Raw genomic sequence first — 284,198 nt, forward strand, 5'->3', positions numbered from 1 at the left:
CAGCACGACCTTCACATCCGCGGATGGTGTTAGGAGTGGACTGGCTGCAGAACGGTCGTTCAAAGCTACAACGGCTAAGTGGGACGCTAGTGTGGATTTCACTGGGAATGCTCAAGCACTGCCATTTTCTGCACAGATTAGGCGTCTCAGGACTCAGATAATGGGCTGGATCTTCACCTGGTGTAGCTCGGCGAGGCTAACGTCCTGGAGCTGCACCAAATTACCCAGCTGGCAATGTGTCCCAGAATGTTTTCAGGCAGGTTTCCTCCAGGGCCTTCGCCCCTGCAGCAATGTCCCTGCGCGCTCATTCCTGCAGCGTGTTTGTTTGTACCAGCCCCCAAACACCGGGCAGCATGTGAGAGCCTATTTTTAAACCTCGAAAATAATCTTCTGGTGCTGATAAGGAACAAGGACTTCCCTCCTGACAAGGCCCCGAGCTGTGCTGGAACAAGCCTGGCACTAGGTTCAAATCCCTCATTCAATGGTGGGTATTTATTAGGCAAATCATGGACACAGCTCCCTCTGAAAGCAAAGCGCTGGAGTGGCTCAGACCTTTCGAAAGTAGCATTGAAATACAAAGGCCTTGTCTCCTGTAGTACTTGGCCCTGGCTGCTGGAGGATTCCCTCCAGGTTTCGGTCATGGGCCCCAAAGACCTGTCAATCTGCATAAACCCAAGAGTCCCCAGCCTATTTAAATAAAGTGAGTCAGCTTGTTAGGTTCTCTCCAGGCTGGACAGTCAGCAAGTTTCGTATTATTATTAGGACACAATTTCTGCAAGGACTTCAGCTTCCTCTTTGGCAGCAGCCTCTACTCTCCTGGCTCTGTGCAGTGGTACAACCCCCAGCACTGCAAGCACCTCTCAAGCAAAACTGCCATGGACTCCTTAATTCCTGCTGACTGGATCTGTCGCTATCACCTGGGCCCATCCCCTCCCAAGGGATAACGCAGCAATGCATCCCGGCTTCCTCCCTACAAACCCGCAGGCCAGCTGGGGCTGTGGGAAACCAAGTTCTCCCAGCTGCTGCCTGCGGACTGGAGAGGGGAGGGAGGAGAGCTTCCCTGCATTTCCAGTGGTCAGGGCTAGGGGAGGAGGTGCTGTCTTAACAGCAGGCCCGTGGCTTACAATCTCATACTAGGGAGAGGAGAGAAAGGAAAACTCTGGGGCTAGTCCTGCTCCCATTGGGCACAATGGCAAAACAGTCCATCTCATGCAGCTTTTCCTACAGGTCCATACATTGTAAACTCATTTCTATACTAACTGGGTCAGACCCTGGCTCCAACCCTGAACACCCTCCTCAGGTCAGTTCCCACTGACTCCCAGGGATGATCGGCCTGGGACGGGAGTGCAGCCCTGGGTCCCTGCACTCAGAAATCTGACTGACATCATCCCTACTGCTGGGGAAAGAGACAAGCTTTCTATTTTGCTCTGTGGAGCTCGCAAGCTTGTCTCTCTCACCATCAGACACTGGTCCAGTGAAAGATATGACTTCATCCAGCTTGTCTCGCTAATATGCTGGGACCAACACAACCACAACACTGCAAACATTATCCCTACTATATATGTCTATATTCCCTGGTGCTTTGTCTGATCTGGCATTAAAGGTTCCACCAATTTCCCCAGTTGACTCTTCTGCCGTCACTGTAGAGAAGAGGAAAGAGCTAGGTACTTAGTTTTGGCAGCAGTGGATTACAAATTGGCAACCAACTAAAGAGAGATTTTCCAAAGTATTTCCATCATGCCCAGTTTCAGACCAAAGCAAATAAACACAACTGAGTTACTTCCAAGCACGGAGTTTGGAATGGACGTTCTGGAAGACCTGGAGGCTGTAGAGTCTAAACATATCATTTCTGTCTGCTGCATTCTGCTTGCCATGTAAGTCCACTGATTCTGTTGTCTCTCTCATCTTGGGCCCCTCAGTCTCTACATTCCTCTCCCAGAAAATTCTCCAGTAGGGCACAGAAGAGGAACGTTAGGGGTGGGAACTGTCTTTGGTTCTAATCGGTAGGTAACTGACTTATGGGCTTTGTTGGGAGCACGTGTGCCTGGTGTTTGTCTGTTGGGGTGTGGGTGGGGCTTTACCCCACTCTGGCTGATTCTCTTTTGTTTGGATTTGTTTTATCCTGTGGTTCTGGCTCCTTTACCGTTTCAATCAAAGCCCCCATCACCTAAAATGAAACGAGGCCACCAGCTGAGTTTGAGAGAATGTGCTCTTCTGTTGTGTCCTCTGCATCACGACTGCTCATCACAGGGTTCTTTAAGCCCAGGTATATGGCGGCAGATTAAACTCAGCACTCCTGCTGTGAATCCTTGCTCCCTTCCCAGCGCCCCAGCAGACAGAGCTCTTTCCACCTGCAAGCTCCTGTACATAGGAAGTCAAGCTGTAGCCGCCTCTTAGTTACCCAAAGGCCCTTGCTCCCCCCAGAGGATCAGTTAAATGCATATAACAGGGTAATAATCCCATACCAGCTTTACCTGTGTAATAGTAAAAGACAGCATGTTTAAAAGCATGATGCTCTGCAGCATGTTAAAGATCATGACGGTACCTGCAGAGCAGGGACTGTAACTATCCACATAGGAGAGCAGTGGTTAGGTATTCTTTGCTATACCATTATTGTCCAGGCGCCGCGAACGTATAGATTAGCAGCAGGAAACCTGCTGGTGAAGCTGAAAGGGAGAAGGGCCAATTGTCTGGACACATTGTTCATCTTTTGCTCCTTGCTGAAAGCTGTGTATGTAAATCTCCAAGTGTGTTTCCTACACCCCACAGCCTCCTCCTGTGTCGTCTGAAGGCCAGCTGCTAACCCCACTGATGGGCACTAAGAAGGAGCCCATGAAAGGACTGGGCTCCAGGGAGCTCCAGTCATTCAGTCACGGCTGAGGGAATCACTCACAATACTTGCCTGTGGGGATGCTACAGCCCAGCTCAGCCTGGTGGAGCAGGTGTCCTGCGACCTCCCTGTGGGCTTTCAGCATCTAGCAAGCTGAAGGAAGGTTAAGAATGCAACTGCTAAGACCTAGGGGTGATGTGTGCACTGGTTCAAATGAAATAAGTGTTGACCAAAAACTTTAACCAGCGCGCAGGCCAAATTGGAACCTTTGAGGAGGTTGGGGAAAGTTTGTTTGACCTTCCCTCCTCCCTGTCATTTCTCATTTTCGCACTTCTCTGCACTTCGTTCTGCTCAGGAGAAGAGCTGAACTCACAGGAGAAAGGCTGTTCTTGACGGAGTCCCAGCCTGACTTTGTAAATCAAAAGGGCTTGGATAGTTAGATGCAGAATGCAAAAATTCCTCAGTGGGGCCCAAGTCTCCAGGTACTATCACTATACAAACACAAACCCTCCAGCCCTCCTCAGGACCAAACTCCCCGCCCTTTGAGGGGGAGCTACTCATCACTCTCAGAAATGTACCATCTTGTTACAATGCCCTTCTCTACAAGCTACTCTGAGGCAGTCACATCTGATTTAATTATGGTAATTAATTGTAATTTTACATTATAATCTTTTATTAATGTCAATCTTAACTGTGAAACATCTGCATTTTTCAGTGCACGTATTGATTTTTCCCCGTAGAATCTTGCTGTTTTCTGACCATTAAAATGTGCCTGAACCCAAAGCTCAATGTAGAAGGCCTAAGGGTGACAACACTTTTAATTCTGTTTTCCCTCCCAAATTAAAAATCGGAGAGTCCTGTGCTTCCCCTGTGCATCTCTGTACCTGCAGGTAACAGAGCAAGGGTCCGGCCTAGCATGCAGGCAATCACAACAAGCTCCGGTGCTACAAAACCTTATCCATGTGCTTCCTATTCCTCCATTGGCCTACGCTGGACTGCCCAGGTGAACCAGACTGAGCTGGTCTGTAAGTGTGGGCATGATCAGTGCCTACAAGAGTGCCATGGCAGTCAGGACCCCTGCTACCATGCAGGCTGAGATGAGAGGCACTGCTCCATCTGAGAGCTGCAGGCAGGTGCCCCAGCAGCACATCACTTTTGCTGCCGGTGTGGGCAGAATGGCTCTAGTGTCGTTCGTGCTTGGCACCACTCCACTCCCCCTCACCGGTGTGGGCAGAATGGCTCTAGTGTCGTTCGTGCCTGGCACCACTCCACTCCCCTTCACCGGTGTGGGCAGAATGGCTCTAGTGTCGTTCGTGCCTGGCACCACTCCACTCCCCCTCACCGGTGTGGGCAGAATGGCTCTAGTGTCATTCGTGCCTGGCACCACTCCACTCCCCCTCACCGGTGTGGGCAGAATGGTTCTAGTGTCATTCGTGCTTGGCACCACTCCACTCCCCCTCACCGGTGTGGCCTCAGTTCTGAAGAGCAGGGTTGTGTAAACGGCAGTGAATGTGGTTTCCAGTGGCCTTTGGCTTCCCTGCCAATCAACTCACAAATGGTCTTAGTCTTTCAGACTGAAATTTCACAGGCCATTAGGCCATGGTGTTGGCTGGCTGTTGCACAGGGAGACTTAGGGAGGAAAATAATTAAAATAATCCTGTCAGATAATGTTTAGGGGAAATGGCTACTCTCCGTGTGAAGGGACTTTCTCAGTATAATGTCATTCCATAGTCTCATCCTATAGGCTCATTCCTGCCTCTAAGTTTACATACAGATCCTATGGATTCCCGGGCCAGACGGGACCATTGAGTTCATCTAGTCTGACCTCCAGGATAGAACGGGCCAGAGACCATCCCCCAAATAATGCCTAGAGCAGAGCTTTTAGGAAAAATACATCCAATCTTAATTTTAAAATTGCCAATGATGGAGAATCCACCACAACCAGTGGCCAATTGTTCCAGTGGTTAATTACCCTCACTGTTAAAAGGGTACACCTTATATTCAACATGAATTTGTCTAACTTCAACTGCCATTAGATCATGTTGTACCTTTCTCTGCTAGATTGAAGAGCTCATTATCAAATTTCAGTTCCCTGAAGTACTTAGGGACTGTAATCAAGTTGTACCTTAACCCTCTCTTTGTTAAGCTAAATAGATTGAGCTATCACTAAAAAGCATGTTTAATCAGTCTTGTGGCTCTTCTTTGAACCCTCTCCAGTTCATCAACATCCTTTTTGACTTGTAGGCACCAGAACTGGACACAGGATTCCAGCATCAGTCGCACCACTGCCAGATACAGAGGTAAAATAACCTGATCCTAATAATTAGCAAAGGGATAAGGGTAGGGGGGCACACTAAGTCCGTCGCATGAAGTGTGCAGTGGTTAGGTGAACCAGATGCCCCAAGCAGCACCAGCCATACCAGATGCACATATGCTCGTCCCATGGGAACAGACACCATCAATATATCAAAAAATAAATTCAAAACAGGCCATCAGCCTGATCCTCTCGAAGCCAATGGCAAAACACCTATTGATATCAAAGGTGAAAGACAGGGCGGATGCACAGCTGAGACCGTTTCTAACCCCTCAGAGAGCAGGGGGCTGTTTGTTATGATCACTAATCCAGGTCGACTTGCTGAGGTTTTAACCTAATGCTGCTTTTCTCCATAGCCAACAGATTGCGCAGTTTTGTGGACATTTTTACATAACAAATAAACGAGTTGTTCCCCCTGTTACCATGGCAGTGATGTTATTATCTCCATATCTTAGGAGTGTCTACAATGCAAATGAATACAATAAAAATCACTCAAGGAAAACTGCTAAATGAAAGACAACTTTGATCTTTAACAACTGCAGTTTGGGAGCCAAAGTGGGAGACAGGAGAGAGTCCTAAATGAGGCAGCTAGTACAAACTTTGCCTTGAATGTATTTGTCAGGCCAAAACCAATCTCTGAGCAAGTGAATCCTGCCTTTTGTGCCAAACTGAGGATGTTATAATACATTTTGTGCCTCTCATTGGTTTATTTTCCTTTCTTAATTCCTCCTTCCCTCTCCTGCTGTCCAACCACTCCTGGCTGCATCAGCACAGAGGGCTGCAAAGAAAGCAAATAACCCTGCTATGCACATGGGGCTGCTTCAGACTCCTAAAAAATTGGGCCTGTTTCTCCTTTCACTTAGGCCAGTGTCAACCAGAAGTAACTCCATGAAAGTCAACAGTGCAAGTGAGAACAGAATCGGACCGTGCAGTTGGAAACTAGCTACATTGTTTCTTAACTTGATGCGCTCTTTGTATTGATGTTTTTCATGAAGCTGATTTGTGATTACTGTTGCTGAGGTAACCAAATCATACTTCCTTTCTTAAAGGTAATACAGACATATTAGAGGGTAGCACCAGCACAGCTGATATGATGATGAGGAAATTCTGGTCCTGATGCTGTGATATTCAGCACAGTAACATGTTTAACTGCATGGCTCATGCGGTTGGGTTTCACAGCCAGAAAGGACGGGGTGGATCGGCACGCTTATCGAAAGATGACTTACAGGAAAATCTCAGGCTCTGAATTTGGTCATTTCAAAAGAACGAAGGCCTCCTGCCTGTTCTTACTGAAGCCAATGAGAATTTCTCCACTGACTTCAATGGGATCGAGATTGGCCTCCACAAGCTCTCTTGCTGATTTCACCTACCAGCTAATTTGGGGAAAGCAGATTGTGGGACCTGACCCTGTGTAGTCTGGAATTCCCTCTTCTCAGGGACCTGCATTGCATATGGTATTTTCAGTTTTAACATGCGCGACTGTACAGAAGTTATTGGGAGATTGCTCCTCACCGAAAGCAACTAAGTCTGGCCCTGTGGCATGCTTTACCTTTATAACCATTATGAGTTACACATGTACCCACCAGCTTCCACACCCCAGCCACAGCATCATGCCCAGACACCACTGTGATGGGCGGGAACAAGGGATATGGATAGGAGAGGCTGGGGATAGGATGGGGGGGGGTTGGGGGAGGTGATTATTTGGGGGTCTGGGTGGGGGCTGTGAGAGAGGATGGGGGCTGGAGGAGGGATTATTTGGGGGTCTATGGCAAGAGTTGGGTGGGAGATAGGATGGGAGATGGGGATGCAGGGAGCTGTGGGGGGCAGGGAGCTGTGGGAGGGGGCTGGGAGGGCAGGGTGTGGGGGGGGCTGGGAGCAGTGGGGGGCTGAGATCTGTGGAGGGAGGATTCTGGGGGAGCTGGGAGCGCAGGGCTGGAGGGGAGACTGGAGGCTGGGAGGGCAGGGCTCTGTAGGAGGGGGGTTGGGAGGGCAGGCCTGTGGGGGTGGGCTGGGAGCACAGGGCTTTGAGGGGAATTGTGGGGGCGCTGGGAGCACAGGGCTGTGGGGAGGCTGGGAGTGCAGGGCTCTGGGGGGGCAGGGAGCTGGAGGGGCAGAGCTCTGAAGGAGAGCTGGGGGCTGGGAGCGCAGGGCTATGGGGGGCAGGGAGTGGGGGCAGATCTCTGTGGGGGGAGCTGGGAGAGCAGGGATGTGGAGGGATGGGGGGGCAGAGCTCTGTGGAGGGAGCTGGGAGTGCAGGGCTGTGTGGGGCAGGGCTCTGTGTGGGTGGAGCTGTGGGGGAACAGGAGTCTGTGTGAGGGGGGCTGGGAGCGCAGGGCTCCATGTGTGGGGGAAGTTGGGGGGCACGGCTCTGTGGAGGAGAGCAGGGGTGGGGCTGGTAGCACTGGACTGGGGGCAGGCTCTGTGGAGGGGGCTGGAGGAAGATGGGGGGCATAGCTCAGTAGAGGGGAGCTGGGGAGCTGGGAGCACAGGGAGCTGGGGGGCAGAGCTCTGTGGGGGGAGCTGTGGGGAGGCAGGAGTCTGTGTGAGAGGGACTGGGAGTGCCGGGCTTGGGGGGGGCAGGGGGCTGGGGGGCAGAGCTCTGTGGAGGGGGCTGGAGGAAGATGGGGGGCATAGCTCAGTAGAGGGGAGCTGGGGAGCTGGGAGCACAGGGAGCTGGGGGGCAGAGCTCTGTGGGGGGAGCTGTGGGGAGGCAGGAGTCTGTGTGAGAGGGACTGGGAGTGCCGGGCTTGGGGGGGGCAGGGGGCTGGGGGGCAGAGCTCTGTGGAGAGGGGCTGAAGGGCGGGGAGTACAGGGCTCTGGGGGGGCTTGGAGGTCGGGAGCTGGGGGCAGAGCTCTGGGGGGGAGCGCAGGGATGGGGGGCTGGGCTGGGGGGGCTATGAGGGGCTGAGCTCTGTGGGGGCGGGAGCTGGGGGGGCAGAGATCTGTGGGGGGGGCAGGAGCTAGGGGGTCAGGGCTCTGGCGGGGCGGGGAGCACAGGGCTGAAGGGGGCAGGAGCTGTGGGGGTCTATGGGAGGCAGAGCTCTGTGGGGGGCTGGGCTCTGGAGGGGGCGGGAGCTAGGGAGTTCTGTGGGGGTGGGGAGCACAAGGCTCTGTGGGGACTATGGGGGGCGGGAACTGGGGAGGCAGGGCTCTGGGAGGGATATGGGAGGTGAGGGGGCAGGGAGCGCAGGGCTCAGGGGGACTATGGGGGTGGGAGCTGGGGGGGATTCTGGGGGGGCAGGAGCGCAGGACTTGGGGGGCAGAGCTCTGGGGGGGCTATGGAGGGCGGGAGCTTTGGGGACTCTGGGGGGAAGAGCTCTCAGGGGGTGGGGAGCACAGGGCTCTGGGGGCAGGGAGTGCAGGGCTCTGGGGGGGCAGAGCTCTGGGGGGGCTGGGGGAGCGGGGAGCACAGGGCTCGGAGGGGCTATGAGGGGCGGGAGCTGGAGGGACTCTGCGGGGCGGGAAGCGCAGGGAGCTGGGGGAGCTCTGGGAAGGCTGGGGGGCAGAGCTCTCGGGGGGCGGGGAGTGCAGGGCTGGGGGGGTCAGGGCTCGGGGGCGGCGGGAGCTGGGGGGCTCTGAGGAGGGTTGGGGGCGGGAGCTGAGGGGCAGGGCTCTGTGGGAGTGGCGGGTCTGGGGGGCTGGGGACGGGGAACACAGGGCTCGGGGGGCTCTGGGGGGAGTGGGGGCGGGGAGCGCAGGGCTCTGGAGGGGCTGGGGGAAGCTGGGGGGCAGGGCTCCGTGCGGCGGGGGGGCAGGGCTGTCGGGGTGCGGCGGCCGGGGGGCAGGGCTCTGGGGGGCAGGGCTGGCGGGGGGTTGTGGGGGGGCAGGGCTCCGTGCGGCGGGGCCGGTGGCCGCAGCCGGCAGTGGCGGTGTCTGGCTCCCTCCCGCCCCCGCCCCGCTCCCCGCTCCCCGCTCCCCGCCCCGCCCTCGCTGGCGCCCGCCCAGCCCCGCTCGCTGCACCGCCGGGGACGGACTCGTCGCCGCGCCAGGGCCGGGCTGGCCGCACCGGGGACGGACTCTGCCCGCCGCGCCATGGCGGGGCCCCGCGCTCTGCCCGCGCCGCCCGCCGGGCTCCGGGGACTCTCGCTGCTGGTCCTGCTGCTGGGCTGCCAGGCGGCGCGGCGCCCAGGTAGGAGCGGGCGGCGGGGCGGGGGCGGAGGGCCCCGCGATCCCGGGGGGCCGGGGCCCCGCTCGCTCTGTCCCAGGGGCCGGTCGCGGACCCCTCCCCAGCCCGGCGCCTCTCGCCCCGGGGAGCCGCCTCAGCCGGGCGGGCTCGGGTCCCGGAGCTGTGGCTGACTTGGATGCGCTGGGCAGGGAAGCGCCCGGGCTGGGGGTGCCATGGGGCGCTGCCCCCCCGGGCCCGGGCTGGGGGTGCCATGGGGCGCTGTCCCCCCTCCGGGCCCGGGCTGAGGTGCCATGGGGCGCTGGTCCCTCCGGGCCCGGGCTGGGGGTGCCATGGGGCGCTGTCCCCTCCGGGCCCGGGCTGGGGTGCCATGGGGCGCTGGCCCCTCCGGGCCCGGGCTGGGGTGCCATGGGGCGCTGGTCCCTCCGGGCCCGGGCTGGGGGTGCCATGGGGCGCTGGCCCCTCCGGGCCCGGGCTGGGGTGCCATGGGGCGCTGCCCCCCCCGGGCCCGGGCTGGGGGTGTCATGGGGCGCTGGCCGCCCGGGCTGGGGGTGCCATGGGGCGCTGCGCCCCCACACACTTGGGCACCCAGGGGCCCGGCCTTTGCGAGCGCAGCTCCCCGTTAAGCGCTCGGGCACAGGCTCGCGGGGCAGCCGGGGAACTGGCCCCTGGCGCGGGGCCCCACCATCCTGAGCCGAGCCTTTGTCGGGGGTGCGGGACCCGGCCTCTGCTCTGCCCAGTGGGGCCGGGGTGGGTCCAGGTCCCAGCCCTGCCTCCCGGGCGGGCGCCTTTGTTCTCTGCCGCTCGGGGCGGTCCCGGGGCGCTGGGGAAGCAGTGAGTTTCTGGCCGGCTGCGCCCTTCCCGTAGTGTCCGGGGCTGAGCCTGTCTCCCCGGGGAGCGGGGACTGCAAAGCCTGAGGCTGGAAGCAACAGTGTCCATGTGCCCGCGTGTGCCCCGGGAGCGCAGGGCCGGCGTGTGGCTCGCGGGCAGAGGTGGTTCCCATTAGAGCCAGGGTTGCAATGTGGCTCGGTGGCTCCGGGCACCCCCTGTCTACACGTTGTTCCAGCAGGGACCCAGGCAAGACAAAGGGCCCCAGAGAAGCTACTGGGTTTGGTTAGGCAGACGGGACGCTGAGTCTGCACTTGTAGCCGCGCATAGCCGGGCTACGCAGCCGTTCCCATCCGCTCGTCAAACTTCGCTTCTGAGCATGGAGTAGTTTTGAGAAAGGGGTGAGGGGCAGGGCTCCTTCAGCAGCCCCCCGGCTAAGCCCCTGCCTCGCTTACCCGCGCCCCCTCCGCTTCTGGCCTGAGGGGCCTCTTACTCTCCGTATTACGCACCAGCAAAGCGCATGAAGTGTGCCGGGAACCCCCAGCTCCCAGAGCGGCCGGGCAGAGATGGGGCGCGGGCTAGCAGCAGCTACAGCCTAAGGAGGGGGCGCCCACACGCGGGCCCTTTCCCAACTCCCCTGTTTGTGCTGGGGCAGCCCAACGGCCCGGCCAGAGCCGCGGCCAGCGCCCTGGCCAGTAACAGGCTGGCCATTTCAGCACTGATCTGGGAACAGCTCCCGGAGCAGAAAGCTGCCTCCTGGCTTCTGGCACAGGCCCTTGCCCCCTTTTGTGGGTCTCCAGACTGCATTGTTAATGCCCCTGGGGGTACATGCCCACTTGCAAAGGCAGGGCCCGATCCGGCTCAGTTTACTCCGGGGACGTTTGAATGAATCAGGCCCTTTATTTTATAGCTGGATGATATTCAGAGGAAAGAAAATAACTTCCAGCCCTTTGTTTAACAAAGCTGATCACTAAACTGTGAGCGTTAAAGAGTCAGTAACGTTCCCCATTTACATCTAACCTGTATTTAAATACCTGGCTCCTTCCTACCCCCTGCCCTTTCTTAACTACCCTCCCTTCAAAAATACATGTTTGAGACCCCGAGAGGGGCCCTGGCTTCCTGTAGATTGTTTTTCTGTTATACACATATGGCAAAGAAAGACAGTACAAGGCTGCAGAATGTCAGATGCTGTGATTCCATTACAGACTGGGGGAATGTCAGACGGATGAGATTTCTATTCTGTTGGCTCAGGCTTGGGACAGGGGCTGAAATGACAGCTGTTGTGATTGACCAAAAGGCTACTTTTAATTCTGTGTGTTTGTTAAACATTTGCGCACTGAGTGGCTCTCTCTTCTTTGCTCATCACAGTAATACCGTAGTGAATAATATGCTTTGCGGTTCGTTTGAGGGTGACATAAAGTCATCGCAAATTAATATAGTTAGGGCCAAAAGCCACTCTCGGAACTCTAGATTGTAACGGGAAATCCCTTGTGGGCAAGGCAGTCAGGATTTGCCCCCCGCCTTAAGATCCATTAATAACCGTGCTGTACAGACCCAGACCCAGACTATCAGGGAGAGAACAGGAGTGGCCAATAGGTGTTTCTGTTGTGACAGCTGTAAAAGGGATGGGTTTGGAAATTTGACCTTCAATACTGCCCTTGTATTTTTAACAAAGATTAATAGCTATGGATGGCAGGCAGGTGGTATAGTGGAAAAAGAAGCGTGTAGCTGCACTCTTGATACTTCTGCCCATATTCCTATAGAAAACTGCATTAAAGAATCTTGTTTTACATTTTAAATTCAAATCCATGTCTTCTTGGACAGTTTATTTTTTGTTTCACAGCAAGAAGGGTTAGATTTCCTTTATAAAGAGAAAAGAATAGTGGATATATATAGCCACAGATATAGGAGAGAGGAAGTGCACTATCCTTTTCTCTTTATAAAGGAAACCTAATACACACACACACATACACACACACATATTAGTGTGTTCATGTCATGTGTGTACACATGGGGATGAGCATAATAAAAGAAGATGTATTGATGAGGTCTCCATGGGCAGATGACTAACCGTAACTTCAGCATCAGGCAAAATATGTCCAGAGGAAGTTGCTCCATTCCTTCACTGTTTTATGCAACTGACCACTATCACCTATTTTGCTTCTTGGCTAGCCATGCCTTGGGACCTGTGGAAGGGCCAAAAGCCAGCCATGACTGTGCTCTGTGTTCTCCGTGTCCCTGTACAGATGGGTTTGGAGGACATGGCCAGTGGATCCATAACTGTGTGAAGATACTGGCCAAACCCATCCTGTGGGGTGGAATGCAGGGACCACGGGAGTTCCTGAAGCTCTACTGCTTCCCCACTGCCTGGGGGAACAGCTTGCTTCATCCCCAGCCTCTCTAGGGAGCACTGGTGTGCAGCCCATTTACCCAGGACCAGGATTTAGCCCTCAGTGCAAGAGTGATAGGTAATAAATCAACAGAGGGAACACACTGTACAGAACTCCTTTTGGTTGGCAGAGTGGGAGCTGATAATTAGTTGACCCTTTGCAAGGCTCAGTGAATTATTGCGGTAAAATCCCAAAGTTGTGCCCACAGAGCCATGAAGCCAGGGGCAGTTTGGCAGTTTCCATTGCTTACAGGTTGAGGTGCTTTGCCATGTGTCACGCCTGGGGCCAGACTAGATGATGATCATAACGGACCCTTCTGGCCTTAATCTATGAGTGGGAGCAGGACTGGGCCACGCACAAAGATCATTTGTTTGCTTCTGTCTGCCTCAGTTTGCAGTTCACTTTTGCAAAGTAACGGCTGGTTTTAAGTCAGCAGCACCAACCAATCACTAGTCTGCACGTGAGTCCCAGGGGCTTTGCCCCTTGTGGTGTCCTTTACTCCGAGGAAGAATGGGTGTGAAGTTCTACCATTCTGATTCGTAGGCACCAATACAAGGTGCAGGGCAATGGAGAATCATGTCCTCTGTTTTAAAAATCTTCCATGAGAAAACTCTGGGTGCCAGAGCAAGTGAATCAAAATCCAGTTCATTGCAGCACAGTGTGTCTGGTATGCAAATCATGAGACAAGACAACAGTGACAGGTCTTGTTAGCACTAATAATGTTCAGTCCAAGACGACTGTCAGAGCTGGGGGCCTTATCTTGCGGTCTTTCCACCTGCAGAGCTCCCACTGCAGTTGGTCCTTGGGGTGCCCACATGCCTCTATTCCAGGGCTCCTCGGAGCCACAAACAACAATCTTCAGAAGTTCAAGAACGGGGGCAGGAGGCACCTGCTGGGGCTTGGGGCTTCAGCCAGGGTTTGCTGGCCTCACTTGGTCACATGGTGCTGCTGGGCCCCCTCCCGGCACAGCAACTGCTGGAGCCAGCAAGCTGGGAGCTGCAGGGAAAGCCGCTGCTTTTCCCGCTCTCCCCACGGAGCTAAAGCAGCAGCCCTTCTGTGCAGCTCCCAGCTGTTTGCTGCCTCCTCTCCAGGTGGGGCTAACACCTGGGAGCTGCAGGGAGGGGCTGCTGACGGGGTCTGACTCAGGCTGTTGGGGGTGGGGCAAACCCTTACATTGTGCCCCCTCACTCTCAGCAGGCACCAGTGATCTCTGGCAGAAGCCCCTAGCCCCACCACCCCAACACAGGGCAGAAGCCCCAAGCTGCCCCCCCCCCCAGTCTGGCGGAGAATGGGACGGGGATGCAGGGCTCTGCCAGCCACATTTTAACTGTAAAAGAGCCGTGGTTTGGCCACCCCTGCTCTATTCCCTGCAGTGGTACAGTGCGAACTAATATTGAGACAGAGAAGTCATTCTGTTTTGGTCAGAGAAATCCTACAAGTTACCGAGGACCCTCAAAGCCCCTTTTAGTCCCTGGGAGTAGCGTACCTCAAAGGATTGGGCCCACCGAACACGAGATGTGTAAAGACATCACATGTTGAACCGCTGTGGTGATGTGGACTGTTGTCCACTAGAGGTTGTGATGAGACTACTAAATACTTCTTAAAGCCTCATGAATCTAGAACACAAATGCAGATGGAGGTATTGAGCTTCTGACTCTCCATTTAATCAGAAATATTGTATTCTCTGGCGTCTGGATATTTACCCCGGTGACTTGCTCAAGCGGTGTAATATGCCATAGGGAATGCTCTACTCATAAAACTATAGAAGACTTTCTTTTAAATAAATCAAGTGTGTCACCCAAAAGGCTAAACTGTGTATGAACTAAGCAAGATATGCAAAATGTTACCATTGTGTCCCCTCTGGAATCAGCAGCAATCCCAGTGGGAGCATCTCAAGAAATTAGATCAGCATATATGCTGCGTTTGTCAGCAGACTGTGCAGCTTGTGATAACAGTGGAATGGAATTTCCCTTATCAAAAGATATCAGAGGCCACATTAAACATCGATTTTTCTCCTTCATAGAAAGAACCTGTGGGACCATGTTCAGAAGCTATACAATGAAATGAGCAACACATTATTAAGTATCATTATTATTTGTGTTTATGTAGTGCCAAGGAGCTCCAGTCATGGCCCAGGATTCCATAGTGCTAGGCGCTGTACAGACACCCTACTTCTTTTAAATTATTGCCTCATAATGAACAAATATGGTATCTGACATTTAAACTTCACATGCAGTTGACGATGTCTGATGATGCTTCTCTCTTTACCCCTGCTTATTTGTGTTCCAAAGGGCTGTGTTACAGGGAGCAACACAACTGAATCTGCAGTTAGGTACCTTGAATATATACCTGAATGAGGCTATATGCACAAATGTTGTAAGATTAGCTGCAGAAGAAGATGAATTAAGTTCTTATACAGGCAAATGATGTAAACAAGGAAGATGCATAGATATATTATCCATCCATTGTTACACTGATAGTTGAAAGTCAAACGGCTATTGGGGGCAATAAATCAATATGTAAACAAATAGCAGGTGAGCCGGTTTATATAGAGAGTGGTGCATCATTCTACATGAGCAGGCACAAAATACGTTTGCTGTGACTATGTCATTTTTTCGTGGAAGGGCAGAATTGTTTGTGCAGGTATTTCAGTTCAGGGCCCAGGTTGTGTGCATTGCATGTGTCATTTTTTTGCAATTCTTTTTTACAAACAGAGAATTTTGAAAAGTTAATTTTATCTAGATGATTAAATATTGTGTAGCTTTCAAACGAGAATGGCTACAGCTACAGATATCAATTTATTTTACTCCTTGTGCCGTGGCAATCTGTATTTTCAGTTCCAGTGGCTTTTTTCAATTATGTTGCCTTCACAATCCAAAAGTTGTTTACCAGTGTGTTTGTATTTGTCAAGTGTATAAATGAGATTTATTATTGAACAGTAAAGGGAAAAATTTCAGGACAATCCTGTTACAAAATACCAGCTATATTCTTATTAACAATGTGCAGATCATGTCTGGGGGTGAAAACTGCCAGCAAAGTATCTTTGTGGGATTTCGATGTATGTTAAAAGAAAAGGAAAATACTGTGTAAGTGGCAGAGTTGGTCACCTTCCAATTCTCCAGTCTATCAGGTTAGATTTACGTACTTACAAGAGTCAGAAATTGTTGCTTTGAGGAGTGACATAGTTCTCCATGTTTAACTACTTGAATTGCAAGACCTAGCAGCTGAAAGCTTCTGTGCATCACAAACGCATCTGACTATGGTCCAAAATCCCCAGCATGTCTCTGTAGTAAGTCAGAAGAGCAGGCTGGATACTGCCATGCAAATGCGGATGCTAGCCTCCCACTTGTCTTCTGCAAAACAAGTAGCTTTGTAAGTGGGGCAGGGATTGTCTAAAATGTACATTATACAGTGTGTGATGTCAAGCGCAGTGCAACACCACTGGAGCAAAATCCCCCCCAAAGAGAAATATGCACATTAATACTAATCAGCAGCAGTGTGTGTGCAGCTAAAGCATAAGGGGTGGCATTTCTTCAGAGACAGAAATTCCACAGTGTATCTGAACACAATGCTTGTACTTATGAGATTGGAAAGAAGACAAAGACAAGCCTGAAGAGAGAGATGCATTAACCTTTCCAGGTGCATGACAGATGCCGCTAGCACACTGGACTAGCAATTTACGTAGGCTGTTCCCTGGGGGCACAGCGCTAAATTGATTCCATATAACTCTAGGGCCATTTTATCAACCATGCAGCCAGACACAAGGATGAGATACTTGAATAGCACATATTGCCCGTGTTCCTATATGGAAAGTTGCTGCCATGAATTGCATAACATTGGGGTTAAATAATAACGGAGCTCTCCAAGCTATGGCCACGAGGGTGATCTCTTGAATTTTTCTGGTGTTTTGTCTCATTGACTGGAATAGGATGGAAGAGGCACATTAATGCCAGTATTCCTGAAAGGGAGACGCCAGGTTTGCAGCCTTGCCATAACTTTCAAACCAATGTGGTTTGTTTACAAGTGCACAGATGTGTTTTCTAACTGCCGGCCTTGCAAACTCAGCCTGGGATCTGAAAGCTAAGGTAGACTTTGTGTTCTACACATTGCCCAAAAGGTCCTCCAGGCCAAATGAGGTCCAGTGCAACACTTGTGCAACCCCACTGTCTGCAAATTAAGTGGCTACCCCTTTGCCTTCAGAGGTCTGAGTTGGCACTGCTGCATAACTGATTGGCATTCTGCTAACCATTCTGTTCCTGAGGCACCAGCCAAACTAGAATGCAGCTCACTCTCTCTTAGCTCTGCTGACCCGGCAGCATTAGCAGGAGGGAAAAAACCACTCAGATGCATGTTTGTCACGCTGAACAGCACATCTTAATGCATCCACAGGGAGGGAACAGGTCTGCTGAGGAAGACAGCACTAGTTTTACATTGTCATTTTTCACGAAAGACCCTCCCTTCTGGGCGCTCACCCTCGCAGGGGTCCCGTGTACTCATTCAGAAAACACATTCAGCACGAGCCAGGCTTACATACCCCTCAATCCAGCTACACGCTGTAAAGTGCAGGGGTGTGACATGTGCCTTTGCCACTTTGAGCTGAGCATCTCCATGGTTAAGTTTGTCAGCAGTTCACTTTCCCACAACAGCGCTTCCATGCAAGGTGCTTGCTGGCTAAACCTTTGTACAGCATATATTTTGAGACAGGTTTCCCAGGCAACTTCAGCAACATAACTTGCCTTTCTGGCAACGACACATTCATGCACGATTGCCAATATGCTTCATTTTTGGCTCAGAGGTGTTAGCTGATGTAAAGAAGCATGTGAAAACAATGGGGCCTGACACAGAAGAGGAACTGCTCACAGTAGGGCAAACACTTGAAGCAACCGATGGCTGTTCTAAACCCCTATTTGCTCAGCAAACATGCATGCACATGGGCACACATACACACGTCTAACTGGAGCCACCGGGCCAACTTGGGAATAGTGCCCTCCAATGGCGGGCCAGAGCGCAAGCAGGCAGGGAGGAGTGCATACGAGCACCACGCATAGTCTTCAGAGTTGGGTTCCGAGCCAGGCATGTCAAAACAGGCATCTGTCCAGAGCTTGCTCTTCTCCAGTTAAGACAATGTACCCCTGCGGCTGCAGCTATGGCCGCAGACAGAGAATAGTAATGTGAGTGCCGTGTTTCCGGCTCTGATGAGCCAGGACTGGGTCCCTCGGGGCACTAAGAGAAGGATTCCAATGAAGTCCTTACTCCACTGTTGCTTTCAGAGGAAGTTCACACCTCTGCCCCTGAACTGGCTAAAACAAATTCTGTGCGACAGTCAGATTGCTGCCAAGTAGACTTTGTGGCCTCAGGCAGGTTCTGTCTGTGGAAAGATCATGTCTTATTTCTGCTGACTAGGACTGAAGTGGCACTGGCAAACACCCCTCTTTAAAGAGCTCTGGGATGGAGGACAAACCCTGTAGTCATTCAGAGAGGAGTCACTCCTCGATCCCAAATGAGGGGTGGAGCCGTTGAGGGTTCGGTCGTGCTGCCATGCTAGGGTAGGATACTCCGTTTTCAGCTGAGCTCATGGCCAATTTATTCCAGCACTGAGAGTTTTCTGATTCAGAAACAAGAAAGCTGTCGGCTGATACACGCCAGCTTTGGTGCCACCACAGAAATGCAAAGCCTCGTTGTCACCATCATTCCCACAGCAAATCTCCTCTGAATTCAATAGCTCAAGCTTTGTGTATTATCGGATGTAGCACCGATGGTGGTGAGATCCCTGCAAGAGTGAAGGAGCACACAGCACACGTCAGGGACGGAGGTGGTGGAAACTCACATTTGCAGCCCCCCGGGCCACTTTGTGCAGGGCTGGTCCCACCATGCTGCGAGAGAGCAGCCTATGGGCCGCTCTAACTTACACCAGCTCAAGCCATCCCACTGGGCTGAAACCACAGCTGGGGAACGATGGGGCATAGCGATGTCCCCGTCAAACCTCTACACTGGGTGTGTGGCATCGGAGTTCCTGCATTGACTCTACATCAAGCACTGGGGTGATCCGCCCAGACCCAGTATGCCAGCCTGGAAAGTTACATTCTGGTGGCGGTGCAGCAAAGCAGCTACCCCACAGCCTGTCATTCTGAGTCAGCAGAGACTAGGCATGTGAGCAGGAAAGCTTTTAATACAATTTTGCCACCATTTCAAACCCTGACGTCCCACCATAGGCTTTAGCACACTGCAGTAGCTCAGCAAACCTTTAATATTTCAGTAATGGTCTATCATAATGGCAACAGGAATTCTCAGCACAGTGTCACTAGTTCATAAAGCATATTTGTGTCCAAAAATGTTGTAGAGGGAGCAACTGTATATAATACAATTACAGAGCTACAGAAACCACTGGCTGGGGCAGAAAGCAAGGGAGGGCTGTAAACCAGGGGAAAGAGGGGCGCATTCAGCAGAGATTACAGACAGAAGGGAGAGCTGAGGGTGGAGAATAGAGAGGAAGAAATGCCACAGGAGAGGCTGGAGGCAGAGAGGATTTAAAACCCAGTAGGAATCCGGTGCCAATAACCCTTCTACTATTTACATTCAGCTTACATGACTGAAAAAGTTCACCCATTGCTTTCAGTGACCAGCACTTCAGGAGTGTCAAGGTTTTCATCCTCATTAGCCCATCCTTTGGTAAGTGATCTGAGGAGGAATGGCCAGCACTGCTGTTGGGAGAGAATAAGGGAAGCATCCGCTCCCAGTCTCTAGTAAGGCCTGATCTGTGTTATGGACATTTGCACTGATGTATCTCCCTGGAACCACCCACTCTATTCCACTGCTAGGACTGGGCAAGCAAGCCCTGGGCGCTCCATTCACCTGGTGTCTCTGCCACCCTGAGTTTGGACTCAGCAGCCAAATAACGGGTACTATGCACGTTCCAGTATAACAACAATTCATTGCAATGCTTTCCTGAATATAGTTCTTTTCCACTTCCATGCTAGTAAACAGGGAAACACCCCCAAATGTCTCTCTCCTTTCACAGCTTGTTAACAAGTAAGTTGTTTAAAATGGTCTTGTAAAGCCCCTTGGGGCCACTCTACTCTCATCTACATCCTTGTTTGCTAAAAATCCACGTCCTGCAACCTTGCCATGACAAGTAAGGAGAGTTCAGGATAGACTGCCTCTTTCACGCAAGTGGCTTTCACTTCTGGGGGCTGAGCCATTCATTTTAATTGCTCATGTTAAGTAAGCAGAGCCTACTCCATCAGGCTGGTTCAAAACCACACAGACATTTCTCTGGGGTGATTGCTACTGGACTACATCATGGGGATGATTAAGAGAAGGTATAAATAATTCTGTTACTCAGATCCCCTTCTCTCCCAGCCCACCATCCTTCCCTGCCCTCGCACACTTTAATCATAAGGATTTTAGAAATTTGACAAAATCTACAATGTTAAGCAGTGAGAGATGGCAGGACACTAAGCAAGTAAAGTGTTATTAAATAGAGAATGGGGCCTTGTCATTATTACTATTGTCTTATGTTTATAGACTATCAGCACCTTCCACCCTTGAGAATCCCAATGCATCTCAGAGAGACTACATACTGAGACGACATCTCCTAGAGTCTGACCCTGCATCCCTAGGAAGTCGAGGGTAATTTTGGAAGCCTGGGGGTGCAGAATTTGGTCTGGCATATTACAAAGTTGTTGAGATGGCCGTCTAGGTAAGAGGACCACACACAGCATTGCAAAGGTTATAAAAGTCCAGGACAAGAGCACAACTTGAATGCCCTTACAAAAAGTGCCGTACGACGTTTAATGTCTATGCAGAACAGACAAAACCTCATTTTTTAAAGTCTGTGACAGCCCCATTCAGAGTCACTCGGTTCATCTGCACTGGAGGTTGAAGTGGTGTAATAATAAAAAGTGAATCATCTAACTGACAATTGAGGGGAATTTTTGAATGAACTGCTTGGAAGCATGAAGTGGTGTTGTAGACGTGTTGGTCCCAGGATATGAGAGACAAAGAGGGGGACGTAATATCTTTTACTGGACCAACTTCTGCTGGTGAACAAGACAAGCTTTTGAGTTCCACAGAGCTCGTCCCCAGACCTGAGAAACGGAATCATCAGCCCTAAAGAACAGCTCCGTGGAACATGGACGCTTCTCTGTTTCACCATCAGAAGTTGGTCTGATAAAAGATACGACCTCACCCAACTAGCCTCTCTGGAAAAATGAAGTCACACTGGAACTTCCACCCATGGTTCCCCTCTCCTCCCCCCCCCCCCCCCCCCCGTTTAATAACTAGAACCCCTTGAAAAATCAAATTTCTGTCCCATGGGAAATTCTGGTATTTCAGCATTTGGTTATGTATCCTAATTCCAGGTGAAGTCAAAATATCAAAATGTTCCATTGACCTGAGCAGCCATCTGAACTGCTGGGTTGCCTCATGGGAAATTGTAGTTCCATGTCCTTCCCACATCCATGCTACCCTTTGGCCTGCACTTCATCTCCCATGATGCACCATGGTCTTTCCCTGAGGCTGAGCCACTGTGATTCCTCCTGGGAGTTGTAGTTTCCTGTCCCATGAGGCACTACAGTGACTCAACTAGAGGGAGAGACTGGTGAGAAACAGAGTCTGGCTCCGTCACTGGGCCATGGGGGCATGAAGGACCAGGAACTACAAATTCCATGAGGCACCATGGATGCAAGTGGATGCAGAGCGTCCCGTCAATTTGAAATGACATGTTTTGTTTAGACCTTCACAATGGAAAATTGAGATGAAATCAGTCTTTTCTGAGAAAATTTTTGGCTCTAATGAAATCCCATTTTCCTTTAGGAAAATGTTTCATTTGAAATTTTTCAACCAGCCCTATTGCTAACCCATCTTTCATTTCTCTTGGTCTCATAAAGCAGAAAGGGTCTGACATCCTCTGGGGGCTGTGTGTCGCCACAGAGAGAAGAGACGTGCCACTGAGTCAAACCTTGCCCACTATCATTTGCATGTCAGCCCCATTCATGATATTCCAATGGTTGGATAAAGATGTTAATGTGACATAATCCTAATAAACTAGGTGCCTGGAAATGAGAGAAGAAAAAGCCAACTCTAAAGTAGCGATGATGTCTAAAGCGCTGGCATCTGTGAATGTCCTTCTCCTGGGTGTCTTCATCACAACTGGTTGACATTTCTGCCATGCTGCTTCATAAGAACTTGTAACGGGGGAGAAAGAAATGTCCAGCCTTAGATAACATGTAAACTGCACAGTCTGCACTTTCTGCAGCACAGCAGGACCCATACATCCCTGCATTATCACTCACCTTGCCCTTGGAATATCAGCAGGTCTATATTTTCTAGCAACTGGGCCTGTTTATTTTTTCCAAAGGGAAAAACTGGGCAAGGTCACATTGTCCAAGGTTTCCGTGATGAGGAATTGTCCATAGCAATTAAGTTTCCCTAATCCAATAATAAAATAATTCCCGCAGACAAACAAGAGAAGAAGCTACAGGTGTATGTATGTTAGTGAGTGCTCTTTAGTGTGGCAAAAGGCTTTGCTTTTCAGCATCTGAATGGACCTTCCCTATCTATGCCTCTGGGCCGCTTGCTCACCCTCAAACTTTATGCAGAAAAGCAGGAAGATGGGGAGATTTGCTAAAGAAACCTGCACACACATAGGGAGAGAGAGAAACAACACACTTTTCGAAAGCTGTTAGAGAATGAGCATATGCTAATTTCCAAGGGCCCAGGTGAAACATGGCAGGTCTTTAAGAGAGTTTAGAATTTGGGTCTGATACTCAGGTACGAGTGTTTATTTATTTACCTGAGGGTTTAAACATATATGTAATTTCTAAGACCTAGCTCATATTCTAGCAACTGCATTCAATGCATTCAATCCTTGAGAACTATTCTATCAAGTCTTCTCAGATCATGCCCGTAGGAACACACTCTCCACACTGCTTGTTGGAGGCAGCGTTCCTTACCCTCCTTCCTCCTATCCACACACCAGAGCTGTTTTGTGCTCTGCATACGATTTAATTTGTGTTCTGCCTTAGAGGTGCCCGGAGGATACTAGGAAATTGGATATTAGGGTGACCTGAAAGAAACCTACTAAACCCTCCTCAGCTTACTAAATCCTTATTTCTCAGCTAGCACAGAATGGAGAGGGAGATTGTCCTTCCAGATACTTCATCCTTTGCCCTAAATCTCTTTCCAAACTGCTTGGACCACTGCAGGCCAGGTTCTTAGATGATGTAAATTGGCATCGCACCATTCAAGTAGATGGAGCTACACTGATTGACACCAGCTAAGGATCAGGCCCAGTGGCCCCAATCCAGGGCTGTGATCAAAGAGCTCACAGCCCAAATCACCAGAGAATCACAAAAGTGGCTTTAAATTACCTCAGTACTCCCAAGATCCTGGGCCAGTTGTGCACTGGGATGGTCACTCGGTATAAATTAGAACCACCTAAAAGCAGCTCTAAATTACACTGGCTGCCAGTGGCCTCAAGGATCTATTCTGGCAGCTGGGGATCGCTGAGGTGAAGAGAAGGGCTGGCCATGGTCCCTATGCTGGTCACAAAGGGTGTGTGTGGGGGGGGGTGATGTAAGAGTGATTGTACCAACTCTGTGCCACCCGAGGAGACCTCCGCCATGGAGCGATCCTCCCATGGCAGGCCAGTCTGGTGTGGAGACAACTCTGGTGCAGAGTTGCCCTACTGCAGCTAAGGATTGGGGCCAACACCTCGATGACAGATTAGTTTGCAGACTCCTCAGGGCAGGGCCTGTGTTTGTGAAGCACCGAGTACAATGTGGCTGTGATCCTGACTCTAACTCTGGGGACTACCACCGTACAAACAATCAAAATAGACATTTTCATGTCTAACCTGAGCTCATCCCTGCTCTCCAGCTGCATGTGCATAATCAGCCCAAAGTGCAGTGCACTTTAAACTGAGATAGTCAGTATGTAGGCGAGACATCAGAGCCCAGAGTTTATAAATCCCTTGTTTGCTTGGCATAAATCAGAAAGCAGAGCCACTGGCAACAGAGAAAGAGCACCTGAAACAGAACTAAACTCCTTCTTTGAATTTTGGAGGGGTTTTGCATCCCCTAAAGAAAAACACATATTGCTCCAACTCCTGATCTCAACTTGCTCCAGCGCTCCAGGGTCTGCAGTGAGAAAGGGCCTGATCCACAGTCTAGTGAAGCCAGTGGAAAGACTCCCACTGACTTTAGTGAACGTGGGGTCATGCACTTGGCTTATTGCGTTTTCCAAGAGAAGAAGTAAAGGAGAAAGCAAACCGAGCCCTAAGCAGCCAGAAAGGAAGGCAAAGCTAGCCAGGTGGGATTAAAGCCTGAGTAACGAAAGCCAGACTCCTGGCAGTGTGAAAAGAGCAAGTATCTGACAGCGGCACTGGACTCAAGGTCGTCAGCATTCCCCTCTGAAATCAGAACTAAAAACATTTCTAATGTCGACTACCTATTAAAACTGGCTCTGGGGTGTAATTTGCCGCAGAGTCGTAGCCATGAAGAGAACTTTGGATCCACCTTTAAAGGCATCCAAAACAATTAAAATTTGAGTGGTTTTAATGGAAGGAAAACGAGTGGGACTGAACACCTGAGAACCATAATCAGCTCAGCGAGAAAAGATTTTCATTTTCCAATTCATATAACCCTGCCTCACATTATTTCACATCATATGCACCAGCAAATACCATGATGCTTCAGGAGGATGTCAGTACAGGATTTAGGTCTATGGATTAACAAACCTATTAAAGGGCTCGATCGTGCACTTAGGCCCAGAATTTAGGAAGTGCGAGCCCCGGGAGGAATTCTCTCTACGTAGGCAGTGATGTTTCTGCCATGTTGTTTAGAACATGGGCACTGCAAGGAGGACTGGCCATTTCACATAAAGGACTCTGGCCTTCCCTGATGGGGAGTCTTTTCAAGGGCAGAGAAGAGCCCAAAGTTACGTGGCAGGGAATAGTGTTGGAATAATCACCATGAGCTGTAACTAAAAATCTGAGCTGGCACCATGGACGTCAATGGGAGTTTTGCCACTGAAGTCAAAGAGCGAAGGACAGAGACCCTACCCTGCAAGTAGTAGCATTGATTATAACAGAGTTACTTGCAGAATAAATAACTGCTTGTTGCAGGCAAGGGTGGCAGAACCTGGCCCTAAATTGGTAGCAAGGCCTTTAAATATTTCAAGGCCATAAGGGTGGCCCAAAGAACTGCTAACAGAGGACTGTTGGGGTAACAACACCAAATTCTCATGTCACAACTTCTGAGGCAACCTCTGACCCTTTCATGGCCTCCTTGAGGGCATCTCACTCAGGTCTTGGGCTCTAGCCATAACCTTTCTCAGAGCGGGAACTCACATCCCTCTCCCTCCAGACTGGGGACTAGGCTACAGACTCCTGCAATTCACTGTGATTACCTCAGCAGGTCTGACTGTAATTGTTCTCTAGATCTGGGGTTCTGGGTAAGTTACACACAGATCAAGGGAGACACTTTGAATCCAACGTGTTTCAACAGGTTTGTGAGATTCTAGGGATCCACAAAAAACTCCCTAGAGTCTGATGGAGTGGTGGAAAGCTTCGGTAGGACTTTTAAAGGTTCAGCTGGCTCTCTTTGTAGAACAACACCAAAGGGATGGGTGTTGTCAGATGTTCAGCTGTGTGTGTATGTGTGTTCTCCCTGTGTGCTGTCCCAGCTCTGCACAGATAGCTGGCACAGCAGATCTCGAGCGAACCACCCAATGACCACAAAATCCGTTAATGTGCGAAGGCGCTTGGTCAGGTTTATTGTCAGTAAAGCAAGATCCTAGCTCCCCGGATCATTGTCTACAGCTACACAAGCACCTGGATGCCTGTGACAATGGATGCAGCTCAGTCAGTGGCGGGACTTTCCACTGTCCCCTCGGCTGGACAAAGACACTCCCTCTGAGATACATCTTTATACACCAATACAAACAAGGGACATATCACCTTTGACATATCAGGGCGCCACCCATTGCCTTGTATCTGGAGGTTTGATCAAAACATCTCGGTTCATCATGTTGTCATCCTGACCTTATCCTTAAGATGGGTCAGCATGTTCCTGTTATCTTTGGGGAATGTGTTTATCGGGGTGTTCTGGGTACCACTCTTCTGGAATGTGCTTGCGTGAGTGTTTTGTGTCTAGCGCCTCTTAGGAATATGTGTTTTTACAGTATCAACCCTGTGCTTGCCAAATTCTGTGAGCAGGCCTGCCTCTTGCTCACAGCTTAACTTTGCTTTATGTCAGCAAGGTTTTGACTACTTTAGCCCAGGCCTCATACCAAGCCTCTGATACATGGGCTTATGTTTCAGGCCCTCTTCTTACTACAACGGGGACCAGCATATCCCATTGCCGTCGAAGGCTTATAGAACAGCAGCCAACGAGAGCACAAAGTGCATCCCAGCACTCCTCATGGTTGGTTATGAGCTAAGACCCCAGCAACCCTCTTGCATGCAATTCCTGAAAAGGAACAAAGGGGTATGAACCGTTTTGGATTATGTGAGGATAGCCTCTGATAAAATGAAAAGACTCTCAGATGTAAGGTCAGACGGGGAAACTTTTAAAGAGGGACCTCGTCTGGTTCCACAATTCTAAGAGAAAGAAGGGTAGGAGCCCTAGGCTGGATAAACCTTGGGAGGGACCCTGTACAGCACTGACCCAAATCAGTGAAGTGGTGTCCTGGATACATACAGTTGGGTCCCAGGACTAAACCAAAAGTTATCCATAAGGTCCATCTGAGGTTGTATCAGGAGGACAGGATTTCAGCACGGCTGCCCCCCAAATCTGAGAATGCTGCTGTGGATGCTGAGGCTGGGAAAGTTGTGACAGTAATGAGTCCCCCATTCAAACCTAATGGGCAGGAACGGTCACAGCCAGCAAGTGCCACGGAAACAACAGACACATCTCAGGAGCACATTGCAAGGAAATCCAGGGAGAAAAAAGCCCCAAAGATACTTGGGTGGGGATAAAATTCTTATATGTTGGTGATGTGAAGCTGTCCTGACAGACAGGCACTATATGTATGTAAATAGTTACGCTTATATCATTTCTAATTCGTTACATTATTTCTAGGGCTGTCAAACGATTAAAAAAATTAATTGCAATTAATCGCACTGGTAAACAATAATAGAATGCCATTTATTTAAATATTTTTGGAGGTTTTCTACATTTTAAAGTATATTGATTTCAGTTACAACATGGAATACAAAGTGTACAGTGCTCACTCTATATTTATTTTTTATTACAAATATTTGCACTGTAAAAAACAAAAGAAATAGTATTTTTAATTCACCTAATACAAGTACTGTCGTGCAATCTCTTTATCATGAAAGTTGAACTTACAAATGTAGAATTATGTACAAAAAATAACTGCATTCGAAAACAAAACAATGTAAAACTTTAGAGTCTACAAGTCCACTCAGTCCTATTTCTTGTTCAACCAATCGCTCAGACAAACAAGTTAGTTTACATTTATAGGAGATAATGCTGCCTGCTTCTTGTTTACAATGTCACCTGAAAGTGAGAACAGGCGTTCGCATGGCACTGTTGCAGTCGACGTCGCAAGATATTTACATGCCAGATACTCTAAAGATTCATATATCTCTTCATGCTTCATCCACCATTGGGGGAGGAGGGATAGCTCAGTGGTTTGAGCATTGGCCTGCTAAATGCAGGCTTGTGAGTTCAATCCTTGAGGGGGCCACTTAGGGATCTGGGGCAAAATCAGTACTTGGTCCTGCTAGTGAAGGCAGGGGGCTGGACTCAATGACCTTTCAAGGTCCCTTCCAGTTCTAGGAAATGGGATATCTCCATTTATTTCTATTCCAGAGGACAGGTTCTGTTGATAACAATCCAAAGCAGTGCAGACCGACGCGTGCTCATTTTCATAATCTGAGTCAGATGCCACCAGCAGAAGGTTGATTTTCTTTTTTGGTGGTTCAGATTCTGTAGTTTCCACATCAGAGTGTTGCTCTTTTAAGACTTCTGAAAGCATGTTCCATACCCCATCCTAATCAGATTTTGGATGGCACTTCAAATTCTTAAACCTTGGCTCGAGTGCTGTAGTTATCTTTAGAAATCTCACATTGGTACCTTCTTTATATTTTGTCAAATCTGCAATGAAAGTGTTCTTAAAATGAACATGTGCTGGGTCATCATCTGAGACTGCTATAACATGAAATATATGGCAAAATGTGTATAAAACAAAGCAGAGACATACAGTTCTTCCCCAAAGAGTTCAGTCACAAATTTAATTAATGCATTATATTTTTAATGAGCGTCATCAGCATGGAAGCATGTCCTCTGGAATGGTGGCTGAAGCATGAAGGGGCATACAAATGGTTAGCATCTCTGACAAGTAAATACCTTGTAATGCCAGCTAACAAAAGTGCCATGCGATGCCTGTTCTCACTTTCTGGTTACATTGTCAATAAGAAGAGGGCATCATTATCTCCTGTAAATGTAAACAAACTTGTTTATCTTAGCTGAACAAGAAGTAGGACTGAGTGGACTTGTAGGCTCTAAAGTTTTACATTGTTTTGTTTTTGAGTTCAGTTATGTAACAAAAAAATCTACATTTGTAAGTTACACTTTCACAATAAAGAGATTGCACTACAGTACTTGTATGAGGTGAACTGAAAAATACGATTTCTTTTATCATTTTTATAGTGCAAATATTTGTAATAAAAATAATAATATAAAGTGAACACTGTACACTTCATATTCTGTGTTGTAATTTAAATCAATATATTTGAAAATGTAGAAAAACATCCAAAAATATTTAATACATTTTTCAGGATTAGGAATTTGCATTAATTACTCTCTTCCGCTCTCCCCCGAGTGAATTGATTTCCTGCCGGATACCCTTAGCTCCTCCACTGAGCCAGGCATACAATCACTAGCCTGCCCATAAAGATACATGTAATATTTATAAAGTCAGTATAGTACTCTTTGAATAGTCCATATTTCCAAAGCATTGCACCTGTCAAACCTTGCTCTCACTAAGTTCTCTCTGATACTCCCATCATTGTCACTACTGATAGCCGCGTTATCACTCAGAAAATGGCCCCCTGTGTTGACACCTCTCTGATTTCAAAGGAGAGTAAAACTCATCAGTTTAGAAACAAGTGGTCATAGAAGACGGGGTTCAGAAACAATATCATACAGGCAGGGGCAGGAGGCGTGAGTCACTGAGGGAGGAGCCAAAGGAAGAAACTGTTAAAATGGAGAAAAGAACTTTCATTGTGGAGCTGTGGTGTGAATCCTACCAGCTCCACAATAGCTATTTGCGTGTACAGAGGAAAGGGGATGGCTAGGTCAGAGCTGCTGCTCAGGACAGAGGGTAGTTTATGTGAGATCACTAAGGAAAGGGAAGAGGAGGGATTAGGAATTCTGTCCGAAGGGGCTTTTGCAGAAGAACACTCTAAAGGGAGGGTTCCATGTGGGGCTGAGTATAAACTTCAGGATCAGACCTGAGCTTTTACTGCTCTTCCATCCAGCCCAGCATCCTGCCCCCAGCTATGGCTAACAACTCCTGCACAAGGAAGGTAAGGAAAAGCCCATCATGCACCAGGCCAACTGAGTGGTGATGGGAGAGAGGATCCTACAGCAATTCCCATGTCATCCTAATTCGCAGAGCTGAGGATGTTCCTAATGGTCATTAAAAACTATCCAGTCCTTGAAAACAGCCAGCCAGTGTCTGGCCCGGAAAGCAGGTGGATGGATGGGGCGTAGTGCTGATTTGCATGACAAATTGTACCAGAATAGCGCAGGGTTGGGTGTCCTGCTGCAATCTGTGTCTGTGCATACTACTAGTGCCCTCTGCTGGTGGGAATGTATATTACACCCACTGCACTGTGTATCACACCCCAATACAGGAAGGAACAGACATGCCATGACTAGCCCCATCCCATAGCTGGGGCGGGCCAGTGAGCTCAGCACCTTGCAGGACTGACCCCTAAACTGCTCCGCTGTTGAGTGGATAGCCACAGGGATGGAGATCCCAGACAAACTGAGCCGCTTTCGCAATCTATCATTACAAAATTGTGGACAAAGGGAACACAGCGGATGCAATAGCTTTGGAATTCTATGTGGTTTGAAACGAGCTGCAAACCAAAGGTGAACAGCAAGTGCCTGGCTTTGGAGGGGGAGCTGTCAAATGGGGTCCCACAGAAATCGGTAGTAGGCCCAGGTTAACCCTTGCTGTTAATGAGCTAGTAAACCGGCAAATTGATGACATTTGTTCGTGGGCAGAGTTGCTAAGTACCACTGAGGACAGAGAAGTAATCCAGAGGGATCTAGATCGATTCAGACTGTGCTCAGGAAAAAGAATAATTCCAGACTATTAGAGCTGGTCAGAATGTTCTAGAATTTTTAAATTTCAATTAACATTTGCATCAAAATTTCAATAACAAATGGAAAGGGAACATTTCAACATTTCTTCCTTTTTCTTTTTCAACCAGTTCAACCGATAATTAAATGAGGGTCCTTTATACCCTGTAGAGTCATGTCTGTGGGGGATGGAATGTATGATTTCTGAGTCTCCTCCTTCTCTAAGCTCTGTGAGTCTCTCCACTCATCATCTCTCTAAATGTCAACAGAGAGACAATTAAAATAAACATATTTTCTAATGGGAATTTAAATGAAATCTTAATGAAAATGCTACATTTCCATTTTTTAAGATATTGAAATCCCAAATGGAAAGAACAATCCCATATGAATGATAAAGGCCTTTCAGAACTCTTCCTATAAATTGGAATAAATACTGACTGCAGTCAGAAGCTTCTCTATTAACTTGAAAACATTAAGTAGCAGATCTCTCTGCTTGAATATATCAGCCCAATATTTTTCCAAATAAAGAGGGATACAAAATAGAGAAGGGTTTAAAACAATGTAAATTGCTCTTTCAACCGTTTCAGAATGTGAGTAATATGTTTCTTCTTTACCATACAAAAGTGATCTATCCCTGTATATATTAACTCTGCACAGCCATTAGGAGAGCCAGACGATTGCCGTGTAGCTGGGCCCAGACTCCAGATAGGTAAAAACTGTTTTTACAACTTATTGCAAACAAGTTCTTCTGTGTTGTCTTAGGTCACTGAGATAGTTCCGTGCTTTGGAAAACGTTCAGCTGGCTTTTTTTTTTAATCAAACGGTGATTATTCATATTATTGCATCTAAATCCTTTCATCGTTGCCATTGCATTCTTTCAGGGATGAGTTAAATTTAACAATCTAAGAATGGTCTCAGTGGTTCATCCCAATGGTCCATTTCACGCCGGATCCTGTCTCTGACAATGGCCAGTGCTACGTGCTTCGGAGAAAAGGGCAAGAATCAAGTGACCCAGTCCCAGCTTCTGTCAGACACTAGGAATGGAATTTAGACTTAGTGGCTTTTTGCCCACCCCGCTGCCAGTGCCGGCTCGTTCTCTGTTAAATAATTCTACAGTCATCTGTCCAAGCCAGTTTTCAGTTGAGGTTTGAAACTATGCTCCTGACTTCTAATGGTCATTAAAGATCCCAGATTGAACGGCTCACAAGAGAAGAAGGGTTGACTTCCATGTCCTTGTAAAATTTTAGCGCCTTATGTTCTGCCCATTTGAAATTCCATCCAGGGTTTCAAACGGGGAGCATTCTCTCTATCCAACATGAGTAAAGGGATCAGAATCAGGTCCTGTATGACTTACAGAAGTCGGCCAGCCTCCATTAGGTCTGGTGGATGGAATCAGCTTGATTCAGAATGGAGTGGGCAAAACAGACAAGCATTACGAGCAAGGAGACAGTCTGGTCATAAAGGACAGCCACCAAATGAACCACTGGCTGGAAGGCCAATGTTTCAGGGGTCCTGACACCCCCAAATGAAGTGAAGGGGAGCTCTGAGAGCTCAGTGCCTCTAGAATTCAGGCCCTGGGATCTCGAGTGATATCACCTCTAGGGGGAGGAAAGAATCTTCGAAACCACAGGCACCACAGACACCCCTTCCCAATTGAAATAAGAACCCAAACCATATAACAAGCATCTGAGGGGTTTTCCCTCAAAACAAGTGTGTGTGTGTGCGCGCACACTCACCTGTGCATGTCTCCCCCTTCCCGAGGAAGAGGGATTGATGGGAGAATGGGCAGCCAGAGAGGAGGAAGAAATGCTCTTGTCTCCCTCCCGCTAAGGGAGTAGTTGGCTTCCCTGGCTGCCTCTCAAGGTGAATCGTCTGGAGCCCACAGCCAAATGTCGCTCTCCTGCTCTGAGGTGCTGATTGTTCTTTATCTCTTAGGGCAGACGACTCAGCCAAGTTCACCTTAACGGGAGCACAGCCAGCCCCGAAAGACAAGGCAGGAAGAGAACTCCCAGACAAGGCAGGTCCAGGTGCACAAGGGGCTGACTGCGACTGTCTCTCTCCCTCAGGTTACAAAGGGCTGATTCTGCTTCCCCACGAGTGGGCAAAACTGCAGTGATTCAATGGAGACGGATCTGCTTGTGCTGGGGCCAGGTTTGGCACAAACACACCCTGGGCTAACCCATCTGGCAGCCCCCAGCCACTGTGTGCATGGAAGTGGCCAAAGAATGATTTAAAAACACCCCTGCAGCAAGCTGGTAAAACTGCATGCCAGGAGCTTGTGTTTGGCAGACCATGCCCGCTGAGGGGCCGGCGAGTCCTGCCGGGCTACAGGCAGGCACGGCGCACTACAGACCTCACCAAAAGCCACTCTGACCAAAGCAGCAAGACCCCTGCAGCCTGGCGATGCCCCAGCTTCCTCGCCCTCCCCTCGCGTTCAAGGGGGCTGTAAGTGAGGCCTCATCCTGCGGCTGGCCCTCTGCCCAGAACTGATTTTCACCCCGAGTGTCTACGTTCCTTTCGGGCCTCCTGCACCCGCAGGGCAGATAGGCCTGGTCTGGCTGATGCTGGGGCAGCAAACAGCCATTTCAGGCCTTGGCCCTTTCTTCCTGCGGGATCACGGCAACAGGGTCGAGGGTCACTGCGCCACTCAATCCTCTCTGAGGAACGAATTCCATTTCCAGCTCTCTGCATAAATTAGAGAAAGCCCTCAGGCCCAGGAGAGCTGCTCTCTGTGTGATGCAGCAGGGCCATTTGCAGTTCCCTGGTCTGCAATAGGGCAGCTCAGTTGTCACTTCTCTCTCTTTAAAGATGATGCAGGAGCAAAGTCACCTGAGCTGCAGGTGGTGTGAACCGGCAGCGATCCATTGATGGCAATAGAGCTATGCCTATCTGCACCAGCTGAGGAGCCGGCCAGGTGTCGTGCACAGCAACCCCTATATCTCCATCGAGTCTGTCTCCGATGACTGTGATTGGGACCCTAGCGACAGGCTGTTCCTTCCCAGGGAGGAATTTGTCAAGGGCGGGAGCAGTCTGGGGAGGGTCCCAGATCTTTCTACGGGGAGAGGTGTAGGATACACAGCTAAATGAGCAGGCCCCGTTTCTGACGCATTCTCCAGGTTCTGAGCAACTCGGAGGATTGTGGGTTCCTCCTTCCTTTCCACACCTCCCTGAGGGCTACAACACTGCCCACAGGCCACAGCAATACTTCTCTGAGCCTCTTCTCCCTCTGTTCTGCCTCAAGCAGGCAGAGGTGCTGAGTGGTTTGTCGAGACAATGCCATCTGAACAACGAGCTCAGAGAAGTCAGGTCTGATTAAAGCCATTCACAGTCTACAAATAAATAAAATGACATTTTTTTCCACAAGGTTGTTCGTTAGATTGGCCAAGCAGTTTTGCGATGTTTCATTATCCACATGGATAGTCACAGAACACCCTTTGTTCCACTGAATCTTTTCTCCCTGGCTGTGGATTTTAGGAGAACGCAGATGTTTGCATGGTTAGTGGTGCAGGGAAATCCAAAACTGCTCGGGCAACCAAAACATTGTGCAGATCCTGTTCTGCGCAGCTCTAAGAACATCCCACCTTGAGTCCCTCTTCTGACAGTAGCGAGCAGGGGAAGTTCCCTTTATGGGGAAGTGCACTTAGAAAATGAACAGACTGGCATTCAGTTGTTCATCTTTATACTACCTTTGTCAAACCAGTGGCACAGCATGAGGTTTTGAAAGGATTCTGTGTTCCTCTATAAATGTCAGAGACCTCAAAATATGAAAATATGTCAAATGGAAACCCCCACTCTCTTTAAAATACAAGCCTGAGTCAGATAAATTAGTTCCCCTCGTTTCTTATCCCCCTCTCTCCATCCCATTCATGCAGCACTTTTGAAATTGCTGTTGGACAATATATTTACATAAATGTCTGAACCAAAGAGGTCTATTGCCCTGGTGAGTTCTAAACGGCGTATTAGATTGGGGAAAGAGGATTTTATCAATTTACTGAGAGTACAAATCAGCCGAGCAGAATTTACAAACCCAACAAAAAACAAGGTGACAGTCTGGAATTAATCTACTGCCTTGGGCATACAGTGTACCTTTGCAAACATTTTATAGCAAAAGAAAACGTAACTTCTTATAATGCTTTTGTATAGTGTCTACTAAATGGCTGTACCATTCCGAACAGGAACCGGGAGAGGACCGGAACTAACATAATTGGAAAGATGCTTTGGCACCCTGTTTAATTTTTGTTTCACAGTCCCTTAACTTGTGTGGTTACAGTAAAACATTTAAACACGTGTTTATGACCATGGTTGAACTTTCCCCAGGATAAAGTTTTGCCCATAATCTTCACTCCTTGTTCTTTCTTCTAGAAACACTAAATCTAGTTTCTTGGAGTGCTTAGAATAGATACAAGGGCAGCAGGTGCAGCGCGAGCGTCTTCTGAATACCAACCTACTGGATGGCAGATGAGAATCTGGTCACTGTCAGCCCATCCAAAGCCCATCCAAGTCAGTGGGAATCTTTCCACTGACTTCAGTGGTTTTGGAAGGGCCCTACATCCTTAGCTTCTCCACTGACCGGGCCAATTGTAATGATCCTTAGTGCTGGGGCTTACCTGCATATTTTATTTGATTGCCACTGTCGTACTGGGATCAAGGCAAGAACAGGCAGGAATGAGCTAATAGGGAAAAGTGGGGATATGTTCCGTTGGCGGGGGGTGTCACAGGCCAGCAGGGGAGACCTTTGGGATAGGCTCGGGGTGTTCCTTGGGTAGCGTGGGATGTGCCACGTACTGTATACTGTGAATCAAACCACACCTGAACGTGTCCTGCCTTTAGTTTCCATGTGCTGAGCGACATTAGCATTAAAGCCCCTCTTCGCACAGGGTGGTCATGGTAGACTCATTCCTCCTTTGGACTTCAGTCTCATTTTGTAAACATGAGTGTGTCCAGAATTCACTCCAGAATGGAGTGGGTGTCAATGACCAAACCATGGCCAACACGTTGTTGAACTGGTTTTGGCAATGGGATTGGGCTCATTTCATAACATGTGTAATTGCATCTGATGGTAGGGACTGCAGAATATCCAAGTGCCAGGAGAGTGACAATACAATGAGGACCTGGCCAGGTCCTCAACCCAGCTGAGTCTTGTCCTGTCCTGGACAGATTAGTGATTGGTCTCCCATTGCTAATCTTGGATGCAAGCTGGTGGCAAGGAGCTATACACAGTCATTCAGCTTTAACTCCTGGCTTTTGCCCGTGTGATGGGCAATAACAGTGCTCACTGCATGAAGGCAAAGCCCTTTGCTTATCCCTAACTGAGCCCAGAATCCTGGCAGTGCCAGGGGCACATAAACCACCTTTTCCCCACCCCCCAGGAGCTGCATCTCCAGAGACAACAGAACCGAATCTGGGCCTTCATCTTTAGCAGCCGGTCTCATTTGTGATAAGCCAGAGCTGCTACCCATGTGGGGGTTTTATAGCGCATACTTAGCTAAAATCACTGAGCCAATTTCAATTAAAAACAAACTTTTCCAGCTGTCTAATCAAAAACATAAAGGCTTCTCTTGTGTCTTTGTTCTCTGCATACAGGGGGGACCCATGGTTGCCAGGGGTGAAATGGCTGTCTCTATTGTGTTGATGACTGCGAAGGACGTAACATTGTGTTTTCCTTTTAAGAACACACTCAGGCTTTCTTGGAATTCATTAGGAAATTTAGGAGTGCACTGAACACCAAAACAAAAAGCCCTTACAGCTGCATTTAATGTCCTTCTTATGACAGTGACACATGGGCGGATTAGCCCATTTCCCTGGGGGCAGTCCTTTGTGTTTGGCTAGTTCCAGTACACAATGTCTTTTACAGGCTCGAATGTCAACATTATTTTCCATCTCTGTGACCCGGGCTATCAAAAGTGTCTGAGGTGAAGGACAAGTTGCTACAGTCAGTAATGCAGAGACTCGCTCTCCCTGGATGGCTTTGTTTTGCATCATGTGTGGAATCCATCTTCCCTTCTAGTTACGATTTGTCTGCTGTAAGGCTTTTGAAGGGATCTGCTCTCTCTCGCCAGGGCCCATACTGACATTTGAAAGACTCTTTCTCTGTTTCACACACACACGCGCACACACATACACACGATGCACACACGTGACACGCAAACACACGACATGCACACAGACTTTTGTTAACTTTGAGTTGAGGTTGCTAGGCTGCCTAGCCCACTGATGTGAGGGGTAAAAATAAGGGAAACGAGCAGTCGAGTCATTTAACACCCTAGCCACACGCCACTTGTCAGGACCCCTCCTCAGCCTCATCTGCTTGCTTTCCACCAGCCCTGGCTCACACCCTCCACCTGCATTCAGGCGTGAGGAGCACATGAGGGACCATGTTGCCGTGACACACCAACAGAACCTGGGGGCAAGTAGGTAGGTGCCAAATGAAAATCGCACATACCGTAAATACCACATGAGCAGCCCTGACTCAGATCAGCCCACTGGGCTCAGCTGACAGACGCGGAAGTAGACAGGGGTCAAATCCTGCTCTCATTTACACTGCCCTACATCCAGACCAACTCTACGGTCTTCCTAGTCTGGATTTATACTGGGGTATCCAGGGGTGCTGGAGCAATTCTCAAAGTGGGGTGCTGCTGATGGAGACCAGGTATTGGGTTTGTTATTACTACTTCCAGCCAGGTGGTACATCAGCACCCCAGCAGCCCTAGTTCCAGCAGCCCTGGGGATATCTCGGCTCAAAATCAAATCCCCAGGTATTTACAATGACACGGTCATTCCCCACCAACCCGTAACCATTCTTAGGAAGGTCAAACCACGGACCTAAACTATTGGACAATGACCTTCTGACTCCAACTGAGTTCAATGAGCACTGGACAAGGCCCTTAGCGGTGGGATTTTGAACCGTGCTCAGTATTGCCCTTACCCTGTTGCACTGAAGTCAAGTGCTAAATCTCCCATTGGCTTCAGAGTGAGTAGAATTAGGCTAGTGCTCGGTGCTTCTGGCAAATCTCACCCTCTGATCCGAGGACTAAGGGCCTGGCTTCTAGAGATTTTCTTCCAGGCTCCTAGCACACTTTTCCCCCACAGTAAAGGAATATGCTTTTATTAATCCTACTTGGAATTGCATTTGGGTGAGCTCTGTTGCTGTGAATAATACAGCTCCTGCACAGGAAGGGATGTATGTTCTGTTTATATTTTTCAAGTATTCACTGCACACTACCAACATGTATACATCATATACGTAAAGTTCCAGGAGATTTAATAGGAGTTTGCCAGAAACGAGTTCATTTTTGTTGGTCTTTTGGAAGAGGTCTTCTAATGCATGGGTAGTATAAAATGAGTGCTAAGTGTTCCGTGGGTGAAATGGACCAGCTAGGTAAGCTGAAAGACTGTCCTACAAATTCCTGGTTCTTACCATCAGCCTCTTGTGAGTGAGCTGTGAGAAAAGAAGCACCGCAGAAGAGTGGACATTTTGATGACAAGAGGGTGAGATCAGAGCTAATGCTGAGTGCTTCTCATCTCATCAACTGACGTCTGCCAGGAGACAGTAGCTAAATGCATAACAAGATGCGATGGCTTTCTGTATTCTGAACCTATTCTGACTTCTTGCTGACAGGAGGCAAAGCAAGGGTGACTGCAATTAATTATCGCTCATAGGTAGAGCATCAGTGGACCATACAAACTGAATTTGAGGAATGGCAAATATCATCTACTCCAGCGATTCAGATTATCTCAGCTAGCTTAAATGAGCAACGTTTGTATTTTTCCACATTTTTGCTCCACGTGCATTATACCATACACACAAGTTGAGTCCCTCTCAAATTATATGGCTGTGTGTTCTCGGAAACATCACGATAGGCAAAACTCTGCTCAGGGACACTGGTATGAATCCAGAGTAATTCCTTTACAGTCAACAGGAAAAAATGGTACCCCACCCCCCAGTACTTTCCTACAGCTGCCCAGGGTGCTGACAGGCAAAGACAGTGCACACAGATAAGAAGAGGATTCCTACCCATGAGCCTGAATTTACTGCCACTTTACTGCTCATTTCTCATGAAATCAAGCTGAATCTGTTTCTCAGCTAATGAATGCCTGTCTCTGCCTCCGTGCAGAATGAGGCCTGACTCTGGTCCATCATTCCTGTGAGAGGCCATTCCTAGAAATGCTCCATTTCAGTGCCAAGGAATCAGTCAGTCCTGCCCAGAATGCCGTGGTTGGGAAAGCCACCAGGAAATGTGTCCGTCCCTCCTGGGCAAGAACAGTGGCCCATCCACCTCCCTGAGGATTTGTGAGGTTCTTTATTTCCATCACAAAGAGATGTAAACGAAGAAGCCCAGGACAGTGGATAAAATCTACACAGTGCCTGCACGTGGAACAGAAACCAGTACAAACGTGGGAAGACAAAGACAAACTTCTAACAAGTTTAGTCTTATTGAGCTGGACATTCCCCGTGCTGCAGCAGACCAGACTCCTGGCCTAGCTCGTCCAGTCTCCTTCCTAATAAGGGTACATCTACACTACAGGGGGGAGTCGATTTAAGATACGCAAATTCAGCTACGTGAATAGCGTAGCTGAATTCGACGTATCGCAGCCGACTTACCCCGTTGTGAGGACGGCGGCAAAATCGACTTCTGCGGCTTTCTGTCGGCGGCGCTTACTACCACCTCCGCTGGTGGAGTAAGAGCGCCGATTCGGGGATCGATTGTCGCGTCCCGACGGGACGCGATAAATCGATCCCCGAGAGGTCGATTTCTACCCGCCGATTCAGGCGGGTAGTATAGACCTAGCTTCAGGTAAAATGGCTTTATTAAGCTCTTCAGAAGCAGGCAAAAGCCTCCCAATAATACACCTAACCCTGCAACATCCTGGCAGGGGAGAAACTAGTGATGAGACTTTTCACTATAATCACTTGGGGTTGCTACACGCACAGAGCTAATGGTGCAATATTTGCTACTAGTGTTTTTATGTGTTGCTTACACAACCTTTAGCCTGGAATATAGGCTGTGGAGAATGCAGTCTGCTGTTGTGTTGGGAAAGCCAACCCCTTTGTGCGCCTGCTTTCCCCAAGGGAGATATTGACCAGGAGTTTGTCATTACCAGCCCTAGCAATCAGAGATACCACAGCCTGCCTCAGTGGACTCAGAAATGAGTAAGAGAAACGTTTCCTGCAAATCTCTGGCTTTGGCTGGGATGGGTGAGAACACCTCCCCACAAGCATCATTACCGGAAATCACTGAGAAAGTCCTGGTCTGTGAGTGAACTGTCGATAGTGGCTCGCTGGAATTGTCATCGGCAGAGGCACTTCTCGAGCCAGTTCTTTCATTTGGTTTGTGATTTTTCCCCCAGCTTTGCTCATTCCAAATGCGCTTGTGTCTCATGGACTCCCAGAAATGTTCTTATGCTTGTCTGTAGAATTCTGCATTGTTTACATTCCCTTTTTGCTTTTTAGAGCTTTGATTGAAGCTGTCTCTGCCATTGTACACACTAATTTATCCTAGTCTCACTGTATTGTTCAGAGAGATACCTGTAGATATTAATCTCAACCTCTGGGATAAACCCCTTGTTTCTCTATACCCAGAGATATTAATCCCAACCTGCTGGGAAAAATACCCTATTGCCCTCCACAGTATAGATCTATTTAGGCATGTCAAACAAGAAATGCTTAAAAAACAGATTGATTCCCCAAATGCATCTATTTTAATCACTGCATGACGGCTACAAAAAGTACATCCAAAATTATTATTGCCCTATGGGAACATAAACAATATCAACAGTGAAAAAAGTGACTCGAGACAGACCCCATGCTGTTCTTTATAATTCACTGATATGTCACCTGCTGGGAAGAACAGAGTCAGGTACTTTTTCACCACATCTCTCAATCAGCAGGGTCTATCAGAAACAATTATATGGCCAGAAAACATGCACAAACCCTAAGAAAATGACATGTGTTTTACAAGAATAAGTCAGGAAAGTCTGATAAAGCCTCCTCTGCATGTTGATTCAGATATCAAAGCATTTCTAGATTGGCTTTTCTTTCCGGAAGCGATAACAGAGAGGGGATGGCACAACTCCTCTTTTAATGGGACTATCAGAGCAGTAAATTTCCGAACTGCCCTAAGTCACAGAGGGCCCAGTCCCTTCACCCCCTCAGTACACACCTAATCCAGCCTCAGGTGATCAGTGTCTTTGATCTCCTGGGGAGGAGTTTCTTGAATAGGGCCTGTTTGTGTGAGGGAGGGTTTACAGTGGAAAGGGGTTCCAAGATATGGGACTTTAATGGATTCTTCAGTTCAATCAATCCAGCTGTAATTAATAAACAAAAACACACAAATATTTAAATGATTTTTTTTTATTTTCTCTTTAAAAAATCCTCAGAGATTTATCGGGAGGGGAAATGCTTCCAACTCCTGTAGAGTATCCTAAGGTGAATTGTGTTCCCCTGCCAGTCTTAACCACATGCAACCATCAGACCAGAGTGGAGGAGGAATAGCAACTTCATTTGGTTCTCTACTTTCACGTTAGGGTGGAACCCCTTCTAGATGTGGTGTCTATATGTTACCGTCATAAACATGGTGGTTTTTCTGGGTGTGAAACACTCCTAGCTTGCACCTGTCTCTCAGTCCAGGTGTAATTTTCACTTTTGTTTTTACAAAAGAGAAGTGTACTATTGTACTGAGCTTGTATCAAAGCGGGTATAAAATATATTCGTTACCTAGAGGCCTGCTAAAAACTAGCTACAAATGAACCAGAAAACTACTTGAGAGCCTACTTCTGTTCCCACTGCAGTCAATGGCAAGACTCCCACTGACTTAAATGGTGCAGGATCAATCCCTGGAGAAACAGTAGCATCCTGGCTACTAATGTTATTTTACAAGCAAAAGCACTTTGCTGCCTGACGTGTATCTAACAGGATGAGAGAGGGAGAAGGGATGGGGGCGGTTATCTCTGGCAGAGGGAATATTAAGTCAGATGAAGAAATGATCAGCTAATCCCGAGTCTGATATTAACAAATTCTGAATTTCTGAAACAGTGACACCCTGGGTGATAACAAGGTGAAAAGGGATTTTCAATGTGCAGCACGGCTGGTGAGTCAACAGACATGTGCTGCTCCAGATTCACACAGGGACAGGACCAGACTAGGGGTCAGCTGAGGGCAAAGCGGAGGTACAAACCATTACCAACGTGAATGGGAGCAAAGGGAAAGGTGTTTTGAGAGTAGGGTTTCCTCTGTTCACTAGAACCTCCCCCATGCTGTCTCTCAGGGCCCGGACAGCTGCTGATGAGCTAGTGCTGAAGACTAAAAGAAAGTGCCCCAAGGGTCGGTCCTGGGGCCGGTTTTGTTTAATATCTTCATTAGTGATCTGGAGGATGGTGTGGACTGCACTCAGAGCAAGTTTGCAGATGACACTAAACTAGGAGGCGTGGTAGATACACTAGAGGGTAGGGATCGGATACAGAGGGACCTAGACAAATTAGAGGATTGGGCCGAAAAAAACCTGATGAGGTTCAACAAGGACAAGTGCAGAGTCCTGCACTTAGGACAGAAGAATCCCATGCACTGCTACAGACTAGGGACCGAATGGCTAGGTAGCAGTTCTGCAGAAAAGGACCTAGGGGTCACAGTGGACAAGACGCTGGATATGAGTCAACAATGTGCTCTTGTTGCCAAGAAGGCTAACGGCATTTTGGGCTGTATAAGTAGGGACATTGCCAGCAGGTCGAGGGACGTGATCGTTCCCCTTTATTCGACACCGGTGAGGCCTCATCTGGAGTACTATGTCCAGTTTTGGGCTCCACACTACAAGAAGGATGTGGAAAAATTGGAAAGAGTCCAGCGGAGGGCAACAAAAATGATTAGGGGTCTGGAGCACATGACTTATGAGGAGAGGCTGAGGGAACTGGGATTGTTTAGTCTCCAGAAGAGAAGAATGAGGGGGGATTTGATAGCAGCCTTCAACTACCTGAAGGGGGGTTCCAAAGAGGATGGAGCTTGGCTGTTCTCAGTGGTGGCAGATGACAGAACAAGGAGCAATGGTCTCAAGTTGCAGTGGGGGAGGTCCAGGTTGGATATTAGGAAACACTATTTCACTAGGAGGGTGGTGAAACACTGGAATGCGTTACCTAGGGAGGTGGTGGAGTCTCCTTCCTTGGAGGTGTTTAAGGCCCGGCTTGACAAAGCCCTGGCTGGGATGATTTAGTTGGGGTTGGTCCTACTTTGAGCAGGGGGTTGGACTAGATGACCTCTTGAGGTCCCTTCCAACCCTGATAGTCTATGATTCTATGAAAGAAAGAACAGTCGCTCTGTGATGGTAGCTTGGCTCTGTGGCTGCACTGAGGAAGTGCATTATGGGGATGTGTCCAAGGGGAGATTAGTGACATTGGATGTGACAGCTCTTCTGGGTACAGTGAGCCCCAAGGTGAATTCCCTTCACAACCAAAACTCCGTCCCAAAGGCCCTGATACAGCACAGTAAAATATTCCTGCATCCGCACAAACTCCTTTTCTTAACTACGGTCCTGTCCCTAACACTGTACGTATGCACATTCAGATCCCCTGCCAGCCTAGGAGGATGTCAAGTACAACTGGAATGTTGCTAAAGGGACTTTGGTGAAACACAAATTCAGCATGAATCCAGGTACACTGGGAATGTTTCGAACGAGACAAACTGAGGTGGAAGCTAGGGACCAAATCCTGCAGCCCTGCGGGAGGGCTCAGTAAGTTGCTGTACTAGAGCGACCGGGCAGCGTAGGAAAACCGAGGCATTACTACTGCAGATGTTCATGAGCAGTGGAGGCAAAAGTCCTGCTATCGGTATGGGTCAGATTGGGCGGCCCAAATTCCCTCTGCCTGCTTTAGTATCGGTATTTTATCCTCTGCCGTTGAGACGTTTTCACAGGCTCTCTGATTTCCAGGGGGATAGAGAATTCGAGTTTGGAGGATGCTTCTTGCCAATGTGTTGCCTGTGGCATTAAAGGCAGCGTGTTGAATTGAATAGGGCCATGCCGGCAGACTGTTCACATCAGCCCGCTGTACATTAAACGTGCTGTACCGTAGAGCCGCATGCCTTGGTGGGGGCGGGGGGGTTTCTCTAAAGTTAATTCGCAGAAGTGCTTGCTATCGTTAACTCTGGATATCCTACTAATAGGTTGCAGAGGCCATGCAAAATACCAGCTCTGCTGGGTCATATTAGCATAGCCCAGATTTAACCCCCTGTTGTCTCTCAGACAGGAGGGCTGGAGGCTGCTAACAAGGTTCATGTTTAGGGGGTAGGAGTTGCTCATGCAGGAGCAGTTGATTCTTCTCCCTCCCTAGCTATACACGCTGCAGACCTTAGCCCTGAGTCTCATATCTACAGTAGTTTCTACCTCGCCAGTGGAGGGATATGAAATATTTGTAGCTAAGAGGCAAACCCCAGCAATTCCAGGGGCTGAATGAGCCTCTTGAGTACAATAGAAAGGGGCCCAGATAGGAGTAGTGACTGTGCACATACAGATATTAAAACAAAACGGCCCCTTTCTATGCCAGAGACGGCACATGCCTGAGCCTCTGTGGGCAAGGGGAGCAGCTGTGCTCTGTGCACCGTGAAGGGAAAAGGGTATAATGATGCACAGACCTTGTGCCGGCCTCTGAAGAGACGTGAATGTCACCCAACGTGGAAGTGGGGGTGCTTGCACATACGTGCGCGCACACGCACACGCGCGCACGCACACATACACGCAAACACACATACATGTACACACGCACACACATACGTACAAACGTGCACACATGCACGCACACACGTGCATGTGTGCGCATGCACATGTACACATATGTACATGTGTGCACACGTACGCGCACTCGCACACGTATACACACGCGCGCACACACACAGGTACACACACATGCACACACACACACGCTATCACATGAAAAGAAGCAATCGTATGTATTCACAAAATGAAAGCAGTAAAGTTTGCTCATTTTTACCCCTCATCTGATGAATTGCAACATGCAGAGAAGCTGTATTTTACCAGAAATGAGCTATTTCGCCTGCCGTTGTCATTACAGCCCCTTCATTTTACTGGTTATGCTCAACACAGAGTCTTCGTCATTTTCATTCCAAATGTACTTGTACCCCATAAAGACTTGTCATTATCCTGTCTAATATAATTAAGATCGGCTGAATGGAATAATAAAGCATAGGTCATAAAGGCTATTACTTCCACGGGGAATTTGGGGCTGCATTCATCAGAGAAATAACAGGGAGCTGGTTTGATTATTTTAACTTTCAGAAATGATTAGCATGACTGATAATTGTATCTGGGTTTTTGAGTCTTAACAAAGAGGTGTAGTGAGAAATCCTTTGTTTTTTACATAACCGTCACTTTCGAGTGCCAGATCCAGGCCCTTGGAGTTCTTGTGCACGTTGGTCACAGCGACCAGCTTAGACTGACTGTGCTGAGTTCACTCCCGCAGAACCTGTATGCTCAGACACGACACTGGAAATTGTTACTATGGAAAAGCTGCAGCGGTAGGTGCTGCTTCGTTCCCAGGAAATGACCCTTTTGGTCCAGAATGCAAGGCCTCTGTGCCCAGCAGCTGCACGACCTCCTTCGCTGTTAGTAGCTGAGAACACAGGCTCTCTCAGTCACATGACCCGTTTCGATAGTCTCTCCTTTTGCTTTAACAATGAATGGAAGCCGATGGCCTCTTGCTAGTAGGGAGGTGAGAAAAAAGCTCCGCACTGCAGAGTGCCTGTAGAAATGCACATTGGTGCCCCATGCGGATTGCTTCGCAGGGGCTGCCATTGCAAATCTGCTGTGTTTACAAGAAAGACACAAGGGTCTGGTCTAACCACCCGCTCTGCACGTCACATCGGGCCCTAAGGATATGGCTACACGGGGATAAAAGCCCCGTGCCCTGGCTGCGACTGCTCTGTCAGGCTGGCTCGGGCTGCAGGGCTAAAAATGGCTGGAGCCCAGACTCTGGGCCCCTCTTCCTGCTGGGGCCAGCTGCAGGTTTTTATCCCCGTGTGGACATAACTATACATTGACTCTCAGGGGACGTGTAGATTCACAGTCTCTGGTTATTTAACACAGCTCCGGAAGGAAGTCCAAGGATTATGTGCCTTTTGGAAAAGGAGCTTTTAAAGGCTGGACTTGAAAGCACAAACCTGATTGTAATTGCTGCCGTCTGCCATGAAGAGATGTTTAAATTCTTTGTTAGCGCCTGTAGTGTTTCCGACCCGGCTGGCTCTGTGAAGCTGCCATCTTTGTCTGGGGTCTCCTGGGTAGAATCTCTTGGGTTACTGGCCACATTTCTAGCAAATTTGGGCCATTCTTGTAAACTGAGCAGATTCACAATGGCAGCCCCTGCAAAGCAATACACATGGGACCCCACTGTGCATTTCTACAGGCACTCTGCAGTGTAGAACCGGACTGTAAACGTTTCTTGTTTATAATTCTTGTGCTGAGTCTCCCCTTCCCATCCTCCCCAGCCTTTGCAGCTTGAAAACCTGGAAACATTAATTCCTCCATCAAACTAAAGAGACATCATTGGCATGGGGCCCACTGACATGTGCCAGGTCATGGCGGAGTGTGAGGATTAACTAGACCAGGTGACAACCAAAAGGCTGGAGGGATCCTGCTGCTCGCAATTCAGAGATGCCTGTGTTGCTCCCATGATATTGGGGCGATTAATGACAATACATTCACTATCCACGTTAAATAAAATCAAGTGCAAGGACTCGTCATTATGTTCTCTGGGATAAATGGTACCGAGGTGATCATTAGCTAGCAAGACACTGCAGAAATGGAATTAGTTCTGCCAGCCTAGATTCAACACACAAATCGCTGACGATTGACACTGTTGACAATTCATTAGAAAAAAACGGTGTTGTTATAAATTGGAAGAGGAACGATAGAAATGCCAAGCTAGAGCCAGTCTCTCCCATCACACTGATCTCTGTACACACCCCCGAGTTCTCTGCATGGTGGCCATAAAATGGGCTAGAGCCAATAATAGTGACTGAAAAACAAACCTGTATGCTGCAGGGAACAGGGTCAACAGACTGTTCTCCACCGCTGGAAAGCCAGGACGAGAACGCTCGAGTTTCAGGGCCCACAACACAGGCCTCTGCCACTTAGGCAAAAGGAGATTGCGAACAGAGGTCAGGCTTAGTAGTTTTCATACGCTCCCTGTGGGAGACTGCTGGAGGGCAACGTTACACACACATGCTCTGGAGCTAGGTGAGCAATTTATATTGTGTAATTTACACACAACATTGAGCTCTTTTTTCTGTTTGAGGGTTATCCATAAACGGATTTTTGTGGACTCATTATTAAAAAAAAATTTGTGCAGCTGATGCAAACGGGGTTCAGCCCAGGGACTGTTCACAGACTGTTCTCTTTGGCTATCCAGTAGCCACGGTGATTTCAGGATGGCCAGGCGATCACTTCCATTGGAGTGAAGGATGCTGGTGTCTGTAGAACCCCGAGCTCATTGGTGCAGGGGTTAGAAGTTGCGTAATGAATGAAGAGAAAGGCTGGTCTCAGGACTAAAGCAGTTGAATGCCGTACTGGAGAACTGGAGTCTATCCCTGCCTCTGCCACAGAGTTCCTGTGGGACGCAGGGCAGGACACTTCGGCCAAAATGCTCACAGGTGGCCCGTAACTGTATATTCCTCGTTTTCTGGGTTCCTGACTTGAGACCTTGATTTGCAGAAATGCTGAGCTCTCTCAGCCACAACTGAGGCCAATGGGGTGTGCTTTGGCCGGGTAAAGGGCTACATAACGCTAAGTACAGTGAAAAGGGTTGGAAATATTTTTGTCCGTGTGTGTGTGTATGGTGAAATAGACATTAAACAACATTTAATGATAAAAATCTAATCCTTCCAAACCTATAGGTAGCTGAGAGATGCTGTTCTAAGAAAGACTGGATTTCTCATATGGCGAAAATAAAAGGTTTCTCTGTGAAATTACCCCCAGGACAATGATTGTACGGACATGGCTGTGCAACCAGGGCAGTGCTGTCTGCTACACACATGAGCAGGCATACACACACAAGCTAGGTTTCGGATTGAAAAAAAAAGAAAAGAAAAGCCCGCCGAGGCCATAATTGTCAAGAAGAAAAATCAAATATTTTCTTTATTTTTCCATCCCTACCTTACCAAATGAACTCGTGACCAGTAGACTCAGTGACTGAGGGGAGATTTAGCTGTTGACTACTCTGGGAGTGCATCCTCCAATGTGCTGTCCTAGAGGACAATGCAAAGGGATCCATTCTGTCCTGTGTAGGATGGATAACCTCCTGCTAGTTTCAGACTCTCTTGATCGGGGGGAGCGATCCATCTAGCATGAGGAAGCTCACACAGCAATTTGCCACCTCCTGCCTAGAGCTGGTCAGGAAATGGTTTTCCTAGGAAAAAAATTTTGAGATTTCAAAAATAATTTCCTTTCCCAATTTGGGACAAAAAGTTGAAATCTCAAAAATGTTTATGAACCAACAATCCAAAAAAGTTCAGGCTGGGTCCAACTGAAACATTTTGTTTCAAGATTTTCCAAATGTTTCATTTTTATTTTGCCTTTGTTTGTTTGTTTGTTTTTACCATAAGTAGCTTAAATTTTGAAATAAAACTAGGAGCAAACCAAAATAATGGCATGATTTAGTTAGAAATGTCCCATTCTGACATTTCTGAAACTTTTTCCTCAAGCATTTTTCAAACAGAGAATTTTATTGAAACCAACCCTGTCCAGTGAACAACTTCAGTTTTGACAAATGACCATTTTCTAATGCAAAATCTGTTCGTGAAAAATTCCCACTTAGCTCTATTCCTGCCTTTATAGCCCTCAGCATCCGTGCTCCTACATGAAGCTGGAGACAAAGGATGTTTTTCACTGCCCAAGCCTTGGAGAGCTTTTTGCTTGCCACAGAAACTAGAATTCTCTCCATCCTCTTCTAGCCAAGCTCCAGTTATGCTAAAGCTCTCAGGAACTTTCAAGATTTTTCACAGTTTGAGGTTGAAACAAGAACATGTTGCGTCTGTTAATCTTGCTGCACAGCTGCATATGGCAGGGCTGGCCTCACACAAGTGACATACTGGTGCTGCGTTTCCTATAATGAGTTTAGTAACAGGCTGTACTGTGTGGCACAAGGAAATTGTTGTGCTGCCAAATCTGAAATGGTTTTGACATAATGAGCATCAGGCAGCTGAAGTAGAGTTTTTTACTTTCTTTTGAAGGCAAATATTACATAATGAAGGAGGTGACCCTCTGCCGAAGTGACTCACACTGTCTAGCAGTATTTAGACTATTAAAAGGTGTTTGGTCACAGCTCGGTAGCAGTATTTTAGACTATTAAATGATGTCTGTGAACAGACCAAATTCTATCCTCAAGCCACATGTATAATTCAAATTTCCCTGGTTTGCTGAGAGTTTGCCAAACATGCAGGTAGCCAACACATAACTAGGGAATGGCAGGCCTTGGCCGGGTTACCAACAGCAGCCATTTTCCCCCATCATCAAAGGTGTCCAATAACCGTAATAACCCCAAACATCAGCAAGGCAACACTTCCCTCGCTTTCTCATTGCTAGCAGCAGGACCATTCACAATCTGTCAGAAATCATCAGACTCCAGAGCTACATCATTTGAGAGAGGTACAACAGGGGGCTTTTGAAGGACAAACTTGTACGAGAGAGTAGGCGAGGAGGTTTCTGCCCAGTCTCGGTGCCAGAGGAAAGCGTGAAGGAAAACGCTTTTTGAGAAAGTTTGAGCATTCGGAACAGTTCCTTCAGGGAAAAGCATATGGTACAATCTACACAGTGCAGTTGGAAACGTGGGCAGGAAATACCTAACTTGAGATTCAGCCTGAAAAAATGCAAACAAGTTAATCGGAGGGAAAAATCATCTGAAACACAGAAATGCTTGGGGAGCAGCAGTGCTGAGAGGACCTAGGGGTGAAAGCAGAGAGCAAACGGAATGGGAGCTGGAAATGTGTGATGGGAGGCAGGGTGTTAAAAGCCCCTGCAGTTTGGAGCTGCTGACGGAAGGGCACTGAGGACATGGCACAGGTGAGATTTCATCGAATATACCCCATATGCCTGAGCTCCTGAAAGAGGTTGACTAGTTGAAGGGAGTTTAGAGCAAAGCAACAGAACTGACCAAAGAGTGGGATGCTGAAGGTTATCAAACAATGCCAATGCCTTGCTCTTACCTCGTGTTTTCCATCCACACCTCTCAGTAAAGTAAGAGGTAAATATTGCTGGGATGAACAAGGCCTAATGAGAGGGAGGAACACGCAGTAACCCAGCAATTAGATACCAAACAATGAACGAAGGGCCTGGTTTTCAAAAGCACTTAGCATTGGCCTAACACTGTTTCCATTGGAGTCAGTCGTAAAACGCCCCAAAGTTGTTTGGGTCTCTGAATCTAATCATCCAAATTTTAGTTTCCTTTTATTCCCAAAACCGTCAGTGGGGTTTGGGCAATAAACCACTCTCTGCTCTTCCCTGGGGCAAACTCAGAGTGACGAGGGCAAATTACATTAACAACCTTCTGTGCAATATCTGGAGCTACAGGCTTCTCCTGAAAAGAGGATTTACTTATGATGTGCAGAGTGACACTTCATGGATGATGAGTTGTGCACTGGAAGGAAGAAAAACACCTTCATCCCCTGCCTCCCTGGCCCTTGTGTTGAGAAGGACCTGTCCTTTCCTGAGACAATTCCGTTAACCTCTAAGACGAATGAAATGTTTTTAATAGTGTAGACACATAACATTTAATTTAACACAAAGAGCTGCTCTCGTCCTCTCCTCCCGGAAGAGTCTCTGGGCTTGTCTTCACTACCCGCCTGGATCGGCAGGTAGAAATCGATCTCTCGGGGATCGAATTATCGCATCTCGTCGGGACGCAACAATCGATCCCCAAATCAACGTGCGTACTCCACCAGCCCAGGTAGGAATAAGCGCCGTCGACAGGGGAGCTGCAGCGGTCGATTTGCTGCCATCCTCACAGCGGGGTAAATCGGATCGGATACGTCGAATTCAGCTACGCTATTTGCGTAGCATTTGCGTATCTTAAATCGATCCCCCCCTCCCCCCAGTGTAGATGTAGCCTCAGAGACAGACTCGTGTCCTGCCTCCTGAAGAGACAAACAGAACCAAGGGGCCCAGTTAGAATTTGTGGACATGGTGAATGTGGACAGAGGAAGCAGGCAGCAAGTCAGAAGTGGAACGACTGGAGGTGCCGTGTGTCCCTAATAGCCCTTAGGTACAGCAAACTGGCTGCTTCGGTCCTTTCAGGATTTCACTCCTGTTACTGCAGAGGGATGCGGAATGTCTCGCGTGCGATTTTAATGTTTTATTTTCAAAAACATTATGGTAATGCAACAAACTACAGAAGATAGAATGTTACCTACGTTACCCATTAAATAAGGGCACAGCCTCAGAAACCCTAGAGACAGGTACAGAGGAACAGGATGTGGTGGCAAATTATGTATTTAATTGCGTCATACAATCGATGGAATTTAACTAGTTTACATGCGCTGAGTACTGGGCTATTGGTCAGGTGACCTAGAGATAGAAACCAGCGACCCATCAACAGAGCAAATTCCCTTTTGTACCAGCAGAGAATCTGGCCCCTCATGGCTAGTGTTTTAGGATGGGGATTTATGGGAATATCAAGGAATTGCTGCCACATTAGTGGGAAGAGTTTTTAATTATCAAGTGCCATGGAAATACTCCTCAGCGGTGGTGTTAAATATGTCTGTCTGGATTAGTTCAACAGCAAACTATAGCGTGTCTAGACACACTCCGGGCCGTGCTGGCTATGAGCTTGGGAGTTTGTATCGGCCTTAGAACAAACTCCTTCCCCCAGAAGTGATCCAGAATTACGGTTTGGTTAAATTGATAAGTTCCCTCCATCCTCTTCTCGCTCTACCCCGCCCCCCAGTCCCTCTCATTCTCCAACTCCTACCCACCCCCACTTGCCCCAGCGCAGATTCCGGATTCATTTCCCACTTGCTGGTCTCTGTATTGCTAGGGCAGTCTCAGCTGGGGAGCAGCAGAAAATAGTAACACAAGATGCTGCAAATCCACAGCACGAGGCTTTATCTGCAGCGTCTTTGTTCTTCTCCACTCTGCTTCGTGCAGCGCCATGTAAACCTTAGCAGATGCCCAGGGAATAATGGACTTTAATTACTTTAATGGGCCTCTCTGTGGTGCTGGGATTCTCCTGCCTGTTGTTCTCGGTGCTGGGCGGAGAGCTGTGTCAGCAAAGTGCCGGAACTGAAGGCACAACAGGTGGCACAATGAATGTGTGTGCTGGGCGGGAGACGGTGTCATGGGGAGTGAAGTTGAAGTGGAAGCTGTCTCTGCCGGGGTGCCGGGCAGTCTCCGCAGAGAGCTGTTTGAGTGAGCCAGGGTTGTTGTGAATAGGCCCTTTGGGGGTGCCTGTTCCTTTAAGGGAAGTCTCTCTTCTCACTGTCTCAGTGATCGCTGCCTCCTAGTGGCATGCACGGCCGAAAGGGGCTAGGCCTGGAGCAGCCTGCAGCAGAGGATATGTTCTCTTGCACTGCGGGGTGCAATGTGACTGTACCCTGGACTCCCCGCACCCAGGACGTGCGGCTGTTCTGAGGGGGACACACGCTGGTGAACCTTCCCCTGCTGCTGCAAGAACCGGAAAGCAAAGGAGAGCGACTCCATCCGTGCTACCTGAGCGACTCTCCAGGAAGCCCACTCCCACAATGAAAGGGTGGAGACCAGCTCTCTGCTTCCCCGGGATGGACTGAACGCTCCACCCCAGACTGGTCTCTCGGGCAGGATGGAATCACGCTCCCAGAGCCGCATAGGAGATGCTCGCACTGCCTGTGTTTACCTGCTTGGTGATTACACAGAGACTCTTCCCACTGCTGCGGTCAGTCCAGCACTGAACACAAATGTGGAGAGGCCGTGGAGCACAGTATATTTTACGCCAAGCCACTGATCGTGTGCAGGAGGGTTATGGGACTTCAAGGTGGAGCTGGTATCTCTGGCATGTTGTACAGCGCCCATGAAAGACACTGCCCGATGCCTGAGCCAGTCTGATTCAGGGCGCGGCACCGAGCAGCTAGGCTATGCCTGGAATAGGTTTAGTTTACCCTATGAAAGGGAATCCACCATGGTTTGATTTTCAGACCTGCTGTCGGGGCCCAGATTTGATTGTGGAAGCAGGTGGTACGATGGACAAGAGTGCTGCAGTTATAGTCCTTGGTGTTTCCTTGGCAAAGCCCTACAGTACATCCTAATGCCGTCATTCCGCCTTCACCGTCCTGTCCCAAAGGGCGAGCTGAGCAACACAGGCAGAACTCAGAGAGGAGCAGCCGTGGCCAAGGAGGAGCAGAAGAACCACTTTCTATAACAGTGTCATCCGGGAGCCATGGGGAGAGCACTCTATTGCTCTGATGGTGCCAGCTTAGGGGACTTTAATGAAAAAGGTGTCCTTTAGACTATCACTGGAGAATAAAACAGCCCACCAGCTACGACACCACCGCTGCTTGTTACCCGTGTCTAGGATGGGAGACCAGGGTTGTCTGGGCTACGTCGCTCCTTCCTTAACGTGACCTCCCAACCTTTCCCAGATGCCTAGTCACTTCTCTGGGCCGGGGTAGCCAGCCAGCACCGCCTGGCCTGCGGTAGGCCCAGACTCCCGAGAACAGACTCCGAGGGGCTTCGGTGACTGTTCCGAGAAGCAGGAAATAATTGTCAAGCCTCCTGGCTCCCGCTGTCTCTAGACACCGGGGCAGTGCCTAGGAACCCTTTCTCTTAATCCTGCTGGAGTCCAGCTGAACGCTGAGCTCATTTCTCATGCAGTCACACTGCTCAGCGCTGTACTGTGCGTTCCCTTAGAAGAAAGACCTAGAAACCACACATTGCTTCCGACACCTACCGCAGCGGAGATTATATGGCATCCCCAAAAGCCGTTTTAATGTCTCCACTTGGCCCATGGCAACAAGGTGTTAAACGAAATGTAGCGGCTGGGACAGAAATCTAATCCTCTGGGACACACACCGCGCAGGAGCAACATACTGCACTGCAAGCCATCTACGCACTCTGGTCACACAGCACTTTAATGCTATATTGTAATTCCATATTTTCAATCCCAGAACAGAAATCAAATCAAACCAAGCAACAAAACACACTCCAGACAGTTAGAGCAAACTCGGGAGATTTGGAATAGTCAGATAAACCAGGGATCTGATTGTCTGGAAGTGAGGACAGGAATGATTTATAGCCGGGCAAGGAAACATTCATCCATTACATTTCACTGAAACTCTCGCTCCCCAGGCTGTTTTAGAGGGTTACCCCTTGTCATGGCTCTCCAGCATCCCCTAGAAGCAGCCTGCGGCAGCTCAGTTAAGTTAACATGTATTTATTTTATTCTGAGACATAGAGAACGAAATCTCAGCTGCCCTGTGCTCTGGGCGCCAGAGCCACAAGAACCACAAGCCATAGTACGGCTCCAGCTGCCTGTCTCCACAGCCTGCACAATAAAAGCAGTGAAACAGAACTGCATTCCCCACAGCCTCAGGACACACGCAAGGAGCTCTGCAGCAGGGCCTGAAGGTCAACAGGTTGGGGAGAGTTATGCATGCCAGATCCCCGCCATGGGCCCCCAGGGCAAACAGCTGCTTCACAGTCACACCCAAGGGAGCCCAGCTCAAGTGCTTCTCCTGGTCTCCACTCCAGCCACATGTCGCCAGGAGAGACTTTTTCCCAAATAGGCAGGTCCCCGTCCCAAGCCATGTAGGGCATCGCCTGTCACAACCAACATCTTCAACTCCACCCAGAAATAGACAGGCAGCCAGCGCAGGTCCCAGGGCACTGGGGCCATGCACTTCCGGGAGCTACGCCATTTGCAAGGCACTGCTGGAGTTTCTGGATTTAAGGTGCCGCCCCCCAGAGGGGTGTATTACAGCCATCTAATCTCAGGGTGAGCGAGATGTGAAAACACAGCAGTGATGTCTCCATAGAGAGTCCTGTTGGAGAAGGGCCCAGCCCCATTGAAGTAAGGGGAGGGTGCATGAGGAAGGACAGCAAGACTGAGACACAAGTCTGACATTCTCCTGGCACTTTCACGTGCGCCGTCACACAGGCAAACTCACTTCATCGTGTGCCACAATGGAAAATGCTATGCACAAGCCTTGTTATCCCCAATGGAGTTTCCCTACACACCCTAATCCAAGTCAGGTAAAACAATAAAACAAGTTTATTAACTACAGAAAGAAAAGATTTGAAGTGACTGCAAGTAACGAGGCATAAAAGAACGAATTGGTTACAAAACAAATAAAGGATCAAACACAGCTAGAATCTAACTTAACAAGCGAAAATGGATTCAAAGCAAATGTCTCTCTCTCACCATAGGGCTGCAACACTTCACAGGCTGGGTTTCCATTCAGCGTGGGACTCCTCCCCCTAGTTCAGACTTTCTTTGTTGTTCAAGTGCTGTTGAAGCCGTGAGCAGAGAAGAATAGAGAAGCGATTTGTGGGATTTGTTCTCTATTCTTATACCTTTCTCCTCTTCTTGAGGGTCATCTCCTGCTGGGGTTCAGGCGACAGGAGGTCTGTGGGATGGGAACCCCCAGCTGTGTCTTTGCCAAAATGTAAATTTCTTGCTTATTCCCTTCTTCCTGCCACTTACCCAAGTGATAGCCCACTTGATTGTGTTGACACCTGGCTGAAGTGTCTGTTTGCCTGTTGTTTCTAAGGAACTCATCTATGCCTACTTTTCTAAACTTAGTAATGCCATACAGTAGAAGCTTATAACTCAACATACAATGTTACCACACACATTTTACCGGGACAATAATGTTCAGCCGATTATGAATTTTCAAATGATACTTGTCAAGGCATACTTGGTACAAGATTTATCATAGTCTTGTGAAAAGGGTGAACACAAGAGTACAGACTTCACAGGGAGATTAATTATTTTAGTCTCAGATAGCTGCCTAGCATGGGCTTTTAAATAATCGAAATATAGGCTACATCTCCATTACGAGCTAGGGGGTGAGTCCCAGCTCACATACACATACTCACACCAGTGTTAGTATAAATAGTAGTGCAGCTATGCTGAGTGTAAACCTGCCTGAACCCTGTGGGTACACACTTGGCACTACTGAGCCATGCTACCATTGCCACTACCATGGCTGCCCGACTATCATGCTAGCTCTCATCAAGATGCTGAAAGTAGGTGCACATGAGCTGGGAATCGCACCCCTCTCTTGTAGTGTAGACACAGACATACTCTCCCATGGAATTGTATAGCCCAGTATAGATCACTGGGTCAGATGATTGGCTGAGAAGTAAGGAGCTTCTGCTACCCCCAGTTCAATTGGTATACTGAAAACCTGCCAAAATGTTCAATCTCCTGTATCAAGGCAGGATTACACGTCAGCGAGGTGGAGAGTGACAGTGGTGGGCAGAGACTCACAGGGATAAGAACTATTTCTCCTTTACTGTATTGCCCTGGTTGACAGTAAAAACTCTAACCCTACACAGGAGTAGTTTATGTTCTCCAAAGTAAAGGTGGTCGGGGCCTGGATCGGGATGGCAGAAGACTGGGCATACGACTATTCTAGAGCGTGCTGATTTCACAGGGGGGTTGGGCAGTGAGCAAAAGGAAGGACACCGCCTGCAGCACCTTGTTTATGCAGGTTTCTAGTGACTCATATTTGCATGGCGTGGGAATGTGGGGTCTGGTTGGCCCAAGCCCAGTGGTTCATGTTTTGTAGTTTACAAGGAAAAACAGACTCACTTGTATGCGTAGGTTTTGCATCCGAGTGAGGCTGGATTTTCAAGGTTGGCTGGCAACACCCCCAGGTATTTTCAAGGTCACCGTGTTAATTTTTCCAGAAGGGACATATCTGATCCTTATATGATAGAAACAATTCCCTGCTTATATCCCTGAAATAAAAATAAGAAGACATGTTGAGATTAAGTTGACATGTCTGCGTCAATGGAACATGACCTATGTCAGAGTCACTTACCCGCTCTGTGATCAGGACTAGCTTATTGTATTTTCACAGAAATATCATGATAATTAATTTCACTGATCAATTGGGGAAATGTCTCCTATGGATATGGACACTGAAGGAACTGGATGATTCAGCTCACAGAGATCTGGAGGTCTTTGTTGCTGTGGTTTGAATACGATGTGTCAGCAAGGCGTAGGTTGGGTATTACAGCACCATTCTGTCACCGTCAATTACGCCAGGCCTGGTGTTGTGGTATTGAAGCACAGATATGTGTTAGATCACACTCAGAGCTGAGACCTCGACAATAACTGGGGCAAACTGGGTTAGAAACACACGTGTAGTTATCTGCTGCTCTCAGGCTACAGACATTGACAAATCTATGATCTGGAGCCCCAGCAAACGCCATTAAAGCCATGGGAGCTGCCCGTGTTGCCAGAGTTGGGCTGACATGGCTGATGTGAATCCATGAGAAAGAGTCAGAGGCATGTTCATTTGGGCTCCATTTAGCAACACGGGGGAAAGAATCTATGTTCCCAATTGTAGTGGTGGGGGGGAGAACTGGAAGATAAGTGTATCATTTTCAGGCATCTGTCAGGCTACAGCCCAGCAGCGGACACAGACCTGAGACATGTGTATCCGAGAGCATTCCGGGAAGATGATTGGAAGGTTCCTGCATTCCTGAAAACTCCTCCTGTGTCTCAGGGGGGCAATGCTAACTCTGCAGATTACACCAAATAACAGCAAAGTGGCATGAAAGGGGAGTGCACAGCGAATATTTACTCAGGATAGAGGTAAGACTAGGGACGGAGAGGAGCCTGGCTGCACGTTTCAGTCTCTGAGGTGTGAATGTTTGGCACAGACCATTTGAGAGAGCTAAACTCTTCCTTTCAGACCATTTCACTAGTCTCTCCTAGACCAGTTGTTTCAATTTCCAGTCTGGGTCTATAATCCCTTGTGAAGAGGTCTGCTCCCTTCCAGTTCTTTCACGTCTTCACTTATTCTCAGCATCAGCTCTCAAAAACTTCGGCCAGTAACACCCTTCCTCCCCCAGTTTTCTTCTTGAAACTCCTCGGATGTCATTTATCTGCGCCTGGCGCGCTGCTGGCTTTGAAGAGTTCCAGCTTTCTCACTCGCTGCTCTGCTGTGATCATGAAGCATTTCACTTCCCTGCCTAGGAAAACGTAGCCCAGTCTTTAGGATACGACCTTCAGCTTCTCTTTGAGCACAGAAGCCAAGAATTCATTCATCTCCTCTGTCACTTTCTTCCCACTGCTTTATTTTTAATGGCTCCAGTGACTCCTTGCCTGCCCTGTTGTTTTATACCCTCTCCGACACTGCATACGCCTCCTACACTGTATAATGCATTCTGATTCGTTCCGAGTCTCTTTCTATTGTTAGCCTTTTAACTTGTAAACATTTTTGTCTGTTTTTCTTCCTTCCTGATGTCCCATAATTACAGGAAAATGCCACCTTTAATCATGAAGCAGTCATGCATTCAGCCAGGACACGTAATATATTTGCTTTTAAACGCTATCCGTTTCTCTTCTAGCTAAGTCTTTCCCCACCAACCACTCTCCCAGGTGATTTTACTCCGTACAGCGTCACTCTCTTTTTAAATTAGCCGTTCCAAAATAATGATGTGCTTGCTGGTCAGATGCCTCTAACGCACTCCAATGATTATTTCTGTGTGCCACAAGGAAAGTGGATCTGAGATGTGCAAAGATGTCGGGATTCTGCTCTTTTTCCAGGACAGGGTAGCAAGGAAGGACATTGTGAAAATGGCTCTCTTTTCATACTTCCTCCTTCTCTAAGGATATAAATGTATTTGTCTCACTAGTAATAGCGTTGGCAATCTCACCAAGGAGCCATCTCTGATTAAGTACAGAAGATATGGGAGAAAATTTATTTCCTCTTGTTTTTGTCTGCAGATAACTAGAAACAAGAGATACAGATCAGATAAAACCCAACCCACATCCTGCTCCTATACATAGTGTTTGATGTAATCTCCTTAATACACAGTAATTACACAATGCTTTATCGCCGTTAATAGGAAACCGAAACGCAAGGGAGCAGGTTTTCTGAAATGCCAGGCACTCAACTCCAGAGGAAAACAATGGAAACCGCTGGTGCTCAGGCCTCAGAAAACCTACTTTCTGCAATGAACATTAATCCTGTTGGGTGTGTTAGGACCCCATTTACAGATCCACATTGCTGGCCTTATACAAACAAGTCCCTGCCCTTTAACAAATGATCAGGATATCAACATGTCAATGGGAGAAATGCCTGGAGAGGCACCCTGACTGCGCCTCTCTTCTTCTCTGTTAGACATTGCCCTGTACTGTGGCCCTCTAGGGAAGTGCAAGCCGGTACCCAGATTATCTTGTTGACAGCAGAGGTCACTAGACAGCAGGCAGGAGGATGAACTTCAGGGAACATTTATTCTCTCTTGCCTTGCCATTGTCCATCTCAGTCCTTTCGTGTGTGGCTGGCTCTAACCCTTGTAAACTTGATGTCACTTCTGAGGGTAAGACAATAGCCTGCTTTGTGCATAGCGTAAACGTATTCTTTAACAATCATAGTTGGAGACTGTGACAGTCTGTATCCCTATAGACTAACAGATTTATTTGGGCATAAGCTTTCGTGAGTAAAAACCTCACTTCTTCGGATGCCTTCCGAAGAAGTGAGGTTTTTACTCACGAAAGCTTATGCCCAAATAAATCTGTTAGTCTTTAAGGTGCCACCAGACTCCTTGTTGTTTTTGTAGATACAGACTAACACGGCTACCCCCTGATACTCGTATCCCTATATTCACCCTTTATACAAGACTATAATAGATTTTGTACAAAGTGTGCCTTCTGGGGTATCATCTGAAAACTCATAATTTGCTGATCATTATTGTCCTGGTAAAAATGTATGGCCACATTGTATGTAAAGCTATCAGCTTCTATTGTATGACATATTTATTCCAAGTCTGCAAAAACAGACACAAACCAATTCCTCAGAAACAAAAGGCAAACTGACATCTCAGCCAGATGTCAACAAAATCAAATGGACTATCATCTGGCTAAGCGGCCATTCTTCGGCAGGAAAAAGGGTGTAAGCAAGAAACTTACACGTTGGCAAAGAAACAGCTGGAGGGTTCCATCCCCACAGGCTTTCAGTCCCTGAACCCCAGCTGGAGATAATTCTCAAAGAAAAGGAAATGTGATAAAAATGAGGAACAGATGCCCCAAAATGTATCTCCCTTCACCTCTACTCACGGTATTGACAACACTTGAAGGACAAAGGAAGCACCATTGGACTGGAGAGGGATCCTGGCTGAAAGATTCATCAGGCCAGACTGCTAGAACATGTGGTGACAGAGACCTTTTGCTTTCAACTCATTTACCTTATTAAGTTAGGGCTTGTCTCTACTGGCACTTTACAGCACTGCAACTTTTTCGCTCAGGGGGGTGAATAAACACCCCCTTGAGCGCTGCAACGTGGCAGTGTAGACAGTGCACCAGCGCTGGGAACTATTCCCCTAGTGGTTTTTTTATAGCCCTGGGAGAGCTCTGGTGCCACGACTACACAGCCACGTTAAAGTGCTGCCGTGGCAGTGCTTTAACGCTGCTAGTGAAGACCTGCCCTTAGATATTAATTGTGATTTACCTTTTATTTTCTTGTAACCAATTCTGACTCTTATGCCTCATTACTTGTAATCACTTAAAATCTATCTTTTCGCAGTTAATAAATTTGTTTTATCTAAACCAGTGTGTTTGGACTCAATTGGGGTAACAAGATTTGTGCATATCATTTTCTCTTACTGAAATGACGGACTTTCTTGAGCTTGTATTGTCCAGGAAGCTGCTGGGCAGTACAAGACGTACGTTTCTGGGGGAAGTCTGGGACTGGAAGTTTGCTGGTCTTGCTGTGCAGTGTAATTCTTGGGGGGCTGGCCATGGCACTCACATCGTATAGCTGGGAGAGATTTACATGCTGGAGGCTAGGTGTGAGCAGGCCAGGAGTGGTTGCTCTCACAGCAAAGTAGTGTAAAAGGCACCCCAGGCTACAGAACTGAGGGGACACAGCTGTTCAGTGGTCCAGATTGTACCCTGGGGAATGTCACAGAGACATTAGGCTGATTGCCCAGAGTGAGACAGGTGAGGTTTTACAAGTTCTGTCACTAGCACAGGTGTCTCAGCCACACCTGATGGGCTGTGGGGAAGGAACATACATTTGCCTCCCATTAGTCAAGGGGCTTCCATTCCACACAATTCTGAACTTGCTGCTAGCATCCTTGCCATGTAATGAGGGGTTTCTATGGCAACCTTATCTGAGTGTTGCTAGTGACACAGATGTAAATTTTAAAATAAAATATTCAGGCCACAATAGTTTGAGTATAAAAACCCTGCACCTGGCCAATTTAACAGCATTTAAAAATATGTCAGATAGACTCCTCAGAGGTAATGTAGGTCTTTGTGCCATTTGAAAATTCATGGGGAAGTTGGAGGGAGAAGGGGGAGAGAGACAGAGAGAGAGACTGGAGAACACAAGATCCTGCTTTTTTATTCCTTTAAATGTTGATTATCGAGTAAGCTTCCTTACTGATAGCCCTCTTAACACACCGCCAGCACTACCCAGACTCGTCTCGGCCATGCTGCTGTGCAGAGATTTCCCTTGGCTGTAAAATAAACTGTAGGAGAATTATTTTGGAGTGCCTAATGTTGTGCATGGAGACACTGCCTTCTCCTTCAGCAAAGAAACCTATTGTACCTCCCATGCTGGCTACAGGCTGCAGGAGCAACCTTCAGAGGTGACAATGGGTCACAAATTCAACAACCCAGAGGAGACATCCACCTGGCTGAGTTTCTCTGTGTGCCCCATGTGTGCAGATTGGGAACATAATCAGTACCTGCACGATCACTGTTTTACCTGTTTGTAATGAGAGCTGGTCAGGAATGTTAAACAAAATGTTTTTTCATCAGAGAATGCTGACTTGTCAAAACCAAAACTATTCGCAGGAAAGGGCCAGTTTCAACAAATTTCCCATTTCAAAAACATTTTGAAAAAAGTTTCTAAATGCCTTGTTCTGACTTTTTCAAAAGGAAGAAGTTCCTCTTTTGGGGGGGGGGGCTCAAACAAACTTTTTGTTTTAAGGTTAAAAAACTAAAAATCAATGAAAACGGTGCCTGAGACCCTAGTTGGTGTGGAGGTATTTTGGTGTGGTTTTCGGTGTCAGTGGGGTAGGTATGTGGTGTTAATCATGCTACTGACTTGCTGTGGAGTGTAGGGAACCAGACAGTGCGTTTCAGCAGAGGCTAAGGGCATCATCTCTCATTGTGCATGATAACGGAGTGAAAAGCATCCCACATGCTCCTGGAGTGGTAGTGTCAACAGGCCACTAAGTCAGTTTTTAGATAGGAAACAGAATATCCTGGTTAACCATCTCTATTTACGGTAGGTTATGTATTGTAGCAATGCACAGCACTTCCTGTGCAAGTCCTGACGTCTCCCCATGCACGTATGATCCGATCTCTTCCCTTGCTGGAAGAGACGGTGTGCGTGTACACTCATTCATTGTCCTGGCAGTAACTGGTAATTCTGTGCCGGCAGCCAGCGCATTCACCTGTTCTAATGTTATTGCAGACTTTAGATGACCTCTGTGTCCGGACACGCTGGGGGCTTTGCGGCGATAAGGAAAGAAAACACCGTCTTTGAAAAGAGTGAGTCACTCTTATTAAAAGTGGCCGCAGCATTCCAACAAGCCAGGCCTCTCCTGAGGCCATTTGGTTTTTTTCAGCCCCGTCGTCAGGCTCTCAAGGAGAATTACAGCTCTGGAGGGGCTGGCCATAATGCCGCTGTGACATACGGGAATGCTGACAGTATTTAAGTTTAATAAATCCGTGGCTTTGAACTTACACCTCCCTCAAGTCACACATATGGGCCAGCAGGGGGAAAGCTCAGAGGGTCATTTCTTATTATGTCATTTCGTGGCTTCACGCAGAGGAAGATTGTGGTAATGCATAAAGATGAACCATCATTGAACCGGCCTGGACTAGCATTCGCATAGCCGTCAGCCTCCAGCTCTTGGACATTTTATCTGTCTAGACCAGTGGTCTCCAAACTTTTTTGATCGCGCACCCCCATCAGTAAAAAAATGTTGAGCACGCACCCCCTGCCGTGCCGCCCCAACCCATAAAAAAAAAAAAAGACGCTTGGACTCACGCCCGAACTGCCGAAGCGGCGCTGCTCCGGCGCTGCTCCTCCTGCCGCGCACCCCGAAGGATCCTCTTGCGCACCCCACTTTGGAGACCACTGGTCTCGACGGCACCCTGCACCCAGCCAAGGAGCCCATTATTGGCCTTGCTGCGATCAATTCCTGTATTCCCCCTGCCAGTGCTGCACACAGCTAGGCACAGCTGGTAGCTTTGTGACTGGCCATCCTCTCCTCGACTCCACCAGGGACAGCTGCTCTTTTAGCCTGTAAATACGTGGGAGCAGGGCCTGGCAGCCGCTCTGTGTCTGTACAGCACCTAGGACGATGGGGACAATGGGTGGGAGGCCCTTAGGGTCTATTGCAATAATAATTGAATCAAATCCCCATCCCAGTCAGACCACCCATTTATTTTGGGCCCCCGCACAGTTTAAATGACTGGCCCTGTCGTGCAAAACACTCCTGTAGCCCAGCTAGACTTCTCCAGGGAAGCTTTGCACGTAGCGACGCACGGCTGAGTTCCTGACAGCGCCCCAGCGAGCTCGTCTTTTCCTGCCTCGCACTCAGGGGGCAGCTGGGGTGGAGAGGAGGCCCAGAGCCACTCAGCTCAGTCCGAATCTGCTCAAGATTCTGGAAATGGGTTTCTGTAAGACTGGCCCACGGTGCCGCCCCCTTCAGAACGGTGCGAGGGGTGTTGCCGTCCAACCAAAACAACAGCTGTGGGGAATCCCATGGTAAAGCAGGGCGGGGCGCATGGGACAGTATTCCATGGGTAGCCCTCAGAACTGTCCTTGCAAACTGTGGAGTAATATGTTTCCTCTACAGCCTCCCTTTTGTTCACGACAGACACAGAGGCTCACTTCACGTTAACGATGCATATAACCAGGGTGTCTTCTTTGTTGTCTTCTGTTTATAGTGTGGGCTCTGGGAAAAGATTCACTATCTTCCAGAGCGTATTCGGGGCATTGCTTTTGTGACTCTGACCCGCCTCCCTCCGAGTGCCAAGCTGAATGGATGCAGCCAATATGCATCTGGAGCAGGGCGTGGGAGGGAATGGAGCATTGCTCACAGCACAGCCTCATGCCTCCTTTCTGAGGATTATTTGTGCCCGCCCGGGCACTGTTTGAGATCAGAGCCCACAGAGCACCTGGCACCACAGAAACACATGGTAAGAGACAGTCCCTGCCCCCAGGAGCTTACAATGTAACTAGACCAGGCAGACAACAGGATGTAATATACAAGCACACAGAACCACCTCCTAGTGGCGGTGTCTCCCAGACGTAGTACTTAGTGTGCCCATTGATCTTAGCAAACGGGAGCAGCTTTGAAGCCATTCAACATTCCCCTCCTTCCAGTGGAAACTGTGAAAATCCTGAAAAGGTGTCTCTGCGGGTGGCCACCGAATGGTCAGCTACATGTTGGGAATCAAGGATTCTAAATGGAAGGGTGCAGAAGCTATGCAGAGAAATGGTCCTGCAGCATTTACTGAGAGTCAGTCTCCTAGAACAGACATCAAAGCCACCCTAACAAATGGCAAAGAGTCGTTACAATCATCATCATCAGGATGACAGGTCTAGCTGGGTGTGCAGCATGATGTCAGGCTGATCTATCTGGGATGCGGCCCATAAACCAGCCACCCAGCTAGAGCGCAGGCCCCCACTACAGGGCTAAACTTTGCCATTAAGTGTCACATATTTAAGCAAGATTTAGGCATCGCAAGCTCTGAATGAAACTGCTAAAAAGGATTGTAGCCATTTAACTCAGACCAGCACATCCAGAATCCTGCAGCAGCCACGGAGACATTTGTTAGTGCCTAGGAACTTGATAGCATCTGTATTAGTAATGGGAATCCAGCAAGGTGGCTACTTAATTAGATTTAGTTCTTTCAGGAGGATGGCTTGGAATGAATGCTTTATGATGCTGTCACTACCCTTTTATCAAGAGTTTGCAGTTCTATTTCTTTGTAATTTCTACACATTCATCTGGGCAGATCTCTGCAGCAATCCAAATTATGTCGCTCTCCGCCAGGCCAGTGTCTTTGGAGTAGGCTGCGAAATGTGAGGGTGGTACTTAGTCTGGGAATGACCCTCCAACCTTTAGTATTTCAAGGCTAAAATAACCAGGGGTCAAATCTACTGGTTGGGAATGTTTCCCAGCCAATTCTGCTTTAAAATCTGGTGGGCTGTCGAGTTGCCCAAGGCCTTCCTTCTGAGCCTCTGGGGAAGGAAAGATTTGTTATTTCCCAACGCTGGTGGTTGCTTCAGCTCTGATTTGAGGCAGTGTGTGTGGAAGTTTATCCTTTTGTGCATTACACCCGGCTAATGGTCAGGGAGGATGTGAGGACCATGTTTCATTGGGTCTTTAACTTTCACCACTCATAACATTAATACCCCAGAGCTTAAAAATAAGACAGTAGCTAAATTATGCATTTTTCTGCTTGCGGTGCAAAATAATCTATTTCCATCATTGCAAATGAGGGAATCCACCATCATTAATTAGCAAGTGGACCTCCAAAGAGAATGCATCATACATGAAGGGCAGTGCATTAACTCATGTCACCCGGGTTCCTGAAAACACCACGCTCCGATGCGGAAGGATGTGCTGCATACAGATCGCTCCATCCTGTCCCAGCCCAATAGTTAAAATAAGTGTATCTAATACTCCTATGCAGAGAGGGTGACATTGCAAAAATGACGGCTGCCTGACCCTAAAAACCTCCAAGGAAGGAGATTCCACCACCTCCCTAGGGAACCCATTCCAGTGCTTCACCACCCTCCTAGTGAAATAGTTTTCCTAGACCTCCCGCACTGCAACTGGAGACCATTGCTCCTTGTTCTGTCAACATCTTGCACCATCGCTTGCCTTCGCGGGGCTCGGTGGTGAGGTTCAGACAGGCGTAATGTGACGTCATTCCCTCCCCAGGTGATCTAAGGAGATTGGTGGTTATAAATGAGGACTCAGGCACTGCAGTGCTGCGTATGCTGCTGCCTGCGAAAGGCAGCCAATGTGGACAATGCCCTGGTGAGTCAAATAAAGGACCAGAAAACGTGGCTACTTTCTAGGAGTGCAGAGAGGTGTTGTAGGGACTCGGGGGGATAACAAGCCAAGCTAGGTGGGCTGGGGTGCAGTTTGGATTCCTTAGAGCAACCAACTACCTCTCCCCTGACTCGACAGTAGTGGTGGGGCCCAGGAAAGCCTCAGGGCCTGTTTACTGAGCCCCAAGTTAGTCCATTCTCCAGCTCCTCTGCGGCTCCGGGTGGTGAGGGTTTGCGCACCTGGAGGGGCGGCAATAAGGAACTAGTGCCCAGCGATAGAGACAGGGCAGCTAGGTGGGGAGACCCAGCCAAACCGCACTCAGGTTCCAGGCTAGTTCACCTAACCTCATGGTAACAATACCAGGTCCCCTTTATGCGCTCTGGGAAAGTGGGGGTGTGTCTTAGAGCGAGTGGAAATGGCCCTCTGCCAACACCTGCTGCACCTAGGCTCCGCACTTGGTGCAGAAGTGGAGTAAGGGCTCCTTGCCTCACCTGTGCCCAACGTAGGGGGTGCGTTCGGGGAGGCAGAGAGCAGCTGATCTGGCCAAGCCCCTGCTCTGCAGTGACTGTCCCACAGGCCACAGAAATGTAGCATGTTGTAGCTGCCACCCCAGTGCCTTCCTCCCCATAGTCCAGGGCAGGCTGAGATGAAAGTAAAAATCTCTCCCAGCTCCAGCCTCGTTCACTGGGGGGCAGCTCCAGCCTTCCCTGACTGGGCCCCTAGTGCTCTCCAATGGAGCCCTGAGCAGGAGAGCTCAGAGGATCCCCTTCCCTCTCAGCAGGCCCTGACCGAGGTCACTGATGGATGTGCCTTTCCCCTGAGGATCCTGCTACAATTCCAGTAGTGACCCTGGGTAGCCACAGCTCTTCCCACAGGCAGCCAGGGCTCACGTCTGCTCCTGCCTCAGCTCTTTCCAGACCCACCAGCCCTTTCCTCTAGTCACAAAGTTAGCTTCAGTCCCCCCCCAAACAGCACTTCTGCTGCTGCACCAAGGCAGGGGACACCCATAAAGCACCACCCTGCACCTCGTTTGCTTTCACTCCCTGCTAACGCTCTTCCCCTCCTGTTAAATCCCCAACTGCACAGGGCTACTTAGCCCTGCTTCCCGCCCTCCCTTTTGAACTGAGCAGCTCCTCGCTCATTAGACACGCCCCTTCCCAGAGCCAGTCAGGTGGTTCATTAGGCCCAGCTGGGAGAAGCCAGGCTGTTCACAGGAGTGAGGCCAATGGGCAGCAGCCTCATCCCGTCTCCCAGTAATAGCTGCAGGATCTGTTCCCAGACACCAGCCCCAGGCCTTGGGAAACGGAGCCAGGCTCTGCTCTGATTTGCACGAGCAGCTCCCATGAAAGCGGCTGGGCGTCGCTCCTGGGTACAAGTGGGCACCATTGGGCCACGGTTAAAGTCTGTTACGTGCATGTCTCCAGTGCCCTTTGCCTGTGTGTTGGGGGTGTATTGGATTGTGCTGCAGGCTCAGCTCCTTGTGTCCCAGGACCTTCACTGCACTTTTCTTTCCCAGCTGTGGTCTAAGCAGCATAGGGTGACCAGATGTCCCAATTTTATAGGGACAGTCCCGATTTCTGGGTCTCTCTCTTATATAGGTTCCTATCACCCCCTACCCCCTGTCCTGATTTTTCACACTTGCTGTCTGGTCACCCTAAAGCAGCAGCATTGGCAGGGGAAAGAGAAAAGCCTGTTTAACCCCCGAGTGTCACTCTGTGTCTCAGTAGCAGCCCTGTTACTGCTCTGCATTGGACCAGCTGATTCTGGTGGTGTTCCTAAAGCTAGTTAAATGCTGGATCCTTTGGGAAAAACCAAAACAAGAACCTTAGGGCGAGCTCAATGGCGTCAATGGGAGTTTGGATTCTGACTTGGGCAAGACTTTTTTCAAGTTGTTCATCAGCATATTAGAAAATAGATCCTAGGCAAACAGTGTAACCACAGGGTTACAACCAGCAGTTTTGGGAATGGTTCCAGTGCTTTAAATACTTTCCTCTTAGCCCTCGTGCTATTCCTCAAAGAATTTCTGAGATAAAACAAGCTCTTCCTTGCACTCCTAATTCAAAAGCTGTCCTACTTGCTAAGGGTTCATTCCTTACTTCAATAACTTCCTTAGATACAAGGAACACTCCAGCACCAGACGTGCTAGAAAAGAGAATTAAATAGCTTGGTGGCATCTCTCAGAGAAGATGCGAAACATTTTGGTCCTTAGCTCTCTGCAGTGGAACTGTTTGCAAGTGACATAACACACAGGTGAGAAACGGCACCTTCTGTTCTATTCCAGGCAGGTGAGAGGGCTCCCTTTGGCTGCAGGGGCTGAATATAACTTTCAGGATCAAGGCCAGTTTGTACAGTGCCTGGCACGTAGGAGGTGTTGCCAGAAACAAATAAGCAATAACAGGAAGTTCAGGCTGAGTCAGAGAATGTGAGGAGAAGGGGGTTTGAAATCCAAGAGAGAATATTGTGTAGAATCTGGTACAGTGAGTCAGACAAAAAGGATAACAAAGCTATGATTAACTGTCAGGAGCACCGTCTCCTTTGGCTGATAATGTTCAGTGTGGTGGTTAAAGGGGAGAAGTCAGTTCCATTGCAGACAGCTTTCTGTGGGTGGGGATGAGTCTGACGAGGAGATTGATTGTATCGATGCATTGCCTTTACTGAGCCCGCCACGCCACAGTGATCTTGTCCAACAGTAACAGAGCAATGTGTCAAGGCAGCTGCACGGCTGGAATTACCCTCAGCAGCGGTGGCAGTGGGGATGTCAGACCGTGCTGGCCGGACAGGTGCCAGCATATCTGAAACGTCATGGAGTGAAGAGGGTTCTTCACCTGAAGAACGTGCAAAAATAACAAAATGTCATTATCACTGACTAAGTTACCAAACAATACCGTGTGTTGCGTGTGCCGGGCATTGCCTCACCTGGCCGGGCACTGGCTAGCTCTCACCAGCTCTGCAGGTTTGAATCTGCTCTAGCCCCTGGACGGGAGGAGACCTCAGAGGACATCCCAGACTGGTCCAGGATTTGGGGTTGGCAGCCATCCCTTGGAGGCCCTGTTCCTGCAAACACTGGCACATATGAGAGCAACGGAGATTCATGGGTGCATATCGTCACCCTCCTGTGTCAGTGTTTGACAGGATCAGGCCCCAGTGCTAGCTGTTGCTTTGTTGTTGGGATTGCAGGGCCAGAGACTCAGCTGGTGTAAAGCAGTATTTATGGGCTGGTCTACACTGGCGGGGGGGATCGAGCCAAGATATGCAATTTCAGCTACGCGAATAGCATAGCTGAAGTTGAAGTATCTTGGCTCGAATTACCTGGGGTCCAGACGGCGCGTGATCGACGGCCGTGGCTCTCCCGTTGACTGCGCTACCGCCGCTCGCTCTGGTGGAGTTCCGGAGTCGATGGGGAGCGCGTTCGGGGATCGATATATCGCGTCTTAACGAGACGCGATATATCGATCCCGGATAAATCGCAGACGTACCCTGCGTGGAGCTACACTGATTTACACCAGCTGAGAATTTGTCCCATTGTCTTTTGAACGAGCTCTGAAGCCCGTGGAAAGGTGCAGTGGTGTTATTTGCATCCTTTACTCCTATCACCAGAACAGTGGCAGCAAAGCAGGCCACACTATGGGCCCAGCACACAGGAGCACATCTGAGTAACTTGAATCCTGTGAGTAATAATACCAATCCCTCGCTCGTCCTTAGCCCTCAATGCGCTTTGCAAAGGAGGACAGAACCATTGTCTCCAGGCCACAGAGGGGGAAACTAAGGCACAAAGCGGGGCAGTGATTTGCCCATGGTCACTTAGCAGCCTAGTTGCTGAGCCAGGAATCCTCCTCTAGGCCACTCTAGATGGGCCCCAGGACTCGAGTCCAGTGGTCAGGGTGGCCAGTCCCTCTGCTCCAGCCACTCTCCCACAGCCCAGGCAGTGGGCTAAGAGCTAGAAGTGAGCGCTCCTCCTCCTCTGGCCGACTCATTCCCTCCAAAGGGGGCCCAGGCGCCTGGCTCCCAGCACCAGATTCCCATCCATGGATCACTCACTGACTCGGGCACTTGGCTCCGAGAGACGGGCGGGGCTTAGCACACACCCCTGTGGGCAATGTCTCCCATTGGCGAGCTCAGGAGCTCCCCGCCTAGCGTGCTGGCGTTTGGGGCTATCACTCTCCCCCCCATGCACAGCGCATGGAGCCTGGGCACCTAACTCAGCCTTGGGGATCGCAGCGCTGGTCTGGGATTGTCACGGCAGCAGGACGCTCACCAGTACAATGCCCGAGTCCCTTCGCGGCTCCCACCCACTGCCTCCTCCAGTTTACTGAGCCTGCGCCCAGCAGTAGTCACAGCGCCTGGGGAGTTGTGTCTGTAGGCAGGGCCGGCTCCAGGCACCAGCCCACCAAGCATGTGCTTGGGGCGGCACCTGGAGGGGGGCGATGCGACGCGGCGCTCTGGCCCGAAAGCGGGGCTGCGACTGGGCTCGCCGCCCTCCTCCCAGCGCTCTGGCCGCTGGGGAGAGTGGAGCTGCGGTGGGCTCACCACCCTCCCCCCGGCGCTCTGGCCGCTGGGGAGAGCGGAGCCGCGGCCGGCCTCGGCGCCCTCCCCTGCCGCACTCTGGGGGGTAGGGGGGGGGCGGCGGGAGGCTTTTTTGCCTGGGGCGGCAAAAAAGCCAGAGATGGCCCTGTCTGTAGGACCGAGTCCTGGGGTCCCCAGTCCAGTAATGCACCTACTCAGCTTTACCCGCGCACGTCGTCCTACTCACATGTTTGAACTTCAACAGGTGGGAAAGGGTTGGAAGGACTGGGGCCTAAGATGGCACCGCACTCCCAGGCAGGGTCATGCTGGGAGCAGAGCATCAGAGCAGGAGAGGGCATTTCAAAACATGATTTTTTCCATAACACTAAGAGATCATTAGAGCTGGTTGGGAAAATACAGTGCAGGGATTTTATTATTATTATTATTATTTGAGATTCTTTGCTAGCTTTTCAAAATGTCAAAGTTTTGAAAAATGTTGAAATTTCATTGCATTTCTTTTTTTATAGTTGATGAAAAAGTTTGACCTGTTCAATTGCTGGCTGGAATCCTGATTTGCAGTGAAAATTCCTGAGGTGGGGGTGGGGTGCTAAATCAAAATGTTGGGGGGAGGGGAAATCAAAAACTCAAAATCCAGGAAATTTCAACCAGCTCTAGATATTACTATGGAGAGTGTGACATCGTGCCCTCTTGTGGCTCCAGCAGGAATCTAGAGAGAAAGTGAGGAATAAAGAGATTTGGCAGTAGGACATGGAATCTCTTGTCATTCACTATGTTTGTCATCTGACAGTTAAATAAAAGCCTGTTATTGATACCTGAGACTCCCTGTTGCCTCTGGAATAGTATAAAGGTGCTACAGCAGCTCCTTAGTTAATGTTGTGTTGACATTTGCACTTAAAGCAGGGATTAAATCACTCCGTTAGGTATGAATAATACAGTGTCTCCTCACCTGACAGCATTTACTCTGAGTTCAGAATTAAGTTTCTAAGCATTTTCAAGTAAATATGTTAGTTTGTAAGTTGCATAATTTTAAAATGGATCCACTAGAGGCCCCCTCCCATCTCTAACCCTCTTTTTCAGCTCCCACTAACATATAACATCCTGATTTTGTTTAGCTAATATGAAAATTGACACAATTCCAGGCAGAGACTATGTTTTTAAAGTGCTGACGTGTTCATTTGTGATCTAGTAACACGGTTGATTTAGAATTTCTATGTCACAATGATCACTGATGAATAGCTCTGTCATCAGATAGACGCTCCAGACTCGAAGCTTTGTGATTTTCTGTTCTGTGACGTGGGTACTGAGGAGGTTGCATTAAAGTGAGCATGTTAGAAAGTAGTAATGTATTGGTCTCGTTGCATGTCATGGAGGTCAGGGGGCAAACGCTTGGAAATAGGTAAGGTGTTGGTGTAAAAAGTGCTTTAATTTAGGATTTCCCTGGTTTTTAGTGTTTTGTGTTGAGAGGGGGAAAAAACCCTGAGTTGTTTTTTTGTGTGAGAATATAAATGAAAGCCTATTGCCTTGTTACTAAGAATAAGAGTATTAACTTGTGGCAAAGAGGGCAGCGTTTGCTCCCATTTAATTAGTTCTCTTTCAGTCACTCCGCTTTGTAATCTCATTCGTGGTTCTCGCTTTATAGGTTTAATTTCACAAAGTTAATATGTCTGCATCATCACAAAAAATTCCAGGTCATAACCCGAAAACTGTTGCTACGTGCACAGAAGGCAGACACCGCACACAGATTCCTCGGAGAAAAAGCCCAAGATCTTCTAATTTGGTATTAGGCAAAGACTCTGTCTAAAGAACATGAGGCCAGACTATTTCATTTCATTCTTTTTATGTACAGAGTTCCCTCAATAAGAGATTTTCAATTATTCTTCTAAGTAGCAATATTTCCCCTCTTTAACAGGTGCACAAAGGATTTTGTTTTTAAGAGGCACTGAGAGGAAGGATGGTCGTGTTGTTAAGACACAGGACAGGGATTCTGATCAGGTCCCGTCTCTACCACTGATTCACTATGTGAGCTGGGGTAAGTCGCTTAATGGTTCCGTGACTCAGTTTCCCAGCTGTAAAATGGGAATAGTAATTCTACCCTACACCACATTGGGTGCTGCAAAGTTTAATTAATGAATTAATGATTCTGAGGTGCTCAGACCCTGCAGGGATAGGAACCATCACCAACCAAGTAAGGTAATAGCAGAACCTAAACTGGGCTAAATATGTACTTATCAGACCATAAACTGCAAAGATTGTTCCGGGTTGGGATTTTTCCTTTTCTTGTGTTTCCTTTATGAATGCTCCAAAACTGGTGTAGGGCTGGTGATTTCTTCCCTCACACCCACACACTCAGCCATTGCCCGCCTGCCATCTCAGCAGCTGATCTCAGCCCACCACGGATCCCCAAAGCGAAAGACATCTGCATCCCCCTCTACCCCGCCCCCATGTGCTTCTATTCAGGTCTTTCCTGCAGAAAGGAGGCCATTCCTATGCCTCACTCCTTATGGCTTCAAAACAACCTGCTTATTGAGATGCCAGAATACGGGATGAAAGACACAATAAAAATATATTGTGTCCTGAGTTCCATTATGTCCAGATCCATTACGAGTCTAGTCCTCCTCCCACTGAGGTCAATGGCATTTGGGCCAGCGCATTACAATACACAATGTTACTCATCATGTCAGAGACAGGTTTCAGAGTAGCAGCCGTGTTAGTCTGTATCCGCAAAAAGAACAGGAGTACTTGTGGCACCTTAGAGACTAACAAATTTATTATAGCATAAGCTTTCGTGGGCTACAGCCCACTTCTTCGGCTGCATAGACTGGAACACACAGAAAGAAGATATTTATAGATACAGAGAACATGAAAGGGTGGAAGTAGCCATACCAACTGTAAGAGGCCAATCAACTGAGATGAGCTATATGTTATAGACAGAGTGATCTAGGTGAAAGAGTCCTTGGCACAAAAAGAACAAGGTGGTTTAGACCGGTGACTTGACCCATCTGAATGAATACTTATTGATCAATGGTATTTCCAGTCTGACACTCGGTGCACAGGAATTACCTTCAAAAGCCCTTGATTGGCTCTCACCCTCTGACCTTTGGGTTCTCAGCACAGTGTCTGAATCCATCACCACCAGTTGTGAACTCTTATAGACACGTTTTTAAGCTACCTTTTCTGCTCTGCTGCTCTGGATTTGCTGAATATCAGACTCTCTAATGCTAACATTTGATTTCTAAATTGTTGAAACTGGCCACTGCTGCATACTCAGGAAACACAACAGAGAAATCTCATTGTCCCAGGCATAGGGAACAATCTGCATGGAAAGTGGCTCTCTTCATTCTGAGTCTCGGTCTCCTGCTCACTGAGATATCCTATGGCATTTCTTCAAAATGGGAAAAGGGGCCAGAGTGAAACAGAGGGAGAATTGTAGAAACCTGCAGAAATCAGCTGGAAAACATCAATTGTATTTTAAATTCACCATAGCACCAATTTTCAGATCTGAATACACTCCATTGTGCACATTAATGGTTGGAAAACATGGTCTCTTTGGGGAATCATCAGGCTGCTTAAAACATGGCTATTTAATCTCTCAGAATGGAACTGCCTATCAAACATGTCTTTGAGAAGTGTAGAGGGGTGCTACTGCTGGTGGTGAATGAAGAAAAGCAGTTCTGTAAAATTATTGATAAACCACCACTGCCACTAGGAAAATTAGTGGGGGAGGAACAATAAGGATATTACATCTTCAAAACTCAGAATCAATCAAACAGATCTCTCAGGTCCTCATTATGAAAGATCTCGTCTACATGATGAAACTGACCAGAATAACGATTCTGAAATACCTCCCAGTGTGGACACTGTATTTCAGAATAATGGTGATTTTTATTCCACAATAATTACTCTGCTTTGGAAACACATTAGGTGACTTTTATTCTGGAACACAGTGTCCATACGGGGAGCTACTCCAGGAATTTTCCCAGTGAAGATAAGCACTTAGATGTTGAGCTAGTTGAGAAATAGTTTAGAAAAAAATGTCGCCAAAAATGCAGATTTGTCAAAAACAAAACTGTTTGTGTGAAAGGGTCAGTTTTGATGAATTTTCCAACTCAAAAAATGTTTGAAATTTTTTTTAATTGTCAAAATAGCCTGTCTTGACATTTTGGAAATGAAAAGTTTTGTTTTTTCAGTTCAAAATGACTTTTTGTTTAGACATTTAACTTAATTTATACTAAAAATGTTTTTAAAAGGGAAAAAAGGTCAAAATCAAAATGAAATGTTTCAAAATTATCAAAACAAAATGTTTTGATTGACCTGAACTGATTTTTTTCCATGAAAATTTTCAACTTTTCATCCTGATTTGGGACAGGAAAAATGTTGAGTGTCTCAAAAAATTCTTGTGGGAGAGGAAAAGCATTTCCTGCTCTGCTCTGCTTAGATGCTTTTTGCACATATGTCCATACTGCACAGCTCTCTGGATAAATCCTGTGTTGTCTGGGCCTACTTTAGTGGCGTTTGTTACTAAAGACAACTGCATGAAAGTAAAAGTTCTGCCGAGGAGTTCAGGAATGACCATATTTATTTGTTTGGGCTTTTTTGCAGTCTGCACATGACTTCAGAATTTTCTCAGTCACTCATTCTGTGACATACTAATCTGCATTCAGACAGTGAGTGCTGATCAAAAGGTTATTAATTAGGAGACCTTAGAGCATTTCTCCCAACCCATCTTTGGAAGTTTTATGGAAACTTACAGCAGAGATGTAAATACCTGTATAGGCTGGCACTGAACGCAATGGGCTCTGGCAGCTCCCAGCAGCAGACCTGGAATAACAATAAAAAAGTGAGACGAACACATGACTAATCGTCTTTCAAGCAAACTTAAATTAGAAACAGAAAAGTGTGGCTGGAGAGAACCATAGGTCTGTGCAGTCCATCCTTCCGGCCTTCCAGAGGAAAGGCCTATATTTCAGCAGGTACACGATGCCTAGGAATATTATTGCAAACTGGATGCCAGTGCCAATCCGTCAACAATGGGCCTTTACTCACCCCAGTAGCCTGTCCTCTGTCACTAGGCTGCCTGGGGCATACACTAAGTGTCATCTGCGCTTTGCATATTTCACATTAATGAGCCTGGAGGAGAGAAAGCGCTGTCTGATTGTACCTAAGCAGCGTAAGATGTGGGGGAGTGACAGCTCTTTAGAGTCTTCCTCCCCGGCACCTAGCTCTCTTTGGTTGTTTGCAATAGATCTCGGGATGGGAGTGTGTGTGTGTGTGTGTGTGTGTGTGTGTGTGTGTGTGTGTGTGTGTGTGTGTGTGGGTGTGTGTGTAAGTAAAATAGGCTCACTTTTGCTCTGATCTTGCCCTAAAATTTCCAGCCGACAGTAATGAATGTCTTATGTGAGCATTTCCTCTTATTAGAGTTTGATAAATGGCCTGCCTGCTTTGTATCAGCTCAACAGGGACGTTTACAGCTGGAATGTAGCCAACACAGAGAGAGTTCATGCATTTTCTGTTGTCTGCACGAAATGAAATGTGTTACATTTTGAGTAGAGACCCTGATGATTTCCCATTGGTTTAATTGCTGTATGTCGCTGCTAAGCAATCCGCTAGGTTACCAATGAGTTGCTGTCCAAACTTCCATGAATTCCAATAATCCCTTTAGTAGCCAAACCTGTGTAACAAATGTAACTGATCCAGTTACAAGATAAATTGATCATAGCATCTTGATGACATTTCCTGTACTTTACCCAGAGGTAGTTTAGCAGATAGGGTCGCACTAGCGCTTGATCTTTCTCGTCCCTTTGCTCAGTATCTCTTACCAATTCCGGGAAACAGAGATTTAGCAAAGTAAAAACATGTTTATTCCTCCTAGCTCCTCTCCCCCACCCCAGCCCCTCCCACACCACTGAAGGGGCGTCATACTGCAGGCCAAAAGAGCCGTTAGGAAACCTGCTCATGTGGTAGCATTATAGTCTGTAATGTCATTAAACAGCATCAGCCTCCGAAGAAAAAGAATCCCCTCTCCCTCATGGCTCAGTTCTGTCAGCCTGACTCAGCTCTGTGCACACAGACAGCACAATGCCCAGGCCCACTCGTGCCCAGGGATTTCAGTGGGACCACTCATGCACTGGTTGCCTGGAGTCAGGGTACCACAATCAGGGCTTTACACTGCTCCATTGTCACTACATTTGCCTGTGTAGTTAAAGGAGCTCGTAAATTGGTCTGGTGAGTCATAAACCACACGAAGCCGCTGATGCTTTAATGTAAGATCAGCCAAGGGCCCAGCTGGTAGGAGAACAAGTTAATTCCAAATCCATGTATTCAGCCCCTGGAAGGAGGCTTCTGTTTTTTCTTCTTAGCTACACAACACCTCCGGGATGGCAGTTGTGGGGGCCCCCTGGGCAGAGCTCTTTAGTGTGCAGGGAAGCTAGGCACAAGCGGCGCTGGTATCTGCCCCTGTTCTCATGTGTAACCAGTCAGATAAAGAAGCAGAATCTCGGGATAATTAAAACCTTCCTATTAGATTTCACTCTCTACATTGCCCACCACCTTTTCCAACAACAAATAACGTGTGTCACCTAAAGGAACCCTGAGTCCATTGAGAGTGAGAATGCCCACAGCTCCGTGCGTCAGCCCATGAATGGAGGCTTCTGTAAGACGGCCATACTGCTGTCTTCCTTTAAAGAGCAAGAGAGAGCAGGAAATGCACCAAGCAACTGTGGATGGTCTGAGTGACCAGAAACCTCCATTCTCCATGTTGCTTATCGGAGTGGCGGATCCCTGTGTTAGAACGCTAGGGACAGCTGGAAGACTAGTCAAGGGGCTTGAGCTGAAATCAATTAGATTCTGAATCCAGTTATTATTTATCAAAGTCAGGCTACTTGTTTTCCCCTGCAATGCCCAGGAGACTCTGCCACACCCTAGGGCTGCTCTCGCCCCTTATCACGCTGCCCCCCGACCCTTCCACACCCTCAATGACACCAGCTCATTGACAGAGCCCAATAATCAGCATCTTACACCAACATCGACATGCATTGTTCCAGGGGACATACCTACGCTTCCCCGGGAAGGGATCCATTTTATTCCCTGCGGGGAGGGATCAGGTGTCCTGCATTAGCAGGAAATTCAAACTTTGCGTTCTGCAAGGATTCTCCAACCGTTGTGTGCTATCCCGGGTTCTGAATCCACCTGTAACGTTGCTAAGTTGCTCTGGGCACCGGAGATTTTCAAAGATTTGCCAAAGGACTTGTGCAAATTACTGGATACAGTGAAAAGTGCTTTAAGTTGTGAACCCAGTGCAAAGTCTGTCTGTGAAAGATTGCTGCATGAGCCATCTTTGAGCATATGAACAGTGTGTAGCCCACAGCTGTCCTTGTGCTTAGAGGATTCTACTGGGGGGGGAAAGCTTTATGAAGTTAATTATATGTAACAATACAAAAAACTCCATTTGGCCTAATGGACTTATATCAAAGGGTTCAAATCAGCCACCATTGTTAACTATGTATTCCTATGGTTTGTTTTCCTTGTCCCTATCCTGAAAGAAATCTTTCCTGAACCCTCTCCTCTGGCCTTCCAACAATCCCCCAACTTCTCCAAGCTCATCATCAGAAGCAAGCTCCCCACAGACCAGGACCCACCAACTCAAAGCAGCACCAGACCCTGGCAGAACATCAGGTGCAAAACCTGCAGACATATTTCCATTGCTACTATGACCAACACCTCCCACAACACACCTTTCAAGATCCATGGGTCCTACACATGCCTATCACAACACGTGCTGTACCTCGTCCAGTGCACTAAATGCTCCAATAACAACTGTATGGGTGAAACCAGACAATCACTGCGCTCTCGAATGAACTCACACGGGAAAATGATAAAAGACAAAAACACTCTATCACCTGTGGGCGAACATTTTTCACAAAATGATCACTCTGTATCTGACCTCTCAGTTCTCATTCTCAAAGGAAACCTTCACAACACTTTCAAAAGATGAGCCTGGGAGCTTAAATTCATAACTTTGCTAGACACTAAAAATCATGGTCTGAACAGACACACTGGATTTATGGTTGATTACAACAATCTGTAACCTGCTAACAACCCCCTCCCTTTCCTCCCTATGACTGGAGGGGTAATAATGGGCCACTTCACCCTGTATGGTCCCTTGAAATAGGTGTTTACTACTTCTGCTAAACAATCTGTTCCACCTTGTATTTAGTTGTGACTCTCTGAGTAAGTCTCCCAGACTTGAAGAAGAGCTCTGTGTAAGCTCAAAAGCTTGTCTCTCACCAGCAGAAGTTGATCCAATAAATAAAGATATCCCCTTGCCCACATGGTCTCTCTGGCAAAGAGGTCAGAGAATGATCCAGTGCTGAGTTAATGGCTAATCGCTCTCCAAAACAGACTCGGTGACACATATGTTATTCCCTCTGTTGATGGGACAAAGAACCAATGCAACACATTTGACCCTATGAAATTTACCGAGATAATCCCTGTAAACAAATAATGAAATGAGACCTAGCAGAAATGTTGATTAGTGGAATAGGATACAAATAGTTGAATTTGTGGATACTGCATTGGTCTCATCACCGCCCTCTTTTGGATGGAATCAGAACTGCTCGGTCATGTGTCATGAGTCTTATAGTGCTAACAAGTAAGGAAGATTCTCCTTTAGCACAAATGGTAGGAGCTGGGTGCTTTTGGAGCAAGAACTCCTGAGTCTTCTGCTGTCACCACAGAGCTCCTGGTGGGGACGTGGTGCAGTATAGTAACAAGTCCTTGTGTCCCTCAGTTTGCTACACTCTAGGGTGATATTTGATGGCCTCAGCTGCGTTTGTCTTTACAGTACCTTGCTGTTCCGACGTCTTTCATGTAATTTCTGATTTGACACCAGATACTTTACATCTTCAGCGCACGGGGCTTTGGGAGAGTGCCCCCTGCTGGACAGTATGTGATGAAAACAGCTCTGCCTGACACATTCTGGCATAAACATGCTGGCTGATCTATCTGGCTCTTCTCTTTGGACAGAATGGGGGGAGAATGTCCCTTTCTTCACTGGAAAGACAACTTTGCCCTGTGCGTGATTTTTACCATCCCCCTCATGATACAGCTCTATATATCGCTCAGAGTTTCAGGGTGAGGGGGAGACTGAGTCATGTCTTTGCTTCATGATTGCTGTCATCTGAACACTTTACATGTGCCTCTAGCATCATTCTGCAAGCAGCCTTTCACATCTAGCTTGGCCTACGTGCCCGTCTTGGCTTGTTATGTTACTGAGCAAGGTTACTCCTCTCCCGTTCAGACACTGTCTAGTCTGAGAATACAGGGCCAAGATTCTAACACGTTCAATAGCGAACAGGTACCCAGTTCTACGAGCACCTCCTGCATGGGCTGGACCTTGGCACCTTCACAATTGTGCAGGCTGAGGCCTCAATGCACCCCTAAGAAGGTCACAAATGCTTGCAAGAAACAAAATCCTGTCTGAATCCCCGTTGTCCTCAATCAATCGGGGACACGTTCTTCTGAAGGACACTGCTTCACTGCCAAGTCTTCTGTGAATGTCCTGCCCTTGCGTTGTTATTGCACTGTCAAGCTAAAAATCCAATCACCCAGGAAGTGCGGCTGGATGGGAGCTCGAGTGACACTGTACGTCTCTAGTATGCTTTTCAGTCCGTTGACATTAGCGATGCATATTGCTTTCTACTGTGCACATTCATTGTTTGTACAGTGAGACTTTGGCAAATTGAGGTTAACTTTAATCTCTGATCTGCCAGGCTCTATTATGGACTTTATTTTTCACTTATTCCTTAACCAGCACTGTTTGCACCAAAATACGTTTTGATGCTAAAATTGCCCAGCCTGTGATGGAAAAAGATTGTGAAACATAGTGTGATCATAAAACTAATAAAGCGTGTTATCTCGTCATCTGTCAGATAACACGCTGCAGATGCTGTTTGCCTAGACAATGGGCCTCAGTCTTATTCTTCCTTTTATTAGCTGACGAGGAATAGAGCTGGCTCTGGGATCTCTCTGAGAGACAGAGCCATGTGGTTATGGAATGACGAGAGAGAATTTTCCATGCCTTCCAGCTGGGCCTGAGCTGAAGGTACCTTCACAACTATCTGGTTGTGTCATTTGTGTCCTTCTTCTGCTTCCTATTGAAACGATGGAACTCAAAGGTGCTTTGGAACAAAGAAAATGTTAGCGAATCCCAAGCCAGCGCCAGGCTGAGATTTGGTTCTAAGATTAGGCAGAGGTTTGGGCAGGATTTTATCTACATCAGTTCACCTGGCTGACAGAAGGACATTCCAACTTGCCACTGGTAGAAGCTTAGGGACATAGGGTTCCCTGATTTGTTCCAAGTGCAGCCCCCGTGGCAGGCTGTCCCACAACTGGACACAGGACACTGCACTTGCTGTCTAATCCAGCCTGGTACCACTGAAATGCAAGAGGCATTTGGTTACTTCCACCTTCATGCCATTCCCTTCTGCAATTTGTATTTTCTTCCCAGCCGCTAACACATCTCCCCCAAATCCCACTCAGCCTTGAAAAGTTCCCTGGAGTGATTTTGCTCATTACAAATCAAAGGCCATTACAGCTACTGATTACAAAGACATCTCGGAGTTTCTTAAGGAGTAACTGACTCACCGGGTGATGCGGATCCTTGCAGCAGGCGCTCTGTTTTTCCCTGTAATAGAAGACATATCTGCACAGCAATAGACATGCCATCTTGAATGTGTTTCGCAAGTGAACTAACCGTTTGTATCCCTCTATGGCTATACCTTAGTGCCTGGGACCAAACTCAGTTTTCATGTCCATGGATTAGGACTAAGTCCAGTTCAGGATTGGGTTCCCCCATTCTGGTTTGGGGTCTCTGGGAATTATTGGGCCACATCTTGGTCTCCGGACGCATTTTGATACGAGTTGCCAAACCCCTGATAAAGGTGCTTATCAGCATTGTGGTAAACCAAAGAAAACAGCTAAAGCTAAGAACAATCCTCAAGCCTAGAGGTCAGAGACCAGGATGAGACCTGTGTGGGGGAGATGATCCCACATCTGCTGACCATGAGGTACTTAAACCTGCCTCTGAAGCATCTGGCACTGGTCACTGTCTGAGACAGGACACTGGGCTAGACAGACCTGCGCTCTGATCCAGTCTGGCAGTTCCTGTGTTTTTATGTTCCTAGGATTTTTTTAAGAGATTTTTTTCCGTGCCCTCCCTCCCCCCTCTTTTTTTTAACCATAAAGCCCAGGTTGTTCCTGCCCCAGGTGACAGGTGAGCTAGTGACTTGGTGACATCACAAGAGCCAATAGTGAGGTCACAGCAGTGGCAGAGGGGACAGAACTGCCACTCAGCCTGTTCCAAAGTCCATTTTCATTCCCATGACTTCCATCTCAATGACCAATTAACGTTTAGGAGAGGGACAGTTTTGTTAAAGCTTCCGCATCCCCATCTCTTCGCTTAAGGTGTGAGAACGCCAGCAAAAGTAGGCCAGAGCAGCAGTGACATTCCTGAGGAGGAAAAAAACTAGCAGGAAGGTAACATATCCCCACTGCCCCTCCATACTCCTAAGGACCCTGTCAGGCCTGCAGAGAGACGCTGCAAAGGGCACAGGCCCAATTTTTGAAAAGTCTTTCTGGCAAACTCTAAGCCATCTGACAACAAAGCAAGGGCCAGTATGTGCTCGCCCAGACCCAGTGCACTTCAGAGCCATAGGCCCAGTGTCAGTACTTGACCCCCATCCCCAAGTGTGATCCCAGTACCTGGGCTGGTGCAGTCATAGACTGAGAGATGGTACTATCAGCTCACCTAGTCTGACCTCCTGCAGAGCACAGACTAGAGAGAACCTCGCCCAGTTACCCCTGTCGTCCATTGCTCACTCATCCCCTCAGCCAAGTGCCTGTAAAGATTCCTTACTGCCCAGAACAAGAAAGTCAATCTCTCCACTGAGCAGAGCGGTTATGTGCTGTCAGTGGCATGCCGTCGAAGTGATCTCAGATACTCTGGGGTCTGGCTATAAATATATTCCCAAGCAATTCTCCTGCACTGCTAACACTGCAGTCCCATGTCGTAATATTTTTTACTAGTACAATTCAAAGTAAATCTCCAAAATTAATTATAAATAATTCACAGTGAATGTAGTGCTCCGTGGGCGCTAGCCCAGTGCGCTGGGTGGCCATTCTCGGAGGACGTAGGGGAGCCTTTCAGAATTTTTAATTGACAAACGCAAGCTGTGAAAATCCCCCAGCTCCCGTTTTACCTCTTTGATGAAATGTTCCATGTGAAGTCTTGAAATTTCAAACCCCAGATCCAGGCGTATTTAGGTTTGTCAGCAACAGCCAGCCACTGCCCCATGCAGCTCGGAGATGAAAGAATTGTTGCTTGGATTTAGAGTACTCAGAAAAAATGTCTTTGAAAGCCTTCGTTATCCTGACACCACTATTGAAATCTGTTAAAATCGTTTTGCAATGAAGAATAGGCTGCATTTGGTTTAGCCTTGTTATTTGTTTATTTTTAAATGCCCTACTCAGGGTACAAATCAGACGCGTGCAGGGTGAAATGCATTCCTGTGCTGAGACCCGGCAAAAGGCATAGACACGACTTCAGTACTGCTTCAGCCTAGGGGTGCACATACACATTCCTCCCAGGTTACTGCCATCCAATACCAAATAATTACTGTCCTGCTTGTAGCTTGTATCCCCCCTCTCACACACACGCTTTTTGTAAGCTTTTTGGGGTAGGGACTGTCTCCTACTATACGTTAGTATAATGGCCTCTATGCACTACAAATAATACATAAAGCAATAATCTTCTATAGCACTCTGTGTGCTGAAAGCACTATGCAGACACTGGCTAATTAACCACCTCTGAGGGAAGCCTTGCTATCCTTTTTCACAGATAGGGAAACTGAGGCGGAGAGGCATGTCTTTGGGCACATAACACATCAGTGACCAAGCTGGGATTAGAACTCAGGGATTTCTGGCTTCCATTCCTTGATGCCCCCTATCCCTGAGAGCTCTCTAGCACAGAGGTGATGCAGAACTTGCCCCGATGCACTGTCATCGAGGCAGGACAAGAAGTCCAGCGAGGGATGTGGAAATTGCTTTCCTGGCAACATGTCAGGAACAGCAGTGTGACCATTGCTCAGTGCTTCTGGCATGACTTTGCGGGCTTGCCGTACCAGGGCACCAGTTTGCTGGGTGGTTGATTCAGTTCTGAGCTCAGATCATTAATCACTTTTTAAATTGTAGAAAATTCCCTTGTTGATCATAGCAGCCGGAGCCAGTACTGTGCTTGTATCTCCCAGCCCAGAGCTGGGAAATCTGCATTTCACTGAGGTAACCATTTGCCCTTTAGACATTTTAAAGATCTCATTATGGAGTCACAGTACTGTGTGTTTCGTTTCATGCTTTGTTAAGGAAAAAAGCGTTTCAGTGCATCCTCATGGAGGAGCTAATGGGAAACTAGTCAACGTTCCGGAAACATAAAATGTAGTTTAATAGCAACAACCATTTTAAAAATGGAGGTATACGTTACAATACAAATAACCTTGGGACGCTCCTAATTTCCCAGCCATCCCTAGTGAACAACAAATACAGAGGTGACGGGGTAGCAGGTCTTTTCTTCCTCCCTGGACATTACTGTCTCTTATGTGTCCAACGTATTCATTTTGTTCCCTAAAGGAGAAACCTGTACAGAACATTAAAATAGCTCAAATAAACAGGTGCCCAGTCATCGGCAGGTTGCGTGGGAGTGAGACTGTCACGAGCCTGTCCTGGGAATGGAGGAGGAAACAAGTTAGCAGGCAAAGAGCCCATGAAACTTTGCAACGCAGACAGAAGAGCAGCTGTTGACACCGCCAAAGGGGGAAAGGGGCTGAATCCTCATTCCATTCAAGTCAAAGACAAAATTCCCAGTGACACCAATGGGACCCGGATTTGGCCCAGTAAGAGGGGCCTGAGAGAGAAAGTAGAGCCATTAATAAGAGTGTGAGATTAAAATCAGTGATAAATCTACAAGAGCTGAGCAACTGAGCCACTTTTTTCTAATGTGTCTCAACAAGAAACAAGTCCAGGGCAGCCAGGAGGCGACGGTGACCCTGCTGGGAAGAAGCAGGAAAAAGAACCTTTGGAGACTGTCGCAAATTACTGCATCCAGATGACATGTGAAATGTGCTAAGGGAATTGGCTAATGAATTTACTGAACCGTTACTAATTCAGGGATTCATCTTTAAAAGTCATGGAAAACGAACCTGTGATGCTAATTTGAGCCCAATGACCTCTCCACAGTATAGAGACTGGCTGTTTAGTCTGCTGCCAGTTTGCATATTAGTGACCTGTCCTGTTCAGCAGTCCCCAAATTTGGCTGCTCTGCATAGAGCTGGCGAGGCAATGGTTGTCCCATCCTGTGAGAATTTGAGATTTGTCCCATCCCAAATTGGGACAAAAGTTGAAACCTCAATGTTTTTGTGAAGATTGAGTCAGTCGAAGCATTTCCATTTCAACCTTTAAAAAAACCCCACCTAAAATTAACTTAGATTGTGAATGAAAAGTCATTTCAACTGAAAGATGAAACATTTCAACAATTTCAAAACTTTTCCATTTTTTTCCCATCTGAAAAGGCAACAAGAGCAGTGGGTTTTCAATCTTCACAAAGCGAGTTGAATGGATAGCAAATGTGTCACTGCTCTAAAACGACACAACTCAACAAAGGCATCATCCTGCAACTTGATCTCACCCCGATGCACAATGCTCCTGCCTCACTCATGCCGCGTGGTACCGTATTCTGATTTCTGTTTGACTCCTCTCAGAGTAAGGCACTGCCCAGTGTGAGTAAGGAAAGTAGAACCTCTGGCCCGATCGTGGTGGGAACATCAGAAATCATTAGAGATAGATCTTTAGCTGAGAAAGTTCAGCTCTCAGTTCCCAGAGTTCCTCAGTTAATGCAGCAGAGAGGTATGTACCACAGTTGTTCCTAGCATCGGAGCTTCCTCACATTATTCTTGAATAGAGCCAGTGCATTAGCTGCTCTCCCCTTGGGCTGAGCTATGAGGCTCAGGAAAAGCAATTTAACATTCTCTGCAGCTTGAATCTAAATGAGAAAAGTCTCTGTTTAGATTAATCTCATCTAAAGCTGGAATAAATTCATTTTTTCACATTAGCTATTCAAATAGGTTGCAAAGAAAACAAACAGCAACAATCTTACTGCAGTGCCAGCCCAGATTGTAGTTTTCTTATTGAAGGATCAAGTCAAACTATAGCAGAATCGAAGTTTGTCCCGAGTACATGAAAGACATTTACTGCAATAAATATTGGAGGTAAAGAAGTTTTAACTGACAAAGGTTTATTACATTCCTAAGAGCCTGTTCAGTTTCAGAAAAGCAGTTGCATGTAACTCTCTCCTCTCTGGCTAGGTCCTGGGCCTTTGTACTGTCTCTTGTTCTGCTGAGACTTCCCAGAGGACTAAGATGAGTAAGGAGTGCAAGCCCTTTATTTCCCCTGTGCAGTGGGATATTCAGCCCTTGTCTCTATGAGCCAGGAGGCACCTGCCTTCTGCTTTGCCTTTTCACACCTTTTCCAGTGATATTCTTGCTGTCGGGTGGTTATTATGTGCATGGTAACACTAGGGGTTTTTTTTTAACTGAGTGATTGCTTGAAGCATGGATCCCCTATCTCCAGCTTAATAAAATGTGAGTCAGAGAGCGACTGCTTTGAATCACAAAAGCCTGGGCTAGAAGGGCACTCTTCCATCTGTCCCTAGTGCTGGGTGGCTCCGTGTCCTGTTTCCCCAAGCACGTCAGCTAAGCCTACTTCCCAGCACTATGGTTATTGTCATTGGAACTACGGCAGAGCTTAAGGGATGTCCACTGCCTCTTCCAGTCCAAGGCCTTGAGCCTGCAAACCATTATGCTCCTGCTTAATTTAAAACCACATGCAGTTAATCTCCAAATGGGGCCATTCGCTTGCAGACATCTAAGCACCTGCATGACTCTTTCCAGGATCAATTCCTGAGCATCCAGCGAGAGACAATAGATGGAGACGGCAAATAGAGAGGGGAGCAGAAGTAACAGCAAGATGATCCTAAGCCATGTAACAAGCAGCACTTGCAGGACACCAGCATCTCAGCCATTGTTTAAAGTTCATCGTTTCTCCATAACTTCTCTTGGGGTCAGGACTTCTCCTGGTTCCAAACAAATTCAGAGAAGCACATTCTACATCTCGGCATGCAAATACACTCCAGCAGGGCTTTGGAGGGGAAGAGAGTTTAATTGTAGTCCTGGTCTTTAATGCCAAATAAATTCTTTACTGCTCTGCCTAAAAGCTGGGCTGCCAATCTTGTCAACATTTGCCTGGATTCTGAGGTTCTGTCCAATTCTCATTGCAACTAATTGCAGAAACAGCAGGCTAGATTATGATTCAGTGCTTAAGAGTAATGAGATAAAGCAGCGTTTACAGAGCAAACAGCAAAATCTCCCTTCTGCTCCCAATGGGTAGAGCCTGAGCACCTGCGATTTTATAGGCGCGTGTACAAAATGAATGGGAGAAAATATTTCATGGAGCCAAAATTGCCTTTTTGCACGATGCTTAAGATCATGTATGACAGTGAGATCAATGATTAAGTTTAGGCCTTGGATGTAAACAGTCATGTGCCTTGAAACCACCTGAGCTCCCTTTTCTTGGTTCTTAGTGGTCCTGCTTGCAGGCTAGGAGGCTGTGGGGCAGAGCAGAGCCAATCCGGAAAGAGCCAGCTTACAGCAAGGTGGGTGAGTTGTGCCCCATTGCCTTAGGGAGCAGCCTGTTTTCTCAGTCTCTGTTTCTTGGGTTTTACGTGTTGTGGCTCTGAATTCTAACTAGTGTTACGTTGCAACCTTCCAGCATGCGTATTTATGTTTTTTATTGAATATCTCTGCATGTGTGCTGTGAACGTAACAGGTCACACTCGTGATACGGGACCGTATCCTGGAATGCAGCGACTCTGAAAAGGACTCAAGGGTCCTGTGGAAATCGACTGGTCATGAGCTCCCAGTCAGATGTGGTGGCTAAGAGGGTAATACAGGGTACAAGCAGGTAAATCGGGAGGAATTATCACTAGACAGAATTAGTGAGGCTGTGACTGGGATAGCCTGTCTAGTGCTGGTGTCTGCACTGTAAAAAGCTTTTGGCAAACTAAAGCGTTCAGAAGAGACCCATGAAAACGAGCCAAGGTTGGGAAAAGCTGCTTTACAATGAGAGGCTAAAGAAGCTCCGTGGGTGTCGTTTATCCTAGAGAAAGTTCGGGGTGACTTGACCGCGGGCTATAAGCACCTCGGTGGGAGAAGCTCTCTCGGAGTGGAGGGCTCTTTCAGCTAGCCGACAAAGGCAGAGCAAGAGACAGTGGTTGGAAGCTGAAGCTGCAAAAATTCAGCCTGGCAATCAGGTGCAAATTTCTAACAGCGAGGGGTAGTTAACTAACGGGAGGGGTGGGGGGAAGGTTTGCCAGCACTGGGGTGTTTAAATCAAGAGGGGATGTCTTTCCAAAAGCAATGGGATAGCTCAAGACTGGCAGCAATCCCCCGTGCTATGAAAGAGGTCAGAACACGAGTGTCTCTGGGCTCCGTCTCCCCAGGGCACCATGGCCTTGATATGGAATCTTGTCATGAGGCTTTTGCAATCTTTTACCAATGCTGGTGATGTTGTTTTTATTTATCATCATCAGAGGCTAACAATTGTCACACATTTCTGGCCACTACGCTACCCAGCTAGTTAGAAAGCCTTTCCGCTGGTTTCCTCGGGCTGTCGATACCATCAGACCCTGCCAATTTCTTGCCTTTATCCTCTGCCAGTTTTGATGGTGCAGGCAGCATCGTTCGTTCCATGCAGAAATCCACAGGGCTAACTGTTGAAATAATCCCAACCAGCATCCAGGGGAAGGGAAAGGACAGCGAGCTGGGGAAAACGGAAGCCAGGAGCACCCAGCTTCTCATCCAGCCCCTTCCTCAGAGCTTTTGTGTTAGCCCTACAGCAGCTCCAAGCCCTCGGGGAGCATTCGGAAAGATGCGATTTATACATTCAGTATCATCCTCCCCTTTACTATCTCTCTAAGTACAAACTCCCCTTTTAGCGCTCAGGAATGACTGACGTAATAGGCATGGAATTAAAAAAAGGAACAAGTCCCAGATCCTGCACTCCTTGTCTGTTCATTCCTCCCCCACCAAGTAATGGGCTGCCTCACCCATGGGGAGTTGTTACCCTCCGGCACTCCCTTAGCTACCTCACAGGGCATGGCCTCCTGGCTTCCTTGTGCCCACGGATGCCCTTGTGTTAATCAACCTGCTATAACTGCAGAGACGCTCCTCTGAAACCATTAGGTTACTTCCAAGAGCAGTCTAGCCCCTGCTGTTCTCCGCCTGGCAGATGTGGGCGACATCGGCTCCAGTCCTTCTCTGCTATGAAATCGGCCTTAAAGAGACCAGCACTTGAAAATGATCTCCCCATTCTCTCACGCCCTGAGAAAATGCCACCATATTCTCTGTCCTCTGTACCGTGTAGAAGACACAGCGCTGAGTCCTCAAGTGATCGCTAATCCACGGTTCCTCTACTTCTGTCTGTCTGACTGTAACAGCCTCAGGAGCTCACGACCATGCGATCTAAGCACCTAACTAGCTGATACTTCAAACAGATGTGAATTGACAGTTCTCCTCCACCTATAGCATCCCCCAGTCTGGTGGATTGTCTAGATCGGCAGGTCCCTCTGAACTGGCAGAAAGATTCCAGACCAATTTCATGGCAAGGCAAATTGTTCAATAATATGTGGCTCTGTGAAATCTGGGAATACGTCTGAATCCATTCCAAAACCACGTCTGTTCATCTGGCCAAACTGCAGCGCTGGTGTTTTCCTTCCTGAGCTGTCGGCTTGTTATTTACTTGGGACTTTCTTGGGGTTGCTCATGAGTGACTCACCCCACACAAGGGTTGATTTTCCAGTATACCAATAAGCCTTGCTGTGTAGCTCTCCCACGCCACTGCTGTGCAATCAGTCACTCTCCCACCTCGGCTGAGAGGAGAGAGAGGAGCTTAAAGTACTGGCAGGGGGGAGCTGCTGCCATCCTCACTTAATCAGATTGTTAAATAGACGCAGAGGAGACTAGCGCCTCCACTGAGATGATGAACAGAGAAGAGAGGCCAGGAGTGGAGGAGATTTAACCAGACCCAGAAGAATCCTGACGAATATTCTACCAAAGTCGGCATGCGCTGCAGGATAACTTGTTAGTGAGTGAGAACATGATGCACCAGAACAAGTATTCTTATGTCTTTGGATTTAAATACAGCATAAAAGTGTGTTCGTCTGACACTGCAGACACCCTCTCCTTGAGCAAAAGCCACAGTACAAAGTCATTGCAAAGTCCAAACAGCAGCACGTTTCTCTGCCCAGCCTCTGCCCCCCATGCAATGACTTCCAGATGGCAGCACATGGGTCCGAATCTCCCACCCAGCAGAAACAGAAATCCCACCCCAGCTGCCTCGGCCCTCCCCAAATGCTACTCAAATAGTTGGGCTCCTCCAGCGTGCAACAGATCGGGGCTGCATCAGGGTCAGGAGGGTTTGAAAGAGCAGCCCTTGCAGACAATGCGCTGCCTGCAGCCGCCAGGCTCTTACACTGTGTGTGGCAGGGGGGTCTCTCTTGGGAACCTCCACTGATCCCACCTGCAGCAGCATGGCCTGGGGGCAGAGGAGGAATCCAGGCCGTGTAGGCCTTGTCTTCACTAGGAAAAAAAGGGGGATGTTACCACATTAGTGAACACACGGTAAAATCCTAGTGAAGACGGGGCAGTTTGCAGTTTTCATGTAGTATCAGGTAAACACTAGGGGCAGCCTTGTCCACACTAGGCATTTACCACAGTGCCAGGTTGTAAAAGCCTGGTGTGGATGCACTTTAGAGCCCTTAATGCTCTTGTGTTTCTACGGCACCTCTCATCCAAACATGTCCCAAATCGCTTTACAGACTTTGCTAACTGATTGTCAACAACTCTGTATAGCAAAAAACACCCAGCCCCGGGGCCACTGACACAATGCAGAGGGAATTTAGGTCAATGGAAAATCTTTAAGCCAACTGAAATCTGGCCAAGACACCACAGATAGCTGCCCAGGTCTTTCAAAAGTGCCAGGGGATCTTGAATGACCACAAATAGTCATAATTACATGCATGCTCTTCAGTATGGAACCAGAACAAGTCACGAAGAATTACATTTCATTTCCTGTCATCCTTTATTTTGATCGCTCCAAGCCTTTCGAAACAAAAACAACGACGTTATATTTCAAATCCCTGATTATAGATTGAAAGAAAAGAAGGTGGCACATCTCCAGCAAACACTCCTGCGCTTATCAGCCATCTCTTACCTCTGACGGTAACAGAAACCTAAAACTACTGTCAATCAGAACAGGGTTGGCAGCTTTTGATTTAAAGCGACAGATGTCGGTAAACGTCAATTTCAGCTGCCACGTTGAAACCAATGAAAGGACGTATTGATCAGTAACAGTCAGAGGGAAAGCAGCCTCCCCCCGCATACCGGGGCAAATCAGGTGTCACCTGCCCTGCAGCCACGCTGGGAGCCCTCTGCCGCCCCTCACGGTCCCACTCGTCAACCAGGAGCATTGGAGCCCTTCCTGGGCAAGACCCGTTCAGGAGCAGCGCCCCGCCGGGGGGGCTCCTCCTCCCTGCAGTCCTGGCTCGGGGTCTCTGCTTCAGTGGGCCAGGACCACGGCCTCCTGTGCACCTTGCACCCCAGCGTCTGGGGCAGAAGACCCCGACAGCCCTGCTATCAGTGCTGGGAGCCCTCTGCAGCCCCACTGTCAGCGCTGCCCTAACCCCAGCCCCAAACCGACCCCCTCCTTATTTTCCAGCATCTGTAAAAATAAAAATAGTTAAAAATCAAAAATATTCTTAAATAAATAAGCAATACTAATAGTCAAAATTAGAAAAAAAATTGAATTCTGCCAGCCCTAAGTTAGAGACCAAGCTAAGACCCCCATCGTGCAGACGTGGTTAACATGACACCAGGTGAACAGTGCCACCGACGTCCATAGAACTACTCACAGTGTAGAGCGTTAATACTCGCATACGTCTTGGCAGCATCAAGGCCTAAGGGTTCGATCCTGCAGGGTGCTGAGTGCTGCCCAAGGACAGTTGAGGGAGTTTCGCACTTCAAGAGGCTGTTCAAATGAACGTACCTAGGAACACACAATGCTGCTAATTAGACAGTCAAGTCCACTAGCCCCCAGTTTCCCTAGGAACCTGTCCCTCTTGATCTGGGAGGCGAAGTGTCTGACGTCCCCTGCTGCTCCATCTGTTGGCTGTTGATCAGATGGTGTGTGGGAAGACTAACTAGCCGAGCCCTTGGTCGCTGTGGGCTGGTATACATGGCAGGTGGGAGACTGTGTCTGAGGGGGCTGTATATAGAGATCAGGCCCTGGATAAAGACGCGTATCCCCCATTGAATAATTCAGGAGCTGTTGCATGAATTGCTGGATTCACCGTCAGCTCTGAAACATATCAGAGTTTTAACAGTTATCTGATGTTTCCATCAGCTATGAAATTCATCCATGTCGTTAGGCTTCATCCCGCTGCCCCGAGTTTTACCCTCCTTGTTCCTATTCCACTGGCTAGATGAGCACACCCAGGGTGAAACCCCCTCTGCAGAGGCCTGTACAAAGTTTCTGCACCACTTCAGTCCTGTAAGGGTTCGGAGCGGTGCAGAGGTGATTGTCCCCCTGGGAGCATAGTGTCACCCAAGCAGCAGTCATGTGGCCATAGGGCAGATGAGGTCCATTCCCCAGGGCCACTGGCTGACTCACTGGAGGGGGCATTTGGATGGATGTCGCTGGAGGTTCGCCTGGGGATGTGGCGCTGGGTGTGGCTTAGTTTTCCGTATTTCAAATATGGAGTCAGCTGTTTTTCGTGCACCAGACACAGACATAAATAATCCCTGGGCACCATGCAGGGCAAGCGTGGATGAGACGTTAAAGCAAACCCAGGACAAAACTCCCTACACCGCTTCTTCTCTAATGAATACCTCGGCTGCTGATACCATTGCACCTTCTCTTTTGTTACCAGCTACGCTGCAGAGTCCAGGACTGGCAGATCAGCGTTTTAGCGTGCCCAGTCTTCCACCCATCTGTCCATCACCCCTCTTTCTGCTGCCTGCTGTCCAAGTACCAGACAATGACCAGTAACTAACCAGGCCTTTCTCCTCGGTGTTTAGGGTTTCTGTAGTACAGGTTGCTGTATGGGATGAGGCATTGTGTTATAATCACACACACACACACACGCACATGGATTCAGGTTGGAGAGCAATAAATGGGGTTCTGTCTTGTGAACTTCTCCTCAATGCCCATCGTCTCTGCTCAGACACAGGGAGAGCCCCCTACACCGGGGGCTGCACAATCTAGTGTTCCAAAGGCTTTGTCAGCTAGACGGCACCAGCCACCCCAGTGCTTCACCCTCAGTCCCTGGTTAGAAGTTCCTAGCCTTTCCCTAGGTCTTTTTTTACACAGCTATCGAAGTACTGCCATGCTAAATATTTGCTTTTTAGAATATGGTGTGAAGGCCAGTTCAGTCTAGGCAAAAATCAAATAACAGATCAGCCTGTATCCTCGAGGCCTGCATTCTGTCCCCTCCCCTGAAGAGTTTCTATATTAAACACAAAAGCCCCACATTTCAGCACGTTACTCTCTTCACAGCAGAACACTTCCTTGTGCTTTCCTGTATCCCAGGGAATGGAGAGGGAACTGGTTTTGTCTCAATGTAAGGGCAATCTAGAAGCAGGTTGCTATATTTATTGAAATATCTGTAGTCACTTCTGCCCTTTTTCAGTTTAAATTACTTGGGATACCAGCACAGCTGATGAAACGCTCTCTCTGTGGAGTGATGCTAGGAACTCTGCAGGCATCTCTGCTTGCTTGAAGGTAGCACTGTCTTCCAAAGTGTAATGGCAAATTAGCACCATTTTCTCTGGTGGGATATGGAGGCAGGAAAGTGCACTGTAGATACAAGTGGTTTTCATTGCCACTTTAGCATCACTGGAAGCCTGATCTCCAGCTCTGTCTAGGTTGTTCTAGGATTATCTGCTCAGGTCCCCATCAGTGCACTGGGGATATCAGTCCTCACTGAACAGGTGAAAACGATTGTACATGGTAGATTTCTGGCACTTGTCTTGTAACCTTTGCAACAGGGTGGCCTGCCCTCTAAGGGCTGGAGGGTCTGGGGACCTGAGTCCTGAAAGAGGCACAGCTGAGAGGGATCAGGTGATCCCCCTTTAGAGGGCAGCTGGAAGCTGCAATGAGGGGTGGGGAGCAGAGGGGAGAAGAGAAAGGCAAGGCCAAGCCAAGCCTACTAGGAGTGAGCAGACTCCAGCAGAGTCCTGGGTCTAGGACAATTAAGACGCAAGCTAGGAAGGGCTAGGCATAGCCTGCTGAGATAGGAGAGACCCTAAGCAAGCAGGGGAGAGACTGCAGAGCTCTCCAGGCAGCAAGACCTGAGAGCAGGAAGAGCTAAGCAACGTTGGTGTGTTGGACTTTAACTTGGGACTTTGAGTTTATTTTCGGTGAATAAACCCAGGCCCTAAGGAGGGGGCATTTTGACCACTGAAAAAACATGTGAAAGGGCGTTCAGGAGGCAGCTGACCCTGTTACAGTGTTTCCCTTAAATTACTGTCCCTGTTCGCTGCATTTCTACATTCCAGCTACACTGCTAATGGGCTGTTTTCATTGTATTCGGCGCATGTAACTTCTCATGCCTAGTTCAAAGACTCTGTAATAGCAAAACTAATGCTAAAACTTCAGAAGCAAGAAGTTCAAAGGCCTTAAAATCATGGATTATTATAAATAATGGTTAAATTCCAGAGAGGTTGTACTCACCTATGCTAATAACCCTGAACTGGCCCTACACTTCAGATTTCACATCAAAGAATCCCTTTGCTCCTTTTCACTCGGGTCCTAGATTATTTCCTGGAAACTCAAGGGCAGGAGATAAAGTGAGATGTAAAAATAACTAGTGAGCTTTTATTCTAAGTGCCATTAATCTTAATTTGAATGAAATGTTCAGGGTAATTTAGGGCTTCAAGCCACTTGTCACCGACAGAGGCTGTTTTGTGAAATATCGTTAAATCCCAGGAGCTGCCCGGGCAGCTCAGACCACTGGGGGGGTCAAAAGAACCACTCCCTCCCCCAGTGCATTTGGCCTGGCTGTGCAGTGCTGGGGAAATGCCTTGGTGGGTCCTGGAACGACCAGTTTACCCCCATTCCATTGATCTTATCATAGTTTCAGTGTCAGCGAAGGCAAATTAAAGCCCTTCTAGGCAAATGCGGCTCAGAAACAACACCATGTGACTTATCTAACCAGTACCGCGTGGCTGACAACTGCTCGGCGCTCTGCTAGTGAGTTAGTGTGTGCAACCCAAAAATGTTTGCTGTCGGATTTAGAATAATGCAAATGCAGGGAACTACATTTGGATCTGGGATATTCTGTGAGCAGAAAGAGGCACTGAATGTATTAGAGAAGTTGTTATTCACCCCGTCTAGTCAAATGGTAATAAAATCCCATGCCCCATTGCCTAATTCATCCAGGCTGTTTTCCTCTGACTGACCTCCAATGGTCATAGATTGCATATGTTGATTATAAGTTGCATAAAGTGAAATTTCCTTGTATTTGTCTGGAATTTACTGTCCTTGAAATTTCAAGGAATCACTGTTGTGATGGATCTGAATATATTTAACCCTTATACAAAAAAAATCTATATCTGGGCAAAATCTGCATTACACTATTGAAAGCTTCGGTGGCTCTAATTTACCCCAGATACTGGGAAGCTGCAGGAACAGGGTGCTGCCAAAGGCACTTCTGCCCCCTCCCCTCAGCTATCGCTGTGATACGAGTCCTGTGCTTGGCGTGGTGAACTTCAGCGATAACTTTGCACGGCTGATTTCACACCATTTTTCATACACTTTAATTCTGATTATAAAAATGAACCTGGAAGTAGCTTTACACCCATCCGTGCTCACCTCTGTCCGTCACGACTCCGTTTAGCCTGATGCAGTACGGCGGGGGAGGAGGTTTTGTGTACTAAAATCCTTGATGCTTTACAAAATCCTGTCTGTGTTCTACAGCAGTGCAGATCCGACTGTGCCCTGGGCTTTGTCTGACAGATCCCTTCTTTACTGACGCTCACTCTGTGTGAAATCGTAAAGCGCTCACTTGAGTTCTATGCCCCTCTACAGCAGTGCAGATCCGACTGTGCCCTGGGCTTTGTCTGACAGATCCTTTCTTTACTGACTCTCACTCTGTGTGAAATCGTAAAGTGCTCACTTGAGTTCTATGCCCCTCTAGTTCCACTAATGGTCAGAAGAGAAAGCAGGACTTTTGTGGACCCAGATGGGCCCCTGGCTGGCTCTTAGCACAGGGGTGGCTTTCACCCTTCGAGGATTCATGCTCACAAACCCAGGCTTTTCCAATGATCAGTGATATTGTGGGTGCCGTGCAATCAAACGTGACTGCAGCTGACAGGGCAGGAGCCGGAAAGCACAAGAAAAATCTCTGTAAATAGCTCAGTGAAACCATGAGACGACTGAGTCTGTCTATCATTTTCCTTGAGACCAGTGTCTGAAGCGGCACTTTTATAACGGCTAAGCAGCATGTAGGTACTTGAGGGCCACACAGGAACGCAGGCGCTTTCATAGCTGATGTCTGCAGCTGTGAAGGAGTCAGTCACATTTCGAACACATTCCCCTATTCTAACAATAGAAAAGATCTCATCTGTACTGTGTTTAACCTTAAGTTTGGAGGATTTGGACTCCAAATGTGCTTGTGAGATAGGAGTGGGTTTTGCATTACATTTCTTAAGTAAAGCGTATTAAGTACCTTCCCTAGCAATCACTGCTTTCGTGGGAAGTGTTTATTCTGTTTGATTTTACTTTATGCTACATTTTATGTAGCTGTTCTGCCACAGACAGTTTTACCCTGAGGACTACAGCAGAATCAGATAAATTGTCTGAAATAGAGATTTATTTATGACCCATCTCCACAGCTAAACTCTGGGGATGTAGCTTTGACTAATCTTTTCTGTCTTTTCCTTTGCCTAACTTTTGCCAGAAGCTGGGAATGGCGGACAGGGGATGGATCACTTGGTCCTTGCCTGTTCTGTTCATTCCCTCTGGGGCACCCGGCACTGGCCACTGCGGCCATTGATCTGACCCAGTCCGGCTGTTCTAACGTTCTTAGCACAAGAGTCTATTGGCTGCATTGTCTAAACCAAACAGTAGTTTTATGTGATTAGAAGGTAGGAGATCAGCTTGATTAGGCGTCTGTCCTCCATTGGGCATGCAGTGCAGTACAGGCATGACAAGAGCAAGGAACAACAGCACAATCAATCTCTGCCAAGTAAACCTATTGGCTGATGCGGATTGTAAAATTGTAGCAGTTCACAGAGACAGAGCTACAGCAGTACACTCGTCATGAGCAAATGAACCTTTCGAACCACTGACTTTTAGCGAAACGGACTCAAAGAGAAGCACTGAATTGAGCTGTGAGATAAGGCTCTCCGGGCTTGGCAAAAATCTCAGTGTCAGTCAATCAGTGCAGGGTCCTTATTGCTCTGCCATGATCAGAATGTTTGTGAGTGCGGCGGGGTGCTCAGGCAGCCGCCGGTCTCTCCAGGGGTCGATTTACTGCAGTTAGGTACAGTGCATAATGTCATGCCCAGAATTTTCAATGCATCTCTTTTCCCTCCCTCTCTTGCAGACATTAACTCAGAGGGGAAGAATGCCCCTTCAAGTTCCTACCCACTCGGCTCTGACGAACTCCCAAACAACACGACTGGCAAAGAGAAGGGAGAGCCCCCCCACACCACAGCTCACAACCTTCTTCAGTCAGGAGAAGACTTCTTCGATTCTGGGACTGAGAAGATGACTCCATTGCCTCACAGAGATGTTCTACAAGAGCCAGCTTCTGCCCCTGAAGCCCATACAAAACAAACTTTCCCTTCCAAGAAGAAGCCACCTTCTCTAAAGCAAGTAAACACCACAAGGAAGCATCTGAGACCCCAAACTACCCCAGCAATGCTTCAGAGAGCTGCCTCTCAGCCAAACCTGTCACGCCCCAGGTCCTTCACCTCTGCTGAAGAGCCTCATGCGCTGGGGAATGGGATTACTATGGCTTCTGAAGCCAAGCAAGCAACCCCAGAGCTGCCATTGTGGGGTGGCAGGAGAGGAGGCAGTGGCACAACCAGCCAGTCTCCACTGCAGATTTCTCCTTTTACGTTACGACCTTTAATCCGCCAGCCCACTTCCCAAAGCCCAGAGACAGTAAAGCAGCCTGGGCCTGACGCAGCTGCTGTAGAAGGCGATACAATCGGCCCCAGTGTTAACAAGACAAGCAGTGCAGAGAACGAGATGAATGGATCTGCTTCCGAAGAAAGTCAAGAAACAACCACTTCCACCATCATCACGACCACAGTCATCACCACCGAGCACACGCCAGGTAAGCCCCCCTCTCTGCACGGCCACAGCCCCACAAACCCCGAGCCGCAGGAGGAGGAGGAGGGTGGAGGCGCCAGGCTGTGAAGTGAGAGAGGACACGCTTCCTGTGTCTGCAAACGCAGCGTGCGCTTTTGGAGCTGCCCAAGAGCTTGCACGTTTCATTGGTGTCAAAAATCTGCACCAATGCAATCGTGTCGCCACGTTCAGGAGACAGCTGCACCTGGCTCTCGTACGAAAGGCAGCCTGGCGCGTAATGCAGGAGATGGAGTGGGAGCCAGCTAGCCACGCAATGGCATAGACACCGAGATTGTAACCCAAAGTCAAGTCTTTAAGGTATCCTTGGGGATCAGGAAGGCTGTTCTAGTGGAACCAGCAGAACTTAGTGAATGTGGAGCAGGAAACTGAGGGTTTAGAATAACCCAGGCTAAAGCCAAGGAGGAAGTCTCTGCTCGCAAGGAAGTGCCTGGCATGGGCCAGCTCCATCCGCTGAGCGAGCAGAGTTGTTCCAGATCACGGGGGTTAGCTCTCTTCTCTGCTGTGTGAGGGGCCCAGGAGCCAGAGGCCATGGGCTGCCAGCAGGGATGTACGTGGTGATATCAGGGGTAGCCCACGGCCGGGGAAATAGGTTTCTTACATAAAACCAGGGATTTTTCCATCTTTCACGGGGGGCTTGACTCACCGCAGGGACGGCGCCGCCTCCTGTCACGGTGGGGAATTGCTCCTCAGGTCGACGCCCCGGCCAGCAGCTACTCTCTGAGCCTGTGCCCCTCTCGCTCCAGGAACCGCAGCATCTTCTGTGTGACTCAGCCCTCCGGCCAGGTCCCTATGTACGTGGTTTCCCCTTCCGGGGACGTGTATCAAAGTCCCTGCTCACCAGCCGTCTCTGTCAGTCCTCCCGTTCCCTGCCGCAGGGGCTGCTCCCTCAGTGGCTGGCAGGGGAACCCAGGCCTGTTCTCTACTCCAGGTTCCGGTTCGGGCCCTCTGAACCGCAGCCCAGGTGTGGTTCCCTCCTGCACCCTGCTGCCTTTCCCTGAGCCTCTTCCTCACCTCCAGGCCCTCCCCCACGCCTCCAGGTTTGCCAGCCCGAGCCCTGGGCTCCTTGTCCCTATGGCCCCCCAAGTGCACCTCCCTCCTCCTGGGAGTGCCTGCAAACTACCTCCCTGCAACCCCTCTGCCGCCAACTTCCTGCCTTTATAGAAGTCCCGCCTGTCCCCACACAGGTGAGCTTTCCCCAATCAGGGCTTTCCTCCCAGGCTTAATTCTCCCCTATTGCATCCTCACTGGCTGATTGGGCCCACTCGAGCTCTTGCAGGGCCAGTGTGGGCAGTGCAGCTATCACCCCATCAGCAGGGCTGTCTGGGGCCCAGCCCCAGTTAACGGTCCCTGGTGCTAGTGAGAGTCGTGTTGTGTTGGGAGGCGGGAGGTGGCGCTTCATTGTGCACCTGTACCTAACCTTCCTCACACACCTCACTGCTGTTAGGATGTTACTAGCCTGCTGTCCTCCCTCAGGGCCAAGCTCCTGCCAGTCAAATAACAACCAAACTTCCAGGGTGGCTATTAGAAAAAGCTAAGGTCTATGGGCCTGATCCAGAGTCCTTCACTGGGAGTCGTTCCATTGACTGCCAGGGGCTTTGGACCAGGTGTCTAAATGAGCCGTGCTATGCGGTGCATTTAAAAGGTGCAGGTGCTGTGCTCATTCCAGAAGTGTTCGGATGGTTGGCAAGGTCTATCTGGCAGGAAACACAGTGTTGTGGCCTGCAGTGAACCACCTCAGTCAGGGTCACTGTTTGTTCGTATGCAGAAATGAAACAGGAGTGACTGCCGGAATCTGACTCCAGAACAGACTTTGATACTGTCTCAGTCTCTGTTTCCCTGTCGCTGGTAAGTCGCCTGCAGAAGGGAACCTGCAGGGATGGTCTGAGCTTTTTTGGTCAGAGATCTCTTTTAAAAAAAGAAAAAGGGAAACAACATTTTTTCTTAGCTCTTTCCCCGTCCCAAACCCGAAGTGTGGAAGGGGAGCTGGGATGGCCCACAAGGCTTGTTCCTCAGCCAGTGGGAAGCTCCCCACAGTTCATTATTAATTCATATGGCTTTGCCTCCAGTTATCTGCAGCGTGAGCTTCTACGACCCAGAAGGCTACATTGACTCGACGGACTATCCCCCGCTTCCTGTGCCCAACTTCCTGGAGTGCACCTATAACGTGACAGTCTACACGGGCTATGGAGTTGAGCTCCAGGTAAGAACACGGTGGCACTTCGAGGCTGCTGTTTCCTCAGTGAGTCAGTGCCTGAAGCTGCCATCATGTAATTAAAAAATGTTGTAGTTCTCGTCTTCCCATCTGTACCCATCGAATGAGCATCGCTCTCCTGGCATGTGCAGGGAGCTGCCGGGGACAGACTCTGCTGGGCTGGTTGGTGCTGGACACAAAGCCCCCGACTGCAGCTACTGACCGCATACATGGGCACCTAGGGTGACATTCGTCCCTCCACAGTGGGCCAGCATTAGCTGTATGCACTCTATAGGTCCCGCTCCAGCCCCAGGGAATCCCCACCGGTCCCATCAGGCCGCTTTGATCCATGTAGACTAGGACAAAAGAAACAGCCTCAGCTCAAGTGTGTGACTCAGTGGCAGGCAAAGAGAGGGGGAGCAGGGGCAGAGATGCATGGTGGGAAATCACCCAGTTCCCCCTGCCTGAGGTAGCAGTGTTGGGTCAGCCTGGGGTCTGATCCTGGAATCTCAGACTCACTGTGTCAGGAAACGTCCCACTCTGCAGAAGGGTTTTTCTAGGATTCTACCCAGCAGCCACTGCGCTTGTTCTCTGGGGCAGCAAGGAGAGGATCGAACACATACACACAGCGTGTCGGAAGGGCAACACTTGTAATGGAACATGTGTACATTAACGTAGATCCTGGCGGGCGAGCAGGGGCATAGACACAGTGCTGAAATCCTGCCCCTGAATGCAAGTGGCTTGTCAGAGCGAAGGAGCCCTCTGCCCATCCAACACCAGCCAGTCAGCCCCAGTTATGGTGATACTGTCACTAGCATATCTGCCATCCAAGGAGCTCAGAGTATTTAATACCTTGTCCTCCAGAGCACCCTGCAGCCAAGCTTCTCCATGCACTTTACAGCTACCAGCTCATTTACCGTCCCACCCTGCTGAGAACCAGCTCTGCTTCATTCCCAATTTACAGATGGGAAAACTGAGGCAGGGAGCAGTGAAGTGACTTGCCCAGAGTCACACAACAAGTCAGTGCCAGAGTCCCAGTACCCTAACCACGAACCCCACGCCCGGGTGAGCACACGCATCATAATGGTGTGAAGGTTTTACACGCCTCAGCCTGCAAGTAAGGCAAAAGTTTAGCAAAGACGAGGGCACTACGCAAACCGGTGGCTGAGTGTGCCTGCACTGTCACGTACCCCCATGTAAACAAAACGTGCTCCCACTGAAGTCAATGGCCCTGATTCAGGACACGTTTACCCTGGCTTTGCTTTTGTCAAAGTTTTCCCAGAAAATTAAAACTTTTTGGCAAAAAATCAAACCCAATTTTTTCCGTCCAAAGCCTGATTTGGAATGCTGCCGCAGTGCCTGGTGGGAGTCGCAGGTCAGGCACCTTGTGCCCCTGTTCTCATCTACATGGGAGTCCCACGGCTGTGGTGGGACCTGGCCAGGGAGCCCCGCCCATAGGGGAGGTACCACCCTGCAGTATTTCCAAATCAAAATGTTGGGAGTTTCGCCAAATCTTTTTGACTTTGGGGTTTGTTTGTTTGTTTTTTCATGAAAAGTCAAAATTTTCCCAGAAAAGTAAATACTTTTTGCAAAAAATTTAGCTTCGTTGAAAAGTCCGTTTTCAGCCCAAGAAGAATTCTGATAGACAAATATCAACTAGCCCTGGTTTCTATCGGTCCTGCTTCGGGCAGTTTTCACTTACCCTGGCCATTCCATCCCCCCCTCCATATAGAGCTCCAGGGTCACTCCCTATGTGCCAGCTGGAAGGGAGGCTCAAACCAACATGAGCACTGGACCTACACCCTGGCATTCCAAAGAAGCCTCCGTGCCCTAGACAAACACAAGCAGAGTAGTAGGATAAACTCCTGCCTAACATGCAAGGTGAACCATATACACAACTCCAGTTGCAGCTACACATAACATTCATCCGGTGGTGGCTGTAGTTTACCATTTATTGACCAGCAGTGCTGGCCAGCTGTATATGTCACTTCCCTACTGCTCACCGGCCATATGGTCATATAGATTATTTTGCCTGGTGCAGCTGCTACTACAAATGAGTCTGACATGGCAAAAACTCCAGATTCTTCCTAATCCATGTCACAAATAAACGATAGAAGGGAGCTGGTACAGTTTGATCCCCAGATAGATCAAAGCTTTAAAATACCATCCAATTAACTTTAACACAGGGACAACGGCAAGCAATTTATTCCCCAAACAGACATCCTGCCTTGATAGCTAGGAGAAAAATAAAAAGCATTCTCTCCAAATTGACGGATTGCTCCACCTTTGTTCCCCAACCCTTAATGGGATGGGCTCTAAATGGAAGCGCCAATGTGTCAAGAGAACCCAACAGTTCTGCTATTCTTAGGTGCAGAGCTGACTCCCTAGGAATCCCCCTGTTATATCCATGACACAAATTCAGTAACAGGAAAATGCACTATTTCCAAGTAAGAACATGTGTGCGCCTCAAAGCGCAGCACACGCCTGGGGCCGCACCTTTTGTTCATGCGCAATACTGGCCCGTGTCTGATAGCCATCAGAAGAGGAAATCACGTTCACCAACATGGACCATAATCCTCAGGCGCAGAAGAAATAAACATGCGGCCACAGGTGACAAGAGAGTAATGGTAACAATGTGTAGTATACACCCAACGGCCCTGATCGGGATCCGGACGCCAGGGTGCTAGGCGCTGTTCAAACACAGGAAAGAGACATGCCTACCCTGGCGGGTTTGCAGACCCCGGAGTCCGCAGACATATTAGCGTTATTATGATTTAATATTAACAGTCACAACCACCTCATTGTGCTCGATGCTGTACAAACATAGGAAAGGCCAGTGCCTACCCCAAAGAATGCGGGTCATGTGACGGATGTGTCAGACCCACTGTTTGTGGAATTGCCACATGCCAAGGCCGGCATTCAGCACGGTGCTTAGGGACTACTCGGGTGATTTAAGTTAGGCATGCCCTTAAGTAGCTTGCTGGATTGGGACCCCTGTCTGGTCAATTATGAACGTTCCTGCAGGCACAATTAAGGCGCTGGAGAAATATATTCAGCCCAGGTGCTCTGATTAGGGGCCGTCCCACTGGGGTCAGCTGTAGAACAGTCACTGACACGCCATGGAAACAGCTCTCACTCCTTGCTTAGTGTGTGCAGCTGAAATGAGCTATTCCTGGGAAAACGGTGCTAATATTTCCCTGCGTTAGAAGCCATCCTGGAAGCCTGGGCAGGTAACTGATAAATAAGCCCCAGAAGGAGAAGAGCAGTCGCTACCTGTCCTTGAAACATGAGTAAAACAACATCAGCGTAGTCTGTGCACTAGACTAGAGCTCTCCTTGGGACCTTTTTCTTCTTCAGTTTTCCCCATGTTACAATTTATTTCTTATTAAGCTACATCCACTTTTAATCTCTGTAATTAGCAATGTGCATTCAAAGGAACGGGCGGGCTTGTTCCCACCATTATGTGTGGCTGGACTGAAGGAGAGGGCTGACCTTGTTGCAGCCTGATGGAAAGGGTGTTCATGGAATTAAGTGTAGCATGGTCGTCAAGTGGAGCGAGCATTGGGGCAAACACTGAAACGCTGGCATTTTATGCATATTTTAAAAACTTTTCTCTAACAAGGACTCCGTCTCCTGAATCTAGAGGGTGCTAAAGACAAACTGCTCTGCTGTAAATTTGCCTCCCGTTGTAACCCATCCAGTGACATCATTCCTGACCTTGCTCCGTTGTAGGTCAGGGTTTTAATGGAGCATAAAATTAGCCTCTCCGCCTTCAGAACTCCCCTTTTCACTTTGCTGATGCGTCTGAGGCTCTTAGCCGTTATATTACAAAGCAGATCTGCCTTTGTTGAGCACAACCTTGCCTGGCTCCGAGCACATATCTGCTCTGCACGGGCAGCATTCGTTTCTCACCACGCTGTGTACAGGACAGGAGTCATGGCTGCATGACACACAAGTACACCCAGATCTGCTAAGCCACTGGGGGTCTCTGAATGTAAAGCAAATCAGTCACTAGGTTTGAATGTACAAGCAGGGGGGCTAGGTAGCAGCAGGGGAATGTAGGGAGCCTCCCCGCCCCCCATACACACACCCCTCGCTAATTCTCGCCACTATGCCCAGCCCCGGCCTGGGCACAATGATCTGATCACAGATGATGGGGGTAGGTTTTAGTGGGGGGGCTGGGGGATGTATGGGAGAGAATTTGTTTCACAGCCCCATACAACAATGTGAAAGCTGGCTGCCCTTGCTAAAATACTCAGCCCCTCTGAGCAACAGCCTTAGAGCAAGAGGAACAGCCAGCCTGAAGCGTCCAAGCACGGGGAGTTATCCACCGTAATAGGCACATTTTGGAGAGCAGGACGGGGGGATGCTTGGAAAGAAAAGCTCTGTAAAGAAAGCATGTCTGAGCCTAGCACTTTGGATACATTGCTGGACAATGGTTAATCTCTGATAGAATATAACCTCTGCAGAGCAATACATGGAAATAGGGCAACATTTGGAGTAATCTGTGCAAAGTCGCCAAGGGACAGCTCTAACTTTGGACTTTTGAAGCCAAGAATATAACTTACTGTTTCGGGCTAGCAGCCCCTCTTTCCCGGTTTGCCCCTCACCTAGGTGAGCAGTGCTCACGTCCCGTCGCATGTGCGGCTTATGAAGGGAATCCAAATATTCCTGCCTGAGATCAGTTCCATGCTGGCCCAGTCTCAGGGTGAGAGTGGAGCTGTCCCTGCTGCTATGGATGGGAAAGTCCCATTGCTAGTCTGGGCCGCAGGAACGCCCAGGGGACACATACAGCTGTTGAATGGACTCAGCTAACCCTGTTCTGTTGCCTGGCTGAGGGCTGGCGAACAGGGCCCTGAGCAGGTACTGATGGTGAGGCAGGAAAGGGAGCCAGGGGGCCCATTTTTCCATATTACGGTACAGGACACTGCAGTACAAGTGTCCCAAGTACAGGCAGGCTGGAACCTACCTGCATAACTTTGTCTCCTGCCTCCTCAATACCAGCTGCCTGGAGATGAAAACAGCAAGAAACTCTTCCCCTCCGTCCAGCCTCTAAAGATCTCCCTGGCAGATGGGCTAGAATCTATGAGCAAACGGAAGGAAAATAAGAAACCCTTGCTCCTAGGATCCCCACGCTGGAGAAGCCTCTCCTGGGATCACTGAATCGGACGTGGGGCACCATGGTCTGGTGTCAAAAGCTGGCTCACCTATCGCCAAGAGCAGCAAGCTCTGTGGAAGACTCTTTAACCAGCTTTGCGATTTATTTCAGATGGAGGCTGGAAATAGCACGCAGGGCAAGTGAGAGACATTTGATCTCTTTTCATGCTTTAATCTCTACATGGCATGTAGTGTATCAGATAGACAGGTGAGTGCGACGGGAATGTGGCTGCACGGATGGATAGTCCTTACGCCCAGAATATCACCAAAGACACAGAGCACTAGTGTGTGCGGCTAGAATAGTGCACGCTTGGCCTTCGCAGGCGGAAATGCCCCCATGATTCCAGGTGTCACTGTTATCCTGTCACGCCAGTTTAGAAGGAGATAAAAGGGAAGTCGCTGAGCTGAACCCTGGATAGGTCACAAGACCAACATGAAGGTAAATTACCTTAGAGAGACAGTCGGCAGGAGAGGGAATGAAATGCCCTAAATGTCACGTGAGGTCCATGCAAATCATCAGTAACTGCAGAAAATAAACAAACACTCAAAATATGCGAAGTCTTTGATTCCCTCCATACCAAGGGCTTTTAACACACGGCTAGTGAGGCTGAAAATGTCTGCCAAGGGCTTTGATGGGTAGAGATGCCATCCAAGGGCTAATCATGATTAAAAATGTAGACGAGGAAGCAGGCTGTCAGTGTTTGGGCTGTCCCTGGCCCACGGCCCCTCCACTCTCAGGGGAGCGCTGTGGTCTAATGATACAAGCACCGGAGATCCTAAACGCTAATCCCAGCTCTCACACCAACTCCCCGTGTAGCCCAGAGCATGTCACGTCCCTGCTCCGTGCCTCAGTTTCCCCTCTGTAAAATGAGGATCATTGTCTATTTAAATGCCTCCCTTGTACTGGTATTTTAAGGATTAATTATCCAGTGTTTTAAAGTGATCAGAAGATGGAAAGTGCCAACTAAGCGTCATGTATTATTCACACAGCCCTTGTCAGAAGCTGTTGAGGACGGGGTTGTTTTAGCCGCACACTACTCCTGGAAGGGAAATAACCTGGGATTTTCGGATGGCCTGAATGGCTGATCAAAGCACTGATGACAATTATCTTTACCCATCTCTGAGGGATCCCGGCCTCACCCATCTAGTCTGAGGGAGAAGAGAGCAGCCCAGCGTGATGGCCTGATGAAAAGATTAATGGCTTTCCTGCTGCTCCCTCTTGTTTTGCCAGCCTGTCATTTAGAATCCCTTCCCGCCTCCTTTAATTATTTTACATGTACAGATGCTCCCAGCTTCACCGGCTACAAAGCTAATTACATGAGTCAGGTGCGGAAATAGTGCAATGCCATTCTTCCCCCCCGCCACATAGTCACTCGTGCTGGCTAATTCCTGACTTCAGTAACGGAGAGAAGCAGAAGAGGCCTTGCTGAAATGGTCACAGTGGTGGAGTGGCAGGGGAGAGAGACAGAGAACCCCACCTTGGATATTGGATATTAGGAAACACTATTTCACTAGGGGGGTGGTGAAGCACTGGAATGGGTTACCTACGGAGGTGGTGGAATCTCCATCCTTAGAGGTTTTTAAGGCCCGGCTTGACAAAGCCCTGGCTGGGATGATTTAGTTGGGGTTGGTCCTGCTTTGAGCAGGGCGTTGGCCTAGATACCTCCTGAGGTCCCTTCCAGCCCTGATCTTCTGTGATTCTATAACACCGCTAGGGCTGCATCAGCTAAACCGGGCCACCCCATTCATGTTATGCAACTCTGCAGTGGCTCCTTTTCGGTTTCTACGTGGCTTTTGTGCTGGTGCTGGGTTCCCTGGGCTGGAGACTGCACAGCCACAGCATGGGCAGCAGCCGTACGAACTCCCGACCCGGCCGGGAAGGCTCGCCGGGCGCCAGACTAGCTGAGCACACGTCTGCACTGCAGCCACTAGAGCAGCGAGCCCTGGCGCTGCAGCCGCTGTCGTGTAGACACTCCCTGCATTGCAGACGGGTTTTCTCCCTCGAGGCAGGTGATCCACCTCTCCAAGAGGCAGGAACTAGGTCGGCAGAAGGACTCTTCCGTTGATCTAGCTGCGTCTACAGTGGGACTTAGGTCAACCTGACTACGGCACTCAGAGCTCAGGATTTTCCATAGCCCTGAGCGAGGTACCGAGGTTGACCTACGTTTTAGGTGGAGACCAGGCCTTAGTCATCAGTGGAGAGACCAGGCCCTGTGAGTTGCGGCAGAGGCTTTGTGGCAGGGACACACATACGTCTCTCCGGTGCAGCAGAGCTGTGGTCTATATTTAGGACTGGATTCCTAAGTCAAACCCCTATGGACGGTCCAGGGGATTCAGGGCCTGGTCCAGCCCCCACCAGAGACAATGGAAAGGCTCCCTCTGGTCAGGCCTAGTGGTCAGAGCCAAGAGCCAGAGTCAGGAGTCGGAAACCGAGCTGGGCTGGAGCAGGGCAGGGAACAAGGCAGGCTAAGGAGCGATGGCAGGTGCGGGCCAAGTGCTGCTGCTGGGCTGAAGAGCAGTCCTGGCGATGCCACTCAGCCACGCTGGTGCTGCGGTTACCAGCTGATCCCAGGCCCCTCATGTCTGGCATTAGGCCCCAGTGGTATTGGGAACTGTACCTTTAAGTGGTTTAGCTGCCCAGACAGGAAGGCTGCGGGACGGGTGCTGCCGAAGCCTGTGCTCTGTTCTGCAGAGGTACTTGGGAACTACCTCACTGAATAAAGGGGATCTCTTCCCAGCCCCTGGGGCCCCGTGTGGTTACTGCACAGCGCGGTCCCTGGCCCAGCGCACACTGTTGTGTTCTGCGCACTAGAGGGATGGCCTGTGCAGATCACAGAACAAAACACTGCCCTTTGTCCCTCATTAGCTGTGCTGTATCAGTACCATTGCCGGGAATGTCTAGTTCAGAAACACACAGGAAAAGATCTCCTTGTTTAAGCCTTTTAATGGCATCACAGCAGCCGCAGATGAGAAGGCAGAAAAACTGAAGCTGAATTTAAACAAAAGCCCTTCTCTGTGATGCATTTGGATAGGGTAATAACTCATTAAATGGGTGGATGGAAGGAAAAAAATCCGGAAGAGTAAAGATTCATTACTACATTACTAACATCTTGTAATATAGATTAAGAGACAGAGCGGCGTAAAAGAGAAAAGCTCATTACCATGTCACCGTGCGGGAGTTACAAAAAGAGAAAGAAAATGAAAGTCCCTGGCAAGTTCTAATTACTTCTCTCCAGCAATTCGCTCCTGCACATGCCCCTGAATGGAGAACCCCTCTGCACACCTCAGCAGCTCTGTCATCCTGGCCTTACCCCAGCCTGAACCCATTGAAATCAATGCAAACTTTCCCACTGACGTCAGTGGCCTGTGAATCCGGCCCTTGATGAATTATAGGGGAAATTCAGCTCTGTGCATAAGGCCTAGACATGGGGTGAAGTGGGATTTAAGTGGTACCTCGGCCTTGTGGAATATAAGTGGCTCCTAACGAGACTTTGTGCTGGCGCTCTGCCCAGGGGTGAATCTCACCTTATTAGACGTTTCAGACCCCAGTCCTCTTACCGAGCCCACTGCAAGCCGCCCAGCACATCAAGCCCTGAGCCACTGACATGCTGCAAATTAGGTCCCCGCATCGCAGCGATAAGGACAGAGCAGCTAATTATAATAAAATTACATTTATAAAAAACTCTTGACATTCTTGGCAAGAAACATCATTTCCTTAGAGAGATTTCAGCTCCATGTAAAGATGTTTGGGTTTTTTCTAGGGGGCGAACGAGTCTGTTCGTTTGGGTTGGAAGGATTCTTCCCCCTGCCCCCGTCTTAATGACACATGTTCCGGGAGCTTAAATTAGTTCACTCTTTGATTTCCCTTTGCAGTTCCTGGCAGGAAGCTGCACATATGGTACCTTTCTGCCTGGCTGATGCTCCCTGGCACAAGGCCACTGTACCAATGTGTAGCTGACAGTTATCCCAGACACAGAGGGGAGTCCCCAGGACTGTGCTGGTTACCTACCTCCCCGTGATAAAGGAGAAATCTGCTTCAAGAGAGCCAGAAACCCCCCGGCTCTTTCTTTCATCCTCTTCTGTACGTTTCCCAAGTACAGCCTAACCCGAGACAGAATTGAAATAGCTGGAAAGTGACTGCTGCCATGCGGGCTGCCGGCTAGAGCTATAGCTCTGCAAAGCCTTCCCTCGCCCGGGGCCTGCTGCTGACACCCGTCAGGAATGCCTGCGCGTCAGCTTGCTGGGTAAGTGCTGCAATGCATGAATCAGCACCTGCCCCCTTCGGAGATCTGTCTCCAGCCTACGTACCCGCCTGAAATTTCTCCTCCGCAGACAGGCCCTGGAAACGGGGAAAGCCGCCGTAAAGCAGAGCAGCTCAATTGTCATGCTGCTCCAATGACTGTTCCTTAAATATTTCCCGTCTCAATTTGTCAGCGTGACTTTGGGGCCGGCCTTCACCTGACAAACCTGGTTTGGAAACAGAACCATCCTTGAGTGATTTCAGCACAACACACGTCAGGAAGTCTCTGGATTTTTCCAGTGATTCAGAACAGACACAATGAGCTAAATCCAGCACAGGTGAAAACCCAATGGAAGTCAGTGGAGTTGCTTTAACTTATACAAAGGCTGAGTTTGGCTGTGTTCGTTTCAGCTATTCCAATTAATCCACCCCTAATCAACAAGGAATTAATGTTGAAATCTGAGCCCAGGTCTCTGTCTGCCTAGAGAGGCTTTTCATTGGGGCGTTTGCCATTGGAGACTGGAACAAACAAGACAATCGTGTACAAGTTAGGCACACGTTCGTTGCATGCTCCTGTGCACATAGGAATCGAGCTGTCAGTTCTTGCCTCTCATCCAGGAAGCCCAAGAAAAAGTGAATTGCCCCCCAAAACAAGCACACGTGCAGGAGTCTCCAACTCCCCCCCCCCCCCCACGCCAGTGCCTGGCACGGAGCCCTAATGCTGCTCCTTCCCTTCTGAGAGCCCCCTGGAGTCGAGTCTCCTCTCCCACCAATTTCACAATGGTTTCAATGAGGTGCCCCCTGATTTACACTGGGGGCAGTGAAAGGAGAATCTACCTGCCGTCTCCCCCAGCCCAGACTGTTAGTCTGAGCCCTCCAGGAAGCGTGTCAGGGAGCCAGGACCCAACCCACCACAGCCTCAGTAAATCAAAGCCAACCCAGTCTGGAAGTGAAGTGGAGCCAGTGAGAGCCATGAGTTCCCTGCAGCTAATGCAGCCGGAGGGAATGCACCATGGGCCAGCAGCATCCCGGGGTATCTCCAAGCTCTCAGTCGAGACATCACCAAGGCAGGGCTCACTGTGGCCAGGTCTGGAGCCTAAAGAGAACCCCGCAAAGACTAGCCAGGGCCCATTTGGTCAGCCATGCCTGCTGGGCCTGCAGAAGCAGTTGGGGAGGGAGAGACCCAAGATCACCTCCATGCTGTGAGCAGAGGGGACAGCCCTCATGGCCACGCTGGTCCAGTGGTTAAGGTGATAAGACTTAGGAGAGCCAGGTTCAACTCCCTGCTCTGCCTCAGACTTCCTGGATAACCCTGGGCAACTTACTTAGCCTCTATGCCTCAGTTTCCCCATCTATAAACACAAGCCAGATTGCAAAGTGCTTTCACATCTACAGATGAAAAGTGCTGCATGGGAGCCAGGGATCCTTCCCCAACCAAGCAGCTTCGCCTCCCGCTGGCTGGCTGGGGCTTGACCTCAGGTAGCTCATGCTCCCAACACTGGCCAGGCACTGGGAGAGCCAGCTTGCCAGCAGGGTCTGAAGTGCTGAATGATGCTGAAGGTGGCTTGGATAGGGAGCACGGCCTCTCTCAGGCCAGCACAGTTGCTTTTGTTGTTCTGTTTCCAGGCTAAAAAAGTGAGCTGCCAATTTGTTTTCCTTTGAAAAATTAGAGACGAAAGCAGCCCACGAGTCAGTGGCGGTGACCCGGAATTGCTGGCATTATCCGTCTTGCGGATGGGTCCTGCTGTTATTACCCCAAGTTATAAAGCACGGCCCCTTGCTCATAACTTCCCAGTGATCGTAAAACCTGGATGGAACTTGTGACCAGTCCCATAAAGTGCATTATTGCTCTGCACCAGCAGACTAAAGGCATTCACTCCTCAGCCTTCAATGGAGCAATGTGGCTGTTGACAGCAGGGCTGGTCTGCAATGCCTGGCAGCAGTGATCAGACTGGTGCCATCGCTGAGGGCAGTGGGCAGCTGGCAGAGCCCTCAAAGTAAAGCAAAGTGGCTCTGGCCTTTGTCCCTTCTCTCTAGCGTGGGGCTCCTAGGGTACTAATCCACGTGGCATCCAAAGGGATGATTTCCAAGGGCAGTTTAATGCCTGTTGACGCTCAGTGGGACTGGAGCATCTCACCGTCCTTTGTGCCATTGACACCTCCCCTTAAAGGATCTTCGCTGGCACATCTAAGCCCTGGCTATTAGGAATCCATTTCTCAAGCTACCCGGTCACGAGAACCAGGACCCCAGCTGTGCATCTTCCTTTAATCTCTCCATTTTCTTCCCACCCCCATCTGGGGTTATTAGACCATTTTCTCTCCTGGGTATAATGTGTGTCACATGGATGTGGACACTAGGACTATAACCACATCCATTGGCATTCAGAGAAGGCAAACGCTGCTCTTTTTTATAATGGGCCTCTCTTTTCTTTGCTGGAGTCCCATCTTACACGGAATGCCCTTTAAAGTCAGTGGTCCAAATTCTCCTCACCTTACTGAAACAGATTAACGTGTTGACTGCAAAAGGGCTACTCGCATGAATAAGACTAGAAGTAAGTTGGTCCTTTTCTGCATATAATTCTTGCTGATTCACCGCGGGGAGACTGATCTCCCGCTTCTGGTCTGAATGGGGACAGAAGTGGCAGCTAGGCCTTGGTGAATTTCATCATTCCTGGACAAGTAGTTAGGTTCACAGATTCCCAGGGGCAGATCCCCTGCTGGTGACATTCACTTCACTGGAGTTGTGACAGTCTACACCAGCTGAGGAGAGAAGATAGATATTCTATCCAGCCCCTCCATGGATAGAAGACATTGTTATGTCATCTCCTCTGACCACCTGCGTAATGCAGGCCAGGGAACCTCACCCGCTGTTGTCTGCATCAAGCCCATCAGTTCTGTCTGAGCTAGAGCATAGCCCAAGCTTGATGTCTCAGCTGGGTTCATAAATGTATTCCCAACTTAACATGCTGGAGGAAAAGCTCCTGTTTCTCCTCATTTCATGCCTGCTGAAAACTTTCTGCCCTTGGCCTTTCTCACAGTTGCCTTGGCTACTTCCTCACTTGCTGCCTCTAAAACGGGACCCCTTCTAAACTAAACTCCTGCTCTCCTCATTTGACCCTCCAGTTCCTCCTGCCTCCAAGGGGTTCCAGCGGCACTCGCTCACTCATCGCACAGCCTTGAAACTTAGGCCTTATGCTGGGATGTTGCTGTTGCTGCTCACTCATCATAATCAGGACATCTTTGCCAAAGAGCCTGGCAGCTACGAACTGCGCTGGACACAAGCTCTTGGAGAGGCTCTATACTGCAGACACTTCTATTCAGAATGGCAATCAGGGAGCAAGGAGAAAAGAGGAACGTTGATTTTCTGCAGTTCTCGCTTTGTCAGCTTTAGGGGTTCAATGCGGGAACATCATGAATACAGGAGAGGGGTTGAAAGACATCTGGAAAATTACATAAAATATGTACATTTCAGGGTCCCCATCCAGCCATGCTCTTAAGCAGATGCTTAATTTTAAGCAGGTGAATAATCGAGTTGACTACTCACCTACTGAAAGGTAAGCACATGCTAAAGGGATCACCTGGATCGGGGCCTCAAGGCATATTTTCCTCCTGTGTTTAAGGAGTCTAGTGAGAAAATAACAAGGCTCTGTTCTGAGCTTGATTTTCACATATACCCCCTGAGATAGGAGCTACTGACCTTGCTGATGCCAGGACAGAGGTACAGTCTAGGCACCAACTTGCATCATTAAATTACATGAAACCCAGCTTTGTTTTTAAAAAATTAAACCAAAACTTCTCCTGGCAACCAATAGCGGTCAAGGTTTCTTTTTGGTTAGAAATGATCATTTTCTCACTCAAGGTCTTCGCCAGCGTCTATCGAAGTCAATGGAAAGGGGCCCATGCATGGCAGCAGGAGTTGGTTGGGGGCTTTATACAACAAAGGTTGGTTTTTAATGGCACAGGTGACAGGTGCCCGACTCTTCTTCAAAGTCAGCAGGAATTGGTCACCTAAGTCTACTGGTGCCTTTGCAAATCTCCCCCCAAGTCAGCAAGGCAGGAAATAGATACTTCTGCTGGGGCCAAGGAAACCAAGTGGTGAGAGTTTTAGAATGTGTACTGCCCACTACTGGCCAAAATATGTACCCATACATATATATGTCACCATCTGTTCCTATTCATCATTGGCCTTACAGCTCATCAGGCAAAGGGCTGTGTCCTTAAGTCGAATATCAGCAACTCAGATCTGCCCAAAGTGTTGTGGAGACTCACTGCCTGCTGGTGATTGTTTAGCGGGGAGGTAATGGGTGAAGAAGCACTTTGCATCCTTCAGGCCCAAACTTGTAGTCCTGAATCGGGTGAGGATTTGGCACTTTCTTGGGACTGAATTAGGGAAGGGCAGGGCCGGCTCCAGGCACCAGCCCACCAAGCATGTGCTTGGGGCGGCGCCTGGAGGGGGGCGGCGCGGCGGGGTGCTCCGGCCCGAGAGCGGGGCTGCGACTGGGCTCGCTGCCCTCTCCCCGGCTCTCCAGCCGGTCGGGGATTGCGGGCCCGCAGCAGGGCTCGGCGCCCTCCCCTGCTGCGCTGGGGGGGGGCGGGGGGCGGCGGGGGGCTTTTTTGCCTAGGGCGGCAAAAAAGCCAGAGCCGGCCCTGGGGAAGGGTTTATGGGTGTTTGGGGAAGGGGAGTAGTTTCATTGTTAATCAAGTTTGGTGTCATTTCTCCTGAGGAAATCTAGCTCCTTGCAGCCACGAGATCAAAAGGCTCAAAGTGCTACAAATTGCTTTACGAGGCTCCTATCAATGTGATATCCAAGGGCTGCTGGAGCTCCTGCCCTTGGTGTTACAGCACATCTGCTGGTGTTGTGAAGATGATCATTCTTATGTGATGAGAAATCAAGCAAATTTTATAACAACAACAACAACAACAAATTCTTCTAGTCACCACATCATCACAAGCACATGCAATTAGAAGCTAATGTTTTGGGAAGTGCTAAATATAGGGCCTTGGTCTTCACGTCCTTAAGAAAACAAATGGCAGCTGTTGAGTATCTCATTGCTGAAATACCAGCCTCTTTATTATGCTAAAAGAACATGGAAAACAAATGTGGGGTTACTTGTTAGCTACCAGGTTCCAAGCACTAATTAAAAGGCCTTTCTACTGCTCACTGGAAATATTAGCTGCTTTATTTTCTGTAAATGGCCATCTATGGAAGCAGTGATACCTACAAGCAGATGCCTTGTGCAAGAGCTAATTGTAAATAACAATTTAGCTTACAAAGGAACCTGCTTTTCTCTCAGCTCTTCTGGGCCACCGATTTCAGTCCTAGAGCAGTTGCTTTTGCGCTCTCTTCCCCAGGGTAGAAGCTAGACCTTCTTATGCTATATTCCCCCAGTGCAGTTTGCATTTTCAGAGTTCTCTGTCGCTGATTTTTAACTCCTTCAGACTTCCTCTATAACCATGGGCATTGTTGGAGCAGGTCACTTCCTGCTAGCAGCATTGCAGTGAAAGATTCCAGCCAGATTAAATAATAAGCCACATTTTTCCTGTCATAGTAGCAAACCAGACCAGGAGGGGAGGGAGACTGTTGTATCATTCAGCAGTGATCATTGCAGGAATGGAACTAATGGCTGCACTGATAGGTCTCTAGTGAGCCCGGCCCAGTTTGCCTTGGCTTGGTTGCTGGGACAGTGACCTTTAAGGAGCCGGGGGCTTGTAAGAGCTCCATGACTGTTGCAAAAAGAATGAGGAGTCCTTGTGGCACCTTAGAGACTAACAAATTTATTTGGGCATAAGCTTTCATGGGCTAAAACCCACTTCATCAGATGCATGGAGTGGAAAATACAGTAGGAAGATATATATATACACAGAGAACATGAAAAAATGGGTGTTGCCATACCAACTATAACGAGACTAATCAATTAAGGTGGGCTATTATCAGCAGGAGAAAAAAAACTTTGGTAGTGATAATCAGGATGGCCCATTTCCAACAGTTGACAAGAAGGTGTGAGTAACAGTAGGAGGAAAAAATTAGCATGGGGAAATAGGTTTTACTTTGTGTAATGACCCATCCACTCCCAGTCTTTATTCAAGCCTAATTTAATGGTGTCCAGTTTGCAAATTAATTCCAATTCCACTCTGATGACTGTTGCAGTTGGCTCTGTAATGGATGTGCTGTGAGCCCTTTCCGGAGGAGACACAACAGCCCAGATGTCCAGGGCAATGGTGTAATTACTGACAGGAACCCTGTGGGCACTAGTCAGCCATTGGCATCTACAAATGTAGGTGTTCCATGCATTGCATCAAAGCCATCCTGTGCAGAGAGCAGACACTAGTCTCAACGCAGCCCTCTACATGGGGCAATGTCACAGAGCTCTGGCAAAGTTCAGGTTCCTTCCCTTGAAAATGTGGCCCTGTTATTTAAAGGCCCCTGGGGAGCTGCTTCCAGTTACAGCAGATTTGCCCGAACCAACGCAATGGCACTTCATCCCGGGGCAGATCCTGTCACAATGTGATGAAAGCTTTCTGTAGGCCGGGCCGTATGGGAGGAGGGGTGTGCATGGAGAGCGACGGGCCTGGCTGAGACAGAACCTGCCTGAGAACATCCACGGAGCTCAGCCTCACCCCAGGGAGGGCAGGCAACGCACACAGAGTTACTATGGCAACGTAGTGAAATGCACCTTTTGAAAGCAGGAGGTGACTGGGAGCACCGTGATGCACATTGCTCAGGGGGCAATATAGCCATGGCTTAGGGGTGATGTGCTATTCTGCCTACTAACTTCCAGTCACATTATCAAATTTGTCCTCTTCAGTCACTCAAATAATTAACCGCCTTAAAGTAAAACGCATCCCCATTCACCATACCGGCACCTCTCTGAAGCAGCTGTCCTCTCCAGAATCTCAGCTTGCTTACTTGCTTTGAGTCCATAGCTGTTCTGGGTGATGAAGAAAACCTTAGCCCTGGGTGTGACAGAGTCAGCTGAAACTCTCCCTGAGCGCTCCACATTCCTCCAGTTATCTCGGCAAGCGGGTAACAGGTGCCCTGTGACCAGACAGCCATAGAATCAAAGAAGTGTAAGGTTGGACAGGACCTCAAGAGGTCATCTAGTCCAGTCCCCTGCATTGAGGCAGGACCAAGCAAATCTTTTTCATCCTGACAGGTGTCTGTCTGTCTCTAACCCGTTCTTTAACTGCCCCTCCAGTGACAGGGATTCACAACCTCCCTTGGAAGCCTGTTCCAGAGCTTCACTGTCCTTATAGTTAGAAAGATTTTCCTAATATCTAACCTAAATCTCCCTTGCTGCAGATTAACTTCTTGTTCCACCTTCATGGACATGGAGAACAATTGATCACTCTCCTCTTTATAACAGGACTTAATGTATTTGAAGGCTGTTATCAGGTTCCCCCTCTGTCTTCTCTTCTCAACACTAACCATGCCCAGTTCTTTTTAACTTTCCCTCACAGGTCAGGGTTTCTAAGCCTTTGATCATTTTTGTTGCTCTCCTCTGGACTCCCTCCAATGTGTCCATGTCTTTCTTCAAGTGCGGTGCCCAGAACTGGACACAGTGCCCAGTGAGGTCTCACCAATGCCGAGTAAAGCAGGTCTATTACTTCCTGTGTCTCACATACAGCACTCCTGTTAATCCTCCCCAGAATGATACTAGCCTTTTTTGCAAATGCATCACACTGTCGACTCATCTTCAATTTGTGATTCATTCTAACCCCCAGGTCCTTTTCAGCAGTACTATACCGTCTAGCGAGGGAGTCCCCATTTTGTAGTTGTCTGTTTGATTTTTTTTCTTCCTAAGTCTAGCACTTTGCACTTGTCTGTACTGAATTTCATCTTGTTGATTTCAGACCAATTCTCCAATTTTTCAAGGTCATTTTTGATTCGAATCCTGTCTTCCAAAGAACTTTCAGACCTTCCCAGCTTGGTGTCATCCATAGATTTTATAAGCACACTCTCCAGTCCATTACCCAAGTCATTAATGAAAATATTGAATAGTACCAGACCCAGGACGGACCCCCTAGAGACGCCCTCTCAGTCTGCTAGTGAACCATTGATAACTACTCTTTGAGTACAGTTTCTCAACCAGTTTTTCACCCACTTCATAGTAGGTTCATCTAGACCACATTTCCCTAGTTGGCTCTTAAGAATGTCATGTGGCACTTGTCAAAAGCCATACTAAAAATCAAGCTATATCACCTCTACTGCTCCCCCTCCCCGCCCACTAGGCCAGTAACCCTGTCAACGAAGGAAATTAGATTGGTTTGGCATGATTGATCTTGACAAATCCATGTTGGCCACTACAGTATTTATAGTCCTATTACCTAGGTGCTTATGATGATGATGGTGATGATCATTTAAAGGTCAACGTCACTAACTATTTCATTCTTCGGGTAAGAAAAGAGAGGGAGGGTCACAGATGTGCACAATTGACACTGAGTGATGATTCATTTGGAGCCACAAGTGGGTGGAGGTTGGTAGGTACCATCACTAATTTTTCCCCAATTAAGGGCTCCAGTGGCACTCGGGGAGCAGCAGTTTCCTATTTTGAACATCTCCACAATCTACTGCCATTCTGATTACTCACATGGGCGAAGCTTGGAAGAGTACCCCTGTACCCTCCACCTTCTTTTTCCCCCAGTATGATCTCGATAATAACAGCATAATTTAACAGTGCAGTAAATTCATGTTGGCACAAAGGTCCAGTTCCCGCCTGAGTGTACATGTCTAAAGCACTATGTACTCCAGGTGCCATGTAAATCACAATACCCCCCGAGGCAGCTCTCCATGCAGGACACGGACCAAGTAAGAAGCACAATGGGGTAGGGGTTCAATCAGGGAGCTGGGAGGCAGGGGACCTGGGTTCTACTACTGACTCAGCCAGCAGCTTCCTTTGGCAGGTCACCGCAGTGGGGATAACACTTGCCAGGCGTGGTGCAGCACTTTGAGCTACTCAGATGAAAGGCCCTGTCAGTGCAGAACAGGAGTCAGGACCATGCTAAGCAGCCGAGAAGGGAGGTGTCCGTATTGTGTAGGGGATCTCGAGTGCCAGGCCAGGGCAAAGCTCACAGTGTGTTGTTTGTCTGCTGTTAAGGTGAAGAGTGTGAACCTGTCAGAGGGTGAGGTGCTCGCCATTCGTGGAGTGGATGATGACAACTTGGTGATCTTAGCCAATCAGACACTTTTGGTGGAGGGTCAGGTGATTCGCAGCCCAACCAACACTATTTCCGTTTACTTCCGGACATTCCAAGACGATGTGGTTGGGACTTTTCAGCTTCATTATCAGGGTACGTGTTCATTAATCGAAACTAGTGAGCCCCTCCCCAGCCCCCGGGGTGAGAACCCAGCGGGGGGCCTTGCACACCAGGCCCCCCGGCACAGCCAGGTGAGTGGCTGGGGTAGTGGGCTGCAACCCAGGAGACTTGGGTTTTATTCCTGACTCTCTAACTGATTCGCTGTGTGACCTTGGTCAAGCCACTTCACCTCTCCCGTGCCACGGGGCAGCTCCCATTGCAGTCGGGAGATGGAGGGGAGGAGGGAATCAGACCCTGGGTGTCGTCTTTGCAGAATCCTTTCCTAGCCCTGGCTAAAGATGCTACATGAGTGGGACTTGTTAGAAGATGAAATGTCCTTCCCCATCTACTGTGCCAATCCCTCTGCCACTGGCCCTGTATCCTGAACGGCTGTTGGGCCACAAGTGCAGTCATTACAAGCATGGGCAGAAGCACATTTGGTTGACATTTTTTGGTAGCTCCCAAGCTCAGGGTGAAGCCAGGGACTGAGAGCGAAATACCCCAGCCCTCATTCGGCCTAAGGCCTCTGAATAAAACCAGTTTGTGTCCATTGTAGCTGAACACAATCTGCCCCTGCACAAGCTTTCACCTGCTTAGGAGAGGAATAAATAATCAAACCCTAACTGCAGGCTTCACTCCCGAGTTTTGCAGGGGCTTCTGCCCCTTGGGGGGTGTGACTGTGTTCTGTGGGACTGTGCTCGGAGGGTCTGCGCCAGCAAAGCAGGTAGGCATGTAAGGAAACCCATCGTCTTCCTGTTCTTAGACTTAGGCTCATGCTTTAATGCTTTGCTGGATCAGGGCCCGAGTGAGCCGCCATCTCTATTCTATGACACTTCCCGTACAGACACAGGTTAGTTCTTCGTATGGGCCTTGACAAGTCTAGCCTGTCAGGCACATTTCCAGCGATTTTATTTTCCCCTAGGTGCGCTGCGTTCTGTTTCGGTTCCCATAGAGAAGCCCATCCTACAGGGACACGTGCGGAATCTTTGTTTTTCCCTTGAACAGCTACAGAAAAATAAATGACAACAAGTGAATTCTTGTTAGAAACAAACATTAGAAAGGACATCTAATCGAACGCACGAACGGGTGAAAAGTCATTAATCAATGGTTCAGTGGCACAAACACGCAAGTCTCCAGCAAGGGTGCGTCTGGGCTAGTGTGACCAGGTTCCAGCACCTCGTCAGCTTTCCCCCACTCTTCCTGTTGCAGAATTACGCAGCAAAGACCGCGGGGAGGCTTAAAATCTGGCTGTGTGTTTGTTCTAGTGTTCATGCTGAGCTGCAGCTTTCCCCGGAGGCCTGACTTCGGAGATGTCACCGTCATGGATCTGCATTCTGGTGGAGTCGCCCATTTCCACTGTTACCTGGGATACGAACTCCAAGGCCCCAAACTGCTCACATGCACCAATGCATCTAGGCCTCACTGGAGCAGCCCAGAACCTGTCTGTTCAGGTACAGTATCTGATCATTAACACAGCTGCTAAGACAAGCTGGACTCTAGAATCATTGAGTGTTAAAAGTTGAATGTGAGCCTGGGAGAGGGGGAAACTGTACCAAATTCTGCTCCCATTTATACCAGTGTACATCCAGAGTACCTATCTGAGTCAGTGGAGTGACACTTCATTCGAGTAAAGCGTGACCGAACGGGCCCCTGCCCGGGTGCGGAACGACTGGCACGGCACGGGCCATGCTGGAGTCTCAAGAATCCACAGTGCTGAAAGGCAGAGACTTTACTGCCCTCTGCTTCCCTCTTGCTTTTTAGTGGCAAGCTGGAGGCATTTTTACTCTGCCTGGGGCCTGGTGACGAGGAAGGAGCCGCTCCCTGTACAGAAATGTCTGACTGGGAGCAGAACTGACCCACTGTTAGGCAAGTAACAAAAAGGAAATGACCATTTAAAAAATAGAGAGAGACAACAACGAGCAAAGCTCAGTTATCAAGTTGTTCCTGCGTTTCTCAGGACGTGTTAGATTCCCAGGGAAACCAAGGCCCTGCACCACTAATCTACATACAGAATCATCCCATGTTTCATTTGGCAAGAGTACAGAAGCACAGGGGTTGTACAAGCCAGTAATAAAACGCCCCAGAGAGACACCTGTCTTGGTTTATAACAAGACACAATAAGTGAATAAACAGACACATCTGGGGACAGTAACAATGAAATGGGCCTGATCCCATTTGTGCACTATCAGCAGCAGTCACACCTGTTTTGCTCTGGGGGAGTAAAATTCCTCTTTGGACAGAAACCAGACGTGGCAAATCTCAGCCTCAAAGACGAATGTTTCAGCAAGTTACGGGCACGTGAAAGCAGAGAGTGCTAATGGGCACTGGCTAGCAGTCTGTGCAGTCACAGTGTGACCAGCACGGTGCACCCAGTGGATTGAGATCCTTCTAGGGAGGCTGCATCTGTTCGCTCCTTTGCATGCGCCACAAGCCGCGTTCCGGGCACTTTTTGAGATGTCTTCTTGTCTGTCAGCTGCTTAATGTGCTGCTGGGCTGTCAGAACGGCCAGGTCTCCGCGCCTTCCCTCAGACTCAAGGAGGCACTGGCTCATCATGGCTTCTGGCGGAGGTAGAAAGCAAATCCCCCGGGAGATGATATATCTGCTCAGCTCATCTCAAAAAGCTTTTCCTCCCGCCTCTAGCACTCCTCTGCTTTAAGCTACTTCCAGTTGGGTTCAGAGCCACCCAGCTTGTGTGTGAATCACTCATACAAAGCACAGCCTCCCTCACTACATTCGACAGCCTCCTTCCTACATATGCCCTCTCCCATGCTTGCAGGGGTTTCCCTGTCTCCACCACGCAGCGCTGCACACACCTGTCCATGTGCAGTGCAGGATGGGGAAGTTTCAGTTGACGTTGGGTTTGGGGGTCTACCCCTCGCTCCTAACTTTCCTTTCCCAAGTTAAATGAACCTAAAATGTCAAAGAGAAACCCAGTGGAAAGCAGAGCTCCCCTGATCTGGGGTCAAACCCACACAAAGCCACGAGCGTCACGTGGGTTGAACCTGCAGCTGCAATAAATCAACCTAGTATCCCTCCAGCACACTGTGCCACACTGGGAGGAAATGCAAAACCAGGAAAGATTTACATGCTTTGGGGGGTCATAACAAGAGTAGATTCTGCTCTGATTCTACTGGTGTAAATCCACTTTGGAGTCAGTGGAGTCAGTCCAGTTTACGCTGGTGCAGTTGAGAGTAGAATCTGCCTGATTTGGCAGCCCATTTCTCGGGGAAGAGGCCCTTCTTAGCGTACACTCATTTGTCAGGACAGAGCGCGCGACCCGCTTTATGTGGCTGGGACCGAAGCTCTGAATGGCTGCGTGCTCCAGTTTCACCGTCTCTGTGCTTTCCTCGCCAGCACCCTGCGGTGGCATGGTGCATAATGCCACGATTGGACGAGTTCTCTCGCCGAGCTACCCCGGGAACCACAGCAACATGCACTGCGTGTGGACCATCGACGCTCCCCAGGGCCAGAAGCTGCACCTGCACTTTGAGAGGCTTCTGCTGAGTGAGAAGGACAGGTGAGGAGTCGCTCGCGGAGACGCTGGCATGCTGACCCGAGAGCCCAGAATCTGAGCTGACCTGTGCAGGGAGGTTAGCTTTGCCATTGCTGCCCGGGCTACTGCTGGCGTTCAGGGGCGCCAGGTCTGAGCACCCTGCTCTTCCCACCCTGTGCCATCAGCGTGAGGAAGACCTGGCAGCTCCCTACCCCGTCTGGAGGAGGCTCAAGGGTCTTGCAAGGGGTTTTCCTCAGGACTGACTGGACAGGGTATTCCCTCACTCCAACCTGGGAGGGCCTTACCCAGCCACCTTTCAGACCGCCTGGGCCAGGCGTAGATCTCCCGTCTCCAGGGCGTGCTGGGAGCAGGGCACTTTCCGTCTCGTTATAGTGGGAGCCGGCAAGTTGGCTAGGGATTTCGATGGCCCTGGGTGGTGAAGTGTAATTCCCACACCAGGGGTTCAGCCCTCTAGCGGGTCTCGTGTGCATGGGAGGGGGCAGGGAGCATCACCCGTTTGGGGATTTCATTGTAGACCAGCACTCTCTAGGGCAAGTGTGTCAAGTGTGCAGGGGGGGGGTGGGGGCACAACCACCCCGCCCTGCCGTGTTGCTGAGTGGGAGGGGTGCCCGGCGAGATGGGAGGGCATCCTGGGAGGAGGTGAGTCTCGCTGGTACAGAAGAGTCAAAGATCCATTGTTCTAGGGCAGGACTCTCTGGAGTAATTTGTAAACAGAAAGTGATGGGAAGGGCAGGAGAGCTAATGGGCTCTGCTGCCCCAGACGGGACCTGGATCACCTGTAGATGGTCACAATGGTCCCTTCTGGCCTTAAACGTCTCCGGTTACCCCCACCCACCATGTGATTTAGCATGGGGTCTGTATAGTGACACTGGTTCTCATAATCAGTAGCCCAATCCACAAACTTCCCCCCTGGCTCCCAAAAAACCCCAAATGCCCATGGCTGCGTCTCACCCACAAACCCTGAAAAGTGACAAATCACAGTCTGTTGGCATCCATAACACACCGCACACATTTACGGGGCTGATGTTTGTGTTTAAGTGCCATTAAAAATTCAGTCTGGTAACAGGCAATAAAGCCAGTTTATGGCTTGTAGTAAAAGCAGAGAATAAAGCACCTGTTTACTACACGATAAAACAGACGTAGCCGCTTTGTGAATTGGTGTTTGCATCATTTCTTTCAAACGCTGCCCTCCGAATGCATGACCGAACGGGCCCCTGCCTGGGTGCGGAACCACAGTGCTGAAAGGCAGAGACGTTACTGCTCCTGCTTCCCTATTTTTAGTGGCAAGTTGGAGGCATTTTCACTCTGCCAGGGGCCTGGTGAGGAGGAAGGAGCAGCTCCCTGTGCAGAATCGTCTCACACTGTTGCCAAGTACACGTTTCATCCTCTTCCTTCCTGTGCGTCCAGCTCCTCGCTCTGATCCTGGCTGTGCTGGTAAATGAACCGGGGCGGGGTGGCATGAGCGACTACCCGCCTGGGCTGGCTCGGTCCCTGCCCAGGCAGAAAGGTGGCCAGCGGAGGAGCCACTAGCCCTTTGCTAACATGCCGTGTCCTCTCTGGACAGAATGGTGGTGTACAGCGGAGAGACGAACCACTCAGCCATCCTCTACGATTCCCTGCGGACAGAGAGCGTCCCCTTTGAAGGCGTGATCAGCGAGGGCTCCGCCATCCGCATTGACTTCCTGGCGGATGAGGCGAGGGCCACCACAGCTTTCAACATTCGATTTGAAGGTGACTCTCCCTTTAATTTTGGATCTGGCTGGTGGATAGCAGCAGGCAGACACTAGCTAACGCTGCTTGTGCTCAGTGGAATCGGGCAAGTAATAGATGTACTGATTGCAATTACTCTAGCAGGGGTTACCCTTCGTAGCTATAGGAAGCTGCTTGCCCCTGGCACCAGCAGAATCCAATAGCCACCCCTCCCCTTGTCCCTGCATTATTGGAGGCATCGATTGGAACCTGGTGCTGAGTCTGCCAGCAGACTGGTAGTCAACTCGCTAATATCCCTAGGCCAGCAGAGCCAGGCGAGTGTCTGCCCATGCGGCTCCCACGAATTACCGAAGGAAAGTCCCGGCAGTTCCTATCCCCTCCCAGCCTGGCTGCTGCAAATGTGACAACTGCATAGCCCTGCTGGGAGGATTTACCTCCTGGCTGCGAATGTATCACTGGTGATTCATGGTCCGCTGCAGCTTCTAGGTCTCCCCAAAGACCTGTTCCAGCAAACAGGAATCGAGGCAAAAGAAACAAGTGTTCATTTCTGCAGTACAGAGCCCGGGAAGTGGAGTTCTTTTCCCTTCATTCGCTGTGAGGGGCAAATCAGACAAATGGCTACAAACCAGAGAGCATTCCCAGACCCCAGGGGAGAGTCAAGCCAGAAATGTTAGTCTGACAGCAGGACGCTACTTCCTGCCCTATGCTTCGGATTTACTTTGGTTTAGTTTTGAGTTGGACTAGTGACTACTTCAGAGGTGAGCCCCGTTCCAGTTGCTGGGCTGTTACTGTCCAGAGGAATCAGTGAAAAGCCAGCCTGTCCCCGGGATGGCAGGCAGCACTGCAGATACATTCTGCTAGACAGACGCACCAGGTGCAGTCAGATTAGAGCAGTGGCAGTTTGGATCGACATTTTTTTAAAAGGTGGGAGGGGTGGAGAAATCACAGTTCCTCCAATAAAAAGCAACAGAGGGTCCTGTGGCACCTTTAAGACTAACAGAAGTATTGGGAGCATAAGCTTTCGTGGGTAAGAACCTCACTTCTTCAGATGCAAGTTCCTCCAATGTCATTGAAAACTGAAAATCAAACCTCCCGTTCACTCCCGGTTTCCCTTTTGCTTCCCCTGCCCTGGCACCATCCTACATCAGAATCTGTTTCCTTACTGAGGCTGCAAAGACGCTGAACATTCAGTCTTCTGCCTTGTCCCCTAGTTCTGCATGCACTTTAAATACTTCCCTGCAATCACAGCTTTCCCATACAGCTGTTTTATTTTAAAAGCTTTTGTGGAGTTTGGTGCCAAAGCTCCGTGGTGACTGTTATAATAATCCCCCTGTGTCACTCACCTGGCTGCTATTTAAGTCCCATTTACCCCAGACCTAATCATCTGTGCTCAGAGTTAAGAGCAATTTCTTTACATTTGAAAAGTGCCATGACGCGTAATTGAACTACATGATACAAAGAGTGTCTGTGCGAACCACAAATAACCCCTGCTCACTGTAACTCAGAAGTGCATTGGAAGTACAGAGGGCCAGATCCTCAGCAGCTGGTGTAATCAGGGAAGCTGCACTGACATCACCAGAACTGACTTCAGTGGCGCTAGCCCTGTTTGCAGGAGCTGGGAATCTGGCCCTAACCGTTCCTTCCTGCTCCCACCCTTCAAAGACGGAATGGTGCAGCTCCCCTGCCTCGGGGTATGTGCAATAGGAAACCCAGGATGGACAGCCCTACAAGAGCTCTGTCCTGCACTGCTGCAGTGCTGCCTGGGCTGGTCTGAGGAGCTGGGGATGTTAAGTACCAGAGAGCACTAACTAGACATCCCTGTAATGGGGGGCTGCTATCCAAGTGCCCCTCAGGACCTGGACACTTCTGCTATCTCCTGCCCCTGTTTTCCCCTTCAGCAAAGTTCCCCATCTCTGTCAACCAGGGCCGGCTCCAGCATTTTTACTGCCCCAAGTGGCGAAAAAAAGAAAAGAAAAAAAAAGCCGCAATCGGCCGCACTTTGGCGGCAGCTCTACCGCCGCCGCTTTATTCTTCGGCGGCAATTCGGCGGCCGGTCCTTCCCTCCGAGAGGGACTGAGGGACCCGCCGCCGAAGAGCCGGACGTGCCGCCCCTTTCCATTGGCCGCCCCAAGCACCTGCTTGCTGCGCTGGTGCCTGGAGCCGGCTCTGCTGTCAGCCGCAGCCCTGCTTAGCATCTGGGGGGGGTTATTACAGTCACAAAGTTCTCAGACAAACACAAAATCAATCTTACCCTGGGCATGGCCCTTCCTCCAGGACCCTGGCAAGAGACCCTCTTTCCCTGCAGCTCCACTCTGCCAGTCCCTCACTAGGAGCCCCTCCCTGCAGCCTCCTGCTGCCTTTCACCCTGGGATCACCCTGATTCCACCCAGGTGGGCCCCTCCTGTAACCAGGGCTGGCTTAGCCCCTGGCTCTCCAGTCCTGTTACAATCACCTAACACAATCCAGGGCTCCCTGACTCGGAAGGCAGAGTAATAAAGTCAAAGTCGTAAGCAGATTCTCCCAAAGAGGGTTTGTGTGGGCGAGAGGGCTGCGGATGCTGGAATAAGTCACACGTGTGGGTGGAGCAGAGTGAGCGTTACTCACAGGTTGGGTGGTGATCTTGCCAGGGGGGTCTGAAGTAGGGTGACCAGATGAGAGGAAGAAAATATTGGGACATATGGGGGGGGGAGGCGCACCGGTGGAGCAAAAAAAAAAGCGGAGTGCCGCAAAATATTGGGACAAATTGCATCCCGCCCAAACATCAGTCAGGACGCGGGACAAACGCCTAAATATCAGGACAGTCCCGATTTTATCGGGATGTCTGGTCACCCTGGACTGAAACCTGAGTCTGCCTGAGCCCCACCACCCTGGGCAGGGGCTGATATGTCCCCCAGTTAAACTTCCTGTGCAGATCCACGCAATACAGCCCCTGGTGACTGCAGAAAATGCCTAACTTGGAACCTCTCCAAGATTACAGCGAAGTAATCTCACTCCAGTCACTTGCCTTCTGCCTGCGGAGTGCCATGGAGCAGGCCGAGCAGCTGTCAATCTGACTGAGGAGCGGCTGCATTTGTGAACCAGTTAATAGCCAAGAGCTTCTCCTTTGGAGAACGAGAGGTTCAGGGACATGCCAGGTGAATCCCAGGGAGCTCCAAGAGATTTGCCACAATTGTCATTGAAATACATGCTGCTGTCAGGATCCGTCTCAGACCTCGGGTCTCTGACCAGACTCAATAACATGCAATAATCCCAGGGAAGAAGATTGCTCAGTAAATCTATACACTGGCAGCACGGCTTGTATATTACTGTTGATAATACACAAAAGAAGTGGGGCTTGGCTAAACCTTAAAAGCTCAGACCAGATAAACCATTGTTAATCCTAATTGCCTGTAAAAGAAGCTACGGAACAGGACTGCAGCATCCCCGTACCAGAGCCCAGTTCAGCAGCAATCCTATCCAGGGGCCACGCTGTGAAGCAGATGCCAGGCACCGGCAGTTTGGGAGGGGTTTCTAGAGGAGCGCTTGCCCAGCATGTGCCACGTCAGCCCTGAACTCTTCATCTGGTAACATGTTAAGTGATAAAAACGTCCAGCCCAGCCCTGACTAGAACTTGCTCAGTCACAGTCAATTGACAGCTTTCAATTTCGGCTTCCGCATGTTGTTTCCCAGCTTACTGTCACTGGGCACTTGCTGGGTTTGCTCAGCGCTGGCTGCGGATTGGGCTGGCCGGGGGACCTTTAAACAGATTTTCTACTCTCGTTTGTAAAGAAAAATGTAAAACAAATGTGATTGGAATGGAATTTAGTGCGATAGGCAGCTTTCTCCCTCCCACATGCCCCCACGCATGGCACAGCGCCAGGGGAGCCCAATGGCATTCCAGAGCATGGCACAAGCTAGACTGGCATCCAGACTGTGCCAGGCTCACTGCTGCTGGGTGCCACAAATCCAGCAGGGACGTACGAGTCCTGACCCCCGGTGAGGCCCTGCCAGGGAGATAAGCACTGACTCGGGCTGGTTCTTATTCTTCCTAGAGCAGCTTACTGCTCCCTTGCTCTACTACAGAGAGCTTATGAAACACTGGTCTGTACAATGGATAACAGCCTACTACTGCTAATGGACTTACCCCTTTAGCTCAGCTGGTGCTTTGGAGCTGATGGCCCAGGGTGCAGACTCTACTTGTGGTGAGAGTTGTGACAGTTGCACAAAAACTAGAAGAGGCGACGGTGACAGGTGCTGTCTCCTCCCCAGAGCAGGGTCCGTGCTGCACCTGCCCAATTAACATGGTGTTTCCCTTCAAGCTTTCGAGCGAGGCCATTGCTATGAACCCTACATTCAGAATGGGAATTTTACCACCTCCGATCCTACCTACAACCTGGGAACGACGGTGGAGTTCACCTGTGACCCTGGCCATTCCCTGGAGCAGGGACCTGCCATAATCGAGTGTATCAACGTCAGGGACCCCTACTGGAATGACACCGAGCCACTGTGCAGAGGTCAGTTACCCTCAGCCAGCTGGGGTCGCTGTGCTTTGGGCTGGTACTGCATGTCGGGGAACATGCAAAAATAAAAACTCTCCAGTGTTAGTGACCGCGCTGCCAGAGAAAGTGACTGCATGTGAGTGAGGATAACATAGCCAAGTTAAGGCATATGTCTGTGAGCCTTTGCACAGCATTCAGAGACAGGTCAGCAAATGCAGGGAGGGACTTAGCCTCCATGGGGCCTGTTGACTGCACTGGAAGAGTGGAGGGCTTGACCTTTCTCAAAGTCGGCTGCCAGAGCTCCCACTGTGCCAGGGAGAGCTCCCACCACGCTGCAAGCAGCATTCCCTCAGCCCCCAGGACAGCTGCTGTACATTGAGTGGATGTTTTCAGAGAACTATCCACAATGACTCCAAGCTCTCTCTCTTGAGTGGGGTCTAAATTGGCTGTGACCACTCAAGAAAGAGATCTTGGAGTCATTGTGGATAGTTCTCTGAAAACATCCACTCTATGTGCAGCGACAGTCAAAAAAGTGAACAGAATGTTGGGAATCATTAAGAAAGGGATAGATAATAAGACAGAAAATAGCATATTGCCTCTATATAAATCCATGGTACGCCCACATCTTGAATACTGTGTGCAGATCTGGTCGTCCCATCCCAAAAAAGATATATTGGAATTGGAAAAGGTTTAGAAAAGGGCAACAAAAATGATTAGGGGTATGGAACAGCTTCCGTATGAGGAGAGATTAAGACTGGGACTTTTAAGCTTGGAAAAGAGACTACTAAGGGGGATATGATATAGGTCTATAAAATCATGACTAGTGTGGAGAAAATAAATAAGGAAGTGTTATTTACTCCTTCTCATAACACAAGAACTAGGGGTCACCATATGAAATTAATAGGCAGCAGGTTTAACACAAACAAAAGGAAGTATTTTTTCACACAATGCACAGTCAACCTGTGGAACCCCTTGCCAGAGGATGTTGTGAAGGCCAAGACCATAACAGGGTTCAAAAAAGAACTAGATAAATTCATGGAGGATAGGTCCATCAATGGCTATTAGCTGGGATGGGCAGGGATGGTGTCCCTTGCCTCTGTTTGCCAGAAGCTGGGAATGGGCGACAGGGGATGGATCACTTGATGATTCCCTGTTCTGTTCATTCCCTCTGGGGCAACTAGCATTGGCCACTGTCGGAAGACAGGACACTGGGCTAGATGGACCTTTGGTCTGACTCAGTCTGGCCGTTCTTATGAGTCACCTCTCTCTGTCTCTCGCTATTTCAGCAATGTGTGGAGGGGAGCTCTCTGCCATGGCAGGAGTCATCCTGTCCCCCAACTGGCCAGAGCCCTATGCTGAGGGAGAGGACTGCATCTGGAGGGTACACGTTGGGGAGGAAAAGCGGCTTTTCCTGGACATCCAGCTGTGAGTACTTTGCAGGAGCCTGACCCGGGCTGGGCTGATCCCTTTCCTCCATCAGCTGGTTTATCATGTGTGATTGCTCTGCTGACACCAGAAACTGTTACAAGGCCCTGGGTGTGTTTGTGGGACGTGCTGCCCTTTGCTGTGCTTAGACCTCGGCAGGAGGCCTATGCACAAAGTGACCACAGATAGCACTGACTGTGCCAAGACAGGCTACATTACTAGCCGCCTCCGTCACAGAGCAAAGCAAGTCTGTGTCCCAAAAGTTCCAGTCCTGCTTCTGTCTCTGAAACGGCTGGTCATCTTCAGCAAGTCACTGAACCTCTGTGCCTCGGTTTCCCCACCCGTCTGAGGGATTGGGATATTAATGGGAGCAATATGAATAATGCCATTATTTTAGATGCAGACCGGAGAGGGGCAATGATCTCTCCAGCCAGGAAGAGGTGCTAAGAGAACTAGAGATGCAGATATTGAAGATGAAAAATATTACACAAGTGTCATTTGATTTATCGCCCTAGATCACATCCCGTGGAAATCTGCTGGACTCATGGGTGAAGGTTCTGCCTCCTTTTGCAGAATCTGCAGTTTTAAACAGTGAAGCCCATTTTGACAAGAGTCCCCAGGCCAATGTGGTGCCACTCGATCTGCAGCATGGCCCCCGTGGGGGTGAGCGAGAAAGCCCCTCAAGGGAGGTGTGCGCTCCCTGGCCCTGGCAAAGGGCTACTCCAGCATGCACAGGAGAAGGCAGATGAAACTCCTGCTGCTGTGGGGTTCTCTAAGGTGCAGAACTCTCCATCCACCACCCAGCCTCGCCAGGTCTGAAACACTCTCTTTCAGTCCCCGCCCCAGCTGGGCTCTGGGTGGGACCCTACTGGCTGGCTCTAGCCGAGGCTCTCCGTGGCTGGGTTCTTTTAAGCTCTTTTCACTAGCCCAGCATGAAATCCTTTGTGACGCACTCTGGGCTCGCTGCTCCGGAAGGGAAACGCGCTCGTCTCGGCGTTTCACGAGCTAATGACTCTTGAGATGGCTGCTGTGCATGCAAGTCCTAATGCTGGAGGGAGCAATCCCAGGCCTGCATGAGATCAGCCTCGGCCAGGAATCAGTTTGGCAGGGATCAGCTCCATAGCTAGTTGAAAATCAGGTACTGGATCGTATTCCAGCCCAGCTCTGCAGTGCCATTATTACGCTAGACTAACTCGCCCCGTCACTTACCCTGCCGAAAAGCATTTACCGACTCCCCCGTGGCTCACTGACATTCACACCGTCTCAGCTCGAGGGCCTGGCAGAGCCAAGAGAACACGCTGCTTTCAGGGAGCAGCCCAGACTCCAGAGCGTCTGGGCCTTGAGCTCCTAATCAGCTCAGAAAAGGGCTCCGGAGCAGGTAGTGCTATTTTGGGATGACCTCGCTGCCAGCTCTGCAGCTCGTGCAGTCTTGGATATCAAGGGAACTTGCTGTCTACAGACAGAATAGCTTCAGTTTGAAATAGGCTTTTGGGGGCCTGGCCTTGTGTTCTGTACAACTCAGCCCCTATCGGAAGGAGCAAAAGTATCCCAAACTCGCGTCCATGGCAGTGTTTTAGGAGCTGACGCCAGTGCTCCAGGCGAGCTGGACTACAGGCAGAGCCCACTGGCACTGGAGTAATTAGCCGGGTCTATGCGTCAGACTCCAAAGCAAGGTCTCAAACTCTCCACCTGGGCCTCAGACTTTTCTGTGCAGCAAGGCTGGCTGGGGAAGCATGGACAGGAAATGGCTGATTCTTGGCTGCAGGGGTTTTCTCAGTCATTGCTGGCATATAGTGTATTACAGTCCGAAGAGGTTTGGGCCTGTTCAGCCCTGAGAGCAGAGGCAGGCTGGCTGGGAAGCTGAGGAATGAGGATGATTTTCATGCTGTCCTTTCTCCCTTTGAAACTATTAAACGCTGGTGGAATTTAAGACGACGTCATTCCCCAAATTACCAGCAGTAAAAGTCTGCTGTCCGAAATGTGGCCGCAGCCCCAGGGAAAGCTGATGGGCCAATTCTGTGACATTCTTTCAGGCATGGCCTGGATCAGTACTGGCCCAGAACACCCATGGGTGAGACAGTTTGAAACTATATGCAGGTGTTTGGGTGTATCTGTTGCTAATCAAAATTCAGAGCAAATAAACACAGGACACCAATCCCAAGCAATGCCCTCTACAACTTTGGTTCTGCAAAAAATGTGCCGAGAACAGCCATAAACACTTCACCAGCTGCTGTTCCCTGGTTGTTTTCATTAGCCTTTTAATTCCTACTTCAATGCTTTTGGCACAGATTTGAGAACCTGGAAACAACTGTGGTAAAAATGGACTGTTAGGGCAGATGTTGTATTTACAAGGGCTGAGATAGCTTCAGAGCGAGTGAAGGCATGAAGTGCAGAGGGGCTGCAAAGGGCAGTGTGTAAACACAGCATCCTCCTCTCACCTGGTACTTTTAACTCAGTCAAATGTCCAGGAGATGGAGACACGCAATAAATAATGACTTACCTACACTCTGGTACTCATGCAAGTGAGTGCCAATCACAATTTCCCTGTAGTATTGATAGGAACACGGGATTTGTATAGCATATGGGGCCCATGGGCTATCCAGTGTGATCCCCTGTCTCCAGCAGCACGCTTTGCATGATGCTTTGCAGGAGGGCAAAAACTCCCGTGATGCTCCTGTCGGGATATGTAACACCTCACATAAGGCAAAGCCTCTTCTTCTTCACTGTGGTGACCTGCTAATGCTCTAAGATGTGTGGAGAGCTCCCCTTGCATTCTGCAAACACTCCATCATGGCCATAACACTGGGCAGCAGGGGGGAACCTACTGGATGGTCCTGGGAGCAGAGGGAGACTGACACAGGTTGGAAAGCAGGTGGACTGAATGTCCCTTTCACAAGCCTTGCCCTCGACAACATGACTCATTTCAGGTCACAAATTGCACTTGACCTCCTGCCTTCTCTGTCATTCAGTTGCTCAATGGCCTACTCCAGATTGTGAGTGTTAGCCAAATGGGCTCGTTTCCCCCTGGAGCTGCCCAATTACCCCAAGGAGGCACGGGAGTCTAGAAGACGGCTTCAAGTTCTTTATTGATCAGTCAGCTGAGCGGGTGTCCCCCTCGACTCATGCCAGAGGGAGGAACACACCTTACAAGCGTAGAGCAAGCCTTTTTATACCCAGTAACAAATGACTTAACGTGCATACATTCTGCTGACCTATGGAATTTTTAAATTCCCTTTTAGGGGTATATAGAATACATCTGTTGGGGCCGTAAATAGGATACATTTGTTGAGCCTCTTTGATTGATTGTCTTGCTATATGTTCATATATGGGAAAGGGAGTTTATGGCCATGGAGAACAGCTGAAATAATAGGCGAGTATTTGGCCTTTGTTCTAACAAGGTTCTCCCCCCTTAAAAGCATTTTGAGAGCCCTATGGCCCCCAATCCTCAACTTTAACCGGTTGATATAGTGCCATCATGCGTTGGCGTACAATTTGATTAGCCATTCGTCGGACTAATGCAACTACACAGGGAGCAAAGCAAGCTAGGGATAATAGGGTTGTAATAAAGAGTATAAAGAGAAGAAGGCCTTCTCGGAGCCATCCCAGTTGCGGTAACCAGGATGGGAACCAGTCCGTATTCCACCCACCCCATGCTTGGACCGGGACGTGGGCCAGCTTTCTCATTTCTTTTGTTAGCTGTTTTACCGCCTTTCCATTATCATCTATTTGTAAACAGCAATTAGATTAGTTTAATTTTGCACAGATTCCCCCTTCCTCTGCCAGCAAATAATCAAGAACTAGATGGTGCTGGTAGAGCACATTCCTCATCTGAGTGGACTGATCGGCCAAAAGATCGAGAGCTGCAGCCGTTTGATTAGTTATTACTTCTAAAATGGCTTGCAGCCTAATTATCCGATTTAGGTTGTAAATGGGCTCCCTTGCCCCTGAGATCCATTCATTAGGATTCCATGTTGCTGGACCATAATGTTTTATAATTCTCTCAGGGGGCCACTCTTGAGCTCCCCACGTTTGGGAGTTTCCAGCGGTTAATGCGGGCTCAACGGACCGCTTTTCCCTAATCAAGTCGTCATATACCTTAATTCCTAACTTATTTCCCTGAATTTGGGGTAGTAGAAAGAACAAGGGCCTAATGTACCCAACATAACATATTCCCGACCAATTTGGAGGCAATCTCCGATAAGCATGTTGCCCACATATCCAGTAATGGCCTTTTAGGGCCCATTGTCCATTCGCAAAGGGGCCATCCCAGGTTTCGGGATAGTCCTCGGGGCCCGGTTCTTCGTAATACAAAGTTACCCATCTCCAGGGGTCCCCCTAATACAATAGATGTACCGTCAGGATTACAATAGTCACATTTCCAAGGCCCAGCCCCTTCCTTCCAAGCGCAATTACAACCAAATTTAGGGCTATTGGTAGTAGACCAAAAATGATTAAAATGGGTTACCCGAGTTCCATTAGAATGTTGCCATGCCCACTGATACCAGCGTACCACGTGATCCTTACTGTCGGTATTATCTCGCTGTCAACTTAGAAAGAGGGCATCAAAGAACCCATCTTGTCCAACTGCCTTACAGCCTTCGCCAGTATGCTGTTGGTAGGAACATTGTACCCAGCTATGATTAGTGAGTTTTACGTGGGTATGGTTCCACCGTCCTTGATATTTAGAACAGTCATACGTATGGCAACTAGGGTGATCATAGCAGTCAAATCCTAGAGATAGGGTCCAGTCACATCGGCTTTTGCCCACATATACCCCTTCTGGTTTTGTTCGGTTTAGACAAAGGATCCCCATCTCAGAGGAATAGAGTTGCCAAGGGCTATTATCCTCATCCCAAACTTCTGTTCCTTTGTGGACTATACTTAAATTACTAATCCACCATTTAGCTGGCACTGGCTGGGCTACCCAAGGCCATTCATTCCAATCCCCTGGGCCTCCGCATACCCAACAGTTACTGAGGTTAAAGGATCCTGCTATTGTCTCCCCTAGCTATAAAAACCTATTCTCCCAACCATAATAGTGGTGGAAGCATATAAACAAAGATATTAGCAGCAATTTCATTATCTCTTTCTAAACAGTCCCTTTAGTCCGTCCAAGTACTGGTACTCCCAGGTAGAGTCTTCACCTGTGCCACCCCGGGCGTCCGGAGCCGGGGCATGCAGAGGGCCGGTGTCCTCTTCTGCTAGTTCAGTCTCCGGGCTAGGGCTCAGAAACCGCTTTACCCGTGTATGGTGTGTCCATTTGTCGCTCCCGAGAACTTTGACCGCAGTTTGGTTGATGAGTGAGACAGTGTGCGGGCCGTCCCACCATGGTGTAAGGGGGTCGCATTTCCACTTCTTGACAAGTACCTGGTCACCGATCCGGAACGGATGCACAGTCTGGTCCAAGGGGAGAGCCTGGAATGGCGCCGCGTATCGATAAAGCTGCAACAAGACAGATTGCAACCCGGAAACCTGTTTCCATAGTAGTATATCTACGTTGTTCAGCCTCCGGGGCCCTTCCATGGGCACGCACATGTATCACGGCAACCCGGAGGGGAAGCATCAAAGCCTCAAGGAGTGTCTTGATGAGACTCCCATGTGCAATTCTTTGGCCTGACGCTGTGATAAATCCCCTCTCTCTCCACAGGGTCCCGTGAGCATGTACCACCATATAGGCATAGCGGCTATCAGTATACAGATTAATAGTTTTTCCAGCTCCCAACCGGAGAGCCTCGATAAGGGCCACTAACTCCGCCGCTTGAGCGGACAAATTAGGGCTGAGTTTAAATTTGTATATTCCTTTGTCCTTAATTACTACTGCGGCTCCGGTAAACCGCCTGCCATCTATCACATAGCTGGACCCGTCAACGTACCCCTCAATTTCAGGGTTGGACCACGGCAAGTCTGAGAGATCAGGGCGGGGTTTGGTTTCCTGTTGCAAAACCTCAATACAGTCATGAGTGGGGCTGGTCTCATGGGAAACCTCAGGATCAGGCAGCAGGGTAGCTGGGTTTATGGAACTAACTGTCCTAAAGGTTAGGTTAGGGGCTAGCAAGAGCCCTACTTCATATCTGGTATGTCGACTGGGATTTAAATGCTTTTCCCCAGCGCCTGTCCCCAGTATTTGAGGCACCCCGTGGGGAACCACAACCTCAGTGTCCCCTCCCATGGTCAATTTTTCAGCCTCCTGTACGAGGAGAGCGGTCGCTGCAACGGCCCGTAAACAGGCAGGCCACCCCTTGGCGACAGGGTCCAGCACCTTTGAGTAGTATCCAATGGGTCGCCAGGTTGGTCCCGACCTTTGGCATAGAACTCCAGCAGCCACCCCTCCCCTCTCATGAACATATAAAGTGAACGGCCTCCGAGGGTCGGGGAGGGCTAGAGCGGGAGGCTGAACCAAGGCTTCTTTTAGCTCTCGAAATGCTTTTTCCATCTCTTTGGTCCACGTCCAATGGAGCAGACCCTCTTTAGTTAAGGATTCATATAATGGTTTGGCTCTTCCCCCGTAGTCAGGGATCCAGAGTCGACAAAACCCAGTCAACCCCAGGAAAGCCCTCAACTCTCGGGGGTTTGAGGTCGAGGGTTATTGAGTATCACCTGGATTCTTTCTTTACCTAGACTACGACTTCCCTGGCACAAATGATACCCAAGAAAAGTGACCTGTCGCCTAACCAATTGTGCTTTTTCCTTTGAAACTTTATACCCCTGTGCCCCAAGGTAATTAAGGAGCTTTACAGTCTGCTCTTTACAAGCTGCCTCTGTTTCAGTACTTAAGAGCAAATCATCGCAATACTGGACTATGTTACATGAGGGGTGTCTAGCCAGGAATGGGGCAAGGTCCCTTCTTAACTGGCTGCCAAAAATCTCGGGTGCACAGGTAAGTCCCTGTGGGACCACGGTCCAGAGGTATTGAGCCTTATAGTGAGTATCTGGGTCCTCCCACTCGAAGGCAAACAGTTTCTGAGATTCCAAATCAAGGGGGATGGAAAAGAAGGCATCTTTTAGGTCTATTACAGAGAACCAACTGTGCTCTTTGGGAACTTGGCCCAAAATAGTATGGGGATTTGGGACGACTGGATAGGGAGCCTCTATTAACTTGTTAACCTGTCTCAGGTCCTGGACCAACCGATACTGCCCATTAGGCTTAGGCACTCCCATTATCGGAGTGTTGTATGGGGACGTGCCTTCCCTGATCCACCCACACTGCAGAAACTTTTGAATCAGAGGTTTTAACCCGATTCTAGTAGTCAGCTTAAGAGGGTATTGTCAAATTCGGACCGGGCTGCTTCCTTCCTTAAGGGAAATATGCACTGGTGAAGCATTCCGGGCTCGAGCGACGCCTCCCTCCTCTGCCCAAACCTCAAGGTTAACCCCTGACAGCTGGCTTTCTTCATTCCTCCCCCGGCACTCCGGGAAGTGATTTCCAGCACTTATCAGGGCCATCTGGTAATTTGAGGACTGCTGCTTAGGGATTCTAACTTCCATAGTCCCTTTATCAAACGAGATTTCTGCCTGTAGTTTAGTAAGAATATCTCGTCCGAGCAGCGCGATGGGGCAAGAGGGGCTGCAAACAAATTGGTGGGAAATTTGGCGGTCCCCTACCTTTACTAGGAGAGGCAAAGTTTTTTCCAAAGCTGTAGTTTGTCCCTCTATCCCCTGTACCATGGCACATTCCCGAGCTCTACCTTGGGGAGCCTTACTAAGGGGGAACAAACTAAGAGTGGCCCCAGTATCAATAAGGGCTTCAATTGGGCGGCCCTCCACATTAATTTTTACCGTGGGATCCAGACTGGCAGCTTGTGCCACCAGAAGGGGCCGCTGGGTCCCTCGGCTTCCCTATGGGGAAGATCCCTCCCCTGAACGTCCTGTACTGTTGTAGAGGATGGGAAGGGACGGGGTTTTATCTTTACGTTCCTTTCCCATGGCCTGTCACCGGGGACATTCATTCTTCCAGTGCCCCTCTTTCCTACAGATAGCGCACTGATTTCGACCCAGGCGGGGGCCCCGGTGGCCCTGGCCGTCCCTTAACTTTGTCCCCCCTTTCTTCATATCCTTCCCTTAGGGCCATGGCTAAAATGCAGGCCCCTTTCTTCCGAGAACGGGGGATTCTGTTGCTTCCAATTATATAGATCACTAGTGGTAAAGGGAACATATACCATAGTGAGATTGCCCTCAGGGGCTACAGTTTCCCGCAGTGGACACAAATAATTTTGTTGCAGGGGCCCTTGGAGTACCAGGCCACCCTTGCTCGATGAGCTAATAAGGGTAAACCGAATATCCCCAGGGTTATAGTCAGATGACAAGTTCCACTGCGTTTCGGAGCTCTGAGCTGTCACGGGGCCAGTCTTTCTCCTGGTGTGGTTAGACACCTGGGAGCTCAGAGAGATCGGAGGGGGTTCCCGTTTGGAAAAGTCCTGGTCGCTTGGCTCACCCCTTTCAGTTGAGGCATTATCCTCAGAGGAGGGGGTGGGGATTTCAATTGAGGATGCCAGAACGGGGAGGCCAGGATACAAAGGGGGAGGGGGCATAGGATCAGGGGCAGAGGGAATCACAGCCCGCAGACAAGATTTCTTAACAGGGAAACAGGGTTTCCTAACAGGGGCATGGGCCCTTAAGGTTTTAATAGTTTGTATTTTACATTTCTGTAACCATGGGGGAGGATTGGCTACGAGGTCCTGCCATATATCTATATAGGGATATTGGTCCCAGTGCCCATCCCGGGTCACAATGCTATGTACTGCTTGTACAATTTCTGGCTTGAGTGTCCCCCCTTCGGGCCATTCCACCCCGAAGGTTGTCCACTCAAGAGTACAAAATCTTACAAGATTGTCTTTACATAATACAGTTCCATAATCAGCCTGGCGTCTAAATGCCTTCAAGTTATCCAGCATACACCCCAGGGGCGTACTGGAGAAGGAGCTTTGTCCAGACCCCATTATGTTCTACCCAGGGGTTCGTTCAAGACAAAGGTATCAAGGGGTTTTTAGGGATCTAGTTTTAACTCAGATATCCGCTGGGCCACGAGGTTCAGCTGACCCCCCTTGCAATCAAGATATCCTGGTCACCGGGTGTCCCCTCGCAGGAGTCTTGGGGCGGCTGAAGTCAGCTTAAGCCTCAGACCTGTCAGCGGCACTTACTCATTTTACACAGATCCCTTAATCAGTTACAATCTTGGCTTCCAACACACCATCAAGAGGAGAAACAAGATTACCCCTCCCACAAACAAGAGCAATCCCTGAGGCTGCTCCAAGTCCCAATAGTTGTTAAGAACGGCCCATGGACTAGTGGAGTTAGTGACGTTACTCATTGGCCGTTGGCTGCTTTCCCTTTACCCACAAACATGACGACAATACACTTACAATACTACGACAATATTAATATACGGGCTGCCTAGGGGATTTCCACCGTCCAACCCACACCTCGGGGGCGTTATTCCTCAAACCCAGGAGGTAAACGCACTTACCGCCCGAAGTGGCCGCGTCCGGCAGTCAGACTTCCCCTTCTTCTGAAGCCGTCTTGCTTCCGTGTCCTTCAGAGTTCTCTTTAGAGAGGACACAGCCGCCCCGGCCGATTGTGACGATCCGAGGCCCGAGCAAAGCAACAGCTCGAGGTGGCCACTCCTCGGAATCGCCCTCGGCCGTCGGTCAGTGCCCTCTACAGGGAGAGAAGTCCCTTCGTGGTCGCCATTTGTTAGCCAAATGGGCTCGTTTCCCCCTGGAGCTGCCCAATTACCCCAAGGAGGCACGGGAGTCTAGAAGACGGCTTCAAGTTCTTTATTGATCAGTCAGCTGAGCGGGTGTCCCCCTCGACTCATGCCAGAGGGAGGAACACACCTTACAAGCGTAGAGCAAGCCTTTTTATACCCAGTAACAAATGACTTAACGTGCATACATTCTGCTGACCTATGGAATTTTTAAATTCCCTTTTAGGGGTATATAGAATACATCTGTTGGGGCCGTAAATAGGATACATTTGTTGAGCCTCTTTGATTGATTGTCTTGCTATATGTTCATATATGGGAAAGGGAGTTTATGGCCATGGAGAACAGCTGAAATAATAGGCGAGTATTTGGCCTTTGTTCTAACATGAGGAAGTGTGACTGGGCTGGATGTATTTGTATGTGCCTGTTCCGCAAGTCACTCCTTGGCTCTGTGCATGTCTCACTTGGTCACTTAGCTCAGAGACAACCAAGACTTTGATGGGAACTTAACATCTCACCCAGACACGCATGCACATACGCATGCAAGTGTGTTTATTGTGTGGAGAGTGGGCCGGTTCTGTCTGTCTTTCTGCAAACCTGCTTCCAGATTTAGAAGCCTGCATGGCCGTTCCCGGATATAATGATCCCTTCCATCCTGTTTGCAAACAGCTTTTACTTCTCTTTCGGGTGGATCCAAGAAGTGTTCCCCAAAACAAGGGAAAGGTTTTATTAAAGACAAATGAGCTGGGGACTGAAGCCAGTCTCTGCTATGATTGAACCCCATGCTAACACATGCTTGTCCAGGGCAGTCCAAAGCTACAAACTATCTTGCATTATTTCCTGTATTCTTCTGGCCCAGTGTGCCCTGAAGCTCACCACCGGCTCTGACCCTCAGACATGTAGTTTTATGGAAGCCCTAGTTAGTAGGGCTGCAGTCACTGGTACTCTCACCTGTGGCTGGAGTTAAACTCCAGGACATTCTCTTTGAATGGGAACTTGATGAGGTCCAGGCAATAGAAACAGCATAATTCCATGGCACCTAATATTTTCTCAAGGTGCTTATTGTGTAGGTAGGACACTTCCAAGAACTCTGTGTAACTTTGAGAGACAGAGCACAGCCTACAGCCTACAAACCGCATCCAGTCTACACAGCTCCCCACCGCACGGCTGCTCCAGCTGGTAAGGGCATAGTGCCACAGCCGGAGAGGCGGCAGTGGGGCTGCATGCCCCTTGGGAATGCTCAGCACAGCTCCAGCTCTGCAGGAATTGTGTTTGATGCTTTAAAAACCACCGAGTACGAGCCCCTGAAGTGTGGTGTGGCTGCCACTCGATCACTCAACTGACAGAGCAAACGAGACAGTGTTGTGTGCGTGCACACTTCAGCAGAGCGCCACACATCTCAATCAGCAAACAAGCGCATGTGCCAATAACGACATCAGTTTCCAGGCTCAGGACAGAGCTCTGGATTAGAAACTGGACGCCCAGCATTTCTAGATGAGAGCTCTGCTGTTAAGCTAAGTGCCAGGACAGACTCGCACTCATCACACGGCCTGCAAACCCTTTGGCCTGTTTCACAGCTGTCCGAGCAAGTGGTGTCAGACTCACTGGATTCAGAGCGGCAGCCGTGTTCGTCTGTGTCTGCAAAAACAATGAGGAGTCCTTGTGGCACCTTAGAGACTAACACATTTATTTAAGCATAAGCTTTCATGGGCTAAAACCCACTTCATCAGATGCACGCAGTGGAAAATACAATAGGAAGATATATACTGTATACACAGAGGACATGAAAAAATGGTTGTTGCCATACTAACTATGAGAGTAATCAGTTAAGGTGGGCTATTACCAGCAGGAGAAAAAAAACTTTTGTAGTGATAATCAGGATGGCCCATTTCAAACAATTGACAAGTAGGTGTGAGTAACAGTAGGGGGAAAAATAGCATGGGGAAATAGGTTTTACTTTGTGTAGTGACCCATCCACTCCCAGTCTTTATTCAAGCCTAATTTCATGGTGTCCAGTTTGCAAATTAATTCCAATTCTGCAGTTTTCATTGGAGTCTGTGGTTATTTTGTTGGAGTATTGTGACTTCGAGGTCTGTAATCGAGTGACCAGGGAGGTTGAAGTGTTCTCCGACTGGTTTTTTAATGTTATGATTCCTGATGTCTGATTTGTGTCCATTAATTCTTTTGTGTAGCGACTGTCCGGTTTGGCCAATGTACATGGCAGAGGGGCATTGCTGGCACATGATGGCATATATCACATTGGTAGCTGTGCGGGTGAATGAGCCCCTGATGGTCAGGCTGATGTGGTTGGGTCCTATGATGGTGTCTCCTGAATAGATATGTGGACAGAGTTGGCAACGGGCTTTGTTGCAACGATAGGTTCCTGGGTTAGTGTTTTTGTTGTGTGGTGTGTCGTTGCTGGAGGTGCCCAACTTTTGTCCTCTGTGCATGAACCTCAGCGTGCGGGGAGAGTTTGCTTGCCTTATGCACCATTGTTACCGGGATTGTTTCTGGGGCTGAATACACACAAGAGAGGCAAGCATTGGTGTGACTTTCTTTGTCAGAAAATCGTCACAGTGGGACCCTCTCGGCTCGGGTTTAAGGAATGGAAGCCCAGAGCAAATCTGGATTGTGCGTGAAGGAGAAGATTGGGAAGACAGGGTTTCACGAGGAGGCATCAGAGGGATTTTTCTGCTTTTCCTGCCTGACTTAATGTCGTTGCTGAGTTTGCTTGGCCTGTTAAGATCTGCTCAGGCAGGAGGCCATTTGTAATGTAACCACAGCTTTGCTAAAACTAGCCACTGATGAGCCATACACCCTAACGGCTGTGCCACTAGGTGGCACTCTTTGTATATATTGTGACTCACAGACACACATGCTCTGGACGGGATCCTACCTTGAGAGGACATGCAGAGCAGGGCAGGCAGGTGGCCTCAGAGCCAGGGAAAGCAGCTAGTGTCACCCGTGTGGCCCAGTTAATGGGGCCTGGCTGCTAGTGTCCAGCAGTGGAATAGTTTTAGTGCTGGTCACTCACTAGTGTGCATGTCACAGAATCATACAATCATAGAATATCTGGGTTTGAAGAGACCTCAGGAGGTCATCTAGTCCAACCCCCTGCTTAAAGCAGGACCAACCCCCAACTAAATCATCCCAGCCAGGGCTTTGTCAAGCCGGGCCTAAAATTAGAATCACCTGTAATCACTGACGCTAATTAACAGACAGTGGGAGGGAAATCTAAGGGATTCTGCCGGCTTAACAAAGAGGTCTGGTTGCTATTTGGATGCAGGGACCCACTGCTGGGGCTGGGGCTGCACTGACAACCAGGCTACCAGACTGGTTCTGCGGGAGCTGTGTCCCCAGCATTGCTTCGCCCAGCGTTACACAGCACCCCCCGGGCTCGCCGGCGGGCGTAGAGGAATTCTCCCCGATGGCTGCGCTCCGCTCGGTGCCGACAGTCTGAGCACAGCTGCTTTCGGCTGCCTCAGGACTCAGGGCGCCTAACTGGCCAGTCTCAGTTAATGAGACGAGTACGTTTGTGTGACACGCTGTACATTACAGGTGCAGGCCACGTAGAAGCATTGCCCCTGGATAATATGGATGGGGCCATTGAAAGGGAAGCTACAGGGAATTGTGCACTGACAGGAAAATAGAAATTATTATTATTGTGTGCGTGGGTGGGTGTGTGTGCGTGCACACACGTGTGTATTCACGCTGGACTTCACATGTTCAAAGCACTCTACAGATGCCATGTGCCTGATCCAAAGTCTGTTGAAGTCAATGGAAAGACTCCCATTGACTTCAGTGGGTTTGGGGACAGGCCCTCACTAATTAACCTTTCTCCTAATAGCTCCCAGCCCCTTTCCTGATTGGCCCCTGGACTCGAAGTGACTGTCAGCCTGAGAACCCCAGCACGCTGGTGTCAGTAGCACAGGCCGGGCTCTGGGAGGTGCGGCACTCTGGGTGATCAGCAGTTCTCTGAGTGACAGGCCTGTTTCAGCATGTCAGGAGGGCTGCACGCTGCTTTGCCCAGGGGACACTGGCTCAGGCTCTTTCACTAACACGGCTGCTAAGAGCACAGCGTGAGCTGCGCCTGGCCCTGAGCTCCCCTGGTCTGTCTCCATCAGCGCGCGAGGAGACCAGTCCGGAATTTCCCCTCACACGTTATTTTCCCCACAGCCGCCATGCACTGCAGACAGAGCGCACGTGGGTGCCTGGCACCGTCTCAGGCTGCACGCTACCAGAGTAACTTTGCCACCGACAGGGCTGTGACTCCGACTTCACGGCTGCGAGGAGGGCGAGGAAGGACCACAAGCCATAGCGACCTCTGAGGCAAAAGGCACATCCCATCGCCTCGCTGTCGCTTGCCCACAGTGGTAGCTATGGGGTTAAAAAGAAGGAAAATTAATAATGAGAGAAACCTCCACCTGGGCTGGAGAAGTGAGTGGGGGCGGACGGACCCAAAGGAGGATCTGTTGAAATGATGTAACTGGGAAAGGTACCAGAGGATGGGAGGAGGGATAAAATCCTCTCCTCCTCTGTCCCCCCTAGGCTCAGCTGTGGGAACCAGCTCCAGTTCCCTTGTCCTGGCTTTTCTTTCTTTTGTGGGATCAACACGTCTGCATGAAATGCATCCACTCTCCTGCCTGATTCCATCAGACCCACTGCGTGCAGAGGATTGGGTTCCAGGCCCCTGAGACCAGAGACGTGACGTAGGATTGCCTCATGCGGCTCACATACAAGCTGGCAGCCTCACTGCATGTTCAGGTGGCTAGCCAGTAAGACAGGATTCCTCGGAAAGCTGTCTGTGCTGAGAGCCACTGCCAGGGGGATACTGCCAATGCGGAGGGAAGCTCTTGTGATGCTCTTTGGGGATTCCCAGAGATGATTCCACAGAAGATCAAGTACTAGCTTAGAGTCAAAACGGCTTTAAAGCTTTCAGTGAAAATCCGAAGGCAGGACTCCTAATGCACCTTCCCAGCTTTGTGGGGGCTGGGGCGGGGCAGAACTGGAGGCCAGACAGTTTGAAGTAATCAAACAGAAATGGTGTTTGCTGGAAAGCAGAGATTTGCGCCAAGTGCCAGCGTTCTGCTGGGATTGGCTAGATAGCTTCCACCAAGAACCTTTCTCAGACATTTGCATTTGCATCTCGAAGCAAAGCCGCGCTAGGCTGGGGTGGGTGTGGGGCAGGTGCCCAGTTGAGTGGCAGCGGCGATGGGCAAGAGAAAGCGTAGTAAAACCAGGGCACTCCCCAACAGGGGCAGCGTCTCTCTCCCCAGCGTGCCTGTGCGGGAGATATGGGCACTGCCATGTTCTGACCCTGCCGGGGCACCCCAGTCCCTGGAGGTTTCCATGCTGTGAGATGCTATCAAAAGACCTACTAAAGTCAGGAGACAGCACATCTCCCCCTTCCCCACTGCCCACCCTTGTTACCCTGGCAAGAAGGATGTTTGGCTGGTTTGACACAATCTGTTCTTGACAAATCCCTGTGGACTGTTATTTATCACCCTATTATCTGCTAGGTGCTTACAAAGCCCTGGTTTGATTATCTGCTCCATTATCTTCCCGGTACCAAAGTGAAGCTGACTGGTCTGTAATTCCCTGGGTTGTCCTTATTCCCCTTTTCATAGAGCGGTGCTATACTCGCCCCTTTCCAGTCCTCTGGGCTCTCTCCCGTGCTCCAGAAGTTCCCAAAGAGCATCGCAAATGGCTTAGCAAACTATTAAGCCATAGCTGGGCATTTAAAACTGGCACCCGCTGGACAGACCCACCAGGCATTTGCAGCAGCAGCTTCCATTTCTGGTTCAGTCTGTCCCCCTGGGACAAAGGGCTTGCGTGTGCCTGGAGAACCGGTCCCAAAGATGGGAGCTGGAAAAGCAAAGTCCTGGTGAAAATACCAGCCGGGCACAGCAAGGAGTGTCTCTCTGAAGAGAGCCAGCTGCCCCATGGAGGAGAGCTGGAATTGCTTGGTACTGATCTGAAGCTCTGACAGCATGGCAGAGAAGGCGGAAGGTGTTGTTTATTTATCAGTTTCTTCTGGGTTGATTTGTCACTTAGTGCGTCTCAGCTCATCTCTGTTCAGGCTGGCCCTGGCGGGAGATTTCACAGCCCTGGGCTGACAGCATGGGAGACGAGTTGTCTCTGTTCATCCCCAGATACAGCTGCACTCCCTTCCTCCCCACCCGTTTGCCCTGGAGCCAGGGGAGAGGAGAGGGACTTCGGCTTCCAGGTGCCAATCAGTCATGAGCCTCTGCCACCAAATGAGGAGGCGGTTGGAGGGCCTCCCTCAGCATGGTGTGTTCCTTGGATCTCCCCTGCAATCCCAGACTCTGCATCCCACTGACAGCAGCTCCCCTTTGATCCGTCCAGAGCAGCACTCAATTAGCAGAGACGTTGAGAGGCCAAGGAACCGTGCTGTCTGCTGTGTTCCCTGGTCCCCCTGCGCTCAGGTGCCTGAGGGGCTGGGCTCTCTTTTGGGAGGAGGGCTTGGCAGGCGTGGTGTTGGTCTCTCTTGCGGGTAGTGTGATTGGCAGGAATACAGACACACACACCCCTTGTTAACCTGAAGACAGGATGGCCGGTTATACTAGGTTGACTGCTGTGTGATGACACGCTTCTGAGCTACGCAGTGATGTGCTGCTGATATCCTAACATGGGGCTACTACAAATATTTCTCCCAGCAGCCCTGACAGCCCCCTCTTTTGTCCAGGGGGGCATTGCTCTCCATGGGGGACAAGGAGGAAAGTCTGGCCAAGCTATGGTTTTCTCATAGCCCTGAGATGGAGGCACCCTGTTTGGCAAATGACGGTCTGTCAATGGACTTGTCTAGAGACACAGAGACTTCGCCACTGAAAGCCCCCTCAGAGCATACTGCTCCACTGGTGTGATTTGGGGAGGGGAGGGGAAAGCTGGGGGGTCTCCTGCCCTGGGGAGAGGTTTGGAAAAATACCTGCTATCTGGTGCGTTCTGGCCCATTTGACAGGCTTGTCCTTCAGAATCACGTCTGAGCCCTGGGAATAAAGCCTTGTCCACACTGGCAGGTTTCTGCGCTGTAACTCCCGAGGTTACACACTGCCAAGCCACTTAGTGCGCAGAAACTCCACAGTTGCAGCACGGTAAAAAAAACCACCCCGACGAGAGGCGTAGAGCTTTCTGTGCTGGGGCTACAGGGGCCAGTGTAGACACCCTGGTCGATTACAGTGCTGCGATTGGCCTCCGGGAGGTGTCCCACAATGCCTGTTCTCGCCTCTCTGGTCATCGTTTGAACTCTACTGCCCTGCCCTCGGGTGACCAACCGTGAGCCCCACCCCTTAAAGTCCTGGGAATTTTGAAAGTCCCCTTCCAGTGATGCGTGCAGTGGTCTCGGCGCAGCTTTCCAGGTGGCCATGCCTGCTCCACGCTTTCTGGGCCAGATTTAAATTGCCCCTGAATTCAGTGGAGCTGCACCGATTTACATCCGCTCAGGCTGTGATCCCTGGGCATCGCTGCCACTTGGTTCCAGGGCCAGGCCAGCACCAGCCTGTCAGATCCGCCCCGCCCCAAGGACTCGTTAGAGCGACCTCCTCCTAGCGATCCTCCTGCTCCTCACTGGAAAACTGGACACGCCGCGTGGTCAGAGGTGGGGGTGGAGCAGATGCCGGCTGTGGGAAGGGAGGGAGGCAGCGGTGACAGAGGGAGGCAATGCCCCAGGAGGAGGGCGAGAGCTAGGCACACACTGACCCAGCAGCAGGGCAAGAGAAGGCCCTGATGGAGGCCTGTAGCAAGCCACTGCTAGCTAGGAAGTAACCCTGCCTATTGCCCACCTCGTTCCGGCCCCGGCTTCCTGCTGCTCCCAGAGCCGCCTGAGGCTTCGGTTCCAGCGGGAACGTCGGCGGTGTGGGATGTTTTGACACGATAACTTAAATTCCCCTTCAGAGCAGGAGCCAGTCATCTCATCTCCATGTCCCATAGCACTGAACTTTCTGCCGTACGAAAGGAACAAAGAATTCAGTTCAATTAAGCTGTGGGAAATCCAGCCGTGCCATCAGAAGGCAGCCAACGCCGGCAGCGGGTGAAAGGGGGTGACGGTTGCTCACGGCACCACTGTGAAAAAGCCCGAAGAGGCAGACGTGTTCTGTGCTTCGTCCAGTCAGAGATCAGCCCCCTCGTGCCGTCCGTGCACCGTGCAGCCACGGGCGCAGGCCGCAGGCTTTCAGGTCCACCGCAGCTCTGCAACGCTCCCTGTCCCACGCCTTGCTCACTGGCGCCGGATCGGCCCCTGTGTTAATTCAAACGATCGCAGACAGGGAACAGCCTGCACAGGGACCTGCTGAGCCCTCCAGGAGCAGAGATTTCTCCGGGCGCTCGTCAGAACATTGGGTCCACACACTTCGCTTCCATACCCAAGTCCTGGGCATGGAAGAAGTGAGGGGAGTCTGCTGGGGGGTGGCTCCGGGCCTTGCGGACATGTTTGGTGATGTCGTGGCCTGGAACTGGCGGGGTCCAGTACCCACGTCCCCTGGGTCTGACTCAGTAACGTGCCGGCTGGATTCCCCTGTGCGCCCGGTCTGACCAGGCTCCTCTCTGTGCTTCCCTTCCCAGCCTGAACCTGAGCAACAGCGACATCCTGACCATTTACGACGGGGACGAGCTCACGGCCCGGATCCTGGGGCAGTACGTTGGCAGCAGTGGCCCCCAGAAGCTCTACTCCTCCACCCCCGACCTCACCATCCAGTTCCACTCTGACCCCGCGGGCCTCATCTTCGGGAAGGGGCAGGGATTTATCATGAACTACATAGGTAGGTGTGCCGGGGGGGCTGCCCCGTTCAACCAGGGCCTCCACTGCGATCTGCTCTTGGGGCAGTGAGGGGGGGCACTGCGATCTGCTCTTGGGGAAGTGAGGGGGGGCACTGCAATCTGCTCTTGGAGCAGTGAGGGGAGGCACTGTGATCTGCTCTTGGGACAGTGAGGCTGGACACGTTGCATCTGGGTGTGGCGTCTGCCAGGGCCGCGACTCAGTGAATTCTAACTCAGAATGTGGGGGGGTGAGTGAGGGGATGCAGGTTTTCCGACGCTGAGCTACCTCACCCAGGGCAGGCAATGGGCCCCAGGGCTCTGGCGCTGCTCAGCCGACCCATGCGCTAGCCCTGGGCAGGCTGTTAGAGCAGCAGAGGCTCCCTGTGCTCCTCTGAAACCCGTAGCCGCTATTGCCTACATCCCCCAGGCAATGGCCACCTGCTACAACAGCCCTCTGAGGCTACTGTCCCTGGCCTTCTGCCAGCCCTTGCAGCATTCTCCAGCCCTGCAGGCCCCCATGGGCTGGGCCAGACAGCGCTGCCAAACTGCAGCACCGCACCGGCCATGGGGAAAGGCCAGAGTGACGCTCACTGCCTCAGGATTGGGGGTGGGAGGTGCTTGGTGCTGACTGACGGCTCCCTGACTCTGTGGGGATAGCCTGGCCCCTTGGCCTTACCTGGGGCCGGTCACTTAGGGTTACCATATTTTGTGCCTCCAAATGGAGGACACTCCACGGCCCCTGGCCCCGCCCCCAGCCCCGCCCACAACCCCGCCCAACCCCGCCCCCTCCCCAAAGTCTCCGCCCCCTCCCCTGCTTCCCGCGAATATTTGATTCGCGGGAAGCCTGAAGCAGGTAAGGGGGGTGTGGGGGGAGGAGGCGCGGCCCAGGCTGGCCCCCCGGCGTTTCCAGCCTGGGTCAGCTGGGGCCCTGGGGTGCCGGCCCCGGCCGACCACCCCCGGCCCGCCCAGCACTGCCGGCCCCCGGCGGCCCGGCGCACCCCCCGGCCCCCGGCTCCCGGCTCCCGGCCCCGCGGGCCCGGCTCCCCGCGGGCCCGGCTGGCCCGGCTCCCCGCAGGCCCGGCTCCCCGCGGGCCCGGCTGACCCGGCTCCCCACCGGCCCGGCTGACCTCCCGATTTTCCCGGACATGCCCGGCTTTTGGGGATTTCCCCCCGGACGGGGATTTGAGCCCCCAAAAGCCGGACATGTCCGGGAAAATCCGGACGTATGGTAACCCTACGGTCACTCATTCCCACCTTCTGAACCCTCTAACTCCCTCATTCTACACACGCCACCTAGTGTCCTCCTGGCTTCCCCGATGCATGGCGGGGGCTGGCTCACTGCACGGGGTGGGTTGCACTAGCATGGCTGTGGGAGTGCTTTGGTCAGGCTCATCCGTTGGTCCCTCAGCACCGACCCAGGGTGGTGATGGGCTACCCAGTACCACGTGTGCATTGCAACACTCCAGCTGCATCCAGAGCCCTGTTTGTGCATACACAGAGTGCCCGGCTTGCACACACACGAAGAGCGCCCAGCTTGCACACATGCAGAGTGCCCGGTTTGCAAACGCGCAGAACGCCCGGCTTGCACACACGAAGAGCGCCCAGCTTGCACACATGCAGAGTGCCCGGTTTGCAAACGCGCAGAACGCCCGGCTTGCACACACGAAGAGCGCCCAGCTTGCACACATGCAGAGTGCCCGGTTTGCAAACGCGCAGAACGCCCGGCTTGCACACACGCAGAGTGTCCAGTTTGCACACATGCAGAGTGTCCAGTTTGCACACATGCAGAGCGCCCGGCTTGCACACAGACAGAGCACCTGGCCCCCCTCCAGGAGCTGGCAGTGGTGCCCAGCGAGCATTTCTCCTTCCCGCCTGCATGCACTATTACAGCAGCAGAGAATGAGATACAGTGCAGGTCAGCTGTGATCTGCAGGGCCCCTTCCGTAAAGCGCCGCACTGCGTCTGTGGACACAGCGATCCGCTTGAAAGTCACCGACCTTAGGAACATAGGGGGCAGGAAATAATACGGTGGAGCAAATTAGCCCGGAACTGTAAGTGCTGTGCTCGGCTAGCGCTGCTTTCACAGCAGGCGTGAAAACTCAAACCCTTCGGGATCAACTGCCTGCAACTGGCTTCTGCTAAACTTACACTAATGCTGACAAACTGCGTTTAGCCTCCAAATCAAGGCAAATGTACCAGGCGGCTTTGGTTAGCCGGGAATTCCCCATGGCCAGCCCCGTCCTTTGGGGATCTGGGCCCAGGAGGATATTTCAGCTCCTCATTAACGATGGGACAGATCGTTAACAGAAGGGCAGCAATAGGTGTAAAGGCCCAGGCACACCGCTTGCCTGGGCAGTGAAGGGATGCTTAGGAAGCGCCGCCCATTTCTGAAACTCGTTAGGGTCTAGCGGGATTTTTGAAGCCTCTAAACCCAGCCCTAACCCGGTGCTGTGCTGATCACACTGTGCTGTGACGCTCCCTCTGCTGACCATGGCACCAGCACCGCCAGGGCTAGCAAATGGCCGGCTATATGCTTTTCACATTCAGAGCTGGAAGGGTCATCAGCTTCACTTTGTAAATCAAATAACCCCTCTCCGGGCAGCCTGTGCAGCACCGAGAAAGGTCGCCCCCTGTTGGTGAGAAAGCAAGCAGGCAGGCCCAGGGGCAATCTGTGCAGATCGTTAAGTACTAGCGAGCATCTTTCTGTGGCTACAGAGGTCTCAAGGAATGACTCGTGTTCAGACCTGCCTGAAATTCAGAACGGGTGGAAGACCACATCACACACAGCGCTAGTGAGAGGGGCCAAGATCACCTACCAGTGTGATCCAGGATATGACATCGTAGGAAGTGACACGCTCACCTGCCAATGGGACCTCACCTGGAGCAGCGACCCTCCGTTTTGTGAAAAAAGTAAGACAACTCCCCCACCCCACCCCACCCCCACACACACACTGCTTGGTATTGCTGGGTTCGTGCACACAGTCAGCCAGGTCCAAAGCCCATTCAGATCAATGGGGAGCTTTCCTTTGACATCTCTGGACTCTGGATCAGACCCATTTAATGTCAGGGTGCATATGAAATGGGACTCGCTTGTGCTGAACACATGCTGAATAAAGCGTTTTCCAACCTCCTTCCCGTGACTTTGCCAGTGGACTCCACACCAGTCCATTTCAGAGCTACTGATCTGTTTATCTGCCCCCACTGCCTGCCTTGCTGCTTGTCCTGTGTCACGTTCCTGTGAGGAGTTACACAGCCTGTTTGTCTCTAGTTATGTACTGCACAGACCCTGGGGAAGTGGACCACTCGACCCGTTTAATTTCTGATCCAGTGCTGCTGGTTGGAACCACCATTCAATACACGTGCAACCCAGGCTTTGTACTGGAAGGAAGTTCCCTTCTTACGTGTTACAGCCGCGAAACAGGAACTCCAATCTGGACATCAAGGCTACCCCACTGTGTCTGTAAGTTGGGCTCCATGCTCTATGGTGTTGCAATTATTTCTCTTCTCGCGGCTGCAGTTTTACTTTACTCCTTGTTATCTGAATTGATTTGCAAGTTTCCCATTGGGAATTCAGAACCCGCTGGAGGAAGCAGTGGATGAGCCCAGGGTCCCAGCAGACAGTCCATTCTGTAAGCACCAGACATACCAAGCCAGGCATCAGAAACCATTGCTCCTGTTCTGTCACCTCCAGTTTCCTCCGGGCTTTTCCCTCCTTTCAACAGCGAGATCTTTAGGGACGTTCTCCCGGCTATAGCCCCAGATGCCGTACACTAGATACCATGTGGGCCGCACTGGTCCCATCCATCCAGGAGGCCTTTTCTTTGTTGCCGGAAGTTTGAAGAATCCCTTCCTACACACCAGCAATTCAAAGCAATTAATAACAATTCAAATAACCAGGGTCTAGAATGAGAGGATAAGTAAAAGCTCGTTAAAGAGGCTGATGAGCAGCAGGGTAATAGAAACACCCCTGATAGCAGGTCTCCCTGCAACAGCAGAACAAGCAGCACCTGCTGCTGAAATCACTGTGGGTTTTGTTCTGTGGCCTCCCATCTCGTTTGCAGAAGACCTGTGTCACCCCATCTCCCTGCAGGGGTGCTACCAGCTCCTGACCCTGCCTGCTAATGGGGTCCGATACTGCCAGAGCGGAAGGCAACGCTGACTGGTGCAAGGAAGGTGAAGAAACTCAATATCTTCCCTGCTCAGCAGCTCCTGCCCCTTTGTCCCCCAGCTCCTGATCTAGAGCAAAGGCCACCCCAGTTGTACGCTGGCTGTTACCACCAGCAGAGCTGGTCAAATCCCTATTACTGCGAGACAGTGCCGCCTTGATTTCATTTCGCAGGCTTCAAAATTGACCCATTTTTCAGTTTTCCCCCATTTGTCATTAATATTGCTTTCAAAATTGGGGAGGTGTCCACGTTCCTTGTCATTTCAATGGCCATGGCCAGGATTTTTCAGTCAAAACTTGGGAAAGGGGCCAGAAGATGGCAGGCCATTTTGTAGGTGCTGACCATGTCGGCCGTTTTCATGAAAAGATCAGTGGTGTCTTTTTTTTTTTTAAGGCCATTTTCAATGAAAAAACATATTGAAATGGTTCAAGCAGTGAAAACCCTACTCGCCCCAGGGGAGATACTCCTCACACGCAGGGAGCATGCTGCTTCAGCGAGCCAGTGCCCTTGTCCCTACAGGCACCGTTCGTGACCACTTTCCCTTCAGTGATCCAGCCAGGCCTCCAAGGCACCAAGTATCACCAGCCCCAGCTAGTCAGAATCATGAGCTGGACCCCAAAGATCATGAGACTGGCTTAAAAATCATAAGGTTTTAAAAAACGATAAATGGGGGAGGGGTGTTTTTATTGGTTGCCAGGACTTTGAAAAATGCAAGCTGAGAGTCTCGTGTAAATCACCTGACTCCGGGAGCTGGGGTTTTTAAGAGGAGTGCCAAATACCATGAGAGACATGATCAAATCACATGAATTGGCAGCACTGATGCTGCATATTACTTCTCTTGGGAATCTTTCCAGAGTCCATGTCGTGTATTGGGGGCGGGGGGAAGGGGTGGCTGGCGATGCATGAACTCCTGTCATTTGCTGGGGAGGGCGCCAGATCTGCGTAAGTGTCTGTGATTTTGCCATGCTCTCACTCCTGCAGGATACAAACCCAGTAACCCGTACCATAAATGGCAAATGTCCTTTAGCTGGAGGAGGCCTGTAATATGGCGTGGAAGATCCTGAGCTCGCACCTTGCTGCTGACCAGGCAGCTGTGCAACCAGGTTCCTTACACGAGGGAGCTAGAGGGCCGAATCTAGGAGGAGCGCTGTCACCCCCCCACACCTTTTGCTGCTGCCTGTCGCCTTCCTTTTAGCATGCTCCCCAGCCTTTGCCTGGCAGCGGCTGGACAAGTCAGTGAGCTAATGGCAACGATCACCTCCCTCTGCTGGCATTCTGTAGCCACTACTCACTGCCTTACTGGAGTCCTCGGCTCTGCCCTGCCTCCTCGGGAGCACAAGGGGAAGGGGCAGCCTCCTGGACCCTGGGTGACAGTCAGTGGTTGGCCTGGCCCCAGAAATGCTGGTGTTGGGTCAACACCCAGCCTGGGCAGAGCGCCGGTCGGGGTTTAGCTACTGCTTCCGCCCCACTCAGAACCGGGACTCTCTGCGCCCCTCACTGTGCCTGGACCAGAGCAGCTGCCCCAGTGCCGCAGACTGCACAGCGCATGCCCCCGGGGCTCCTAGCACCTTTACAGGGACACACAGGGCGCCCCAGAAAGTGCTGGCTAAGAGCTGACGGTGCCCTTGCCCCGCTCACTTGCAACCTGCCTGTTCCATGCAGCACCCAGTCTCTGCTCCCTCTGCTGGACACTTAGCCCAAGCCGGCTTCCCCCCTAAATGTTTGATTTCATAGCAAGAGACAAGGGGGAGGGAATAGCTTTTACTGGACCCGCTTCTGTTGGTGAGAGAGACCAACTTTCCAGCGGCAAGGTATTCCCGGCATCACAGCTAAGTGCAAGGTGGAAGAGAGAGTTTAGCATAAGTCGTCAGCACATATTCTAAGGGCCCATTCGAGGTGGAGTGGCCTGTTAACACCAGCAGTCATAGGATAAAAAGAAGGGGTAAGAGGGGTTCCGGATTGTAAACAGTTGTGTAAAAAGCTAAGGGAAAGCTTTGGGCCCGATCCCCAGCCGGTGTCAATCGGCCGTCACTCCACTCTGGTCAATGGAGCAAAGTCTCTTTGCAGTCACACTGCTTTGTTGGCTGGGCCCATCTGGCAGGGCCGCCCGCTCTCTGCCTCTCATGACCTCTCCCTGCAGAATACCACCTTGGGCTTGTCTGAAACCCCATCTGTTCCTGGAGTTTGCTGTGTCGTTTTAAGTAGCTTCAGCTCCCCCCATCATCCTCTGGGCAGAGGCAAGACTCGGCCCCACTTGCCTGATGAGACCCTTTGGCATTCTACAAAGGCTGCGCAGGCTAGGTTGGCTATCACAGTGCTCATCGCTCTGCAGGGCCTGGAGACCAGAGTCGGCAGTCGGTTTGTATCTGCTCTACGGAGGCCCGGCCTGTAGACAGAGTCCCAGGCTGTTCTCTGACAGGCCTATCAGTTCTGCCTTGGCATTTCTGCTGAGTAGCCACTTCCCGCAACCCTTGTGTGGATCAGGTTTGTTGTCGTAGCACATCCTGAAATTCAGGAGTTCGCTCCATAGCCAGTGTGAGGAAGAGAGAGCAGCACTGGGAAATCACAGCTCCATTTGCCAGCGCACTGTGTTGTTTTATTCCGGTGTGTTCTGGAGGAGGGCTTTTGCTGATGTTCCTAGTTCTCCCGCTCATCCTTTCTCTGGGGCCATGACAGAGAACAGCGATGCTAGATTATTGCCAAAGAGCTCAGATGTCCCTTCACAGAATTAATGCTTCAGGTCCCACTATTTCCTATGGGAATAAGTCTGTGCCCAGCTCTGGAGTGTGTGTATATTTTCATGGTGATGGTGACTGTATAATACCAGTATGCAGTGTACTTGTAGTTGTGTCAGTCCCAGGATATTAGCAAGACAAGGTGGGGGAGATAATATCTTGTATTGGACCAACTTCTGCTGGTGAATACCAGAGCACAAAGTTCACCTTCTTACACACTTAACAGCTGTTGAACGGACTAATATACCAGGCTATTGCCTGACATACTGTTCCTCTTTAGCCAAATGCAGTTGGTGAAGGTGAGGAAAAAATAAATCCAGTGATTACTGTGGCTACGGCTTAGATCCCACAGTACTGGACTGACGGCTAGGTAAACGCTCGGGACAGGCAGAAAAAGCGTGACTCTCACTGGGATGTTTCTTTTCAGCTGAAGAGTCCCTTGCCTGTGATAATCCAGGATTACCTGAAAATGGCTACCAAATACTCTACAAACGCCTTTACTTGCCAGGCGAATCCCTGACGTTCATGTGTTATGAAGGCTTTGAGCTAATGGGCGAGGTTACTATCAAATGCATTCTGGGCCAGCCGTCCCACTGGAGCGGACCCCTGCCCATCTGCAAAGGTAACGAGCTTTCTGAGACAGCTGGAAAACAAGACCGCAGTTTGGGAAGGGGCTGGAATCTACCAGGATTTTGCAGGTGTCCTCAGCTAGTTCCCGCCACGCCAGAGAATTAGCTCTGAGCAGCGACGTCCTCCAGCACGGAGATTTCCCCATTCTCACCGCCATTAAAAGGCAGCAGAGCATGTCACTGCAGTCCCCTCCTTAAGAGCTCCTTCTTCTGTTTTACCTTCAGCCCTGAAAACAAACAGCTCTCCAGGTGTCACCCAGGCTCTCTGACGCATTGGTGTTGCCAGGTTTCCAGCCACGGGCATCGGAGATTTTGGTAGTTGTTACGGATTTATCTCTAAGAGGTTCTGCCCGCCCCGGGGAGGGAATCCATCTCAACCCCTTCCTAGTGAACTGTGTCAGAAGCTGCTAACTAGCAGCAGTTGCCCAGCACGTGGCAGACAGGGCTCGGGGAGCAGGAATGGACCCCAGAGTGTCCAGAGGGGTCTGGATTCTGCCCCACGTCCGGTGAACACTTTGTTCCTGCATTTAACATTTCTCTACGTGGACCATTGTGATTCTGCCTTGGGTCACGAGTTGATGACCATAACCCTTGGCCCAGAGGAAGCTCTGCTTGGTGAACTGGCCAGTTTTCAGTTTGAGTCTATTTCCTGGACACAAGGAGGGACCTCCTGGTAACACACTAAACAGCAGGGAATAACCATCCCGCAATTTCCTGTGAATTGCCCAGTAACAGTGTCCCGGACCAGCAGTGTATTTCCAGGCTTTTGCAGATTGCTCAGGAGAGGATAATGTAATTCCCCTGACCCCAGGCTTCGCTTGGCAGCTGAGTGCCCTGTAGTTATATGGCGCTTGTTGTAAGGCCAGTCCGGGAATGCCTTCGGTGGGTGCAGAAAGGCCAAAAGCATCCAAAGAGCTCAGTGTTGGGGGCACAGTTTGGGGTCTGTGGAGAGAAGCAGAAACTCCAAATTGGGGGACTCCCCGTGCCCACGTGCTGATGGAAGAGACCTTTGGGGTGTGTCACTGCAGAGGGCAGGGGCATGGGTGTGAATGGGAGGGGAAGTTGAGAAGGATGCACAGGGACACTCATGCAGGATGCCCACCAGAACTTTATTTCCTCTCTCTCCTAAAACAAGGACGAGAGGATATTCAAAGCAATTGAAAGGCAGCAAATTTAAAATTGATGCAAGGAAATCTCCTTTTACCCAGCATGGGATTAGCCTTTGGAACTCACTGTCACAAGATGCAATTGAGACCAAGAGTAGAGCAGGATTCAAGAAAGAAACAGACAGTGATATGGATAATGAGAGAAGCCACAGTTAAATTAGACAGGGCTGAAAATATTAATGACTGTTATAAACTCTCGTGCTCAGGGCATGAGGCGACTGCTCCTGACGGGGTTGCAGGAAATGTCCCCAAAGGGGAAGTCATTCCATAATCACCCACGATGGGCTTTCTGGCACCTTTCTTGGAAGCATTTGAAACAAGCCACTGATGGAGAAAAGAGAGCAGACAATTGCCCATCAGATGTTCCTATGAAAGTGCTCAGCGAGCTTCCCCTGAAGGAGGAGATCCAGGGGGGTTCCTTATGCTGCTGGGAATGTCCTTCTGGCTAGTTCTAATTTCTGGCCTGGGGCACTAGAGTTTTCACAAAGAGGGAAAACAGTAAATCCACCTAAGGGAAATGTGGGTATTTTTCACATTTCACACGAGGCTGCCAGCCCCCATGACCATCTCGAACCCTGCCAACAATTCCCAATTTCTCTTGCAGTGAATCAAGACAGTTTTGAACACGCTTTAGAAGGTGAGTGAAATCCATTTGCTGGAAAATCCCAGTCAGGCAGAGCACATGTCTGGCACCGCCCTCTGGAGAGTGCAGCACCTGCATTTGGTCAGATAATGCAAACAAATTTGCAACAAGTATGCATTGCAGCATTGACATTGCTCTGCAGTTCAGAAATTAGGGACTCTGGAATGCAGCTGGGCTGACGGCTCTGCATGGGAGGGTGTCACGTGCCCTCAGTGCAGGACTCTTCAGAGGGATGGAATATTTGGGGAGGTCCTCTGGGCAGAAGGGCTTGGTCTGAGGCTTTGAGTACTCGTGGTCACCCACTGGGGCCTGCAGCTGGGACCACTGGAGAGCAATTGCATTTCAGACAATAAAATCTCTCTTTCACCTGCCCATCTCCTGCAGGGCACCTCAAGGCCCCACTTTGTGCTCCCAGCTGTTATGGGACACTAGACAATAGATGGGGTTGGTTTGGGCTTGTGAAGAAACCCAGGGCCACCCAGAGGGGGGGGGCAAGTGGGGCAATTTGCCCCAGGCCCCCACGAGAGTTTTTCGGGGCCCCTGGAGCGGGGTCCTTCACTCGCTCCGGGCGCCCTGGAAAATTCTCGTGGGGCCCGGGCCCCCGGAGCTTCTTCCACTCCAGGTCTTCGGTGACAATTCAGCGGCGGGGGTTCCTTCCGCCCCAAGACCCGTCACCAAAGTGCCGGGTCTTCAGCGGGAATTCGGCGGCGGGGGCCCCCCGCTGCCGAAGACCCCAGGCCCCCTGAATCCTCTGGGTGGCCCTGAAGAAACCTGGGTCTTACGGTTACATTTCAAACAAGCTTCATTCTGCAGCTGGCCACAGAGACAAGGCAGTACCATGAGGGGAGGGAAAGGTTAGGAGGGAAGCAGAGCCCAAGGGCGGGGCGGGGGGGGGTGAATCCTAAACGTTTGGCCTATGGGAACATAATGAATATTGTGTTTTCAGTAGCAGAAGCTGCCGCAGAGACGTCGCTCGAAGGGGGAAACATGGCGCTAGCCATATTCATCCCAGTGCTGATCATCTCACTACTGCTGGGGGGCGCATACATCTATATCACAAGGTGGGGACCCACTCTAAAAGCAACACTGGGCACTTCTCCAGGGATCTCAGAGCGCTGGGCAAACAGCAGCTCAGAAGCCTCCAAGTGCCCTCTGCCCAGTGCTGTGTTCCTCCCGAGAGGGAGCACCCAGCAGCTACCCCGGACCCTGTGGGTGCTGAGGGGCCAGGCAGCTCTGATAATTAGGCCCTTACCTCGCAGTATTTGCTGCCGGTATTGCGTGATCTCCGTGCTGAGCAGTGAATGCAGGCGGGAGAGCAAAGGGGAATGGGTGATTTGGGAGCGTGAGTGTGGGTTGCCTTGCTCCATTGGCTTCACCACTCCACATGCGCAAGCCATTGGGTTCTGCGTTGTTCCGACCCAGCGAGGTGACTTCTCTGTCTTGCGTCTCTTTTTCTCAGATGTCGGTACTACTCCAACTTGCGCTTGCCCCTCATGTATTCCCACCCATACAGCCAGATCACCGTAGAGACGGAGTTTGACAACCCAATTTACGAGACAGGGGTGAGTTGGCCTTTCAGTGCCTCAGTTCTCTCCAGCCGTACATTACGTTAAACTGAAGGTGAAGGCTTGGCGCAAACTCACAGCAAGAGGGAAGGTTACGAACCCCCCTCAAGGTCCCTCCTGAGAGAACATCTCTGCTTCTTATCGCCCTCTGTGTCCCGGTGGGCAAATGATGCAGCGGGTCAGCCAGAAAATCAGTCTTTAGGGGAGTTTCAACAGCACCAGCATTTCCACCCCACCCTGGGGACAGGGTGAGCCGGACAATCAGAGCGAGGGGCGGGGGGCGTTAGAGTTTAGCCAAGGAGGGTCTAATACCCTCCTGCTGACTGCTGGGCTCCCCTCTCCTGGCCCTTTGGCGTGTGAGACTCCCCCAGGCGCAGGTAGGACCCCTGAGGTCTAAAGCAGGGGATGTGAGTGGCTCTGTGGAGTCTGCAGTGACACGACAGGCTCGTTGTGGGGCAGGTACAGCAGTTACACTGAACTAGTCTCCCCCGAGGGGTCTCTGAGCTAAGCCCAGTGCCAGGGAAACTGCGGGGCCTGCTGGAAGTCCTGTCCTCACCTACCGCAGCTGCTTTGCACAATGGCTTCTGTCTAACTTCTAACTAGGAGAGCACCAGATCCTGCCAGGTGCTGAGCAACCAGCTCCCGTTACATGGGGCGAGAGTCTCACAGCCAAGCTCTGAGTTCCATGTTAGGACAAGGGGCCTGTTTGAGCAACCAGGTGTGTGTGTCTAGGGGCATGAGAAATAAGGCAGTGCCTTGGCGTGAGTTAGGTCTTCAAATCAGTGTTGCCTACTCTCAGTTTTATCACGAGCCTCACAATATTTGGCATTTGACTCAGAGCCCCAGCTCCCACAGGCCACAGATTGCATGAGAATCTCGGCTTTCATTTTAAAAAGTCAGTTTCCAGCCCCTGTGGTTGTGAAGAAAAGCTGGAAAATGTGACCCAAGTGTGACCCAAAGGCTCCGAAACCAGAAGGCAGAGTAAAAGACCCCAAATGTATTATCTGTTTAAACCTCGTGATTTTTAAACCAATCTTGTGATTTTTGGGACCTGATTTATGGTTTCTGAATGTCCGGAGTTGGCCATACTGTTGTCTCCATGAGAAAACTGTACCGAATAGCGAATCAGTTTAGAAACGGGTCTAGTTAAATTGACACAGCCCTCTTGCACGGGCCCTCTTAAATAGAAATCAAAGGGAGACACCTGGGGTTTTGAACCCTTTAACTACATCAGCTTCTAAACCAATTTAATGAAATCAAGCCAGTTTTCTTGCATTGACAAGGCCTAGATCTCATCTGGGTCTGATCTCATATAGACCAGGGCTGATTAATGTGGGTGGAAACCCAACCATTCCTTTAAACTTTAAACATTCCTTTTTCTTCTTTTTAGGAAACAAGAGAATATGAAGTTTCAATATAAAGACAGTGATACGAGAGTCTCCAAATGTGAACTTAATCCACTCCAATAGAACTTCCTCCGTAACTAATCCAGAGACCATGTGGAGTTTAATTGGAATCCTGGACCTACTCTTGTCTGTCCTTTTGCCTCTTTATTGATGATTTCACTGTTTTCTTCGCTGTATTTATTCTATTTAACTTGAGATAGATGTGTTCAGAGTGTTCCCGGCAGGCTGTACTCCGCTCCCTGGGTGTACCAGACCTCTGAGGACCAGTGCAGAGCTACCAGCCCACACATGAAGGTGGGGAGGTGCAGGGATCAGCTGGCCCCATCCCGCAGCAGCGACAGTCTCCAACTCTGCACTGGCCACACGCAAAGAGATTTTACGTTTTTCGTGGTGTTAAAAATTAAAATGTCTCCATGCAAGATCCTGCAGTTAACTGCCAAGAGCTGGGTTAGACCCAGAGTATTATACATAGAGAGTCTTTCTGAGCACTGTCCTAAGCCTAACTACTGCCCACACATTTCCGGTTCTCCTAGAGTTTGATCAGGCATCTGGTGCTACGCTCTCTGATTCAAAGAGCAGTGAGTAGAGGGAGCAGCCTCTCTCCTGGGGCCCATCTCAGGAAAGTTACCAGGCAGGTACAGCGCGGTGCCCTCGGGTGTCTGGGGAGAAAGGGGAAGCAGAGACCAAACTAGCAAGTTACATGCTACTTGCTTGGCCCAGTTTGTTTTTAATCCTGGAGAGGCACATACAAGAACATGTGAGCTGCTGCAGAGAAGCCTTAACGTGTGCAACCAGCGATTGCTGAGCATATCAACCCTGGTCTGAGAGACCTTGGCAGGCATGGGTACAATCTTCTCGGGCTGTGTTTCTGCTACACTGGGAACAGACAGGCTTGCTTGTCTTCTGCTCACCCCTGTTATTGCTTTTTAATAACATTTACTGTGGCCAGTGCAAGGAATATGCAGTCTCTCTCAAAGTCGGAGTTCCCCTTTTGCCCACTTTATTGTAAGTATCTCAGGGTAATAACGATGGAATACAGGATCCTATCACATGCTCTGGTTAATTTTGGAGCATTCGCCCTTCAAGGTCACGGTGCCCTCATGCAACTGGAAGAGTCCACTGTTCTTCTGGAATAGCTGCTCTGGGAAGGGCAGGTGGGCTGGTTAGTTAGCCACAACTCTGCATGGGAAGAGCCAGAGTCAGTCCTTCCTCCCATCTTCCCGGAGCATGCAAAGCCAGAGTGCACTTGATCAGATCTCAGCAGCACGGGAAGACTTTATGGCAGCAACCAAACCACCACGTTCCTGTCGTTCCAAACCCATCCCAGGGCGCTGCCACTACTCCGAGGCAGAAAACAGTGTCCAGTAAGAGCTGCACCGTCCAGCTTTGAGCTAACAGGAAATCAACTAGATTTGCACTCGGCTTGTGAGTCAGGCATTGGGCAAACCCCACTTGGAGAAGAGAGAATAGACTAGTGGGATGATGGTAGGGAAGAAAGTCAGGTAGCAAACCTTCCCTGACTTCACCACAGGAGCCCAATCGCTGGAGGAACATAGCAGGCAAAATAGAGCCTTTAGTAGCCACTTCCATCTTGATCTAACCCTGTGACAACTGGAATTCAAGCACCACATTCATATTCTTTGGTTCTGGAGAATAATATGTTCACATTTAACAAAACAAATGCTCAAATGTTTTCTTTTCATGGAAACATAAAGATTCGCAAAAGGTTCCAATGACTTAGTTACCAATATTTCTCTTCACAAAACTGGCGGTCACACAGGACCATTCCTGCTATCATTGGAGGGACAGCGACATTGTTGATGTTTCTTTGGCTGCTGGTGTCTTTTTTCTGTCTGTGTAGAATGGCAGTTCTAACCATGACAACGTTGTCAAGTCCGTTTTAGTTTAGAGAAGGTTAGTGCATCTCTGCAGTGGTATGACTGAGACATTCGATTTTTTTTCCTTTGAAAAAAACAAAACTGAATGTGTATTTGTAATTTGTAAAGGTTAAAAAAAAAAGAAAAACAAAAACAAAAAAAGGTGCCAGAAATGTACCAGGTATTTCGTTTCTGTTCATATATGTCTGTTTTTATAAGAACAATGTGAAAATTGTTGGGATTAAATATTTTTGAACATGATCCAGGACTTCCATGGGAAGCTCTAGAATTTAGTGTAACCTTAATACAAATTGTACTATATTTTTTAATGGTTGAAAATAAGTTTAACAAAAATTTGAGCCACAGAATATGCCTGTGCTTCAGCCTGTATTACGTGCTGCATACACGTCAACGCGATCTGCCATGTGATCCGCAGGTCTCCATGGTTACACACCAGACCCTTCCATTGTCACATTCGTGAATGAGTCTGATCCGAAATGAGTGAATGGTGCAGAAGAGTCCCCCTGGACCCAAACCGTGACGATTGATGCCTTGGGTCCATCTCACAGTATTTCAACTGTGGAGTTTTTCTCCAGAAAATGGGCCCAGGTTATCCCCTGCTGCATATGAGCCTGGTGGCTCTCAGGGGCGCCTCAGGGCTAGATTCTAGTCCCTCAGAAGTCACTGGGATGAGATTGGGCTCTCTGTGTTCTCCAAAGCCTACCCAGCCCAAAGGAGTCTTCAGTTTCCTTTAGATTTGGTTTTACAAACTATCGAGATGCAAATCTCTTCGTTTCCCCCCTGGGAAGAAACACAGGAGCAACTGCTCCTTTGCTTTTCACTCTCAAGAGTGTATTACCAGACTATCGGGGCAACATGCCGCCCTCTTTAGAACAAGCCTGCTGTGCTACATAAATTCAGCGCACCAGGGCAGGCAGACGAATGGCAGGTAACCAGGAATGGAAGTGATCCCTTATTTAGTTACTATTTCCTTTCTATACATATATAAATATAATAGGATGGAGAGGTGGAAGGCCCCATGGCCGCTCACTTTAAAAAGCCTTCCCTTGCCTCCTGCTGTGTTACTTTAGTGCATTATTTAGCATGTTAAACCAAGTCTTCTGAGCAAGGGAAGCAAAGGGACCCTACCAGATGCATCTGTTTTCTGGGGCTCAGAGCCTCTGCATTGGTGGTCTGGGCTCATCTGGAGGCAGTTTCCATTGGCTGAAGACTGGGAGAAATTTCAACCCTGCAGTAAACAGGCCCCGCTCCCAGGGAAGAGAAGGGGAGACACACCTGCTTCCTGGGCTGGTTTGGCAGTGGATCTTTTACTGCTGGTGCCGTTAGCTAAGAGGCGTTTGCACTTTGTCCCGGGGCAGAATGAAAGCAAGTGGGAAATGAGACAAATGCCCTTGCCTTATCCATGGATGAAAACAACAGACCTTCCCCGGTCGCCTCGCTGTTGAACATCACAACGTCCTGCCCCATGGGGCAGGGAAACACCCCTCGACCGTAGAGACTGGCTCCCTCTCGGAGTCAGTGTGGCCCAAATCATCCAACCCTGTGGGATCAGAGATTTGCGCTAGCCCTGGCAGAGTCTAGGACTTTCTCCTCAGTTGAGCTGGGACTCTGGTTTGGGTGCAGAGCGCAGAACATCTGCTGATGGAGCGCATACTCCATGAGGTCTGTGTTTCCGCTGTCAGCAGTCAGAAGGGTCAGTGGAGATAAAGGAGATCGACTGTCCGGAGGAGTAAGCGTGTGGCAAGCAGTACGTTCAACACAACTGTTCTCCTAAGGGCAGAATGACGTAGGACACTCTGCCCACCTGAGCCAAAGTCTGTCCAAGTCAATGGAAAGACTCCCACCAACTTCACCGAGTTTTGGATCAGGCCCTTAAAGCCTAATGTTGACTAGGGAGGGATAGCAAAGTGTCTAAGGCAAATTCCACCCGTCTAGATTTTTTTGCTGTATTTATGTTGGTCTCCATTTCATATGTTCACAGTTTCAAAAACAAAGCCCAAGGTGGAACTGGATGGAAAAATGAAAACATTTTCTTATATAGTTATTTTTGGTTGATCTGGGGGCTTTAAAGGGAGAAGAGGTGCATATGCAGAACAGGGCAGTTCCAATGCACAGCTCACAACATTCCCTGTATGCCAGCAGGGACAGGCCGAACCCGAACTGTGCCACAGGTTTGCGTAGCGTTGTCTGTACTTGTGTACAGCTTTACAAGTGGTTTGCATGCAGTACGGCTGCATCACGGCTGCTCACCTGCCTACGATGCCTCTTGGTATTTTTTCATCCCAGCCGTCAGAATAGCCTACTTTTGTTCACATGACCAATAATGGATTTGTAGGGCGACATAATGTATATTTTTCATGCAATTTTCTTGAAGGTAAACTACAATTTCTTAAATCTTATTCTTAAATCTGAATATGGGTGAACTTACTGTGTTAAGAGAAGCATTCCGGCAGTCATAACTCTCCCTCCATATTAATGTACAAACATACTTCAGCTCTGTCTGTGGTACTGTACCCTGAGTGCAATAAATTCCTCATTTTGCGTCAGGTCTGACCTCTCCTCATTTATATACTGTTGAGAATAACCATTTGCCCTTCTCATGCCTCTTTCATCTGAGGATCTCAAAGTGCTGGATGAATATTAATGAATTAAGTCTCACAACCCCTGTAAGTAGCTACTTTACTATCCCATGTTTCACCGATAGGGAAACTAAGGCATGGAGACGTTAAGCATCTTACTCAAGATCACCCAGCTGGGAATAAAATTCACATGTCCTGTCTCCTGGTTCCGGGCTCTGATAACTAGGCTCTGGAATCCATCCTATAGCTTCTAATAAGTGTGGACAATAGGAGTGTTGTCGCTGCTTTTGTAAGTTGGTGCTTTGTGACTTCTTTATTGTCGGCTGGCTTCCAGGTTTGGTAAAAATACTCAGCCCTACACCCTGAAAAATAATGAGCCTTGTGGGAGATGGCCCTGCAACTTGGCAGGCAGAATAACTGAATGGCTGATACGGGACTTGAGTAACAAAGAATTAAAGGAGAGTAATATAGTTAATGGGCTTATGGAAAAGAGATCTTGTCAATCTAATTTGATATCTTTTTTAATGAGATGACAAAGTTTGGTTGATCAAGATAATAGTGTTGATGTAATAGATTTCTGTAAGGATTTGACTAGGTACCACGTGGCATTTTGATTACTAGAACGATGCAAACTCAACATGGCACATGTGAAACGGTTTAAAAACTGGCTAATTGATAGGACTCAAAATGCAATTGTAAATGGGAAATCATCATCTAGCGGGGTCCCACAGGGATTGACTCTTGGCCCTCCGCTGGTTAACGCTTTGATCCATGGTAATGTTTGCAGGTGACACAAAAGATCAGAGCAATGACAAATAATGAAGAGAACAGCTCATGGATACAAAGCAGTATCTAAACTGGGCACAAGCAAACAAATGTGTTTTAATCTGGAACTAAGAATGTACACCATACTGACAGGATGGGGGACTCTCTCCTGGGAAGCAGGGACTCTGACCACTTGGGGGTCATGGTGAATAATCAGCTAAACATCAGCTCCCAGTGCGAGTTTGTGGCCAAAAGGGCTAATGCGATCCTTGGATGTATAAACGGGAATCTTGAGTAGGAGTAGGACAGTTCTATTAACTCTCTATATGGCACTGGTGAGACGGCTGCTGGAATACTGTGTCCAGTTCTAGCGTCGGCAGTTCAAGGAGGATGCAGATCAATTGGAACAGGGGTCAGAGAAGGGTCACAAGAATGATTAAAGGATTAGAAAACCTGCCTTACAGTGATAGACTCAAACAGCTCAATCGATTTAGTTCAACAAAGAGAAGGTTAAGGGGTCACTTGATCCAGTCTGTAAGTACCTCCACAGGGAACCAACATTTGAAAATAGAGGGCTCTCAAGCCAGCAGATAAAGGTATAACGAGATCCAGTGACTGGAAGTTGAATGTCGACACTGAGATTAGAAATACGGTGCAGTGAGTGTAATTAACCATTGGCTACCAAGGTTCGTGGTAGAGTCTCCATCCATCACTGGCAATTTCTCAAAGCCAGATTGGCTGTTTTTCTAAAAGAGCTGCTCTAGTTCAAACAGGAATGAGCCCAGGGAAGTCCTATGGCCTGGGTTATGCAGTAGGTCGGATTTAGGTGATCACAATGATCCCTTCTGGCTTTATAATCCGTCTCCCAAACCTGACATGTCTGACTGCACATCACCACTAGCCTGGCCGAATCACCAGTGTGGGAGGGCAGGAGGCCCAGGGGATTTGGGACAGAGGAAAGGGACGTTGTGCAGCTGAAGGTTATTAGCGTTCATTATCCATGGATGTGCGTGACACAGTACAGGACCGAATACAGTCAGCCCCTGCCCCACAGTGCTTGGCATGGTTTGGAAGGAGTGGGGGGCTGAGGGGGGATTGGACTGGTAACGTCGGTAGTCGGGTTCCAGAGTCCTCACACTCACAAGAGCAGGATTAGAGCAATCAGAGTGCCGGGGAGGAGAACTCTGGCCCTTGGCTCTCTGGACCCTGGCTAATTCCCAGGCCACAGACATCTGGGGCCTGGCCAAAGGCTGAGGATTTGGTGGAGTCTGCCAGGGAGCCAGGCCAGGGAGGGTTTCTGGCTGCTTTCTGTTGGGGTCCCCCCTAAGCCCCTGGCCTGAGCTCCCACAGGGCTTGTGGCCTGTCACGAGCTCCCAGCCAGCGGAGGGAGGTGGGTCCCTTGGGAAGGAGGAGAGTGGGGAAGCGTGTCTGGTGTCAGGGAAGCCCCTGACCCAGAGAGCGAACATGTCCCAGCGCTCAGTGCAGGGCAGCAGGAGGGGGCTTGTCTTGTTACGGGGAGGCCGAAGGGTGGTTCCTGCTGGGGGAAGGGAGAGCGTTCATCCCCAGTGCAGAACGCCGCAGCCAGACAGCTATGCTGGTCCCAAGGATCACGACAACGGGTTCATCTCAACGGCAGCTTCAGCTGAGGGGCTGGATGGCGGAGCTGACTGGCTTAAAGCTGGCAGGGAGCCGCTGTGTCCTGTCAGTGAGACCATCAAGGGAAATCGATGGGGCACCAGCGTTTGGGTCCCGGGATCTCAGACAAACGAGAACAAACAGGCCTGGCCAGATGCACACGTCCCTCCCCAGCAGGAGGGGCCCTCCCTTTAGACCCCTCTCCCCCAGCAATGGCCCAGCCATCGGGGCTGAGCCGGGGGTGGCTACGGCTCTGATAACTGGGGGGGGGAGCTCTCATGCACACAGAACCCACATGAGGGATGAGGGAACCCGACAAGCGCTGTCCTTACAGCCACCAAATGTCTTCAGCAGCTCAGCCTAGGAGGCCCTGAGCCCTGGCCCATCCCGCCTGCGTGAGTGGGATTCCAGGGCTGTGTGGCTCGATTCCTCCCCCTCCGGCGGCCCTCGGGCTAGGATCCCCCCTTCTCACATGCTGGGTCTCTCCCGACTCTGGCACTGTCCGTAATTTCTGCCAGTCACTGCTCGCCAGATCCTGCCACCCTTCCCCAGGCTGAGTGGTACCGGGCTCCGCAGTGGCTGGTTGACCCCCGGGGGAAGGTGCTATCGAACATGGCCATGGAACGAGGGGCAGGGCCTGGTCAGTCAGAGAGGCTCTTTGGAGTGGGAGGGAAATCCCATCGCACCTGGAGAAGGGGTGTGGGTGTCTCAACTGCAGAGGCTTTTCCTCTTCCCCACCAGTAAAGCAGCCTGGCTCGAAGGCCTCCAGGCAGCCAGAACAAGGCAGCGAGCTCTCCATTACACCTCAGCGTCACCTTGGCTTGCCAGAGCCCCGGCCTGGCCCCGACCGCTCCTCAGCAGGTTTAGCTGGGAGCTTTCTCCCGAGAATGATCTGTTGGGGCAACAGCTGCCCAGGGCGGAATTCCAGGGATCGCTCTGACTCCCAAATCCGGCCGGAGGCACTGAGGTGACACAAGCCGCTGCTCTCTGGTGCACAGCTCGGACAGTGCCTGCTGCCCACGGCGTCTCTCACCCACGTGCTGCAGAAGGGCCTTTCCCCCTATTTTGGAGTGGCTCTAAAATTCCTCCGGGTAAAGTCACTGCCTGCGATTCCCATCCTGCCCCTATGCAGCCAAGCGAGCAGCTCTCCCACTGCTCCTGCTCAGTCTCCAGCCCCTTGCGGCAGTGCTGCAGCTGGGAAGGGCGGGGGTTGCTGTTATTTCTCCCTCTGCACAAAGTGCCCCAACGTATCAAATGTTGGGCGAGAGAGAACCAGTCTCAGAAACTCAAGCCACTGTTCCGAGTGCAGAGTGGGGCACTCGCCTGTCTACCTCTCTGCAGAGCCCTTAGACGTGGCGCACATGGAGTTATGGGTGGGCAATGTGTAGCATCAGCAGAGCCGCATCGCTGGCTTGCTGCCCCCAGAGCTGGCTCCCCCTGCCCTGAGCTGCCCCAGACTCTGTGGAGTTGATGACATGGTCCATGTGTGGGCAGGAAGGGCAGATGTTCCTGCAGCAAGCTGGGTGCAGGCTGAGCAGGTGCTGGAGGTCTGACATCTGACTGCCCATGGCTGGGTCGTGCGGGGAGTGGCTGCCCCACTTCCAGGCGGGAGAGCTGCCTGCCAGCGCTGCAGTGCAGAGAGCACACAGCCAGTGCTCCCCGGCCATGTGATCGGTTTGTCAGGCAGCTCACGTTGCCTGCTGGCTTGAGCTGCCACATTAGAGCCTGTGGAGCCACTTTCTGCTGTGAGTGACTGTGACTCAGATGGAAATCTATTGACCTTATCATTGGTACAAATGAGCCCAGCCGGGCGGAGGCTGTGTGGCCATAAGGGGGTGGGAGCCGACACACCAGCTCCTGCAGCCACCTCTGCACGGCTCTGCAGCCCTTGGGGGAGTCGGAGGGATTGAGATCCGCTCACCCCGGGGCCATACGCTGCTCCTGCCTGATGAGCTGTGGCTAGTCGAATTGTCCCCTAGCCCCCATAGTCCGCTGGGTGCTGCACAGGGTCCCATGGGGGGGAGGGATAGCTCAGTGGTTTGAGCGTTGGCCTGCTAAACCCAGGGTTGTGAGTTCAATCCTTGAAGGGGCCACTTGGGGATCTGGGGCAAAATCAGTACTTGGTCCTGCTAGTGAAGGCAGGGGGCTGGACTCGATGACCTTTCAAGGTCCCTTCCAGTTCTAGGAGATGGGATATCTCCAATATCAATCAATCAATGAACTGAGAACCTGGATCTAACCCGGGAGTGCTACACCTCGCAGTGCCCCACACCGCAGGGAGCTCACTGCTCACCCCATTAGTCCTCAGCCAGCTCTCAGGTTCTCCCCTTTTCACTCAAAGCATTGCTGGCTCTTTCTTGCTCAGATTCCTGCCTTTACCTTCTAGCTAACTGCTTTCCTGCCGCTCTTCATGTTGGCTCACGCCCTGGGCCCTGGCCGTACGAAGTGGCTGGATACTCCCCAGCACCCGGGGGCGTCTGTGCCAAGCAAGCTCGCAGGCGTGGGCTCCTTGCATTGTGTGTGCTGCAAGCCAGGAAGATGGGGGAGGGATCTGTGTGCAGGGCCCAGCAGTGAGTGTAGCTGAGTAGGTGGGATTCTTACATCAGTGGGGCCTAAGGAATCACAGCCTTGTCTGGGCCGTTCTTCCCAGCCCGCGAGAGGGGCTGACACCAAGTCAGAGCTGCCTGGCAGGAGCTTTATTTATTTGGATTTACATACAGCATCAAAGCAGTACTGGCCAAATGAGTCCATTTATAATTACTCATAATCCTCTTCCAGCGTTTACAACCCTCCGAGTTGTTGGGTATTTAGTGCTAATCTGCAAAGGGGCAGCATATTGCTCTGTCACTCGCCAACCTGGTATGAGGCACATTCTTCTGCTCACCCAGCCCCTCAGCTCTAATGTGCTGACCAATCAGCTGCAGGAGTCCATCTGTGTCCGTGCATCTCAGTCCTGACCCACAGCCCCCACTGCCATGCCAGAGACGGGCTCCCACACACAGCTGTGATGATGCAGCTCATTCCCCAGGCAGGGCCATCCCTGCTATTCCAGTCCTGGGGCTCCCCCACCCACAGCTCTGCTGATGCGTCACCATCCTGATACACAGTCCCCACTAGTCCAGTCAGGAGCCTCCCACACAGAGCTCTGCTGATGCATCTCACTCCCAACTCGCACGCTCTGCAAACCTCCCCCTATTCCAGCTCTGGGCTTCCACACACGATTCTGCCAATGCACCTCAATCCCAACCCACAGCCCCCCTGCTATTCCAGTCTTGGATGCCCACACCTCTGCTGCTGCCCCTCAGTCCTGACCCCCCAGCAATCTCCTGAGCTGGGAACGGATACTTACACATAACACAATCTGCACGTTTTATCTGGAATTTACAAAATGATAGCGTTCTAGGGAAAACCTATTTCCTCCTCGCCCTGCTCTGATGATGGTGCTGGAAGGATGTAGCATCATTAGCTACCAATTCTGCAACCTGCCCTTTGCTCTTCTTCCATGCAGCAGTGCCAAGGTCCATAGCTGAGTCCCCAGGGCCCTGTGGACACCTGGGGTGGATGGCCCCAAAGTCTATGACGGTGACATTCCCATGAGGCATGAAGGCCACTTGGGAAGATGCAACAGAGGGTCCTGTGGCACCTTTGAGACTAACAGAAGTACTGGGAGCATAAGCTTTCGTGGGTAAGAACCTCACTTCTTCAGATGCAAGCTACCAATCTGAAGAAGTGAGGTTCTTACCCACGAAAGCTTATGCTCCCAGTACTTCTGTTAGTCTCAAAGGTGCCACAGGACCCTCTGTTGCGTTTTACAGATTCAGACTAACACGGCTACCCCTCTGATACTTGGGAAGATGAGGCTGAGTGGTGCTTTGACGAGATTTATTTATATGCTGTAGCTACAAAGCAGCATAAATTGGCTCAGACTCATCAGGTCGCGTCCATTGTTTGTCTCTGTCCCCATGTGGCCTTATCACCGCTACCCAGCCCACCTCTCCTCTTGTTTTTTAAGACTACTTCTTGTGTCTTGGCTTAAATAAGACCGTAAGGTCTTCAGGCTCAGTGTCTTCCCATGTATCTATACCAGTAGTACTCAACCCACGGGCCACTTGCGGCCCAATCAGCACACAGCGGTGGCCCATGTGACATCCTCAGGGCCATAAAGGCAGTATATCTAAAGTGTGGATGCTGCCCACATAACACACAGAGAGCTGCATCTGCAGCCCACAATGATAAAGAGCTTGAGAACCTTGATCTATAGAGAACCCAGCGGGGTCCTGATCCAGCTTGGAGCCCCATGAACGCTACTTGAACACAAATAATGAGCCGATCTAGATCTGACTAGCAGACTGGACAATGAATTCTACAATTCTGTACCCCACCAGCCTAGACTAGACTGTACAAGCAGGGGCGGCTCTATGTATTTTGCCGCCCCAAGCACGGCAGTCAGGCGGCTTTTGGTGGCGCACCTGCGGGAGGTCTGCTGGTCATGCCGATTCGGCGGCATGCCTGTGGGAGGTCCCCTGGTCCCGCGCCTTCGGCGTACCCACCGTCCAATTGCCGCTGAAGCCCGCGGGACCGGCGGACCTCCCGCAGGCACGCCGCCAAAGGCAGCCTGACTGCCGCCCCCACACCGACCAGCAGGCCGCCCCCAGCAGCTTGCCGCCCCAGGCACACGCTTGGTGCGCTGGTGCCTGGAGCCACCCCTGTGTACAAGACAACCTGGGAGAGGGAAGAGGTGGTAAAACACCAGATGCCGCTGGAAAAGTCTGCATGCAGTTCAGAAGCTCTGGTATTTTTTTGCCTGCTAGCACTAATTCAGAAATGCCCCTGGTGCTCCGTCAATTACCTTCTGAGATGGCACCTCAGAGAATGGCTGGGCCCTGACAATGTGACCTAGGAAATTCAGGAGTTAGTGACTTTTAAACTGTAAACTGAAAACCACCGTCCATGGCTGGGGCAAGGAGTCTGACACCTTCGAGGTTAGCAACCACCTCCAGAAGCCTGCGAGCAGCATGGGGCCTTGCAGAACGCTCTCTGGGATGGCAGGTGACACACAGGTGCTGGGAGGGGAAAGGGCCTGATGCTATTGCCGCTGACTCATAAGGTGAGTCAGGCAGAGGAAAGGAGTTTTGTGGATGTTGGAAAAGTCTGAGAGCAAAACGGGCCTGTTTGCGAAATACCAGCAGAGCTCCAGGTGGGATCTGGAGCTGCCTATGTGACGGGAGGAGGCAGTGTCACTTCACCTGCACACCCTGATGAAGTGCAGCACAGAACCAGGACCCCAGCTCAGGGACAGCACAATCCACAGTCACTCTGGGCCAAGCCCAGACAGGTCCCCAACCGAGTGCAAAGGATGGGATGTTCCAAGCAGAAAGCCTTGGGACACAGTAATGCCTGCTCTGCAACACCCAGTGAGACACTTTACCCACCCACCAGGTGCCAGTGCCAGCAGGCTGCCGGAGGATTTCAGTGCACTTTCTATCTAACCAGTCATTCAGGCTGGGAGAGCCAGGATATCTTTAGCGTGCCTAGCATATAAACAAGCAATCCCAGTCTGAAAGAGGTTAGGCAACCTGTCCGATTGACACAGGGAGTCAGCGAATAGAACCCAGGCGTCCTGGACCATGGGCCTGTGCTCTAACCACTAGACCCCACTTCCCCTCCCATCGGCATGAAGAGGGGAAAGTGTGGTTCTGTGACCGCCCTGCGTTTGTCACGCCACAAAGGCCAGGCTGAGACAGCCACATGCCGGCTCATGCTGACTGGCACAGGAATGGGGTGGGCAGGGGCCTACACAACTCTGCCACATGCTGCCCGGCACAGCTTTGCTGGTGTCCACGGTGACAAGATAAGCCTCTTTCTGAGGGAAAGCTTTGGGGCCTGATTTCCCGAAGTGCTAGTGGCAGGCGGGAGGCGAGCTCCTTGGGGGAGCTGGCCCAGTCTGGCCTCTTTCACTGCTACAGAAGAGAAGGGGCTAGGTTATTGACCGAGAGACAGGCCCCATCTTTGGTCCTTCTCTCAACCCTTGCCCACCCAGGGAAGAACAGGCAGAGGACCTTGAAACACAGAGCACTCCAGGCTTTGGTCACAGCCAAGGGGCAACACCAGAGGGGCACAAAACAGAGGCAAGTGCTGGCAGTGAAACTGCCAAGCAGGAGCGCCGCCAGCTTTTCTGCCGCCCCGAAATGCCGCCCCCCACAGAGGCGGTGGAAGGTCCCGCCACCAAAATACCGCCGTGGTTGCCGCCCCCCAAATTGTAGTGCCCTAGGCAACCGCCTAGGTCGCCTAATGGGTTGCGCCAGCCCTGCTGCCAAGCGAACCTGAGGCTGCCTGCATCCCAACGTGCCGCCCACACACGAGTCTAATACAATAATCCTGCATGCTGGAGCTGTGCATTTCAAGTAGGCTGTAATGTGAAATAAGATGATAGCCTCATTTCACAGCTGTCAGACTAATGTGCTGGAGGGGGAAATGACACTGATGCTCAAACATGGAACGCTCCCTGGGGAGGCAAATTAGGGTTATTTTTACTCACAGATTGGGGTGGAGGGGAATAAGGAAAAAAAAAATATCCATGTTCTCACTTCTCCTGGGTGACGTGAAACAGGAGCTAATCTCCTGCCTTCTGCTTTGTGCCATGGCTTAGCCTTTCTTCTGACACCAGCAAAAACGGGGATTGGCCTCTGGATTCTCCTTCTCTATCACACTTCACCTGAAGTGGAGAATCTCAGAGCATTTATCTGCCAGCAATCTTGTAGGCAATGGGGCTCTGTGCTGGGTCCAGGAGCAGCGACTGCATGACTACAGGAGTCCCCCACAGGCCTGGTGGTGATGGGAGATCTCCTGGGACCTCGTGTCCCCCCAAAGGGTTGTGTTGCATTGGTACAGAGGTCACGGTAAGCTACGTAAGGTCTCAGCTATATCTGCCCTGCATACCTCTGGCAACTGATAACTAACTGCTTATAACCCCCGGAATTCAGTTGCACCAGGCTGGACCCAGCTGCTCTACCTAGAGCAAGTGGTGCCCGTCCTCCTCTGCCTGGGGTTTCCGCAGAGAAAGCAGAACCTGGCATAGAAGCAGCAAGATGCTGGCCCACAGAGACACCCCGAGAGCCACCAGGCGGAAACCCTTTGTGGGGAGCTGAGGGAAACAGAAGGAGTAAAGAGACGCGACTGGCAGGTGGCTGGTTTTGTCAGCCATGTCAGCAAAGGCCGTGGCTTAGGAGGACACCTTCCCTGTTTACTGCAGAGAGGCATTCAGCAGATGCTACCCCGTACAATTCCTTTGCTTTAACCAGCTCCCCCTTAGCCGGGGCTGAGGGCAGTTCATTGTCTCCTGCATGTCGGACACCTTGTGGCTTTACCCCTTCTTAATTTTTGGCAGCTGTTTGCCTCCTGACCAAAAACCAGATCCTGCCATGCAAGAGACTGGGTGTCCTGGATAGACTGCCTGGGGCTTGGGCAGCTCTGCAGATACAGCAGTGGCTGTCGCTGTCTTTAGCAGGTGTACTTTGAAAACCCCACTTGCTGTAATGAGTATGAGACAAGCATGGGGCACCCACCACTCCACCAGGAGATCAGTCAATGGAATAATCTTCCACATGCTCACAAAGCTTTTCCTGATAGACTGCCTAAAGGCCCCCCCTTTCTTAAATTCATCCAGTTATTCCTAATTACTCTCCCCCAATGCACTGCCATAGTCAGCAATCCCACTACCCCCACCGTGGTGAAATTAAATGATATGATGGAGATATCCTATCTCCTAGACCTGGAAGGGACCTTGAAAGGTCATTGAGTCCAGCCCCCTGCCTTCACTAGCAGGACCAAGTACTGATTTTGCCCCAGATCCCTAAGTAGCCCCTTCAAGGATTGAACTCACAACCCTGGGTTTAGTAGGCCAATGCTCAAACCACTGAGCTATCCCTCCCCAACTTGGTGTAACTTGGACTGTCAGTTGCTTTGCCTAGGCATCATCCAGCCAAGTGACATGTATTCAGCTTTTCCAGTCATTCCCTCGCAACACAGCCCCTGGAGCGTTTCTGTCACTCTTCTGCAAGCACCCTCTCGTCTGTCAGTACCTTGGTGCCCAGAACCGAATGCACGGCCTCATTACAGCTCAGGGGCTGACACTGGAGCATTTAATTCTTTCCCCCTTCTGCCCAGCATCCCCAAATAGAAATAAAAGTACAAACGCGTAGATCCAAAGTAATCCGCACACCTCAAGCACAGGGGAGATGCTGCAACCAGCCCTGTGACTGCCAGCCCCTATGAGTGGGCACCTCCCCCCCATTCCTCCCAGATCAGTTCACTCCCCAGCAAGCATTGCTCAGGTGGTACTCAGTGGGCAGGGCTAGCTCCATTTCTAACTAAAAGAAGGAAGTCTCGGGGAGCTGAGCCCAGCCACCCTCCCACCGCTACATTCTGCCTGCAGGAATTGGATTTTCTTTCCAAGGCCCCTCCCCACTGGAGCCTGAATGGCTGGCAGGGCTGCTCAGGCTAACCAAGTGCACCTGAGTGATCTAGCAGCCATGAGTTACTAACTGAACTCAGCTGCCAGCCACTTCAGCAGGGCAGGGGCCAGTACTGCTCCCAGCCACTGAGGGAGGCCGTGACTCACCCTGGCGTTAGGCCTGTTTTTCCAAGGTACTGCTGTGAGCACCTGTGGCTCCCGCTGACTTTAGCAGGAGTTATGGGTGCTCGGCACCGCTGAAGAGCAGGTCCAAGGGGTCTCAAGTTGGGTTCCCCAAAACAGAGGCTCCAAACCCTGGGGCTACTTTTCAGACAGTGGCTGCAGATGTGTCTCATAGGGAGAACTTGTTCCCCCATAGTTCCCGGGCAGCTTAATGAATAACAGCCACCAGCAAACAGGGCCTAAAACAGCGGCAGGTGGGGGCGAGGTGCACTACGGCAGTGACTGCACAAGAGATGGGGCTGAGGAGGGTTTAACTCCTGGCTACGTCATGGTAAACTCCTTTGAAAGAAAGAGGGGAGTGTGTGGTAACAATCCATGCAAACAACAGTCTCCTAAGTACTAATACATCACACCCAGGAAGCTGAGATGAGAACCTAGCTCTAAAAACCACATGCTGCTACCCCTCTAGCTACAGTAAAGCTCCTTTATAGGTGCTAGTAGCAAGTTCCTTATCCTCTCTGGCTGGTCCACTGGAGGGCACCATCACCCAGCCTCAGAGTCCCTGCATTAGCTTGTTGCAAGATTAAATAAGATCTTCCCCAACCCTGTCTCCTTTGGCAGCCCCAGCATGTGTGAGTCATTCTGCCACGGAGCAAGGCTGTAGATTGCATTGCTAGTGGAAATGTCACAAGTGTTCTTCAGGGTGCTATGTAACTTTCATCCAAGTGACTCACTGAGAGAGGGTGCCCCAGAATTCGATCTGCTCTGATTTATGAATATTGTCTGCTGTGCTGGCTATTGGGATGTTTATTGTATGAGCACAATGGTTTAGTTTAATGGGGGCTGTAAGGAAAAACAAACAGGAAGGACAAAGAAAGGCCACTTCTCCACAAACTCTTAAGGGTTGTTAAGCAACAATGCCCAGACCCTTAGCTGTGTGATGATTTTACTTCCTCCCTAGCCAACCTGCAAAACTAATTTTTCCAGAAGGGCCAAAGCCTGGGAACGGTCAAGATGAAAAGGACTAGGGCAGTTTAAGAAGGAACATGAGAGGAAGAGAGGATAGCTGTTCCAGGGGAGTTGTTTGGGAGAACCAGAGTAGGTCACAGGCACCTGCTGGCACATCTGAAGAAGCTAGGTTATGTCGGGGGAAGGTAGACCATTACGTACGATAGACCTGCGTATAGGCTGTTTGTTGTTTTAAAATCCTTTTTTCTCTAGTGCTTTGGTCCTACTGCTAAACTATGCAGTGCTTTTGATGTAAGGCAATTGTCTAGTGACCATAAACACCACTGGTCCCAGCCACCCAAGAACTGCAGGTGCCAGAATGCTGTGGGAGGGCTGGGTAAGCATGGTGGATACACAGGGTGCTGTACTCCAGGGCCTGGTCTAAGGGTGGGAGAAGGCCGGAATTCCAGCCCAGGAGAGGTGAAGGCCCCAGGCTTGACACCTGAGGGAGTGCACTCAGAGACCAGAGACGGGCAGAGGTGCAGCTAGCCCTGTAACTGGGACAGATGGGACAGAGGGGGGTTGGCACGTCTGGGGAAAACTCAACTAGAAAAGTACCAGGATTGTCCATTCATGCTTCAGGCAACACCTTGTCTTTCACCTTTTTCCTACCTCATGTTACCCAACTGCCAGAGCGGGGTCAGCTCCTGTATGGACTGGCTTGGTTGGTCCCATGTTGAAGCACCAGATTCTGATAGGTACTTGGGATTGGAATCATACCCTTTAGGAGCCTATTGGGAGCTAGAATTTCCTATAAGTGAAGGACTCAGAAGTCAAAATATTTCTATATTGTCAGTGAATGCATAACATCCCCCACCCACCATGCATCGTCCATAGAGTTTGAACTCAGGCTTTTCAGCACAGACCTCTGTCACCTGAGAAGTGAGATAAAGGAGGAAGCACATTAGCTACCAGGAACATAAAAATTGCCAGAATGGATCAGCCCTATCGTCCATCTATTCCTGTATCTTGTCTCCAACAGTGACTGGCATGAAGTGCTTTAGAGGAAGGAGCCAGGAACCCCGCAGTAGATACATGTGGGATTATTTACTCACTAGGAAGTCCCCTTCTAGCCCCTAATAATTAGAGATAGGCTTACTCCCTAAAGCAGGATTTATAATTTAGAATTAACTGTTACAATATGGAATATTCTTGATAGCCTCCAGTCCCTCTTTGAATCTAGCAAAATTCTTGACCTTGACTATGTCCTGTGGCAGAGAGTTCCACAGTGGAATCACACACTGAGTGAAAGTATTTCCTTTCATCGGTTTTGAATTTGCTGCCTTTTCGTTCAATTGAACATCCCCTGCCAGCTCTTACATGCTAGGTGGGGCAGGCACTAGAAAGACCTCCCCAGTGCATTACATATGCAGGGCAAGTGGACTCCCAGGCTGGGCCCTACTACTCTCAGGAACATCAAATGCTGCCCATGATGTGGTGAGACCAAGAGCCCAGTAACCGCTGTGGCCATCTGGCTCCCAGCGCCCGTCGCTCAGGTCCCCTTATGCAGTCAGCTGCGGAAGAATTCATTCCGACAAGCCGTTGCTGCGACCTGTTCCTGTCCATTTCCAGCCTGGGGCTCAGGCCATGATTGATACAGGACATGGCTGTTGTTCACTGTTCTGCCCAGACCTGCCAAGCCACATGCCAGGTCCTGCTGGATCTTCATACCCACAGCTTTGTGTTGGGGATTCCCACAGCGACTCCTCCCTGGATGCTGTGGTGCTCCCCTCCCATGGCTCCCTGCAGCCCCAGAGGGGACAGCGCCTTGCAGCCAGGGGATGGGCTGGAGCCAGGCTGGGGTTTTATCCCTGAGGGAAGGGGACCCACTCGCTGTAAAAGCTATTGTGGGGGCCCCCCTACATGGGGCCGGGCTCCTGCTCTCCTGGGGGACTCGCTGTCATGGGCAAGGAGAGTCACAGGGGGAGCCCAGCAGCTTGGCCTGTCCTACAGGGGCTGTCCCATGGGAGGGTCGGAGAATAGGAAAATGTGGCTGATCTCTACCCCGAAGGTGACTGCGGGGGATGCAAACCGAGCTCTGCCCCCAGGGAGGGGATGGGGGGGGGGGCAGCTCTGCTCCCAGGGGGTGGGATGGAGGGAATGGGGATGCTGAGCTCTGCTGGGGGGCAGGGGCAATGGGGTGGCCGAGCTCTGTCCCTGGGGGAGCTGGGGGCAATGGGGAGGCCTGGGGGGCTAAGCTCTGCCCCTGGGGGGACAAGGGCAATTGGGGGCCAAGCTCTGTCCCGGGGGGGGATAGAGACAATGGGGGGGCAATCTCTGTCCCGAGGGGGGGATAGAGACAATGGGGGGCCAATCTCTGCCCCGGGGGGGGATAGGGACAATGGGGGGGGACAAGCTCTGTGCCGGGGGGGGGATAGGGACAATGGGGGGGCAATCTCTGTCCGGGGGGGGGGATAGAGACAATGGGGGGCCAATCTCTGCCCCGGGGGGGGATATGAACAATGGGGGGGAACAAGCTCTGTCCCGGGGGGGGGGGGAGATAGGGACAATGGGGGGGGCAATCTCTGTCCCGGGGGGGGGGGAGATAGAGACAATGGGGGGCAAGCTCTGTCTCGGGGGGGGGGGCAGGGGCAATTGGGGGCCAAGCTCTGTCGGGGGGGGGTGATAGGGACAATGGGGGGGGCTCTGTCCCGAGGGGGATAGGGACAATGGGGACAAGCTCTGTCCTGGGGGGGGTGTGATAGGGACAATGGGGGGAAAGCTCTGTCCCGGGGGGGGGGTCAGGAGCAATTGGGGGCCAAGTCTGTCGGGCGGGGATAGGGACAATGGGGGGCTCTGTCCCGGGGGAGGTGATAGGAACAATGGGGCGGCTGGGGGCAATGGGGGGCCGAGCTCCGCCCGGGCCGGGTCACAGCGGCTGCCCCGAGGGCGCTGCCCGGAGCCGGAGCCGGAGCCGAGGCGGGCCCGGGGCGGGGCTGAGGCGGCGGCGCTGCCGGCCCCGCCCGCTCGGGCTGCCGGGAGTTGTGGTCCGCGCTGCCGGCGGAGCGGGCTCGGGCTGGAGCCGGGGGCCGGAGCGAGCCGAGCCGCAGCCCCCGCCCGGGAGAGGCCGCGGGCGGCAGGTTGGTGGCGGGCGGCGCGGGGAGCCCGGGGGGCGGCCGGGGAGCCGGGCCCGGCCCCGCTGCGGAGCGGAGCGGAGCCCGCCGAGCCGAGCCGAGCCGCGCCTCACTCCCGGGCCGGTCGGGCAGGCGGCGGCGCCCTCGCGGGGCGCCCAGATGTGGGGCTCGGGCAGCGCCCCCCGGTCACCCCCGCCCGGAGCCCGGCTGGAGGGGGGCTGCCCCCGGCACTGTGTCTAGGGCAGGGGGCGCGGGCTGGAGGGGGGCCCTGTCCCCAACACTGTCCAGGGCAGGGGGTGCTGGCTGGAGGGGGGGCTGCACCCCAATTCCCCCCGGCACTGTGTCTAGGGCAGGGGGCGCAGGCTGGAGGGGGGGCTGCACCCCAATTCCCCCCGGCACAGTGTCTAGGGCAGGGGGCGCGGGCTGGAGGGGGGCCCTGTCCCCAACTCTGTGTCTAGGGCAGGGGGCGCGGGCTGGAGGGGGAGCTGCCCCCGGCACAGTGTCTAGGGCAGGGGGCGCGGGCTGGAGGGGCGGGCTGTGCCCCAGGTCCCCCCGGCACAGTGTCTAGGGCAGGGGGCGCGGGCTGGAGGGGGAGCTGCGCCCCAAGTCCCCCCGGCACTGTGTCTAGGGCAGGGGGCGTGGGCTGGAGGGGGGCCCTGTCCCCAACTCTGTGTCTAGGGCAGGGGGTACTGGCTGGAGGAAGATGGCCATGCCCCCTGGGGTCCCCGGCCTAGGGCAGGGGCACTGGCTGGAAGGGGGTGCTTGTGCCCCCAGGGTCTCCGGCATGGTGCCTAGGGCAGGGAGCTCGGGCACTCAGGCGGCTCTGAAGCAGGGGGTCAGGACTGCCAAGGGATACCCAGCAGTGCCAAGGGGTGGCTCGTCCTGTCCGGGCGTTAACCTAGGGGTGCCAGTGCCCTGCCTGAGGCAGGGGGAGAAGTGGGGAGCTGGGGCTGCCGATACCATAGGTGCTGCCCTGGTTGTTTTTACCTCCTTACCCCTTGTGCCTCAAGTGAGAGACGCAGGCAAATGGGGCAGCAGGTTGGCCGACAACTGCCACAGAGCAAAGGAGAAGGCTGTGCCTCACACCCAGGCTGTGGTTTCAGATTCCCACGGGGAAGGAAGGCTGCAATGTCTGCTAACAGGGTGCCAGGGGCAGGGTCGTGACCCGCCTTGTGGCAAGCAGCCACACGCACGCAGGTGGCTGCTGTAACCCTGCATTGTACCGGAGCATCTTCATGCCTGGGGCTGGGGGTGACGCTAGTGAATCCGTGTCATGCATTCCTCCCTCAGAGCTGTGGGTGCCTGCGACTAGCAGCTCACAAGACAGGTGTCAATCTGCTTTTCTGCAGTAGATGCAGGATGTTAACGGGGCCTTAATATAGGTCCTGCAGATGTAAATCAGAGGAAAACCCAGAAGAGAGTTCCTTTGCGCTGCTGTTCTTGAGGCTGGAGAGCTGTGAATGTGGCTGCCGTCAGCATATGTCTTGCTGAGGCCTATCATCCCATGCTTGGCTGGGCACTTCATGACACCAGCACAATAGAGACGTTTTGAAAAACAACCCTGGTGTTTCCAGCACTGTGGTAACAGACAGCCTTCCCTGCCTCACCCCAACACTTGTTTATGGTGAGGAGGTTCCCTCCTCGCAGTGAGAACAGAAGATTCCTCGAATGCGGGGCCTGGGACAGCATAGCAAATGACAACAAAATGCTCTTTGCTCCATGGCGATCAGATCCAGAACCCACCAAGGTTGAGACCATGCTTGGGGCAAAGGCCGCTCTGTTTGAAAACTGCCTATCGCTCCAGTAAGAAGCCTTTAGTTTAACTTTCTGCAGCCTCTAATCCTGCCTTGATTCGTTATGTAACATCGTTGCTGTCGTAGACAGCAAAGCTACATTTTACGGGTGCAGCTTCCATGTAATTTTAAATTGATTGTCTCTATTTTGAACTGATTCTGCAGTTTATTATTAACTGATGCTGAAGCTTCTGGATCCCAGGCCACCAGGTGCCTTTAATTAATAGACTGAGACTCAGTATTAAGGTAAAGAACTTGCAGTTTCATTGGATGCATCCAGCCAAGCTGACTAAACCCTTGCAAATAGACCTGCCCCTTAGGCAGTGGTTCCTGTGTGGTCACCCCGCTTCAGTGGTCCCAAATCCTGTTCTGAAGTGGAAAGGGGGTTCTCCTGGCCTGCCAGTGGCACACATGCTTCTGAAGGCATTTCCGGCTGAGCAGGAACCTCTATTGGGGGTGTGGCTGAAGAGTTATCCTGGAGGGGCAGGGCTAGAGGTGACTTTTCTCTGTGGTGAGAGCGATGCCCATGGGTTCCGGTTTGGGTGGTGTCTGCACAGGGGTAGTGCATTGTGATAGCTGGAGCAGGCACTTGTACCAGTCCAGGGAGAGGTGTGTTTTTAATTCTATTGACCTTCCCCAGTTGATCAGACTGTGACAGTTAGTGGGCATGGGTGGGGATATGCTGCCAGTGGCACAAGGGTGCCAGGTGATCACCCTGTAGCAGTCAGATGGACACCTCCTCCCTTTGCCTCCTTTGGGATATTAACTTTATCAACCCATTTGTTAAGGGAAAGCTTTGCAGTCACCTTTAACCAGCAACTTCTGCAGATGTCACCTTGAAACATAACAAAAATGCTTTCAGTACAAATCCCTCCTCTGCCAAGTGCACCTGCTCACCACACACCCCAGGCAGCCCCTGAACAGGAGTTACTGAATAGGAGTTACATTTTTGAAAACATCCACATATTTGAAAACCCCAGTTGTGCTTTTGCCTTCATTACCCCCCTCCCCTTCCTGCTCCAAGATTCCCAGGGAGAGAATTCAGAGCAAACCAATGCGATAGTCTGAGAAGCTCTCTCCTGTTAAAGGGAACACTTACACTCAGATCCACTTTGTAAATTCCCCATTCCATTTTTCTATCAGGTGCTTTCAAAAGACCCTTGACAAAAGTGCAGGAACAGAGCAGCCATCTGGACTGGAACTTTGTAGGTATTGACCTTTAAAAACATTGGTTCTTTGTTGGTTTGCCAAAATAATTCTCAGCTGCCCCTCTCCCTCGGTCTGATAGTATGAAGGGGCATAGCCTTCCATGGATGCACCTAGGCACCTTTTCAGCTTCCATTTACTGAACAGGGGCTGCAGCCCCACAGGATGTTCAAAGGGCAGGGAACTGTGATTTGCTTTATAGGTGATCGGCCCCCTAAGCCAGTAACTGTGTGTTATGGTGGAGAGAGTTACTGAGTGGAAAAGCACCTTTTGCTTGGCGGAATGGTTGGACTTTGGGGGCAGTCTGGCACAGTGGGCCCTAGATTTGCCCTAACCCCAAAGTGCAGAGAACCCCAGGCCAGGATTATGTATATTGTGGCAACTCCCAGAGGCCCCAGTCAAGATCACTACCCCACAGTGTGGGGTGTTATGTAAAATATTGTGTATAAGACGACAGGCCCTGCCACAAAGAGCCTACAGTCTAATTAAAGACAATGCAACAAGTGAGTAACAGATAGAGGAAATGGGGAAGGAAGAAGGGGAGTAAGAATAGATGGCGGCAGAGGCGTGCTATGGGCGCACACAGCAGGATGGCTTCAGAGAAATTAAATGAAATTGAGATTTTTAAAATTATAAGATATAAACAAAATCGATCTCAAGTCTGATTACCAAGCAGGTGGGAATGAGGTTCCTATGACCCAGTTCTGATAGAACAAGAGCTGGTGTGAAGCCTTGCTCAGGGTGCACAGCAAACCCGACACCTCGTTGGGACTTAGATAAGTTTGGTTAATTAGATGAAAAGAAAAAAAAAGAAAAAAAACCTCCACCCCTCTCACACACCCACACTCATCAATTTATTCTTCTGCCCTTTCTGGTGTCCCCTGGTCACAGCAGTGCCCAGCTCTGTCAGAGAGTGACTGTTCCTATGACATTTCTAGCCCACTCAAAGCAGGCAGTATTGGGATCCTGTGAAAGAGCCTCGTGACTTCTGCAGATTACAGCTTTGGATACTTCCTGAAGAGCATAGATGTCAGGAGCCTTGTCTGAACAGACCCTCTGATCCTTGAGGAGCTCACCTGTCTGGTAACTTCAATCCCACTGCTTTGCTATGCAGAGCCAAGGAGCGTGGTATGCTCCAGGGCGTCCCTCTCCCTGCCGCCCTACAGGGGGCACTCATTTCCACTTTGTGTGTCTAAAACGAGAAAAGCTGGCGTTCCACCAACATGGATTCTGTTGTTAGTAACCACCTGAGCGGTGTCATCTGTTCTCAGTGGAAAGCGCTCTATTCCCTAAAAGGAGAGTCATTTCAGAGCATTTAGATCAAGGTTTAATCTGTGATGTGGTACAAGATACATCTGTTAAAAGAACATTCCCAGCTTCTCTCCTGGCTATGCATCAACCAGATTTTAGAAGTGATGCTGTAGCAGGCAGGAGGAACGGATCAGGGGAAGCAGCACTGGCGACAGCGCTCGAGGAGAGAATGGAAGAATGTGCACCAGTAGCAAGGGACAGAGGCTTGGCTGGGTAATCACTTGATGCTCCCCCAACCGGGTTCCCATCCTGTTTGATATTCATGGAATAAAATGTGGGAGGGATGGAGGAAACCCAGCACAAGACAATGTCCATCATCTGGTTAAGATACTTGGCAGGGTTAGGTAGGGGCCTCATTTCCTGTTCTATCTTTATTGGTCCAAATACTTTCACTTAAATGACCCCCCCCACCCCTTTGTTTAGTTCCTGCAGCTTGCGGAATGGGATCCGGATCTCCTCAGAACAGCAAGCAGATGCTGAATCTGACACACGGTGAGTAATTCCAGACTGAAAAAGCCCTAATGCCCATCTGGGTTCTTGTTTTTTTCAGACCCTGCCTGTCTGCGCTGCGTTTGAGAACGAATAACCTCAGAACGTTGGCAGGGATGCCACAGCTGATGCTTCACTAACGATAACAGCACCGTAGAACTTCCTGATACTGAGGCACAGGCCTCGTCAAACATGTAGATGTGAACACTAACAACCTGCCCCTCACTAATGCAGTGCTTACAGGTGTCCAGGGAACAGGTACAACTATGCTTCTCCATGGCAAGCCCTTCCCTCCGTGCCCCTACTAACCTGCATGGTGTGGGTGCCTTTAAGAACCACGAGGACTGATCACCTGGCCCTTTTATACACCTCTAAGAACAGCTTCACAAAAATGTCTTTGGAGTGGCTGACGGACTGGAGCTGGTCACTGGATGGACTCCGGGACTTTATAGCTACAGGGATCCAGTCCTTCCGGGACTGTGACACCACTGCACTCACTGCTGTCGCTTGCCTCTTGGTCCTGTTTGTTTGGTACTGTTACCACGTTGGCAGGGAGCAGCCCCGCACGTATGTCACTGTGAATTCCCTCATGCAGAGCGCCGATGCCAATGGCTTACAGAATGGGTACGCGTACTGCCACTCCCCCGAGTGTGTGCGCTGCGCAAGAAACGATGGGCTTAACCAGAAACTCTATCACAATCTGCAGGAATACGCCAAGCGCTACTCCTGGTCTGGCATGGGCAGGATTCACAAGGGCATCCGAGAGCAAGGGCGTTACCTGAACAGCCGACCATCCATCCAGAAGCCAGAAGTCTTCTTCTTACCAGACTTACCAACAATGCCCTATTTCTCACGGGACGCTCAAAAACATGACGTGGAGTTACTGGAACGCAACTTCCAGACCATCCTGTGTGAATTCGAGACCCTCTACAAAGCTTTCTCAAACTGCAGCCTCCCGCAAGGATGGAAAATGAACAGCACGCCCAGCGGGGAGTGGTTCACCTTTTACCTGGTGAACCAGGGCACGTGCGTTCCCAAGAACTGCAGGAAATGCCCACGGACGTATCGCTTACTTGGGAGCCTCCGCACCTGCATTGGCAACAATGTCTTTGGGAATGCGTGCATCTCTGTGCTGACCCCTGGCACGGTCATTGGGGAGCACTATGGGCCAACCAACATCCGCATACGATGCCATTTAGGTATGTATCCAGCAGAAGCAGAGAAGAGCTACAGGTATTTTTCTTCCTTCTTTGTTGCTAAAACTGATGTTAGTTCTTCTAAGGCTGTGGAACTTAGTGAAGAGTCTGCTGTATTTTCAAGGTACTGAGTTCAAATCCTGACAGGTTTAGTTTGTTGTCATCAAAGTTTAAGGAGGATTTAGAGACCATCCTATGAAGGGTAAAAAAATTATACAGGGATTAGATTTGTATAATAATAAGGATTACCCTAAACTAGGATAGTCACAGAGGGGTCATGATCGCAGCGTAAAGGGAAAGGAGGGAATAATTCAGTCTCGGAAGATGCTGCTCAAGGCACAGTGGCCCAGAGCTAAGGAAGGAAACGTAAGCTCAGATTTTGGGAAACTGGAGTCAGAGAAACTGGGCAATAAAGAAGTGACTCTCTGGGTGAGGAAGCGTCACTGCAAACACTCCCAAACCAGTGAGATTAACTGTTAGGATGGATGGAAGGGTCCTGCACGAGGCGCCTCTCTCTTTACTAGCTCTGAGCCTGCTCTCAGATTGCACACGATACCCAAAGCCACCGAGGAGCCAGACATTGGTATTTGTGTCTCCAGGAGCTGATCCTGGTGTTTTGCTAGGGTTTTTATTAGCACAATAGGAACGTTATGTAGGCCAGAGCTCCCACTGGGTGCCGCACCTTCCCTTCGAAATGCAGGAAGGGCTCCAGCCGCCCCACTCTGCCAAGAACTCTCCATGGCCTCTAGCTCAGCAACCAGGGGGATTTCTCCTCCTCTCCCCCACCACGTTTCTCTTCAGCCCTTTTAAAAGGGTATGGATAGACAACGCTTAGCTTGACTGCAGGCAGGGGGTGGGGACGACATGCTCACTGCCTGGGAGGCGCTGAAGTGATGGGGCCTTTCTGGGCTGCCCCAGACACTCCAGCTACTTCCACCTGAACCACGAGGGAACGCTGAACTGGCAGGGAAACTGGCAAACCATCGCTTACATACCACCACCCCCGGGCCATGTGCACGAGAACAGGATCTTAGTTGCTTCAGAGCCTGTGCCCCTCCTCCTGCAGCTTCATCATCTGGAGTGGGGCTGCTGTTAGTGACTCAGGTTTGCTGCTGTGAGACGACTGTCGCGCAGAAGGGTCTGCCTCCAAGCAGCAGCCTCAGCGGGGGCAGCTCTAACGGAAGCTGCAGGAGCCTGTTTTTGTGCACATCAGCCATCCCTTTGAAAAGCAAAGGGAGGAGAGGCCCAGACAGCATCTGGCCTCTGCAGATTTGTCTCCGAGCAGAGCCCAGTACTTACAGCTCAAGGAGCTAAAAGCCTGGATTGCTGACAGTCCTTGGGAGAGCCTGGCTGGGAAAGTGTCTCTGCTGCGCACAGCCAGGATTCTGGAACATAGAAAGCAATAATGTTTGTGGTGGGGGAAGAATCTGCTTGTGGCCCTGCTGGCACACCCCACACGACTGGTCCGCCACCTCTGCCAGGCGCGCACACACTGGCACTTGCTTGTTGTTTTTAAGCTAGAGGCAAGCTTCGAAGCAGCTCTCTAGCCCCAGAGCTTCACCAGGTCAGCTAGAGCCATGCTCCCCTTCCCTAGGCTAGCTGGGGAGCTGGCCGGGAGAGGAGGAACAAGTAGAGCTCCCCATCTCCTCTCCTCTGGAAGGGACAGGCCGAGGCACCTAGGAGCGGGATGGAAGGAGCAATGCAACTATTAGACACCACCTGCCAAGGCTCCCACATGCTCAGCCTTGCTGGCTGTTTATCCCCTCCCATAAAGTCAGGGTCACAGCGAGGGGCCCGGCTATTGGCAATACAGAACCTACCTTTGTCAGGCCTCGCCCCTGGACTCCAGGCCTCATTGTGCCCCCAGGGCGGGAGCCACGTGCCCAGCACTGCCTTGGGCTGGCCTCCAGGCTTCTGAACTTCAGCTCATCTGACTTGTGCACAAGCCAAGGGCCATTTGCAGTGTAAGCCGGTCTGCCCAGAGCCACTCAGGGAAGGGGAGTAGCCCAGCAGGGAATGGGCTAGCTCTGACACCAGGAAACAATGAGCAGAGCAGCACAGCCTGGGTTGTGGGCTCGCTAGCGTCTCCCCTCCAGGTGGAGCTGAACAGTGGGGAAGATTGCGCCGGTAGGGCTGGGCCGTTCTACCCCTTCCCTTTGGCATTTCCCAGACTCCCACTCCACGTGCTCGGAGGTCTGGTGACAGGGCACCCCGGAGTGCTCTTTCCCTGCTTTAGTGCGAGGGTCCCAGCTCCCCAGCGGAGAGCAGAGACTTGTGTGTGTTTAAAGCCCCCTAGGAGACCCTACCTTGCTCTTGTTCATTGGTCAGCTTGCTGCAGCTCCCCGGTGTGCCCTGCCCCGGAGTAGCTAAACCTCTGTTTAGAGTGAGCTTGTTGGACCATCTCTAGGCTCAGGTTCCCCGGCTCCCGTCCCCGGATGCCCAATGCCATGAGCGGTGCTTTCTCCAGGCTTCAAGCCCTGAGGGGGTCGGCTAGACATTGCTAAGCCAGAGCCCAACGCTCTTCCTCATGCCCATCTTCCAGAACGGAGCTTCTGCAGCTCAGGACAGCGTGTGTGGAGGGAACCAGGTTTTGTTTTGCAGTCTCTGAAACGTACATCAAAGAAACATAAACAAGCCTGACTCTCCCGGGCGGCTGGGAGCCCCTGCTGGGCCCACGTGTTTTTGGCACCAAAGTCAGTCTCCTGCTGTGGGTGTTCTGAATGCCTGGGGCTCCGAGCAGCAGCGGAACATATGCCATATGTTACCATTCGAGACTCAGGAGTGCATGGATCCCTGTGTCTCCCCCCAGTTATACAGTCTCTTGGCCCCATTGTAGCAGCGTGATCCCCATGCTGTAATGAGGGACGTTACTTTCACAAACCAGAAGGTATCCTCAAGGAGTCAGCTGCTTGCTGGGGGTCCTTGGTGTATTAATAGCTCAATAAAAGTACAATGTTCTCAATGGCATTGGTCAGTCCATAATAGCCGGTTTAGCTGGGGCTGCCAGGATTTCTACCCATCTAGGTATATGTAAGGCCACTGTCACCACAGTATCTGAGCACCTGGCAATCATGACTGGATGTTGTCCTCATGGCACCCCTGGGAGGTGGGGCACTGCTAGCCCCATGGTACAGAAGGGATCCAAGCCACCAGGCAGATTAAATGACTCGGCCAAGGGCACGCAGGGAGTCTGTGGTTGAGCCAGGAACTGAATCCAGGTCTCTCGAGAGCCCCAGTCCAGCGCCCTCCCCATCAGACCAGGGCAGAACATCTCTGCTTCCCTCAGACTTCAGATCCAAAGCCAGAGACATGCCTCAGGATTCCTGGGCCTTTGCTTTGGGCACCTTGCGCCTCCAGGCTCCCCCAAAGAAAGGAGTCTGTGGTATCGCGCTCGTTCATGGCAGGCATTGAATACAACCAGCCTTCAGTTACCACACAGGGTTGTATGGCGGTCAGGCACTGGCTTGAGGGGCGCCCTTGCTGAGCTGGGTGTGGGTGCAGGCCAGGACCGAAGTGCATTGGCTGAGCTGGAGGCCCACACGGGCACTGAGCACCTGCCCGAGTTCCAAGCACTGCAGATGGAGTGCAGCATTTCTGTCAATCTGAATTCTGGCTCAGCGCCAGCCCTGCTAAGAGCCATACACGTTTGGGACACAGACGGAAGCGGTGCCTTACTCTCCAGCCCTCACTGCAGTACAAGCCACATCACCATTCACCACCCACATGCAGCTCACTGCTTGCATTTCATTCCTGGGGTGAGAGTCAGTTCCCCCATTAAAAACATCACAAGCTCTCCTGAAACGTGGTTCGCTAACATGGCCATTAACCGCCAGGGCAGGATGCCCTGGGCGGCTGCTTGTGGCTACGTACTGCACCTCGCAGCTCTGGCTTCAGGCTGGTGAAGCTCAGCATGATGGGAAAGTGATGCAATAGGGGGTTGGAGATGCAAGCTCCCGGGCTTGGCCCCGTATTGCCACCTCTCAGCCCACGGCTCAGACAAAGGGTTCACCTGGGCCCTAAAGAAAAGGGAGGGTTTAGCCACCTAGACACAGCTCCCCTGACCCACATCTGTCCTCTTCTCTCTCCTGTGTTTCGTACCTGAAGGTCTGAAGACTCCCAGCAACTGCGAGCTGGTGGTGGGTGGCGAGCCCCAGTGCTGGGCTGAAGGCCGATGCCTCCTGTTTGACGATTCCTTTCTGCACACTGCATTTCACGAAGGCAAGTACAGCATGCCCAGCTCCTGCCAGGCTCACTGCTTCTAGACGCCCCTGCCGCCTCACCTCACTCAGCTATCGGCAGCCTTTAAAACAGGTTTACATTCAGGCTCCTCCAACCCAGTAAGGGAGGGATAAGCTGGGGCAGGTACAGCAGCCCCTCCTCCAAGGCCTGGAAAGGGTTGGATCAATGGTTTGGCTTTCCCTTGGTCTCCCTGCACTCCTAGCACTCAAAACCCTGAGAAAAGGCAGGAGGTTGGTCCCAGCCAATAACCAGAAGGGACTAGGAATCTCAATGAGGCCTCTTCCTTCCAGATTCTGCACCCAGCCCCCTCCTGCACAGAGGTGTTAGGTATTTATCCAACCCAAGCCTTTTAGGGCTTGCACATCACTAACCCCCAGCTGCTCCTGGAGAGGGGCGGCACACACAGCTTCCGAAGAGCCCGGGGCCCACTCCACCTCGGCAGTCGGCTGCTTGGCCTGACTTGTGTTTGTGACTTTATTTCAGCCTTGCAAAATTGTCACAAGCATTTGCCAGCCCAGGCCTGAGACCTCCTTGTCTGCCTTTCCCATGGTGACAGGGAGCATGAAAACCTGCTCCGCAGGTGGGCAGACGTTTTGCAAAGCTGCTATAATAGAAATGCAAAGGGCAGCTGTGTCCTGATTCCCCACTTCCCCAGAGCAAGGTTCCTTGCCTGGGAGCCACCCAGGGCCACACAAGCCGCTTTTATGGCAAGTAACAGACAGCATCACTGACAAGTCAAGATGTGGCAAACGGTGCGAAGCGTTTGATATGCTTTGTGCCAGGTAGTCTCTTTGCCTCAATACAGGGAGGGAAGCTCAGACTCTACCCACTACCTCCCCCCCAGCCTCAGTGAACGCTCTTCCCCACCCCGTTATCCAGATCGTCTGCCATTTCCCAAGTACTCACGCTTGGTAGCAGGAAGCACAGTTTCCTTGTGGGTCTGGTCTGACTCCTGCTTCAGGCACAGGTGCTCCTGCTGAATCCATCTCCTCTTCCTTGGGTCAGGTGTCCTCTGACTCTGGGCTGGTGCAGCAGGAAATATGGCTGGGTCTGCTGCTGCAGCTCTCTTTCCCTTGCTCAGGCCTGGTGTGTGCTCTCATGCTGCTCACGGCCCCAGGGGAAGGGATGGGAGCCCTGTACCTGTTTTATGTCCCTTTCCCTTCACTTGGGTAGAGCTGCTTCTCATTACTGGTTCACTTATGGGAGCTCTGCTGAATGAACCTGTATGAGTGGGTGATGGCATAGGAGCAGCTGTCATGCTGGTTTACACAGGGAGTACTTTGGGGAAAGCGGGTGCTGCTCCCCACATAAACTCTCCTGCAGCAATGGGAAAACAGCCCATTCCCAGAGACCTGGGGGATTGCCAAGGGCAGATTAGCACTCTGAGGTTCCCAGGGCATTGCTCAGTTTATGGGACAAACGCACGAGTCTTGGCATTTGCATGCTAAGCAGCACCAGGTGCACTCGGTATTTGGCTGGGAAACCTCCAAGGACATTTGCTGTGGTGCTGGTGACTCAGTAGGGGGCACCTCTCCCACCCACTCAGTACTGAACCAGTTCCACCACCTGGGGCGGGAGGGGGCACTGTGCTGCTGGCAGGGCTCTGTTTCAGAGGAGAGCCTGGCCAATGGTCAGTAAATAACTCCTGTCCCTTTGGGTTGGACAGCTAACCAGTGGGGCACAGACCTTGAGCCTCAGGGGAATAGACCCCCTCCTCCCCCCACTGTTCTGGCCATCATCTAGAGGGTCATTACATGCTGCCTCATTCAAATGCCTTATGCAGTTCCATGGACAGGCGGAGTTTCACATCCTGTTCCCAATGGTTCTGTGGCACCGCTGGGCATTGTACACGTGGCTGAACGTACCCACCCCTGCGGAGTGGAGGAAGGGGGGCCGTTGTACAACCATCAGCTTGAAGCTCTTGGGCTCCCTCTGGCTGAAAGACCCTCTCAAAGGTCTGGGGTGGCAGATGGGGCTAGGGGCCCCTGTGGTACAGACTGGTGGGGCGGGGCAGAGCCCTCTCTGTTGCACCATGAGTGTTATTGCACTGCTTGCCAGGCGGGCTCCAGGCTAGTTTCTGTCCCAGGGCAGGGCAGGGCAGCGTGCTGACCCCCTTCGTCAGAAGAACAGAGCCCCGCTGCCTGCCCGCTCGCTGTTCTGAGCACGAGAAGGGAGAGGTGTGCATGGGGGTTCCTGAAGCCAGCACAGTGCAGCACTGTGGCCTGAGCGCCAGGACCCCTGCTCGTGCCTCATGGCTGGGCTCTTGTGTTCTGTGTAGGTCCCCCCGAAGAGGGCCCTCGTGTGATCTTTATGGTGGATTTGTGGCACCCGAATGTTGCAGCTGCCGAGCGCCAAGCCCTTGATTTTATCTTTGCTCCAGGACGATGATCGTGCTTCTTTGCCATAGTGGGTTCGAGGGCAGGTGGCTGGCCTGCCGGGGCTTTGCCTCATGCAGCCCCGCTCCGGTTCCATCTCCACCCGTGGGAGCCTGCCTCACTGGAAACCTTTCTCCTAGCACATACAGTGTTGGGTTTTCCCCGCTCCGGGGTTACTGTAAATGGAAGCTTCCAACTTGCATTAACTTACAGTCTCTTTCTTTCCATCATTGCTTCAGGGATTTCTTTCTGCCATGAGAGTGCATTATCTTCACTCTGTGATTTCGATGCGGTACCACTGTAGTATGTGTTATGTTGCTACTGTGTTTGCAGTGTTCAGAATTAGAGTAACAAAATCGAGGGTGTTTGTTTGAATGTAATAATGTAACATTTCTTGTGGTCAGCTAAGTGCTGTGCTCAGCCTGTCTTTGTCACTGTTTACAGTCACCGGGTGGACAACTCGGCCAGCCAGATGGAAATGGCCAAGGAGCATGGTGGTCTCCCTGCTCCTTTGTGCAGAGCGCGTTCAGACCCATTGCAAACCCGAAGCTGAAGAGGGTGATGGTGCTTTGCAAACACACGCTCTGTGCTAGCACATGGCCTGGGGGCTGTGGGGCCAGAGGCTTTTAAAAACATTTTCCTCCAGGGTGCGAATAGCACGGCAGGTGGCTGCCTAGGGCTGGGATGACGGCTCCAGTGCATTCGAGAAGAAGGTGTCTGGCCCTGAGCCTGCTGCCACAAGCCCTTGCTTGGTCAGATTGGCTGGGAACACACAAAACAGCCTTTCTGGTGCTTTCAGCTGAGCTGAAAGGGACCAAGGGCCTCAGCCCCAGGCAGCGGAGTAACTTAGACGCTGCCCGGGAGAGTCACACAGAAAACCTGAACCTTAAGTTTGACCAAAGGTTTTTGTTAATTGGCCTAAACCCCTCCTAGAGCTGTTCCCTTACGCTTTCAGCACCCCAGGCTGGGATAGACACACCAGCTGGTGGGGCAAAGGGAGGAGTTGTATGAAAGTAGCAAGTAACCGCATGAGTTGCCCAAGCCCCAGAGGAAGTTGGTCTGTGTCTGGTTCTCAGTCTCCTCTCCCAGTGCACGGAATGGTAGAGCGTCAAACTGCCCTCCGCAGGGGGTATTTAATAACTTCTAGTTCTAGAGCAGAAGGGAAATCGCCTTCTGCCTACCCGTAAGAGTCGTGTCCACCAGCTCAACTATGTGTTTTTCTTGGAGAGTATCTAATTGTCTGTGTGTCTCAGTACAGAGCTAATGTCAGGTGTATAATGTGTAACACAGCATGTCATGTATACAGCCAAATGTACTTACTGTTCTGACTGGAAAGCAAATGTGATAACGGGTAACTGCTGGAGGAGGAAAATGAATCCGCAAGGATCCCTGGATTACTCACTACTGAATGATGTACAAGGGAAAGTATACACCTGAGTTCAAATGAGTTTTCTACACAGATTTTTCAGTGATTAAATTGCAAGATAAGGTAGAAGTTTCAAATACATGAAGTATTTTTACACAAATATCTTCTTAAAAGAATACGTGACGTGCATGATTTCTACGCACATTGAATACTTTGTGATAGAATTACAAAGGAAGCAGGCTGACTCGGTAACTGTGTTACAGTTTGGTACCAGTACATAAGGAAGACTATCAATAAACAATTGTGCTGAAAAATCGAACGGGCTGTGTGTGCGTGTGGGGGGTGGGGATTTCCTCCACTTGCCACTGAGATGGCTGGTTAGCAGCGAAAACCTGGTGCTGGCAAGTGGGAGGGATTGTACTAAGGGGAGGAGCAAGACCAGATTTGGAGCAGAAGCTTTAGGAGGAAAGACTACAGGGAAGCAGGCGTGGCTAGGACAGAGAAAAGGCCGCCACGCAGGGCTACACCTATACCGAGATGCTGTAAAGGGGACAGAGCAGCTGTCAGGCAGCGGACAGAAGAAAGACAGATTTAGTCCAATACCGAACACTGCTAAGCGGAGCATGGGCTGTAAAGCTCAGCGTAAGGCCAATGCCGCAGCTCCACCGGAGATGTGCCAGGTGAGAGCAGACACCATGCAGCCTGCTGAGGCTAGGACTAGATGCCACAGAACTGTTCAGACTAGCACCAATTGTTTCAGAGGAGTTGGTTTTTGGAGGAGCAGGAAAACCTCCGTCCCCCAAAGCCGCTCAGTGCTGATGTTTGACTGCAACCCTTCCACATGCAGGATGGCAGCGAGGGCAAGAACCCTGCCCTCGGGCAGTCACAAGGCGGGGTTTGCTGTTCCGGGCAGGGCCAGCACCGCTCTCCTCCTCCCTGTGCTGTGGTGCTGCTGCTTAGCAGCTGGTGTCAGGTCCCGCTGCCAGCACTGCGGCCGTGAATCCCAGTGCGCTGCTAGTTAAGTGCCAGGACAGGCACGTGAGGGCAAGTGAAGCAGGACAGCACCACTCAGCCTGCCCCTGGAATTACCTTGGGGGGCTGTGGGAAATGGCAGCAGAGCCCAGGGCAGGAAGTAATTCAATCTATTGCAGTAAATAAATCTTGTTTCACTGCTTCTGCCCCAGCTCATCTGAGCTCATCTGCACCTGGTTACCCTCTAGCAGGACGCCCCACGTGCACCAGCCCAGACACACACACAGCGTGTCGCCCTCTGGACTCCTGGGGCTGCCTCAGCCTTCCCCAAACCAGCACTGAGAGCCACAGTGACTCTCGGGGGCAAATGCTGGGAGCCCCCAGACTCTTCTGGGGAGCACCTGCTCCCTGAGGGGCAGTGCTGCAGGGAGGCTGCCCTGCTCCCCTCCCCATCACCCCCCACTGCACGCCATTACCCCACCCACAGCCAGCTGCCCCAAGGCCCTCCGATTGCTGGGGAAGCGTGTACTCCGCAGCCCAGCTGGAACCCTGCCATTCGTGCCTAGCTGGGCACCTCAGACATGAGCTGGCCGTGCGCGCCCCGTATGCGCTTTCACGTGTCTCGTCTTTGCACTGGCTGGGCAGCCTGTGCCAGGACCTGGGACTCAGGACACAGCTGCCAGTGTGGAGTGCCCACCCCTACCTGGCTGCCACCGCTAAGAGGTCCCACCACCCTGCCCAAAAGCAGCAGTACCCACAGACTTCGGGCTGTGTGAGCTCCCTGGGCAGCTATGGTACAGTCCAGCACCCCCCCGCTCAGAGAGCTATTACCATGCCCAGCAGGAACGAGACCCATCCCTGGCGCTGCTGCCCCCGGCAGCCTCTGCAGAGGCACATGGCGTTACAGTCAGGGCTGGGAACGGCCAGGTGCGGCGCAGCTCCAAGGGAAGCTTCAACAGCTGAGTGGATGGAGAATTCTGAACCTTTCCCCTTGCCGTACAGGGAGGGTGAACAGCAGCTCTGCTTCAACAGTCACCCAACGCCTGTGTCCCAGAAGGTCCGAACAGCCACGAGAATCACTGTGATCCAAAATGCAGCCAGCTCTAGGGTAGAACACGGCAGCAGCACGACTGCACGTCGGATGAGACTACGCTGCTCTTCAGGATTCCCTGCACAGCATCCACTCTCCCGTGCTAGTCACCAGCACCACAAGTACCAGTATCACCAGACACTGCAGGCAGAGCGGAGGGAGGCAGGAGGTAGTTACCCAACTGGAATCCAGCAGGGCTGATGCACGTGCTTCTTAGAGACATCACTGGCAAGTCTGCCTGTGCCTTTAATGACACTCAGCTGTGCACCAGCCCTGCCTGTCCCCTGTCAACTGCACAGACCAGAGCAGACACCATGTCCGTCACAAACCAGCCTGAGGTACACGGACCCTGAAGTCAATGCAAACTGCAGCTCAGGGACTGTGCTGTGAACTGGCAGAGCAAGAAGGTGGCTCAGAGGGGCACTGAGATCTAGTGGTTAGAGTTTGGGATTGAATGCCAAATCTGACTTCCACCCACCTGTTGTGACACCTTGGAAAGTCATCCCCTCCCTGCATCACTGACCACTTGGCCCACTGAAACCACCCAGGACTTGCATTTTAGTTCACTAGGAAAGGGATGGGCCTAGCTCCCTAGCTAGGTTCCACTGTCCTTGTGTCTGGGACCAGGAGGAAGGCTACAGACGGAGCCCTCTCCCCTGAGAGCAGCCCACTCCCCAAGGGGCAAGGACCCAAACCAAGCCCATCTCATTCTACCCATAGCACGCACACCCATGTATCAGTGCCTGGCCGCTGGGGCACTGTACATTACCATACAGAGAGCTAAGAGCCCACGGCTCGCCTCACCCTGCAATGTGGCCCCCAGAGCAACATAGCCACTGAGGTGTGTAGCTAGTCTGCTCCCATTTGGATAGGGCCTGAATGCACTCCAAGAGGCAGAAAACTGCGGCTGGACCCACCTGCCACAGCCTGTGACTTACAGCAACACCGTGGCATGTGCCTGAAGTGGTGCAGAGCATCTCAGCGATAGCCACACAGAACGCAGTCAGCAGCAGATGCAGAGCTAGAGGGCGGGAGGAACTTGCCAGCTGCCCCGATTTGTGTTCTCTATGCTCAGAGGAAGGGCCATCAGCTTGCAGGGAAGGGTTTCCCGAAGCATTTGGGGAAGCATGTCCAGCCCCCTGCTCCACTGCTTAAAGTCCATCAGTGGCCTTGGGTAGGGGAGGTCTTAGGAAGCAGCTCGCTGCATTGCTGGTCAAGCATCTGCTACTGAACAGTAAGTGATCAAAAGCACATGGGCAACTAGGCGAAGTGTCCCACACATCACTCGGCTCCAGAGGCACCAGGTCCGTTAGCAGGCCGGGAGGCACTCGCACCACTCTCTGCCCTCGCAGCAGCCGCTTTTTAGTGGTCATTTTTGACACCACTATTTTTTCATTTTCTCGAAGCACAGCAAACTCCAACTCGACACCCAGCGTTGTGCGGCTGCTGAGACAAGTGTCCTCTCCATAATCACAGGCCTGGGATGGGCCTCACTGTCCAGGCGTAAGGAGTAACGGAAAACAAGGGCATCGCCGCTGTGAGCGTGCCTGACAGATGGCACAGCAGCTTGTAGCAGACGATTTCTGAAGACAGCAAATTCATGTGTTTACTTTCTGCTTGTTACTGTGCAAGAGCTCCCGTCTGTCCCTAGTCGGGCCATTTACACAGCCCCTCACCGGGGCGTCGTTCCCTTGCTCTTCACGGATCTCAGGCACCCACTTACCAAAACTCCCAGGGTGGGAGGCTGCATAATCTCTCTCTAACATGTTGGGGCACGAGGGATTATTCTGGCAATCCCTAGCAGCTCAGAGACTTCCCTGCCTCATGCCTCAGAGAAAACCTGGCTAATTTGCTGGGGAGCAGCAAGGCTGTGGAAAGACACAGAGTGACCAATGTCTGCGCGGCATCAGGACAGCAGCATGTCAGAGGAATGCTGCCCATTGCGCTAGGGCTGAGACAGGGACAGGATTCTTTGCTCACCTGCAGGGTGGTCTGTGCTCTTTCTGGCTCCAGGACACGAACAGCAAGCAAGCTGGTTGCAGTGCAGGGAGCGGTGCCTTGGCACTGTGCCGACCTCACATTAGTCATCGCTGCACGATGAAGATCAGCTTTTCGGCCCATGCCAGGAACCACAGCAGATTAGCTGCTAACATTTCTACACAGGGCACTTTCCACTCCAACTCTCTCAGCGGCTGGACCAGCATTAGTGGGGAGCTTGGCAGCGGTTGGAGCAGCGAAGCCTGGCCACGGTCAGCTGTCTGCCCTCTTGTCTGCTGCCAAAGCCAGACCCAGCAAGCCAGGAGCTGAATCTTCCCAGAGCTCACTGAGCCACCCAGCTAAGGGCTGCACAAAGATGCCCTGTAAACAGGCAACAATGAAAACGGGGTGGGGACCCCACTGGAAACCATGATTGTTCTAGCAGAGCCAGAGCCTGGGATGAGATTCACTAGGGCAGCATTTCCCGACCTAGCTCAGAAGGGAAGACAGCAAACAGGACTGGCCAGAGCAAGGTTCCCAGCACAGCTCTGGTCCGGCACCTCAGCCCTGGCCTACAGGCCAGTAACTCCTCTGTCCTCACCCACTGCCATACAGTGCTGGGCTCCCCACACACCTCTGCCACGCCGTCAAGAGGAAAGGCCACCGAAGGGTGATTTCAGGGGGTGTCTAAGCAGCAGAGACACCCCACTGAGCGGCACCAAAGTAACTTGCACAGAACGAGAGTGCAGTGCTGGATACACGTGATACTGTGGGAGCCCACTGGTCAGCCAGCCCCCAGTGTTAGAAGTCACAGGTGAGAGGATCGTGCAATAAATAGGAGTCTACCATTTCTGACTAGTAGTGAATGGATGAGTCCTGTGGACTCCTCTTTATTTTACTTTTTTATTTCAACTGCCACATAGATGTTCATGCACAGAGCAGCTGCAATCTTTGAAATACACAAAATGGTCTCAGAGAAATGACAGGTGTCAGTCACGTAGCTCAGGTCTACACTGCCGTAATTGCTAATCTGATGCAATCCAAAAAGTTGCCAAAAATGGAGTTCAGTTTGTTTCAGCAAAGATGGCAGCTGCAGAGGAGCTGTAAAGCTTTTTGGTGTGATCAGCTAATGGGCTCTCGCCTTTTCGGCAAATACAGTAGAGCTGAATTCAGGGAGGTAGCAAGAAAGCAAGGAGGTAAGGTCAGCTTTGGCAGTAAAAGCGTCTTCATAGGAGGAGTGGCAGACGGACAGAAGTCCTGGGTGCAGGTACAGCACAGCCTGGGCCCTGCACCACAGGCTGTGAGTGCAGTGTGTTCAGGCCTGCGAACTGATATCGTAATGGCACTCATGGAAGGCAGCGATGCTGCGGGGAGACTACGGGTTACAGTGGTTTTCTGCTCTTGGTGGGCAGTTTGGAAGGACCGTGTTAAGCAGCTCACCAAAGTAAGGAATGCTGAAGACAGATGGAGGGACTAGGAGACCTCCCAGACATTGCTATTATAAAACCCTAAGTGCTTCATGTTACTGCGAGAGAGGTGTTTGTTCTCCTTCTATTCAATATGCAGAGCACTGTTAACTCAAGGTGAGGCACTACCTGGTGACAGGATCATTTCCATAGCTCCAGAGGTGTAAATAATTCAAAGTCTGACTGACTAGGAGCGTAGGCACAGGAATCCCACAGCGAGAGTCGGTCCCTGACAGACATCTCACAAAGCAAGTATTGCACAGCAACCCATCACCACGTGCAGCTGAGAGCACGCAAATCGTTGGCTTTCAGTCAAGGCACTCCAGGTGCGTCACGCTAAAGGAGGCAGGGGTGAGTCATGAGCAGCACTGTGCCACTGCAATAATTTGCCTCCTTAATTCTTTGGTAACAGTCAACATTTCCCACCATCCCTCGACAATGCAAAGTGGCCCCATAGCAAGCGCACCGCATGCTGGGTTACCTGGCAATACAGACCACCACCCAAGGGCTAAGCACTCAGCGGCTCCGGGTTACTTACTGTTTAACCAACCACGGATACAACACGCAAATAACGCTTTGTGCCCCCAGGTTCTTTGAAGAGCAGCTGGCATGGAATAAAAGTCCTGGCGTTTTAGCTTATTAGAGACAGAGCTTCTTCTGGCTTGGATGTGGGCAGGCCATTCCAGGAGGTCAAACCACGCTCAGAGTAGATTCACCCCGTGCTTCAGCAGCTTTTGTTTGGCCTTGCCTGGTAAGCTGAACGCACTGTCATGAGGGTTGGGAACCCCCGAGTTGCGCAGTGGGGTGGCCAGCTGCTGGAAGTACGTTTCCTGGACCGGGTTCTGGCAGGCATAGACGGCAGTGGAGGCATTCCTATCGGGGCAGGAAGAAAAGCAAAGGTCAAGGCTCTGGGAGACAGAAGCAAGCACCCTGATTGTTCTTTGCAAGTTCCATTGGAACACATGGGAGCGCGACGCTAAACAGCCAGCTCCAAGGACGAATAAAGGGTGCTCTCAGAGGCATGGGCAGCCCTGACTGGCTCTCCTCCTGCTGGACCACTTCATAAGAGCAGGGTGCGTCTATGTCCGACAGCGGGTACTAATTGTCGTGTACTAAACCCTGGGAAAACAAAAGGCTGACAAGGTGCCCCACCATCAGACAGGTTCTGATCTCCTCCCAGAAAAGGCCCACCTCCCCTCCCCACCCCGTCAGCTGGGATTAACCCTTCCAATGCCACAGCTATACCAGATATTCACCCCTCCAAAGCATTCATTTGGTTAGCTGGCAGGCAAACCTAGCACAGCAAGGGCTGATGGATAAACACTGACCACATGTATCAGCCTCCTACACTGGAGAAGGCAGAGTCCCACTGCTGGCTGGGAGCAGCTCCCCCGCATAGTACCCCTGAAGCAGGGAAGTGCCAGCATGTATATGTCGACCAGTTGTTCCAGGGGACACTGCACCCCAAGGCTGGTCTGACTCACACCTGCATGTCAAACTCCAGCAGGACAGCTCAGCCAGCCAGTTCTAGGTGGCAGCCCCTCTCTCCATGGGGTCTGTAGCCAGCTAATGAGGTGGTCTCTCTACGCATGCTGTTCCCATAGTAACAGAGTCCTGGATTCCAAGGTCAGAAGGGAGCATTGGACCATCTAGTCTGACCTCCTGTATGGCACAGGCCAGAGACCTGCCCCAAAGTCATTCCTAGAGCAGAGCGTTTAGAAAGACACCCAACCATGGTTTAAACATGGCCAGTGATGGAGACTCCACTCTCACTTGGTGAATTGTTCAGTAGATAATTACTCTCACTGCTAAACATTTACACCCTCTTTCCAGTCTGATTTTGTCTAGCTTCAGCTTTCAGCCACTGGATCGTGTTACCTTTCTCTGTTAGACTGAAGAGTCTCATTAAATATTTGTGCCCCCAGAGGTAATTACAGACTGATCAAGTCACCCCTTCACCTTCTCTGTGTTAAGCTAAACAGACTGAGCTCCTTGAGTCTGTCACTGTAAGGTAGGTTCTCTCACCCTTTCATCAGTCTCGTGGCTCTTCTCTGACCCCCCCCGGCCAGTTTATCAACGTAACGCGCTGACCACACTGGTAGCAACCGTGACAGCTCACCGCATGTCCCCGGCAGAGGCCTAGGTTGGCTCACACTTTGCTGCCTGAAACCATCTAATACACAGGGGTTGGTTTGTTGCAGTGTGGACAGGCCACCCACCCATACCTGTGTAAGCAGATTGCCCGGATCCTCCTCCTTCCCACAATGCACTGCCACATGTGCTGCTGCTGTCACCGTGTGCATCCCCTCTGGGCACGGGCAGCCGGGGAGAGCTGCTCGGAGTTTCCCAGGACGCCCGAGGCAGCAGAGTAGCCCTGGGAGTGGAGGTATGGCGGTGAAGGCCAAGCAGCTGGGGTGGATGCAAATGGAACCAGTTCCTTGGGATCAGGCTGGAGGCAGTGACGGGGACACTGTGACAGGCTCAGACTGTGATAAGACCATCTTGCTTGCAGCATCCGAATTTAGTTTGCCACACACAGTACAGCTTGTTTCCAACCCCAACAAGCCGTGCAAGAAAACAAATTGAGACTGCCAATTTCAGGCGCCTCTGGCTCTAAGCCAAGACCCAAGTTGACTAGGAACAGCTATATTTAAAGCTGTAGCTTAGAACCTTACGGTGCCAGGAGTTGGCAACATTCTATCACTACGTCTTCATCCAAACCTTTGGCACTACTCACTCTGCTGGGAAGATCAGGCCTAGACACACAGCACCTGGCGGCAAATCAAAGGGCCTGTGTTTAGTTACTGAACCTCTGGAAATGAGCTGGGCTGACTGGTCTTTGGAGGGAGGCAGCTCTAGGATTACGGAGCATGCAGAAGAACACAAGGAGCCTTAGAACAGAGTTTGTAAGGTCGCCTTGCCTGGCTCTCCTGGGTCCTACAAGCAGCTCATTTCCAACCGGCGCTAATGTGCCTCTTGCAGACAAGTAGCTTCAAGCCCCTCATCTAAAACGCAAGCGTATTCTGAAGTGCTCCCCGCTCTCCGCCAAGCGGCTCTGGTGGCTGAGGAGAGGAGGGGTGCCAGGCAGCCCTTACCTGATTGTCAGTTCAGAAGCAGTCGGGAGCTGGTAGAAGTCAGCGTGGATCAGACTAGCCGCTCTCAGGAAGTGCTGATCCTGAGTGCCCAGGACCCGGGGCAGGTTTGCTGCAGAGAAGGAGGAGGGTTAGGCTAGGAAGCTGCCTGTGCAGGGTAATTTGCCCCAGCTGGGTCAGCAGGAGAGGATGCTGGATTTCTGCACCCTGCTGGGGCGGTCGGAGAATAGAGCCAAAGGGACACCCCGTGTGACTCAACACTGGCATGATGGTGACGGCAGGTTACTGGCTCAGTGTGCTCAAGCACTGCACAAATAGAAAGCCAAAGTAATTCCCCGAAGAGCCTATGATCCAAGCAGCATGGACAGAGCGGAGAGGTGACCAGGAAATCCTCAGGCAGAGACTGCCTAGAATCATTTGGGTCTTTCTTTCCTAGTCCCTCTTCTGGGCTGGAGAAGGCGTGTGGCTAGCACAGGTTAGGGTCTGTGGGGCTGGCAGGAGAAGGGAGAGGTAAGGATGGACTGGAACGAGGAGAGGTGGTCTAGGATTGGCCTAAGGGGACATCTACACAGCCCAGGGCTACAGTCTCCGAGCCTGGCTTGCCAACTAACACTGTGTAGACAGTGCAGCTCGGGCTCTGAAACCTAGAGAGTGGGGCCATATGCCTGTCCGAGCTGTAACAGCTACACAGCTGTTTATAGCACGGTAGCCCGAGCCCTGCAAGCCAGAGTCTGTCAACCTGGGCTCTGAGCCTTGCTGCCATGGGCTGCTGCTCGCTGTGTGAGATGTCAGTCCCATATCACTGCTCCATCCCCTGCTTCCTACGTCCAGCGTCATCCCTTCTCACAGCCAGGGACCTGCTGACAAGTGCTGCTATCCTCAGGAGCTGGAAGGGAAGTTACACCCCTGGGAGGAGGGATGCGTTCAAGACGTTTTGGTGATCGAGCCCTCAGGAGACGGTCAAGCAGAATCTTTACTGCCCTGGAAAGGACACTGCCCACTCTCCCATTGGCACTTCGCTTGAGCCTGGCACAGGCTGATCACCGGCAATCCGAACTTCTGCCTGTGATCACGGCGTACAAGTCACAGGAAGAACACACCCCACACAAGCAGGGCAGAGCCCTTTGCCAGCGGGAGCTTAAACCCAGCAGGAGCCCAGGCTGTTTCTGAAGGAAGGATGAGCATGGCTGTGCTAACGGCAAACAGTGTTTCAGGCAAACGTCTGGCGCATGAGATGTTAACCCATGAAAGTTAAAGCAAAGCCCGTTCTCGCGACTAACTCCTCTTCCGGGTGTGTGCAAAGCAGCAAGCCCTAGAACCACGAAGACAAGCCCTCACCTGTGAGCACGTTCTGAATGCAGTCGTAGTGAGTAAAGCTGTAGGTGGCTTTGGTTGCAGAGGAATGGTCTTTCGGCAAAGTCTCCTTCAGGTGAACCTCCAGGCCATTGAGAGAAGCCAGACTGCTGTGATACTGCAAACAGTGCAACACAAACGTGCATCAGAGCAACACAAACGTGCATCAGAGCAGTAACCCGCTCAGACAACAAACATGGATGACATGCAAACGACCCTAGGGACTGCGAGAAGGACTGAAATGCTGGGTCTGATCCAGCCCAGGTTGCCAACACCTGGAAGCATTATCACCTCAAGGCTGTTTGGTGGCCTGTTGGTATTAACTGGTGGATCTCCGTCCATTCGTTGGCGCACAAGTCAGTAATGCAAGGCGTTTGGCAAAGGACACTACCGTGGGAAAAGGGCCTTTCAAGCACCAATTGCAATTCACCAATGGGAGGATGCAAGACTCAGTGAATTTACTACCTTCCAGTGCTTCTCTATGGGGCACCCATTTGCACAAGGCACTGTCTGTTACTTTTTGTAGCCTATTGATTACTGGGATGACAGAAGCCACTTGCTACTGTAATTGAAAATTAGCGTTCTGTGGGTTACAACGCAATACAGTTGAACTGTGTTTAATTGCAGAAGCCAGGTGGTAGATGCGCCCTGTCCCTGGGTGTCCCACTGCCCCCCCTCTCCCTGCAGACAACGGAGCTTTTCACAGCTTCAAAGGGGGGTTTAACCCCCCCACACACACAAACACGGAGCTGGATTGGCTTCTGGAAACAGCCCTTCTGCCCCTGATTCCATTCAAACCACAGCACCCAGACCAAGATCCTCCACAAATAACTCACGGGCTACCACTGATCCCAAGAACACCCTGCCTCAGACTGGGCATTGGCCAATGGGACTGCTGCCCAACAAGGCACTGGAGGACCCGTCTGTCTCTTACTACGTGGGGTGCACAGACAGGCTGAACTGCCTGGATGAGGCAGGGTGGATGAGATCTCCCACTGCAGTCGGCTGCCTGCTGGCTGTCAAGTGCTAGGAAGATTAGTTTTCTAATCCCCAAGGCTGTCCCTGTTCTTTCCTCAGCCGCAGGGAGGATTAAGCCTCCATTCAACATGCTGGTGATACCAACCCTACTCCTGACCTGCTGGTCGCAGAACAGGTTCTCTTTTCTGTACAACAGAATGAAGGGATAAACCCAAAGTCGCTTCCAATTGTCTGCACAGAGACAGACCTTGCATGACAATTTCTGCTCTGCCCCGAGGGTCTGTGCAGCAGAAACACCCTCCCACCTGAAATGGAATGGTCCGCACTTCCTGTGCCTATCAAGCTACGTGATTAGAATGCTCCAGACTTCTCTGGTGTCTGCATTCAAAGGCCTCACAGAGCTATACACGCATTCATTCATTCAGGCTCCATGCCCCTGGGAGCTGGGTGTTAGGCTATTTTACAGATGGATAAACAGTACAGAGAGACTGAGTGGTTTGCCCTAAGTCAGAGAGGGTGATGGAGCCAACACTAGAACCCAGGAGTGCTGACTGACAGTCCCCCAATCCTACCTAAAACAACAGCTGGGAGGGTGCATTTCTGCCAGCAGGGACCAACAAGTATCCTGCACCTAGAGGAAGGGTCCAGCCAAAGGGACCCCATCACGTCAGATCTGGCCCAACATTTAGGCTGTGTAAAAACAAGCTCTTGCAGCTGCAAAGCATAAGATCACACCCAACGTTTAAATGATTCAACTCCAACAGGAAGAGCTTTGGTAAACAGCTCTCTACAACATCCGCCACCCATCCAAAATAGCAGGGCAGTACTGCAGGAGAGCCAGAAAGGAAACGGACTCGTCCGTAGTCACTGCCCAATAGAAATGCAACCCACCCAGCTTAAACAGCGCGTATGGGGGTACTGATTATTCGATGCCTCCCACTTAACCATGGGCTTTAATGCTGTGGGTACGGCACTTTGGACCCCACACGGGCCCCATCTCTTGCCTTAGGAATTTTTGCATGGACTCCACGGGGAGACGTGGGCCAGGCGTTTCTTCAGCTAGCAAGTGGGAATTTAAAAACAAAGGCACAAAGGGGCAGGGTCACCTGGGCCTGATTTCCCTTTCAGCTGTTCTCTCTCTGAAGAGTGAGACAAACAGACCAGGAGGCAGGGTGGAGCAGACAGAGGTCTCCAGCCAAGCAGGAGATGATCAGGCATTGCAGACCTGTGGAGCTGGTGAACATGCACTCCCTCAGAGCCATCTGCAGAACTGCTGTACTAGCTTGCAGAGCCACAGCCCCCTGGCAAATGGGAATCAGAAGCGAGGCCCAGATGCCATGGGTGGGGTGGGATCGGCCTGAACGCTAGCACTGCCCTTGCCAACCACTTGGCTGGTTTTGCAGCATGTCCCTTTCTTGGTGAGTCACCCCTCATTTACTGCACTGAGGTGGTGCCCCTGTTTACAAGGTGACAGCCAGAAGGTCACAAGTCCTGCATCTTACTGAGCCCAGCTCAGTGTCCTGCCCAGTTCAGAATGAAAACAGCAACTGACAGTGGGAGCTGGCTTAACAGTCTGGGCTTGAGTCTGACAGCTAAAGAAATGAGGTTGTTACTAATGCGCAAGGTCTCTGTGGAAGGGAGCGGCACAGCCTGGGTGTTAGCTCTGCAGACTCTAATGCCTTAGGGAGATGGCATCAGCTGGTGTCCCCTTCCCCAGCAGCCCAGAGCATTTCACTGCATATCACCATTGGACAGTACAGCCTGCAAGAGAGGTATATGGCTTTGGCACTGGGTCCTGGTACCTCACCTTGCTGACACTGAGTGCCCTCATGATGCCCTCTGTTCGTGTGTCTCAGCTCCCCTGCAGAATGACACCGACCTGCCTAGTCCCGTGGGTAAGGAAGCCAGCTGCATGGGGCTTTGAGCCGCCACCATTTCAAACACGGTTTCTTTTTAGACGGACTCACCGCCAGACACAACTCACTGGTATCTCATAAAAGCAACAGAGGGTCCTGTGGCACCTTTAAGACTAACAGAAGTATTCAGATGCATCTGAAGAAGTGAGGTTCTTACCCATGAAAGCTTATGCTCCCAATACTTCTGTTAGTCTCAAAGGTGCCACAGGACCCTCTGTTGCTTTTTACAGATTCAGACTAACACAGCTACCCCTCTGATACTTGGTATCTCATAGAATATCAGGGTTGGAAGGGACCTCAGGAGGTATCTAGTCCAACCCCCGCTCAAAGCAGGACCAACCCCAACTAAATCATCCCAGCCAGGGCTTTGTCAAGCCGGGCCTGACCTAGAGTCACAAGCTGTAACGCGGACGGTGGGAATTAACTTCAGAAGCAGGACTAGCTCTCTGCTGCTGTTCTGCCTGCGTGAACACCGGGCGTGTGGTTAAACCCTCCCAGCAGAACACAGACCAGGAATCCTGCACCAGCCATCTTGTGATCTCTGCTTGGGAACGCTGGAGTCGGGCTGACTATTTAGTCAGAGGTTACAACTACTCAGTCACAGCCACATTCATACTTTGCTCATCTAGTAACACTAATTAGGGAAGGTCTGGACCCTTGGGAGGTAGGCTAGAGGAAGCTGAAGCACATGGAGGTAAAGGAACTTGTCTCCAAGGTCACAGAATAACCAATGGGAGAGCTGGGAACAGGATTCAGGAGTCAGCTCTGGCCACCATCCCACACTGCCACAAGACAGGAAGTATATGAAACATTTTCTAATTTAAAAAGGCAACCTATTTCTTACTTACCACGTCTTCAATGGACCCCTGGTCATCCTTAAACTGCTCCTCCGCCAGCAGCAAGAGCACTAACCCTTTAATTCTGTGAACATACAAAATCATCTTAACCAGCTTGGCCTGCTTGCCGGACACTGTGCAATCTACTGCTGCTAGACAGTCCATCCCGGTAGTTACTTGTGTAGGCAAACCATTCTCTCTGCTCTTGGGAGAACCTGGGCCTTCTGCAGTGCCACTGAGTAGACTCTCCTGGACTTCAGCAACAGGAAACTGGTTCCTACCACAATCTTCAGCAGGGAACTTCTGCCCCACCCATACAGCACTGGGCAGAGGTTCCCGCTCAGAAGCGTCATCCCTGGCTGCTCCATCTCCTCTTCTGAAGGTTCTGTTTTGGCTGCTGGTGTCTTGACTGTCTACACTTGACAGATTGTCACGTTCGCTTGAGCTGCTTCTCCTCGTCTCTTTGGAAGGATAGCAGGTGGAGAGGCTGCCACTGGCTGTGTGACGCCTCTGGAGGCTGCGGCGTTCAGACTTCATCCGCTCACTAGTGTTAGAGCTGGTTACAGGTTCCATAGTGCTTCGCCCCTCCTGCCCGAGGGCACAAGGCTTTGGAAAGTCAGAAGACCCCGAGGCCGTGCCTGTGTCCTGAGTGCACTCTGCAGCAGGCAGTTTGGAATTGCTGGGCAAGGCTCTCAGCTCTCTCTGTAATGGAGGGGATGGTTTCAGGGGGGTAGAACTCAACACCGGGCTCAGTGCTCCAGCTGGGGGATTCAGAGCATCTTTTCCTTTGGCAGTGCCCGAGGCCTGTGGGGGGGGCTCTCTCACCACGAGGGCATGCTGGCCTCGGACTTCATCAACCCGGGCCGAATCCGAGAATGCCCGTGAGCGGAGGGTGTTCTTAGATCCTTTAGGGTTTGCTGGAGATGTGGGCAACCTAACAGGAGACAAGAGTAGACACTCGGTTAACCAGTGAGTAGCAGTCACTTGGGGAATCAGGGGCCAGGAACGATCAGAAAAAACAACCAACCAACCAACCATCTCCTGTTCAAAACCTGATCCACCCTCCATCGGAGATTAAATCCTGCCCCAGCAACGGAGGGACTGGCTGATCTCATAGGCTGTGCCCACCTCCAACCTCTAGGATCCTCACTGTGAGGTTAGGTGGAGAGTGAGGGACGTGCAGAATAGCACAGTCCCATCACCTGCCCTGGGAACGCGGCTCCCTTACACTCAAGCACAAAACACAGAGGCTTTACTCAGAGCACAGTGGGCCGAGAGATGACAGTAAAGTCAGTCTGAGGCGGGGAGGAGGTTTTGCTTTCCATAGAGCACAGCAGCAGAGAGCAGCGCAAGCCCTTTCCTCGGAGGGTGGAATACGGACAGTTAGAGCTATCCAGCCTGACAAGCAGACGATGGTAGTTTTAACAACTTGACAGTACCCCCTTATTTGGGGCTCGTTATTTAGGGAAGATGGCAGCAGAAGCTGGTGAGCCCTGGCTCTGCAGTGGGATGAGCTCAGCTGCTGAGAAGACCCTTTGCTGCATCAGAAATTCACGTCCTACCTAGTCATCCACGCTACTGGAAAGTCCCGGAGTGCGGTGGCTTCACCTTCCGTTAGGAAAACTGGAATGATGCAGACATCCCGAGGCAATGGAGGATCTGCAAGAGCAAAACCGCACCCAGACCCAGCGAGAAGAAATTACAATGTTTGTACAGACACCAAAGACCTCCTGTGGGAGGGGAGGGGAGGAGAGAAAGGAGGCCTCTGGCAAAGGGCTGCAGCCTGGGTGCGTGGGATATGGCACAGGACTAACCAGGCAGCCTTTTCCTGATCACCTTAGCAAACAGTGCCAGGCACACTCGAATACCCCGTTCCTTTTCTGACTGTCCCAGAGACCCCGCAGGGGATGCGAGGAGAGGGCAGAGGAAGAGCTGCCTGACACGAGCTGACCATTCTCAGCTCTAACTCAGCAAAGGGACTAAGGACAGAGTCGCTGTTCAGAACTCCAACTCCTGCCTTACGCCCCAAGCTCTGCTTTCATGGTTTCATCACTGACCAAGCTGACACACACCACCGTGTGGGACTGAAGTTACACACATCTGCTGTTAAGGAGTCCACAGAATTTGTGGGAGAACCTGCCCTTAGATGAGGAAATAGTGCCTAGATCCCCCTCATGGTACCCATGTCACACGCTCCGGGTGGGAACTGTCCTACCCAAGTGGATGCACATGGAACTTCAGCTGGGGGTTCAACGGAAGCAGCATGAAGATCTGCCCCGTGATGTTTTAATGGCAGTAGAGGGTAAAATCGGGCTCTCTGAGGGAAAGCAGGCCCGGAAAGGTCCTCATGCCCTGGGATGCAGCTCCCTGTTTACACTGTGCGACTAGCGTGGCTTACCATGTTCCTGCAGCACCTCCCCACCTCCAGGAACGCTCTGAAAGTAAAGCACACAGTTATCACTGGCCTACAGTAAGACTGTGTTAAACATTAGCCACCAGGCCCTCACCCAGGCCCAATCCCAGGGCCCCTGAAATGATTGGGGATCTTCCCACTGACTGCAGGGGACTCTGGATCAGGCCCTGAGGGCAATACTGTGCTAAGGCTACTCATGGTCTGCAGTGACTTACTCCTCAGGGAGCCATGTTGAGCTCAGCGGCGCTACCCAGGAAGCAAACATAGGACACAAGATGAGGGAGAGTATCATAGCCTAGCCCTGACTGTCTCTGCATAAATATGGCAGGGCACAGTCCTTGTTCATTCCCGGAACCAATGTCAAAGCAGACGCAACAGATGCTTTCCCAATCTGGTGGCATAATGCAACTACATACAGATCTGCAAGCATGACACCTCTTGAAAACTGTATGAATTTAGTAACAAACAGAACAAGTAAACAAAGGGATTACACATGAATAGGAAACGCTAAAGATAACTAACCAGTCAGTGTAACATATCAATAATATGCAGATTAAGGTTAAGAGTTATTTTGATGCAAGAGCTGGGATACTCACCTAAGAAGCTACTATACAGAACAAGTAATAGGTCTATTTATTTAATATATTCTTATAGATCAAGTTGTGTTAGGCCACATGTTTACAATTCAGCAAGGGACGTTTTCCACGCTCCCATTATTATTTTAAGAACAATGAGTACTGAATTAGCTATGAGCATTTCCCCCTTGTTTCTTGGGAAGAAGAACTGAAATCACATAATAAGCATTTAATTTTTCAGCAAATGTAAGTGGTGATCTCTATGTTCATTCGTTCTGCATGCTGCTAAACAGCCATCTTTGGCCAGGTTAATCGCAGAGTGAGTGATTATTTTTGGCATCTTGAAGAGAATTCAATAGCCAAAATATTGACAGGAAAAAAGGTCCCAAGAGCAGCAGCCCTGACTTGACTCCTGAGCGTCAACAAGAATTTTGAATTTCGTTACACAGTAGAACCATTTAACATCAGCAGCAAGCAGCTCCGTAAGTGCTGGCTGGATCTATGGTGCAAGTAACACGCAGACTGGGGCCTGATGCCGCTGGGCTTGGGTTTAACACCATACCTTGTCTGCAGCTTCTGTTCCTTGAAGGAGAACCTTGGCAGTGAGAGGAGGTGGAAGCTGCGTGCTCACAATCCTAGCAGGGTAGAACACAAACACAACCAGCCATGAGCAGAGTCAGGCCCCCTTCCCCGTTAGTTTGACGGAGCAGGCAGGTGCAGGGTACCACTCACAGTGGGCAGCCACAGATGTTCCGAGCAGGGTTTCAGGTGCTGCTCAGATCTGTTTCATGCCCATGCCGTCCCAGTAGGACCCAAAGCCTACACTGGGCTGTGGTTCTTGCTCTCACTGCCCCAGTACACTCACTGGGGGGGAGCTGTGCCCTGTTCTTGCCCCACGCTGACAGCAGGTTCCGAACCCCCTTCGGCTCGCACACGGACACCCCAGCTGAACCCAAGGGCTTTCATGGAACTGAGTCACACACTGACACGTCTGTTCTGAGGTCAAACGAGCACCTCCAGGCAGCAGTAACGGCCCATGGATCTGCGAGGCCCTAAGACACTCCTGCCAGTCCCAGGGCACCTCCTGGAGACGAGTCAGGGGAAGCCACACTCCCCTAGCAAAGCACACAGGAACTCACTGCATGCCCACAAACACCTGTACTTTACAGTCTGCGCGCAGGGCCCAGATCCCAGTGCTGCTAGGATGTGCCTGTGAGCTGACAGGGCATTCTAGGTAATAACATTCAGAGTCCTACCCAGCACCCCGTGCTGCAAACCTGTGTCTTTTTGTCCCTTGCACTGGGGGCCTCCTCACATCGCATAAAGTAACAGAGGGTCCTGTGGCACCTTTGAGACTAACAGAAGTATTGGGAGCATAAGCTTTCGTGGGTAAGAACCTCACTTCTTCAGATGCAAGTAATGGAAATCTCCAGAGGCAGGTATAAATCAGTATAAATACCTGCCTCTGGAGATTTCCATTACTTGCATCTGAAGAAGTGAGGTTCTTACCCACGAAAGCTTATGCTCCCAATACTTCTGTTAGTCTTAAAGGTGCCACAGGACCCTCTGTTGCTTTTTACAGATTCAGACTAACACGGCTACCCCTCTGATACCTCACATCGCATGACACACAAATGTTCCAGAATACTCCCTGTGGATTGACAGGCCATGGCAAAGAGGTTTCAGGACAAAACCATCCAAGAGAATAGAGCAGGGGCTGCCTGCTCTTGGGGAACACGTTGTCTGGTGGGCAGGTGAGAGGATGGGGTGTTTAATGTAAAGTACTATAGACAGATGGGCAGGGCAGCCCTTTAAGGGTAGTTTGCTGTTATTGAACACTGGGTCAGTTCCACGCTGGATCAGCAAAAGCAAACTTGCCTGCTGGGTGTTTACCATTCGTTGGGGGGCCTGGTTTTGGTGAGTGAAGAGTAACAGTGATCCAAGGCAAAGAAAACCCTGTGCAGGCAAAGCCCTCCCCACTCCCACTGCAGAGCTGGGCACTGGTAGAGGAAAGGAGCAGGAAAACCAGCACTAACGCTGTCGTGACACTGGCCTCTCCTGCAGGCACACCAGCAAGTCCAGAGAAAGGATCAGTCTGGTCTTTTCACGTACCCCCAGCAGAGATGCAGGTTCTGCAAGAAACTCAAACACAAGGCTCTCTCTCTGTGGCACTGGGGTGAGGCTTGCAGGTTCCTAAGGGTCTGTTTGGGGATTTCTAGAAGATGTTGCAAGGAACTTGGTGGCCTAGTGGCCCAGAGTCTTTCTGGTTAAAGGAGTTTTGCACAAGAAAAGAGTTTCTACCCACGAGAAAAATCAATATGCTGGAGAAGACAAAGACACATGTCAGTGATGGGACCACATGGGGAGTTCAAGGGCACAACTCACACATGCCTGCAGGACACAGCACATGAACGTAAGGCCCAGTTTCAAGCCAGACCTCCACTCCCATAAGGGTTTTGCACTTGCAACAAGTTGCCTGGATGCTAAGAACTACAGGGAAAACATCACCCGTGTGATTTGCTGTGCGTGTGAAGCCACCCCTATAAAAAGGATGACCTGGCTCTGAGATCAGACTTGGTCAGATGCACTCACTGCAAAGCAAGTCTCCACCTCTTGCCAGATGTGTCACTGACACACACGACCCAGAGGACTTACTGACTTCTGCCACAAGGAAATGCCTGAACTCCCTAATCCCCTGGCTCTGTAGGATGTTCTCTGTCCCCAGAGGCTCTCTTTGCCCTGGCACAATGCACAGCTGTAGAGTCTTCACCTGTCCACAGATAATCTTTGGCTGAATCAAGCCAGCATTTCTCCTGGAGGATGCAGGCTCCCTTTTCCTGCATCCATTCCAGTGTGGATAGTGTCACCTGGCCAGCAAGCCAGTCATTTTAAGAAAACAAAATCATTATTGGCAAGGCAGGGGAAGAGCAGGCTAAGAAAGGGGAAAGGATAATGTTGGTACATTTTAATCAGATGTAAGAGGCTTTTAAACGAGTGTCTTGCAGACCATGGCATTTGGAAAGCATTGATCTCAGGGACATGTCACCCACTGAGTAGGGAAGCAGCAGCAGCAGTTCACACCAAAGGCTTTCAGCTGGGCCTGGCCCCCAGCCACCCTGAATAGCATGTGAAAGGTGTCGGTGTCACGCGATGTTTGTAATAAAACAGGCATCTAGATCCAGTGGACAGAGCATGCCAGGGAGTCAGGACACCTGGATTTATTTCCCAGCTATGCCACTGATGGCTTATTATTTAAAATGTACATTGTGGTGACACCTAACGTTAGCTGGGTCAGAACCTTATTGTACCAGATGCCGTCCAAACATACAGGGACAGTCCCTGCCTCAAAGAGCTCACTTGCTCTGAAGCACTGAATATCTGTCCAAATGAGCCTAAGGGAGTTGGGCACTCAGATCTCACTGAAATTCACTGGGAGCTCGGTGCCTATTGAAACCCCAGCCTTAACCCCTCAGGGCCTCCACCTCCCCAAGTACATTTGGGGATAACGATCTACCCAGATGGAGAGTGCTACATAGTAAGTAATGTCCCCGCTAGTACCCGGAGGGCAGATCTGGAGGTACAGCCGCTGCCCTTCCTCCCCCGCGAGGGAGCTTGGGAAAGTAGCCCTGGACTGTACAGCCTGAGGAGGGGATTGCCTGCAGTCGACTCGGGTTGAGAACTGACAATTACGGTGACTGCTTGGAAGTCCTTGGCTACTCACCGGCCTTTGTAGAGGATGCAACCTGCCAACACTTGGGGTGAACGCTGGCAGGTTTGCAAGATGAGAGCTGCTTTCAGTAACAGCAGGGGGTCCACCTGTGCAGGGAGAGGAAGACAATGAAACCATCAAACCCCAGGGAATAATCCAAGTAGCGAACTAGAGGGGGCACGTCTCAGGAGAACAAGCTAGCCCTGCAGAGATCAGGAGAGCTACCTTGGTTTTGTCCAAGTTCCAAAGGGAATTGAAGATCTTGTGCAGGTCACTGGTGTTTTTCTGAATATGTTCGATGTACCTATCCCACTGCGTGCTCAGCTCCTCCCGAGAAAACACCTGAAGAAGAAAGAATCCCCATGGTTAGACAATGCATGGCTGGACTCAACACAGGATCCAGAGTGCCCAAGGTGGTTAGGTATGATTAGTTCAGGGAAGCGTGTCTCTAAGCAGTAACTCTTCAATGAAACTTCTACCAAAACACTAAACCAAGGTCAGGAACTGAATCCAGTCTGCCTAACAGCAAAAGCCCCGCCGAGAGAGGATTTACTGTTGCTGGACGAGAGAGGGCAGACAGGTACCATAGAAACCCTGCAGCTCAGCCCTCAATCTCAGTTGTCTGCACTGTGCTTTACATTACTGAAAATAGAGACCAGGTGGAGAAAGACCCTCCAACCTGGGATGGGTGGCTGAGAGCCTCACTAGACAGACAGAGGGAAGAGAGAGCTCAGACATCCCAGCTCACCCTCGCAGTCCAGTGACAAGGGGACAGCCCATAAGACCCCAGTGTGCAACATGGACGGCAGCAAGATGAGCGCATGTGACTTTCGGTTGCACCTTGGCATGCAGCAGCAGTTTGTCCTGGGGCAAGAAGTTGCCAGACTCTCTCTACATGCCTCAGGAATACTGCATTCAGGTCTGGGAACACTATTCCCAAATCTGAAGGCATCTAAGAGACAGAAAGATACGCAGAAGTGAAGTGAGGCTAGAAAAACAAAGAGTTAGATCTGCGTAGCTAGGCTAAGGGGAATGGAAAGCACCTGCACATTATTTGAGAGGCCTAAATTCTAAGGAGCAAGAGGAATGATGTACACTGGGGTAGGGACAATGAGGGGACAGGATGGGGGAACAAGAGAAGGAGACTTCAGACTGAACACGAGGAATCTTCTCATGAGGTCATATCTGGGGTCGTCTCCCAAGGGAAGTGGGGGGAGCCTCATCACTTGGGATGCCGATGACAACAACATAGAAAAGAGATTCTAGGCACTAATCTTGCCTTGTGGAAATGGGACCTAAGGACTTTCCCAGCTCGCATGCCTGCGATCTCAGAGCTTCACTGGTGGCAGGAGGGCCAGAGGGAATATGTGAACCTCCACATAACTGGGCAGGCTTCAGCTGTACCCTGAGAGGTCCATGCCCTCGTCCTATTCAGGGAGAAACACTCAACACTGTTAATTAGCAATTACCATGTAAGCATGACACACAGATCCATTGTAAAATCTGAAGAGTCCAATCAGTAGATCCAGAAATTGTCCACAGCTGACATCAGGGAGTTCGATGGTACAGCCCAGCACCTTCAACACACAAGGTTACAGAAAAAACTTTCCTGAAGCAGCCAGGTGACAGGAGAAGCAAACAGCTGCTGCACTCCCCAAAACTCAGTTTGGGAAGCCCCCTAGGTAGCCATATGTCTGGGGAAAAGCAAGGGGCGATGCACGAGAGCCAGGGGGATCCCTGGCAGCAGAGGTAGAAAGCCAGAGCTCAAGACACATACTCTCCATTCCCTCACAATCTCAGGGGCCTGACCACTAGTTTCATGTTTAAATGGCCGAGAACATCATCCCCAAATGGAATACTTCGAGGCGCAGTTCACTAGATAATGAACTCGAGAAGAGGGTTTCCACTTCTTCCGCCAGGGAGCAACGCGGTGCATCCAACTTCTGAGAATCCATGAAAGTAACTAGACTGTCGGGGGTCTGCCTGTTCAGGAGAGCTTCCTGCAGCATGGCTTTACCCCACCTGAGTGGGACTGCCCACTGAACGAGCCAGTTCTCAGAGCATGTGACCACATCACATCAGAGAAACCAGATCCGCCCCTAAAATGAGAAGTCCACCATCACTGCCAATGAGCTTTGCGCAGGGAATGAGCATCCCAGCTCTTTGTTGTAAGCTACATTCCATGGAACTCTATTTTCAGCTAGTTCACATCTTTGCACTGGCCCACAAACCCCATCTAGCTGTCGAATCCTACAGCTGCAGGTCTCGGTTGAATGCTGCCAGGCCATTGCCACTAGCACCCTAAAAACATAAGAATGGCCAAACTGGGCCAGACCAAAGGTCCATCTAGCCCAGTGTCCTGTCTTCTGACTGTGGCCAATGCCAGGTACCCCAGAGGGAATGAACAGAACAGGGAATCATCAAGTGACCCATCCCCTGTCGCCCATTCCCAGCTTCTGGCAAACAGGCTAGGGACACCATCCCTGCCATCCTGGCTAATAGCCATTGCTGGACATATCAAACAATACAAGTACTTAGTTTGATACAATAGTAGATACTATTACTATTCGAGCTCCTTACGTGCCTCCTGTTCGTTGTAACTCACCCAGAGATACTCTCCATCCACCCTTACTGCAAACTTGAGCTTTCTCAGCCGAATGAGACTCGGTGGAGCACTGGAGATCTCCGTTACACAGCGCACCACTCCTGCAATCTGTCCACACAGCAGTTCCTGCTGGTCAAGGAGAGTCTGTGAGAGGAGGAGGAGGGAAGAGTGAATTTTGCAGCATTCTTGGCAAGCTGGAAAGGCACTACATTTACACAGCAGCATGATGGAACTGGTGATGATAAAGTAACTGACGGTGTTTACTATACTATATGGAACAAAGGCTTGATAACACCATGCACTGACTTTTCATCCCAGTCACTGAGGCTGAAGTCTTATTTAAGCACAAGTAACCCTACCAAGAGAACAAGAAGAATTAGTGAGTCTTATCCCTAGGGGAGATTTGTCCAAATCACCACCACAGAATGGGGCATTATGGAGAGGCCCATAACCGAAATAGCAGAGTGCTAAAGAACAGCGTAAGGTGCGCTGCACAGAGCCATATAGGGTACGTCTACACCGCGATAAAATCCAGTGGCTCAGAGTCTTAGATCCTGAGAGAGCTGGCTCAGACTGCGGGGCTAAAAACAGCCATGTAGACACTCAGGCTGGAGCCTGGGCTCGGAGACCCACCCCCCCCATCCCTGGGTTCCAGAGTCCAGACTGAGCCTCAATCTCTACACTGCTATTTTTACTCCCAAAGCCTGAGCCCCATTAGCCTGAGTCAGGTGACCTCGGCCAGCTGCGGCCGTGCCATGGTCTTTTACTGCACTGAAGATGAACCCATAGGGGCCTAAGGCTGGAAAACAAGAAGTGCTGTGGATCAAGACTGAGGTATGTTGGCAGAGCTGCACTATACATGGCCTTAAAAATACAAATAAAATAAAAATAAAGAAACTTTTTATAAACACCGAAGTTACAAATTTACCCAAACCCAGATATTTGCAAGCCCCACCATTCCAAGAACAGAAGGTTGGCTTTGCACATACTTTATATATAAAACTGTTTGCAACTCTACAGACAGACAGACATTTGGGAAAAAATAAAAAAGCAGGCATTACCTGAGAGGGATAAAAGTAGCAAATGCCAGCTCTTGTGGGATCCCCTTCTTCCTTTACCTTTGAGCCATCATAAAGGAAAAAGTAGTTCCACCTGCAAAACCGAAGTATTGACACGATGGAAGATGTTTGCTGTTCCCAACCAAGTCAAATTGATATTTCTTCCCACCCCCCAGTTCTCTCAAGCAGAGCTCTGCTATTTATGATGCGATACACAAGCGTTTAAAAAAACAGGAATGGCAAATGTGCAACATTCCTGCATGCAGCCTCATCCACTAATTTTGGAGATGGAATCGGGGTGGAGAAGGAAGACTCCAAGGATCTGGGCTATTAACTCTCCCAACTTTCTGGGTTTAAAATAGAGGACAGCAAACCTGTGGCTAAGCCTAGAGGAGAAGGATCACAAATCCATGCCTATTTTCCAAGTCTGATAGCACAGAGCATTTATCACTACGTATTTGGGAAAAACTCTCAACTACATGCAGCTTGGAATGGTTTCCAATAGCTTCATTGGCTCTTACTTCATGTTGAACCGACTCCACATGTGCAAAAAAGCACTAAAATGGGAGGTTCCTCATGACCACTGACGGTCTTAACAGTTTTGGGCCCTTACTGATTTACTCAATGCCTTTTAGCTACTGTTTTCATTGTAGGCTGCACATTCCAGTCATAAACTTTGTGCACAAGAGCCCCCAAGCAAGAGTGCTACAAAGAGTGCTAACTAAACCACATGAAGTCTGGAACGAGACGACTGTGCAATTCAAAAGGTGAAGCTAAAGAACACAAGTTATTCTCCACCAAAAAGCAGAGACTAAACTTGGGCTCTCAGAGCATTCCTGGAATGCCCCAAGAGTGAGATAGGAAGGTTGGAAAGGCATTGCTTTAGAAATCAGATCTCAATTCTATCCTTGGCTCTATCACAGATTCCCTATGACACCTGAGGCCAGTCATTTAATCTCTCTGTCTCGGTTTCCCCACCCGTATAATGATGACAGTAATGCCCCTGTGAGGATAAAATTCATCATTGTTTATGTGGCATTCACATATTACTGGAACGAGCACCTTAGAGCCCCAATTGATAGCTTGTGACCCTGCAGCAACTAGCCAGAGACTGGGGGATTCTTCCTCAGGGAGTCTCTCTCCAGTTCTGATAGCATGGGGGCACTATACATGACTCAAACATGCTAAGATGATGTGCACGCACATCTCTTGGCATGTTGTTGACAGGCCCATTGTGGCCTCCACATCAGTCATGCAACATTCCCTTGCAACTCTAGAGGAATGATGAGTGCTACTCACCAAGAAGCTGAGTTAGGTTCTGATAAAATGGGGCTGGCCATTTACATCAGATTTTCTTAATCATGTCTCGTCGCCCTCAGGAGCACTTTCTCCTCCAAAGCAACTGATGCAAACAACTCATTTTTTCCAGCAGTAAAGGTATTGTTCCACAAAGGCTCCAGTGGAAACTTAGTGGGTTTTGGCTTTAGGTGATGAATATGTTGGAGATTTTGTTAAAATACTGATGTCAACAGTGTTCCTCGTGGCTTATTTACATGAAGAGTAAATCCACTAAAGTGCCTTCATTTTGGAGGTTTATCCCACAAGAGCTACATGGGAACCTTGCAGAGCCTAGGCAGCATTAAAGTCTCTTCAAAACTTGTGTTCATCAATTCTGAGACTGAACCAACAAAGCTACTTTATGAGAATGTTCCAAACAGGAGGAAAACCATCTTAGTGCCTGCAGTGAATGAGAAAGCTCAGAAAGCATGAATATGGTCATCAGAAACAATGAGCTACAAGAGGCAGATCTCAAGACACTACACTGGTTCTTTCAAGTTTATTATTTTGTATTTAAGTGGCTATCTGTGCAAAAAGTCATCACTACACAGAGATTACTGTCAGAAGAGCTCCCATTTAGGGACCTTCTGCTGAAGATACAGTTCCTTGAATAAGTCCTTGCTTGTGCGATACAAAGCTGAATGGTTTCCTGTGGTCTCCAGTGTTGATGTTGCTCTTCTAATCCTAGAGTAAAGAATGAATGGATTAATACTTGGATGCCTTTGTTCAACTGACACGTGACCCTACAGAGAGCAGCTGACAAGCATTCAACAGAACTAACTTGTGCATGAGTGACGCATGGGACAGAAACAAGCCTTCCTTTTAAATAGCAAAATTACATTTAATATGTTTGGAATATTACCTGGTTACATCTGGGCTTAACCATGCATGTTGCTGACAATCAGATAGAAAAGCTCCTAACAGGACTACAAGGAGCTAGGAAAATGATGGAACAGCTAATATAAGGGCTGCACTGCTCACTTAATTGAACCAAATTTGATTTTTTATCTTATTAACAGGAACATAGGGATTGCTATGGCAGATCAGATCAATAATGACCCATCTAGTTTGCTATCCTGTGTACAACAGTAGCCAGTATCAGATTCTTCAGAACAGGCACAAAACCCCTGTAATAGAAAAACCTGCTCACAGGAGAAGTTCTTTCCTAACTCCCATTAGTTAGTGGCTGCCCTTCATTGTTGCCTCTCATCCAAGGGCCTCAAAGGGCTCTATCAAAAGTTATGCCTCGCCTCACGATTGAGGCAAGTAAGAGAGGTACTGTGTATACCAAACCCTTCACCCCTCAACCTCTGAAAGTCGGCAACCTCCAGGATAAAAGCATTACACCCCGACTAGGACAAGACGTGAACAATCAGTCACCCACCCAACAAACCGCAGAGGGAATTTAGGGAGCAGAATGGAGTTAACCAAATCGGAATGGTCAGAACAAGAGGGCTAATGCCCCAACTCTTGTGCAAAGCAGCTAAGGATCTTTAGTTACCGGTGCTGGTTACCTCTGTTTTTACTACTCAGCTGAGCCGGGGCCTCTCCACGAGCCGAGTTCCCCCATCACCCCTGACTTGGGCATTGCTCAGAACTGACCCAGAGGAGAGACGCACCCACGACTGAATCACGAACTCGGAGCTCCCACCCAAGCACGGCTCGGGCCCAAACCCGGCCACGTCGGCAGAATCGGAGTTGTGGTTGAAAAAAAGTCTCGAGAGCTGCTGGTTCCCAGGAAAAGGTCCCGAAGCCAGCGGGAAAGGGGAAGTTCTCCCCGGCCTCTGCTCCCGCCGCGGCTGCGACTCATCTAGAGCCTCAATCTCCGCACCCCGGCGGCGGCAGCGCCAGGGCAGGAGCCGAACCAAGTTCACCCGCGTCCCGCGCTCCCCCGGGCTTCTGCCCGCCCGGCCCCGGCCCGGCCCGGCCCCGCTCCCGGGGTGCGCCGCCGCCGCGCCGAGTCCCACGGCCCCCTCGTCCCCCCAGCTCCGTGCCTCTCGCTCCCCCCGCAGGACCCGCCCGCGAGCCCCGGAGCGCCCAGCCCGGCCCCAGCACCTACCTGAGCGCAGCCACTTCCGGGGCTGGGCCCGCCGATCACATGATACCGACACGTGACCGCCCCCCCTCTACGGATCCCGGGCGGGGACAGCGCGGCGCGCGCCCGGCCCCTCGAGCCGGCCGGGATGGAGCAGGCCGGGCCCTGGCGCTGCGCGGGCCGCTCGAGGCGAGGCCAGGCCCGCGGGCAGCGGGCGAGGCCGGGGGCTGAGGCTGGGCACAGCGGGGCGGTGCAGCGGCGGCTCCGGGAGGCCCGGTGAGTGCGGGGCCGCGGCCAGCGCCCGCTCCGAACCCGGGTCATCGGCGGCCCCGACACCTCCTCCCCCCGGGCCAGGCTCCCCCCCGGCCACCTCCCCCCTGCTCGAGGCCGTGCACCCCGCCCCCCCCCCCCCCGGGCCATGCAGCCTCCCGCCCCCGCCTCCCCCCCGACACCTCCCCCCCCCCCCGCTCCTCCCGACACCTCCCCCCCCGGGCCAGGCTCCCCCCCCCCGACACCTCCCCCCTGCTCGGGGCCATGCACCCCGCCCCCCCCCCCGGGCCATGCAGCCTCCCGCCCCCGCCTCCCCCCCGACACCTCACCCCCCCCGGCTCCTCCCGACACCTCCCCCCTGCTCGGGGCCGTGCACCCCGCCCCCCCCCCGGGCCATGCAGCCTCCCGCCTCCCCCCCGACACCTCACCCCCCCCCGCTCCTCCCGACACCTCCCCCCCCGGGCCAGGCTCCCCCCCGGCCACCTCCCCCCTGCTCGGGGCCGTGCACCCCGCCCCCCCCCCCGGGCCATGCAGCCTCCCGCCCCCGCCTCCCCCCCGACACCTCACCCCCCCCCGGCTCCTCCCGACACCTCCCCCCTGCTCGGGGCCGTGCACCCCGCCCCCGGGCCAGGCTCCCCCCGACACCTCCCCCCTGCCATGCATCCCTTCCTCTGCCCCCCCTCCCTTGCCACAGGGCCCCAGGACGGGCTCCTTCTCCTCCGCACACTCCCCGCGGAGCGGCCCCCCAGGCATACGGGGGCCCCACCAGCTCAGCCTGACTCTCCATTCACCCCGCCGGTCGCCCCAGACCCATTCCCGTCTGCATGGCCACCCTGCCGCCGGGTGACAGCTGCACTTTCCCTCTCCCCCAGAGAAGAGTTGCTGAGCTCCCCGTTCTGGGCCTGCAGTCAGAGTAAGTAGAACCCGCTGGAGTCGGTCACTGCTGCCTGGCCCGGTTCTCACGCTGCCTGGTGCTGGGTTTGCTGGCCGGGGAGAACCCCCTGCAGCGGGAACTGATGGCTGAAGTAGGAATGGTGTCCCTAGCCTCTGTCAGAGGGTGGAGATGGATGGCAGGAGAGAGATCACTTTAAACCAGGCCCAGGCTCCCTCCAGCCCCAAACTCCTGGCCATTCCGTGGAGAATGAGAGATGGCTAGTGTGGGATTGTCCTGCTGGTGACACGGGTCTGAAGCAGGACCAGTTGAAATGACTGCACTTGAGGGCTAGACGTAAGAATGAGTGAGCCCGTGCCTTTCCCCTGCGGTTCTTGTTTGACTCTGGCATCTGTGGGGTCACTTCTGAACTTAGACCACAAGCTCTTCGGACCAGGTTCTATAACTTGCCTCATTTCTGTGAAGCACTTACCATGTTTTGGCTGCCCCATAATAATAAAACATGGACACAACTGAGAAGCCAAAGAGATATCACCTTTATCACAAGCATAAGGTTCAGCTTTGCTCATCTCCACCTTTTTAAAATAACATCTAAGGGAATAAAAGCATGATAAATGCCCCCCACTGGGGATATACACCATTTGCAAAATATTCTGTTCTAAAGTTCTTGCATGTGGCTCTATTCTGCAACCACTCTTACAGGGCTGTTCAGAGCTGTGCTAACTTACCCACTGACTCAAACTGTTTTGGGTTGGGAAATTATAGAGGTTTTCCCCACTTGCTGCCCGTCCATCGATTTTGTGCCCTACTCCCTGAGACAGCAAATCACATCAATATCCTTTCTACCAGGGAGAACTGGGCTGGTCCCAGCAGTCAGTGAGTGAGGCTTCCTTCTGGAACAGAGTGTGCTGCCTCCTCAGCAAATGTGAGGTTTAAAGATATACATTAGAACCGGAAGTATATAAGCACATCTCATACTTCGGCATTTCTGACGCCTGCCTGACATTCACTTTCTCCAGGAGCCATCCAAGAATCCCTCAGCAAATGCTTAGAGCAAGGGGAAAAAACACCAGGGTCTATGTCAGAAGTCCTGTGTTCATTTGAAAACCTGCAACTTGAACCATCCCATCAGTCAGTTATGAAACCCAGTTCGCCTTCAGGAGAGCCAGCTCACAAAAGCGGTCACCTGCGGTGTGTATGTTATGGCATTGGAAGCTTTTCCTCTTGTGTCATTTCTCGCTACCAACTAGCATTCTTGCTTCTGTTACTGGAGAAGTTACAGGTAAGAACTATACCCTCTGTTTAAATAGAAGTTACAGGGCCAAGTATCCAGCTAACACTTTTTCTTTCTTGCAGATTCCCAAAAGTCAGTGCTACATTTTTGATCCTTTATTTTCCGAATTGGAAATTAGTGTTCTGAATGACCTTGGTGTAACAGTTGTCCTGGAGAATGAGGTAAGGTGGATTAAGGTTAGGATCTCTAAAATGTAAAGTAACAGGTTTATTCGATGAACAGAAAAAAGGAGCACTTCAGAGAAATCAAAGCAGTCCTTCCTACATGTGCGTTTGATGTGGACATATTGCAGGGTTTTTGCCTTTCACTTAATTCTAGTCTGGTCAATTGAAAGTTTCTCCTGTAGCCCTTTTATGGTTCTGACAGAGGGTTTAAGTGTCACATTTTATGTAGCACTTCTGTGAAAGTGGCATGTTTCCCATGGCATCAACTTTTCCCTGGGCGATGGGTTGGAACATTCAACCAGCCAAGAAATCTGCTGGGCTTAAACAATGTTGGGCACTTTTAAATGGCCTTTGAGTGCCATTGAGTGGGCCCTAGTGCTTACAGAACCAGGGAAGCTGATTGAGTAATCTTAAGGAATGCTGTTTATCTGCAGGAGGGAAAACACCACATTCATGAATTCACCATCTTTTATATGATCCACTGTGGAAAGGCTTTGTATAACAATCTGCTCTGGAGTAACTGGTCTGTAGATGCGCTGTCCAAAATGATCATTATTGGGAACAGTTTTAAAGGGATTGAGGAAAGGTAGGTACCCAAAAACGATTAATGTCCTCACATCTAAGGCAGAATTTCATTCACTAACTCTCATTACAGCAGTAATCCTTTATGCTTACCTGCTTCTGTGATATCTTCACAAACACTGGAGGAGCTGTCTTTTCATGCAGAACTTAATCATCAGCGCAAATATCTTCTGCACTTTAAGGTTTTAAGGTTCAATCTATCAACAAAGCTTTGACTTGCTGCCAAGTCTGTGGCCTTTCAAATGAGATCTAGTCAAACTTCCATGCACCCTGCTTTGGGGATTACAACACTGCTGAGGTGAGAGGCTCTTTTCTTTAGAACAGTGACAATTTGGGAGGCCTCTAGCTTCCTGTTCTTGAGACTGGGCAAGGTTCAGTCACCCGAGCAGTGCAGCTCTCAATGTTTCTACATTTCACTTTTCTGCTTGTGGGCAGGCACAGCAGGGAAAGATTAATATATGTATCTGTGATTGAAAACAGAACCAGAAGTGTTGCGTTATAAATCCATTTTAGCCACCAGGCGAGTGTCTACACTGTACCTCCAAACTGACTATTTTGCAAGATAATATAATATAAATAATAATTTATGGAGATATACCTATCTCATAGAACTGGAAGGGACCCTGAAAGGTCATCGAGTGAAGGCAGGGGGCTGGACTAGCAGGACCAAGTACTGATTTTGCCCCAGATCCCTAAGTGGCCCCCTCAAAGATTGAACTCACAACCCTGGGTTTATCAGGCTGATGCTCAAACCACTGAGCTATCCCTCCCTCAAGATACAAGCAGCATGTCAAGGGCAGATAAAGAAATTGTTTATCCTTGCTATTACATTAGCTCAACCTTCCCGACTGGAGTTGCTAGATGTCTAGATGACTCCTTTACTACTCCTCACATTGGAAAGGTTATGGGTGAAGATCACCTGTTGGAGAGCAAGACCATGCTCTGGTAAACTTGTGACATGTCACTTTTTAAACATGCAGCCTCTGCCTTTCTCTGTGACTTTGTCCTTTTTCTCCATACTCCTGTAATGTCTGAGCAGACCTCAGAATAACTTGAGTTCATTACAAACCAATATTTAAATGTGTTCAAAATTGCCCCTTGTACAGGCCCAGTTGCTTTTTCTAGTTTTCACATGCACATAGAAATAAGTAGTGAGGTAGACTCCCATCTATCTAAACTAAGCCTGATGCTAAGGGCTTCATCTGTGCTTTCTTTGGAATAGACATTTTATACATTCTGTACAACTTCAGCCTTGTGTGTTAACTAACTTCATTTTGTCTCTTAATACAACAAGCTTCCAAAACACAAATCAACAGTAAAGTCAATTGGTTCCAGTACTAATGTTTGTCTTTGTTTCTAGGTTGTTGGCAAGAATATTAGAGCGAGATTATTTGTACATAGCAAAGGTACAGTTTACTATTTAAGAAACATGAATATATTGTATTGGATAGTCACCTTAGTCTCTAGATATTGATGATAAATTAATGAGAACAGTTACATAATTTTTGTAATAATCCCTTTTGTTGGTTCTTGCATGCCGAAGCAGTGGTTTTCAACCTGTGGTGGTCCACAGACTGTCTAAGGTTTCCAAAGGGGTTCACACCTCAAATAAAAAATGTTTAGGGGTCCGTAAATGAAAAAGATAGAAAACCACTGTGCTAGAGCTAAAGGGGTCTGGCAGGAGCCCAGCTCAGCTGTTTAAAGGCTGGATGACACATTGCATGCAAGGTTTTAGCTTGGCTTCCTACAGTTTCTAGTTTACACATATTTTACCAAGATTGATTTTGATTATGGAAACCATGTTCTATTGTATCTTGCATAACTGTGCTGTTCAACCATGTCTAGATTTTAAAAGGGACAGAGGAAGCTGCATTTCCAATTCATCCTCAGTATATGGATATATTTAATGACACCTCCATCCACTGGTTTCCTTTACAAAAACTCAAGGAGCTCCCACCAGAAGCCTGGCAGTTTCAGGAAGAACCAATGTACCCGGAATGTGATGACCTGGAGATTATCAGGAAATAGGACAAATGGAGTTGTTTCATGCTAGGACCAGATTGAAATGGAATCTTTAATTATGCCCTGGAGTTTGTGCCTGTTTTTACAGGGCTACATTCACTTATAGTAAGGGGATGTTAAGCTCACTTACCACAACTATCAATATAACGGGGGCTGGCTAACATATTTAGCCAGAAATCTTGACGGCAGCAGCACTATCTGCAAACAGAGCTTAATGTGACAGGTTTTGCTCAGAGATAGTGATTTTTTTTTAAATCTGTACCTTAGCTTACCCTATTTATTATTCACTAAATAAAGTCATACGAGTTCTTTTTCCATTTTGCTGAACACTTGTATCTTGTGCTTTAAAAAGTGACTGTGTTGAACTGACCAGTTCCTAGAAGACTGGGCCTGCTTTCTGTAACCTCCCCAGATCAAGGCTGGCCGTCCCTGAGGTAGAAGTTTAGATCTGTATTTTGTATCAGCGAGTTCTTCGCAGTTGTGTCTGACCCGCTACAGAACAGAGAATGAGATGCTCTCTCTCAAGGATTGGAGAGGTTAAGGGGTTCTCAACCACAGCTAAAAATACTGTATCAAGAAGCCATGAACTACAGGGGAGCTTTCCCTGTGCACTGCTATGGAAAGTTAGCTAGTGACTGCATTCTTGCATGATGATCCAGGAAGAGTCAGGCCTTAAACAACTCATCACTAATATGTATAGAGATACTGAGCAAGTTCTTCCAAGCAGATGTCCTCTAAGTTTGTTGAAGCATCACCACCTACCCACTCTGAGGCCTATGTTTGACATTGCCTATCATAAGGCTTTGCCTGTGGGATTACAGTGCAAGGGTGAAGCTAAAACCAGAAAGAAATGCCGAATTACCCCCACATTGAATTGGCATTCAGGAAGCATGATTTCATCAGCCAAGCAAGTTACAGAAACATTTTTCTTGAGGGGTTTAGCGGTGCAGCTGTTGCCTCATGGGAAATTGTTAGGTGAGAAATTATTACTTTTTTTGCATAGCTGATCTGATTGCTAATCTAGTTTAAAGGGTGACAACTGCTTGTATCTCTCACTCAACAGCACCTTTTAAACGCTAACTTTACCAACGTGTGCTATCTGAACAGCACTGTTCAAAAAAATCCTACAGAGCTGAAAATCCATCAGATCTACGAAGTCGAGTCACCTCTTTATTGTAAGACAGTCACACTAAACAGCTGTCAGCAGGGGGCTCTTGACAATACTTACTATGTACAATGCTCCTGGCACAGAGCAGGATCCTTATTTAGCCATATCAATGAGACTCTGAAGAGAGGTTGGCACCCACGTCTTTTCTCCTTGTACAAACACAACACCCCTGTCAATGTAAATCACAATTCGTCCAAATGTGTACAATTGTTTTCCTTCATGCCGCTTCCCGATCACAGGCATGAAGACGATATTGTGTTCTTCTGCTTTTGTTTGAATGAGGTCCTTAAAATTCATTGGCACAGAGCTAGCAGCCATGCCTATGCCCCGTTGGGCCATGTTCTCAGCCTCTCGCCGCTCCTGCATAGCTTCATACTGAAAGTCTTTCCTCCGCTCGGTGTGAGTGAGATAGGCAATGTTTTCCCGAGCACCTGGTTGCATGTAGCCACCTGTTTGGGAAAGAGTGAAATAGGTGAAGACAAGGTTCCAATCCATGTTTGAACAGGATACAGTGGTGAACCTAAATGCTGAATGTCGGGGGTGCAGCATACACCTAGCCCAGTGGGACAGAGTCTTAAACGCTACGGTACATCTTTTACAGTATTTGATGCTAAAGAGATAGCAGGATATTCAGGCGAAACATTCTCTGAATCAATTCTTTTGAGCTATGACAAATGGCAGGATTTAAAACAATCCTTTGTCACTGAATCTCACCAGAGTGTCTAGAACAGGTTAGACAGGGACGCTTGGAGGAAGTTACTCCACTGCAATGCCATTAGAAACGGAGGGAAAGCTGGGCAAACATGCTATGCTCCATGCAAACCCAAGCCCCTGCAATCAGACCAGCTGTCTACTAGCAGGTTAGACAGAGTGACTGCTGAGAAGCCAGGTACTTCAGTAGCTGTAAAGAGCTCAACATCAATCAGCAACTCCACACACAAAGAGAGATGCTTTATGTCACTTGGTGCCTGCTCTGAGTACCATGCTAGGAGTGTCTCAGAAGAGGTGAATTTCCAGTATGGTACAATGTACACTTATAGCTGTGTATCTGGTTCATCATTTTACTATAGGAATATAACGCAGCCTTCAAGACTGACTCTGGACTACCTTCTGTACTGTGCCATGGGCCCACAGTCCTTCCACAGGACTATACAATAAAACTTTAAAAGAAGCAGGGTAAGATGTTGATTCACTGCTGGGGCAGGACACACAAAACAGGGAAGTGGGTTTCAGAGACAGTTTATTCTTCTCTAAGTTTTGCACCTTTTATGTGTTTAGTTCTCCCCCCACAATCCTGTCAGCTGCTAACAAGCTGTACTAATTCCCAACAGTGCTTCCTCCTGGACACTTCCATAGTGCTGGGAAGGAGCACCAATTTTCACCACAAAGCAAAGATCACAGACTGTAGCTTTAGAAACCAAGTATTTGAACAATGGCCCCTCAGGGATGGTGTCCCTGGCCCTGTTTGCCAGAAGCTGGGAATGGGATGGATCACTTGATGATTCCCTGTTCTGTTCATTCCCTCTGAAGCACCTGGCATTGGCCACTGTCAGAAGACAGGATACTGGGCTAGATGGGCCTTTAGTCTGACCCAGCATGTCCGTTCTTATGTTAATCACTGACAAACACACAGATACAAGACACTTAACATCTCTACACCTCTGCCCTTTAAATATGGAAACAGCAACTGTACAAATTTTTTTTTTATATTTCAGTCAACTGCAGATATCAGAACAGCAGTCTAGTGCCACACATTTGTGAAACAGAAGCAAAGTATTTTTTCATGAGTGGTGGCAGGATCTATGGAAATTGTAGTTAGCAGGGGTTCTGACTGAATAGAAACTCATACACAAGAATCAAGTATTGCTGTATTGGGAAGCACTAGGTAGGATAGAAACGGTGAAGCCTTTACAACAAGTTACTTACCGACATTGGAAGAGACAGCCCGGTTCATGATATCAAGAGCTTCATTAAATTTGTCCTTGATCGATGGATGTGCTAACACCTGGTCTGAGAACATAGACTTCCAACCAAGGTACCACTTGGTGATCTCTTCATAATTGGGGCTATTACTTAGCCAGGAGCACAGCACCTGCAAAGAAATCGAAAAACACACATCAATGGGGCGGCACAAACGTGGATCAATTAGTTTGATTCTAAATTTGCTTCTACTAACAAGAAGGGACTGTAAATCTGATCTGCTAAAGAAGCAGAGTCTCCATCTGATATACACGGAGCCATCGCTAAGAAATGTCTGCATTTAACGTTCAAGCCATTTCTGCCATGCAATATACACTGGGCAGGAGTTGGAATTCTGAGTTTAACCAATAAAATATTTCACTGGGCAACAGCCAGAGAGCCAAGTCCCTCACAGCCATTCAGCACCACCTTATCATTGGCTTGTTCTTTAAAGCAAACAGTTCATTGGTTCGTCTCTTAACTACACACCTGCAGCCATTTGGGGAAGAAGTGTTTCTCCAGAAGTCCGACAAGGCTGGACACAGAGACCATCCCCTCCCAGTCGATCACCCAGTAAAATGCATCCATATGCTGCTGGTGAGGGTTAATGACGAGCTCATTGAGACACATCCCTGGGGAGAGAAGAGAGAAGTCAGAACAGGAACTGCTCTGCTGGCACATTGGCTGCTTTAAACTGCAGGAAGTACTTCAACCTATTCAGCTAGCAGTTTAAGTGGTCGAAGAGGACTTAAATCAAAGATGCTGCCTAACAGGGTTCAAACTCTTTAAACTGTTTGGATAATCTGAATAGCTACAGAAGCCATCCTTGGCTCCAAAAAGTATGCTAAATCTCTACTGGGTGCTACTCTCGGCTAGAAGCATACATCTTAAAACAGGACACTGAGTTTTACTTTAGGCTAGAGAGACATTAAACCAGTTTGGATGGCATCAGGGGGGTTGTGTGAGACTCTGTTCTTTGGCTTGCCTCACCGAGTTTAGGCACAATGTTTTTGACCATGAAAGCCTCCCAAGATCCTGGTGTAAACACTTCTTTCCAGGGCTGAAGGATCAGTTTGGCTGAGGAGTCACTGGGATGCCATTTCTGCAGTGCATTTGCCAACTTGTTTCGGATTGGAGAATATAATGGCTCTAATCGAGACTGCATCAGTGGAAGCCAGGGGTGAATCCAAGAGTGGATTGGGACAGTGTCTGTCAGAGGGTTCCAGTTTTCAACCTTGAAACAAACAAGAAGTTACTGCAATAGAAATAAATCTGTCCAGTGACTCCTAAGCAGCTGAGCCCCTCCCTGCCAAATGCACACAAAATTATAATGAAAGCGTCCCCCTGTTAATAATGCTGCCCTGAGGCTCCAAAATGAAAAGGTTATCAAATATTCGTAACTCAGGGTGGTCTGAACGTTGGTTCAGAGCGTGGCTTCTCATCTTACCTCCTTCTGTAGTTTGGGGAAGATAAGCTGATCCAGAATATTATCCAATATCCAAACAGGAATAACATGCACCCAGCTGTCCAAGAAATCTACCATTGGTCCACAGTTTCTCGGCTGCCACTGTGTTATGATGTTTCTGACATAGGGCATCCACATTTCCCACATGAGCCTGGAAAAATCAAAGTCAAGATTAAGCCACAGCCTACGTCTGGTAGAAGTGAATGTTAAACGTTTGGTTTGTCTTTTATAGAGGACTTCAAGGAATTAAAAAGGCTACTTAGTTTACTTTTGACAGCTGGATTTTAACAAACACTTCAGCTCATTAAAGGGCATCATCTGGAAAGTGCATTTCCACCCACTCTTCTCCATCCCCAACTGACCATCATTTGAGGGTGTTGCATACAAGTACCATTGGTTTATTGGTTACCTGTGAAAAGCATCCGTTGCTAGGTCCTGCCCACTGTGCGATAACAACTGATCATTTTCTAAAAGCCTTTTCCACTTGGCTATAATTTCTGTGCCGTACATACAGTCCTGAAAAGAAAAAATGAGCCAGGGCAGCGTTTACTTCTTTCATGGTTGCCCATTAGCACGTAAAGCAGTGGGGTGGTGGTAATGTGCTGAGGGAGAGAGACCTGCCTCCCTTCTGACAAACAGCAAGCTGACAGGATGTGGCAGACAGTCTCCCACTAGGGTATAACCCTGGAGTGGATTTAATATAAACCAAAGATACCAGGGCAAGGAGAAATAACATTTTTAAAAGCTAAAGCTACATACTACAGATACGATACTATATGTTTTATCTATCATGTGCTAAATGGCATAACTTGCTGGATAGCACACCCTCTAATTGCCAAGTAAGGCAGATTTCCCATGCAGTACAAGGAAAGGGACTTGTCTTGCCATTTACTGTTTCTTCTGAGCATTACCAGCCTCTGAAAATAAGGCCCCTTGATAACGGGTCTCCAAACATTGAGACTCCCACAATCTCCAGTCACTTTAGAAAATCTTGGCCTTCAGCTTTAGTGAGTAATGTCAGCAGCCCTCCTTTTATTAGCCGGTTAAGAGTGCTCCCACATTTTGCATGCATACATTTACCACAGTAGACCATGAACAAACAATGATTTCCTATGGTCATTTAGTCAACTTTTCAATCAAAGCAAACTACAAAAATCTTTTCAGTCCTAACTGATAAAATACTGAAGCCAAACCCAGTACTCACCTTGAGGGGATCCCAGTTCTTGAAGTAATCTTTCATGAGAGGAAACACGATAGCTACTGCCAGGTCCACTCTATCGGACATCCTGTATTCCTCATAATACTTATCTTGGAGGGTCTCAAAAATCTTTGCACATTCATCCAGGGTAAGTGGATTGTCACAGTTAGGCTGCATTCGCCTCTCGCATTCCTCCACCAATTCCAGGACCTTGCTGAGGTTGCTAATTGCTGTCTCCTCATGCGAGAGGACTTCAGACATCTTCTGTATCTCATGGGTCAGGTTGACAACCATGTCTCTCTCGTACTGTAGCTGCCGGTCATTCTGGATGATCTCCTGCTCTGTGATGTCGATGAGAAGTTGCAAGTTGTGCTCCAGTTCTGGCAAGCCAAATGCTTGGGGCTTGGAGTCTTTGCCCAGTGGCTGCTGAGGATTGTCATCTGGGATATTGTGCTTATGGCTGATTTGACTGTAACTGTAATAAACCCTTTGTTCCCGGCCAGTCATGTCTATAACCTTCCAATAAACAAAAACAAGTATGTCTAAACAGCCAGAGTTCATACTAATATTCAAAGGAAATCCATTACCCAGAATTGAGACTGGAAGCTATCCTGAAAAAAGAACAGGAGTACTTGTGGCACCTTAGAGACTAACAAATTTATTAGAGCATAAGCTTTCGTGGACTACAGCCCACTTCCAGCTATCCTGGTAATTCAGCAGCTTCCGGTTGTTATTAACATAACCAAGTTATGTGAGCGAGAAGACAAACTGAGAATGCAGCACTTTGGGTCTCTCTCAAAAGCAACTGCACTCCATGCAGTTATAGCCTTGCTAAGGATTTGGAGTCACAGGAAATTAGGACCTGGGGGCAGAAATAAGAGCAGAGAAAAGGTCTTTTCTATCTGCCTGTATCTGGAGAGAAAGGACTATGTTTTCCCCTTTACCATTTCACAAGACTGTAAATACAAGTCACCTTATAACATAAGGAACTGCATGCTGCGTCTGGAGGAAAGTCTTAAGCAATTCTATTACCTCAAGAACTGGGATTTCAGACCAGGGCCGCCCGGGGGGTGGGGTGGGGTGGGGGAAATGGGGCAATTTGCCCTGGGCCCCGCAAGGGCCCCCACGAGAATATAGCATTCTATAGTATTGCAACTTTTTTTTTTATGGAAGGGGCCCCCGATATTGCTTTGCCCCAGGCCCCCTGAATCCTCTGGGCGGCCCTGTTTCAGACAAGCAGAAGTTCACTGGCTGCACCGAGGACAAGTCCAGTCACTGTCCCTCAAGGGGTTGAGAATTTGGTTCTCATTAGCCTGTCAATAACCAAAGCTTATGACTCGCCTCTGTTATGTTTGTCAATGATTCTTAAGTACTCGCAGAACCAGCACTTTTGCTCAGAGGGGCAACAAGATCCTGCCACAAGCTCTGCAGATTTTCTGCTAAGTATCTTGTATGGATGATAATGAGGACGATGCACCTTAGACAGATGCTAATCTCCCAGAGATTTAAACATATCATTGCTGTGGATATTGGTTTTACCTTAACTTGGGATAGTTCCTTTTGAGGAGTTGTGAGCTGCTTGCCAATCCTGCCTTTGGCCTTCAATTCTTCTACTGTCTTGTAGGCATATTTGGGTTTTTTCTTGCCTCCATTAGGATCCTTCCTCCACTGACTGAGCTCTTTCTGAAATTCCTAAATAAAAAGCCAAAGTCAGACCAGAGATGCAGGTTGCTGGCCAGCCATGCAAGTCTGTCATAGGATTCTTTACACAAGAATATTTCGGCTCAGGTCCCTTAAAGAATGCAGTATAGAAAAACGATAGGCAAAGATTAAAGCTGAATGGCAGGTTACTGGCTGAGTCAAACATATTACAGATTCAGTACATTTCTGGATCTTATTCCCAGGACAGAGGGAAAAAATACCTTCAAATGTTCCCATTAGCCCAGCCAAATAAACAGGCTTTCCAGTCCCGGAGCATTAGCAAGTGAGATTCCAGCAGCAAGGGCAAAGCCATTAGCATAAGTTTCTCTTTCAAGTGATAGGGGGAGAGAAAAACACAACACAACACAACACACACATCTAACTTCAGCTTCCTGCATGCCGCTGAGCTGAATGGCTTCCCCGACATGGGAGAATGCCCTAGTACTACAGCCGGATTTTACATCACATTGCGATGGGAGTCTTCAACACAGAGTGAGTCCTTAACCCTGTGAAACAGACAGACCAAGAGTCATACCTCTTCAGCTTCTTCCTCCGAGTCAACAACAGGGAAGTCCTGCAAGGACTGACTGGTTCGTTCAGAGCCATATGCTCCCAAAGCTCCTTTGCCTTTCCTTTGCTTGGCCTCAATCGGATTGATGATACCTGGGGAGTTTCAGAACAGTTAGTGAACGTCAGCTAGGATGGGGAGTCTAACCATTTGAACAGGAAAAGCTGTAAATAACTCTCTTTTTCCTATGGTGACCTATCAAACTGGCACAGATCATCCAGTCTGGCATTCTGTCTTCAGCAGTGTCAGTGTTTTGCAGTTACACATTGTTATTGGTGGCCCTAAAATTTTCAGGCACTTTTAAAAACCTGCTGTAGCATGTTCCTCTGACCATTGATGCTAATGAATTCTATACACTGCACAAAATAGCATTCCCTTTGATTGTTCCAAGTTGAATGCCTTTTAATTTAATCTCCCTCCTATTGTCTCCTCCTCATGCTCCATAATCAGAGATTGTGCAGTCTCCCACCACATGTCAATTTCATCTAATTACTGCTGTAATTATTTAAAACTAATACAACTGGATTTGATCTTGAAGATCCAACTTGTCTGAAGGAGAGGTGGGCAAACAAGAACCAAGTTTGCAGTTTTCTTACAGAATCCCCATCTCAGGCCCACGCATTTGGGGAAAACACACAGTACCTTGAGCATTCTTTCCAAGCCCTCTACCAGGGACATAACCCATTTTCTGAAGAAGCTTCTGCCCTATTCCCTTGGTGTGTCTCTCCCAGCTGCCGAAGTCCATGAAAGATTTGGTCCCTCCTATAAATCCTTTCTGGCTGGGTTTGAAATTGCCACCCTGTTAAAAAGAAAAGAAACCAATACCAGATAAATGATATAATCACCAAGCTCTTCGCCATCGGTCTCAAGATGAGACCTCCCCTGAGGAGCCTCACCAGCCTGCAGAGAGCCCCCTAGGCCCACTGCTGGAGTTGGGGGTTTGTAGCCCCGTTCCCATTATGGGCTGATCTATAAGGCTCTATGGTGGGCAGAAATGCTATTTTGCATCTGAACAGTCGAAAAATGGATTTTGATTTTTAATCCATTTAATTGGTAATTTGCTTATGCTAGTCACATTTAGTACTGTGAAAAGAAATAATTTGAAAAAATATTTATCGTTGATGGGTAGAAGCAAAACCTAGACATTCATTTACTTCAACCTCATTCAACTCAAAATGAGTATCAATGAAGGGAAACGGCTTAAGAGGCCTGGGGAGGAGTGAAGCTCCCAAGAACATACGCAATCCATCAAAATACACAAAAAAAGCCAAGGGAAACTTCTCCCTCCACTGCAAACCAGTATCACAAGTGGTTTTACTCAGCCACTGTTCTCCCTTCTCAGCTGCTGTATTACTGAACCAGTACCTGGACTGCACCGTGGCTGGCGCTCCGTAAATAACTTAAATAGGTCTGATACTTTTATGAATAACTCACTGTTTTTAACTTCTTTGGTACAAACTCTTTAGGGAATTCTTCCTGCTTAATGGGCTTCTCATCCTCATCTGAGTCTTCTTCTATCACTTCCTCAGCTGCAGCTTTCCTTAGTCCCGCACTGATGAAATTAACGGGGGCTGAGTAGTCCCGAGAGCTGCATAAAAAAGGGATTTCACAGTCATGCTGTTGTAACACAGTACCACTGAATCAGAACTGGAAATGCACACACTCAGAAACACCTTGATGCAGTTTTTCCTGATTTCAAAATAAACTCAGTGTTAAGAAATAGTAGTAAAAGCTGTTAAATTCAAACTTCTGATATTTCATTATGGAAAATGTTGGTTCTGAGTGTGTGCGCAAGGCTCTCTCTAATGAGTTGTAACCTAGCACACTGGTGATCCCCCTCACAAACCCCTTACTAACTGGGCAATAAGGAAACAAATCTTGGAACCAAACTATATATGAAGAATTCAGTCTATTTGATAACACACTGAACTAAATAATAACCCCACCCCTCTCCACACAGATACCCTCCAAAGCCATTACAATCTCAAACTGGCCACAGTAGCAGAGTTTCATGGAGTGCTTCGCCTTCTGTATCAGGCTTTATACATCAAGTGACTGATTTACATTCATAGGAAAACTTGCAAAATCAAATATCCTATCGAACTTATAAAGGAGTCCCCCAAATAGTTCTTTGCAGACTGACAGAGAAAAGAAGCATATTAAAAGTGAGAAATCTATTGGTACTGCACGAAGAAAGCAGTATCTCATTTGGACTGTTACTTTAGCTTATCAGCTACGCTAACAAAGAGAAGATCGTCTGTTCACAGTCCTGCCGGAGTTTGCAGGGCACTGGTAACTGCCCGTACCGTTTGCCTCCAAAGCTGGGCCTCTCATCGTCCGAGTCGTGCTCAGCCCACACGCCATAGGTGGCCTCCTCCTTGGTCTGCCAGTGGCGCTGGCGGTTGGGGTTGAACTCGTTCTGCAGGTCCCAGTCCGTGATTTCAAATTTCTCCATCTCCACATCACCATCGTCATCTTTGCCGTAGAGATGGGACATGGACATGATGGCCTGGGAGAGAGCAACACCCGGCAGAGTCAGCAACAGGGTGGGGGCCGGAGAGAGGTGGTAACATGGGGGTGGGCGGACATGGCACAGCCGGGGCAAGGGCAAGGCGGTGACACCGGGGGGAGGGGGGAGAGAGAAAGAAGGACACAGCTGGGGCGAGGCGGTGACACGGGGGGGGGGGGAGGGGCACAGCCGGGGCGAGGCGCTGACACGGGGGGGGGGGGGGGCACAGCCGGGGCGAGGCGGTGACACTGGGGGGGGGGGGGCACAGCCGGGGCGAGGCTTTGACACGGCGGGGGCGGGCACGGCTCGAGGCGCTGACACCGGGGGGGGGACCGGCGGCGCGAGGCGGTGACACGGGGGGGGCAGGGCGGGGCGCTAGTGACGCCCCGTTACGAGCAGCGGTTGCGGGGGACAAGGGGCCCTCGCCGGGGGCAGCGCGAGAACACAACACTAGCGGGGGAAGGGGGCGCAAGGGGACCGCGTCTACCCCGGGTGCCGGCCGCTCACCGCGCGGGGAGGGCGGGCTCCGCCCGCGGTCACACGGGCCTCGGAAGATTCCGGTTCGGGGCCGCCGGCACTCGGCTCCGCTGCTCGAAAGCGGCCTGCGCTGCTGACCCGGAAACAGGAAGCTGTGGCCTTTACTTCTGGGGCCGCGCCGCGACTGCGCCTGCCCAAGCCACGCCCCTAACCATAGAGACATGAAGGCAGAGCGGCCGCCCCGCCGCCCGTCCTGGCCTCGCCTCTCGCTGGTGCTGGCTGACTGCTCGTGGGGCGGGGCCAGCCCGGCCCAGCCCCTGCCCTGCCCCCAGGGATCCAGGCTCCCCACCCCCCAGCAGGGTGGTGGTTTGGCCCCTTGGGCAGCCAGGGGGCACCTGGCCACTGCACGTGGTGTCGCACCCACAGGCCCGGGGTCCCACGGACACTGCGCCCCCGCGGGCCCCTGCCCCCCGGCCCCACAGGCCAGGTTCCCCTCGCAGGCGTCCGGCAGCCCCCCGCCAGGCCCATCCCCTCGGCGCATCCCCAGCCGGGCTCACAGGCCGGGGGCACCTCAGGAGAGCGAGCAGCAGCAGGGGGCTTGGCCCAGCACCCCTAGGACACATCGGACAACAGTCGCACCACAGGAAATAAACCAGACTGAGCCACGCCTGAAACAGAACGGCCTCATATATTAACTCTTCAATAGACTCTGTACGTTACGAGTGAAGGAATGATAGAAGGCAGGTCTCCGATTGTCACGTGTACAACAAAGGCTCTATGTGGTTATTACACTTATTTCTGGTTTCAAATGAGAGAACAAAATTACAAGACCATTTTAATGCAACTTTAAAAAGTTCTCAAGTAACTGAATATAAAATCTCTTTCCAATGTACTTCGAAGAGTCAGTCAGAAAATTCATTTCCACAGATTTTTCTCTTTACCACAGCGTGTTCAGAAAAGGTAGACAACTGGTACTTGAAGTGTTAAATGTTTGACCTTTGCAAATAAATGCAAATACATTCCTGGTACAGCAGTCACATTTTGGCAATATTAGTAGCAAGCAATATGCTTGGATAACAGATTTCCACTTCTGCATTTGCAAATTCCTTCTCTGCTGGGCAATGAAAGGCCACTTGCAACATCCTGCAGGGGGGGAAAGGTATTTTAGTCAGAGGAATGAGCTATATACGAATACAGCAAATCTATGATCATTTGTACCCAGGGCTCTTACAAATGACTTTGTGAGAGACCTACAAACTCTCAACCAGGAACCAAGACTGGTGCTACATCTCCACGGCAGAGCCTATTCCCCCAGTGTAGATGCACCGTATACAGACAGGAGGCGCGCCGCCATTATAGGAACTCCTCAAACTGCTGCTTTTGTTGTCAGCATAGCTCCGCTTCTGAGGGGGAGGGATTCAAACCCCTAACTGACAGCACTATGCCACTGTATGCTGTAAGTGTAGACCAGGCCTAATAGACCCTCTGTTCCTGTTCAATGCTTTTGTTTCCTTTATCACAATCATTATGATGTTCATTTGTGTCTCAAACTCAGAACAAGACATTTCCAATTCATTCTAAATGTCAGGCCATGTCTACATTAGCACTTATGTCAACACTTTTGTCGCTCAGGAGGGTGAAAAAATACCCCACTAAGTAACAAATTTTGATGGCATAAGTGCTCATGTGCACAGTGCTATGTATGCGGGAGATGCTCTTCCCCCAGCATAAAACCAACTCAAGAAGCGGCGGTAGCTATTATGCCAACGGGAGAGCTCTCTCCCATCAGCATAACACGGCTACACGAGCGCTCATACAGCGGCAAAGCTGTCTTGGTACAGCTGAGCCGCTGTCAACTTGTAAGTGTAGACGTGGCCTTAGATTTTACAAGTGCTCACAATTGTTTTTACAACACAGTGTAGGGATTAATGTGTAAAAACACAGACCTTAAGCTTTGTTTCAGAAGAAGAGGGGAAAGCGAGAACTACAGAGGTGTGGTTTGTTTTGTTTTGTTAATTACAAAATAGTCTGTCTGACTTTTTGTTATTATTAATCCATGGAGGTCAATGGCACATCCTAGAGGGTTATCAGAGCTTCTCCTGCTGCAACACAGAACTACTGCTCAGTTCAACTGGACATTTCCATGTTCTCAGCAATCCTACAGACTGGTGATGTCACGTTTTGAAATCCATCGGCAAAGTAACAGCATTATTCTGGCAAATTGGAGCAATTAACTGAACATGGAGTTGATAGGTCTCAGGAGCACTCCTAGAGCCGCTGAACTCTAAGCAACAGGCATTAGAAATGATGCCGGCAAAACCCCACCCCAGAGCAATGCAGACAGATCTGCAGGATTTCCAAGTAAGGCACAAGTACCTACCTGGAAATCATTAACTTTCAGTGAGAAGCAGACGTATTCTGAGTCACCTAAAACAATCCAAGAAAAGCGATGATTAGTATTAAGTCACATACAAAACACAAACTGTCCCACCGCACTTCTCAGAGTGAGCTGAGAGTGCGCTTTTGCCAGGAGATCGCCACCTCTCCTGTGATAGGTAGGCTTCCCCAGTGACCCAGACCTTCATCACTGCAATGCATTCTACATGGGACTCCTCCTGACAGCCATTCAGGATCGGCAGCTGGTGCTTCTTGCAGGGAGCACAATTACACCCGTGCACGGCAGGCTGCACTCGTTTCTGAGTCTGGCAATTCAAAGCAATGGTTTTCCACTTGTGAATCTCGAAATGCTTTTAATGCTGGCTACCTGAGGGGTGCCTCTCTCCCCACACGCTACTGGGACAGCCGAAATCACTGCTTACTTTAACAGTTCCCATATTAGATAGGCAGTCTTCGTTTCCCAAGCCCCTTGCTTGGACACAGCCCTAGTGTGTTGACCATTAGGCTATTGTGGGTCATAAGAACATGAGAATGCCTGTGCTGGTCTGTCTAGGCCAGCATCCTGTCTTCTGACAGTGGCCAGTGCCGGGGGCTTCAGAGGGAATGAACAGAACAGGGTAATGTATCTCGTGATCCATCCCATCATCCAGCCCCAGCTTCTGGCCGTAACAGGTTTAGGGACACACAGAGCACGGGATTGTGTCCATGACCATCTCTGCTAACAGCCATCCACCTATCCACCAGGAACTTATATAATTTGTTTTTAAAACCCAGTTTTACTTTTGGTCTTCACAACATCCCCTGGCAACAAGTTCCACAGGTTGTGCATTGTGTGAAAAAGTCCTTCCTTATATTTGTTGTGTCCTATCTATTTAGGCAGTATTTTCTAGGGGGATAAGGGTTTAAAGTTCTTTGATCTTCATCTCTAGTGCCATTGTGATTGCACCAAATCGTAAAGTACTTCCTGATTGTACGCCCGTGCAAAGGGAGCGGTTTTAGTGACACATGAAACAGTTCTACACTGAGAGAACTATTAGAACCAGAAGCCATGTTCTGGGACATTTACACTCTCTAGATTAGACGGACATCCTCCCTCTTCCCACTCCACATGTAGCAAGACCCAGAACAGCAGTTCAAGAGTCAGGGGCCCCAGGGAGAAGAGCATCTCCAGAGGGATTAGAGGCAGCAGAAGTGTGTTTGTCAGATGAATGCACAGACACCCCAGTGCAAGCAAGAAGCCAGAAGCGAGAGAAAATAACATTAGCAGGAAGGCGGGGAGGTGGGGCGGGCATGAGTGTACGCAGGGCTTGGATAGCGATGCCAGCAGCTAAAATTTCATGCAGCCAGACAGGACACCAGTGAAAAGATCCGGGGTTGGTGTGACATGATCAGCACGACGAGAGAGGAACAACTGTGCAGTGGAGATTTGGATGGACTGAAGCAGGAGATGCAAGTGAGTCAGGTATCCCAAGGACAGAGCTGCTGCCCTCATGTGACGGACCAGACATGCCACAGATCCATCCGAAATGAAGGTCTAGCCCAGAGGAGTCACTGGGCGCTCTCACCTGAAGACGTCCTTTCAGATTGGCTGGTGTTTTAAAATCCCCCTTCATAACCTATGGAAGGAATGAAACCAGAGTGACTCCACTTTGTACAGACTAGCTGATGCTTAAACAGCCCTTCTGCCTCATTAGCTGCCTGGCATGTCACAGCGTGTCTGAACCAGAAGCAAACCTCAAAGGCCTGAGCAATAGCCTGGCGTGTGCATGGTGCATGGAGTGATTTTGTTCTGCCCTGCTGGGCTGATCGCTAGCGTTGTGGGCCGACGTACGATTTCCGCACGGACCTGGCGTTTGGCATCAGACGGCGGCTGCGGTGCTGTCCTCAGGACTTCTGCTAAACGTGGTTTCTCTGGGCTGCGCCGCGCCACACTCCCTCCCTTCTCACGCAAGGGTTAGTTTTTTTTTTTAAACTGCACTGAGAAGGGATCTTTTGAACAATGACCATTTTCCATGTTCACGTTGACAAAAACTGAAGGGCTCCACTTTACTGAACTCAGGAATCTGCAGGGTCTGGATCCTGGGAGAGCCTCTCATCCCACTTTCCACTGCCACAATCAGAGCAGCCAAGCAAGCCAGGGGCAGGGGCTGGGATTTCAATGTATCATGCACAGAGATGGCACCAAACCTCCGAGAACATGAAAACAGTCTGCCCGTGGTTCTGTGTGTGCCATAACTGTGGCCTCTGGGCATCACTGCAATAAACCACCAGCACCACCTCATCTCAGTCCCTGGGCTAGTTCTCCTAGTACAGGAGTTGCCTGGTCCTCTTGGAGTCCTCCCTTTGAGGGAGGAGAGTTTGACCTGGGCCCAAGCAGAAACAAGGACATGAGAAGATTCCCTTCCTTTAGTACAGGGGTGGGAAAACTACGGCCCACGGGACCGTCCTGCCCGGCCCCTCCCCTGCTGTTCCCCCTGGCCCGCAGCCTCAGCTCGCTCGCTCTGCCGGCAGCACAATGCTCTGGGCAGCGGGGCTGTGAGCTCCTGGGGCAGCGCAGCTGCAGAGCCCGGCCTGACCCGGTCTCTGTGCTGCGTGGTGTCGGTGTGGCACCACCAGCCGCGCCACCAGTGCTCCAGGCAGTGTGGTAAGGGGGCAGGGAACAGGGGGGTTGGATAGACGGCAGAGGAGTTCGGGGTGGTGGTCGGGGCGGGGTGTGGATAGGGGTCAGAGCAGTCGGGGGCGAGGGGAACAGGGGGTTGAATGGGGGCAGAGGTCCCAGGGGACAGTCAGGAAGGAGGGGGGGGTTGGATGGGGCGGCAGGGGGCAGTCAGGGGACAGGGAGAAGGGGTGGTTGGATGGGGCAGGGGTCCCGGGGTGGCTGTCAGGAATGAGATGAGGGGTTGGATGGGGTGGTGGAAGTCCGGGGATGGTCAGGGGACAGGGAGCGGGGGAGTATGGATGGGGCAGGAGTCCCGGGGGTCGGGGGGGCGCCACGGCCCCCTCCGCTAACTGGCCCTCCATACAATTTCCGAAACCCAATGCAGCCCTCGGCCAAAAAGTTTGCCCGCCCCTGCTTCAGTAACTGGCTCGTGGCTCTGCAGCGCCCCCCAGCGGGGGCTGTAATTTCCAGAACAGCACAAGTAAATTTTCTGGGGAATGTCTCGGGGCTTAGCACAGCCTGAGTAGGAGCACTGTCCCAGGACATGACCTCGCATTTCTTCTGCCCCCAGCCTCCCCTTGGCTTGAGTGAGTCTGGGGTGAGCTAAGGAAGGAAGCATCAGTTTCTAGGTCTTCCATTGGGGAGAGACTGGAGTTTTCTAGCTTTGCATTTATGCGACTTTTAACTTGGTCTTGATTAAAAAAAAAACAATACACTCCTGAGGCTTCCAGAATTAACAGGCCAGGACAGAGTAGTGCAATATCTGCCCTGAGGAGGCACAAGACCAAAAGGAATTTCATCTGTCACACATCACGGAATCCGTCATCTGAACCAATGTTTTGAAAATAAGGAAAATGTAACTGGCACGTCCCCTTCTGTAGTTTTATCATCTTTTAAACAGGGGCAGTGGTTTTTAAAGGGTTCTCTTTGCTATGATTTAGTGACCTCTCCAACCCTGGAGAGATATGTAAGTCAGTATTGCATATAGTAAATCCACATTTTTGTCGCTATTTTGTATTTGTAACGTGCGTCATTCCCATCATCCTCCAGTGACACTCCGCATTCTAAGCGGACAGTAGCAATACTCACCCTCTGGGTGTTGTTGATTACCAAGGGGTCTGGGTTGCCATAGTTGGGTGGATTTGCATATGGGTCATAGCCAAGCCTAGCGAGCATTGGTGCTATCTGGGCCATGTCTTGCAATACGTCCCCTGGAATGTGCCCGATCCATTTGGACAAAGCTTCCAAGTTTACAGGCTTAATAACCTGGTCTGTTGATCTTTCTATCCTGAAAAGAGAATAGAAATCCGTCGCTTGGGTTTTGGATGCATGTTGCGCTCACACATAGGGGCCTGCAGCTGGGTTATTGCCATTTGAGAGACGCATGTCGCTCAGGTATTGTCAGCGTCTTCAGGATACAAAGCTCATAAAACAGAGGCTTTAAATCCATCTATCGGTAAAGCATCAGTGCCTTCATTAGGATGGCAGAGCTGCAGGGCCAAAGACCCAACACCAACACACCTAAGGGGTCAGTTCCGCGTTTCAATACCCAAGTGCAAAGCATCCTTCCCCACTCTGCCTGGCCTAGGGACGCTCCCGTCCGAACTGCCCACCTTGCTGGGCCTCCTGTGTTAGATCATCTGCAGTTTGTTTTCACTAGAGAGGGAAAGTGTGTCCCACTGCAATCCAAGCTTCGCTGCCTGTCTGCGGCGACAGTCTGCACCCTGCACTCAAGGGGGGAGGGGTAGCTCATTGGCCTGCTAAACCCAGGGTTGTCAGTTCAATCCTTGAGGGGGCCATTTAGGGATCTGGGGCAAAATCAGTACTTGGTCCTGCTAGTGAAGGCAGGGGGCTGGACTCGATGACCTTTCAGGGTCCCTTCCAGTTCTATGAGATAGGATATCTCCATATATTATTATTATTATTATTTATTTATAAGGCAGAGCAGCAGTCGATCACTGCACAAACTGTCCCTTTATATTTTGAGACAGCAAAGTTACCGTCCTGTAATTAGGCAGATTTACATAATTAGCATGAAAATTAGAGCCCTCCCTAGAGACAGTTCTGTTTATTCAGGACCCATAAATCTCTGGCACACGCACGAGGAGCAGAGGCTGCAGCAGGAGTGCGGCAGGCGCCGCCAGACCATGAAGGATCCAGGGCGCCTGAGGCTCTAGAGAGAAAACCTCCCATCCCTGACCTGTCTCCCGTCAGGCCTTGGCGAGCAGACACTGATTTCCTACGGCCAAACCTCTCACCCCAGTTACTGCAGGAGAAAAATCAAAGGAATTTGTGGCTACCGGCCACATGGACATCATGGGAAATGAGACCTCGGGAACTGGGCAGCATTAGTAAATTAATGGGCTATCAGTAAGTAAGTTAATGGGCTATTGGCTCTCAGTAGATTTTTAAAGATACAAAGCCCAATAGAGGCCATCAGTTCACCTAAGAAATATGCCTGCATCTACCACAGTAGCTGCTCTCCCCTTCCCTCGCTACCACAAAGCACAATTTCCTTGGCTGGGGAGGGTTTAGCGCGAACGAAAGACAAGGCCATGAAGGAGAAAAGCTCTACCCCAAGTCATGAGTGAACTGCATGTTCCACATCCTCTGCATTCCCTCTGCTCAGCTGCGCCCAGTGCCTGCCCAGCACGTCTGCAATGTTCACGCCTTACACCTCACGGAGAGCCAGACTCGAAGAGGCTCTCCAGATTCACAACCGCTACTGGTCAAACACCCCCCATTCACGAGCATCAGCAATATAGTGACTTGCCTTGGAATTGACCACCAGGGCTAGAGCCCCTAATTCTGGAAAATAATGTGCTCTTTTGTTTGTACATCACCCAGGACAATGAGGCCCTAATGCCCCTCTGACGTCCTTAAATAATATGGGACTCTACTCACTCTTCCCGCCTCTCCCTCTCGCCCTCCCCCACTAAGTAGCCAGGGCCTCAGTTACACAGTGTGGCACAGAATCGGTTCAACTGTGACTCAAAGAGAACCACACCCAGTAAAATGCTGACTAGCGTGAGACAGCATTTTGCAAGGTACTGACTCACCGATCATGTGCAGTCAGCTCCCACTGCTCCTCTCTCTTTGGGAAGAACTTTTTTGGGTAGGTCTACACTGCAATGAGGCACCTGCGGCTGGCCAGTGCCAGCCGACAGGCTCATGGGCTCGGGCTGCGAGCTGTTTAACTGCAGTGTAGACCTCTGGGGCTCGGGCGGGAGGCCAGGCTCTAGGATCCTGCAAGGTGGGAGGGTCCCAAAGCTCAGGACATCCCGAACGTCTACACCACGATTAAACAGCCCCGCAGCCAGAGCCCCCATGAGCCCGAGTCAGCTGACACAGGCCAGCCACGGGTGTCTCATTGCCGTGTAGACATGCCCAGGGCCGGCGCAACCCATTAGGCGACCTCGGCAATCGCCTAGGGCGCTACAATTTGGGGGGTGACGACCGCGGTGGTATTTCGGTGGCGGGACCTTCCGTTGTCTCTGGGGGGCGGCATTTCGGGGCGGGACCTTCCACCGCCTAGGGCAGCAGAAAAGCTGGCGGCGCTCCTGGACATACCCTTAGTGTTGATGAAAGTATGGCCTGACAATGTCCTCCCTTTCCCTTGCTCAGAGAAAAACCATACAGTGGGTTCTTTCCCCTCCATCTCCCCGTTCTGGATGTACAGAACTAACAGAAAAAGACTGTTAGAAGACAGACTTGTCTGGCTAGTTCCCATATATCCATGTTTACAGTCAGAGGTTGGGTTAGGTTAATCTAAAATTACCAAGTAGCCAAACAACGGCAGCAAGAAGCTCAAAATATGAAATAGCTCTCGAAGACGCACGCTGTGCGTACACACTTCTTTATGCCAGGATCGTGTCAGAACGACGTGTGGCGAGAGGCAGTGGGAAGTCAGGGAACCTCAACTGCATGCTACCGAAAATCATTCAGTGCTAGCTGGAACGTAATCCAATGTTTAAAGAAATATTTGGGAATGGGAAGAAAAAGAGAAAGGGGGCATAGATTACCCCAAAACTGGAGCTCCTTAAATAGGACTCTGCCAAAGCAGAGCCTGAAATCATCCCCTTATTTACAAGTGGGATGACGGAGACGTCACCATTCTTAAAAATCCTCCCCTAAGCAGCTAACCGCCATTGTGACATTCACGCAGTTCTTTACTTAGACACACAAATACTCTGCAGCAGAGTTGGGTGCATCGATCCCTCTGCTCCTGAAAACCAGGCGTGCCCCAAGAAGGTTTGGCAAGAACCCGCTCCGTCTAGTCAGGAGTCTCTTTGGAAAGCAGCGGCAGCCATACGGACACTCACTTGGAAAGAGAGACTCCGCCTGGTTTCCCTATTAATTCTTCATGGTGCAGCACTGCGTCGCTCCAGGAAATGTCTAGGAACTGCATGATGACACGCATGGACTGTTCGGGGTGCAGCACTAGCTGCTCATAGTAGACTGGCAGGCACCTGGACTGCCCAATTTCTACGCACTGCGAATACATCACCTCGATCGCTTTGTTCCACTTGGTAAGGCAGTCTCGGTAGCTGTTCAGGTCAAAGCCTGCAATCGTCACCTTCCTTGTGATCATGGAATGGACAGAAGCCCGGCCGTCTCGAACCATCAGCAGAAATTTGGAATTGGGAAAGAGCCTGGAAAGGTAGACAGAGGATTTTAAAGTGAAGGGGTCCTTGTTACATAGATATCTGGCTGGCTCCCCATGCTTGGCAATGACTTCCAGGATAAACGCCTGCATGGCAGCGTCCAGGACTTGGTCCGTCACTCCCGCTTCATCCAAGCGCATCTTTTCGCGCCCAGATTTGGACCAGGCCTGGCGCATGGCCAGCACCCGGGGAATAATGCGAGTCTCTTCTCCGCAGCGGACCTCTGGATGCGCATCCAGCATGGCTCTCATGAGAGTCGTGCCGCTCCGCGGGACCCCACCGATAAATATCAGCGGCATCTCCTTGCTGTACCGGTACTCGATGCGACTGGAGTCCACCAGAACCAGTTCTTCGTTTTCTGGTCTCATCAGCCCACGTGTCCGCTTGCCATAGCCCTCGCCCAGCAGCGCCTGGCACTCCAACATCTGCTGGCCAAGGTGCACAGTCACCATCAGGGCAACAGCAAAGCCAAGCCCCAGCAACACTCGCCTCATGGTGACCCGCATTCTGTTCCTCTGCACATAGGCTGGGAGACCTTCAGCTTTCGGTTAGTGAGCAGCCAAGCCGGTGCGCATCTGCAAAGAAAACAGCACATGTTCAAAGAAGTCAGTGGCATACATCCGGTTACCCGGCCCGTCTCCTACTGAGCCACCTGGCACCAGGACAGCCTCAGCCTCCAATAAATCACACAAAGACCTACTGATCACCTCAACTGGCCCTGGAGAGAACACGCCAAGCCATTTGTCTTGTCTGCTTGGAACTAACTCCAGCTTCCACCACAACTCCTGAGAGACCATTCCAGGGTCTAATCAACCTCGTGATTTATCACCATCTTACTTCCTTCTATTAAATACGTGTTGCTTTGAAGCAAGGACTGCCATCAAAACAGAGAAGAACTGAAGTAAAAACAGAATAGAAGCCTCCAAGCTCTGGGATTCCATGCGAGCAATTCTAGAAGAGTCGGAGTGCAGCAAAAGCACAAGCCTTGCTTTACAAGCTCAATGGCAGAGCTTTTGTATGTATGGCCAGGGGCATTTTGGCTTAGCCAGACTTTTCCCTCCTCATGAAGGCCAAGAAAACATCAACCTCCAAGGTGACAGACTGATTTACTGCCCTCCATCCCAGATGCGTCCCCAGTCCTTTCTGGCAGTTTTCCTTTGTTGTATTACACGTATTCACTGAACTACACAACACAACCCTTCTATCAGTTCCATAAACAAGACGTTTCCTGTATGCATTTGTTTACTTTGATTAGGAATTAGCTAGGACATGAGAAAACTCTACCCATTCGATTTCCAGGAGGTTGGTGGGCTTGCTTCAGCAGAAGCGATGGCCAATGAGCACCAAATTGGGTTAATTATTAAACAAACTATGTATGTGAAGGTTTAGTGTCAATACTAGCAACAAGCATTGCCAATCTGAATACTCCCCTGCCAGAAACTGACCTTACATAAAGTTTCCCCTTGAAACACTGAAGCTTTCATTTGGCTCTGCCGTGAAGACGCGACTTCTCCATAGGAGATTCCAGCAGGAGGATTGTTGCTCCTGCAAGTCTGTCTCCTGCTCTGCTGATTCCACAAAGCTCCTATTAAAACTGGCCAACCATCCCTCCCCCTTTCCCGGCCGAACCCACTAGTGCAGGGTTTGCAATCCCGCCCCGAGGTCACAGAGGGTGTTTGGGGTAAATTCCTTGCAATGCCTGGATTTGGGAAGAAGTTGAACATGGGAAAGGGGAAGGGAACCGCTGTGCATTTTATTTCTCTGCCAATCCAAAACGCTGCCTAAGAAAAATATTTTCTGCTCAAAAATTTCTTAATGAAAGCAAGCATTTACCAGTGGCCCATGTAACCATGCAGAGCAGTCCATTCTCACACCCGGCAGGGCACTGGCCGTGTCCCGGGAGCTGAGTCAGGCGTGCTGCTTTTCTTGACATCATTATTTGTTCAGCACTGATCGTGCGTGGTACTGTACAAAGAGCAGCAGGTCTGGGCCCCGGGACTCTACAATCTAGTTACATGTCTCTGAAGTGATGAATTGGTCATTTGACTTTTTAATATATATTCATCTCAAAAAGCAATTTAAAATGCCCACTAGCCTCTGGGCTCCACAGCATTCATAGCTGGAATGGACAGAAATTCAGACTAACCGGACTGTAATGGGATGTAGTTCAAAAGTCTAAGCAGAGGTAAACAAATTTATTTTAAAGGGAGGATAGACGTTTGTACTAAATGGGGTAGGAGAATATGGTTTATGGTTAACATTTCCTCCCAGGATTCCCTGGCAGCCCCACTCGCTTGTCAAGGTCACTTAGAGGTGAGGACATGGCTCATCTGGGCATCTGAAATGAGTGCTGTGAATCTGACCACACAAACACGGGATTCCAGAACAACAGACCAGACGGAACGTGCCACACGTCAGAATCCTGAAGTGAAACCTGCTACATACGTTCTGGGCCCTCCACTGCCCAGGCAGCAGGGGGTGCTGGACAAAGTCGCTTTAAGGGACTGTGATCTCAAATGTTATTCAGCTCTGCTCCTGCCCATCCATGTGCTTGTTCAACTACTGCCAAGGCAGATGGTAACTATGCAGCATTTACAGAGACTGTTTGGCCTCTCATTTTGCCTGCTAGCCACTTAAAAAGAAAAAAGAGCTCTTAAAATAGCGGGTCTATCAGCTTCAGGGTGACAGACATGCGGACAGCCTGCTGTCTGGGCACATGACTAGGGAACAACAACCCTGATCTGATGCTGACTCCATCTGTGTCTGGAACATGTCACTTCTCTCTCGCCCTGCTTCCCCAACAGTAACAAGGGGAATACTTGCTGGGGGGGCAGCCAGGAGGTGGTTGCCAAGACCAGACTGCTACCCAAAGTACTACCTGTTATTAGATGGGGGTCACTAAAACCTCCCGAAACTCAGAGTTCCTAAACAAGCACAAGTGAGCCTACTCAATAAAGCGAGGTCAAAGGTGCAACTAAACTCAAGCTGCGTTCTGCAGTCTTCTGCTGCAGAAAGTCCTCAGCTACTGTCTTCTCCCCGGCTTCTTCCCTCCCACACAGGATCCAGAGACTTAATCACTGTATCCTCCAGGACATACGTTCATCAACAGAAACCAAAAAGCTAAAGGCTTCACCAGACCACAACCAGCTCAACAGGACCCCCACACGTCTGGCTGGTGCTCTGACCCCTGGGACACATTGACGAAGATGGAGTACGAGCCAGAGAGCCAGAAACTCCATCTTCAACCAGACTGAGAATTTAGTGCTGGCTTTAAATGCAACATGCAGAGTAACAGCTGAGCTGTGGCCGATGTGGGAATAAGGATCAATACAAACCCAAAATAAAAAAAATCCCTGCAATTAAAAATCTTCCCCATTTTGCATTCTGATTAGGTATTCATATCAGCAAGATTTGTAATTGTTTCTAGTGGCTTTGGAGAGTGGTAAAATATTAATAAAACAGAAGCGGCTGTGCAGACACAAACATGAAATATTCATTAACTCACTCCCAATATGTCATGCAGGGTCCCACTGCTCTGACAGATCCTCTTTTGATACACTTACCTTTCCCTGCTAAATTCATTTTGCCGTTGGCCGATCTTTGCTCAGAAATACAGATGGCCGATGAATACCTAATGGGGAAAAAAACCCACAATGCTGATTTGTTTAGAGAGAACGGATATTCATCAGAATGGTTAGAAATAAAATGCTCATTCTCAGGATTCAATTTTCAATACTGCAGTTTTAATAGTCTATCGACACACAGCTCATTAATGTTTTAATGTTTACCTGAAAGCCACACGACATGCAGACACGAGATACAACTGTTACGTTCATCATGTATTGTCTCCACCAAACCTAGCAACTGACTGGCAGAAATCAGCCTATCTTAACACGCTGGCAGTGTCACTTGGCTATCTCAGCTACAGACAAGGCATTAAAAATAAGACTATACACCTGGCATCACAACCCTGAGCCCATGAAGCAACATTCCTCTCATCCCAGGGAAACCTTGCAAGTCCATGGGGTAAATTACAACAAAACTCAGGGAGAGTTTGGGGGCACCGGCTGAGAGAGAAGAAGAAAGCAATTGAACACATCTCTCAAATGAGGTAGGAGGCTGACTTCAAGACCTGAGACGGCGAGAGCAAGAGCTAGGCAGAAGCAGGAAGGATGTGAGAGGCCAGAGGGGATGGCAGACTGAATAGATTACAGAGTCCCCACTGGGATTTTCTATTTCCCACAGGTAAACAGAACCACGCAGCCCGCTCCAGAGGACACTGCACAGCACCTGCTTTCCCGTTTCATTACAAGCTCTGAAATCAGGCAAGAGCAAAAGTGCTGCAGAGGGTCATCAGCTTTTCCCAGTGTACGGCTTTGACCGAGGTCATCTGCAATTCTGAGCAAGCTCTGCTTTGAGCAAACCACTCAAAGCGAAGTCAAGGGGATGCGAACCCCAGAGCAAAAGAAAACGTCTGCATGAGCCCCTGCAAAGCAAGCTGCAAGATTCCCCTGCCTAGGACAAACTCTTCCACGTTTTGCTCAAGGTGGATTCCTTCACCCTGCTGTCTGTGAAACTGATTTTTAGCACATGGAACTCCCTGGGGCCCAGTGGTGTTTGCAATCTACCGGCAGCATGCAGATCCACAAGACGTGATCTTAACACTGAAACAAAACGGGCTCCCACGCGTGGTACACATGCGCCCCTCCCACTAAGAATCGCCCCCCGCTCCCCACCTGTCTCTGGATTTCCAAGGAGCCCTGTCTTCTGCATCTGCAACTAAGTTCCCTCTTTGCATATCATACAACAGCCTAGTAGACGGAGCTGCCTTCTGAACACACAGAATCTTTTTCATGCTGTTTCCAGGAGATGCCTCTGAACCCGGGATAAAAACGTTACCAGTGTAACTGCTGCAAGAAGTTAGGTGCCCCTGCAGGGCAGCAGCAAGGCAGGCTCCAGTCGCCTGTCGGGTGAAGGGGCAGAGACAGAAGGGAGAGGAGGGGGCAAAAAGGCACAAAGCAGCACATGCCATTTGGCTGCACACAGCGACCAGGCCTATTCGGCTGGAAGGGGATTTCCACCTGGCTCCAGGATTAGAGGCTGTCACGGGATTCTCTCCCCAGTATTTCTGGAGCACCCCCTGCTGCAGATCTAAGCACTCCACGTACACGACAGGCCTCGGTGTCTGCTGCTGGGGGTGATGACGCACTCATCCATAGTCTGGTGAGCACACCTGGTAACACTACACCCCCCCCCCCATCACATACACAGCTCCCCACAGCTCTCGTGGTCGGGGCGCAGCACCTCGCCTCCCCAATTGGACATTGACAGGTGCCCTCGAGACCTGGGGCTTGACTGTCAGAGGTGATGAGCGCCCACAGCTCCATTAACTTCAACTGGAGTTCTGGGCGCTCAGCACCACTGAAAGGCAGGCCCTTGTTTGCCTCAGTTTCCCCTGTACACCAGGGATTTCATCCCCTGCTTCACAGAACCGACTGATGGTGTCTGTAGTACTGGGTCAGTACAGAAGCGCTGGAGAACTGCTAATGATTAGTACTGATGTGTGAGTGGAACAAGGCAATCAGATCTGCCTCTACTCTAGAGCGAATTAAGAGCCTGGGGGGAACTCCAGAGAATCCCAGTCTGCCCAGAGGGGCAGGGATGATTAGAACACATTCCTTTCCAACCAAAACTGCCCTGCATTGAGCCAGGTCCATCAACGGGGGGATTTCAAGTCTGGACTAGGCTGCAGGCTCCCCGGGGCAGGGACCACATTTCCTCAGAGATTTTTGAAGTACCATCGGTGCTCAAATAGCAGCTGTTCACAGCCCACCGCCCAACGCTCTGCCCTCATGAAAATTGCCCAAATCGTGCACTTATGTGGCATGTGCACACACGCGCACACACACTTCCTTCCTGACACTGCTCATGCAAACCACCACCAGGGAGCTGCTTTGCCAAGAACCCTTCGCACACAGAACCAGTAACTTCTCAGAGAGGCAGCGACTTAGCCGAGGGCCTCTCTCTGCAAGAGCCTGACAGTTTTGCCATGTGAGGCAGACAATGAGCCATGAAGAGTGGAGCAACTATCCACCAGAGCCTGCCACGGACCAGAGGTCCACATCAGTGGCTCTCAACCTTTCCAGACTGCTGCACCCTTTCAGGAGTCTGATTTGTTGTGTGTACCCCAAGTTTCACCTCTCTTAAAAACTACTTGCTTACAAAAAAAAGAAGAACAGGAGGACTTGTGGCACCTTAGAGACTAACAAATTTATTAGAGCATAAGCTTTCGTGGACTACAGCCCACTTCTTCGGATGCATATAGCTATATGCATCCGAAGAAGTGGGCTGTAGTCCACGAAAGCTTATGCTCTAATAAATTTGTTAGTCTCTAAGGTGCCACAAGTCCTCCTGTTCTTCTTTTTGCGGATACAGACTAACACGGCTGCTACTCTGAAACCTTTGCTTACAAAAATCAGACATAAGAATACAAAAATATCAAAGTACACTATTACTGAAAAATTGCTTACGTTCTCTATTTTCCCATGTATTTATAAAAGAAATCGATTGGAATATAAATATTGTACTTCAGTGTATAGTCTATAGAGCGATATAAACAAGTCATTGTCTGTATAAAATTTTAGTTTGTATTAACTTCACTAGCGCTTTTTATGTGGCCTGTTGTAAAATCAGGCAAATATCGAGAGGAGTTGGTGTACCCCCTGGAAGACCTGTGTGTGCCCCCAGGGGTACATGTACCCCCGGTTGAGAACCACTGGTCCACATGGACCCGGCTGACATGCACTAACAGTTCCTTAATGCACTTTGATCTAATCTGTTTCAAAGAGGACTAGATCAAAGTGCATTAACGCACTGTTACTGTGCATCAGCAGGGTCCACAACAGTTAGTGCACAGCAGGCTAGTGGGGGGCAGATTCACACCCCAACTTGCCATGAACTAATCGTTTGTGTAGTAGACAAGCCCCAGGACTGCAGCCAAGGTGGGTATATAGACAGTGCTGTTCACACATCTACTGTTCTTGGAAACCTTGCTTATTACAGATTCTATGCAAATCAAGAGACAATCCCTCCAGAGAGGATATTCCAGCTAGAGAAATCGCACCTAAGGGGCTAACATTTGGGTTTCCATAAACTGACCTAAGACCTGCTCGGATTACAACTGTTTGAATGTAGGGCGCATGCTGGCTGACAAAGAAACAGAATAAGAGGGCCTGGGGCTGAGCAGGGCTGAGATGCCGAGAGAACGATCTGCATGTCCAGTCCCAAGTCACATGACAAGGGTTCAGGCCCCGTCACCTCAGAAGGGTCAGTGTTCAGACTCCAGTGGCCCAGAGTCACAGAGGGAGCCCAGCACTAGAATAGCAGATGGGGCTCCAGGACTGGGCTGTGGCTCTTCAGCGGAGTGGTGTGCAGAGGCCTGCCCCACACCTGCCCAGGCTAACCCAGTCATTCATTTGCACGAGCACCAAAAATTAGCGGCAGCGATCTGGGACTCGGGAATGGAACCTACAGTTTTCATGGGCTGTAATTCAACTCTCACCTCCACGGCTAGTGAAATGGCAGATCTGGGGCGGGAGCTGCAGCCTGTCTCTGAAAGGCCCACGGAGCTCCAAGGAGCAGCTTTCTGCAGGGGAAGGTGAACAGGTGCACTGCAGACATTCTTCCAGGAACTCCCAGAGCCACCACTCAGCAAAGGCCTGCAGGTTAAAGAGAGCTGCACGATGAGGAGAGGGAACCGGAAAAAAATAAAGGGGACAAACATCCATTTACAAAGTTGAAAACTGTTAGAATCCATGAGGCTGAATCTACAAACGTCATAACTGTGATTCAACAGCAATGCAGCTCTTCTGGGACCCTAGAGGTGGAGGATGTAGTGAAGACAGGACCACCAGTAGAAATAGCTATCACCACATCAAGATCTCTCATGCCCTGTCACCCATTGTTGCTATGACCAGTGAGAATTACAGTTCTCAAAGTCACTAGCGTGTGCAGTGCAGAGGGAATCTTCAGGGAATGTCACTGTCAAACAAATCCCTACCGAGCATGTGCAAATTGTGGTTACTCGGAGGCTCAGAACTTGGCTGACCTTTGGGCAAATTTTTATAGAGATGGCACCATGGTGACTCCCCCTGCCAAATTTCAAGTCCCTCCTCTGTAGCATGGAAGTGCTAGATCTTCTCAAAATAAAATTTAAAACAAAATCTTACAGCCATTCTGTTATTTTTAATATGGACAAGACAATGTATTTTTCTCTAACCTTGTTCGCTGGAAAGGCTGAACCATTTTAACTGAAACATCCCACATAATTCAGACTGTGAAGTCACCCAGCATTGAAAATTTCAGTCTGAATGGTTATAGTTTGACAAAGTTACAAGCAACTGAAAACAGGGTCTTAGAATGGAAAGTGTCAGATAACCTTAAGTATAAGCACTGCTACCTGCACTGCCTATAAGAATATAAGAACTACCATCCTGGGTCAGACCAATGGTCCAACTAACCCAGTATCCAGTCTCTGACAGTGGTCCATACCAGAACTTCAGGCACAGCATACAGAACAGGGCAACTGGAGATAGCCACCCGGCTTCTCCTCCCAGCTTCTGGCAGTCAGAGGCTTAGGGTGACACTGACCTTGAGGTTGCATCCCTGACCATCTTGGCTAACAGCCATTGATGTACCTATCCTTCATGAACTCATCTAGTTCTTTCTGAACCCAGTTATACTTAGGCCATTACAACATCCCACAGCAATGAGTTCCACAGGTTAACTGTGTGGTGTTTGAAAAATTACTTCCCCTTGTTTGTATTCAACCTGGTACCTATTAATTTCATCTGGTTTTTGTATGGTTGGAAAAGATAATGTATCATTTTAGTGTTTGTAAGCCACTTTGAAAATGACAAGCACTAGATAAGTTATTAGAGAGAAAAGGTGGGGAGGGCGATATCTTTTATTGGACCAACTTCTGTTGGCGAGAGAGAACAAGCTTGCGAGTTCACAGTTTCTCAGACCTGAAGAAGAGCTCGAAAGCTGCTCTGGGAACTGATATGGCTACACCACCACTGTGTACATAGAGAAGTTATTGTTAAACAGAAGGTTTGTTTCTGAAGGGCAGTACTACCACTAAAACATATTTAACTCAAATCTTTGAAATAAGCATAGTTTAGCACTGTTCGAGGGTGTCTCAGATGCTGGGAAATTCATTAAGGGCTATCTGCATGCAGCATAGAGGAAACTAGTCTATGCCCCATGGAGCTCTCAATCTATTGTTTCAATCCCAGGGCGCCCACACACAATACACAAGTGCAAGGTCTAATCTTGTACTGCTGCAGATAGGTTTGTTCCCCCCGCCCCCTCGTGTTTTGGTGGATTAACCGTACAAAGCTGGTTTCAAGAGACCTGAATGAAGACAGAGAAGTGGTTTTTGTAACAAGGAAGAGCAGAAGAGAGCAAAGGTGAGCGAGAAAAGGGACAAAAGGATGTTGCGAGGGACGGAGCACAGTGGATTAAAGGTGGGGAGGTGGAGTGGGAGACACAGGAGGCAGTGAGTAGAAACGCATGTTTTGTTCTCAAATCTCTGTGCTGATTTCAATGGGCCATCTGAGTCCCAGCCACACACTTCAACAGGGGATTTGAAAAGGAGCAAGACTTCACAAAGGGCACCTGCATATGCTGCATACAAAATGCAGTGAGCCCAGCACAGGAGTGCAGAACTAGCAATGCCCTCACCTCACCATTCTGGGCACAGGAGCGCTTGCTGTGCTGATGCCCTGACTCTTACCCTGTCTACTCTTGAAAGCAGGGGTTGAGAAAATGCTGACGCAGCCCTATGTCTGCAACTGACTGTGGGGCATCCACGGACAGCAGTGAAATTGTTCGTAGACGCGCACCCTTGTCTAGTCAATGGCAGGCCTGGGGCCTTGGTTTTGAGATTGGACAGTCCCTTCTCCATACCCATGGAGAGAGGTTAGCTCTGAATTCTCCACTGCCCAACAGCTAATGACCATGAGCACGTTTGCTGCCTACCCCCGACAAATACTGCAACTAGCTACGTTTTCACTTTCTTACAGACTTCCAGAGAGAGGCACAAAGATTTTCATTCTGATTTAACTGAGCCCAGAGACTGTAAGGATGCCGCTCACTGACACAAGGCTGCTTTCATACACACAGAATCAAGCTGCAAAGAGGAAAGCCCACAAAGTTCAAATATTCCAGAAAGAAAATTACTTTCAGGCCATCACCTTGAACAAAAAGTCACAGTCACCGGAATGTTTGGTGCCACTCGTACTACATGTAACACCTGAGTCTCCTCAGGGAGTTAGATGCACAAACATGGGATTTGGCCACCTATCTGTATTATTCGCCTTCAAAAGCCCCCTCTTAAGTTGACAAAGCATTTCTATTTTCCCAGATTGTCTTCTTTGCACCTTCAACAGTATTTGTGGCTAGTCAGTCTCACTGGTTTGCGCATGGACAGTTCCTCTCTGTGTACATCTTTCACACCTCAGACTGGAGAGAAAAATAGGATTGTAAAGCCATAAAAATCATCAGAGGGCTGAAGGGCCTGTTTAGCCCTCGCAACATCTAACTTTAAAATTAACCAGATTTCAGCTGACAATATCGATTTACAGCTCTGATTTCGTCTTTTTTCCTTTAAAGCGTCACAAAGACGTCCTAGCCAAATTCCAATTCAAGTAATTCCATTCCAGCTACCTAAACCGCCCCCTTTAACTTCCATTAAATGAGGTATTCCTCTTCAGTTCTTGTCCTAAACTGCATAGCAACACTATCCAGCAGTCAAACCAATGCAGAGTGACAATCCAGAGGTGGCTGCAATTCAGGGATGTTGGAGCCACACATTCCTATCCTGCAAATGCTCTGCACACAGGCAGATGGCTCCCTGTTCATAGCCAGCTGCAGGATTGGGTCCACAATCCGTGAAGTGCTCTGGACCACTTCAGGCCAGAAGGCGCTACACAATGCAATAACCTCAGTATATTTCTTGTGTTCTATTTCCCTTTGGTCGTATTCATGCTTCAGCTGCTTTTCAATATTAACTTTACACTTGAAACAGTCTTGCATCTTGCTGCTTATGCAGGGCATTGGTTCACAACTGCAGAGGCTCCAGAGATTTTAGATTTTAGGACTGTTTCTCTGTGGAACACTGATCTGAAACCTCAAGCACACTCTTTGACATTGGGACATATGGAGGGGCTTACCTCCACTTTTAAATACTTTGCAAGAACAGGTTTGATGGCTTTGATCTCTGGATTACAGAAGAGTGAGCGCAGGCTTCAAATACTTGAATCTGTTGCTAAGAAATAGTGAGAGGTAAAACCCAGAGCCAAGAAGAATGTTCACAGATGAGTACTCTTAGAGCATTATCCAAGCTCCCAAGGGTCTGGTCAGGGACGCATGAACAAAGCCAGGCTGCTGTAACAGGCTTTAAATTAAATCAACAAAGATTTGACAGACATTTTATAGCACAAACGTACTGTTTGTTTATTGCCTCAGGGCTGCTGTGATTAGAAAACATTTTATTATCCTGCTCAATGCTAAAATGTTTTTGAAATAATAAAAACCCCACCAATTTGCAGCATCTTCCATTCTATTTTCTCCTGATCCAAGTGAAGACAGTGGCACTATCTTTATCACGCGTGTTCAGAGTATGGCTCCAGCATGTTGATTTCCACTTGCCCTCCACAATGCCGACTGTAAGCATGATCTTCTTTCAAACCAGGTTATTAATTTTAAAGTACCTACAGTTAAAAAAGCCCACGGGAGACCCGCTGTTGGAGCAGCAGACCCAAACTGCTGGAATCAGCTGCCATACCCCACTCTGCTGAAATAAACCAAACACTGCATTTGTGTAAGATGTCCTTTAACTCTCCCCCGCCCTTTTCTTCTTTTAAAGGTGCTTCATCACCTTGCAGTTATCACTGCCCCGGCATCTCTCAGGCAACATCACCTGACTAGCACTGCTAGATGTGGCACCTAACCAGCAGTTTGATTTAATTGGTTTCTTGCAGAAACACTGGTCACAGCCACTGGCATCTCTTCCTTTTTGGAATGCTCCCAGAAGAGCCAGCTCGGCCTCACATTGGGCGCTGGATGCTTTCTCCATAGTGAGAAGCAGGACATACAGCTAAGTGTGGTTTTTAGTTTATTTTAAGCTGTCTCTGTACATCTCAGGATGGTCCCAGCAGACAGACACATCCACCAGTGCATTTGGGAACTAGATATTCAATAATGCAGGACACTCAGCAGACAGCAGCACTGAGCAGTCACCATCGTGCCCAGTTACCCACCTAGCTACACCCACTTTGTAACCCCACTCAGAATGCATCTGCTGCAGCACTGGAGATGCTGACACTGTAGCACCTTCACATCTGCCAGTACCCTGCGATTCACCAGAGGGGACACAGCTGTTCACACCGCCTGCGGGGAATGCCAGGGAGTAGCACAGACACCACACATGCTCAGCTACCAGGGGAGTTATGCTACGGGAATGGTTATGAATACCCAGCCTCAGAGCAGAACGTTGCCTTCCCCACTGAGGCAAAGGTGCATCGGTCCCGCAAACATTTCCTTTCCCAGCTTCTGGTGGATGGGGAGCATACACAGACTCTTAAAAACGTCAATCCAACTGCTTCGGGGACTCCAGCATTTAGTCTATGGACAGGATCCAAGGAGCAAACCTCCTGGAGCAGGAAATTCGGGGAGACTGTCTCAACTTGATGCATGCCAACATGAGTGACCTCCCAGCACAGTTACAGAAATCGTGTGCCCAAGACAAAGGCCTGGTCTACACTAACCCCCCAATTCGAACTAAGGTACGTCGACTTCAGCTACGTGAATAACGTAGCTGAAGTCGACGTACCTTAGTTCGAACTTACCGCGGTCCAGACGCGGCAGGCAGGCTCCCCCGTCGACTCCTCGCGCCGAGCAGGATTACCGGAGTCGACGGCGAGCACTTCTGGGTTCGATTTATTGCGTCCAGACAAGACGCGATAAAGCGAACCCAGAAGTTCGATTGCCTGCCGCCGAACCAGCGCGGTAAGTATAGACAAGCCCAAAGGGAAATTTCCCCACCCATCCTGAGCCCTGCCAGCTCCCCTGGAATACTTCCAGGGCCTTGCCCTCCAAGCGAGTGAGGCAGTAGCAATTTGGGTAGGTTCTTTTTTTCGAGACATTCCCCATCCCTTGCAGCACTGAGTGAGATTTCAACATGCCAAACTCAAGTTCGTCATATTCCCTTTCAACGCAAATTCACTCATTGACCCAGTAATCCCCTAGAAAGGTCTAGCAACCAACCTGAGGAATGGACAGCTGTCAGGGGAGGGGGAGAGAGGTGACAATCTTACGCCCAGAACTCTAGAAAGATCATCTCTTATGCAAAGAAAGGTTGCAGGAGGCACAGACACCTTATGAGAAGGAGTCCGAAGTCAGAAGAGAAAGAAAATACGAAAGGAACTCTTCCCTACAGAAGGAACCTATTGGGGAAAAAAACAGTAGCCGACACGGACAGAATCAGAATAACCTGCAAGGAAACTCTCTTTATAAAACCACCGGCATGTCAAAACAGCCCAGCCCCCTGGAGTTAAAGGCTTTGCGGGTTAGTTACCCGGAGCGTTGGACCACTCACCGCCCTGTCCATCCCCAACGCACACACAGCTCCAATGGTGGTGAAAACTTAGGCTTGGCGAACACTTAAAAGTTAGGTCGACATAGAAAAACACCTCTGACTGATTGATGTAGCTCGTGGACCTAGTTCCCAGCCCATATGCAGCTGGGTCTACGTAGCTAATTTTCTTCGAGGAGGTGGTATTCCCTCCCGTCAGCACAGTCTGCGTCTAGGAGCCTGTGCCAGCATGCTTAGGTTGGCATAGTACCCTAGTACATACCAGCAGAAGTAGTATTTCTGTCTGGGCAGGATACCAGCTCCCCAGTGGATGGCAGCTATGCTGACAGAAGGACTCTCTTGTCAACATAGCTGAGCCTACACTGGGGCTTTAGAAGGCACAATGGTGTTTTTCTCACACCCCTGACCAGCGTCAGCAGGACAATATAAATGTTAAGTGCAAACCAGGCCCCATACAATGTTTCAAGTGCTCCTGTGATTCCCACGGTAAGTCTGTGCACGGGAACTGAGGAAGCCCAGGCTGGGATGATTTAGTTGGGGTTGGTCCTGCTTTGAACAGGGGGTTGGACTAGATGACCTCCGGAGGTCTCTTCCAACCCTAATCTATGAATGAGTCTCCTGGAGCCGGAATTAAAAGCTGCCAGAAGAGTGACTGATCTGTGCAGCAGCCAGTGGGGACGCGACCGTGACTCATGCCTCTCCAGATGTGCTCCTGGTATCCTGCCTACCAGCTGTAGGCCTCCAGCTCAGTTAATTGCCAAGCAAAATTCTCTGAGGATAAAATGTTATCTGCCAAATGCAACAATATCCAATTCTGCACTTGCTAGAAAAGCTCCCATTGTGGCATGTGGATTGCTAGTGTACTCTAGCTGTTCTGTAAAGTGCTATGCTGGGCTAAGCAGGATTACCGATCAGAAACGGGGCCCCTTACAAACAGAAATGCCTGAGTTACAGGAGCTACGCACTGAGGTTGCACCATTTCATCCTCTGAGAGAATGGCTGCTGCTCTGAATCCCTTGTGGAATTTGCAGCTTTTCAGGTTCACTGTATTTTAGCGAAGCTGCAGCTCATGTGTTTTACCATGTGATGAATACAGCGAGACTACAGCACAGCGTGCAGTCTGCAGGACTCAGCGGTTGGGCCACATCACCCATACACGATCACACCACTGAGCCGCAAATCTGTTAGCTGAGGACTACCTACTCTGCTGCATTTGGGTTACATAGTCAAGCCCAGTTCTCCAAGTGGGCTGGGGGGACTAGCTCCAAAAATCAGAATTTTGCAAAAAATGGAACTCTGATTTTAAAGAGAAATTCAGGACTTTCAGTCAACCCTGGTTTCAAATAACCAGGACTTACCAGTGCTCCCTTTTCTTCTATTTTAAATCAGTTAGACTTTTTGAAATAACAATTACAAAATAGAACATTAATACATGAGACTAAACCTGACACCACCTCCTGGAACACACCCATCAAAGGGCCGGGGGAACATGCCCATTTTATCCTGCAGCAGCTGCATGCCACACATCGAAATACCACGTTCTCTCTCCACACTCCTGTGTTCAGCTCACCACGGTCTTGGTGTGTCGCCATGTCATAGCACAGCACGCTGTCACAGCACCCCTGCGGGATAGAGAGCAGAGCCTGCAGCCACTAACACAAACAGGCACAAATCTACTGCAGGTGGCCCTTGCTTCATTCTGCCCCTCGGCCAAGGAGAATGCTGTGTACCCCCTTCCTTTGGATCTGTGAGTCCTGCACCTTCCTGTGTGGTATCTGGTGTGAGGAGACAAGATGGGGCTGGGACTGGACAACAGGGGATGTTCTGTTCATTCCCTCTGAAGCATCAGGCCAGGCTACTATCGGAAGACAGGCTACTGGGCTGGATGGACCACTGATCTGACCCAATGTGGCCATTCTTATGTAACATGGTAATTCCTACATTGTCCTCAGCCCTGTTACTCCCATTTTTCCCATCAGGTTTTAACTTCTATCTGCTCAGGCAACCTGAGCTCAAGGGAACTTTGGGGAAATGCAGGAGTTCACATGTGCACGTTAGACTCCGACAGCTGCAATGACCGCATTTGAAAAAAAGCAAGGCCCGTTTACACTACTGGCGCTACAGAGGCAATAAGAAATATATGGAGATATACCTATCTCATAGAGCTGGAAGGGACCCTGAAAGGTCATTGAGTCCAGCCCCCTGCCTTCACTAGCAGGACCAAGTACTGATTTTGCCCCAGATCCCTAAATGGCCCCCTCAAGGATTGAACTCACAACCCTGCATTTAGCAGGCCAGTGCTCAAACCAATGAGCTATCCCTCCCCCCATAGCACAGCCATGGAACTTAGCCAGGCCACTGTAACCCCATAGCACAGAGACCGTGATGCTGGCAGACCAGGTGCCAGCTCAGGCCTCACTGAACACTGACTCCAGTCTGGCTCGCCTGTGCGTTAGCATCGTTAAACATAGATATTAGATGTTACGTTGATAGGGGTGTGTTTAGACTTTATAAAATGCTTGTAGAATGCTGCATATATTGATCTCATTTATAACCTCTGCAGCCCATGGGTATCAAGTTATACTGAGTGTTTGCATTGTAAAGCTCTGTAATTGTGTAACTCACCAAACATGATAAGAAGCATTAATTAAGATAAAGTGCTCAAGAGGGCCCACTGACGGGCAGATAAGGCATTGTGTAGCATCAAAGGAAAGAGGCCCTGTTGATTGCATTCCTAACTCCCTCCAGGAAGGGGAGATCTACCATGAGCTCATCCCATCAGTTTTGGACTCCCGGGGGCAGAGGGGATAAAAATTCCTGACAATAAGACTGGGTCTCCTTTCATGCTGTCTGGACTCTGAGGGGCAAAGATTCCTAAACATAAGCAAAGAGACCCCCATGCAGCTTGTAATGGGTTAGCCCTGAAAAGACATTCAGTGCTGACAGATTAGTGCATTTCTGCCACCTTTCGGAAGTCATTTGTACATAGATGTTGCCCGCTTTAACCTGTAAATAACACAGATTCCTTTTTCCTAGTTAATAAATCTTTCATTGGTTTATTACAGGACTGGCTACCAGCATTGTCTTTGGTGAGAGCACTGAGGTACAAATTGATCTGGGTAAATGACTGCTCTCTTGGGACTAGGAACAACCTGAATATTTTGCCATTTTTGGTGTAAGTGACCGTTTATCGCTAAGTCCAACTTGTCTGGGCGGCAAGAGAGATGCAGTGCCCAAGGGGACTGTCTGTGACTCCATGGTGACATAGGCGCCGGCTTCTTCTGGCGCCAGAGGGTGCTCGACCTCCCTCTGCCCCCAGCCCCGACTCCACCTCTGCCCCGCCTCCTCCCCTGAGCGCACCACGTTCCCGCTCCTCCCCCCTCCCTCCTGGAGCTTACTACAGCTGTTCGGCGGCAGCAAGCGCTGGGCGGTAGGCAGAGGAGCGGGGACGCACCACGCTCAGGAAAGGAGGTGGAGGAGGAGGTGAGGTGGGTGCTTGGCTGCCGGTGGGTGCAGAGCACCCACTAATTTTTCCCTGTGGGTGCTCCAGCCCCGGATCACCCATGGAGTCAGCACCTATGCATGGTTACAGTAATCCAGGAATTCACATTTGTAGTTTGGTGAAATTTAATTGTAGAAAAAAAACCCAGTTTGGGATGTTTTCCCTGAAGTAGGCACTGTCCCGGCCATGAACCACTCCAGGCAGCATGACACAGACTACATCGAGGGACGGGGTTTGGCTTTGCTATAGAAACTCCACTTCCTGGCAAATTCTTCCTTAGGTCAGCATAGTTACAGTGCTTGGGGTGTGGATTTTTCACCCCCTTGAGCACCAGAGCGATCTCCATCGCAATTTGAAGTGTAGACCAGGTCTAAGGTTTGGGGAAACTGTTTCCTTCTATTTTGATCTGCAGTTTGTTTAAAGTGCTAACGAGCCTCTGCTCTGTGAGGGGGAAGCTGCTCAAACTCCCCTCCAAGTTGAGTTTTCAGGCTACACAGGGTTTAACAGATGTTTCCACATACCATTGCTTTTCCATTCCCTGCCTTTACCTCCCCTTGGATTACTCAGTCTGCTCCAATTAATCTCCCCAGAAAGACAGAATCTGCACTTCATCCAGCTCTCCTGCAGAGCTCACTCTGTCTTCAGCCTGGTCTATATTTAAAAATGAGACTGACCTAGCGGCATTGCTCACAGCTGTGAAAAATTTCATGTCCTAAGCACTGTAGTTAGGTTACCTAATGCCCAGTATAGACCAGGCTAGATGGATTCTTCCACTGACCTAGCCAAAGGTGGATTAACTACAATGACCCCCCAAAAAACTCTTCAGTCACTACAGGAAGTGTCTACACATAGCCGCAACACCACAGATGTGCCGCTGTCGCATACACATGCCTTTCGTCTGCACCCATTATCTGCTTTCCTAGCAGTTGAACACCAGCCTAATCAGAAGTGGCACAAGAACAATTATTTCTGGGATGGGAATTACTTCTCGACTATTAAGTCCTGCTGAACCTTTAACTATGTTAAGACTTTACCCACGTTGCCAAAACAATGCATTCAAGTGCAGTCAGCTGTATGAGAAATACAAACCAATATGGAAGCTTCAGATTAACAGTTCTAAGAGTTATGCTTCTAGGATTAGCAAGTGCTGAACACATAGCTACCGAGAAAGGTGAAGAGAGACAGCATGCTAGGAACACGTTCACCTCATAACACTCAGCTGGAGCATTGACTCCTTGCAGTTCTGTTCCTGCCCTGGAAGAGGAGATGGAGGCAGGAGTCATTTAAGGAAAGAACTAAGGCCTTGGCTACACTCGCGGATTCACAGCGCTGTGAAGCGAGAGTGTAGTCGCGCCGCCAGCGCTGTGAGAGCTCTCTCGTAGCGTTGCAAGTACTCCACCTCTCCGAGGGGAATAGCTTGCAGTGCTGTGAGCGAGTGTGCAGCGCTGCAGACTCTGATTACACTGGCACTTCACAGCGCTGCGCTCGGGGGGGGGGGGAGGGGGTGTTTTTTCACACCCCTGAGCGCAGCAAGTGCAACGCTGTGAATTGCCAGTGTAGCCAAGGCCTAAGAGCCCAATTTCATTCTATTTTAATTCTGTGTAATTACTGGCGATTTCACAGCTATATGATTAAGAATAGCCAATAATGAAGGAGAAGACTGACTACAGCACAGAGAAATACAAGACACAAAAAGTCAACTTCAAGGTCTCAGATCGTATCTTCACGGTGCTCAACGATCTGGGCCCAGGATACCTAAACGAGCTGGAAACTCTCGGATAAGGACCGTGGTTGACAACTCTTGTTCCTCTGGCCCCAGAGTAAAGCTTCTTGGGGCAGGACACGGCACTTTCTCAGGGGCCGCCAAGGCTGGAATGAACTCCTCCAGCAATTAAGGACCATCACAAACCTAACAACTTCTGCTCCTAGTGCAAGGTCCATTGTTTCAACCGGGCTTCGCTAACACACACACTGCAGCATAGGCATTAAAAATAACCCCCCAAATCCTACCAAAACAGAACCCTCCACTGCACACACAATCCTCTCCATCAGACCCAGCAAACCACACATGACAGATGTTCACCACAACACTTCATGTCTGACTGGAAGGTGCTGAGATACTACATTGACGAAGGCATGATAAGAACCAACAGACCAGAACAAGAGCATCTCCGAGACGGACAAGTAACTCTGGCAGGAAACCTTTTGACTTGTTTAATTACACTCCCTAATGAGAACACACCAAGCCAAGGCAGGCTGAAATTGACAGCGTGTGTATGAAGTTGGGGCAGACACTAAGGCGCCAAAGAAACATGGAATTAATCAATAGTAAAATGACCTTGGTCGGACCATTTTGAGAACAAGTTGACTATATTTAAGGGTCTGGATTTGGGCTCTCTGTTTAGGGAACTGACAAACAGGTGTACACAGTAATACAGATTAAAACTTTTTCCTACTTGATAGTTTCCTCCCCCTCCAATAAATACATCAGCTTTTCTAGCTTCTTGATTCTCTGAATGGAAACTGCCCAACAAATAATGAAGAAAGATGCTGACCGAAATAAAAGTCTCAGACTCTTCTGTTTCTATGGTTCCCATATTAAGCACTTAATCACAAGCCCAGTGCATGGAAAATAATTTATACCCAGTAACGACAGGGTGAGGGGAAAAAGATATAACTACTCAAGAGTAAAGCAGGGTAAACCAATCTCCCCCACTAAAATTCTTCTTTCCCGCCCCCCTAAAAAACTCAGCAGAGAGAAATGAAGGAGTAGTGACCCAAGTACGAGTAAGTACTAGACACATGCTGCAGTCCATTCGTGCACTACGCTGTCTGGAAAGGTCCGTCAGGTTGAACAGCAAGTGTTGTGCATGTGTAGAGCCGAATACATCAAAAATCCTCTGTGGTGCAAACGGAACCTAGGATGAAGGCGGAGCCTGATCCAATAACGTATGTGTCACTAAAAAACAAATGACTGGAAGTACGGGAAACACCCATCACACACAGCTCTGGCTGCTGGAACCAGCCCCAAGTGAGTCATCTTTACATGCAGCATTAAGGGTCTTCACATTTACTAGCAATTTTTTTTTGGTATAAATCCTACCTTACCCCCAAAAACCTCACCACGTTCCCCACACGGCTGGAAGGCTAAAGTTTGTCTTGTGCACCTGCGTGGGGCAAAGGGCCTGCTAGATAAAACCATTTAATTTCTGCCAAAAGCTTTTTCAAATCCACATTCCCAGGGTTAAGAACCAGCTCGCTCTCATTTGTACACGCAGGCGTTGGCAGTTGCAAATTAAGGGCTGTTTTTGTACCAGAAAATCCAAAGACACAAATTTAAATGAAAAACAACAAAATCTTTTATTTCCCAAGGCAGCAAACTGCAACCGCTCAAAGACCCCTTTGTCAGTTACTGGTACAGCCTGGGACTGCAGTTCTGTTAATGCACCTAACCCTATTAACATCCAGTGTCAGGGGCGCTCTGTTACCGAGGGTGTCAGACACTGAACGAGAGGGAAAAACAAGGCAATGACAGTTGTGGTCATTAAAACAATCCTGACATTTTTTGTAAGTATTGGGGTGTAAACCCCTCAAATCCATGGAGTGCAGAGCCTTGGACAAAGGTAAGCATCTATCTCCATTTTAAAGGCTGCACAGAGAGGTCACACAGCAAGCCAGGGGCAGAGCCAGGAATAAAAGGTCCTGGCAAATTGCAGTTTGGGAATTCTGCCTCCCTAAGACTTCCTCCTCCTTGTGTGTGCAAACGTTTATTCTTCAGCGTCTGCCCCAAATTGCTGCAGTGCTGCTGGGTGCTATTAATCAGCACCTCAGAGGCGGCTGCATTGATGCGTACGAGAGTGGAAAGAATTGGCCTCTGCAGGACAGATTGTGAAGTTGGCTGAGCCCTTACGCTAGCGCTCGATTAAGCTTTGGTTACCTAGTAAAAGCTAATCACCATCACGTTTTAGGGCTTTCAGAATGCCACGAACATCAGCGAGAACAGGATGAAGCGTCATTGTGGGGAGAGCCATCTGGCTCTCTTGCTGTGTCCTCTACCCCTGGAATCCAACGGGCGGGCATGGACCACCACCAAAAATGCACAGACATGTGTCCGCACACCTGGCCTGATTTGCCAAGCTCCTGAACAGCTGAAAGAAGCTTCACTAGCAGGAGCTGTGGACGCTCAGCACCTCTGGGGGTAAAAAAATAAAAATATCCGAGACCTTGTGTGTCCAATGAAATTTCAAGGCCCTTGTGGAAAAGGATCTTGTCCTCCTCCAAGCATTGTGCAGCACCAAGCACACTGCAAGTGCCCAGTGAGCAATAAGCATTCAAATAACAATTTATCAAAATACTATTCAGCCAGGAGCTCTGCATTTGGATTTGTGAATGGAACAGATTAGCAAAGATGTGCTTGCTTCCAGGCCTTCCATTATTGTTCCATTCTGTTCAATTTTACTGAACTCTGAACTGAAGTGAGCTGTAGTCCACGAAAGCTTATGCTCTAATAAATTTGTTAGTCTCTAAGGTGCCACAAGTACTCCTGTTCTTCTTTTTGCGGATACAGACTAACACGGCTGCTACTCTGAAATCTGAACTGAGTGACATTTAACATAACACCCACTGCCCTTCATTGAATGGAGTTTGTCGTTACAAACACAGTTTTAATGAGCTGTCAGTTACTCAGGCAAACGAAACAACGGTGGTTTGACACATCAACTGTTGGTTTTCTCAGAAGGCTATGAAATAACTATACTAAATTTTCATTAAACTGTCCTGATCTCTGCTTTGGCCACCTATAATCTCAGATCAAAACATCCCTAAATTCATTGAAAGGCACCCAAAACAGGACGTCGCCCTAGGGAGAAACATGAATAATTGCAGGGTGTTTAAACGTCCGACCTACGGGCTCAGCTTCAGGAAATCTGCTGAAGAAGAGTCATGATCGAGTTGGAATATCCAGAAGAAAAAAGCGATATTCCTGAACTGGGGGCTGCAACATTGTGCACAGACGACAGTCCCACATGTACACATCCCCTTCTAGTCCAGTCGGGGGTTCTAAACCCTCAGGTACAAACTCCTCCGAGACGAGGCAATGTCAACTTTCTGCTCCTCCAAGTGAAGAAAACAAAATTCAAACCAGAGAGCAGGGCCGGCGTTGGACTCGCTGGGGCTCAGGGCAGAAAGCCGAAGCCCGAGCCCCGCCGCACAGGGCTGAAGCCCCAGCCTGAGCAACACATCTTCCTGGGGCCCCGGGCAGTTGCCCTGCTTGCTAACCCCCTAACACCGGCCCTGGCTTTTAAGTTACTGGCTATGCAGGAAACCAGTTGTTGCGGCACAGGCGGGCCAAGGAATTTTTATAGCGTGTTGGGGGCCCCAGGAAGAAAAAGGCTGAGAACCCAGGTTTAGGTTTCACCCAGGAGCCATCAGCTGGATGTGCAGAACTGCTTCTTCTCCAGGCAGAGAGAAGGGGAGGAGTTAAATTATGGATTCCACAGGGGCCCATCTTTATAATCCTACCCATGCCATTTTTGCATTTACCAGAAAAACCAATAAGACAAGACACGCCCTAATCCAGTCAAACCCTTTGCTCCCATGCTCCTGGCACAGCTACATTCTCGCCAGCAGATCCATCTCCAGTGCCACGGAGGAACAGGAGCCCCAGAAAAATCCCAGCTCCTTCTGTCTCTGGGATTACAGTAAGAAGAAGAACAGGAGGACTTGTGGCACCTTAGAGACTAACAAATTTATTAGAGCATAAGCTTTCGTGGACTACAGTCCACGAAAGCTTATGCTCTAATAAATTTGTTAGTCTCTAAGGTGCCACAAGTCCTCCTGTTCTTCTTTTTGCGGATACAGACTAACACGGCTGCTACTCTGAAACCTGGGATTACACTGTTGTTGTTATCGGTCTGTAACTCTCCTGGACCCAAATCTGAACCAAACTGCTGGCAATTATCTCCCCACTGAGAAATGTCTCAGTGCTACAACAACTTGTGGGTTCTCAGGTTTTGCTTTGAACTCACTTGGCCATGAGCACAACCTGGAAACCAGCTGCTTGTTCTTAGCACCCCAGGGCTAGGCACAAATGCTTAATGCAGCAGAAGTTTCTTTTATTATCAGTCATTCATGCTGTAAGAGCCTGGGACAAGGAACAAGCGGATCAAAGGATAAACATGGAGAAGGGAGACACTTCTACAAATCCAGGGCTAGGGAGACATAGCCTCACCTCTGCGCTATTACCCCACGTTATCATACAACAAAACTCTGGTTGCTATAAACCACTCCACGTTATGTAAGCACAAGTTAGGGCTGGCACGGAAGTGCTAGAATTGGCAATCAAGATGAACTACACTTCTTTTGGCTTCGGAGGAGGAGTCTCTCCAAACTGGTAGACAATTAAACAGAGGCAGGTGTTTAAAAGAAGCGCAGAGTACAATTCTGCAAGCTTTCCTGGAGCCAAAACATGCCGAGCAGTGAATAGCGGGCTCCCGAGAAAGGTCCTGCATTGTAGGCAATTACCTACATTTCCAGGCTTATCAAACCTAAAGTAAAAAATAAATAGGGGCCGTGCACAAACAGACATTCTGTTAAGCCCTGAATGCTGACAATAAGCTTCCTAAAGGAATAATGGGCCCATCTGAAGATTCAGCTGTGCAGTGCCAAATAAAACTGCCTGCTGAGTACTTATTTTCTTTCTCTAAAAAACATTCTGGATATTTTTTGGATTTTCTAATGTTTCACGTAATCCTGCATCTACCTCCTAGAGACTCAGCACGTCCGTAACAAGAAGCTATTCTAGTCTCAGCTACTCCTTAGGATACAACACCCAGTTCAATGCTTTAAACCGACCATCAGGTGCAGCACGGGCAGCAGCAAGTCACTACGCAACACCTTCCTCACCAGCGTATCTCAAGCCCTGTGCTGCGGGGACCACTGCCAGGAGTTCAATCTGGGCATCTCCCCCGAAATTGCCAACAAAGGTGGCGACGGGGACAGCCGCTAGCATGAGGCGAACACCTGCCCACTCAGTAAGGCAGCGGCTGGGTCTGCAGCCTCATACCAAATTTACTCCGCAAATGGTTTATAGCATAAAACGATAATGGCAGAGGAAGAGACTCAGATGCAAGCAAGAGATATGTTCCAGGACTGAAAGGAAACAGTGCGGCAGGAAGACAGCCCCCATCAGATAGTAATCAGTGTCTTTTGATGAACCTGGAGGTGGCAAAACGCCACATCCTGTCCCCCAACCCATCCCTGCCCCCTTCATTACAATTATTGTCACTAAAGCTGCCTCGTGTGTTCAGTCTCGGCAAGCTGTTTTGGGGGGTTGTTTTCACCCCAGAACAGCTACCCACGGGTTCTTCAAGATGTTACAATCCCACTTTGCTGGAGGGAGGGAGAGGCAAAAAACATACTGAAGCTGAGAGACACAAAACAAACATAGGCAATGCTTAAAAGGAGGCGCGACCTCAAGCAAAGAGGAGCTCCGGTGCCCTGAGGTTCAAACTTCAGATTAGGAGTGCTCTGTGAAAACCAGCCCTAGTACCGCGTCTACAGAACAAGGGCACGTGCTCTATTTTTACCCTTTCACAACTTCTCACGTGGACCCTGCTGAACTTTAGTCTCCGGCCTGGGCCTGGCTCCTGCCAATGGGATTTTTAAGAACTAAAAAAGCAATCAAGAGTTTCTGGATACAGAAAGAGTCTTGGGGAGGATGGTGCTGATGTATCTCTGTGGACTCAGTCACAGCTGCAGAATCAGACAGCTACACTGCCTTTCCGTGCCCTCAAACCAAGCCGGCGAGCGAGCTCTTAAAGAGAATCAATCCACTAGCTTAGACACTGAGGGGAGGGGTCCCAAGGAAGCCGGGTCCTTGAGGAATCCAAACAGAAGAGGAGCAGAACTCAGCTCCCCCACCCTCTCCTCAACTCCACTTCCCTGGGGAATGCAGCAGTCGCACCTGGGGGGCTGGAGAACACGGAAGGGAACAAAGGAGCTGTCACAAGCTTGGGAGTTACCCCGGGGCACTTCCCGAGAGTCCAGGACGTAAGTTGTTTGTGGAGCAAAGAGCACGTGCCCAGCTCTGTACAAAAAGCTGAAAAACACTGTCCCCACAGCACAAGTTCATCTTCAGCAGGGCTGCGTCCACAGCAGCGCCTGGCCTGACCCGGGGCCACCACCTCCTAAAGAACGGATGAGGCAGGAATAGCTTCCTCCATTCGTTAGAGAGAAGCAGGTGACCTTCCAAATGGGAGGAGGGCAATAATAACCACGGCTTTACAGAGCTGATCACTTCTCTCTGCTCTTGGATTAATCCTTGCTCCTTGGCAAAGATGGAGAGATGCACCAATGGGGCAACAGGCAGGAACTACGTTCCCCCGACTGCTTGCCCCACCCATGCTCCAAAGGCTATCTGAGCTTTGCAATGCAGCAGCCCAGAAATGGATAATAGCTCTTTCCACCCTTTACTATCAGTGTGGGAGAAATAACTAACAGTTACCAATTATGCAGGAGGGCTACTTGCTCTCCATGCTTTGGCCTTGAACAGACGTTAAAAAAAAAAAAAAGTTTTGCAGACAATATAATGAAAGCTGCAGCCCATTTCTAATGCCCCCAGATCACCCCCTTGCAGTACTAGTCCACAGGACTATGTCACTAGCGCTAAAACCACCCAAAAAGATTCAGTGCCAAAGAGCAGTTACTGGCCGTTCATTTTATCAGATTCTTGCTCGCAATGGCATATAAAACCCCCATAGTACGGGGGTAATGGCTGCAGCTTACCAGGCATCAGAAGTGTCATGGAGTAAAAATTCTAGCCCATAATATTTAAATATTTTCTCTAAACAGTTCAGTCATTGTCAGTATTGAGGCTGAGCGGATCATTCAGAACACCACATTTATTAACTGAACTTCATCTCCATTTACAAAACGTTCATGAGCAGAGTGTGAAATTCTCGTAAGTATTAGTTATCTGGGAAGTCGCTCCCAAATCTGTGTGGCACTTGTCTTCCTATATGAATGGGTCACAAGCAGTTTGTTGCAAATATTCAATACCTGAACGTCAGAACTTGGGCCACGCTGGTCACCTTCACAGGCGATACGGTACTATTTCTGTTCCCTCGTGGGATGACAGATGTAGCTAGTCACGGGAGTGCAAATGATATTCAAAAGATGCTAGTCAAAGCTGGCTTTTCATGGAACATTTGGTCTGGGCAAGATTTCATGTGAGTTAAGCTAGACTGCTGCATTAGTCACAAAGAAGTGACCACAAATTTGGTTTTGAATTTGGATGTTATTGAAAAACTTCCTCAACTTTCCACTTGATTCTAGTCACCACTCTCGTGCGAAACCCCTTCTGACAAGTTTCAACACTCTGTTGTGTGAAGGGGAGGGGTAAATCTAGGAAATGGCACGGAGTACCTGTGACCGGCTTAGAGTGGGGAAAAGAAGAGGGAACTCAAATTGTGAAGCAGCTTTTAGAGAATAGACAGGAAAATGAATACAGCAGCAGGGACTGTTGTGACAAAGTGCAGGCCCAAATGTCTGAATATCCCCAGTGACCAACAGGCAGTCAGCAGAGAAGAGAGCTGGGAATGTGCCACAGGAGGCACAAAAGGGCTGTAATTCTGGCCACACGCACCAGGAATTTGAAGTTGTGGAGGGAATATATTGAATTTGTCTCTCACCTCCTTCCTACGCTGTATTGCAAGATGCTGCCCACACAGAGAGCGAGCAGCAGATGCAGGCAGAGTTTTAGTGAGAGGTTTAGGGAGGAAGTGGCTGGGGGTGGTGAAAGAGCTCCAAATAGGGGGGGAAGCAGCATGTTCAGTGTTAAAAAGCCTCTCAGATGTTCACCGTTGAGTCATGCGAAGGCACAGCACACAAGCTGCCCTGTGTCAACAATCTGCGTGTGAAAGAGGGAAATAGAGACTACAGACCATTCCTCCACTGCAGGAGGAAAAAAGAAGCCCAAATATTTGAGAAGAGGCGTTGCACAGGAGCAACTCAGTATGGTCCATAGTCCTGCATGAGCACAAACCCAGAGAAAGCTTCTTAAATTCGCACTAGGCGAGAGAGAGTTAGGGGATGTCCCACAGATCTGCCCGATCTAGTTGTTTAAGCCCGGGCCATCTTTGGCTGCTCTGCTCTGCTCAGTACGCAGAGTACCATTTTTCCAGGTGTGGGTATGTGGTCTGTACCTGCAGATTTAGGAGGAAAAAGATGGGCCAGGCACTTCCGCCAAGGTCAAATTTCTGTTGTCAAACTTCATCTCCCTGTCTCTCTTGAGCAGAGAGTTAGAACAGTCACGGTCAGAAGTTTTCACTGATACTCTGAAAAAAAGCGGCATGTGAAATAACCTTCCTCCAGCAAGGGAAAGGGAGTTACTCCTTCACCTTTTGGTAACTCAGAAACGAGCATCCTACCTTCACTGAACAGAAGTTTGAGGGTTACCGGCAGGTCATCAATTGCAAAACTAAACATCTTTCTACATAAAATCCTGAGTTATGCAAGGCAGGTTTGGTTGGGCTACCACATCACACACGTTCTGGGAACCCTCCCACCCCACTACAGTTACGTGTGTTCACTGCCAAGTTCCAGAGAGCATGATACCTGAATGTATCATCTGCTAGAGCCAGCCAATCACCCCTTCCCATTTGCAGCAGCATCAGGCTATATTCATTAATTGGCTATGCTTGTTAGTTAACTAAACTATATAACAAAGGGATGGTGCCCTTCAGACTCCGATTTGCCAGTCCGCAGCTATTAACATGCCTGCTTGTACAAAGCCACCAAGAAAGGAGGGAAGTGCCCACACAGACACATGTGTGAGGGTGGAGGGGGAGAGAATGGGAGAAGCAAACTGCAAGGCAGTGTTAATTAGAAAGTCAATATCCATCACAGGAGGGCAAATCACAAGGTGAATGCTTTACATCATTCTAACCCAAGAACAAAGAGACTTCCCCCAGCCTGAAGTGGAATAGGGCAATGCTGGTAGGCAGCAGAGTGAAAGGAGAGTGATTTGGAGGAATAACACCTCATGTTCTTAGCTCTCTTGCTCTACCAGCATCTGCACACTACCGTCCTAAGGTAAGAATTTCCAGCATCTCTACCGAGATTCTACTAGCCCCCACTTAGATCACAGATTGTAAAATGTTCCAGAAATATACCGCAAAAAGAACAGGAGTACTTGTGGCACCTTAGAGACTAACAAATTTATTAGAGCATAAACTTTCGTGGACTACTACGTGGATGCATCTGAAGAAGTGGGCTGTAGTCCACGAAAGCTTATGCTCTAATAAATTTGTTAGTCTCTAAGGTGCCACAAGTACTCCTGTTCTTTTTGCGGATACAGACTAACACGGCTGCTACTCTGAAACCTGTCAGAAATATACCGTCACTGGATTTCCAGCCAGGCCCTGGCAATCAGGTTCAAAGACTCACAAGGGGGTATCTGTCAATACGCCAGCCAAGGACATTAGGGAAGCAAAGACACTTGGTGTAAAACTGAGATTTAAATGAGAGCCCAAGTAAAGCACTGGCTGAATCTACCTACTGTCTCCTGAGATGCTGGTCAGTTTCAGACAACTCCAGTCTCGCATGCGGTGTCTTGTTCTAGGCAGAGGCGACCTGCTGCTCTTCAGAACAGGAAGCTTCAGTACAGAAGGAACACTGAAGGAAACCAAGCCAAAACACAGACTTAGGGGGAAAAGGAAAAGCTGAGGCTTTTTGGCACAGGTCTTACAGCTTCTCAGTTCCTGCCATATTAGAAGCATATCCCAAGAGGAGTGGGAGTTCCCCCTGCCTATGGAAGGGAGACAGAGCTTTCTTTGCACTAGGGGCAGTCCTTCCTGAGATAAGTAAAGTTAAGAATGTTTGCAGGACTGGAGAGTACGGGCCTGGCTCTATATTACAATTTACACCAGTTTAATTTTTTTTTAAATAGTTTAATTACACCAGAGCAAACCCTGTGTGGACACAGTGAAGTTAATTTAAACTTGGCTTATAACAATTTAGCTTAAAGTCAGTAAGGAATCTCAGTCTCTTTTGAGAAAGCAGAAGGCGGGGGAGGGAATGGCAGATTGTTGATTTCTGATCGGAGACCTGGTGAACCAATATAGATCATCCTGTTTTTAAAAAATTAGTCATTTTCTGCTCATTTGCACATGCATCAGTCTGCAGCCTGACCCACAAAGAATGCATGAAGCTGGGGCTGCAAACTTAATTTGAGAAAGAGGCAACCACAACACCACTCTGCACTTTAAATACATTTACACCAAAAGATTGAGCGGTCTCCAGCCTTCTGTTCAAATCAGCATTTTGCACTGGAACACTGTTAGGGCTTCAAAGAGAAGCACATACACCCACGGTCTTTATTGTAATGAAACTGAAGGGAGTATTACGTAAGAGTCAGGTCAGACAACGGATAAAACACAGGTGCTTGTCTATACTACTGTATTCACTGTTGCTACCACCAGTTCTGGGTTATGGCTACCATGTTTGCTACTATACACACAGCCTATATGCTACTAGGAAGGCAGTGGAGAAACACCAGGCAATAGCCCAAAACTGAATTATGGGAAGTGTGTTGTCACATTTTGAGATTACATTACTCTTTTTTACATTACTCCTTCCTCTGCTCATTTTAGGCATCAGCCGTTAATAAAAGCAGCAAAGACAACACCGCTGCACACCGCAATTTGTCAGTCAGAAAAAATGCCAACATTATAATATGGATTTAAAACCTCAAAGCCAAAACCAAGTCAATTCACAATCAGGCTCTCCCCTTCATCCTCCCTCCCCGTGCCAAGATATTAAAACGCATGCATTATGTATGCTCTCCTGCTGTCTGAGAGCATGTAGACACTTCAGCCTGACCCGCCAGTGCCCTTGATTGTGTGCCCCTCAGACAAACCTGAACATAGCTGGCTTTAGGGAGGAGGGAGAGGGAAGGTGCCTCTGTTGCACTGGAGATTTAGGGGAACTGTGCAGCATTCTCCATTCCCAGCCCTTATTCTGGGTGTTGCTGATCTGCATGCACATGACCTGGGCGTGTTAACGCTGGGCCATAACAGTGCCAGGACTGCCCAGGAGTGACTGGCAGCCGGTGGGGGAACAGTTATCCCCACCCCCACATCTGCCCACACGCCAGCCCTGGAGCTGAGCAGGGGCTCTGGGCCTGGCCGTACCCCAAGCCCAGCAACCTGCCGGGGTCCCTGCCAGGGCAGGGCATCAGAGGGGCAGCGCCAGCCGGTGACAGCATCTCCCCTGCGGCCAGGGCAGCCAGGCAGGCAGAAGGGGTAGGCAGAGGGGCAGCCCTCCGGCAAGACCCAGAGCAGGACTGAAACTGACCTAGGAAGCACAGAGGGGGGGCGCATAAGGGCTCTACGCAGGGGGGGTCGCAGGAGAAGGAGCGGAGGGCAGGAGGCACATGGGGGCTCCAGGCAGCAGAGGGGGCGCGGGCAGGGGGCACACGGGGGCTCCACGCAGGGTTCGGGGAGGGGGCGCAGAGCAGGGGGGGCGCAGGGCTCCGTGCGGGGGGGGGGCAGGGACACACAGGGCTCCGGGGGGGGCGCAGGGAAGCGGGCGCACGGGGGCTCCACATGGGGGGGGGCGCAGGGACGCGCAGGACTCCGGGGGGGGCCGCAGGGCAGGGAGCGAACGGGGGCTCCGCGCGGGTGGGCGCACGGGGGCTCCGCGCAGCAGAGGGGGCGCAGAGGGGCGCAGGGCTGCGCGCGGGGGGGGGCGCAGGGCAGGGGGCGCACGAGGGCTCCGCGTAGCAGAAGGGGCGCAGGGACGCGCAGGGCTCCGCGCAGGGCGGGGGCGCACGGGGGCTCCGCGCAGGGGGGGCTCCCCCCCCCCCTCTCTCTCTCTCACTCACCAGCCCGGCAGCTCCCGCCGCCCGGAGCCTCCAGCCGCCGGCCCGGAGCAGCGCGAGACGCGGCGACGTCACACGCACGAGGGGCCGGGATCCCCGGGACAGCCGCCTCCCCGGCCGGGCCCGCAGGGGCGGGGGCTGCGCCCGGGGCCGTCGCCGTGTCTGGGTGCGCGCGCATCCGGGGGTGCGCGTGCGGGGGGGCCGGTGAGTGCCCGCGTGCAGGCACCCGAGAGTCTTGGGTGTGCGCGCACGTGTAGCTGTGTGTGCGCAGTGCATGTGGTGCACGTGCACCTATGTGTGTGCACCTGTAGATGTGTGTGCACGTGTGCACGCATGTGTGTGTTTGTAGGCAGTGCATGATGTGAGGTGTGTGTATGTGTGTGCACGTGCAATACATGTGCGTGCATACGCATGTAGCTGTGTGCATGCATGTTTGGTGCGTGTGTGTGTGTGAATGCATGTGTGGTGCGTGTATGCATGCTAATGGACGGCACACGCATGCACTGCTCTCAGCAGGTGTCTTGGCATGTGCTTGCGCCTGACGCAGTGGGCATTCACCCACGAAAGCTTATGCTCCAATACGTCTGTTAGTCTATAAGGTGCCACAGGACTCTGTCGCACGTTGGTTCTGTTCTCCCCCCCGTGCTGCCTTAGGGGATGGGGAAAGCACCTGCGGTGAGCACCCTGCAGCTAACCACACAGCCCGTCCGGCTCTCCTATCTGCCACAATCAAGTAGACCAGCAGGACCTGACTCTTATTATCGTCCAATGTTGTGGCCTTGCCCCACAGCCCCCCGATGAAGGGGTGAACTCCAGCTGGAGAATACACAGCCCCGCGGCTGGCACTGACCCAGCTCGGATGCTTAGCGATAGAGTGCTGCTGTGGTGGGTGAGCAGCAGGAAGGGCTGTGCTACCCCAAGAATGTGCCTAGCATCTCAGACAGGATCATATTCAGGGCAGCTAGCCGCTCCGACCGCCCCCTCCCATTATCTACGCCCATTATCTGTAACACACTGACTGTAGCTAGCACGGGGCTGTCTCCTCGAGCTGCTCGAAGTGCAGGCATTCCACAGACAGCGAGATCTCGGCATCCATGACGCTGCGTTGCGTAGTGCCCCAGATGCCTGACCAGGGCATTGAAACAACCAAAGAAGAGACTCTGGCTAGACCTACACTACCACGGACGTTGCTATAACTTACATCGCTCCGGGGGGTGAATAAGCGACATAAGTTACACTGACCTATGTCCACACCACCTAGCTACCACTGCTCAGAGGGGGTGGATTACTGAAATCAACGGGAGAGCGCTCTCCCGTTGGCTTAGAGTGGCTACACTAGAGAACTTACAGCGATGCAGCTGCAGCACTGTAAGCTGTCTAGTGTAGCCACAGCCTATGTCAGACAATCGTGGGTTGTATTCTATACTACGTTTCTCCTGGGGACGGACCTGGCGGAGCTGAATGGGTTGAGGTGTAATCAGTGAAGCTTATAGCCACGTGTCATTTAGTGGAGTTTTAGGCCTGGTCTACACTAGACAATTAGGTCAGTTTAACATAAAAACGACCTCAATTATTGCCTTTGGTTGGTATCAAACCAGCTAGACAGCAACGGTTTAAATCTCACCTTTGGAACATACAATCAGAAGGGAGGAGGAATGACATCTGATAACTAAATCCCCTTGTCCAAGTGGCGGTTGCCAAAGGTACTGAGCGTACTGTACCACCGGTACTGTCCCTGCGGATTGTGTCTCTCCAGTGCATTTCATACACTGTAAGTGCAGCAATTTAACAAGTTTTCCTTTCCCCATCTGCAAGCCTGTCCCTTTTGTGTCACGGTGACAAATTCAATCTTTGCCAACTGCTTCCAAGTGTCTACCTTCTAAGTGCTCTGCTGGCAATAGCGGTGACAGCAATGACCTTCCAGAAAAGCAAACTTGTGCTGCTGGCATGCAGCGTGCGTGCTGATGAGGAGGACTTGGACACAGGAGGGGAAAGCGCTGTATGGCTCAGATGAGATCAAAACCCCTCAAGAACTGAAAAAAAGCTAAAATGGTGCCAGTCCCAGCTTTGCCACTGACTCACTATGTAACTGCGAGGCCTTTGTTTCAGTTGTCCTCTATAAAATGGGGGTAATACTACTCACCTACCTCCTCTGGGATGAGTTAGCTAACTCACTGTGAGGATTCAGCTGTTACCGTGTGCACCGTGCTTTGAAGTATTATAAACAGCCATTAAAAAGCTCTCCAGAGAGCAGAGGAAGATGTCGCTACACAAAGCACACCAAAAGGGGAGAGGAGCCGATGCTGGAAAAGCAGACTCGGTAGCCACAAAGCCATGGTGCTGTTCAGCAAGGGAGAGGAAGGACTACATCCTGCTCCAGCAGCCTGCACAGCCACCACTGGGCAGAAGCAAGGGCAGCAATTAGCCGCAGAAATGAGAAGCAGAAACACAAGGGACACAAGCTGGAAGAAAAGCCAAAGAAATGTAAGGGGGTGGAGAGTGGAGAGAGCTTAGAATCAAAGAAACAATCGATTGGCTTAGCAGAAGAAACCCACGTGAGAGACACAGGCACAGGACGGGGAATGGGTAGGAGAATGGGGCCCATCTAAACATGAGTTGGGGAAGGTGAAGAAGAGAATAAACATCAGAAAAGAGGAACCGGAACTGTCTGCTGCTCCCTAGAAAAGGGGAAATGGGGCACAAGAAGGCAGGAGGGGAACATTTGGAGAAGAAATAAAAAGTACTGGGGAAGAAAACACCTTGGAGACCAGAATGCTTTCTGGCTGATTCTAATTATTAGTGGTACAGTTCACTATTGATAGTTTCAGTCTGAATCAGCCCAGCCAGTTACTGCAGCACTGCAAATTATGGGCCAGAAGCTCAGCTGGTGTCAAGTGGCACAGCTCCACTGCGCTCACTACAGCTGTGCATTGTTAGCTGAGGGTCTAGCGATTGTGCTTGTGCTGCTGCAGTGGAAGGGAGCAGCTATGGGGGATGCACAGAGGGAGAAACTCACTAACGCATCAGGTTGGGGTATCCAGAAAAGTTCAACCGATTGTACATTCCAGGCAGCATTTGGCCATGACCAGAGAGCTGCAGAGTGATAACAGCTTGTTGCCATCAGCAGCTAAGCCCAGCACAGTGAGTTTGGCATGACTTGGTGAGCATTGTGAGAGGTTGCATATCACCTGGCAGCTCTCTTTAACGCTTGCCAGTCTGGGAGGAGTGTTTTGGACCAATCATTCTTTCGTGTTTGTTTTAGTAAGCACAGGAAATCCTGTCGCTATTAAAAACAACAATCGCTAGAGCTCTGTCATTATCACTTATGATAACATCTACAACGCTCGGGTTTCTATGGGGGATTTTGCTCATTTCCCAGAATCATAGAATCGTAGGACTGGAAGGGACCTTGAGAGGTCATCTAGTTCAGTCCCCTGCATTCAAGGCAGGACTCAGTATTAGACCATCTCTGACACGTGTTTGTCTAACCTGCTCCTAAACATCTCCAACGATGGAGATTCCACAACCCCCCTAGTGTTTTCTAATGTCCAACCTAAACCGCCCTGGCTGCAATTTAAACCCATTGCTTCTTGTCCTCGCCTCAGAGGTTAAGGAGAAATTTTTTTCTCCCTCCTCCTTGTAACGACCTTTTATGTACTTGAAAACTGCTATCATGTCCCCTCTCAGTCTTCTCTTTTCCAAACTAAACAAACCCATTTTTTTTCAATTTTCCCACACAGCTCATGTTTTCTAGACCTTCCATAATTTTTGCTGCTTTTCTCTGGACTTTTCCCAATTTGTCCACATCTTTCCTGAAATGTGGCACCCAGAACTGGACACAATACTCCAGCTCTTGAATAAGGACTGGGAATGGCTGAGCCATTACAAACATTGACTCTATCTCCCCTTGTAAGTACTCTCACACTTATTATCAAACTGTCTGTACTGGGCTAGCTTGATTATCACTTCAAAAGTTTTTTTTTCTCTTAATTAATTGGCCTCTCAGAGTTGGTAAGACAACTCCCACCTGTTTATGCTCTCTGTATGTGTGTATATATATCTCCTCAATATATGTTCCATTCTATATGCATCCGAAGAAGTGGGCTGTAGTCCACGAAAGCTTATGCTCTAATAAATTTGTTAGTCTCTAAGGTGCCACAAGTACTCCTGTTCTTCTTTTTGTGGATACAGACTAACACGGCTGTTACTCTGAAATACTCCAGCTGAGGCCGTATCAGCGCAGAGTAGAGCGGAAGAATTACTTCTCGTGTCTTGCTTACAGCAGTCCTGCTAATACATCCCAGAATCATGTTAGCTCTTTTTGCAACAGTATTACTCTGTTGACTCATATTTAGCTTGTGATCCACTATGACCCCCAGATCCCTTTCCGCAGTACTCCCTCCGAGGCAGTCATTTCCTATTTTGTATCTGTGCAACTGATTGTTCCTTCCTAGTTTACAAGCCGAGGTGGAAATTTTCAAAAGCCAAGCTAGACATTAAAAGTCTTTGCAGCCCTGAGCAGTGAGCACTTCTCAAGACATCTGGAAATATGGCGGCAGAGTCTTGGCTTTCAGATAGCTGCACCAAAGCACTCCTGCTGCCACACTCGGAGGGTTCTGTAGTGTTGTATATGGAGCACCTGAAGAAGCAGTTTGATGTTGGATCAAGAATCAAATGTTTTACTTTATTATTATTAATTATTATTAATACTTTGACCAATAATTACCAGACAAGAAGGGAGAGCTCTGTCTTTTTCATCTGATGGTGCCGATGCAGGAGAGCCTGGTTCTCCTCTCGCTTACCTGTTTCATACTGGTGTAACACCATGGATTGGGATGCGACATTCCTGATCCACTCCAGTGTAGCAGAGCAGGGGCCTGCATTCTTCAAAAGAACCGAAGGATGGTGATCAATATATATATTTGATGGGAGCTTCTGAGGCCCCACAACAGCAGACTTGTTGCCAAAATGCGGTGTGAGATTTCATCACACAGCAATGAGATATTGATCTGCATCGGAATGGTCCGTTTTGCACTGATTCCACTGACCTGATCTCCCATTTAATTCCATTCCTAGGACACAGGCAGCCAGTACAGCCCACTTCACCCCATTAACCCCTTCCATGCCAGGACTCCTGCATCACCAGGGCTTTTCTCAGTGAAACGTCACCGTGTGGCCCGAGGCACTTTAGGAACCTGTCCTGTTTCCTAGCTCTGATGAAGTAGTTGGATTGAGGAGCAAGCGCAGCTAGAAGAGTCTGTCTGCATGTGTAGATAGACTTACAGAGCAGGGCCTCCAATGGGTTGGGTGTTCTCTGCATGGAGATAACAGGGACCATTCACACCAGGGGATGAATATGGCCCATAAAGTCAAATATTTGGTCCTGTTCTAATCTTTGGGCCATACTTAGAAACCCTGGGCATCCCCACAGCACAGAGCAAACCCCAACTGTTTGCAGAACCATCGCCCCCGCTCCCTCAAACCCCAACTGTCTGCAGAACCACCTTCCCCTCCCCAAATGTCCAACACTGAAGCTCAGAGCATTGAGCAGTTTAAACAGGGTAAGAAAGTTAGAGGGGCTAGGAATTTCCCCGAGAACAATCCAGCGCAGAACAGACTCCGAGGCTGCTGTAGTTGTCTGATTTTTTGTATTGATTGATTTTGCATCACAATGTACAGGACATCCAATAAATGTGCAATATACAAGGAAAGTGCCAAGAAAGGGGATGCAAGAGAGAGGCAAGATGGGGGCTGTTCACAGAAAGTAGCAGGGGTGTCGAGGTGCTACGTGGCCCAGGATTGCTAGCTAGCAGGGAGCACGCTCACTTCGAAGGAGCATCAGGACCGGTGAAGCAGCCTTTCTGATCCCACTGCATGTCCCTGATGCGACGGATAGACTGGACCTGGGGCTGGAAGGCCGACCATTCATTCCAGTGTCTGAAGTCTCCTCTCTCAAAGAGATATTGGTAGCCTCGGTAGCCAGGATACTGGTATCCAACCCAGCTTTAGGGAAAGCCAAAATAAAGCATCTCAGAGATGTAGGCTATTACAGGCCACACGGCACTGGGGCTCACCTGGATCAGTGGGCCAGTATTTAAATCAGAAGCCATCAGGTGTACATCTATTGCCAGGGCCGGCTCCAGGCACCAGCGCAGCAAGCAGGTGCTTGGGGCGGCCAACAGAAAGGGGCGGCACGTCGGACTCTTTGGCGGCGGGTCCCTCAGTCCCTCTCGGAGGGAAGGACCAGCCGCCGAATTGCCGCTGAAGAACGAAGCGGCGGCGGTAGAGCTGCT

General features: G+C 50.1%; 7 protein-coding genes across 35 annotated transcripts in view; 3 read left to right on the forward strand and 4 right to left on the reverse strand.

Annotated features, from left to right (window-relative positions):
• Positions 1-9,112: 9,112 nt before the first annotated feature.
• On the forward strand, positions 9,113-164,340 carry SEZ6L (seizure related 6 homolog like). Of its 2 annotated transcripts, none has more exons than XM_065568899.1 (17): positions 9,113-9,273; positions 96,332-97,069; positions 99,171-99,304; positions 117,788-117,980; positions 119,252-119,437; positions 121,342-121,504; positions 123,066-123,232; positions 127,510-127,704; positions 128,976-129,114; positions 147,392-147,588; positions 150,302-150,496; positions 150,855-151,046; positions 154,915-155,109; positions 156,887-156,919; positions 157,872-157,986; positions 158,385-158,487; positions 159,881-164,340. In XM_065568899.1, exons 1-17 carry the CDS (start codon positions 9,177-9,179, stop codon positions 159,908-159,910), a joined length of 3,072 nt encoding a protein of 1,023 aa, XP_065424971.1. In that variant the 5' UTR covers positions 9,113-9,176; the 3' UTR covers positions 159,911-164,340. The 2 variants fall into 2 exon arrangements, with proteins under 2 accessions (XP_065424971.1, XP_065424969.1); XM_065568897.1 differs by having other exon boundaries at positions 9,114-9,273; positions 157,875-157,986.
• Positions 164,341-179,356: 15,016 nt separating this feature from the next.
• Positions 179,357-193,781, forward strand: ASPHD2 (aspartate beta-hydroxylase domain containing 2). Of its 7 annotated transcripts, none has more exons than XM_065568924.1 (6): positions 179,395-179,496; positions 182,427-182,492; positions 183,428-184,013; positions 184,351-185,488; positions 189,590-189,703; positions 192,003-193,781. In XM_065568924.1, the coding sequence occupies exons 4-6, from the start codon at positions 184,603-184,605 to the stop codon at positions 192,110-192,112; spliced, it is 1,110 nt and encodes a 369-aa protein (XP_065424996.1). In that variant the 5' UTR covers positions 179,395-179,496; positions 182,427-182,492; positions 183,428-184,013; positions 184,351-184,602; the 3' UTR covers positions 192,113-193,781. The 7 variants fall into 7 exon arrangements, with proteins under 7 accessions (XP_065424994.1, XP_065424999.1, XP_065424996.1 ...); XM_065568923.1 differs by having other exon boundaries at positions 183,428-183,572; XM_065568928.1 differs by having other exon boundaries at positions 183,428-183,572; positions 192,105-193,781.
• A 4,571-nt stretch (positions 193,782-198,352) lies between these two features.
• HPS4 (HPS4 biogenesis of lysosomal organelles complex 3 subunit 2) lies at positions 198,353-221,038 on the reverse strand. Of its 4 annotated transcripts, XM_005298489.5 has the most exons (15): positions 220,903-221,038; positions 218,805-219,527; positions 217,509-217,599; positions 216,448-216,591; positions 215,312-215,419; positions 214,068-214,184; positions 213,855-213,949; positions 210,696-210,768; positions 209,544-209,580; positions 208,708-208,804; positions 207,971-208,079; positions 207,158-207,847; positions 203,401-203,533; positions 202,066-202,174; positions 198,353-199,843 (listed from the first exon to the last, which is right to left on the reverse strand). In XM_005298489.5, exons 2-15 carry the CDS (start codon positions 218,843-218,845, stop codon positions 199,672-199,674), a joined length of 2,016 nt encoding a protein of 671 aa, XP_005298546.2. In that variant the 5' UTR covers positions 218,846-219,527; positions 220,903-221,038; the 3' UTR covers positions 198,353-199,671. The 4 variants fall into 4 exon arrangements, with proteins under 4 accessions (XP_005298546.2, XP_065424972.1, XP_065424973.1 ...); XM_065568900.1 differs by having other exon boundaries at positions 207,158-208,079; XM_065568901.1 differs by lacking the exon at positions 220,903-221,038 and adding an exon at positions 220,358-220,736 and having other exon boundaries at positions 207,158-208,079.
• Positions 220,958-226,419, forward strand: SRRD (SRR1 domain containing). Of its 2 annotated transcripts, XM_008163680.4 has the most exons (7): positions 220,958-221,154; positions 222,021-222,061; positions 223,060-223,322; positions 223,397-223,495; positions 223,933-224,084; positions 225,441-225,486; positions 225,926-226,419. In XM_008163680.4, the coding sequence occupies exons 1-7, from the start codon at positions 221,027-221,029 to the stop codon at positions 226,106-226,108; spliced, it is 912 nt and encodes a 303-aa protein (XP_008161902.4). In that variant the 5' UTR covers positions 220,958-221,026; the 3' UTR covers positions 226,109-226,419. The 2 variants fall into 2 exon arrangements, with proteins under 2 accessions (XP_008161902.4, XP_065425001.1); XM_065568929.1 differs by lacking the exon at positions 220,958-221,154 and having other exon boundaries at positions 221,790-222,061.
• Positions 226,420-227,245: 826 nt separating this feature from the next.
• On the reverse strand, positions 227,246-237,338 carry TFIP11 (tuftelin interacting protein 11). Its single transcript, XM_005298487.5, has 13 exons — positions 237,178-237,338; positions 236,468-236,670; positions 235,596-235,749; positions 234,804-234,960; positions 234,129-234,256; positions 233,432-233,584; positions 231,899-232,408; positions 231,104-231,210; positions 230,677-230,845; positions 230,220-230,463; positions 229,719-229,861; positions 229,197-229,362; positions 227,246-227,719 (listed from the first exon to the last, which is right to left on the reverse strand). Exons 2-13 carry the CDS (start codon positions 236,662-236,664, stop codon positions 227,364-227,366), a joined length of 2,484 nt encoding a protein of 827 aa, XP_005298544.1. The 5' UTR covers positions 236,665-236,670; positions 237,178-237,338; the 3' UTR covers positions 227,246-227,363.
• Positions 237,339-237,816: 478 nt separating this feature from the next.
• Positions 237,817-278,047, reverse strand: TPST2 (tyrosylprotein sulfotransferase 2). Of its 18 annotated transcripts, XM_065568915.1 has the most exons (10): positions 277,909-278,047; positions 275,584-275,699; positions 262,095-262,146; positions 254,429-254,585; positions 250,431-250,498; positions 246,526-247,442; positions 243,293-243,491; positions 241,110-241,160; positions 239,528-239,574; positions 237,817-238,290 (listed from the first exon to the last, which is right to left on the reverse strand). In XM_065568915.1, exons 6-9 carry the CDS (start codon positions 247,371-247,373, stop codon positions 239,545-239,547), a joined length of 1,128 nt encoding a protein of 375 aa, XP_065424987.1. In that variant the 5' UTR covers positions 247,374-247,442; positions 250,431-250,498; positions 254,429-254,585; positions 262,095-262,146; positions 275,584-275,699; positions 277,909-278,047; the 3' UTR covers positions 237,817-238,290; positions 239,528-239,544. The 18 variants fall into 18 exon arrangements, with proteins under 18 accessions (XP_065424987.1, XP_065424984.1, XP_065424985.1 ...); XM_065568912.1 differs by lacking the exon at positions 262,095-262,146; XM_065568913.1 differs by lacking the exon at positions 262,095-262,146 and having other exon boundaries at positions 275,580-275,699.
• A 5,491-nt stretch (positions 278,048-283,538) lies between these two features.
• CRYBB1 (crystallin beta B1) overlaps positions 283,539-284,198 on the reverse strand; it is a 9,466-nt gene continuing 8,806 nt past the window's right edge. Inside the window, exon 5 of the mRNA XM_005298479.3 lies at positions 283,539-283,908. Within this exon, the coding sequence (XP_005298536.2) occupies positions 283,728-283,908 (181 nt within the window). The 3' untranslated portion in view covers positions 283,539-283,727. The remainder of the gene's footprint in view (positions 283,909-284,198) is intronic.

The sequence above is a fragment of the Chrysemys picta genome, chromosome 15 (assembly GCF_011386835.1).
Source record: "Chrysemys picta bellii isolate R12L10 chromosome 15, ASM1138683v2, whole genome shotgun sequence".
Classification (NCBI taxonomy): Eukaryota; Metazoa; Chordata; order Testudines; family Emydidae; genus Chrysemys; species Chrysemys picta.

What these genes read in the sequence shown, in the direction of transcription:
- SEZ6L (XM_065568899.1), top strand. Translation starts at nt 9,177, where the DNA reads ATGGCGGGGCCCCGCGCTCTGCCCGCGCCGCCCGCCGGGCTCCGGGGA. An exon ending in ATTTATCATGAACTACATAG is followed by an intron (nt 147,589 to 150,301) that starts GTAGGTGTGCCG and finishes CTGTGGCTACAG; the next exon opens with AGGTCTCAAGGAATGACTCG. An exon ending in CCCTCCGTTTTGTGAAAAAA is followed by an intron (nt 150,497 to 150,854) that starts GTAAGACAACTC and finishes GTTTGTCTCTAG; the next exon opens with TTATGTACTGCACAGACCCT.
- ASPHD2 (XM_065568922.1), top strand. Translation starts at nt 184,603, where the DNA reads ATGGTGTGGGTGCCTTTAAGAACCACGAGGACTGATCACCTGGCCCTT. An exon ending in CCGCATACGATGCCATTTAG is followed by an intron (nt 185,489 to 189,589) that starts GTATGTATCCAG and finishes TCGTACCTGAAG; the next exon opens with GTCTGAAGACTCCCAGCAAC. An exon ending in GCACACTGCATTTCACGAAG is followed by an intron (nt 189,704 to 192,002) that starts GCAAGTACAGCA and finishes TGTTCTGTGTAG; the next exon opens with GTCCCCCCGAAGAGGGCCCT.
- HPS4 (XM_065568900.1), bottom strand. Translation starts at nt 218,845, where the DNA reads ATGGCCAGCCCCATTTTATCAGAACCTAACTCAGCTTCTTG. An exon ending in GAACAGAAGCTGCAGACAAG is followed by an intron (nt 209,581 to 210,695) that starts GTATGGTGTTAA and finishes CTTTACTTTCAG; the next exon opens with AGCGTTCCTGGAGGTGGGGA. An exon ending in AGGGGTCCATTGAAGACGTG is followed by an intron (nt 203,534 to 207,157) that starts GTAAGTAAGAAA and finishes CACTGTTTGCAG; the next exon opens with TATCACAGCAGTCTGGCTTC.
- SRRD (XM_065568929.1), top strand. Translation starts at nt 221,806, where the DNA reads ATGCATCCCTTCCTCTGCCCCCCCTCCCTTGCCACAGGGCCCCAGGAC. An exon ending in GTTCTGGGCCTGCAGTCAGA is followed by an intron (nt 222,062 to 223,059) that starts GTAAGTAGAACC and finishes CACTTTCTCCAG; the next exon opens with GAGCCATCCAAGAATCCCTC. An exon ending in TGTTACTGGAGAAGTTACAG is followed by an intron (nt 223,323 to 223,396) that starts GTAAGAACTATA and finishes TCTTTCTTGCAG; the next exon opens with ATTCCCAAAAGTCAGTGCTA.
- TFIP11 (XM_005298487.5), bottom strand. Translation starts at nt 236,664, where the DNA reads ATGTCCATGTCCCATCTCTACGGCAAAGATGACGATGGTGATGTGGAG. An exon ending in AGGAACTATCCCAAGTTAAG is followed by an intron (nt 232,409 to 233,431) that starts GTAAAACCAATA and finishes GTTTATTGGAAG; the next exon opens with GTTATAGACATGACTGGCCG. An exon ending in GCAACGGATGCTTTTCACAG is followed by an intron (nt 230,846 to 231,103) that starts GTAACCAATAAA and finishes TGATTTTTCCAG; the next exon opens with GCTCATGTGGGAAATGTGGA.
- TPST2 (XM_065568908.1), bottom strand. Translation starts at nt 247,373, where the DNA reads ATGCGGGTCACCATGAGGCGAGTGTTGCTGGGGCTTGGCTTTGCTGTT. An exon ending in GGCGGAGTCTCTCTTTCCAA is followed by an intron (nt 243,492 to 246,525) that starts GTGAGTGTCCGT and finishes TTCTCTTTTCAG; the next exon opens with GATAGAAAGATCAACAGACC. An exon ending in TAATCAACAACACCCAGAGG is followed by an intron (nt 241,161 to 243,292) that starts GTGAGTATTGCT and finishes TTCCTTCCATAG; the next exon opens with GTTATGAAGGGGGATTTTAA.